Source organism: Lactuca sativa, chromosome 4 (genome assembly GCF_002870075.4).
Source record: "Lactuca sativa cultivar Salinas chromosome 4, Lsat_Salinas_v11, whole genome shotgun sequence".
Classification (NCBI taxonomy): Eukaryota; Viridiplantae; Streptophyta; class Magnoliopsida; order Asterales; family Asteraceae; genus Lactuca; species Lactuca sativa.
The window spans coordinates 380,060,482-380,348,839 of record NC_056626.2 but is presented as its reverse complement, the minus strand read 5'-3'; the positions used below and the strand labels follow the sequence as shown (position 1 = coordinate 380,348,839).

Below are 288,358 nucleotides of genomic sequence, written 5' to 3'. Positions count from 1 at the left end.
GACGATCAGTATATGATTTCTATTATTATTAAAACAAAAATTTTTGGGTCGTTTTTTTGGATGTTACAGGAAGAGTGGATCTATGAGTTGGAGCCCCTGTATGGCTCGAAAAGCCACTGTATGGATTAACAACTAAAGCGACTCGGTGAGTCCCATTGGTGGACTCGGAGAGTTGGATGAAGATGGGCATGCACTCGACGAGTTGGAAGAACAACTCGGCGAGTCTGTTGAAGATTGTCATGGACTCGGTGAGTCTGTTCTTGGACTCGGCGAGTCAGGTCGCGAAGCACTAACCCCTCTTAGTTAAGGCTCAGATCAGTGAGTTGAATGGTGACCCAGTGAGTTGGACAGGATGGGACTTAGAGATCGTTGAAATCGACGAGTGTTGCGGTGACTCAGCGAGTTGGGTTGCATTATGAGAGTTCTAAGTATATGTACTCGACGAGTCAAAGGACTGACTTGGCGAGTAGAGTCAGCCAGAAAGATTGACTATGACCAGAGTTGACTTAGTTTGGCTTCTAGAGTTCAGTTGGAAGTAAGTGATATATGTATTCATATTGGTAGCTCGGGGAGCTAGTGGAGCAGAGGTTCAGGGAATTGTCGGTCAGTAGCAAGAGGGTTATCAGCAAGTTCTGCAGTGCAGGTGAGTTTCCCTTTGTGTGAATGGGTCTACGGCCACAATGTCGGCCCATGTAGTTATGAGTCGGAAGACCCAGGGGTTAGCCCTAGGCACTGTTTGCTAGTATGATATTCCGGACCAAGGTCCGATATCATGCGGGTGCCGAAGGAATGGTTTGCATGATAGAGCATACTTGTTGTCTGCATGATGCATGTATGTGCCTGGTCGGAAGGTGAGTGTGGGCGAGGTCTCGTATCTCACCAATAGTAGAATATAGACGGTGTTCCATATCTCATTAGTAGCAGAGCATGGGCGAGGCCCGAGATAGGCATGGAGTGAGTGTGGGCGTGGGCCCGTATCTCACTTACCGTAGGAGCTTGGACGGGGTTCCATGACTTACTAGGGACAGGACAGGGGCGAGGCCGAAGATAGGTGAGGCCTAAGGACAAGAATGCAGTAGGGTATGTTCATTTACGTGTTATATGCTATTTTGTACTATATGCGGTTAGCAGGCGGGGCCCAAAGACAGGCAGGGCCTAAAAGAGACAGATTTGTATCTGCGCGGGGCTTGAAGCCAGGCGGGGCCTGGAGCGGCAGGGCCGTTGTAGCGGGCGGGGCCCAAAGTAGTGGGTGAGGCCCAGAATAGCGAGCGTGGCCCAGTATATGTTGTATGTGTTTGTGCAGGGTATGTGGTAGGGTGGGGAACTCACTAAGCTTCGTGCTTTGGTTTCAGGTACTTCCGGTAGTAGAGGGAAGAGCTCGGGGTGATCGCATGGCACACACCATTGATTAGTCAGCCTGGGATGTTTTACTCTGATAATGAAATATGTTTTGGAATTAATAATCTGAATTTATGTTATGACTTATGATATGTTTTTATAAATATGGCTTTGATAATGATTTAAAGAAAAAAATTTGGTACGGATTTTTGGGACGTTACAAGTTGGTATCAGAGCCTTGGTTTGAGGGATTCAGACATACTCTCGGGTGTGTCTAAACTCAAACTAAGGGATTGGTCTAAAAGTTTTCAAAGTGAAAATACAGTTTTGTAAAAAGAGTTTTTAGAAAGGAAATAGTTTTAGGAAAGCGAAAAGAATTTAGAAAGAAAAAGAACTTTGATAAGAGAAAAGGGTGTGGTGCATGCATTCAGCCAAGCTCAAGTAAGTACCGCAAAATACTCATACAAGTTTATGTTATGTTTATCAGTTAGTAGAGCAGCATGCTAGATTAGGACTAAGGATCTAGGGAGGATGCCTTATGTGTCTGTTATATGTGCTTTGAGCTGCATGATAGTGTTGATTAGACAGTAGTAGGATAGCCTGTTTAGGTTATGCCTAAGTTTATGAGTTTATGTCGCATGCTAGTGCAAATTCTTGTTATGAGATTATGATTGTTGAGTATGTTATGGTTAGATTTTTCCCTTTCCGAATGCTGCTTGCTTTGTGCATTGTGGGATTTTTAGTGATGGGAGTTAGCCATTAGGTGAATACGTCGCGTCACATGTGATCAGGGTTGAATAATTTCAGAGTGCTAGATTTGGCCCTATTGCGCAGCTCTTGTCTGAGTCCAACTATTGTAGGGATGAGTCTTCTACTCGAAGGATTATCTGAGCCTCGTAACATCTGATGGTATTCAGGTGATGGCTAATTGGCATCACAAGGAGGCCTTCAGCAGTTGAGGACTGGTTTGAGTTGAGTCAGAGGTTTCCCTAGGGTAAGCCTAGGATGAGATAGTGTTGGGAGCTGTAGTAGTAAAGCAAGGGACCTGGTGGAGTCGAAGCAATTCTTGAGGAAAGTATGGATAGATGTGGAAGGTAGTATGGGCTCGTACTACTGAAAGTAGAGGATCCGTACTCGATTCGAGAAAGGACGAGATAAGACCGAGAAACTTGTAGTGTGTGTGTGTGTATGATCCCTCGGCAGTGATGAGTATTTTGATAGTTATTATGATATGTTTTCAGCATGGTGACATTGCGAGAGAGACCAGTGGGCGGATCAGGTGCCGGAGAGGGATCAGGCTCAGGTTCAGGGGCCGAGCAGCTCGAGGAGCGAATGAGGGAGTTGATATCAACTGAGGTTACGCACAGTATCCTAGATTAGACTTCGATGATCTTTGGCATGGTCAAGGAGGGTATACTGGAGATCATGGATGAGTGGCTGGGAGCCTTTCGTACCAAGATAATGGCTTTGATGGGAGCGCGTACTATCAGATTCCGAGAGTTTAGAGCTTGCAGAGCGCCAGATTATCATGGGGTTAGGGACCCCATCACTATCAGCAGGTGGTTGGCTATGTAATAATGTAGGTCAATTTGTACTTCTTTTAAAATTAATAAATAGAAATTTTGGCATACTCTACATATTTACGTAATTGACCCTCAAAAATAAATTATTAAATAATCTCAATTAGGATGAACCAAGTGATAGACATTGTAACAAGGTTTCCAAAAGTATAAAGAACACTTAAATCCGAGTTATAACGAAGAAGTTATGACCAATCGAAAATCCGCGACAAAACCGGCAAAACACTGTTCAATGTAAAAACTGAATTTTTAATAAAAGGCTTTTTAGCCATAACAATCTAAATGAAAGTTGTAGTTTATGTTAAACCGAGAACTTTCATAAAAAGAACGCCAAAATCTGACTTCGTATGAGGAAGTTATGATTTTTCTAAGTTTCAATATAGTAGTGTACAACTAAGAAATCGAAATAAAGATCGAGTGGTTTTTAGCCGACACAACCTAAACGAGAATTGAAGGTCTCATCATTAGTAGTACAACGGTAAAAAAACAAACCAAAACAGACTTCGGATGAAGAATTTATGAATTTTTTATGGAATTTCCTGTCCCGTTCTGTTTAAAATAATAATATTAAAAATAAATCCAAAAATAGTGGAGGAAGTCTAAACGAAAGTCATAGAGTATAATTTTACCTACGCGTGCGTATAAAGAACGTCAAAAACGGAGTTTGTATGCAAAAGTTATGAATTTTATAAGTTTTTGGCACCAAAATTAAAGAAAAATAGGAAAAATCGGGAATTTTAGCATGAACAGTAACACCACGTCACCCTCGCATGCGAGGCCTCCACGTGTCGGCTGCTAATTGGACCGAAGCCTCACGTGTCGTCTTCTGATTGGACCAACTCCGCGTTCCACTAAGCTTCGGACAGGCTCGCAGGAGACACCCCGCAGATGCTCCTCGTACACCCCCCCTCGCATCGTGGCATCCTACCATTGGACCGAAGGTTGGTCAAATCCGAAGCCTCCATCAGTCCGACCCTCGCACATGTACACTTCGCATGACCTACATGTGGCTACTAACTCCTCGCCCTCGCCAGCTGTCCCCCTTCAGACCGCACCCTCGCACCCCTATATAAAGGGTGCGAGACTTCTCGGATTTGAGGGGTTTTTCACCCCAAATTTCACCATCTTTCACCTTTTCACCCCCTAGACTTTCTCACGACCCCCAAGGCCCTGATATCACCTCTAAAGCCCGAAGCAAGTCCGGAGCCCCGGAATTCTCGAGAATTCATCCTCTCTCCTGTCGAAACTTTGCTCGATTTAAGCCGGTTTTTCGCCAAACAAACTAATTTCCGGGAAAAGAAACGCTGCCCGAATTACCACCTATCAAGTGAGTTCATACCCTAGTATTTTCATAATTTCTACGGTTTTAACGGGGGGAAATACAAGTATACCACAATAAATTTGTGTTATAAATAAATGATTTCAAATCACGATAAAACGATTTTAAAGCATCAAAAATACTCCAAATATTGAACTCTTTTATAAACCTATATTTTTCCCAAACATTCATATTTGCAAATACATATTAATATAAATAAGATTTAAAAGGCTTAGGACTAATAACTCATTATCGGTCCTTTTCCTTGTTTGGATGTGGACCTATAGTAGCTGTTATTTGTCCGAAGGTCATTTTACTTTTTGTTGAATCATGGAAGTGACCCTCTCGAACTTAGCTACCGCAACCACATCAGCACCCGAAGTCGGCTAGCAGTCATTAGCTAGATTACTTTATTTGTCTTTTGTGTAAAACACTCTATTATCCTATATGCCTTGCATGGCTGCTTATAGAGTTGTAATCTAGTGTAGTTCTATGTCTCTATAAATAGAGACGTATTCTTCTGTAATGAAAACCCTCTCCTGTTCACTGATAACTTATGCATTTCATCTGAATACAAATTCTAAAGTTATCATTCTATCACTCTTCACTCTCCACTTCTTACTTAAACATATCAGATTATAATCTCTCTTCAGAGCAAGTCCTTATGACTTATTCACTAAGTTTGATCTCACTTACTAACTTTGGTTTGAATGCATTCCAAGTTATGAATCAACTTACGTGTATTCTTGATATAACAATTGTTGTCATTTAAATTACTTTACTTTCCGCATCTAACTCACTAACTTCTAACTATTAATATTATTGTTGAGCTAACAGATCCTTCGAGATTAACTATTTCGCTATATACTTGTTCTAAACATCTTGTTCAAGTGTGTCTCAAAGTTTTTCTCTCAACAATTGGTATCAGATCCATAATGGTTGCTTTTTGAAAATCAGAACTCTGATTTTTCAAAGAGCCTTCTATACCACTTCAGCTCTTCTCTAAACAAAATTTCAAATGGCACAATCATTATCACTAAATATTTCCAACGGTGTTGGTGGTTCCAATCCAGCCCCAATACTAGTTGCAAATGAGTATCATCACTGGTCTCAAAGGATGGGAAGGTATCTCAGACGACTTGGTAGAGGTGTCTGGAGATCTATAGAAGAAGGACCCCACGTTCCAGTCCTTACCCCTGTTCAAACTGATGGAGCCACAACAAGGCTTGGAGGAGGTCAACCAGCTTTGAATCGTCCCACAAAAGATGATCTAGAGAAGATGGAAAGTGAAGATATTTCCTTTTATGAAATCTCTTGTGGAGTTGCTCCTGACAACTTCGACATCATCATAATTTGCAAATCAGCAAAGGAGATTTGGGATGTTCTCATAAAATTGTATGAAGGTTCAGAGCAGGCTCAAGACAAAAAGCTCACTACAACACTCAACGAATTCAATAACTTCAAAGCCCACTCCGGTGAAAGTTTGGAAGATTCATTTCAAAGGTTCAACTTGATTGTCACAAAACTGTCCAATGTGGGTACCATCCGCAGCAATAATGAAACAAATCTGCAGTTTCTTAATGGCTTATGAAGACACTGGACAACAGCCAAAATGATTATACAAGGTGACAGGAAGATTCACTCCTTATCTCTCTATAAGCTTTATGGAGAATTGCAAGCTCAAGAGTCCACTGTACTCAAGGACTGTTCATACTTTGGAGGACCACTAGCATTAGTAGCCCAATCACCTCACACTCAAACCTATCCCACCTCGTATGACTCTCCACTACAGTCATATGAAGCTGACTCAGAATATGATGATGAAAAAGAGTTTCAGAATGTCATTGCTCTTCTCAGTCAGAAATTCAATTGCTTACCACCTTCATTTCGCAAAAAACAACAATTCAATCGACCACCTTTCAACCGTAACTTTCAAAACAGTCACTTCCGTTCCACCAAAAACCCTCTCCCTCCACCGCAATCTTAGCAGACTAAGTCCAAAGAAGTACCACCGCAGTCCCAATCAACTTACTCCGGCACCTCTATAGATGACAAGGGTGACGTCATTATATGTCACAAATGCAATAAGGAAAACCATTTTTCCAAAGATTGCAAGGAAAACGTAGTAAAAGATATAGCCTTCTATCTTCGAATGGCTCAAGAACTGGAAGATAAAGAAAAGGGAAATGCCTACGTTGCTCAAGTGAAGAGGAATCATCAAGTGTGGTCATCAGGAGATGAAGATGAAGATGTCCTTAGCAAGGGGAAAGGCAAGATCTGTATGGTGGCAACTGCTGATGAAGATGACTCAACCAATCTAAAGAAGAACCACTCCTATATGGCTAAAGATGGAACTCTCAACATTGTTGAACAGGTAAAACTAATGATTCAAACTCTAAAATACTACATGCATGATTGTCAACCTTTCATAGACACACTCAATGACACTTGTGCTACCATCCTTACAGACTACAATAAAGCCCTAGATGAGAAGGACATCACTTCGCAGGAGATGTTCCATGTTAGAGGACGTTTGGACAATAAGAGACTCAAAATGGCAATGTTAGAGAAGGATTTAATGCTAGAAAAAGATGCTAGAATGCTTAGTGATACCCAATTAGAGATAGCCTTAAATCAGAGAGATCTAGCACAGAATGAAATTATACGTTTAAATCTATTAATTGAAAAGTTGTTTAATGAAACTGAGTCCATTGAGAATCTTGTTAAAAATGGGAATGTTGATAACACTTTTAACTGGGGTTGGTCCAATGGTTACCCAACTGCAACGGACTCATCACCTCGGTTCACACCAGAACGTCCCTATGTCCCACCAGACCGCAACTTCTTGTTTCCAGTCAATGACAAAACATTTCCTGAGGATATGCAAGCCTACTTTGAAAAACTTCATGATCTGAGTAATAATTATGTTATAGAAGAAATTCTCCCTGAATCTTCTACTCATGTCAACAACACAGATTCTCAGACATCATCCGTAGTTGATGAGTAAATTGTTATTGATAGTCCTGAAGTCTCTTTAGACTTCCCATCCTTACAGTTTGACCGCAGTGTCTCTGACTGCAGTCACATACTGCAATATGTCCCATCGCCTAATATCAATTGTCCCAAAGAAGTATTCACCAAGACTTACTCTGCGGTAGTCCAAAGCACTACTCCACTGATCGAAGTCAAGATTTCTTTGACCATTGAGCCAATTAATCATGAATTACCAATTGAAAATTTGGAATTTGGTCAATCCTCTCAAAGTCCTAACTTCTCAAGTTCGAATGAATCGAGTCACTATTTTTCAAAATCCTCAAAAGATTCTAGGAAACCGCAATTAAATATCACTACCTGCAGTTCTCCTAAGACTGAAGCAAAAAGAGTTTTTAAAGAAAAATTTCGCTCTCGTGGCAAGCAACGAGAAATTTGCTCAAAAGTTAAGAAATCTGTGAAATGTCCTAAGTCAAAAAGTCCTGAGAAGTTTACTTTTTCAAATTTTCATTTCGAGAAAACTGTTTCCAAGAAAACAAAAAGAAAGGAGTTCACTATTTCTGACAATACTCAAAAAATATCCAAACATGAGGATAAGTCTTTTCGTTCAACTGGATTTCAAATCTATTCTATCAATGATCCAAAATGGAAATGTATCTTACCTACTCCAACCTTTTCAGTGTCAAAATCTCAAAAATGGAAAGGAATTTTGCCAACTCCGGCACCCAAAAGGTCATCTCAAATGTTTAAGAAATCACATCACAAAAGCTCTGCACGTGCCTTCACACCTGCCAAACCTGCACAAAACACCTTTCAAAACACACAAACAAAAGGGTCAAATCTGATAATCCTCGAAATGGACAAAAACATATTTTTTCTTCAAAAACTCAAACCAGGTCAAATGTCAGGAAAAATGACAAAAAACTCACTTGTCAATGTCAATGTAAAAGAATTCAAAGAACTTCCAACACCTAGGATTTTAGGGTCAATTCTAATCTCTTCAAAAGTACTCATAATTACTCACAATGTCACAAAACTCCAAAGAACTTCAAACACCAAGGACTAGGTTTGAAAGTTGACTTAAAACATGTCCCTGCGACCTAGCATCATGCATCGATTAACACATCATATGTGACGTCGGGCTCCAAACTCACTTGGGTGCCCAAATTAACCACTTAGTTTTTGTAGGCTTTGTGCAAGGAGGATCAAGAAGAAGAATGGTTGATCTACAGTTCCTACTCCTTGCACATGACCAGAAGGTTAGAGTACCTTCGGGATTTCTGGCCTATATGCAATGGTGGAAATGTCAAATTTGGAAACAATGCAAATGGCATCATACGAGGCTACGGTGTTCTCACCACGGGGAACTTTTCCATTCAGAAGGTTGCTTATGTAAAAAGCCTTAAACACAATCTCATCAGTGTTGGCCAACTATGTAAAGCAGGCCATCGAGTGGAGTTTGATGATCAATTTTGTTACATAATGACAAGTGACAGAAGCACTTGCTTAATCAAGTCACGCTCCGATGGCACGATGTATCCTCTGGATATCTCTCTCATCATTGGTAAACTGTAGTTGTGTTTTCTCTCTAAAGTTGTATCCGAAATAAGCTGGCTATGGTACCGCAAGCTAGCTCATCTTAACTTCAGATACATCAACAATCTGGTCACTAGAGAACTTGTCCGCGGTCTCTCTAATCTCAAATTCAACAACGATACTCTCTGTCTAGCTTGTGAATGTGGAAAACAAGTCAAAGCAAGTCACCCTATGATAATGGATTCGTCTATTTCAGAACCTCTGGAATTATTACACATTGATCTCTGTGGTCCTTTAACTGTAGCCAGTCTCCACCACGAGGAATACATATTGGTTGTTGATGACTTCACTCGCTTCACATGGGTCTTCTTTCTCAGACTCAAATCCAAAACACCGTAGATTCTCATAAACTTCATCAAAGAAATAGAACTTCAGATAAAGCTTCCAGTCAGACGCATCCGCAGTGATAATGGAACCGAGTTCACTAATCATCTTCTCAACAGTTTCTTGGTGTCCAAGGGTATTTCTCACAACTTCTCAGCACCCTACACTCCGCAACAAAATGGTGTCATCGAAAGAAGAAACCGCACATTAGTAGAAGCAACCAGATCCATGCTTAACTTTGCGCACCTTCCTCTCTGCTTCTGGGATGAAGTTGTAGCAACTACATGCTTTTTCCAAAACCGAAGCATTGTGTGCATACGTCTCAACAAAACACCATACGAAGGTCTTAGCAACCGCAAGCCGAATGTTCGTTTCTTTCATATTTTTGGGTTTAGATGCTTCGTGATCAACAACCGAGATCAGCTTAATAAATTTGCACCTAAATCTGATGAAGGCATCTTCCTTGGTTATTCCACTAACAAGGTTGCTTATCGAGTGCCTATCAGGCGTACAAGGCTGATCATTGAAAGCTTCGATGTGATATTCGATGATTCTCACATCCGCGATGCACCTTCATCTACTCAAACCACCGCAATCATGGAATGTGACATTCCTGCCTCTTCTGGTCCTTTAAATTTAGTAGAAGTCAATTATGATGATCTCTTCAAATCTGTTGAAACGACAAAACTATCCGAAGCTCTTGTGTCTCCAGCATCTCAACAACAACATGCTGACATTTCTGGACCATCTCCATCCGAAGCAATATCTCTCAATACTTCCACCTCTCCGGTTAAGGAGGAAAGCTCTACTCTAGATCTAGCCGCAACCATCGAGGTTCCAGTACTTGATTTTGTTCAAATTCCTGCTCATAGAGAAACATTATCATCAAACGTATCTTCAGATTCAGATGATGAACTCATAGAAAATATTGACACTAGAACCGATCCAAGAATTGTCACTCTCCCATCCGTAGTCCAGGGGGAACCTATCAAAGAAAATGTCTCTCTCACTCCAACAAGTCAAGATGACTCAGCAGGCTGTTCTCAAATCCAGGGGGAACTTCCTCCCCACTTCGAAGGAACCTCTGACATTGAAAACATTCCTTCAACCGCAGCTGCTGATCTTCTGATGCCTCGTCTACATGTATGGACGAAGGATCACCCACCAGGCCAAATTATTGGCAATCCGTCGGCAGGTATCCAAAATCGATCCGCCAAAGATTTACCTGATCATTGTCACTATGCAGCAATTATGTCCGCAGTCGAGCCTCGATCTATCAAAGAAGCCTTATTGGAACCAAATTGGCTTCCAGCAATGCAAGAAGAACTAGAAGAATTTGAAAGAAATAAAGTGTGGCAACTTGTTCCCGTTCCACAAGGTCATACTATTGTTGGTACAAGATGGGTTTTCAAGAACAAGCTAGATGAATCTAGTGCGGTTATCAGAAATAAGGCAAGGCTAGTTGCTAAAGGTTATAGTCAACTAGAAGGTGTTGACTACGACGAGACATACGCTCCAATAGCTAGAATGGAAGAAATCAGAATCTTCTTAGCATATGCCTCTCACAAAAACATCAAAGTACACCAAATGGACGTCAAAAGTGCTTTTCTCAATGGGGAATTAAAAGAAGAGGTTTATCTTCAACAACCTCCCGGATTTGAAAGTATCGAGTTCCCTGATCACGGTTACAAGCTTTAGAAAGCCGTCTACGGTCTGAAACAAGCCCCTAGAGCTTGGTATGAAACTCTTTCTGAATTCTTAGTCTCTTCAGGATACAAAAGAGGAGTGATTGATCCCACACTATTTAGAAAAGCAAACAGGACTCACCTTATGCTTGTACAAATATATGTGGATGATATCATCTTCGGGTCGTCTAATCAAGGAATGGTGGATGAATTTGCTAAGCTGATGACAAACAAATTTCAAATGAGCATGAATAGAGAGATTAACTTCATTCTAGGTATTCAAGTCAAACAAATTCAACAAGGAATATTCATTCATCAAGAGAAATACACTACTGAACTTCTGAAGAAATATTCTATGGACAACTGCTCTTCTACTAAGGTCCCTATGGCCTTCGGATATAAGATCTCTGCTAATCTCTCTGGTGAATCTATGGATCACAAGACTTATAGAGGTATCATTGGTTCGCTAATGTATCTCACCGCAAGCAGCCCTGACATTGTCTTCGCAACCGGTGTGTGTCCAAGGTACCAGGCTGACCCAAAAGTGTCACACATGACCGCAGCCAAACAAATTATTCGGTACCAAAAAGGAAGCAAATCTTTGGGTCTATGGTACCCTACAGGCAATAACTTCAGTCTTCAAGCATTTACTGATGCGGATCATGCCGGATGCAAACTTGATCGAAAAAGCACATCTGCTGGATGCCAATTTTTAGGAGGAAGACTTGTCAGCTGGTCCTAGAGAAAACAAAGTCGTGTTTCGTTATCTACCGCGGAAGTAGAATACGTGGCCGCAGCCAGCTGCTGTTCCCAAGTCCTTTGGATTAAGACACAATTGTTAAACTACGGGTACAGGATGTTGTGGATACCAATTTACTGTGACTCTGAAAGTGCCATAGCGATCTCTCATAATCCTATTCAGCACTCCTAGACAAAACATATTGATCTACGATATCATTTCATCAAAGACCATATTCTGAAAGGTAATATTGAACTCATCTTTGTTCCTACTCATGAAGAGATTGCTGATGTTTTTACAAAAGCACTTGACTCTACAAAACTCAATATATTCCTACAAATGTTGGGAATGATGAATCCGGATCCAAAATTCTTCTTGAATTAAATCGTACCGCAGACCCTCCTGGTCTCCATTACGGTCCTTACAGAAATTTATTTATAATAGATGGTTTTGGAACATTTCCTGTTCTACAGTCTATGTACCTCAACCATATCTTATATCTATCTCTCATGGATCCTTCTTGTTTGTGTTTACTAATTTTTGTATAAGTGTTTCTCTGAGCTTCTCACTGCTGTCTTTACCTTGGTCATCCGCGATAACATTTCCAACCGCAATGAAGTTTTCAATGGCAATCTTCGTGATAATTTCTCAACTGCTTTATCAAAATAAAAACTTTTGTGTGCTATTTAATGATCCTTCATTAACTAAAATAAAACATTCTCCTTAGAAACTATCATCTTCTCTTTCTGAATAATCCTTTTATCATACCTATTTTCGGGATGATGACAAAAAGAACGTATTTCCAATAAACTCATCCTTAATTTGTCCTTTCCTCTCCCAAACACGTCCTATCTGTTACCCCTTCCTCTCCCATCACCCCCATGATTACCTGATGTATAAACATGCGTCCGACTTTACATTAAATGCAAACCCTTTTTGGAAATATCCCAAAATCTTTTACAACCCGTTTTAATATATGTGGCTGAGATTCAATCCAAAATTCATCGATTCCCCCAAAAAAACAATCGATATTTTACCCTCTTCTACCATTTTTCTAGGGTTAAACCTTTTTTTTATCCCTATATGAACTCATCTTCTTCATTAAATTCACTTTTCGCTTTCTGAATATCGATCATTCCCTCTCAAACACCTTCCAACTTCAACAATGGTGAAATCAGGAGTTTCAAAGAAGCAATCCAAGGCTTCTGGTTCAGTGAATCCCACAGGGTCAGACTCTCCTTCAATCACATCGAGCAATTTCAGGGCAGTGTTTGAAGATCATCCTTCTTACAATGCACCCATCAAGCTCATGATCAAGTTTCTCAAGAACCACCCTATGTTTGGTCTATTTGATGCATTTATAGATGTTGTTCCAGTTTTACACTCTTCAAGAGCGCCTTTTCTGCTGATCACCCACTAGAAAACCCTCAAGAAGTTCATCTCAATCTCATTAACGGCTCTTTGGTCATCTTGTCCAAAGAAAAGTTCCTCACAGCCATTAACCTTCTAGTTCATCCATCCATCAAGTTCTTCTCACCATCAATGGCTGACATCACATCCGTACTCTACCAGATGGGGAATCAAAAACCAATTCGAGGAATTGGTGAATTCAAAAAGAACTAGCTGCCTGCGGTTTGGCATTTTGTGTGCGACTTTGTCATTCGCTGCCTATCCGGCAGAACCGGAGGCATTGACAAAATGGGACTCAAGCTCTTGGAATTCGTATGGAGCTTCATTCAGTATATTCCCAAGGATCACCGGAAGAAAAACCCAACAGAGATCACATTTGCAAGGTTTTGGTCTCTCTGCATATCAAACCTACATGCTGACACTGGGATAGATATGGGTAGTGACATTAACTTCTTTGTCACTAAGGATCTCAAAAGGTACCTCCCTTCTTCTGATCAAACTCTTTTTGGACCGATCCGCAGGCTTCCCACTCATATCATTTCTTCTCTTGGTCCTGAGACTGCTAATGTCTCAGATCAGATTGAGGCTACGGAGGGTATTGCCCCATACCCTTCTACCCCGCCTCTTCCATCCGCAGTTGTTAACCTTGAGGGTACCGCAGTCCCCTCTGCCACTACTTTATCCAACCTTTCTCAAAGAAGAAAGTAGTTAACTTCCAAGAAGAAGAAAAGAACACCTAAAAAGGATGCTCCCAAACCAACCGCACCCACTAAGAAACGCAAAACCAAACCAACCACTGTGTCTAGAAGTGATTCAGAAGCGGACAGGCAACCGATATTTGTCCACAAGAAAAGAAAAACCACCACTACATCTAGCCATATGCGTGACCAGACTGATGCTGAAGCCTCTCAAAAGGCTCAAGTAGTCCTTGGGGTGGCCGCAGACCCATTCATCACCCCCATCATCTTTCAGTCAGACTCAGAAAGTGAGTCTGATTTCGATTCTATCATCATGGAGACACCCCTCCGGTATCACCCCAAAGGTATGATACTGGTTCTCGCCCTAAGGTCTCCATGGCTTTCCGACTGCATTTGTTTTCTCCAGTGGAGTTGCACTCCATCCTTAATTATGTCACCCAAACACTACAAATACATTCCCATCCACAGGGCAATTCTTCAACCCATGCCAAAACTGAGTTGAGGCCAGACTTGACCACGGGTCAAGGAGACCGAGGACACTCAGGAAATCCTACTCTGCTTTCATCTTTTACAGGTGGTTTAGGCACAGTGAGCACTAATGTGCTAGGATCCGTGAACCCAAGGGACACCTTGGTGCGAAATCAAGGAATTGACGGAAGTAACTCTAGCGATTCTAGGAGTCGTTATCATCCAACAACCGCAACTGAAATAAAAAAGTATGAAGCCTTCCGAAGGGCTTTCCAAGCCCGCAAGGAGCAACAAATCAAGCAGCAGCAGCAAAAAGAACATGAGATCCAGTCAGTTGCTAAGTATTGGGCAAATGCAATCAGTAATGCCCATACTGTAACAACCATTCAAAAGGTTCAACATTAGATGGATGAAATGGCAGAAACTCTTCTCAAAGCACAAGCTTCAGGTGCACCCACAGGTCCCTCCAAAATTCCTACTACTCCAACTACCATCCCCATCAATCCATCACGAAATGATGAACCCACAATCTCAATCAGCCCTGCTCCTACTTTTGGTCTGGATGATGATGACATTCAGGAGGTGAACAGGCCCGCTCCTTCTGATGATGACTTCATGATGTTCGATGAAGCCGAAGAATCAAGTGGTTCACATCACTTCACCTCCAAACCCAAAAAGAAGAAGAAGAAGAATGCGGAGACCAGAAAAGAATTCCTATCCCTTCAAGCCAAAGTAAATCAGATCTTCGCTGCGGTTAAACCAACTCAACCGTAACCTGAAGACACTCCAAGACCTCAGTCTTTGATTGAAAGAATCGAGCGTCTGGAAACCAGGGAACGCATGGATGCTGAACGCATCTCTCTTAAAGTTGAGATGGGGATCTGGTCCCTTGACAAAAACCACAAGGCTGACCACAAAGAATTCTTGGCTGCAGCAGAACGCCTCATCTCGGAGGTGACCGAAATCAAGACGGATCTACAGGCTGCCATCGCAGATTAAGCCTCTCAATCTCAGAAATTTATAGATGAGACTCATAATGCTTATGAGTCCACTATATCTGTTCTTCAAACGACGATCAACAGAGTGCAGAAATCTCTTTCCTCCAACTTCCATGGCCTTGAGATCCTCCAACTTACCAAAGAAATCCACAAGTTGCTTTTTAGCTCCTCCACTCCAACAAATTCCTAATTGGCAGAACTCCTAAAAGCTGAATTCCAAGAAGTGTTCGCCAAAGTGGATGGACTTCGGCAATGGCTTGAGGAAGCACCTGCGCTGCATTCCTCAAGATGGGGAAGTGAAGAAGAAAAAGAAGTCCATCACTCTGACAATGATCTTCATCAGAGTCCCCCCATCATCACTAATAAAATTCACTCACCGCAATCATCTCCCAAAAAGCCTGAAACTCCTCCTCACTTCAAAAATCTTGAGGAGAACATGTCCTCACCAAGCCCAACTGATTCCCCTACCACAGGCCAAAAGAAGAGAGACTGGAGGTCAGCGAAACTTGTTGAAGAAATCTAGAGGCTAAGTGGTTTTGACACATTCATAGATGAAACCCTTATCAACTCTTGGGTCAATCCTCACCGAAGGCTGCTGGATGAAGATTATATTCCTCATCTCACTTATGAAGAACCTCCTTCGGATGGCTACTGGGATGTTCCCATTTCACACAATGCCAAACCAGACGGCGGAAACGTCCGGGGGCTGTCGTGACTCAATTGAATACCATAACATTGAATATATATGAAACATAACAACATTCGTCACCATGCACTAATATTGTACAACCAGTAAATTTACATGAAGTACATTGTTTAAACATTACATTTCCAAAATAAACTGTTCGATTCGTACATAAATAAACTGCAAGCCATCACTGAAATACGATTTCCTTTGATTCACTGGTTCCCTGAGAATACAAGTATTTTGAAAAACGTCAACATATGAAATGTTGGAGAGTTCATAAGTTGTATTTAAAAAAAACGATGTTTCGTGTCGTTTGAAAACCGCCAGAAAATCCGATATTTTCTGAAAATAGTATAGTCAAAAAGGTGTGAAGATCCATAAGTATGCTTGTTTGTTTTCTATACTTGTAAAATATTGTTTGTTGAAATCGTATATATTCTGAAATTGTATGTATTGAAAACCCTAGGAAAACCCGATGTTTTCCTAATTCTTTGAATTCCATGAAATTACTTGAAACCATTGCAACGCATGAAGTTATCATTCCAGACGACATTGGATTATTTTTGAGCATGATTATCCGCTACAAACACGCGTTACACAAACGACTAGTCTATAGCAATACTAACGATCCCGAAGGCGTCGTCCGTACTAATCACGTTATCCAACCGTCCTGTAGTCCCACATCCGAAGAGAAGGAGGACACGAAGGCCTCGACGACTCCATTAGCCGGTTGGGGATAAAAAGGTACGAGGGGTCCCAGACCCGCCTCGCAAAAAGGCAGACTCTACTAGCGACACTAAAGGACCCTTGGGGACCAGTAGTCTACAAGCCATTGAAAGTCCGGTTACGTCGTGTCGGATTGGTAAAACCCAACACATCGTAAGATGAAGTCTTTGGGCCTTAAGATCAGGTCGTCGGGCTAGCTAGGCTCAACGAACAAGATTTTACACTTGTGGGGCCCAAAGATAGTGCGTAGACGTCTGTGCACATGTATAATGAATTCCGAATCGTTATTTGTATGAATCATAGTATTGTAGTATCATAGTATCGTTGTGTTAGTGGTTTCGGATTTTTATTGGTTCGAGACCGAACCAATTCATTTAACAACGACTTTTGGTGTTGTAGTGTATTGTATTTTGTCGATAGTAGTAGTGCCATTATTTGATCATATTGCATGTATTGAATTAGTCTTGGAAATTTTCTGTTTTCAGCCCCTCCTTGTTTGTAAAATTTACTTTTTCAACCCTTTATTTAAAATAATTTCCGGTTTGGTCCTTAAATCAATTTTCTTGACATTTTAACACCAAAAATTATTGAAATAAATATTTTCCAGCATATTTTTCATAGAAAACAGCTTAAGTCCCTGAAATTTCAGTTTTTCTCGGTTAATACCCTTCTTTTCGCAATTTTGACAATTTTGGCCCAAATTGTAAAATTTTTGCAACTTTGGTCCTTTTTAAATTTAAAAATCATTTTAAACCTTTGAAAAGGACTTGGATCACTTATGGTCCACTGTTTTACAGAAAATCACAGTTTTGGCCCTCCAAAACAGAAAAATTCGCATAATGGGCCTCATTGGGCTGAAATTTTCATTTTTAGCCCATTAAGCTTGAAATTTATGTTTTTAATCCTCTAATTGAGTATAATTCCAGAAATAGTTTTATGGAAACTGTTTTGGCACACTTCATCCATCAGAATCTGTGAATTGTCAATTTGGGCCCTTAATTTTGTATTTTTCACATTTTTGGCCCAAAATTTGTGTTTTTAGCTACAAGAAAATTGTTACTAGACTACTTAGCTATTTTTCTTGAAACACTTTGTATGTAGAAATACATTTGATGTCAAAATCAATTAACATAAGATATATCTCGGTTTTGAGGGGTTTTATGGCTAAATCCAACATTAAAGCACATAAAAGCATATATGTAAGCATGGAAATCATACAAGGCATATAAACACATATAGATCTACACTTTCACTTGTATTCCCCCCCCCCCCCCCCCCCCCCACAAAACTCATAAAAACAGAAAATAGGGGGTATGAAGCTCACCTTGGGTGTGGGGGCTCGGTTTTGCAAGGAAAATGGAAGGAAAATGAAGTGTTTTTGGCCTTAGCTCCCTTTGATGAAGATCTCGAGTTTTGAGATGGTTCTAGGATGCAAGATCACGATTTTTGCATAGTTTAGGAAAGGATTTTGATAACAAAAAGAATTTAAATCATAGATCTATGCATAATCTTACCTTAGATGAAGAATTTTGTGGAGATTTCCTCTTGAATGCTTCCTAGAACTCGAGATTTTTGAGTGGAGAGGGAGAGTTGTTCTTGAGTGATCTAGAGAGAATTTGAGAGATTTGTGAGTGTGTGTGTGTGTTTCGGCCGAGAGGGAGAGAGGAGAGAAGAAAGAAGTGATTTTGAAGTGATGTTGCATGGAAACATGAAATATATTGCATGGATATCCTATGGGTAAAGATGAGGTGACAACCAAAGTCAACTTCATCTCTTATCTCCTTGGATTTGGGCCTTGGGCCGAGAATGTGAAGAGAGAAAGGAAAAATTTGGGCCTTTGCCCCTAAGCCCACTATTAGAGTTAATCTTGGGTATGTTTTAAGCTTAAAAGAATGTAGTAGGATTTTTATATTTTTATTGGACTAGTTTAGGTTATTCATGTATCAAGGCTTTTAATTCATTTCATTATAGGCCCAACATGGCCCAAAATGTTGAAATAAATAAATGTGGGTCCAATTAGAGCCCAATTAGGGTTCTAAGCCCATGATAGTCTAATTGGAAGCTTATTGGTCCATTTGGATCCAATAAGGGAGTTCTAGCCCAAAATGGACTTAAACAAGAACTTCTAAAGTTTCCAATTGTTTGATGACTACTTGTAGTACTTGTATAATGTATTTGATTGAAGTTTTTGATTCACATTAACTTGAATGTTTAGATTACATGACACAAAATTCCCAGTTGTGACATCATCCCCCCGTTAGAGGGAATTTCGTCCCGAAATTCTGTTTGAAAGCTAGATTTGAGAATGCTAGAATAGGTGAGGGTACTTCTGCCTCATTTGATCTTCGCGTTCCCATGTGAATTCTGGCCCACGCTTCGCGTACCACCGTACCTTCACGATCGGGATGCGGCTCTGCTTAGTACGCTTCACCTCCCTGTCCATGATTTCGATTGGTTCTTCGACGAACAGGAGATTCTCATTGATTTCGATTTCGTCAAGAGGAATGACAAGGGTTTCATCTGATAGGCACTTTTTCAGATTAGAGACATGAAACACGGGGTGTACACCGTTTAGTTCCGCGGGTAGTTGTAGTTTGTAGGCTACCGGGCCTATTCGGGCAACGATTTCGAAAGGTCTAATGTATCGCGGGTTCAGCTTTCCCCGTTTTCCGAAACGTATAACCCCCTTCCAGGGTGAGACTTTCAACAGTACTCGATCACCGACCTGGAATTCTAAGGGTTTTCGCCGTTTATCGGCGTAGCTCTTTTGTCGGTCACGCGATGCTTGTAATCGAGCTTTGATCTGGACAATCTTTTCTGTGGTCTCGCGAATGATTTCCGGTCCCGTTAATGCCCTGTTGGACGTATGCGTTTTTGCTAGCTGGGTGTCACCTACTTCCGCCCAACACAACGGTGATCTACACTTACGCCCGTACAGTGCTTCGAAAGGGGCCACTTTGATGCTCGAATGATAACTATTGTTATATGAGAATTTGATCAACGGCAGGTGGGTATCCCAAGACTTTCCGAAGTCTATTACACATGCACGAAGCATGTCTTCAAGCGTCTGAATGGTTCGTTCGCTTTGACCGTCCGTTTGTGGGTGATACGCGGTGCTCATATCGAGATGAGTTCCCATTGCCTTGTGGAGTGATTGCCAAAATCGCGACGTGAATCTACTTTCCCTATCCGAGATGATAGATTTTGGCACTCCATGAAGTCTTACAATCTCTCGTAGGTACAAACGCGTCAGTCTCTCCATCTTGTAGGACTCTTTGATTGGTAGGAAATGGGCAGATTTCGTCAGTCGGTCGATTATCACCCATATGGTGTCCAGTCCGTCCGACGTCTTGGGCAGCTTGGTCACGAAGTCCATAGATATCCCCTCCCATTTCCACTCAGGGATTGCGTCTTTAGTTGGTGGGACGCATATGCTATCACTCTTCCACGTTGCGTGAGAACGCAGCCTAGGCCCTGATTCGACGCGTCATAGTAGACTACAAAATCTTCTGTTCCTTCAGGTAGTGATAGTACAGGAGCGCTACAAAGAGCTTGCTTCAAGGTTTGAAATGCAATCTCTTGCCGGTCTGTCCATTTGAATGGAACGCTCTTTTGCGTACGCAAGGTAAGTGGCTTGGCGATTTTAGAGAAGTTTTGGATGAATCTCCTATAGTAGCCTGCTAGGCCTAAGAACTGACGAATTTCTGTGGGTGTAGTCGGAGTTGCCCATCCTTCTACAGCTTTGACCTTAGAGGGGTCCACGTGAATTCCGTCTTGGCTAACCACGTGGCCTAGGAAAATTACACTCCGAAGCCAGAACTCACACTTGGAGAGTTTGGCGTAAAGCTTTTCTGATCGCAGAGTGTCTAGAATTTGTCGTAGATGCTGGCCGTGCTCCTCCTTGCTTCGTGAATAGACGAGAATGTCATCGATAAACACAATGACGAAGTTGTCAAGGAACGGTCGACAGATTCGATTCATTAGGTCCATAAATGCGGCAGGTGCATTTGTTAGACCGAAGGGCATTACGACGAATTCATAATGTCCATAGCGGGTTCGGAAAGCGGTTTTGGGAATATCCTCTTCTCGGACCTTGAGCTGGTGGTATCCGGACCGTAGATCTATTTTGGAGAAATAACTAGCTCCTTGGAGCTGGTCGAATAGATCATCGATTCGGGGAAGTGGGTAGCGGTTTTTAACAGTGAGTTTATTCAACTCTCTGTAATCGATGCACATTCTGAAAGATCCGTCCTTCTTTTTGACAAAGAGCACTGGGGCTCCCCACGGCGAGTAGCTAGGTTGGATAAATCCCTTGTCCAGAAGCTCACTGAGTTGGCTGGACAGTTCCTGCATTTCAACAGGAGCCAACCGATATGGTGATTTAGCGAGAGGAGTCACTCCTGGAACGAGGTCGATTCGGAACTCAACCTGTCTCTCTGGGGGTACTCCCGGAAGATCTTCAGGAAACACATCCGGGAATTCACACGCCACCGGAATGTCTTGGATGTTAGTTTCTTCCTTGGTCCTGTCCACTATGTGAGCCAGGAACGCCAAATTGTTCTTTCGCAAGTGTTTTTGTGCTTTGATGCACGAGATGAGGCGGACATTCGTACTGGGTTTGTCTCCGTAAATCACTAGGGTTTCGTGATTCGGAAGACGAAGGCGAACGACCTTCTCGCGGCACAAAATCTCAGCATGGTGAGGGCTTAACCAATCCATGCCGATAATTACATCGAAACTCCTAATTGATACTGGCATTAGGTCTATTCGAAAGACGTGCTGGTTAAGGGTTAGGGTACATCCAGTGTAAATCTCCTCAGTGGATTCGGTTTTCCCATTGGCCATTTCTACCGTATATGTTTCATTTAGCCTCTGGGGTTGTTGTTTTAATAAATGTTTAAACTTCTCGCTTACGAAACTTCGTTCCGCTCCGGTATCAAATAAGATGCATGCATAGGTGTGGTTTAGGAGGAACGTACCGGTCACAACTGCGGGATCCTGGACTGCATCACTCTGACCCATAGTCAGCATTCTTCCTGCTCCTCTGTTTCCTGAGTTATTGTTAGGGCAATCTCGGCGAAAATGTCCCGTCCTTCCACACCCATAGCAGGTGTGGCTAGGCCCTGCATTATTGCCGCCGGCATTGGTGTTGTTGTTATTGCGGTAGTTGTTGTTCTGGTTGTTCCCCTGACTCTGGTTCCTAGGAGGGTACGTTCTGCAGAACCTTGCAGTGTGTCCCCTTCGGTTACAACTGGTGCAATGGAGTTCCCTGCATTCGCCGTGATGATGGAGGCCGCACTTATTGCAACTAGGAAGATTACCGGAGTAGGGTCTTGAAGCATTTGAAGCAGCTGAGGCTGGAGCATGTGGTGTGACTGGAACCGGTGTGGTGACAGCGTTAACTGCCACTGTTTGTTGCCTTTTAGAGGTCTCTGGGCCCTGACGCCCCTTCCTCTTGGGGTTCTTCCCTCTCCTGCCATCACCCTCCTTTTTCTTCTCAGACTCTATTGGTTTCTCGCCTCTTTTGTTGTTATGATCGTACAGCCTCTTTGCCAATCTCTTCGCACTGTCAAAAGTTTCAGGGTTCGCAGCTATCACATTCCCTTGAATGGGGGATGTCAGTCCCCAAATGAATCATTCAACCTTCTTCCCTTCTGACGTGATCATACCCGGGCACAATATGGATAATTCGCTGAATCTCGAGATGTAGGCGTCGATGTTAGCATTCTGCACCGTGAGGTTCCATAGTTCCTGCTCCATCCTTTGAATTTCGCCTCGGGGGCAGTACTCAGCCATTAACATTTCTTTCATTTCTGCCCATGGGATAGAGTTGGAGACAGGAAGTGTCATAGCTTCCACATGTCCATTCCACCAAGTGAGGGCTTGGTCCACGAAAGTGCAGGCCGCGAACTTCACCTTCATCTGCTCGGGGCATTCACATATCTCAAACACCGACTCTACCTTCTCGATCCATCTCTTCAGGGAAATCACCCCTCCCGTTCCGTTGAAAGTTCGGGGTTTAGCGTTCGCAAAGTCCTTGTAGGTGCACGTTTTAGTGAGTCCTTGGTTCGTCCCGTTGTTCGAACTTCCAGAGCCTTGACCATTGCCTCCTCCGTTGTTCCCTGTAACAGCCCGGAATCCCAGGTATTATTAAAATTATGTTTTTGGGGTGATTTAAGAGGGGACTCGGCGAGTTGGAGCCTAGACTCGCCGAGTAGGATCGCGGACTTGGTCGCGGGTCCGCGACTGGACTCGACGAGTCCAGATATGGACTCGGCGAGTCGACGCTGTTCAGCAGAAACCCTAACCGTTCAGTTTGGATCGTATTTAACGCCTCTTAGGCCGTCATTTTCAGTCTTTTGATCAATTGAGAGGAACCCTAATCGCTGTGGACGCCTAGAGCACGGGAGAAAGCTTTGGAACTTGGAAGAATTGGTTAGGCAAGAAGAAGAGGGATTTGGCTAAAGGAATATCAAGGAGGATTGAGTCCTGAGATTTGGGGGACACAGAGAGTGCGTTTCCAGGTAATACTCGGATCAAATCTGTTATTTTGATGTATTTATGAAATTAGGGTTTATAGAACCCATTTAGTGATTTGATGAAGTAATGCCTTGTTATCCCACGATTATAGTCTTGTATTAGGACCCTTAGAGGTCCAGAAGGTCCCATGCATGTGTACCTTGGGACGAGACCTATCTCAGAAAGCAGTTACTCGTCTGCATGGCATGGACTCGCCGAGTTGTTCTTCAGACTCGGCGAGTAGCTTGAAGATTTGCTGGGACTCGCCGAGTTGTTCATCAGACTCGGCGAGTGGAGTCGGGGTGGCCCCGCGATTATTCCACGAGGACCTCGTCGAGTCATGAGGGATACTCGACGAGTAGAAAGGGAATATTCAGAATTTTGTGAGGACGACTAGACTCGTCGAGTCGCCATGGTACTCGCCGAGTCCAGTCGAGTTGACCGTTGACCAGAGTTGACCTAAGTCTGACTTCTTAGGGATAGTCACACTTAGATGATAGGAGTGTTAATGAGTTATATAATGTTATAGGAGGGTTGTAGCTCGTTGGTTTGTGCGCGAGTGATTTCAGGAGTTGCTAGCTTTCAGCACTTGCGAGGTGAGTCTTCTCACTATACTGCACCCGGAAGGGTTTGACTGTGTGACCGGAAGGTCAGTTATGATATGTGATATGTATGCTATATGTGGTATGTTATATGTTATATGTGCTATGTATGTTATGGGCCGGAAGGCGATTATATTATGGGCCGGAAGGCGATATGGTGTGTGATGGACCGGAAGGTCGGCGTGGGTAAGGCCGGAAGGTTTACCCAGCAGGGACGGAAGTCCCCTGAGACACATGGACCGGAAGGTCGGGCCTGGAAAGGCGTATGTGCGTAAGTTGTATATTGGGGAACTCACTAAGCATTTATGCTTACAGTTGTTATGTATGTATGTGTTCCAGGTACTAGCGAGGACCGTGGGAAGGCGCCGGCATGATCGATACACACTGAAGAATGGTTCATGATCTTGGGAGTTTGAATAATTGTATTGACCGTATGATTAAACTGTTTATGTCTTGTTTTAATGGAAAATAATTATGCTTTTAAAATGAAAAATTTGGTTGAAAATTTGAGTTGTTACAATTGGTATCAGAGCCTTGGTTTGAGGGATTCGGGTGCACCTTCGGGGGTAACTGAACTCAAACCGAGGATTTGAGGAAACTTTTCAAATAAAGGCATAAACTTTTGTAAATGGTTTGGTGGTAAGCAAGAAAGAAGCAGTGTGTACGATCAGTCAGCACCCGAACGGTAAAGATCCCCAAAATACCTTACAATATTATATGATATGAATTGTTATGCATGCTAGAAGACTAGGTATTCATGATAGGACTAGAGTGGCCTGATTTGTGATGCCTTAGTCTAGGGAAGTTGCCTATATGAGATGCTTTGCTAGTATGCGGGCAGATAGAGCGTATCAGAAGTAGAGTACTCACTATCTGGAATTTGGGGAGGAGGACTCGGGATGAACATTGATGCGGTGTGGTCGGTAGTATTGGGCCCGTACTACCGAGGACACTGGGTCAGTGGGAGGCCCAAGTAAGAATCCCTGGATATCTGGGACTGAGTAGGGTTGCGTGTCGAGTACGATTATACTCGGTAGAATCTCTGATAGTTTTTGTTGTATTTCAGAGATATCATGGTTAGACCGCGGCACGGGGCAAGTTCGAGCGGTATGAGTGACGAAGATATTCGTCAGATGATCCACGAGGAGGTGGCGGCGGCGATCCGGGCTGAGATCCCGGAGATGTTTGGGTCTATCAAGACCACCCTGATGGAGACATTCGACGAGCGGTACGCCGCATTGACTGAGGCTGCAACCGCTGCAGCTACCGCAGCTGTGGCCGCTGCTAGGCCACAGGGGGGTGATTCATTGCTGTTCCGAGAGTTCAGCAACACGAAGCCACCAGAGTTTGATGGGACGCAGGATCCGATTGCTGCGATGAGGTGGATCGCAGATATAGAGGGGTGCTTCTATACTTGTTCATGCCCGGAGCACCTGAGGGTACGGTTCGCTTTGAACCAGCTCCGTCTGGGAGCGAAAGACTGGTGGAAGTTCGTGACAGCGAATTTCACTTTGGCAGAGACTACAGCGGTGACATGGGAGGGATTTACTGCCTTGTTCAGGGATGAGTACGTTCCCCCGGTGGAGAGGGAACGATTGGTGCAGGAGTTCTTAACCCTCAAGCAGGGTACCGATTCTGTTGCGGTGATTACACGGAAGTTTCATGAGAGGGCGATGTTTTGCCCTGAGCTGGTGTCCTCAGAGCAGGCTCGGATGAGCCGATACTTGGGTGTCTTGAGGAGGGATATTCGGGAGTTTGTGTCAAACTCCACTTACCACACTTTTGCTGAGCTTCAGGCGAATGCCAGGAAGCGCGAGATCGAGTTGGAGACTCAGGCTAGGGAGGAGGCCGAGTCTCAGCGGGTGGATCGGCGACCGGCTCAGTTCCAGCCGGCAGCCAAGCGGACCAGGTCCGCTGATTCGAGGACAGGAGGTTCGAAGGGTCGCACTTGCGGGAAGTGCGGCAAGAGTCATGATGGAGCATGTCGAGCTGGTGCTTGCTACAAGTGTGGCAAGGAGGGGCACATTGCCAGGGAGTGCCCCAAGGGATTTTCGGTTTGCTTTCATTGCAACCAGACTGGCCATAGGAAGGCCGAGTGCCCTCAGCTTCTTCAGGGATCTGCACCTGCTGCCGGAGTTACTGCGACTCGACCGGTGAAGGCCGAGGCCCCGAGGGCTCGGGGAAGAGCCTTTCAGCTGACAGCGGAAGAGGTCCGTGCTGCGCCCGATGTTGTGGCAGGTATGTCGTAATTCATGTAATTATTTTAATGTCGATATGTTATGCTTATGTTGTTATGCGCGTAGGTACTTTCCTTGTGAACTCTGTGCCTGCCTTAGTGTTATTTGACTCGGGTGCGAGTAGGTCCTTTGTGTCCTTGGCCTTTAGTCAGCATATCGGCGTTAGTCGTGAGTCGTTGAGTCGACCTTTGAGAGTCTCTATAGCTTACGAGAAGGTGATTTGTGCTACGGAGGTTCTTCGGGGATGTGTATTAGAGATTTTCGGGGTTGGATTCCAGATTGACCTGATTCCTATCGCGATGGGGGATGTCTGTGTCATCGTGGGCATGGACTGGTTGAGCCGGTTCGGCGCTGTCATCGACTGTGAGCGTCAGTTGGTGACCATACGAGACCCAAGTGGGGGAGTTCTTTCGGTATACGGCGAGGGTACCCGTTCGGGATCAGCTTTTTGTTCGGCCGCTAGGGCGAGGCAGTGTCTACGTCAGGGCTGTAAGGGTTTCGTGGCGTATGTGATGGATACGCGGGAGGTTTCTGAGAAACCGAAGTCAGTTGAGGAAGTTCCGGTGGTGCGCGAGTTTTCAGATGTCTTTCCCGAGGAGTTGCCGGGAGTACCGCCTGTGAGGCAAGTAGAGTTTAGTATCGATCTGGTTCCGGGGGCAGCGCCTATTGCCAAGGTGCCCTATCGTCTTGCACCTCCGGAGATGCAAGAGTTGTCCTCGCAACTCCAGGAGTTGCTGGGAAAGGGATTCATTCGGCCGAGCAGCTCGCCATGGGGAGCACCTATTCTGTTCGTCAAAAAGAAGGATGGTTCACACCGGATGTGCATTGATTACCGGGAGTTGAACAAGCTAACGGTCAAGAACCGTTACCCGTTGCCGAGGATCGATGATTTATTCGATCAGTTGCAGGGAGCATCTTGGTTTTCCAAGATCGATCTGAGGTCAGGATACCATCAGGTGAGAGTACGGGATGAAGACGTCCAGAAGACAGCGTTTAGGACGCGATATGGACATTATGAGTTTGTGGTGATGCCTTTTGGACTCACCAATGCCCCGGCTGTGTTCATGGATCTCATGAACAGGGTATGCAGGCCGATGTTGGATCGGTCGGTGATCGTATTTATCGACGACATTCTGGTGTATTCGAGATCGAGAGAGCAGCATGAGGAGCATTTGAGGGAGGTCCTTGAGGTATTGAGGTCGGAGAAACTTTATGCAAAGTTCTCCAAATGTGACTTCTGGTTGCGGGAGGTCCAGTTTCTAGGACATGTGGTTAATCAGAAAGGGATATTGGTTGATCCGGCCAAGGTTGAGGCGGTGATGAGTTGGGAGGTGCCGAAGTCACCCTCCGAGATCAGAAGTTTCCTTGGGTTGGCAGGGTATTATCGGAGATTTATCAAGGATTTCTCCAAGATCGCAGTGCCACTCACCAGATTGACCCGGAAGGGTGTTACGTTCTCATGGGGGCCCGAACAGCAGACCTCCTTTGAGACACTTCGCCAAAGATTGTGCGAAGCCCCGGTATTAGCTCTTCCAGAAGGGATGGAAGATTTCGTGGTATATTGCGACGCATCGATTTCGGGATTGGGTGCAGTGTTAATGCAGAGGGGTCATGTGATAGCTTATGCGTCGAGGCAGCTGAAGCCTCATGAGGCGAGATATCCCACGCATGATTTAGAGTTGGGGGCAGTGGTGTTCGCTCTCAAGATTTGGCGTCACTACTTGTATGGGGTTCGATGTACGATATACACGGACCATAAGAGTTTGAAGTACTTGATGGATCAACCCAACCTAAATATGCGTCAGAGGAGGTGGTTGGATGTGGTCAAGGATTATGATTGTGAGATCCTGTACCACCCAGGCAAGGCTAATGTGGTAGCCGATGCATTGAGTCGCAGGACGGAGAGCACTCCATTGCGAGACGTATGCTTGAGACTGACTGTGATGACTCCAGTATTGGATGCCATTCGTGGGGCCCAGGCGGAGGCCGTGCGACCAGAAATGCAGAAGAAAGAGCAGGTTGTGGGGTTAATCTCAGAGTTTGTCAAGGATAGTCGAGGCCTTATGACGTTTCAGGGTCGGATTTGGGTACCGTTCGTAGGCGGTACGCGTACTACCTTGATGGAAGAGGCTCATAGATCGAAATTCTCGATCCATCCTGGTGCTACAAAGATGTATTTGGATTTAAAGAAGGAATATTGGTGGCCCTGTATGAAGAGGGACGTGGCATGGTTCGTTGAGAGGTGCTTAACCTGCCGTAGGGTTAAGGCTGAGCACCAGAGACCGCATGGCAAGTTACAGCCATTGGAGATCCCCGAGTGGAAGTGGGAACAGATTACTATGGATTTTATCACCAAATTGCCGAGGACTGCTAGGGGAGTTGACGCAATTTGGGTGATCGTGGATAGGTTGACAAAGAGTGCACACTTCCTTGCCATCAGTGAGAGTTCTTCGGCGGAGAAATTGGCGGAGATATACGTGAGAGAGGTGGTATCTCGGCACGGGGTGCCGATCTCGATTGTGTCAGACCGTGATGTGCGCTTTACTTCCAGATTCTGGAAGAAATTTCATGAGGAGCTGGGTACTAAATTGCATTTTAGTACCGCATACCATCCCCAGACGGACGGTCAGAGCGAGCGGACAATTCAGACACTGGAGGACATGCTCCGAGCGTGTGTGTTAGACTTCGGGGGTAGTTGGGATGCGTATTTACCATTGGCAGAGTTTTCCTACAACAACAGCCACCATTCGAGCATTGGTGTGCCGCCTTTCGAGCTGTTGTATGGTAGGAGGTGTCGGACTCCCATCTGCTGGGGAGAGGTGGGACAGAGAGTGATGGGCAGCACGGAGATCATACTCCAGACGACAGAGCAGATTCAACAAGTGAGACAAAGATTATTGACTGCCCAGAGCCGACAGAAGAGCTATGCAGACAGGCGCCGATCCGAGCTTGAATTTCAAGTCGGCGACTTCGTTCTCCTGAAGGTCTCTCCTTGGAAAGGAGTGATTCGGTTCAGGAAGAGAGGCAAGTTGGGGCCCCGGTATATTGGGCCATTTCGTGTGATTGCAAGGATAGGTCGGGTAGCCTATCGGTTGGAGTTGCCAGCGGAGTTGGGTCAGATCCATGACACTTTTCATGTGTCGCAGTTGAGAAAGTGCATAGCCGATGAGTCGGCAGTGGTTCCATTAGAGGATATTCAGGTGGATGCGAGCCTGAATTACGCAGAGAGACCAGTGGCTATCAGGGATCGGAAGATCAAGGTTCTGAGGAACAAGGAGGTACCTCTGGTGTTGGTTCAATGGCAACACCGTAAGGGATCAGAAATGACTTGGGAACCGGAGCGCGAAATGCGGGAGCAGCATCCGGAACTATTTGCAGAATGAGACTTCGAGGGCGAAGTCTAATCCAAGTGGGGGAGAATTGTAACAGCCCGGAATCCCAGGTATTATTAAAATTATGTTTTTGGGGTGATTTAAGAGGGGACTCGGCGAGTTGGAGCCTAGACTCGCCGAGTAGGATCGCGGACTTGGTCGCGGGTCCGCGACTGGACTCGACGAGTCCAGATATGGACTCGGCGAGTCGACGCTGTTCAGCAGAAACCCTAACCGTTCAGTTTGGATCGTATTTAACGCCTCTTAGGCCGTCATTTTCAGTCTTTTGATCAATTGAGAGGAACCCTAATCGCTGTGGACGCCTAGAGCACGGGAGAAAGCTTTGGAACTTGGAAGAATTGGTTAGGCAAGAAGAAGAGGGATTTGGCTAAAGGAATATCAAGGAGGATTGAGTCCTGAGATTTGGGGGACACAGAGAGTGCGTTTCCAGGTAATACTCGGATCAAATCTGTTATTTTGATGTATTTATGAAATTAGGGTTTATAGAACCCATTTAGTGATTTGATGAAGTAATGCCTTGTTATCCCACGATTATAGTCTTGTATTAGGACCCTTAGAGGTCCAGAAGGTCCCATGCATGTGTACCTTGGGACGAGACCTATCTCAGAAAGCAGTTACTCGTCTGCATGGCATGGACTCGCCGAGTTGTTCTTCAGACTCGGCGAGTAGCTTGAAGATTTGCTGGGACTCGCCGAGTTGTTCATCAGACTCGGCGAGTGGAGTCGGGGTGGCCCCGCGATTCTTCCACGAGGACCTCGTCGAGTCATGAGGGATACTCGACGAGTAGAAAGGGAATATTCAAAATTTTGTGAGGACGACTAGACTCGTCGAGTCGCCATGGTACTCGCCGAGTCCAGTCGAGTTGACCGTTGACTAGAGTTGACCTAAGTCTGACTTCTTAGGGATAGTCACACTTAGATGATAGGAGTGTTAATGAGTTATATAATGTTATAGGAGGGTTGTAGCTCGTTGGTTTGTGCGCGAGTGATTTCAGGAGTTGCTAGCTTTCAGCACTTGCGAGGTGAGTCTTCTCACTATACTGCACCCGGAAGGGTTTGACTGTGTGACCGGAAGGTCAGTTATGATATGTGATATGTATGCTATATGTGGTATGTTATATGTTATATGTGCTATGTATGTTATGGGCCGGAAGGCGATTATATTATGGGCCGGAAGGCGATATGGTGTGTGATGGACCGGAAGGTCGGCGTGGGTAAGGCCGGAAGGTTTACCCAGCAGGGACGGAAGTCCCCTGAGACACATGGACCGGAAGGTCGGGCCTGGAAAGGCGTATGTGCGTAAGTTGTATATTGGGGAACTCACTAAGCATTTATGCTTACAGTTGTTATGTATGTATGTGTTCCAGGTACTAGCGAGGACCGTGGGAAGGCGCCGGCATGATCGATACACACTGAAGAATGGTTCATGATCTTGGGAGTTTGAATAATTGTATTGACCGTATGATTAAACTGTTTATGTCTTGTTTTAATGGAAAATAATTATGCTTTTAAAATGAAAAATTTGGTTGAAAATTTGAGTTGTTACATTCCCTCGGTGAAGTTGTGCCATAGCTGCGGTGACTGCAGCGGACACGGCTTCCTGGAAAGCAGTGGAGTCAACTTCGGGCGGGGTTGGTTCGGGATTTCCGCGAGTAGCTGGGCGAGGCATCTTTCTGTCATGAAACGGAAAGATGTTGAGTGTATGTGGTCTCTGTGAGGTCGTGATCCTACTAACTAGATGTATGGTACGAACCTAAACATTACTATCATCAAGCATACAATCAATACTTCTCAACGCATAACATCTTGTAATATCATAGCAAAACATATAAAAGTTTATTAGTATTATCCGAGTTTAGTACAAGAAGATTTGCTCGTAAGAGCATACATAAGTAACACTAATCTGACAGCATAACGGCTCCATGAGTAGTGTAGTCACTTAAACATAGAATCGGAGTACATAACATAGTTCCTAATAACCTACTATGATAAGTCTGTCCCTAATCGCGATGAGCTGCGTCAGGAGGTGGTGCCAAGGTCATATGCCGAAATGTTGCGCCAGTAGCTGCGCCATCTCTGCCATGTCTCCTATAACTTCGTCCCTCTCGTGCTCTGCTCTCACTGCCCGAGCTTCCATAGCGTACAGCTGTTGTCGCAGCGCGGCGATCTCCGCTTCGAGAGAACGGTTCTCTCTTGGGGAATTCACTGGCGGAGCGGGGTGATCTAGCTGTGTCTCGATCTCGCATGGTGGGACGGGGTCCTGACCCCCGACCTGACCTTCCTCGTCGTCGTCGTCGATCTCTCCAAACTCGTAGTCAGTGTCTACATATTCGTCGGGTTCGACACCGTGTGCTTCCCCCGGATTCTCCTCCGGTTCCTCCCCAATTATCTCTTGAGCTACTAGAGCCGGATGAAGCTGGATACCCTGTTGCTCTTCCTCAGGCTCCTCCTCCTCCTCTAGCCACCCGTTGTTTCCCTGATTAGGGAAGTAGGGGTCTCCAGGGTGATGAAAACCAGCCATGCTGTCTGCGCGAGCACGTAAATATGCTAACATTATTCCTAGGTTCTATGACTATCGTACAGACCAAGCAAACGTTCTCTTGTTGATGATAAAGGGTATAGTTTTAGGTTCCCTAGCTATCCCGATCTCATCAAGACGTCTGTTAGTTTTACTTTGGAGAGAATGTAGTTGATCAGGCTACATTCACTCCTTGGTATCACTAAGAACAGTCCCGAATTAACCGAGATACCAGTGTTATTGTGTTTGATTCGGCGTTAGGTTCTTATCCTTAATGCAAGCAAGTGTGTTTTATTTACTTGTTTTGTTCAGAGTTATGTTAGTCCCTCTTTTTGGTTTATAGTTGCATATCAATGTATGGCTCGACATGCTAGTTCACTACAAACAAAGCTCTGATACCAACCTGTCACACCCCCGAACCAGACGGCGGAAACGTCCGGGGGCTGTCGTGACTCAATTGAATACCATAACATTGAATATATATGAAACATAACAACATTCGTCACCATGCACTAATATTGTACAACCAGTAAATTTACATGAAGTACATTGTTTAAACATTACATTTCCAAAATAAACTGTTCGATTCGTACATAAATAAACTGCAAGCCATCACTGAAATACGATTTCCTTTGATTCACTGGTTCCCTGAGAATACAAGTATTTTGAAAAACGTCAACATATGAAATGTTGGTGAGTTCATAAGTTGTATTTAAAAAAAACGATGTTTCGTGTCGTTTGAAAACCGCCAGAAAATCCAATATTTTCTGAAAATAGTATAGTCAAAAAGGTGTGAAGATCCATAAGTATGCTTGTTTGTTTTCTATACTTGTAAAATATTGTTTGTTGAAATCGTATATATTCTGAAATTGTATGTATTGAAAACCCTAGGAAAACCCGATGTTTTCCTAATTCTTTGAATTCCATGAAATTACTTGAAACCATTGCAACGCATGAAGTTATCATTCCAGACGACATTGGATTATTTTTTAGCATGATTATCCGCTACAAACACGCGTTACACAAACGACTAGTCTATAGCAATACTAACGATCCCGAAGACGTCGTCCGTACTAATCACGTTATCCAACCGTCCTGTAGACCCACATCCGAAGAGAAGGAGGACACGAAGGCCTCGACGACTCCATTAGCCGGTTGGGGATAAAAAGGTACGAGGGGTCCCAGACCCGCCTCGCAAAAAGGCAGACTCTACTAGCGACACTAAAGGACCCTTGGGGACCAGTAGTCTACAAGCCATTGAAAGTCCGGTTACGTCGTGTCGGATTGGTAAAACCCAACACATCGTAAGATGAAGTCTTTGGGCCTTAAGATCAGGTCGTCGGGCTAGCTAGGCTCAACGAACAAGATTTTACACTTGTGGGGCCCAAAGATAGTGCGTAGACGTCTGTGCACATGTATAATGAATTCCGAATCGTTATTTGTATGAATCATAGTATTGTAGTATCATAGTATCGTTGTGTTAGTGGTTTCGGATTTTTATTGGTTCGAGACCGAACCAATTCATTTAACAACGACTTTTGGTGTTGTAGTGTATTGTATTTTGTCGATAGTAGTAGTGCCATTATTTGATCATATTGCATGTATTGAATTAGTCTTGGAAATTTTCTGTTTTCAGCCCCTCCTTGTTTGTAAAATTTACTTTTTCAACCCTTTATTTAAAATAATTTCCGGTTTGGTCCTTAAATCAATTTTCTTGACATTTTAACACCAAAAATTATTGAAATAAATATTTTCCAGCATATTTTTCATAGAAAACAGCTTAAGTCCCTGAAATTTCAGTTTTTCTCGGTTAATACCCTTCTTTTCGCAATTTTGACAATTTTGGCCCAAATTGTAAAATTTTTGCAACTTTGGTCCTTTTTAAATTTAAAAATCATTTTAAACCTTTGAAAAGGACTTGGATCACTTATGGTCCACTGTTTTACAGAAAATCACAGTTTTGGCCCTCCAAAACAGAAAAATTCGCATAATGGGCCTCATTGGGCCGAAATTTTCATTTTTAGCCCATTAAGCTTGAAATTTATGTTTTTAATCCTCTAATTGAGTATAATTCCAGAAATAGTTTTATGGAAACTGTTTTGGCACACTTCATCCATCAGAATCTGTGAATTGTCAATTTGGGCCCTTAATTTTGTATTTTTCACATTTTTGGCCCAAAATTTGTGTTTTTAGCTACAAGAAAATTGTTACTAGACTACTTAGCTATTTTTCTTGAAACACTTTGTATGTAGAAATACATTTGATGTCAAAATCAATTAACATAAGATATATCTCGGTTTTGAGGGGTTTTATGGCTAAATCCAACATTAAAGCACATAAAAGCATATATGTAAGCATGGAAATCATACAAGGCATATAAACACATATAGATCTACACTTTCACTTGTATTCCCCCCCCCCCCCCCCCCCCACAAAACTCATAAAAACAGAAAATAGGGGGTATGAAGCTCACCTTGGGTGTGGGGGCTCGGTTTTGCAAGGAAAATGGAAGGAAAATGAAGTGTTTTTGGCCTTAGCTCCCTTTAATGAAGATCTCGAGTTTTGAGATGGTTCTAGGATGCAAGATCACGATTTTTGCATAGTTTAGGAAAGGATTTTGATAACAAAAAGAATTTAAATCATAGATCTATGCATAATCTTACCTTAGATGAAGAATTTTGTGGAGATTTCCTCTTGAATGCTTCCTAGAACTCGAGATTTTTGAGTGGAGAGGGAGAGTTGTTCTTGAGTGATCTAGAGAGAATTTGAGAGATTTGTGAGTGTGTGTGTGTGTTTCGGCCGAGAGGGAGAGAGGAGAGAAGAAAGAAGTGATTTTGAAGTGATGTTGCATGGAAACATGATCTATATTGCATGGATATCCTATGGGTAAAGATGAGGTGGCAACCAAAGTCAACTTCATCTCTTATCTCCTTGGATTTGGGCCTTGGGCCGAGAATGTGAAGAGAGAAAGGAAAAATTTGGGCCTTTGCCCCTAAGCCCACTATTAGAGTTAATCTTGGGTATGTTTTAAGCTTAAAAGAATGTAGTAGGATTTTTATATTTTTATTGGACTAGTTTAGGTTATTCATGTATCAAGGCTTTTAATTCATTTCATTATAGGCCCAACATGGCCCAAAATGTTGAAATAAATAAATGTGGGTCCAATTAGAGCCCAATTAGGGTTCTAAGCCCATGATAGTCTAATTGGAAGCTTATTGGTCCATTTGGATCCAATAAGGGAGTTCTAGCCCAAAATGGACTTAAACAAGAACTTCTAAAGTTTCCAATTGTTTGATGACTACTTGTAGTACTTGTATAATGTATTTGATTGAAGTTTTTGATTCACATTAACTTGAATGTTTAGATTACATGACACAAAATTCCCAGTTGTGACACCTCTCCTGTTCACTGATAACTTATGCATTTCATCTGAATACAAATTCTACAATTATCATTCTATCACTCTTCACACTCCACTTCTTACTTAAACATATCAGATTATAATCTATCTTCAGAGCAAGTCCTTGTGACTTATTCACTAAGTTTGATCTCACTTACTAACTTTGGTTTGAATGCATTCTAAGTTATGAATCAACTTACGTGTATTCTTGATATAACAATTGCTGTCATTTACATTACTTTACTTTTCGCATCTAACTCACTAACTTCTAACTATTAATATTATTGTTGAGCTAACAGATCCTTTGAGATTAACTATTCTGCTATATACTTGTTCTAACCATCTTGTTCAAGTGTGTCTCAAAGTTTTTCTCTCAACACTTTTACTTATATATAAAATTGTATATGTATATAAATATAAAAGTTATTTCATTAAGTTTAATTACCCTTTGTAACATGTTGACCAAAGGATTACATGCAAAAATAGTTATTTTGCAATTCATAAAGTACATATAAATTATAATAGGTATAATTTATGATACATAGAACAATAATTCATGATTTAAGTATACAAGAATACATTGTTTTTACATAAAACAAGGGTTTTAATTCAAAACAAATCAAAGGTTTACACTTGTCAACTACATGTTCGGAATACTAATTCAAGAACATACTGTCAATCATTTATTTCATAATGATTGGGTTTTCATAACTAATATACATGTAACTTTTATATGCTTTTTATGAGACATTCAATTCAGGTTGTTTAATTCATTTTAGAAAACCAAGGTAAAGCCCTAACATTATAACTAGAATCTCCAGTCCGGGGATCGAAATAAGTTGTGTGTAGATCTATATCAGGATTGACAACCCCGCACTCAGGCTGCTAGCTACAGTCAGACATACACGCCAATGAGTGGCAATTGTTATCAACAGTTTAAACACTCACAAGACGTTTGTTTCAGGCGTTCATGTCTTAGTATGGTTATAATAACTCATTAAAAAGATATTAACAACACGTTAGTGTATAAACAACTAAACGTAAGTACATCTTCAAAGTACCAGTTTACAAAATACAAAGTACAATGGTATACTACAGTTTTTAGTAACAGCTGGTGAAGCCAGGCACACTCTCAGTTACAAGTTTTACAAATACATTGGTTTACAAATAGGACGGTTTTATGGGAATAAAACTACTTTTCACATACCACATAAAATATGGGATTTTCTAGAACAGTTTTCATATTCAAAATACAAAGACACCCATTCAAACATAAAGACTTATGTACTCACTCAACTTATTGTTCATACTCTCTTTTCAAATTACTTGTATTGTCAGGGAAATAATAACAGGTACTCCCTGAGCTTTTTGAGAAGATGGAGCCATTATGAGTCATGTCTTCTTCTTTTGTATAGCTATTTTTGTTTCAATATACAATGATTGAACACATGTAAATATTATACTTTTAAATACAATGGTTGTTTGTACTTTCATTACTATGATGCATGTGTTGTGATACTACAAATGAAGTCCTCCACCCCTGGACGTTTTCGCCGTCTGCTTTGGGGGTGTGAGAGATTGGTATCAAAGATTTGTTTATAGTGAACTCAGTATATCAATCCATAAAAGATATACAAACTATAAATACATTGGGGCTAAGAGCTCTGACTACAAATATACTTTTTAAGAATTCTAAGTATATTTACAAGAAGTATACTAACCCTCATACCTACAAGTACATAGTCATAAGAACTTAAAAGTATTTAGATGTCGAACATTACAGTTAAACCCGGGCAGTTATGTAATCATATCTAGAATTACTATAGCCTGATCAACTATATTGATTTCAGACATGACCAACATGTGTTTGGGAGTGATAGTAGTGTTGTGACATGTCTAAAACTTACCAACTATAGAAGAAACTCTAGAACATAACATAAAATACTAAAAGAATATTTTAAACATCGATATGCTTTAGTTTTTCAGACATTTCTCATTACCTTATTCTCGTATAGACACAATGGTAGGACATCATCTATCAGGGGACCCTTATTTTCCAAAACATGGCAATGAAGGATGGATAGTGGAGGATCCGGAGGAGGATCCAGAAGAAGACTCAGATGAAGAACCACTTGAGGATAGCGAATCAAGTGTATGGATACAGAGCCACAAGTCTGCAACCTGGGGTTACGTCCCCCAAGGCAAGAGGAAGCAGTACCCATACACGAGTGGGGCAAATACATGAACCATTAGAGTCGACAAGATGGCCAACGCCCTCCCTACGGAATGGCACGAGGTTTCTATAATGTCTCAGAAAGAGGAACAGCAGACAGAGCTCTTCCAGTTATAGTGAACCGAATAGCCCGATAATTCGATTAATAAAGGATGTTAATCAATCATATCCTAGAAGTGAATGCGACTGCGCAGGCTAACACTACAGATATCCTTCGTCTTGACGAGATGCAAGATGATACCCAACACCATACTGAAGCCCTTCAAAGGGAACTTAATGCTGCTGAATCAGAGATCAAAGAACTGAGGGAGCATCAAGCTGCCCAAGAAAGGCGCTGGAAATCGCAAGATGCAGCAGAACCCAATAACCGTCGTAGCAACCGCCGCAAGTAGTGTTTACACTACTTTCTAGTATAATATACTGAATGTATAGACTACTTTCAAGATATGTACAAATAAAGTATCAACAAAATAATAAGCACTTTACTTCAACAAGAGTTATTACAATTTTCATAAACATTCCATTCCAAAGTTTTGGGATTATGTATATGTTCCAGTGTTATTTTTCATACTTTTCAAATACGACCGCGAAAATTTTTATTTTTGGTAGGCCGGTGTAACACCGTAAAAATTTGAAACAATTTTTCACTTTTGAAAACCATAAAACATCATTCACATTCATTAAAACATTGTATAATCATTGTATCAGTACAAAACCCCAAGATCAGATTTTATATAAACTCCCATGTGCGTGTGTGTGCGAGTCATGCCGGCGCCTTCCCGCGCTCATTGCTAGTACCTGAAACACATAACACAACAACTGTAAGCATAAATACTTAGTGAGTTCCCCAAAATACCACTTACACACATACGCCTTTCTAGCCCATACTCCATACGACCTTCTTGTCACACCCCCAAACCTGAACGGCGGAAACGTTCGGAGGCGGATGACTTCATGTTGTAACATAACAAATGAATACATAGTAAAGAAAGCAATACAACCATCATATATATAATTGAAAGTTTACATTTGTCAAAAGTTACATGTTCAAAACCCAATTACAATATGATGTCAAAATACGAGATTAAACTGGCGCCGCAGCATCCCTTCATCAAAAACGAAATGAATACCTGAAATTACTGATTTCCTGGGACATACAAGTAATTTTGAAAGAGTAGATCAACATTTAAGCTGGTGAATTTCATAAGTATTTAAGTGACAATGTTTGAATGAAATGAAATGTTTTATCTTTGTTTATTTGTGTTTAGAAAATCCTATATTTTCTACTAGTATAAAAGTAGCCTTCACTCAAGACCAATGTTTGTTTCCAAAATGTATGTAAAATAACCAATGAGTTTGAAAACCTTGTAAATCAATGCATTTTTAATACCCCTTGTGGGTTTTATAACCATACTATTGACTCTGAATGCCTATACACAACGTTCTTCAGGCGTTGGAATGTTATGACGTTTGTCACCCCAAACGGTGGACTGCAGCTAACAGTCAGGGCGCGGGTTGTCAAGCCCGTATAGATCTATACACAAACACCATGCTCCCCCTCCAAGGGATTCTGGTATATAATACAGGACTTGAAATGTGTACTCGAACGTACATGAAGTTAGTGTCTCACAAAACCGTTGTATACAAACAGATCTACTTGTTAAAATGTTACGTTTGTTCTTTTATACGAAAGTAAACTTCTTGAAATATATGTTTCTTAGTACATAAGAGTTAGAAATCTGTTCGTAAACTATACCTATTATAGTTTTCAAAAAGTGTGTCTTGTTTGTTTAGAAATACCTAGAAAAAGAATCACTTGTTTATGAAAGCATAGATTTTTGGTGTAGAGTCTAAGATAGAAAAGAATAATCTAAGAACAGTTTAGTTTTATACAGGCATTACAACAACTTTATATTTTAAAAGTTCGAATGCTATTGTAACATATGTTATATATATATATATATATATATATATATATATATATATATATATATATATATATATATATATATATATATAAAAGTTCCTTAAAGGTTTATAAATCGCATGTGATTTGAATATATAACAATATATAAAAGAGTTTCTTTATGTAACACACAATAATACTCGTGTGTTTTACTTGTAATCCCTCCCTTGAAAGCATATAAAAGTATTTAGAATAATTAAAACGGTTGATTAACGGGTATGAAACTCACCTGAAAGTTTTGGAGATAGCAAGATGGAAAACCGGGCAGAGTTTCGTCTCGGGAAATGGATTGTCCTCGGGATTCTCGGGAATCTCAGGAGTAAAATCGACCTTCGGGACTTGAGCCAAAAAGACCAGAGCTTCGGGTTTGAACGGACACGGAAAACGAGGCAAAGTTGAGAGAGAGAGAAGAGAAATGAGCCCTTTCTTTAGAAACCCTCGCATCCTATTTATAGTAAGGCTGGTCTGCCTCGGTACGCGGGGCGTACGCTCGTACGCAGCATGTACGCATACGTCATGCATGACCGAAGCCTCGACTGCCTCGGTTCGGATGGGACGGATTGCTGGGTACGCGGGTCGGATGGGACGGCGGGTCGGACGGGTCGAGGCTTCGGACGGGTCGGACGGGTCGGTTTCTTCGGATAGCGCGACGTGGACGATCAGAGGCCAATCCTCTCGGTTACGCGGGGCGTACAGGGGTACGCAGCGCGTACATCGGCTGAGAACGCTGACTCCCCTTCGGATAATATCCGAATTTTGAATAAAATAAATAATTAATTTATTTAATAAACTTCAAAAATTCATATCTTCTTCATACGAACTCCGTTTTCGATGGTCTTTATATCCTCGCGTAGGTGAGACTACATTCTACAACTTTCGTTTAGACTCCGTCGGCAAATTCCGAAATTATTTTTTTTTATTATTTATTAAAAACCCATCGTGTTTAAGGAATTTCTTTGAAAATTCATAACTTCTTTATCTGATGTCGGTTTTTGCCAGACTCTTTACCGCTGGAATACCATTGTCGAGACCTTCGATTCTCGTTTAGGTCATTCCGGCCAAAAGTCGCTCGATCTTCGATTCGAGTTTTTAGCTGTCTGTTGCTAAGCCGAACTTGGAAAAAATCATAACTTCGCTATATGAAGTCGGATTTGGGCGTTCTTTTCACGTACGATCATGGTTCAAAGACATTTAATCATAGAAGGAAATTAAATAGAACTTATTTGTACATTTTATTATGAAAGTAAATTTTTATTATTCAGAAGTGGTTACAATACTTGACCCATTTTGGTCGTTACAAGGAGTTGAAATATCGGGTTGTCACATCATCCCCCCGTTAGAGAGAATTTCGTCCCGAAATTTAAAGTAGTAAAGATACTAGTGAACAAGAAAGAGATGAGGGTACTTTTGTTTCATCTGATCCTCGCGTTCCCATGTGAATTCGGGTCCCCGCTTGGCGTTCCAGCGAACCTTCACGATCGGTATGTGACTTTGTTTTGTTTGTTTGACCTCTCGGTCCATGATTTCTACTGGTTCTTCCACAAAGTTGAGGCTCTCGTTGATCTCGATCTCGTCGAGTGGAATAACAAGAGTCTCGTCGGACAGGAACTTTTTCAAGTTTGAGACGTGGAAGGTTGGATGGATGTTACTAAGTTTGCGCGGTAGGTTAAGCTTGTAAGCCAAAGGGCCGATTCTGGCAAGAATCTCGAAAGGCCCTATGTATCTTGGATTTAGATTCCCACGCTTTCCAAATCGTATTAAACCCTTCCACGGTGAGACCTTTAATAAGACGTGGTCTCCTACCTGGAATTCCAAAGGTTTCCTCCTTTGGTCAGCGTAGCTTTTCTGTCGGTCTCTTAAGGCTTTCAATCGTTTACGAATCTGAACGATCTTCTCTGTTGTTTCACGTATGATCTCCGGACCTGTGAGAGTGCTTTCAGGAACTCTTCCTCTAGCTAACTGGGTATCGCCAACTTCAGTCCAGCACAGAGGGGATCTGCACTTTCGACCATAGAGGGCTTCAAACGGAGCAGCATTTATGCTTGTATGATAACTATTGTTGTATGAAAATTCGACAAGGGGTAAATGAATATCCCATGCCTTTCCAAAGTCAATCACGCAGGCTCTCAACATGTCTTCTAAAGTTTGTATTGTTCTCTCACTTTGTCCGTCTGTCTGTGGGTGGTAGGCTGTACTCATGTCTAGCCTAGTTCCCAGGGAACTTTGTAGTGACTGCCAGAATCTTGAAGTGAATCTACTATCTCGATCAGAGATAATGGATATCGGAACACCATGCAGTCGCACTACTTCCCTTAAGTAAGTTCTTGTAAGCTTCTCCATTTTGTCAGTCTCCTTGATGGGTAGGAAATGTGCGGATTTGGTCAATCTGTCGACAATGACCCATATGGTATCGAGTCCACTTGTCGTCTTGGGTAACTTGGTTATGAAGTCCATAGTAATCCGCTCCCATTTCCATTCTGGTATCTCTGGTTGTTGTAGTAGTCCTGACGGTTTCTGATACTCGACCTTAACCTTAGCGCAAGTAAGACATTTACTCACGAAGGTAGCAGTTTCTGCTTTCATGTTAGGCTACCAGTACAGTTTCTTAAGATCCAGATACATTTTATTTGAACCCGGGTGAACGGAATATCTTGAGTTGTGAGCCTCGGTCATGACTACATTTCAGAAACCACCATGATTTGGGGTCCAGATTCGGTCCATGAGATAGTAGGCTCTGCCACCCTTGACTTCTAAATTCTTTTTCATTCCTCGCAGGGATTCACCCGCCACATTTTTAGGTTGCAAAGCTTCCAATTGTGCTTCCTTAATTTGTGTGGATAAGTGGGAATGGATAGTCATGGTCAGAGATTTGACCCTCCGACCAGTGTATTCCTTTCGACTGAGGGCGTCGGCTACTACGTTGGCCTTGCCATGATGATAACGAATTTCGCATTCGTAGTCATTCAATAACTCAACCCATCGTCGTTGTCGCATGTTGAGTTCCTTCTGATCGAAAATGTGTTGAAGGCTCTTGTGATCGGTGAATATAGTACTCTTTGTTCCGTATAAGTAGTGCCTCCAGATCTTCAGAGCAAATACCACTGCTCCTAACTCGAGGTCGTGTGTCGTATAGTTCACTTCGTGTGTCTTAAGCTGTCGGGAGGCATAAGCGTTAACCTTCCCTCTCTGCATAAGAACACAACCAAGTCCTTGCTTTGAAGCATCGCAATACACTACGAAGTCTTCTATCCCTTCGGGGAGGGATAGTATCGGTGCGGTGCACAAGGCCTGCTTTAGTGTCTGGAATGCCTTCTCTTGTTTCGCTTCCCAGTCAAAGGCCACACCTTTCTGGGTTAATGAAGTAAGAGGTTTCGCAATGCTCGAAAAGTTCTTTATGAATATGCGATAGTAGCCAGCTAGACCTAGAAATTGACGAATTTCTGTAGGTGTCTTTGGTGCCGACCAGTTCTCAATAGCCTTAATTTTGGAGGGGTCCACGTGTATACCTTTCTCGCTAACAACGTGACCTAAAAATTCGACTCTTCGAATCCAAAATTTGCATTTAGAGAACTTCGCATAGAGTTTCTCCGTTCGCAGTGTTTCTAGGACTTTTCGTAGGTGCTGACTATGCTCTTCCTCACTTCGAGAGTAGATAAGTATATCATCGATAAAGACGATGACGAACTGATCCAAGTAAGGGCGGCATACCCTATTCATTAGGTCCATAAATAATGTTGGTGCATTGGTTAATCCGAACGGCATCACCACGAATTCGTAGTGTCCATAACGAGTTCGGAAAGCTGTCTTTGGAATGTCCCCCTCTAGAACTCGTAATTGGTGATATCCAGATTGCAGGTCTATTTTGGAGAAGTAGTTCGCCCCTTGAAGTTGATCGAATAGGTCGTCAATACGGGGTAGAGGATAGCGGTTCTTGACAGTAAGTTTGTTCAGCTCTCTGTAGTCGATGCACATGCGGAACAATCCGTCTTTCTTCTTTACAAAAAAGACCGGTGCTCCCCAAGGTGAGAAACTTGGTCTTATGAATCCTTTGTGAAGGAGTTCATTAAGCTGACTGGAAAGTTCCTGCATCTCTGCTGGTGCAAGACGATAAGGCGACTTCGCTACTGGGGTAGCTCCTGGAATTAAGTCGATTCTGAACTCGACTTGGCGTTGCGGTGGTAATCCTGGTAGTTCTTCTGGAAAGATATTGGGAAAGTCGCGTACTACCGAGATGCTCTTGATGTCCTTCAGTTCTTGACTTGTATCGACGATGTGCACTAGGAATGCTCGACAATCCTTCCGCAAGCACTTTCGAGCTTGGATGCACGAAATGATGCGAAGGTTTGCACTAGATTTGTCGCCATAGATAACTAATGTTTCGTTGTTAGGGAGGTTAAGACGGACTGCTTTCTCAAAGCACATGATGTCGGCACGAAGAAGACTCAACCAATCCATGCCGACTATGACGTCGAAACTTTTAATTTGAACCGGCATGAGATTGATTGGGAAAGAATGGCCGTCTAATGTTAACGTACAGCCCATGTATATGCAATTTGTGTTTTCGGTTTTTCCATTGGCCATCTCTACAGTGAATGAATTTTCTAACCTGCTAGGTTTAGGTTTAAGTAAATGAATAAAGTTTTGACTCATGAAGCTTCTCTCCGCTCCACTATCGAATAATATGCATGCGTATGAATTATCGAGAAGGAACGTACCAGCAACTATAGTTGGGTCAGCTACAGCTTCGTCGTGGCCTATTGCCAAAACTCGTCCCACACCTCCGGTGCCTACTGCCTTAGGACAGTTCCTCTTGTAGTGGCCCACCTCGCCACAACCGTAGCAAGCCTGCCCTACACCCGCACCGGGAACTCGAGTGATCGGCTTTGCGGGTTCCTTGCAGAAACGGGCTGTGTGTCCTTTCCTGTTGCAGTTGGCGCACTGCATATCTCGACAAGGTCCATGGTGGTGGTAATTGCATTTGGTGCATTTTGGAAGGTTGCCTATATAGGGCTTTGTTGGGTAGGTATTTGTAGGGGCTGTAGCAGGTAGAATGGCAGCATTTACTGACACCAGTTGTTTCTTTGCGGATTCTTGGGAAGACCCACCCTTCCCTTTAATCCACGCTCTCTTCCTGCCATTGTTGTTGTTGTTGTTGTTGTTGTTATTGTAGTTGTTGTTGTTGTTGTTGTTGTTGTAGTTGTTGTTGTTATTGTTTGCTTTCTGTGGTGCTGGTGCAGAAGTGGTTGAGTTCTGATGACCTCCGTAGTCGATCAGAGATTGTGCCAGTTCCTTAGCACTTTCAAAGGTGTCAGGTTTAGAAGCTAACACGCTTGATCGCATTTGGGGCGTCAGTCCCCAGATGTACCTTTCTATCTTCTTGCTCTCGGGAGCAATCATATCTGGACAAAGGATTGCCAGTTCGCAGAATCTGTTGGTATAAGTAGCGATGTCGGTACCCACCATTCCGAGAGTCCATAGCTCGTGTTCAATCTTTTGAATTTCTCCCCGTGGGCAGTATTTTCTCATCATCATGGCCTTCAAGCTCTCCCAGCTTACGGAGTTCGCCATGATTAGGGTAAGTACTTTAACGTGGCCATTCCACCAAGTTAAAGCTTTATCTAGAAGGGTGAAAGTTGCAAATTTGACCTTGCTGTGCTCGGGGCAGGAGCAGGTTTCAAAGACTGCCTCCGTCCTTTCAATCCACTGCCTTAGGGCCATCACACCACCAGTACCATAAAACATCCGGGGCTTGGCATTAGTGAAGTCCTTATAGGTGCATTCTCGAGGTGGTCCATGACTCTCGCCATGGTTGGATGGGTGTGTGCCAGATCCCGAGCCATTAGCACTTGAGTTATTGATCTGTGACATGGCAGCTGCCACCGCTGCGGTGACTGCTGCTTGAAACATTACAGCATCAAATTGGGGTGGTGGAGGTGGTGGTGGTATAGGTGCTTCCTCACCGTTGTTTCGCCTTGGATTCCTACGCGGAGGCATCCTTCAACTATAGATTGAAAAGACAAGGATAAGAATTTCATAGAATGGAAAATGTATGTGTCTCATGAACTAAATCGCTATAGTTCAACAACAGATGATAGTATGAGTCTTAAAATAGAAGAATGAAAGTTATTTGTAAGACTGAAGGTATGAAACAAGTATTTGGGTTCACAAAGACCATTCAAGGTTCGAACGAAATACTCAACATAGTAGTAATAGTGCCACTTATATTAATATAAAAGTTGTTACAACGATCATGAAAATTTGACCCCTATAAGGGTCTCCGATTACAAAGTTCAAGAAATTTAAAGACTTTTAGCCGAGGTCCTAAGCTATAACAAAATTTGAGTCCTTGACAAGCATTACTTGCGTCGGAGGTTGCGCTTGGAGCTTGACTCTGTATCTGATTGCTTTGACTCCATTAGACGCCTATCGAAAGCGGCTTGTTGTTCCCTTAGTTCGGCGAGGGCTGCAATCATTTGCGCTTGAAACGCTTCGGTTTGGAATTGAGCGTTGTCTTGCATCTTGTCCAGCCTACAGATGTCAGAAGTGTGAACCTGCACTTCCACGTTGATATCCCGGAGTCGACTAGCTTGTACTCCAGACTGATAGGACTGATTGGCTAACTTTCCCACCATTACCGGGAGTGCTCGATCAGCCGAACCTCCGCCGCAGACATCATAGAAGTCCCGACACATGCCGTAGGGAGGGCGTAGGTTTTGCTATTGGCTCCAATGGTGGAGGTGACTTCCCCAGACGGGAGTCGGTCCTTGAAAGTTCCTTACGAAGACGGGAGGTTGAATGGGTGGTGGATCGATAACTTCTGGCTCTGAGTCAGTACCGGAGTCATCACCCACTTCTATGGGTTCCTCGTCCTCTTCGGGATCATCTTCGATCCATCCTCCGTTGCCTTGGTTGGGAAGGTAGGGGTCGCCAGGGTGGTGAAATCCAGCCATTTGACTGTACGAGAAATAGGGTTATAAGAATTGAATAAAGTCGGAACATGTAAAACATCTAAGTTAAACTAGTTTAGATAGCAAATACTCCTATAGTATTTAAATTCTTGTGTTTGATTCTTGTAATGGTTTGGTAAGTTTTGACTTGTTGCTTACTACGATCATTCCTCGATATACGTTGGTCCAATCTTGGGCAAATATAGTTGATCATGCTATATTTGTCCAAAATCTGATTACATATATCGAGTCTCAATCGTAGTGTCAACTTGTCTAAATACTTGTATAGTTGTATAACATGAAAATAGTTTGTGGTATGCATGTAATTATACTTAAATGAACTATCAATTTAAGTTGAACGAAATGCTGTTTAAGTGTAAAAAGAAAATTTGTTTTGTCAGAGAGTATTAGTCCCTTAAGCATTTATAGTTTGTATATCTTATGTGGTTCGATATACTTAGTTCACTATAAACATTGCTCTGATACCAATCTATCACACCCCCAAACCTGAACGGCGGAAACGTTCGGGGGCGGATGACTTCATGTGGTAACGTAACAAATGAATACATAGTAAAGAAAGCAATACAACCATCATATATATAATTGAAAGTTTACATTTGTCAAAAGTTACATGTTCAAAACCCAATTACAATATGATGTCAAAATACGAGATTAAACTGGCGCCGCAGCATCCCTTCATCAAAAACGAAATGAATACCTGAAATTACTGATTTCCTGGGACATACAGGTAATTTTGAAAGAGTAGATCAGCATTTAAGCTGGTGAATTTCATAAGTATTTAAGTGACAATGTTTGAATGAAATGAAATGTTTTATCTTTGTTTGTTTGTGTTTAGAAAATCCTATATTTTCTACTAGTATAAAAGTAGCCTTCACTCAAGACCAATGTTTGTTTCCAAAATGTATGTAAATGTAAAATAACCAATGAGTTTGAAAACCTTGTAAATCAATGCATTTTTAATACCCCTTGTGGGTTTTATAACCATACTATTGACTCTGAATGCCTATACACAACGTTCTTCAGGCGTTGGAATGTTATGACGTTTGTCACCCCAAACGGTGGACTGCAGCTAACAGTCAGGGCGCGGGTTGTCAAGCCCGTATAGATCTATACACAAACACCATGCTCCCCCTCCAAGGGATTCTGGTATATAATACAGGACTTGAAATGTGTACTCGAACGTACATGAAGTTAGTGTCTCACAAAACCGTGGTATAAAAACAGATCTACTTGTTAAAATGTTACGTTTGTTCTTGTATACGAAAGTAAACTTCTTGAAATATATGTTTCTTAGTACATAAGAGTTAGAAATCTGTTCGTAAACTATACCTATTATAGTTTTCAAAAAGTGTGTCTTGTTTGTTTAGAAATACCTAGAAAAAGAATCACTTGTTTATGAAAGCATAGATTTTTGGTGTAGAGTCTAAGATAGAAAAGAATAATCTAAGAACAGTTTAGTTTTATACAGGCATTACAACAACTTTATATTTTAAAAGTTCGAATGCTATTGTAACATATGTTATATATATATATATATATATATATATATATATATATATATATATATATATATATATATATATATATATATATAAAAGTTCCTTAAAGGTTTATAAATCGCATGTGATTTGAATATATAACAATATATAAAAGAGTTTCTTTATGTAACACACGATAATACTCGTGTGTTTTACTTGTAATCCCCCCCTTGAAAGCATATAAAAGTATTTAGAATAATTAAAACGGTTGATTAAGGGGTATGAAACTCACCTGAAAGTTTTGGAGATAGCGAGATGGAAAACCGGGCAGAGTTTCGTCTCGGGAAACGGATTTTCCTCGGGATTCATGGGAATCTCCGGAGTAAAATCGACCTTCGGGACTTGAGCCAAAAAGACCAGAGCTTCGGGTTTGAACGGACATGGAAAACGAGGCAAAGTTGAGAGAGAGAGAAGAGAAATGAGCCCTTTCTTTGGAAACCCTCGCATCCTATTTATAGTAAGGCTGGTCTGCCTCGGTACGCGGGGCGTACGCTCGTATGCAGCGCGTACGCGTACGTCATGCATGACCGAAGCCTCGACTGCCTCGGTTCGGATGGGACGGGTTGCTGGGTACGCGGGTCGGATGGGACGGCGGGTCGGACGGGTCGGGGCTTCGGACGGGTCGGTTTCTTCGGATAGCACGACGTGGACGATCAGAGGCCAATCCTCTCGGTTACGCGGGGCGTACAGGGGTACACAGCGCGTACATCGGCTGAGAACGCTGACTCCCCTTCGGATAATATCCGAATTTTGAATAAAATAAATAATTAATTTATTTAATAAACTTCAAAAATTCATATCTTCTTCATACGAACTCCGTTTTCGATGGTCTTTATATCCTCGCGTAGGTGAAACTACGTTCTACAACTTTTGTTTAGACTCCGTCGGCAAATTCCGAAATTATTTTTTTTATTATTTATTAAAAACCCATCGTGTTTAAGGAATTTCTTTGAAAATTCATAACTTCTTTATCTGATGTCGGTTTTTGCCAGACTCATTACCGCTGGAATACCATTGTTGAGACCTTCGATTCTCGTTTAGTTCATTCCAGCCAAAAGTCGCTCGATCTCCGATTCGAGTTTTTAGCTGTCTGTTGCTAAGCCGAACTTGGAAAAAATCATAACTTCGCTATATGAAGTCGGATTTGGGCATTCTTTTCATGTACGATCATGGTTCAAAGACATTTAATCATAGAAGGAAATTAAATAGAACTTATTTGTACATTTTATTATGAAAGTAAATTTTTATTATTCAGAAGTGGTTACAATACTTGACCCATTTTGGTCGTTACAAGGAGTTGAAATATCGGGTTGTCACATTCTGGTCCGTGTGTCTCAGGGGACTTCCGTCCCAACTTGGTAAACCTTCCCGCCTTACCCGTGTCGACCTTCCGGTCCATAACTCCCTGATCTTCTGGTCCATATCATAATGCCTTCCGGCATATATCATAATGCCTTCCGGCCCATATTATAATGCCTTCCAGCCCGTATCATAATGCCTTCCGGCCCGTATCATAATGCCTTTCGGCCCATATCATACATAGCTTACATATCACATACATAACGCATACCGAACATGCAACGCATATCGTACAAAACATGCATCTCATAACATACAAGACCTTCCGGTCACACATAGGTACCTTTCCAGGTACAGTATAGTGAGAAGACTCACCTCGTATGATGTCTAGAATCTCACGTGCTCGATATCTCTGAATCTCAAAACAACGACCTAGCCTCGCCTATTCACAACAAATAATTATTCTAATTATTATCGGCTTCCAAGGCTATGCTACGTCCTTTTCCACTATCCCACAGTGTCACAACTGGAAATTTTGTGTCATGTAATCTAAACATTCAAGTTAATGTGAATCAAAAACTTCAATCAAATACATTATACAAGTACTACAAGTAGTCATCAAACAATTGGAAAACCCTAGAAGTTCTTGTTAAGTCTATTTTGGACTAGAACTTCCTTATTGGATCCAAGTGGACCAATAAGCTTCCAATTGGACTATCATGGGCTTAGAACCCTAATTGGGCTCTAATTGGACTCACATCTATTTATTCAATATTGTGAGCCATGATGGACCTAGAATGAAATAAATTAATGACTATGAACCATAATTAACCTAATTTGACCCTAACAAGTCATAAAAATCACATTTTAAATTTAATTGGACCAAAAATCACTCAACTTAACCATGAGAATTGGGCTTAAGTATTTAAGGCCCAAACACCCTCATTTCCTCCATTATTCTCGGCCCAAAAGCTCAAGCCCAAGAAGAGGGTTGACCTTAGTGTGCCACCTCCTTATTGTCTTGTGGATCTCCATGCAAATCCATTCCATGTATCCATGCACATCACTTCATGTCTACATCTCCCTCTCTCTCTTCTTGAACTCGGCCGAGAGCAACACCACACACACACAAAACACTCACAAACTCTCTCTAAAATTCACTCAAGACTTCTTCCTCTTCTCCATCCAAAATCTCGAAAATTAGGAAGCATTCAAGGAAGTTCTTCCACAAAATCATCATCTAAGGTAAGGTTTTGCTTGGATCTATGACTTGTATTCCTTATTTATCAAAAATCTCTTCCTAATCCATGCAAAAATCATGATCTTGCACTCTAGAAACCCCATAAACTCGAAAATTTCATCAAGGAGTGCAAAGGCCAAAAATCACTTCATTTCTTCCAATCTTTCTTCAAAAACTGAATCAACACCCAAGGTGAGCTTCATACCCCCTATTTTCTGTTTTTATGAGTTTGTGGGGGGGGGGGAATACAAGTGAAAGTGTAGATCTATATGTGTTTATATGCCTTGTATGATTTCCATGCTTACATATATGCTTTTATGTGCTTTAATGTTGGATTTAGCCATAAAACCCCTCAAAACCGAGATATATCTTATGTTAATTGATTTTGACATCAAATGTATTTCTACATACAAAGTGTTTCAAGAAAAATAGCTAAGTAGTCTAGTAACAATTTTCTTGTAGCTAAAAACACAAATTTTGGGCCAAAAATGTGAAAAATACAAAATTAAGGGCCCAAATTGACAATTCACAGATTCTGATGGATGAAGTGTGCCAAAACAGTTTCCATAAAACTATTTCTGGAATTATACTCAATTAGAGGATTAAAAACATAAATTTCAAGCTTAATGGGCTAAAAATGAAAATTTCGGCCCAATGAGGCCCATTATGCGAATTTTTCTGTTTTGGAGGGCCAAAACTGTGATTTTCTGTAAAACAGTGGACCATAAGTGATCCAAGTCCTTTTCAAAGGTTTAAAATGATTTTTAAATTTAAAAAGGACCAAAGTTGCAAAAATTTTACAATTTGGGCCAAAATTGTCAAAATTGCGAAAAGAAGGGTATTAACCGAGAAAAACTGAAATTTCAGGGACTTAAGCTGTTTTCTATGAAAAATATGCTAGAAAATATTTATTTCAATAATTTTTGGTGTTAAAATGTCAAGAAAATTGATTTAAGGACCAAACCGGAAATTATTTTAAATAAAGGGTTGAAAAAGTAAATTTTACAAACAAGGAGGGGCTGAAAACAGAAAATTTCCAAGACTAATTCAATACATGCAATATGATCAAATAATGGCACTACTACTATCGATAAAATACAATACACTACAACACCAAAAGTCGTTGTTAAACGAATTGGTTCGGTCTCGAACCAATAAAAATCCGAAACCACTAACACAACGATACTATGATACTACAATACTATGATTCATACAAATAACGATTCGGAATTCATTATACATGTGCACAGACGTCTACGCACTATCTTTGGGCCCCACAAGTGTAAAATCTTATTCGTTGAGCCTAGCTAGCCCGACGACCTGATCTTAAGGCCCAAAGACTTCATCTTACGATGTGTTGGGTTTTACCAATCCGACACGACGTAACCGGACTTTCAATGGCTTGTAGACTACTGGTCCCCAAGGGTCCTTTAGTGTCGCTAGTAGAGTCTGCCTTTTTGCGAGGCGGGTCTGGGACCCCTCGTACCTTTTTATCCCCAACCGGCTAATGGAGTCGTCGAGGCCTTCGTGTCCTCCTTCTCTTCGGATGTGGGACTACAGGACGGTTGGATAACGTGATTAGTACGGACGACACCTTCGGGATCGTTAGTATTGCTATAGACTAGTCGTTTGTGTAACGCGTGTTTGTAGCGGATAATCATGCTCAAAAATAATCCAATGTCGTCTGGAATGATAACTTCATGCGTTGCAATGGTTTCAAGTAATTTCATGGAATTCAAAGAATTAGGAAAACATCGGGTTTTCTTAGGGTTTTCAATACATACAATTTCAGAATATATACGATTTCAACAAACAATATTTTACAAGTATAGAAAACAAACAAGCATACTTATGGATCTTCACACCTTTTTGACTATACTATTTTCAGAAAATATCGGATTTTCTGGCGGTTTTCAAACGACACGAAACATCGTTTTTTTTTTTAAATATAACTTATGAACTCACCAACATTTCATATGTTGACGCTTTTCAAAATACTTGTATTCTCAGGGAACCAGTGAATCAAAGGAAATCGTATTTCAGTGATGGCTTGCAGTTTATTTATGTACGAATCGAACAGTTTATTTTGGAAATGTAATGTTTAAACAAGGTACTTCATGTAAATTTACTGGTTGTACAATATTAGTGCATGGTGACGAATGTTGTTATGTTTCATATATATTCAATGTTATGGTATTCAATTGAGTCACGACAGCCCCCGAACGTTTCCGCCGTCTGGTTCGGGGGTGTGACACACAGAAGGGTAAAAGACCATTTCACCCCTCCTTGACTCGAAAGTCCACATGTTGACCAAAACCCTAAAAGTCAACAAAACTCAACAGCAAGCAGTACGCGGGGCGTACTCTTGCTTTCCAGAAACGGGGGACGTGAGCCGGTACGCAGGGTGTACTGGGATTACACCCAGCGTACATCCCAGTTTCTTACTTTCTCATTCTAAGGTCTTAAACGGTTAAGACATAACCCCATATTCCAGATCTGGCAATTTTAATACTTCTTAATCCATAAAGTCGAAACCTTTAAGCCTTTGTATGGCTATAAAGGTTCCCCACACCTTCTATCCCTTTCCTTTCTCCTCCAAAAGTCTAGATCTCATGCATGGCTCAACATTCACATCCAAGATTGCATTTTTATGAACATACAACTCATATAGTTCTGGAATATGATAGATCTAGGCTAATGGAGACTACTTGCTCATAAAGTCTCCATCTTAGGACCACAAACCCTAGAAATTGGTCCAAGGAGTACACCATATAAACTACAACGCAAGATTTGAACTTTTCACCTCAGGAAGAAGCTCCAACGTCTGTAGTCCTTAGATTCACACTTGTCCACCAGCTTCTAGCCTCTACAATGGTCTCCTCTTCTCTTTCACCACCTTGAAATGGCACTTTGGAGCTTAGAACACTCACACTCAAGCTAAAAACGAAGGAAATGCTCTCTTAGGGTTTCTTTCTGAAAGATGGTTGCTGAGGGACAAGACCATCTCATTCCTTTTATAGCCCTCAAGTCATATTAGGGTTTTGAATTTGGGCCAGTTATGCCCGGCGTAACCTTAGGTATGCCCAGCGTACCCGGATGAAATCCGCGTACAAGATAATCACGCGAGTACACACAGCGTACTCCTTGTACGCCCAGCGTACTCACCAACTTAACACTCAACACAAAGGACTCAATATGAAAACTTTGAAAAGATGAAGGGTTAAATGGTAGAACCTCAATTACGGGCTGTTACAATTCTCCCCCACTAGAACCAGACTTCGTCCCCGAAGTCTTACTCTGAATATAACTCCAGATGCTACTCCCGCATCTCCGATTCGGACTCCCACGTCAGTTCGGACCCCTTCCGATGTTGTCACTGAACCTGCACCAATGGCACCTCCTTATTCCTCAGAATCTTGATCTTCCGATCCTGAATCGCGATTGGTTTCTCAGCATAATTCGGGCCTGTATCCACCTAAATATCTTCTAATGGCACCACTGCCGACTCGTCAGCTATGCACTTTCGCAACTACGATACGTGAAAAGTGTCATGAATCTGACCTAGCTCTGCTGGCAACTCCAAACGATAGGCTACCCTGCCTACCCTCGCGATCACCCTGAAAGGACCAATATATCGGGGGCCCAACTTGCCCCTCTTCCTGAATCGGATCACTCCTTTCCAAGGAGAGAGCTTCGGGAGCACGAAGTCGCCGACCTGAAACTCGAGCTCGGACCGACATCTATCCGCATAACTCTTCTGACGACTCTGAGCGGTCAATAACCTCTGCCTGACCTGTTGGATCTGCTTCGTCGTCTGAAGCACAATCTCAGTGCTGCCCATCACACGCTGCCCTACCTCTTCCCAGCAAATGGGGGTTCGACACCTTCTCCCATACAACAGCTCAAAGGGCGGCATGCTAATGCTCGAATGATGGCTGTTGTTATAAGAAAACTCCGCTAAGGGAAAATACGTGTCCCAACTCCCTCCAAAATCCAATACACATTCCCGAAGCATATCCTGAAGCGTCTGAATCGTCTGCTTACTCTGCCCGTCCGTCTGTGGATGGTATGCGGTACTGAAATGCAACCTCGTACCCAAGTCCTCGTGAAACTTGTTCCAAAATCTGGAAGTAAAGTGCACATCTCGATCTGAAACAATCGAGATTGGAACTCCATGGCACGATACCACCTCCCTCACATATAACTCTGCCAGCCTCTCAGTAGAGGAGCTCTCATGGATGGCAAGGAAGTGAGTGCTCTTCGTCAACCTGTTCACAATCACCCAAATTGCATTGACACCCCTCGCGGTCCTTGGCAATTTGGCGATAAAATCCATGGTAGTCTATTCCCATTTACACTCGGGAACCTCTAATGGCTGCAGCTTACCATGTGGACACTGGTGTTCGGCCTTAACCCTACGACAGGTCAAGCATCTCTCTACAAACCATGTGACATCCCTCTTCATACAGGGCCACCAATAATCCTTTTTCAGGTCCAAATACATCTTAGTGGCCCCGGGATGGATTGAGAATTTCGATCGATGAGCCTCTTCCATCAAGATGGTACGCGTTCCGCCCACGGACAGTACCCATATCCGACCTTGAAAAGTCATAAGCCCCCGACTATCGGTAATGAATTTCGATACCAGCCCAACAAACCGCTCTCTCTTCTGACTTTCTGAACTCACAACCTCAGCCTGGGCCCCACAGATAGCATCCAACACCGGGGTCATCACTGTTATTCTTAAACAAATATCCCGCAATGGGGCGCCCTCCGCCCTTCGGCTCAGAGCATCAGCTACAACATTAGCCTTGCCCGGGTGGTACAGGATCTCACAATCATAATCCTTGACCACGTCCAACCACCTCCTCTGGCGCATATTCAGGTTGGGCTGATCCACCAAATACTTCAAGCTCTTGTGGTCCGTGTATATCGTACACCGAACCCCATACAACTAATGTCGCCACATCTTGAGGGCGAACACTACCGCTCCCAGTTCCAAATCATGAGTGGGATATCTCGACTCATGAGGCTTAAGCTGTCTCGATGCATACGCTATCACATGCCCCCTCTGCATAAGCACCGCTCCCAATCCGGATATCGATGCATCACAATATACCACAAAATCCTCCATCCCTTCCGGAAGGGCTAAAACTGGGGCCTTGCATAGCTTCTGGCGAAGTGTCTCAAATGAGGTCTGCTGCTTTGGACCCCATGAAAACGCAACACCCTTCCGGGTCATCTTAGTGAGTGGTACAACGATCTTGGAGAAATCCTTAATAAATCTTCGATAATAGCCGGCCAATCCCAGAAAGCTCCTAATCTCGGTGGGTGACCTCGGCACCTCCCATCTCATGACTGCCTCAATCTTGGCCGGATCGACCAATATCCCATTCTGGTTGACGAGTTGTCCCAAGAACTGAACCTCTCGTAACTAGAACTCACACTTGGAGAATTTGGCATACAGCCTCTCCGATCTCAGAACTCCAAGGATCTCCCTCAAATGCTCCTCATGTTGTTCTCTGGACCTCGAATATACCAAAATATCATCAATGAATACCATCACCGACCGATCCAACGTCGGCCTGCACACCCTGTTCATGAGATCCATGAATGCAGCTGGTGCATTGGTGAGCCCAAAAGGCATCACCACAAACTCGTAATGCCCATAACGAGTTCTGAATGTTGTCTTCTGGATATCTTCATCCCGAATCCTCATCTGATGATAACCCGACCTCAAGTCTATCTTGGAGAACCAAGATGCCCCCTGTAACTGATCGAACAGATCATCGATCTATTGGGTTTTGAGCATTCTAACACTCCTAAGTGCACATGCAACCCTAAATACCTTGGATCTATGTTTTCTCTATTATACATGCAAATAAGAACTTTCAAGGTATTATCCTAATCTAGCATACAAAACAATGACTATAGCAAGTTAGAATACATACCTCTTTGATGTAGAAAGTCTTCATGAAGCTTGAGTGCCTAGCCCCAATAGTGTGGAAGCCTCAAATGGAATCACACAACACCAAATACAAATGGAATGACTTGAGAGAATTATACACTTCATGAAAATCGGCTAGCCCTTTCTTACTTCACCCTAGTGGCTGATTTTTCCCAAGAATGTGATCTTTATATAGTGTTACAATTAGGGTAAACTCTTAATTTTCATGGCTTTCCATTTCCTTGGATCCATGGGTTCAAATACACCATGGAGCATCCATGAACCATCCTATGGGTTTTAGCCCAACTTGATTATCCATGGAGCATTAGCCCACTATACAAGTATGGATGATCTACACAATCAACCCATATATTTAATTAGTCTTCTTTTGATCACTTAATTAATCCTAGATTAATTCTTGATCAATACTAATTAAATAATCTCATTATTCTTATTATTAATATATTAGAACTTATAATATATTAATAACCATAAGTGTCTTATTTCTCTCATTTAGTCTATCCAAGTGCATGATGCCATGCAACCCAAATGGACCATGCCGGGTCGGGTCAAGTCTTACCAACTATAGTTATGGACTTAGACATTAATCCAACAGTATCCTCGGCAACGGATACCGGTTCTTGACCGTCAACTTGTTCAACTCCCGGTAATCAATACACATCCGGTGTGAACCATCCTTCTTCTTGACAAAAAGGATCGGCGCTCCCCAAGGTGAGCTACTCGGTCGAATAAACCCCTTCCTCAACAGCTCCTGAAGCTGCGAAGATAACTCCTGCATCTCTGGCGGCGCGAGGCGATAAGGTGCCTTGGCGATAGGTGCTGCTCCCGGAACTAAATCGATACGGAACTCCACTTGCCTCTCCGTAGGCACGCCCGGTAGTTACTCGGGAATAACATCCGGAAACTCGCACACTATCGGAACTTCCTCAATCGAACTTGGCCTTCCCGCAGCCATGCAGGTGTTCAACACATAGGCTACAAACCCACTGCAGACTCTGCCTCGCCCTGGCAGCTGAAAAAAACGTTGACCGACATCGGGTCCCCTCGCCATACACCGTAAGCACTCCCCCACTAGGGTCTCGGAGCGTCACCAACTGACGCTTGCAGTCTATAATAGCTCCAAATCGGCTCAGCCAATCCATGCCCACTATCACACACACGTCCCCCATCGCAATCGGGACCAGCTCTATCGGGAACTCCACCCCGAAGATCTCAAGGATACATCCTCAAATCACTTCCGTAGCATACACTGCTCACTCATCAGCTATGGAAACTCGCAGAGGTCGACTCAACGCCTCTCGATGGATACTAATGTGCTGACTAAATCCCAAGGAAACAAAGCACCGACTCGCACCCGAGTCAAATAATACCAAAGCAGGTACATAACTCACAAGAAACGTACCTACGCATATCATCATATAAGCACAATATCATAAACAAAAGATCAAATACGGAATACATACCAGCCACAACATCGGGCCGCACAGACCTCCTCTGCAGTCAACTGAAAAGCTCTCCCACGAGCCTTCGGAGCCTTGGCCTTCGCCGTTCGAGCCTCAGTAACCCAAGCAGTCGGCGCAGATCCCTGCGCTGATCCCTGGTGTAGTTGAGCGCACTCGGCCTTCCGATGGCCGGTCTGGTTGCAATAGAAGCAAGCCATAAATCCCTTCGGGAAATCCTTAGCGATATGCCCCTCCTTGCCACATTTGTAGCAAACACCCGATCGACAGGCCCCCTCATGACCCTTGTCGCACTTCCCGTAAGTGCAGCCCTTCCGGCCTCCCGTCGTCGAATCAACAGACTTGGTCCGCTTGGCTGCCGGCTGAGACTGAGCCGGCCACTGATCCATCCTCTGAGACTTGGCCTCCTCCCTGGCCTGAGTCTCCAACTCTATCTCCCTCTTCCTGGAATTTTCCTTGAGCTCAGCAAATGTCTAGTACGTCAAGTTCGACACGAACTCCCAAATGTCCCTCCTCAGAATACCCAGATACCGGCTCATCCAAGCCTACTCAGTTGACACCTGCTCAGGGCAGAACAGCGCCCTCTCATGAAACTTCCGGGTGACCACAGTAACCAAATCGTTACCCTGCTTGAGGGTCAAGAATTCCTGAACCAGCCGTTCCCTCTCCACCCGGGGAACATACTCGTCTCTGAACATGGTGGTGAACCTCTCCCAGGTCACCGTTGAAATCATTGCTAGAGTGAAGTTCACTGTCACGAAGTTCCACCAATCCTTCGCTCCTAAGCGAAGCTGGTTCAAAGCGAGCCGTACCTTCAGATGCTCCGGACATGAACACGTAAAGAAGCATCCGTCAATGTCAACAATCCATCTCATCGAAGTGATCGGATCCTGCGTCCCATCAAAATCGGGTGGTTTTGTGTTGCTGAACTCCCGGAAGAGCAACGAGTCACCTCCCTGAGGCCTGGCAGCAGCCACAACTGATGTAGCTGCAGCAGCTGCGGCCTCAGTCACCGCGGCGTACCGCTCATCAAAAGTCTCCAACAGGATGGTCTTGATAGACCCAAACATCTCCAGAATCTCTTCCCTGATCGCTGCAGCCACCTCATCATGGATCATCTGATGAAGCTCCTCGTCACTCTCACCGCCCGCCTCAGGCCTGTGGCGTGTCCCAACCATGATGCCTCTGAAATTCAACAAAATTACCAGAGACTCGATCGAGCATACTCATACTCGATGACGCAACCTACTCGTCCTCCGTTGTCCAAAAGATTCTTACTTGGGGTGTCCACTGATCCGGTGTCTTCAGTAGTATGGGCCCAATACTACTGACCACACCGCATCAACATTCACTCCAAGTCCTCCTCCTTGGATCCCAGATTACGAGTACTCTACTCTCATGAGCTCCTGACTACTATCTACTCACTCTCAAAGCATCTCAGCAGCAGAAATCTCCTAGGCTAAGGCATCACAAATCAGGCCACTCTAGTCCTAATATGTATACCTAGCCTACTCTAGCATGCATAATGTAACATAACACATCTCATAACATATAACGTAAGGGTACTTTTGGGGATTCACTGTTCGGGCGCTGGCTGATCGTACACACGGCTCTGCTCTGTTTGTCTCAAAACTCTTTTTACTCTTTTCAAAAATTTTACTCCTTATCAAAAATTTTCCTCAAATCCTCATTTTGAGTTCAGATACGCCCGAAGACGCATTCGAATCCCTCAAACCAAGGCTCTGATACCAACTTGTAACACCGTAAAAATTTGAAGCAATTTTTCACTTTTGAAAACCATAAAACATCATTCACATTCATTAAAACATTGTATCATCATTGTATCAGTACAAAACCCCTAGATCAGATTATATATAAACTCCCATGTGCTTGTGTGTACGAGTCATGCCGGCGCCTTCCCGCGCTCATCGCTAGTACCTGAAACACATAACACAATAGTTGTAAGCATAAATGCTTAGTGAGTTCCCCAAAATACCACTTACACACCTACGCTTTTCCAGGCCATACTCCATACGACCTTCCGGTCCATGTGTCTCAGGGGACTTCCATCCCAACTCGGTAAACCTTCCGGCCTTACCCGTGTCGACCTTCCAGTCCATAACTCCCTGACCTTCCGGTCCATATCATAATGCCTTCCGGCCCATATCATAATGCTTTCCGGCCCATATCATAATGCCTTCCGGCCCATATCATAATGCCTTCCGGCCCGTATCATAATGTCTTCCGGCCCATATCATAATGCCTTCCGGCCCATATCATAATGCCTTCCGACCCATATCATACATAGCATACATATCACATACATAACGCATACCGAACATGCAACGCATATCGTACAAAACATGCATCTCATAACATACAAGACCTTCTGGTCACACATAGGTACCTTTCCAGGTACAGTATAGTGAGAAGACTCACCTCGTATGATGTCTAAAATCTCACGTGCTCGATATCTTGGAATCTCGAAACAATGACCTAGCCTCGCATATTCACAAGAAATAATTATTCTAATTATTATCAGCTTCCAAGGCTATGCTACGTCCTTTTCCACTATCCCACAGAATGGCAAAACACCATTTCACCCCTCCCTGACTCGAAAGTCCACATGTTGACCAAAACCCTAAAAGTCAACAAAAGTCACCAGCTCCTGTACGCGGGGCATACTCTTGCTTTCCAGAAACGGGGGATGCGACCCAGTACGCAGCGCGTACTGGGATTACGCCTAGCGTACATCCCAGTTTCTTACTTTATCATTCTAAGGTCTTAAACGGTTAAGACATAACCCCATCTTCCAGATCTGGCCATTTTAATACTTCTTTATCCATCAAGTCGAAACCTTTAAGCCTTTGTATGGCTATAAAGGTTCCCCACACCTTCTAACCCTTTCCTTTCTCCTCCAAAAGTCTAGATCTCATGCGTGGCTAAACATTCACATCCAAGATTGCGTTTTTATGAACATACAACTCATATAGTTCTGGAGTATGATAGATCTAGGCTATTGGAGACTACTTGCTCATAAAGTCTCCATCTTGGGACCAAAACCCCTAGAAATTGGTCCAAGGAGTATGTGACAAACTGATATTTAGAGACAATGTAATGTAAAACCAGTCAAATTTAGGTCAAAATATAACTTTCCTAAAATCCTATTTGGGTTAAATCAAGTAGTAGGAATCGTAACAAGGTTTTCATACATATAAAGAACACAAAAATCCGAGTTATAACGAAGAAGTTATGACCATTGTAAGATTTCCGACAAAACCAGCAACACCGATTAAACGAAAAAAGCGAAGTTTCGATACAATAGTTTTTAGCCTTAAGTATCCAAATGAAAGTTGTATATAACATTAAACCATGAACGTACATAAAAAGAACGTCCAAATCTGACTTCGTGTGAGGAAGTTATGATTTTTCCAAGATTCGAATATAGCAGTAGGCAGCTAAAAACTCGAAATAGAGATCGAGAGACTTTTGGCCAAGACAACCTAAATGAGAACCGAAGGTCTCAATAATAGTAGCGCAACGGCGAAAAGTCTGACGAAAACGGACATCAGATGAAGAAGTTATGGAATTTTAACGGACTTTTCGTGTCTCGGCCCGTTATAAATAAATAATTAAAAATAAATTCAAAATTTGCCGATGAAGTCTAAACGAGAGTTGTAGATCATATTTTCAGCTACGCGTGCATATAAAGAACGTCGAAAATGGAGCTCGTACACGAAAGTTACAGAGGAAGGTCATGTTTTCACCTTCATGTCCCGAAGGAAGGTTTTGTGTTCCCGAGATTCCCGAGAGTCCCGAGATTTTCCCGCGTTTTCAACTCTTCCTGTCGAAGTTCTGCTCGATTCTTCTCTCGACTACTTCAAATCAACCACTTCAATCAAGTGAGTTCATACCCCTAAAATCTACACTTTCAAATGCGTTATAAATGTTTTTTTATACACTTTTAAGGGGGGGGGGGGAATACAAGTAAACACATGGTTATCCCCATGTGAAAGACATAAATCTTTGTTATACTTTTTGGTTATGAAATCAATCACATGTGATTTATAACTAACATACAATTGGACTTACTACACTTTTAGCCGTTTAACCAATCAGAGTACATCAAATAGGTTTCTCAAACATTTTTACATGTTAAAACACTTTTAGAAACTATCTTACAAATTGTATGTTTCCTTTTTGAATCTGTTATAGTTGTGCATCACACAAAGGTTTTCTTACACTTAAACTGTCTTGTCAACTATTTTCGAATCGTTTTATAAACTGACATCAAGTCAAAAATTCTTATTTATAAAACTTTTCAAAGGTTTTAAAAAACTTCTTTTATGCTTTTATATTATAAATTGCATGCCTCTATATGTATAGTTATATAAATAATGTTTAAAAGACTTTGGAAGGCTATCCACCCTGTTTCCTTTTCCTCGATTTGGATGTGGTCTGCTGGGATATCGGGTACCCGTCCGAAGGTCGTTTAAATATTTGCTATATATCATGTGTACCTATATAGACATAAATGTTCCATCAGTCAGTTCAATTCCGAAACTCTTGGGTAGCAAGGGTGTATAAACCTACTTGGACACTCATGAATTACATTCTAGTAAACTATTATAGGAATAGTTTAGGGGATACAAAACATTATTCTTATTAAAAGAAATTACACCAGAGTCAGTTCATTCGTGAGTCTTTACTACATGTTATATGAAGGGACACTCTTGTAGAGATTCCTCTTACATGAATATGTTTACATAGATATGCTTAGATGAGTACGGTTACGTATACGATATATGATGAGTTACTATTACATATTATTGTTGGATTAATGTCTAAGTCCATAACTATAATTGGTAAGACTTGACCCGACCCGGCATGGTCCGTTTGGGTTGCATGGCATCATGCACTTGGATAGACCAAATGAGAGAAATAAGACACTTATGGTTATTAATATATTATAAGTTCTAGTATATTAATAATAAGAATAATGAGATTATTTAATTAGTATTGATCAAGAATTAATCTAGGATTAATTAAGTGATTAAAAGAAGACTAATTAAATATATGGGTTGATTGTGTAAATCATCCATACTTGTATAGTGGGCTAATGCTCCATGGATTATCTAGTTGGGCCAAAACCCATATGATGCTCCATGGATGCTCCATGGTGTATTTGAACCCATGGATCCAAGGAAATGGAAAGTCATGACAATTAGGGTTTTCCCTAATTGTAACACTATATAAAGATATTATTCTTGGCAAAATCGGCACTAGTATTATTCTAGAGAGGGCTAGCCGATTTTCATGAGTGTAGTTTTCTCTTAATTCATTCCATGTGTATTTGGTGTTGTGTGAACCATTTGAGGTGCCACACTTGGGGCACTTGGCACTCAAGCTTCATTAAGACTTTCTACATCAAAGAGGTATGTATTCTATCTTGTTACATTCATTGTTTTGTATGCTAGATTAGGATAATACCTTGGAAGGTCTTATTTGCATGTATAATAGAGAAAACATAGATCCAAGGTATTTAGGGTTGCATGTACACTTAGGAGTGTTAGAATGCTCAAAACCCAACAGTGGTATCAGAGCCTAGGCTTGTTTTCTTGTTATACTTGCAAAACTGCTTAAAAAATCGAATTTCTTGCTGTCTGATCATCAGACTCGGCGAGTCCATCAGGAGACTCGGCGAGTCCATGCCTAAAAAGTGATGAAATCGATCCAACTCGCCGATTTGGTTCATGCACTCGATGAGTTGGACCCCCAGACAGCATATTTTCGAGTTTTTTTGGCTAGAAATGGACTAGGAACATTACCCTAAGTTGTTTTGAACTTATAAACTTGTTTTTGATGTGGTAATGTTCATGCTAATCCATTTTCAAAGATAATTGTCAATAGATTCATGTTTTGTATTAGTTTAAGGTTTAGACTAATTACATGAAAAAAGTTTGATTTGAATTATCTTGTTGTTATGAGTTGCTTAGATTAATAGAAAAGTTAAGTGAAATTATTGTTTTCAATCCAAATTAATCTAAGAGTTGATTCTAAAATGTGTTTGTGTAACTTGTCCTCAAGTTATATGAAAAGTCACATTTAAGTTTCATAAAGCTCATAAAAGTTGGCAATGATTACAAAATGAAGAGTCTTGTGTCATTGAATAATTTTTATGATTCCATAACTTGTCCTCAAGTTATGGAAGTTCAAGAGTCACTTCATTAAAAGAAAAATATGTAACCATAATTAAATCCATAAGTTATAAAATAAAGAAAAAGTTAGTTCTTTTATTAGTTTAAAGTCTTCCATAACTTGTCCTCAAGTTATGGAACTTGAAGAGTTTTTGGATTAAAACTACTTTAAACACATAAGTTATGGAATTAATTAGTTTTGAATAGTTTCAAAACTTGCCCTCAAGTTTTGGAATTTGAAAAGTTTTCACTTATGAATACTTTAATTCCAAGTTAGCCCTTAGAATTTTAGAAGTTAAAATTCAACACTTATACTTTATAATATTATAAGTTAATAATATATATATGTATAAGAGTAAAGTCAGTCTTACCGCTAGTACGCCTCATTCACGAAGCCGGTCTATAAGGTGGGTATAAGGTTGTTGCCTATAAAATTGCAACTTAATGGGTGTCCACTCTCACCCACCGCTTGCTTGACCGGTGGAGGGTGGTTAGCCGAACGGGTAAGACAAGGACTTATAAATTCTCCCTTCATTAAAAGTATTAATGATAAATACTAAGTAACTAAACTCTTAATAATACCCAATCTTAGTTACTTAGGAAAAATGTGAATAAGGTGCTAATCCATGAAATTACACTTTGCACTTTGTTTAAGTCGGTTAGTGGAGCGTGTGTGGTTAACCGGAACACTAACGCGTATTTAACAAAGTAGGCAAAGGGTAACTTAATGTTTATCATATTATCGATGGAGCGTGGGTGGTTAACCGGCACATCGATTAAGGGGTAAACACTTAAAGGTACCAAGTAATTTGCATGGTTACTTCACACCTTGTTTTGTGATCCTCGGCATCCCAGTCACAAAACCTGAAGGGAACACTCGAGATTTAAACATGCCATTGAAAAGTTCAATGAATCTCAAAGATCTAGGAGTTTTCAAAACCAATTAAAACCTAATAATACATTTCGTTTATCTTGGTGGAAATTGGTGAATCGTCATTCACCTACCTTCAAATATTTTGTAGCTTGGATTACGGCATACCTCTTCTAAGTTATCAAATAGGTTGTTGGGTCCTAGCCTTAATATTTCATATTGGGTGTCATATTAAGGACTTTAAATCAACTATCTTGAATATCTCCCAAATGATGTCTGGTTTAGACACCTATGATCTTCCCAAATCTCTTGAAACAAGGTTTCCTAATGAAGATGATGTCCCATGGATATCATACTTCTTTCTCCTCCTCCAATTATTCTCCCTAACCCACACGTTATTGGAAAAGTTTAAGGTCACTCAAGCCCTATTGGCAAGGCAAGGTCTAGGTGTGAGCACATCTTGGAGATGTAGTCACATATTGACAAGCCATGATTGTTGGGTGTCAAAGTCTTGAGAAAGTTGGTGGTTCAATCACTTTCTAAGTCACATAGTGAGTTCCTTTGGGACACCTATGAAACAGACTATGACAAGACCCTCAATGATCTTATCTATTTGCTAAGATCAACTTCCTAAAACTTGATGGACATTGACAATAGTGACACAGGAAATCCAGAAAAGCATTCTCTTCCCAATGGAAAGGGATCGGCCATAGTCAACTCGGTTGACCAAATGGTAAAGAGAAAAGCTAAGTCTGTGATAGTCTCGTGTACCATTATCAAAGGGTCCATATGTTTATATTGCCAAAGGAAGGGGCATTGGTTGCGAAGCTGCCAGATTTACCTAAGGATGTTAAAGTCAATAAGTTTGACTCTACTTCAGGTAAAGTCCACTATCTAACTCTGTTAAGTTTCTATTCTGAGATTCTTGATACATGATGTGACTGTGTCACATGGTGATGTTTTAAGAATCAAAGAAAAGTGAAGAAACTTAAAGAAAGAATATGCTGAATCTGATGGCGTAGATGGATTTCTATCGCATAGTTTGAAGATCGGATTTTTGAGCTACCTCTTAGGAGTTATGAGATATTGCTTAGGAATAGGTAACAACAAGTTTTCATATGGATTGTAAGGATAAGTTTTCCGCAAAGTTTAAAATAAAAGAAAATTTTTATTTTATTTATTTTAAAATATCCTTACAATGGCATTTGAGGAAAAATTGTTGCTTATGTGATTCCATTAAGAGCAAGAGTGGAAATATGAAGTTGATTCTTTCATTTGTGGTAATGTCTATATTTACCAAATAAGGAAAGATTCTCACCACCCAAGTTTCATTTGGACCGGAACTTGGAATCATGCAAGTTGTATAGCATGATGAATGAGAACTTTCAAGTATTGGAAAATTAAGACTAATTAATCGATCACATGGATGTGTGAGTCAAGTAATGGACTAAGGGATCGAGTACATAGTCTTGTGCACTGGTCAAGTCCATAACAAAAGATTGATAAGACTATTCGTCATAGTTTACTAAAGCTCAGTAAATATGATTATACTTACAAGCTTAAGTGTAACTCTGAGACATTGGAAAAGCTCCCAATGTATGGCAGAGCGAATAAGAAGAATCAACTTAGGCAGAAGGATAAAAGTTTCTCAAATATGAAAAGATGGGAGAGTACTTTAGTATCAGTTTGGTGATCATCTTAATGATTAAGAAACCATAGCACAATTAGTTCTCTAAGGAAATGTTAGTGCATTCTTATGACTAAGAAGAGGGATCTTGAATTGTTGAAATGGTTAAATCAAGAAGATGAGTCATACTTCGTTCTAATACAAGTCTTAGAGTCATACTCCAAGATTGTAACTTGAGTGACATGTCTTAAAGAAGGTTTAAAACACTTGTCAAATGTAAGAGTAAAAGTTTTCTACTCTTGTACATTTGAAATTGGTAAGTTGTGATGTTTTGGATAAAACAAAGACCAACTTAGGCCAATTGGGTAAAGTGTTTTTCTTGATTAGAATCCACACTATCTCTTGGATATTTGACAAGGGAGTCTTATAGGTCAAGAGGACAGTGGGAGTCTTAAAGGTCTTGAAAGTCTCAAGAACTAATCAAGAATAGAACCTGAAGTTCTTCACTAGCACACGACTTGTGGTTTACAACCTATCATGTTGACATATTCTATGCCCATTCCAGTTAAAGTTGGCTTTGCATATGAGTTCTTAGAGTTCTCAATTAGTTGCACAACAACTTGGAAGCAATGGTAGGCCCTTGAGCTGCCAGGTGGCGAGAAATTAAGATTGGGTTCAATCCATATGAGTTTGGATTTGTCATTACCCTTGTCTTGTGACTATGGTTTTGACAATTCACATGGATAAGAACACATACACCATTAAATCTAAGTGTCATAAGGTTTCTCTCCGATTCATGAAAATGATGGTGAGGAAACACTTTCACTAAGTAGATTTTAGCTAGATAGCAATTGTGATATTTGTATTCTCAAAGTCGTTAGTGGAGCGTGTGTGGTTTACCGGCACACTAACATGGACTTGTGAGAAGTGGCAAAAAGGTCTAAACATTATGATTACGGCATCTCTCTTCGTAATTGCTTAGACACACAAGTGTGCTATCTAAGGGAAGGTGTATGATTTTGATAAAGTCTTATCAAAACAATCTAGTATCAGAAATCTGAACTTTTGTAAGAAAGTCAATGAAGTATTGATTTCTAGAAGTCCAGCTGATTTCTGGGTACATGTCAAAGCTAGTGGGAGCATAAGTGTTATGCTAATAATCATCATGTTAGTGGGAGCATGATAATTATGATAAGTATTGCAAGTTAGCAATGTTAATTATAGAAAACAAAAGTTTCAATTGGGAAAGAGTTGTTTTGCTATAATTAAGGGAGAGGAAATTATACTTCATCTCAAGTCTATAAGCTTAATTCGTGAGGTTTTAATCATTTAGTCAAGGATATATATATGAATTTCATGTTGGAATGGCTCAACATAAGGAAATTATGTATATGGGTCCATTATTTGCGTTCTAAAGTTCGATTATGATTACGGCATCCCTTTTCATAATCTGAATTATGAGAACTTGGCAAATTGAAATGGAAATGTTATAGCAAAAGACTGGTTTAGTCTTTATGTGAGACATCATGAATCGATTCCCATATGCTTCGTATATAGGATCGATTACATGTGCTATATTCATCCTTCTAAAATTTTCCAAATGCCTAGGGCATTGAGAAGGGAAAAGGTTTAGAACTGGATATGACTAAAAGGATTAAACAATTGTCGAGGACAATCTAAGGTTTACCAAAGATTGGTTACTTAAGGACAATTGGAAGTATAGTGCTAATTCTGGAAGGACCATATTGACATAATCTGTAAGGAGGCAACTCTTGTTCAGAAGTGATAGTCAAAATGGAATCTGGAAATGTTTCAAAGTTAGAAATTTCAATCTGTGTAAGATTAAGGAAACTGAATGCAAGAAGGATGTTTCCAAGGAGTTGATCTCCTTTGGAATACTCTGTAATGATTGTTGCCAAGTCTTTGTGATTTTGTGCATAATCGTTACAAGAGGATCAATGCATATAAGTTTAGAATCTAACAGATTTCAGTAAATGGCATGAATTTGGAATTCTTGCATTTGCAGTAAGGATTTGGGAGTGTGAAAAGAGAATCATTGAAGTTATGTTCAATTGATCTAGTTCACAAAGTAAAGGTCATAGACAAACATAGTATGCATACTTGGTGTATGGCATGACTAGTGTTTAGAAAACATAGTGTACATGCTTGGAGCATGGGACAACTATTGTTTTAAATTCAAGAATAAAGTTGATAGCTGAAACAGTATACAATGAATAATGTGTAATCATATGGTGATAAATAAAAGGTGTTTTATTTATGTTCAAAGGGTTGATACCATATTGGATTCAATTATTATTGTGTTTCATTTTGCATGTTTTGACTTCCCGAATAAACTGGGTTATTCTTCCGAAATGACTAAGTTATTCAAACCATCCACAGTCGGTCATATGATGGAAGTAGATATGAATTAAGACTGTCATGGGTTGGCTTGTAGAGGTCTAAGGTGTTGGAGAAAGGGCTACAACACTCATGAGTGCTCATAAGTTCTGAGTATTGGATTCAACCCGCGCTCATTGGAATCACTTCATGGATCTTATCACGAGTGATCATGAGACGATAATATCTTATATTCTTTAAACCTAGAGATATGAGTTGTTACTATGAGTTGATAGTACATTGATTGCACGAAAATGCATTTGGTAACTCGGTGCTATAAAACGTGCCTTTGTGTATAATTCAACAAGTAGTAGAACAAGCCATATGAGTCGAAGTTTATCCGTTCCTTTTACCTTCGGGATAAAAGCGATATCTGTGGGCCCCTCGATGATTTGATGATGACAAATGTAAGTGCTCGGCCGGGCCAGGACTGATTTGATTTGTTCAATTATTCAGTCGTCATAAATCGCAAATCGGGAAACAACAAATGGACAGAGAGAATGATTATAATCCATGTCTCAGTCCATATGATATCTAGAATGGAGGAATATATGATCCCTTATCTAATGGACAAATCATTGACAAAGGTCAGAGTTCATCTACAAGGTCAGAGTTCGACAGAAGCTTTTGAGAGCTACGATTGCCAGTTGGTTCCTGAAGTCATACGCAATAATAGTTTTAGACTTATCCAAGTGGGAGACTGTTGGATTAATGTCTAACTCCATAACTATAATTGGTAAGACTTGACCCGACCCGGCATGGTCCATTTGGGTTGCATGGCATCATGCACTTGGATAGACTAAAAGAGAGAAATAAGACACTTATGATTATTAATATATTATAAGTTCTAGTATATTAATAATAAGAATAATAAGTTTATTTAATTAGTATTGATCGAGAATTAATCTAGGATTAATTAAGTGATCAAAAGAAGACTAATTAAATATATGGGTTGATTGTGTAAATCATCCATACTTGTATAGTGGGCTAATGCTCCATGGATTATCTAGTTGGGCCAAAACCCATATGATGCTCCATGGATGCTCCATGGTGTATTTGAACCCATGGATCCAAGGAAATGGAAAGTCATGACAATTAGGGTTTGCCCTAATTGTAACACTATATAAAGATATTATTCTTGGCAAAATCGGCACTAGTATTATTTTAGAGAGGGCTAGCCGATTTTCATGAGTGTAGTTTTCTCTTAAGTCATTCCATGTGTATTTGGTGTTGTGTGAACCATTTGAGGTGCCACACTTGGGGCACTTGGCACTCAAGCTTCATGAAGACTTTCTACATCAAAGAGGTATGTATTTTATCTTGTTACATTCATTGTTTTGTATGCTAGATTAGGATAATACCTTGGAAGGTCTTATTTGCATGTATAATAGAGAAAACATAGATCCATGGTATTTAGGGTTGCATGTACACTTAGGAGTGTTAGAATGCTCAAAACCCAACAATTATATGTGTAGATATTGTTATATAGTTCTCCTTCTTATCTTTACCTTGTGATACAATCACATAATCGACGAGATAGATTGGACTTTATATCCTAGTACCAAAAGATACTTTGTGGGACTAACCATTCCTATAGCCACTATTAGCTACAGAGGATAATGACACATCTACGGATGTCTACGGTTGATATTATTACAGGTATACTTAAGGGACTAACTATTCCTAAACCTGGCTGTTAGCAACAGAGGTAAATGCACATCTACGGATGTCTACGGTTGATCCGTTTACGTTGAGTTTCCACCCCGTGTGTCTCTTAGTACCAAAGGATACAACATAAGTTATTATATTATTATTTTTATAGTTTTATAATAATAGTTAAACAGGGAAAAACCGTCATATTTTCAAGTGATGCGTACTTTCAAAACAGCCTGGTCTAGGTAAAAGACTACTTTCAAAACATTCGGGTCTTAGTAGAAGACTACTTTTATACTAGTAGGAAATATAGGATTTCCTAGGGTTTTCAAACGTTTACAATTACTTACAAACATTTTACAACTTTTTCCAAAGGTTTACAAGTCTTTACTTCATAGTTTTTACAAATGAAAGACACATTAATACTTATGAATTCACCAGCTTTATTGCTGATACTCGCTTTCAAAATAACTTGTATTCTCAGGTCACAAATAGACAGGTACGACGGCCAGGTTTTGTGAAGACAGAGAAATCAAGACTCCTCTTTTATTTTTATTAGTTATCATGTTGTTTTATACTATGAAAGAACACACTTGTAATCAAAATTATACTATTAATGCAATGGATGATGTTGTTGCTTGTTTACTACTTTACATCTGTTGTCATACATTACATGATGTCCTGCACCCCAGAACGTTTCCGCCTTTGTCGGTTTTGGGGTGTGACAGATTGGTATCAGAGCATTTTATAGTGAATTGAGTATATCAACCCATAAAAGATATACTAACTATAAATACAATGGGATTAAAAATACTCTGATTTAGAGTTTATACTTTTAAATAATAAAATATTTAAGTAAGTATACGTGCCTGCATTCATACTAAAATCGGTGTCACAATGACAAGAACAAAAGTATTACGATTGTTGAATATCACAAGTAAGCTTGGGGATGTATGGTCAGTCCTGGGAATGGCATAACTTGATCAACTATGCTGGTCCGAGGAGTGATTAGCATATGCCCAAGAATGGTTGTGATGTAGCAACAATTCTATAAACTTACCAACATTACCATAATGAGAACATTATAACAGAACCTAAGTCTAAATACCATAGGGGTGTTTTGTGTTACCATAATTACTTACTTGGGAACTAAAAAGCATCTTCATTACTAAGTTGATAGTTGCTAAGTGGATACACTAAGACTATATGTAACTAGGATGTTATAGACTTAGAATCGGTGAAGTTTTTGTTTTACCCATATTCCTTGTAAATTTGGAGTTAAGGTCACTTATTCGAAAGCCTATCCTGTGTTGATTACATATGACTGGTATGCACTTTACAAATAGCGATGTAACTAATGAAGATTTTCTAATAATTATCTAGATAGTTCGTCTAATAATTATTTCCTTACCCCAATTCTCGCGTAGATAACATAACTGGACTCCATCCCCATGGAAACCCGTACCTTCCGAACGAAGGCAATGTTGGATGGTTTGAAGAAGAACCCGAGAATGATCATCCAATCCCTTTGAATGATCACCATGCTGAAAACCTTTCGGATGTTGATAACTTCGAACCCGAGGTTGAGAACCTACCCTCGGTAGCTCCGTTTCTAAATCCTAACCCTCATCCCGCTTTTCATGGCCCGACGCCTCCTTGGGTAGAATGCTTGGAAACATGGAGCCAAGAGCAAGATCAACCTATGCCGTTTAATGGAGAACGAAGCTTCTACAACGTAAATGAAGGGAGCTCAGCAGACAGAGTTCTACTAATCCTAATCCGTAGAGTTTCCTGAAACGAAATTCAGGGCAGGACGGCTCTCCAACGTATCTAAGATGTTAATACCAATGCACGAATGCATACCATTCGCACCAATCGCCTTGATCACAAGTGAGAGATCTGAGAGAAACCATGAGACCTTGCTACAAGCACTAGCTGAAACCCAAGCCGAAGACATAGACCTCCAAGTACGCCAGAGGGTGTACGAGAGATACCTGCTTGATATGGAACGTCAACTAACTGAACTAAGGGTTCACCATAGGGGTGACCGTCGCTAGTAGGAGATACCTTACTTCATTCTTTGTTTTAAAGAACCGTGTTCCTGTCTATGTTCTGTGTAGTACTTTCTATGTGACTACCTTGTACTGTAAGTACTTTTATTTAAGTCTTTATGTTGTCGAAGACTTTTCTACTCCGATTATGATGTAAGTCCTACAACAAAGTCAATTTCCCCGAACCTATTAAAACTTAAACATCAATGATATCGACAGTCTGCTAACTTTCGTGTCAATCTTTGTTTAAATGCTTCCATCATGCTTTCATTAGAGTCTATCTGAAACTCCATCTAGTCAAGTTATTGGACTATGGTAATTTAACTCCGGAATCATTTCCAAGTCTCTTTTAGTGGTTGGATCATGTTATTCACCAACCAACGATACCTTGGCTTGAACAGCAAACGTCTTAAGACCAGTCTACAAACATACTTCTACTATGTACTAGGACTGCATCATAGGGATGTAGGTCAAACCATCATGAACATACTTCCAATCCGTACTAGGACTGCATCGTAGGGATGTAGGTCAAATCGTCGAGAACATACTTCTATTCTTTACATGAACGATCGAACTACGTCTAGGTTCAACCATACTTGCTCACAAATTCATTTTTCTTTCCGTCTAACAGAATCATGTCGCCGAAGAAAGACAATCAACCCATCAACCAAACACCAACTCTTCAGATTGATGCAGCTACCTTTCAAGCTGCAGTCTCGGCTGCCGTGTCAGCTTTTCTGACCCACCTTAACGCTAACAACGCGAATGTTAGCGGGATTGTTAACAATAATTCCAATCCAACTAACAGTCAAGTACCTCAACGAGAAACAAACTACCACGATACCCCGAATCCCAAGCCCAAGAATAACAAATGAAAGTTCTGGATTAAGGCTAAAGGCAAATCACCCCAAGGGGCGAGCAAAATATAACAACCGGTGGCAACCTTCGCAGCCACGACTTATGTACCTCCTACTACCATCCCTTCTAGTATCCCAGTTATCCCTAACCTAGCTAGACAATATACTGGCAATCTCCCAAAGTGCAACAAATGCAACTATCACCATCATGGACCTTGTCGAAAAATGTCACTACAAGAAAATAGCCCTTTAATGACGCGCAAACAATGACACTTGCTGATAGACGACGTGCATTTGTAAGTGCCCTAAAAGATAATGTCAGTTTTGCAAAACTTGAAGGATAGAGGGCACGCATTTTTGCGCGCCCTAAAATTAGTGTCAGAAAAGAAAAAAAAAAGAAATGGGGAGGGCACCTTTCATAAAATGTACATCATGTGAATGTGTCGCTTTATAATTTTAAGTGAAACACGCGTTTTTGGCGGGAAATGAAATCGACGAAAATTACCCCCGCCTATTGAATCCCAAAATTGATCCCCCCGCCTCTTCTACTTAGCAAGAAAAAGCCCTAGGTCCTTCATCGTCATCTTCAATATCATCAAACATCTCGTTCATCGGATCTCTACTTGATCTCCTTCTTATCAGTATCACCAAACATCTCATTCACCACCTCCGCCCTATCTATAACTAATCTCTCTCTCTCTCTCTCTCTCTCCCATCAACAACAACCTAGGCACCCACCACCCCTCATCTTCTCTCTGGTTCACCACCGCCACCAATGAAGCCCCATTATTTTATCAAAAATTGGCCCAAAATCATAAACATAATCAAGCCCTCTTGGAATGAAAATCTTCCCACCCAAATAGTTATATTGCCGACGTATCGAAGCCATTTATAAGTCGATTTCCTTACCCTAGTATCCCCCAATCACAAACGAATCAAACCCTAACCCTAGATTTTTTGCTAACTAGGTATGTTTTCTTCCTCTTTTTCCTCGATGTCGACTCTAATTTTTTTCATTTACAACCATTTTCGCTTCGATTTTTGACCCAGTTTGTTGTTTCGGTTGTTTCATTCAAGATCAAACGATGAAAGGAGGCAAATCAAGCGGTGCTACGAGGAAAGCCGATACCAAGTATGATTTAATCTAACTATGTTTCAAACATACCATCTGCTAGGGTTTAATGTTGTATTTTTTTTCATCTTCAATGAAATTAGGTTTTTGTTCTTCCTCAGGATCATGATTTCGGTACTTTTTAACAATTGTTTGTTGTAATTTTAGGTTGTCTGTAAAGAAGACTGCAGCCAAGGGGAAAGTAGCTAAGGATCCCAATAAACCCAAGAGACCCGCTAGCGCCTTCTTTGTGTTCATGTTAGTAGTTGTTCTTCGTTTATCACTACCTTCATGTTTTACTTCCATTTCCAAAGTTTAAATATTTTTCCTCTTGTTAATGTTATAAAGGGAGGACTTTAGAAAGCAGTTCAAGGAAGATCACCCTGACAACAAATCTGTTGCTACTGTAAGTGATCTTCCTTTTTGCCTTTTGTGATCGAAACTTCTTAAGCTTTGTTTCAAGTATTCTGTATCTAGATTGAGTTGAGCTTGTGTTTTTAGATTTTGATTTGGATTTCACTTGTGTATAATTATCAGGTTGGTAAAGTTGGTGGGGCAAAATGGAAGTCAATGTCCGACTCTGTAAGTAGCACTTACATTACATTACTATGTTTAGTTTTTGAGGCAAAATCATAATGCTCATCAACTTCTTAAAAATTTTTAAAAAAATGATGTAGTATTTAGTTATTTACCTCTGTTTTTTGGATGATGTGAATGTAGGAAAAGGCACATTTTCAAGCCAAAGCTGACAAAAGAAAGAAGGAATATGAGAACAACTTGGACACCTACAACAAAAAACTTGTAAAATCTTTGTTTAAACTTAGAATTCATATGCTTATCATTTTAATATTGTTGTTTTGATTCATTGACTTTGAGTTTGCTGCCATGTAAATAGGCTGGAGGTGGTAATGATGATGATGATGAGGATTCTGACAAATCTAAGTCTGAAGTCAATGATGAAGCAGATGAGGATGAAAGTGATGATGTATGTTTTTTTATAAAACATAATGATATTGATACTTATTTTTTTTAGTATATGATTAATCTTTTTTAACAAATGAAACTAAATGTGGTTTTAATTTGTGTTTTGTAGGAGGAAGATGATGACTGAATCAAGAAAGTGGAAGTTGATTCGGTGTTGATGGTTTGATAAGTTACCTGCTTTGTAGTTTCATGTTACTGATTAGAATAGATTTGGCTTTTATGGTGCACAGGAAAAAGGAAATGTAACTTTGGTTTGATAAGATGTTCTAGTTTTTCCAAATTAAATTTTGTAATATCGTTTTTTTAGTTTTATTTTATTTATTTTTATTTATTTATTTATTATTTAGGAGTTGTTTGATCATCAGAGTCAAAATTATTTTCAATTTTGTAGAATTTTCACCTGTGACTTTTGTTCTTTTCTGTGTTCATGTTTATGTTTACGGAACTGTTAGCTAGGCTAGACACATATCAAGATCCTACCATTTATGCATAAGAGTCTTTTATTTTAATTCTATTTTTCCTTTTTAGTTTTTTTTGCTCGACTTGTGTTGTCTATTTTATGATGATTCCAGACCTCTGATCCGAATTATAGGCGATCGATTCCCATGGCAAGTGAAGAGTTCTATTTTGTCAACTTTGACCATCATAATAGCAAAAGGTGGGATGGCACTTAAACCTTTTCTCCTACAGCCACAAACCACCTTTGTCAAATTCTTGCAGGACAACCCAAGGTAAGACTTGTTTTATACTACTGTCTTTTGTTGATTATTCGACTTACAAGGGCATTCTCATCAATTTGCATGAGTGTTCGTTCAAGTCGATCCCCTAGTTAGGGGTCTTCTATCTAACCTACTTGCATCAGATGGTGGGGTTCGTGAGGCAATATTGGTCGCCCTAAAAGGTGTTGTCAAGCATGCTGGAAAGAGTGTTAGTGGTCCCGTTAAGACACGTGTTTTTGATCTCTCAAACGAGTTGATCTAGAACGATGATGACCAAGTTGCCTGATGTGAAAGCTTCTATGGACATATTCATCAGTAGAATATTGATAGATTATCAATCACTTTCCGATCCAAAAGCATACAAGAATGATCACCCACAACTTATTTAAATATGCACAAGTACCTTCAGGTAAGAATATTTATGTGTGTTTGGCCTTATATGTTGGATTTGGGGAACAGAGAGTCTTCCAAATATGAAGAAAGCTCCTACTTAAGGATACTTTTGGACAGCAGAGATGCTTGGTTAGGTCCTTGGATTCCTAGAAGGTATACACTTGTTACATATCAACTTTAGGGGGCCTTTGGTTTGTAGGATTTATCAAGAATTGGAATTCAATTCCGAATAATTTCTGTGTTTGGTTGTATATAAGTAAGGATTTGAATTCAATTGTGAACTACAATTTGAAGGTTGAGCTTTTAAAGGAAGAAACAGATTTGGATGATTATTTGTTAGTTTTATAGGAATGTATAATCCATGTTAGCAATGTACATTAAATTTTATGCAATGGATTGTATTTTCTGTATATGATATTTTATTTCTGTTATGAGACATTAAATGCAAATGTAATTTAAAAATTAATAAATATAAAAATATTTTTTAGAACATTTAAAATTATGATACGCAAAAATGTGTGTCATCTTCATTTATGACATGGCCTTTCTTGACTGGGGCTTCCTTGATACGCGTTGCATGTCATAAACACGCGCGTCGTAAGGTTACGACAGGTGAATGCGTGTCATCTTCTTTTATGACAGGGCCTTCCTTGATACGCATTGCGAGTCATAACCGCGCGTCGTAAATGCGCGTCATAAATGCACGTCGTAAATGCGCGTCGTCTATAGACAACACGCAAAAGCGCGTCGTCTCTCGTTATGACAGGGCCTTCCTTGACGCGCATTTGTGCGTCGTCTGAGCGTTTTACGATGCGCAATGAGCGTCGTAAAAGGCCTTTTTTCTAGTAGTGTGTAGTGCTTAAACTGCACTAAAAAGGGACACACCGTCCGTTACTGCAAGACTCGGATCCAACACATTACTTCAACCACCAATGTCGAAATCTCTCGAATATGCCATCTATGTGGCGTAATGGGACACCTCAAGAGGGACTGTCCAACAGCGGAGAACGATGGGGAATCCGAAGGAGTTTGACCTCATAATGGAAAGAGGCAACGAAGGACCCTACTATAGTATAGGTTCACTTCCAGTCGTCAGTATAATGTATGTAGTTTTAAAACATGTTTAAAACTAGTGCAACTTGAGTCTTATCTTTTGCGAGATCCCGTCAGGTAAGGGACCCTCATGCTGCGTATACTTGCCCTTTTGTAGTATACTTTGTTTGCAGCAGTTTTCCTGCAGTTACTCTAAAGTACTGTAACTCTGTTAAAAAGTTGCACTGTTGTGTTTTGTCTATAACGCCTTTATGATCGAATCTAGTGCCTTTATTTCCAAGTGATTCCGATTTTATCATACGATCAGAGTCTATTTGATCCTCACAATACCAGTTTCATGTGTAAATCTCTTTCTCCGAACTCAGCTTTCTAACGAATCTATCACTTCAAAACTCTGAAGTACTCATGCGTGGAGTACCTCATGTTTCTTACCCTTTCCAAAGAAACCTCAGCAAACCTCCCCGAAGTACCACTCGTGCAATATGTCAAGTTCAATCCAAAGACCCACAGTTTCAATCTTAATTATACACGACTCGTATAACCGAGACTGTGATTGAGGAACCTGGTATGGGTTCTACTATGAACTTCAGGACGGAGACTGCCCAAGACTGCGAGTGATCGTGCTTCTGTGAAAATAAACTTAGAAATACCTATCCTTTTCCCTAATTCATGAGTAGTCATACTTTCTTTTAGATCTTCACGACATCTAATCCACCCCTAAGGTTTTGACATCATAATTAGTAGGAGTTGGTTATGTCTGATGGGTTTTGAGCATTCTAACACTTCCTAAGTGTACATGCAACCCTAATAACCTTGGATCTATGTTTGTCTAATTATCATGCAAAGTTGAATTTCCAAGGTTATATTCCTATCTAGCATACATGGGGAACAATTTAACTTGAATGAAAGATAGAATAACTTACCTTGTTGTAGCTTATGTTCCTTGAAACCTTGTGAGCCTAGCACCCCAAGTGTGATGCCTCAAATGCTTCACACAACACCAAATGCTCTTGGAAAGACCTTTGAGATAATACACACTTCTTAAAATCGGCCAAGCCCTCTAGTTTCTTATGTCTAACCGATTTTGGTGGAGAATGGGATCCTTATATAGTGTTGACACATCTAGGGTTACACCATGTAAACCCTAATGTGTCATGACTCTTCATTTCCATGACCCATGGGTTTGTAACTCCCATGGAGCATCCTATGGGTAGAACCCAACTTGATAATCCATGGAGCCTCTTAGCCCACTATACAAGATATGTATGATTTACATAATCAACCCATATATTTAAATAGTTATCCTTTGATCACTTAATTAATTCCAAATTAATTCTTTGATCAAACTAATTAAATAATAATATTATTAATATATTAGAACTTATAATATATTAATAATCTCCAAGTGTTATTTCTCTCATTTAGTCTATCCAATTGCATGGTGCCATGCAACCCAAATGGACCATGCCGGGTCGGGTCAAGTACACACCCGAAATAGTTATGGAGTTAGACACCTTATCCAACAAAGTCTACATCGAGCCGAAATCAGGTGCTTTGATAAAGCAGTTGATCTTAACCTCCCTTTCAAAGAATCTCTTGTTATTTATGGAGACAAATCAAGTATGAACCTTCGCATCATTTCGTGTATTTAAGCTCAAAAGTGCTTACGAAGGGAATATTACACACTCCTTACACACATTGTCGATACGAGTCAAGAAGTGAAGGACATTCAGAACATCCCAAAGTACGCGACTTTCTCAACACCTTTCCAGAAGAACTACCGGGATTACCACCACAACGTCAATTTGAGTTCAGAATCAACTTAGTTACAAGGGCTACCCCAGTAGCCAAATCACCTTATCGTCTAACTCCAACTATGATACTGGAACTTCCCAAACAGCTTAACGAACTCCACAGAAGAGGATTCTTTAGGCCAAGTTTCCCACCTTGAGGAGCACCATACTTGTCTGTAAACAAGAAAGAGTGCTCCAAACGCTAAAGTAAGCCTGGTGCACCGCACCGGAATTATCCCTCCCAAAAGGGGATAGAAGATTTTGTGGTGTAATGCGATGCATCCAACCAAGGACTTGGTTGTGTTCTTATGCAAGAGGAAAGGCCACTGCCTATACCTCAAGACAACTTAAGACGCAAGAAGTTAACTATACAACACATGATCTTGAGTCAGGAGCAATGGTAATTGCTCTGAAGATCTGGAGACACTACTTGTAGGGTACAAGGTGTAATACTCTCACAGAACAGAAAAACACTCAGCACACATTCGATAAAGAAGAGTTATCATACCATTGAAGTCAAACGAAAGAAGCAAAGTCGTATCCCGATAGTGAAAGGTTCGCTAGAATGCCAAGCGAGGACCTGAGTTCACTCAAGAACACAAGAGACAAATAAAACTTCTATCCGTAGCATATTTATCAATTCTGCTTAAACTCTAATTTCAGGACGAAATTCTCTCTAACGGGGGGATGATGTGACAACCCGATATTTAGAGACAATGTAATGTAAAACCAGTCAAATTTAGGTCAAAATACAACTTTCATAAAATCTTATTTGGGTTAAATCAAGTAGTAGGAATCGTAACAAGGTTTTCATACATATAAAGAACACAAAAATCTGAGTTATAACAAAGAAGTTATGACCATTGTAAGATTTCCGACAAAACCGGCAACACCAATTAAACGAAAAACGCAAAGTTTGGATACAATAGTTTTTAGCCTTAAGTATGCAAATGAAAGTTGTATATAACATTAAACCATGAACGTACATAAAAAGAACGTCCAAATCTGACTTCGTATGAGGAAGTTATGATTTTTCCAAGATTCAGATATAGCAGTAGGCAGCTAAAAACTCGAAATAGAGATCGAGAGACTTTTGGCCAAGACAACCTAAATGAGAACCGAAGGTCTCAATAATAGTAGCGCAACGGCAAAAAGTCTGATGAAAACGCACATCGGATGAAGAAGTTATGGAATTTTAACGGACTTTTCGTGTCCTGGCCCGTTATAAATAAATAATTAAAAATAAATTCAAAATTTGCCGATGAAGTCTAAACGAGAGTTGTAGATCATATTTTCAGCTATGTGTGCATATAAAGAACGTTAAAAACGGAGCTCGTACGCGAAAGTTACGGATTTTACAAGTTCGAGGCCCGAAATTCGAGGCTGTCAGGCTTGCCACAACGTGGCACAAGCTTGTCGCGACCCGGCAAGTGATTGAGGGTGTCAAATCAATGGAAGAGGATAATTTTGACTCCCCACGATGTGGCCAGCCCTTGCCACGATGTGGCACACCCTAGAAACGCCCCTATAAATAGATTTCAAGGGCTCCGAGTTCCATTGCTCAGTTCCCTTCTTTCTCATGCCGAAACTCTGCGTTTAAGCCCTCGAGACCCTCCCAAAGCCCCAGTTTCACCTTCAAGTCGTGAAGGAAGGTTTTGTGTTCCCAAGATTCCCGAGATTCCCGAGAGTCCCGAGATTTTCCCGCGTTTTCAACTCTTCCTGTCGAAGTTCTGCTCGATTCTTCTCTCGACTACTTCAAATCAACCACTTCAATCAAGTGAGTTCATACCCCTAAAATCTACACTTTCAAATGCGTTATAAATGTTTTTTTATACACTTTTAAGGGGGGGGGGGAATGCAAGTAAACACACGGTTATCCCCGTGTGAAAGACATAAATCTTTGTTATACTTTTTGGTTATGAAATCAATCACATGTAATTTATAAGTAACATACAATTGGACTTACTACACTTTTAGCCGTTTAAGCAATCAGAGTACTTCAAATAGGTTTCTCAAACGTTTTTACATGTTAAAACACTTTTAGAAACTGTCTTCCAAACTGTATGTTTCCCTTTTGAATTTGTTATAGTTGTGCATCAAACAAAGGTTTTCTTACACTTAAACTGTCTTGTCAACTGTTTTCGAATCGTTTTATAAACTGACATCAAGTCAAAAATTCTTATTTATTAAACTTTTCAAAGGTTTTACAAAACTTCTTTTATGCTTTTATATTATAAATTGCATGCCTCTATATGTATAGTTATATAAATAATGTTTAAAAGACTTAGGAAGGCTATACACCCTGTTTCCTTTTCCTCGATTTGGATGTGGTCTGGTGGGATATTGGGTACCTGTCCGAAGGTCGTTTAAATATTTGTTATATATCATGTGTACATATATAGACATAAATGTTCCATCAGTCAGTTCAATTCCGACACTCTTGGGTAGCAAGGGTGTATAAACCTACTTGGACACTCATCAATTACATTCTACTAAACTATTATAGGAATAGTTTAGGGATACAAAACATTATTCTTATTACAAGAAATTACACCAGATTCAGTTCATTCATGAGTCTTTACTACATGTTATATGAAGGGATACTCTTACAGAGATTCCTCTTACATGAATACGTTTACATAGATACGCTTAGATGAGTACGGTTACGTAGATGATATATGATGAGTTACTATTACATATTATATGTGTAGATACTGTTATATAGTTCTCCTTCTTATCATTACCTTGTGATACAATCACATAATCGACGAGATAGATTGGACTTTATATCCTAGTACCAAAGGATACTTTGTGGGACTAACCATTCCTATAGCCATTGTTAGCTATAGAGGATAATGACACATCTATGGATGTCTACGGTTGATACCATTACAGGTATACTTAAGGGACTAACTATTCCTAAACCCGGCTGTTAGCAACAGAGGTAAATGCACATCTCCGGATGTCTACGGTTGATCCGTTTACGGCGAGTTTCCACGCCGTGTATCTCTTAGTACCAAAGGATACAACATAAGTTAGTATATTATTACATTTATAGTTTTATAATAATAGTTAAACAGGGAAAAACCGTCATATTTTCAAGTGATGCGTACTTTCAAAACAGCCTGGTCTTGGTAAAAGACTACTTTCAAAACATTCGGGTCTTAGTAGAAGACTACTTTTATACTAGTAGGAAATATAGGATTTCCTAGGGTTTTCCAACGTTTACAATTACTTACAAACATTTTACAACTTTTTCAAAAGATTTACAAGTCTTTACTTCACAGTTTTTACAAATCAAAGACACATTAATACTTATTAATTCACCAGCTTTATTGATGATACTCGCTTTCAAAATAACTTGTAATCTCAGGTCACAAATAGACAGGTACGACGACCAGGTTTTGTAAAGACGGAGAAATCAAGACTCCTCTTTTATTTTGATTAGTTATCATGTTGTCTTATACTATGAAAGACCACACTTGTAATCAAAATTATACTATTAATGCAATGGATGATGCAGTTGGTTGTTTACTACTTTACATCTATTGTGATACATTACATGACGTCCTCCGCCCCAGAACGATTTCGCTGTTCTCGGTTTTGTGGTGTAACAGAGTACACCATATAAACTACAAGGCAAGATCTAAACTTTTTACTGCAGGAAGAAGCTCCAACCTATGTATTCCTTAGATCCACACTTGTCCACCAACTTCTAGCCTCCACAATGGTCTCCTCTTCTCTTTCACCACCTTGAAATGGCACTTTGGAGCTTAGAACACTCACACTCAAGCTAAAAACGAAGGAAATGCTCTCTTAGGGTTTCTTTATGAAAGATGGTGGCTGAGGGACAAGACCATCTCATGCCTTTTATAGCCCTCAGGTCATATTACGGTTTTGAATCTGGGCCGGTTACGCCCGGCGTAACCTTAGGTACGCCCAGCGTACCCGGATGAAATCCGCGTACAAGATAAGCTCGCAAGTACACGCAGCGTACTCCTTGTACGCCCAGCGTACTCACCAACTTAACACTCAACACAAATGACTCAATATTACAACTTGGAACCTGAATTTCAGGTTGTTACAGCCGGTTTGATGTCGATACTTTTGCAATATTGTGGTTTATTAAAGACCTGCTTTAGGGTCAAGTATTCAAATTACATATACTTAATATACCAATACAATCGACATGTATTTTCATACTCTTTGAAAAATAACCACTTCATTTTATACTATCCTGTTGCAACTTGTACTTGAAGTGGACATCCATTTTCAATTCTTTACAAGATTCTTGTTGAATTAAGTGTTTAAGTTCAGAGATGTCAAATTCATATTCATTCTTGATATCTCACTATCTTTTTATCTATTGACTTTTATAGAAAAAGATACCTCCTCGTAGAAATCGAAGACGTAACAATGAAAGTGAAGCGCCGACGCCACCTCCACCACCACCCCCTCAATTCGATGTTGCTATGTTCCAAGCAGTAGTCACAGCTGCCTTATCTCATATCAATGTTCCTGGTGCTAGTGGGTCGGGAGCTGGTGCATATCCATCTAACCATCGCGAGAGTGCACTTATAAAGACTTCTCGAATGCCAAACTCAGGACCTTTAATGGAACTGGAGGAGTGATGGTTTTAAGGTAGTGGATCGAGAAGACAGAAGCAATCTTTAAAATTTGCTCATGTCCAGAGGGTAGCAAAGTTAAATTTGTTGCCTGTACTTTCTCAGATAGGGCCCTAACATGGTGGAATGGCCATGTTAAATCACTGACTTTGATAGTGGCTAATACTATAAGCTGGGAGAACCTAAAAACCATGTTGATGCGGGAATACTGCCCGTGAGGGAAAATTCAGAAACTAGAACAAGAACTCTCGGGTCTTACCTTGGCCGGTGTAGACATAACAACTTACACAAATCGGTTCTGTGACTTTGCGATTCTGTGTCCGGAAATGGTTGCTTTAGAGAGCAAAAAGATTGAAAGGTATATTTGGGGACTGTCGCCTCAGATATAGGAAAGTGTCATTGCATCTAGGCATGTTACCTTTGGCAGTGCCAAGGAACTGCACAGTCACTTATTGACCACGGAAATCATCAAAACTCTGTGGTTACTGCCCCAGAACAACCTAGGGAGAACAACAACAACAGCAAGAAGAAGGGTTGGAACAAAAGGAAGGGAAAATCTCCTCTGGAACCTTCAAAGAAGCAACAAATAGTGGCAGTCCATGCTACTACTATACCTGCTACCATACCTACTATTGTGCCTTTTGTTGCCCTTAATAACCCAGCACCAATTAAACCGTATGCTGGTAGCCTCTCTAAATGCAACAAGTGCAATTTTCACTACACTGGAAATTGCCCAGAGATGCAGTGCCATAACTGTAACAGGAAAGGGCATACTGCCCGATTCTGTAGAACACCACCTCAACCCCTTAACCAAGTACTTGCCGTCGGAGTAGGTCAAGCATGCTACCAATGCAATGATGTGAGGCATTTCAAGAGAGATTGTCCAAAAGCTGGAAATGCCGGTGGGGTTGGGAGAATTCTAGCATTGGTTCACGAAGAAGTGGTGGCAGACCCTACAGTGGTCACGGGTACGTTCCTTCTCAACAATACTTATGCATGCATTCTTTTTGATTGTGGTGCTGAGAGAAGCTTCGTGAGCCATAACTTTAAACATCTACTAAATCAAAACTCCCAACCACTAAATGAAACTTTCACAGTAGAAATGGCTAACGGGAAATCTGAGTCCACCAATGATATATACATAGGATGTACCCTTACCTTAAATGACTTGTCTTTCTCAATAGACCTTATGCCGGTCTTTATCAAAAGTTTTGACATCATAATAGGCTTGGATTGGTTGTGCCCCAACCATGCTGACATCCTATGCTATGAAAGAGCTATTTGTTTGAACTTTCCAACAAACGAAACTCTTGTTATTTACGGCGACAAACCCGAAACGAACCTTCAGATCATTTCTTGCATTAAGGCACAAAAATACCTTCGCAAGGAACACTATGCATTCTTAGCTCACGTGGTAGACAAAAAGCAAGAAGTGAAAGACATCGTGAGCATTCCCAAGGTCCGTTGTAACAGCCCAGATTTCCAGTTATTATTTATTCTTGTAATTTTTTTGGTGATTTGTGAGGGGACTCGGCGAGTTGGAGCTCAAACTCGCCGAGTAGGATCGCGGTTTGGACGCGGGTTCGCGTCTGGACTCGGCGAGTCCAAAAGGTGGACTCGGCGAGTCCATGCTGTTTAATGAAACCCTAATTTACGGGATATGAGACCTATTTAAGAGGGCTTATGGCCGTCATTTGCAGCCACCAACCCCAGAGAGAACCCTAAAGAGTCCTTAAGCGATTTGTGAGAGAGCGGAGAAAGATTTTTGGCTAATTGTGAGTGTTTTGACTCCTAGAAGAGGATCAAGGAAAGAGGAGACCAAAGGAGGTGCTAATCTAGTGATTTCTGAGCTCAGAGACTTCATTTGAGGTAACCATTCGTTCCTATCTCAGTCCTTGGTGTAAATCTTAGAGTTAGGGTTTCTTTGTGGAAAGATCCATGGAGTAATTGGCCTCTTTTTGGTGTTGGAACTTTAGATCAGGACCCAAAGAGGTCCAGAGACCATTTTCCCTCGAGCTTTATAGGTGTTAATGGAGGCCATGAGCCTATAATGGCATTCTAGGGACCACATCATCAAATAAGGCCTTTGGACCTTTGCATGAGCACCAAGATTGAAACTTTTCGTGGTATATGTGCTTGGAAGAACTGAATCTATGGGTTTTTGGAGCGGATCTGACCTCAGGAGTGAGTTTGAGTTCATGCATGGTGTAGACTCGCCGAGTCCGAAGAACAGACTCGGCGAGTAGCATGAAGATTGTCCTTAATCACTCTGCGAGTGGTCTTGCCAAGTTAAGGGTTGACTCAGTGAGTCAGGGAGAGTCGGAGAGGGTTGACTAGTGGACTGAGTCAAGCTGGAACTCGCCGAGTTGTTCTTGAGACTCGGCGAGTTGAGTCGTGGTGGCCCCGTGATTCATGCCAGGTGGAACTTGTCGAGTCAGGGAAGTACTCGACGTGCCAGGAGAGGATTTGAGGGAGTCAGTGAACATGTATAGACTCGCCGAGTCGCTTCGGTGCACTCGCCGAGTCCAGTCAAAGTTGACCGTTGACCAGCGTTGACCAATGTTGACTTGATAGGAGAAGTCAACCTTAGTTGTGAAAGTGTTAATCAGAGATATATATTGTGTTATAGGAGGATTATAGCTCGAGGGATCGAGCACGAGTGATTTCCGGGATTTGCAAGTTAGCGAGATACACGAGGTGAGTCTTCTCACTATACTTTACCTTGAGTAGGTAATCAGAGTTATGCGATACAGTGTTTGTATGCTATATATGTGTTATGTGTTGCACTGCATTATTCTATGTGATTTATGTTGTGCGTTTTTACAGAGTTAGAACCTGAGGGTTCATAGAGTTTGGGTGCACGGACCCATAGAGTTATAGCCTCGAGTGGCTAATATGTGTTATATGTGGTATTTTGGGGAACTCACTAAGCTTTGTGCTTACAGTGTTTGGTGTTATTTGTTTCAGGTACTAGTGACGACCGTGGGAAGGGGCCGGCTTGATCAGTACACACGCATGGGATTTTATGATTATGTGATCTTGGGATTTTTGTATAACTTGGATTAAATTTTAAACATGATGGGTGTTTTTATGAGTATTAAGGGAATTATGCTTTATAAAATTTGAAAATTTTGTTTTGAAATTTACGGTGTTACAAGTAGGTATCAGAGCCTTGGTTTGAGGGATTCAGGTACACCTTCGGGGGTATTTGAAATCAAACTGAGGATTTGGAAAATATTTTCAAAAGAGAACCAAATTTTATAAAAGAAGTTAAAGATTTTTAGAGAAACTCAGAGCAGAAACGTGTGTATGATCAGTCAGCGCCCGAACGGTGATTTCCCAAAATACCCTTATATTATATGTTTATGAGATTGATATGATGTATTTTTCTTGCTAGAGCAGGCTAGGTATTCCTATTAGGACTAGAGTGCCTTGATTTTTGATGCCTTAGCCTAGGGGAAGGTGAGCTGCTATGAGATGCCTGAGAGTGAATAGGTAGCAGCGAGGAGCTTATGAGAGATCTGTTAGAGAGTGATAGAGTACTTGGGACTTGGAGTCCGAAGAGGAAGATTTGGGGTGTATACTAAAACGGTGCGGACAATAGTATTGGGCCCGTACTATTGAAAACACCGGAGCGGTCTACAGTTCAGATAAGAACCTTCGGAATGCCTAGGATCAAGGAGGGAAGAGTTGTCGAGTGTGAGTATGCTCGATTGGATTCTAAGTTATCGTATATTGTATTTCAGAGGTTGATCATGGTGACGACACGTCATATGCCAAAGAGCAGTGGGGCTAGTGATGAGTAGATCCGTCAGATCATCCACGAGGAGGTGGCTGCGGCCATCAGGGTAGAGATACCAGAGATATTCAGGTCTATTAAGATCACGCTGATTGAGACTTTCGACGAGCGTTATGCTGCTCTTTCTGAGGCTGCTATTGCAGTGGCCACCGCAGCTGTTGCTGCTGCGAGGCCGCAGGGTGGTGATGTGTTGCTGTTCCGAGAGTTCAGCAACACAAAACCACCAGAGTTTGATGGGACCCAGGACCCTGTGGCAACTATGAGATGGATTTCGGATATAGAGGGGTGTTTCTTCACTTGCTCATCTCCTAAGCATTTGAGAGTTCGGTTCACGCTGAACTAGCTTCTCTTGGGAGCGAAGGACTAGCGGAAGTTTGTGACGGCGCACTTTACGCCTGCTGAGCTTGCGGAAGTGACTTGGGAGAGGTTCACTGCCATGTTCCGAGACGAGTATGTTTCCCATGTAGAGAGGGAGCGTTTGGCCCAGGAGTTTCTGACCCTCAAGCAGGGTACTGAGTCTGTTACGGTGATTACCAGGATGTTCCATGAGAGGGCGATGTTCTGCCCTGAGCACGTGTCTACGGAGCAGGCACGTATGAGCCGATATCTGAGTATCTTGAGGCGAGACATTAGGGAATTCGTGGCGAACTCCTCATACCGGACATTTGCCGAGCTTCAGGCAAATGCCCGGAAGAGGGAGATTGAGCTAGAGACTCAGGCTAGGGAGGAGGCTGAGTTTCAGGGGAGGGATCGGCGACTGGCATAGTCCTAGCCGGCAGCCAAGTGGGCCAAGCCCGCTGATCCCAAATTTGGGAGCCAGAAGGGCCGCACTTATGTAAAGTGCGGCAAGGGTCATGATGGAGTTTGTAGAGCTGGGTCTTGCTACAAGTGTGGCAAGGAAGGGCATATGGCCAAGGACTGCCCCAAGGGGTTTGCAGTGTGTTTTCACTGCAATCAGACCGGACACCGGAAGGCAGAGTGTACGCAGTTGCGGGGATCAGCTCAGGGAGCACCTCAGGGATCTGCTCCTGCCGCCATCAGAGCTACCGAGGTTCGGCCAGTGAAGGTCGAGGCGCTGAGGGCACGAGGGAGAGCCTTTCAGTTGACTGCGGAGGAGGTCCACGCAGCGCCCGATGTAATGGCTGGTATGTATTCTTTCGTGTATTTATTTTGATGTTGAGATATTATGCTTATATTATGTTATGCGTAGGTACTTTTCTTGTGAATTCTGTACCTGCCTTGGTGTTATTTGACTCAGGTGCGAGTCGGTCTTTTGTATCTTTGGCTTTTAGTCAGCATATCAGTGTTAGTCGCGAGGCGCTGAGTTGGCCTCTGAGGGTTTCCATAGCTGACGAGAAAATGATATATGCCACGGAGGTGATCCGTGGGTGTGTATTCGAGATTTTCGGTGTTGAGTTCCCAATTGATTTGGTTCCTATTGTGACGGGTGATGTCTGTGTCATTGTGGGCATGGACTGGTTGAGCAGATTTGGTGCGGTTATCGACTGCGAGCGATAGCTGGTGACCATACGAGACCCTAGTGGGGGAGTTCTTATGGTGTACGGCGAGGGTACCTGTTCTGGATCAGCGTTTTGTTCGGCCGCTAGGGTGAGGCAGTGTCTACAACAGGGCTGTAAGGGTTTTGTGGCGTACGTGTCAGATACGCAGGTTGATTCCGAGAGGCCGAGTCCAGTGGAGGAGGTTCCGATAGTGCGTGAGTTCCCGGATGTCTTTCCAGAGGAGTTTCCGAGTGTGCCTCCCGTGAGGCAAGTAGAGTTCAGTATCTATTTGGTTCCGGGGGCCGCACCTATCGCCAAGGTGCCTTATCGTCTTGCACCTCCAGAGATGCAAGAATTATCCTCGCAGCTTCAGGAGCTGCTGGGGAAGGGATTTATTCGGCCGAGCAGCTCACCATGGGGAGCGCCTATCCTGTTTGTCAAGAAAAAGGATGGCTCACACCGGATGTGTATGTATTACCGGGAGTTGAACAAGTTGACGGTCAAGAACCGTTACCCGTTGCCGAGGATCGACAATTTGTTCGATCAGTTGTAGGGAGCATCTTAGTTCTCCAAGATCGATTAGAGGTCGGGATATCATCAGGTGAGGGTGCGAGATGAGGACATCCAGAAGATCGCGTTCAGGATGCGTTATGGGCATTATGAGTTTGTGGTGATGCCCTTTAGGCTTACCAATGCCCCGACAGTGTTCATGGATCTCATGAACCGAGTGTGCAGGCCGATGTTGGATCGGTCAGTGATTGTATTCATCGACGACATCTTGGTATATTCGAGATCTAGAGAGCAGCATGAGGAACATTTGAGAGAGATCCTCGTAGTTTTGAGATCGGAGAGGCTTTATGCCAAATTCTCCAAGTGTGATTTCTGGTTGCGAGAGGTCCAGTTCCTGGGACATCTCGTTAACCAGGAAGGGATATTGGTCGACCCGACCAAAGTTGAGGCGGTGATGAGTTGGGAGGTGCCGAGGTCACCCTCCGAGATCAAAAGTTTTCTAGGGTTGGCCGGTTATTATCGGAGATTTATCAAGGATTTCTCTAAGATCGCAGTGCCACTCACCAGGTTGACCTGGAAAGGTGTCGCTTTTTCATGGGGCCCCGAGCAGCAGGCCTCCTTTGAGACGCTTCACCAAAGGTTATGCGAGGCCTCGGTGTTAGCCCTCCCGGAGGGAATGGAGGACTTTGTGGTATACTGTCATGCGTCGATCTGGGGTTGGGAGCGGTGCTGATGTAGAGAGGACATGTGATAGCATATGCATTGAGGCAACTGAAGCCTCATGAGACGAGATATCCCACCCATGATCTAGAGTTGGGGGCTGTGGTGTTCGCTCTCAAGATTTGGCGTCACTACCTGTATGGGGTTCGGTGTATGATATACACGGACCATAAGAGTTTGAAGTATTTGATGGATTAGACCAACCTAAATATGCGTCAGAGAAGGTGGTTAGATGTGGTCAAGGATTATGATTGTGAGATCCTATACCACCCAGGCAAGGCTAATGTGGTAGCCGATGCACTGAGCCGCAGGGCGGAGAGCACCCCGCTGCGGGATGTATGTTTGAGATTGACCGTGATAGCTCCAGTGTTGGACGCCATTCGAGGGGCACAGGCCGAGGCTGTGCAACCCGAGATGCAGAAGAAAGAGCGAGTTCTTGGATTGATTTCAGAGTTCGTTACCGATGGTCGGGGGCTTATGACATTCCAGGGACGTATCTGGGTGCCGTTTGTGGGAGGAACACGTACCATTTTGATTGAGGACGCTCATCGGTCGAAATTTTCGATCCATCCGGGAGCCACTAAAATGTATTTGGACCTGAGGAAAGAGTATTGGTGGCCCTGTATGAAGAGGAATGTTGCGTGGTTTGTTGAGAGGTGCTTGATCTGTCGTAGGGTTAAGACCGAGCACCAGAGACCGCATGGGAAGTTGCAGCCGTTGGAGGTTCCCGAATGGAAGTGGGAACAGATCACCATGGATTTTATCACCAAATTTCCAAGGACTGCTAGGGGAGTTGATGCAATTTGCGTGATTATGGACAAATTGACGAAGAGCGCTCACTTCCTTACTATCAGCGAGAGTTCTTCCGCAGAGAAGTTAGCAGAGATGTACGTGAGGGAAGTGGTATCTCAGCATGGGGTGCCGATCTCGATTGTCTCAGACTGGGATGTACGTTTCACTTCCAGATTCTGGAAGAAGTTTCATGAGGAGTTGGGTACTAGGCTGCATTTTAGTACCGCCTATTACCCCCAGACGGACGGGCAGAGTGAGCGGATGATTCAGACGCTCGAGGACTTGCTTCGGGCATGTGTGTTGGATTTCGGGGGAAGTTGGGATACGCACTTGCCCTTGGCAGAGTTTTCCTACAACAACAGCCATCATTCGAGCATTGGTATGCCGCCCTTTGAGTTGTTGTATGGGAGGAGGTGCAGGACCCCCATTTGTTGGGGAGAGGTTGGTCAACGCGTGATGGGCAGTACAGAGATAGTGCTTCAGACGACAGAGCAAATCCAGCAGGTCAGGCAGAGGTTGTTGACCGCTAAGAGTCGTCAGAAGAGTTACGCGGACAGACGCCGGTCCGAGCTTGAGTTTCAGGTCGGCGACTTTGTGCTCCTGAAGGTCTCTCCTTGGAAAGGAGTGATTCGATTCAGGAAGAGGGGCAAGTTGGGGCCCCGATTTATTGTTCCATTCCGAGTGATCACGAGGGTAGGCCGGGTAGCCTATCGTTTCGAGTTTCCAGCAAAGTTGGGGCAGATTCACGGCACTTTCCATGTGTCGCAGCTGCGGAAGTGTATAGCCGATGAGTCGGCAGTGGTTCCGTTGGAGGATATTCAGGTGGATGCGAGCCTGAATTATGCAGAGAGACCAGTGGCAATCAGAGATCGAAAAGTCAAGGTTCTGAGGAACAAGGGGGTACCCTTGGTTTTGGTTCAGTGGCAGCATCGAAAAGGGTCCGAGATGACCTGGGAGCTGGAGCCTGAGATGCGTGAGCAGCATCCGAAGTTATTTGCAGAGCGAGACTTCGAGGGCGAAGTCTAGTTCTAGTGGGGGAGAATTGTAACAGCCTCGATTTCCAGGTATTATTTATTCTTGTAATTTTTTTGGTGATTTGTGAGGGGACTCGGCGAGTTGGAGCTCAAACTCGCCGAGTAGGATCGCGGTTTGGATGCGGGTTCGCGTCTGGACTCGGCGAGTCCATGGTGTTTAATGAAACCCTAATTTCCGGGGTATGAGACCTATTTAAGAGGGCTTATGGCCGTCATTTGCAGCCACCAACCCTAGAGAGAACCCTAAAGAGTCCTTGAGCGATTTGTGAGAGAGAGGAGAAAGATTTTTGGCTAATTGTGGGTGTTTTTGCTCCTAGAAGAGGATCAAGGCAAGAGGAGACCAAAGGAGGTGCTAATCTAGTGATTTCTGAGCTCAGAGACTTCATTTGAGGAAACCATTCGTTCCTATCTCTGTCCTTGGTGTAAATCTTAGAGTTAGGGTTTCTTTGTGGAAAGATCCATGGAGTAATTAGCTTCTTTTTGGTGTTGGAACTTTAGATCTGGACCCAAAGAGGTCCAGAGACCCTTTTCCCTCGAGCTTTATGGGTGTTAATGGAGGCCATGAGCCTAGAATGGCATTCTAGGGACCACATCATCAAATAAGGCCTTTGGACCTTTGCATGAGCACCAAGATTGAAACTTTACGTGGTATATGTGCTTGGAAGGACTGGATCTATGGGTTTTTGGAGCGGATCTGACCTCGGGAGTGAGTTTGAGTTCATACATGGTGTAGACTCGCCGAGTCCGAAGAACAGACTCGGCGAGTAGCATGAAGATTGTCCTTAACCACTCTGCGAGTGGTCTTGCCGAGTTAAGAGTTGACTTAGTGAGTCAGGGAGAGTCGGAGAGGGTTGACTAGTGGACTGAGTTAAGCTGGAACTCGCCGAGTTGTTCTTGAGACTCGGCGAGTTGAGTCGTGCTGGCCCCGCGAGTCATGCCAGGTGGAACTCGTCGAGTCAGGGAAGTGCTCGACGTGCCAGGAGAGGATCCGAGGGAGTCAGTGAACATGTATAGACTCGCCGAGTCGCTTCGGTGCACTCGCCGAGTCCGGTCAAAGTTGACCGTTGACCAATGTTGACTTGATCGGGGAGATCAACCTTAGTTGTGAAAGTTTTAATCAAGATATATATTGTGTTATAGGAGGATTATAGCTCGAGGGATCGAGCACGAGTGATTTCCGAGATTTGCGAGTTAGTGAGATACACGAGGTGAGTCTTCTCACTATACTTTACCTTGAGTAGGTAATTAGAGTTATGTGATACTGTGTTTGTATGCTATATATGTGTTATGTGTTGCACTGCATTATTCTATGTGATTTATGTTGTGCATGTTTACAGAGTTAGAACCTGAGGGTTCACAAAGTTTGGGTGCACGGACCCACAGAGTTATAGCCTCGAGTGGCTAATATGTGTTATATGTGGTATTTTGGGGAACTCACTAAGCTTTGTGCTTACAATGTTTGGTGTTATTTGTTTCAAGTACTAGTGACGACCGTGGGAAGGCGCCAGCTTGATCAGTACACACGCATGGGATTTTATGATTATGTGATCTTGGGATTTTTGTATAACTTGGATTAAATTTTAAACATGATGGGTATTTTTATGAGTATTAAGGGAATTACGCTTTATAAAATTTGAAAATTTTGTTTTGAAATTTACGGTGTTACATCTGCAACTTTCCCGATGATCTTCCAGGGGTGCCTCCCGAACGACAAGTCGAATTCCGAATCGAATTAATTCTTGGAGCTACCCCTGTAGCCAAATCCCCTATCGTCTTGCACCTTCTGAAATGCAGGAATTATCCAGCCAGCTTAACGAACTGCTAAGCAAAGGATTCAAAAGATGAAGCTTCTCACCTTAGGGAGCACCGGTTTTGTCCGTAAAGAAGAAGGATAGATCATTCCGCATGTGTATAGACTACCGCGAGCTGACTAAACTTACCATCAAGAATCGATACCCTCTTCCTCGCATTGACGATCTGTTCGACCAACTTCAAGGGGCGAACTACTTCTCGAAGACAGACTTAAGATCCGGGTATCACCAGTTACAAATTTTGGAGGAAGACGTTCCCAAAACCGTGTTCAGGACTCGTTATGGTAATTACAAGTTTATAGTGATGCCATTCGGATTGACGATTGCACCTGCAGTGTTCATGGACCTAATGAACAAAGTGTGTCGTCCATTCTTGGACAAATTCTTTATAGTCTTCATTGACGATATCCTTATCTACTCAAAAAGCAAAGACGAACATGGTCAACATCTTCTTCAAATATTACAAACTCTTAGATCTGAGAAGCTCTATGCGAAGTTTTTAAACTGTGAATTTTGGATCTGGAAGGTAGATTTCCTAGGTCACGTGGTCAGTTCAGAAGGAATACACGTTGACCCATCCAAAATAAAGGCAATTGAAAACCGGTCAGCACCCAAAACACCTACAGAAATCCGTCAATTCTTAGGTCTTGCTGGCTATTATCGCAGACTCATTCAAAATTTCTCTCGAATAGCTAAGCCTGTTACTACTCTGACCCAAAAGGGTGTAACCTTTAGCTGGGGAGAAAAGCAAGAAACAGCGTTCCAAAAGCTGAAGCGAGCCTTGTGTAGTGCACCAATCCTGTCTCTCCCTGAAGGGACACAGGATTTTGTAGTATACTGTGATGCTTGTAATCAAGGGCATGGATGTGTTCTTATGCAAAGAGGAAAGGTTATATCCTATGCCTCAAGACAACCAAAGACACATGAAGTCAACTATACAACACATGACCTTGAACTAGGAGCAGTGGTGTTTGATCTGAAGATCTGGAGACATTACTTATATGGCAGAAAATGCACAATGTTCACGGACCATAAAAGTCTCCAACACAACTTCGATCAGTAAGAGCTGAATATGAGACAACGACGATGGGTGGAGCTACTGAACGATTACGAGTGTGAAATTCTTTATCACCCTGGTAAAGCAAACGTAGTAGCTGACGCCCTTAGTAGACAAGAATACTCGGGACACCGGGTAAATTCGTTGACCATGACAATCCATTCGCATCTTTCCACGCAGATCAAGGAAGCTCAACTTGAAGCCTTGAAACCCGAAAACGTGGAAGGTGAAACCCTGAGAGGAATGGATAAGAACTTCGAAGTCATGGATGATGGAGTCTATTATTTCATGAATCGGATCTGGACACCAAAGTTCGGTGGTTACAGAGATCTGGTTATGAATGAAGCACACAAACCCGATACTCCAACCACCCAGGTTTAGACAAGATGTATCTAGACCTTAAGAAATTATATTGGTGGCCAAACATGAAGGCCGAAATCGCTACCTTTGTGGGCAAGTGCCTTACTTACACCAAAATTAAGGTAGAGTACCAAAAACCTTCAGGTTTATTACAACAACCCGAAATCCCTGAATGGAAGTTGGAGCAGGAGCGACCTAACATGGTGGAATGGCCATGTTAAATCACTGAATTTGATAGTGGCTAATACAAAAAGCTGGGAGAACCTGAAAACCATGTTGATGCGGGAATACTGCCCGCGATGGGAAATTCAGAAACTGGAACAAGAACTTTAGGGTCCTACCATGGCCAGTGTAAACATAACAACTTACACAAACCGGTTCTGTGACTTGGCGATTTTGTGTCCGGAAATGGTTGCTCTAGAGAGCAAAAACATTGAAAGGTATATTTGGGGACTGTCGCCCCAGATACATGCAAGTGTCATTGCATCTAGGCATGTTACCTTTGACAGTGCCAAGGAACTGGCACAGTCACTTATTGACCACGGAAATCATCAAAACTCTATGGTTACTGCCCCAGAACAACCTAGGGAGAACAACAACAACAGGAACAAGAAGGGTTGGAACAAAAGGAAGGGCAAATCTCCTATGGAACCTTCAAACAAGCAACAAATAGTGGTAGTCCATACTACTACTGTACCTGCTACCATACCTACTATTGTGCCTGTTGTTGCCCTTAACAACCCAGCACCAATTAAACCCAATGCTGGTAGCCTCCCTAAATGCAACAAGTGCAATTTTCACCACACTTGAAATTGCCCAGATATGCAGTGCGGTAACTATAACAGGAAAGGGCATACTGCCTGATTCTGTAGAACACCACCTTAACCCCTTAACCAAGTACCTGCCGCCGGACTAGGTCGAGCATGCTAACAATGCTGTGATGTGAGGAATTTCAAGAGAGATTGTCCAAAAGCTGGAAATGCTGGTGGGGTTGGGAGAATTCTAGCACTGGGTAACGAAGAAGCAGTGGCAGACTCTGCAGTGGTCACGGGTACGTTCCTTCTCAACAATACTTATGCATGCATTCTTTTTGATTGTGGTGTTGAGAGAAGCATCGTGAGCCATAACTTTAAACATCTACTAAATCAAAACTCCCAACCATTAAATGGAACTTTCACAGTAGAAATGGCTAACAGGAAATCCGAATCCACCAATGATATATACATAGGATGTACCCTTACCTTAAATGACTTGTCTTTCTCAATAGACCTTATTCCGGTCTTTATCAAAAGTTTTGACGTCATAATAGGCATGGATTGGTTGTGGGCCAACCATGCCGACATCCTATGCTATGAAAGAGCTATTCGTTTGAACTTTCCAACTAACAAAACTCTTGTAATTTACGGCGACAAACCCGGAACGAACCTTCAGATCATTTCTTGCATTAAGGCACAAAAACACCTTCGCAAGGAGTACTATGCATTCTTAGCTAACGTGGTACACAAAAAGCAAGAAGTGAAAGCCATCGCGAGCATTTCCGAGGTCTGCAACTTTCCTGATGATCTTCCAGGGGTGCCTGACGAACAACAAGTCGAATTCCGAATCGACTTAATCCCTGGAGCTACCTCTGTAGCCAAATCCCCATATCGTCTTGCACCATCTGAAATGCAGAAATTATCCAGCCAGCTTAACGAACTCTAAGCAAAGGTTTTATTAGATTAAGCTTCTCACCTTGGGGAGCACCGGTTTTGTTCGTAAAGAAGAAGGATGGATCCTTCCGCATGTGTATAGACTACCGCGAGCTGAATAAACTTACCATCAAGAATCGATACCCTCTTCCTCGCATTGACGATCTGTTCGACCAAATTCAAGGGGCGAACTACTTCTCGAAGATAGACTTAAGATCCGGGTATCACCAGTTATGAATTTTGGAGGACGACTTTCCCAAAACTGCGTTCAGGAGTCGTTATCGTCGTTACGAGTTTATAGAGATGCCATCGGATTAACGATTGCACCTGCAATGTTCATGGACCTAATGAACAGACTGTGTCGTCCATTCTTGGACAAATTCGTTATAGTCTTCATTGACGATATCCTTATATACTCAAAAAGCGAAGAGGAACATGGTCAACATCTTCTTCAAATATTACAAACTCTTAGATCTGAGAAGCTCTATGCGAAGTTTTTAAACTATGAATTTTGGATCTGGAAGGTAGATTTCCTAGTTCACGTGGTCAGTTCAGAAGGAATACACGTTGACCCATCCAAAATAAAGGCAATTGAAAACCGGTCAGCACCCAAAACACCTACAGAAATCCGTCAATTCTTAGGTCTTAATGGCTATTATCGCAGATTCATTCAAAATTTCTCTCGAATAGCTAAGCCTTTTACTACTCTGACCCAAAAGGGTGTAACCTTTAGCTGGGGAGAAAAGCAAGAAACAGCGTTCCAAACGCTGAAGGGAGCCTTTTATAGTGCTCCAATCCTGTCTCTCCCTGAAGGGACAGAGGATTTTGTAGTATACTGTGATGCTTATAATCAAGGGCTTAGATGTGGTCTTATGCAAAGAGGAAAGGTTATATCCTATGCCTCAAGACAGCTAAAGACACATGAAGTCAACTATACAACACACGACCTTGAACTAGGAGCAGTGGTGTTTGCTCTGAAGATCTAGAGACATTACTTATATGGCACGAAATGCACAATATTCACACACCATAAAAGTCTCCAACACATCTTCGATCAGAAAGAGTTGAATATAAGACAACGACGATGGGTGGAGCTACTGAATGATTACGAGTGTGAAATTCTTTATCACCCTGGTAAAGCAAACGTAGTAGCTGATGCCCTTAGTAGAAAAGAATACTCGGGACGCCAGGTAAAGTCGTTGACCGTAACAATCCATTCGCATCTGTCCACGCAGATCAAGGAAGCTCAACTTGAAGCCTTGAAACCCGAAAATGTGGCAGGTGAAACCATGAGAGGAATGGATAAGAACTTCGAAGTCAAGGATGATGGAGTCTATTATTTCATGAACCGGATCTGGACACCAAAGTTCGGTGGTTACAGAGATGTGGTTATGAATGAAGCATACAAAACCTGATACTCCAACCACCCAGGTTCAGACAAGATGTATCTGGACCTTAATAAATTATATTGGTGGCTTAACATGAAGGCCGAAATTGCTACCTTTGTGGGCAAGTGCCTTACTTGCGCCAAAATTAAGGTAGAGTACCAGAAACCTTCAGGTTTATTACAACAACCCAAAATCCCTGAATGGAAGTGGGAGCGGATTACAATGGATTTCATAACCAAGTTACCCAAGACATCAAGTGGTTATGATACTATTGTTGGGTTTTGAGCATTCTAACACTCTTAAGTGTACATGCAACCCTAAATACCTTGGATCTATGTTTTCTCTATTATACATGCAAATAAGAACATCCAAGGTATTATCCTAATCTAGCATACAAAAACTATGAATGTAACAAGATAGAATACATACCTCTTGATGTAGCTTGATGTCTTCAAGCTTTAAGAGCTTAGCCCTAATAGTGTGGAAGCCTCAAGTGGAATCACAAATCACCAAGACACCTTGGAATACTTTAGAGAATATGATTACTTGGTTCTCTCTAGTGAAATTGGCTAGCCCTTCTTTAGTGTATCCACACTAGTGCCAATTTCACCAACCAAGGACATCTTTATATAGTATGGAGGATTAGGGTTAAACCCTAATACCCATGACCTATCATTTCCTAGGATCCATGGGTTAAACACTCCATGGACTATCCATGAAAGCTTAGCCCAACCTAAATGAACTTGGCCCATTCCATATATACAAGAGTCCATATTTAATTAGTTCATTTTGATCACTTAATTAATTCTAAATTAATTCTTGATCAATACTAATTAAATAATATGATTCCATATTAATATATTAGAACTTATAATATATTAATATTAATCATAAACATACTATTCTCAAAAGATTATCCATATAAATTGTGTCGGTGAAGTGCAACCCAAATGGACCATGCCGGGTCGGGTCAAGTACATACCAAATATAGTTATGGACTTAGACATTAATCCAACAGTCTCCCACTTGGATAAGTCTAAAACTATTATTGCGTATGACTTCAAACCTAACTGGCAATCGTAGCTCTTAAAGCCGCTGTCGAACTCTGACCTTGTTGGTGAACTCTGACCTTTGTCAATGACTTGTCCATTAGATAAGGGATCATATATTCCTCCATTCTAGATATCATATGGACTGAGACATGGATTATAATCATTCTCTCTGTCCATTAGTTGTTTCCCGATTTGCGATTTATGACGACTGACTAATTGAACAAATCAAATCAGTCCTGGCCCGGCCGAGCACTTCCATTTGTCATCATCAAATCATCGAGGGGCCCACAGATATCGCTTTTATCCCGAAGGTAAAAGGAACGGATAAACTTCAACTCATATGGCTTGTTCTACTACTTGTTGAATCATACACAAAGGCACGTTTTATAACACCGAGTTACCGTATGCGTTTTCGTGCAATCAATGTACTATCAACTCATAGTAACAACTCATATCTCTAGGTTTGAAGAATATAAGATATTATCGTCTCATGATCACTCGTGATAAAATCCATGAAGTGATTCCAATGAGCGCGGGTTGAATCCAATACTCAGAACTTATGAGCACTCATGAGTGTTGTAGCCCTTTGTCCAACACCTTAGACCTCTACAAGCCAACCCATGACAGTCTTAATTCATATCTACTTCCAACATATAACCGACTGTGGATGGTTTGAATAACTTAGTCATTCCGGAAGAATAACCCAGTTTATTCGGGAAGTCAAAACATGCAAAGTGAAACACAATAATAATTGAATCCAATATGGTATCAACCCTTTGAACATAAATAAAACACCTTTTATTTATCACCATATGATTACACATTATTCATTGTATACTGTTTCAGCTATCAACTTTATTCTTGAATTTAAAACAATAGTTGTCCCATGCTCCAAGCATGTACACTATGTTTTCTTAAACACTAGTCATGCCATACACCAAGTATGCATACTATGTTTGTCTATGATCTTTACTTTGTGAACTAGATCAATTCAACATAACTTCAATGATTCTCTTTTCACACTCCCAGATTCTTACTGCAAATGCAAGAATTCCAAATTCATGCCATTTACTGAAATCTGTTAGATTCTAAACTCATATGCATTGATCCTCTTGTAACGATTATGCACAAACTCCAAAAGACTTGGCAACAATCATTACAGAGTATTCCAAAGGAGATCAACTCCTTGGAAATATCCTTCTTGCATTAAGTTTCCTTAATCTTACACAGATTGAAAATTCTAACTTTGAAACATTTCCAGATTCCATTTTGACTATCACTTCTGAAAAAGAGTTGCCTCCTTATAGATTATGTCAATATGGTCCTTCCAGAATTATCACTGTACTTCCAACCGTCCTTGAGCAAGCAATCTTTTGTAAACCTTAGATTGTTCTCGACAATTGTTTAATCCTTTTAGTCATATCAAGTTCTAAACCTTTTCCCTTCTTAATACCCTAGGCATTTGGAAAATTTTTAGAAAGGATGAATATAGCACATGTAATCGATCCTATATCCGAAGCATATGGGACACGATTCATGATGTCTCACATAAAGACTAAACCAGTCTTTTGCTATACTATTACCATTTCAATTTGCCAAGTTCTCATAATTCAGATTATGAAAAGGGATGCCGTAATCATAATCAAATTTAGAACGCAAATAATGGACCCGTATACAAAATTTCCTTATGTTGAGCCATTCCAACAAGAAATTCATATATATCCTTGACTAAATGATTAAAACCTCACAATCTAAGCTTATAGATTTGAGATGGACCCGTATACAAAATTTCCTTATGTTGAGCCATTCCAACATGAAATTCATATATATCCTTGACTAAATGATTAAAACCTCACGATCTAAGCTTATAGATTTGAGATGAAGTATAATTTCCTCTCCCTTAATTATAGCAAAACAACCTTTTCCCAATTGAAACCTTTTGTTTTCTATAATTAACATTGCTAGCTTGCAATACTTATCATAATTATCATGCTCCCACTAACATGATGATTATTAGCATAACACTTATGCTCCCACTAGCTTTGACATGTACCCAGAAATCAGCTGGACTTCTAGAAATCAATACTTCATTGACTTTCTTACCAAAGTTCAGATTTCTGATACTAGATTGTTTTGATAAGACTTTATCAAAATCATACACCTTCCCTTAGATAGCACACTTATGAGTCTAAACAATTATGAAGAGGTATGCCGTAATCATAATGGTTAGACCTTTTTGCCACTTCTCACAAGTCCAGGTTAGTGTGCCGGTAAACCACACACGCTCCACTAACGACTTTGAGAATGCAAATATCACAATTGCTATCTAGCTAAAATCTACTTAGTGAAAGTGTTTCCTTACCATCATTTTCATGAATCGGAGAGAAACCTTATGACACTTAGATTTAATGGTGTATGTGTTCTTATCCATGTGAATTGTCAAAATCATAGTCACAAGACAAGGATAATGACAAATCCGAACTCATATGGACTGAACTCAATCTTAAATTCTTGCCACCTGGCAGTTCAAGGGCCTGCCATTGCTTCCAAGTTGTTTGTGCAACACATTGAGAACTCTGAGAACTCATATGCAAAACCAACTTTAACTGGAATGGGCACAGATATGTCAACACGATAGGTTATAAACCTCAAGTCGTGTGCTAAGGAAGACCTTCAGGTTTTATTCTTGATTAGTTCTTGAGACTTTCAAGACCTTTAAGACTCCCACTGTCCTCTTGACCTATAAGACTCCCTTGTCAAACATCCAAGAGATAGTGCGGATTCTAATCAAGAAAAACACTTTACCCAATTGGCCTAAGTTGGTCTTTATTTTATCCAAAACATCACAACTTACCAATTTCAAATGTACAAGAGTAAAAGTTACTCTTACATTTGACAAGTGTTTTATACCTTCTTTAAGACATGTCACTCAAATTACAATCTTGGAGTATGACTCTAAGACTAGCAGTATGACTCATCTTCTTGATTTAACCATTTCAACAATTCAAGATCCCTCTTCTTAGTCATAAGAATGCACTAAGATTTCCTTAGAGAACTAATTGTGCTATGGTTTCTTAATCATTAAGATGATCACAAAAACTGATACTAAAGTACTCTCCCATCTTTTCAGATTTGAGAAACTTTTATCCTTCTGCCTAATTTGATTCTTCTTATTCGCTCTGCCTTACATTGGAGCCCTTTTCCAATGTCTCAGAATTACACTTAAGCTTGTAAGTATAATCATATTTACTGTGCTTTAGTAAACTATGACGAATAGTGTTATCAAACTTTTGTGGTCGACTTGACCGGTGCACAAGAATGTGTACTCGATCCCTTAGTCCTTTACTTGACTCACACATCCATGTGAGCAAGTAATTAGTCTTAATTTCCCAATACTTGAAGGTTCTCATTCATCATGCTATACAACTTGCATGATTCCAAGTTCCGGTCCAATTGAAACTTGGGTGATGAGAATCTTTCCTTATTTGGTAAATCTAGACATTACCACAAATGAAAGAATCAATTTCATATTTCCACTCTTGCTCTTAATGGAATCATATAAGCAACAATTTTTCCTTAAATGCCATTGTAAGGATATTTTAAAATAAATAAAATCAAAAATTTTTCTTTTATTTTAAAACTTTGCGGAAAAACTTATCCTTACAATCCATATGAAAACTTGTTGTTATTTATTCCTTAAGAAATATCTCATAACTCCTAAGAAGTAGCTCAAGAATCCGATTTTTCAAACTATGCGATAGAAATCCATCTATGCGATCAGATTCAGCATATTCTTTCTTTAAGTTTCTCCATTTTTTCTTTGATTCTTAAAACATCACCATGTGACCCAGTCACATCAAGTATCAAGAATCTCAGAATAGAAACTTAACAGAGTTAGATAGTGGACTTTACCTGAAGTAGAGTCAAACTTATTGACTTTAACATCCTTAGGTAAATTTGGCACCTTCGTGACCAATGCCCCTTCCTTTGGCAATATAAACATATGAACCCTTTGATAATGGTACACGAGACTATCACAGACTTAGCTTTTCTCTTTACCATTTGGTCAACCGAGTTGACTATGGCTGATCCCTTTCCACCGGGATGAGAGAGCTTTACTAGATATCCAATGTCATCATTGTCAATGTCCATAAAGTTTTAGGAATTTGATCTTAACAAATAGATAAGATCATTAAGGGTCTTGTCATAGTCTGTTTCATAGGTGTTCCAAAAGAACTCACTATGTGACTTAGAAAGTGATTGAACCACCAACTTTCTCAAGACTTTGACACCCAACTCTCCCGGCTTGTTAATATGTGACTACATCTCTAAGATGTGACCACACCTTGACCTTGCCTTGCCAATAGGGCTTGAGTGATCTTAAACTTTTTCAAGAACTTGTGGGTTAGGGAGAATGATTGGAGGAGGTGAATGAAGTATGATTTCCATGGGACATCATCTTCATTAGGAAACCTTGTTTCAAGATCATAGGTGTCTATACCAGACATCTTTTGGGAGATATTCAAGATAGTTGATTTTAAAGTCCTTAATATGACACCCAATATGAAATATTAAGGCTAGGACCCAACAAACTATTTTATAACTTAGAAGAGGTATGCCGTAATCCAAGCTATAAAATATTTGAAGGTAGGTGAATGACGATTCACCAATTTCCACCAAGATAAACGAAATGTATTATTAGGTTTTAATTGGTTTTGAAACTCCTAAATCTTTGAGATTCATTGAACTGTTCAAAGGCATATTTCAATCTCGAGTGTGCCCTTCAGGTTTTGTGACTGGGATGCCGAGGATCACAAAACAAGGTGTGAAGTAACCATGCAAATCACTTGGTACCCTTAATAAATTACCCCTCAATCGATGTGCTGGTTAACCACACACGCTCCATCGATACTATGATAAATATTAAGTCACCCTTTACCTACCTTGTTAAGTCCAAGTTAGTGTGCCGGTTAACCACACACGCTCCATTAACGACCTAGACAAAGTGTAAAGTGTAATTTCATGGGTTAGCACCGTATTCACATTTTTCCTAAGTAACTAAGATTGGGTATTATTAAGAGTTTAGTTACTTAGTATTATCATTAATACTTTTAATGAAGGAGAATTATAGTCTTGTCAAACCCGTTCGGCTAACGACCCTCCACCGGTCAAGCAAGCGGTGGGTGAGAGTGGACACCCATTAAGTTGCCATTTTATAGGCAACAACCTTATACCCACCTTATAGACCGGCTTCGTGAATGAGGCGTACTAGCGGTAAGACTGACTTTACTCTTATACATATATATATTATTAACTTATAATATTATAAAGTATAAGGGTTGAATTTTAACTTTTAAAATTCTAAGGGCTAACTTGGAATTAAAGTATTCATAAGGAAAACTTTTCAAATTCCAAAACTTGAGGGCAAGTTTTGAAACTATTCAAAACTAATTAATTCCATAACTTATGTGTTTAAAGTAGTTTTAATCCAAAAACTCTTCAAGTTCCATAACTTGAGGACAAGTTATGGAAGACTTTAAACTAATAAAAGAACTAACTTTTTCTTTATTTTATAACTTATGGATTTAATTATGGTTACATATTTTTCTTTAATGAAGTGACTCTTGAACTTCCATAACTTGAGGACAAGTTATGGAGTCATAAAAAATTATTCAATGACACAAGACTCTTCATTTTGTAACCATTGCCAACTTTTATGAGTTTTATGAGTCTTAAATGTGACTTTTCATGTAACTTGAGGACAAGTTACACAAACACATTTTATACTCAACTCTTAGATTAAAAAGGATTGAAAACAACTATTTCAATTAACTTTTCTATTAATCTAAGCAACTCATAAGAACAAGATAATTCAAATCAAACTTTTTCATGTAATTAGTCTAAACCTTAAACTAATACAAAACATGAATCTATTGACAATTATCTTTGAAAATGGATTAGCATGAACATTACCACATCAAAAAACACGTTTATAAGTTCAAAAACAACTTAGGGTAATGTTCCTAGTCCATTTCTAGCCAAAAAAGTCGAGTTTATGCTGTCTGGGGGTCCAACTCGTCGAGTGCATGAACCAACTCGGCGAGTTGGATCGAATTCATCAATTTTTAGGCATGGACTCGCCGAGTCCTCTGATGGACTCGCCGAGTCTGATGATCAGACAGCACCAAATTCGTTTTTTCAGCTTCTATTGCAGGTATAACAAGAAAACAAGCCTAGGCTCTGATACCACTGTTGGGTTTTGAGCATTCTAACACTCCTAAGTTTACATGCAACCCTAAATACCTTGGATCTATGTTTTCTCTATTATACATGCAAATAAGAACATCCAAGGTATTATCCTAATCTAGCATACAAAAACTATGAATGTAACAAGATAGAATACATACCTCTTGATGTAGCTTGATGTCTTCAAGCTTTAAGAGCTTAGCCCCAATAGTGTGGAAGCCTCAAGTGGAATCACAAATCACCAAGACACCTTGGAATACTTTAGAGAATATGATTACTTGGTTCTCTCTAGTGAAATTGGCTAGCCCTTCTTTAGTGTATCCACACTAGTGCCAATTTCACCAACCAAGGACATCTTTATATAGTATGGAGGATTAGGGTTAAACCCTAATACCCATGACCTATCATTTCCTAGGATCCATGGGTTAAACACTCCATGGACTATCCATGAAAGCTTAGCCCAACCTAAATGAACTTGGCCCATTCCATATATACAAGAGTCCATATTTAATTAGTTCATTTTGATCACTTAATTAATTCTAAATTAATTCTTGATCAATACTAATTAAATAATATGATTCCATATTAATATATTAGAACTTATAATATATTAATATTAATCATAAACATACTATTCTCAAAAGATTATCCATATAAATTGTGTCGGTGAAGTGCAACCCAAATGGACCATGCCGGGTCGGGTCAAGTACATACCAAATATAGTTATGGACTTAGACATTAATCCAACAACTATTTGGGTAATGGTCGATAGATTAACCAAATCCGTACACTTCTTACCAATCAAGGAGATTGACAAGATGGAGAAGCTAACAAGAACATACCTCAAGGAGATTGTTAGACTGCATGGTGTGCCAATATCTATTATTTCAGACCGAGATAGTAGATTCACCTCTCGTTTTAGGCAGTCTTTACAAAACTCTTTCAGAACTAGGCTAGACATGAGTACAGCCTACCATCCGCAAACCGATGGACCAAGTGAGAGGATGATTCAAACATTAGAAGATATGTTACAAGCTTGCGTGATAGACTTTAGAAATGCATGGGATATTCATTTACTCCTTGTTGAGTTCTCTTATGACAACAGTTATCACACTAGCATAAAAGTTGCTCCATTCGAAGCCCTCTATGGCCGCAAGCGCAGATCCCCTCTGTCTTGGGCTGAAGTTGGTGACACGTAGCTAGGTAGAGGTCAAACTCCTGACAGTGCTCTCACTGGTCCAAAAACTATTCGGGAAACTACCAAGAAGATCGTACAAATTCGGGAGCGACTTAAAGCTTCCAGAGATAGATAGAAAAGCTACGCTGACAAAAGGAGAAAACCCGTGGAATTCCAGGTCGGTGACCATGTTTTCTTAAAGGTCTCACCCTGGAAGGGCATGATACGCTTTTGAATGCGTGACAAACTGAATTCAAGGTACATAGGACCATTCGATATTCTTGCCCGAATCGGCCCTGTAGCTTACAAACTTCGATTACCCCAAGAACTAAGTAACATTCATCCTACCTTCCACGTTTCAAACTTGAAAAAGTGTCTATCTGACGAGACTCTTGTTATGCCACTCGAGGAAATCAAGTTAAACGAGAGCCTCAATTTTGTGGAAAAACCCGTAGAGATACTAGACAAGGAAGTTAAGAAAACCAAACAAAGCCGCATCCCGATAGTGAAGGTTCTCTGGAATGCAAAGCGGGGACCTAAATTCACTTGGGAGCGAGAGGATCAAATGCGAAAGAAATACCCACATCTTTTTCCCTAGTCTATCTGTAAAGTAAATTTCGGGACGAAATTCTCTCTAACGTGGGAATAATGTAACAAACTGTTATTTCAAACCTAAGTAATAGTGTGGGTCAATTTGTACTTCTTTTTAAATTAATAAAGAGAAATTTGGCATACTGTGTATATTTACATAACTGACCCTCAAAAATAAATTATTAAATAATCTCAATTGGGATGAACCAAGTGATAGAGATTGTAACAAGGTTTCGAAAAATATAAAGAACACTAAAATCCGAGTTATAACGAAGAAGTTATGACCAATCAAAAATCTGCGACAAAACCGGCAAAACACTGTTCAGTGTAAAAACTGAAATTTTAATAAAATCGTTTTTAGCCTTAACAATCTAAATGAAAGATGTAGTTTATGTTAAACCGAGAACTTTCATAAAAAGAACGCCAAAATCTGACTTCGTATGAGGAAGTTATGATTTTTCTAAGTTTTAGTATAGTAGTGTACAGCTAAAAACTCAAAATAAAGATCGAGTGGTTTTTAGCCGACACAACCTAAATGAGAATTGAATGTCTCGTCATTAGTAGTACAACGGTAAAAAGACAGAAAAAAACGGACGTCGGATGAAGAAGTTATGATTTCTTTACGGAATTTCCCATCCCGGTCTGTTTAAAACAATAATATTAAAAATAAAGTCAAAATTAGCCAACGAAGTCTAAAAGAAAGTCGTAGAGTATAATTTCACCGACGCGTGCATATATATAGAACGTCAAAAATGGAGTTCGTATGGAAAAGTTATGAATTTTACAAGTTTTAGGCACCAAAAATAAAGAAAAATAGGAAAAATCGAGAATTTTCGCATAAACAGTAACGCCACGTCACCCTCGCATGCGAGGCCTCCACGTGTTGGCTGCTGATTGGACCGAAGCCTCGCGTGTCGTCTTCTGATTGGACCAACTCTGCGGTCTACTAAGCTTCGGACAGGCTCGCAGGCTCCTCGGACACCCCCCTCGCATCGTAGCATCCTCCCATTGGACCGAAGGTTGGTCAAATCTGAAGCCTCCATCTGTCCGACCCTCACACGTGTACACTTCGCATGACCGATGCGTGGCTGTTGACTCCTCGCCCTCGCCAGCTGTCCCCCTTCGGACCGCACCCTCGCACCCCTATATAAAAGGGCACGAGACTTCTCGGATTTGAGAGGTTTTTCACCCCAAATTTCACCATCTTTCACCTTTTCACCCCCTAGACTTTCTCACGAGCCCCCAAGGCCCCGATATCACCTCTAAATCCCGAAGCAAGCCTCGAAGCCCCGGAATTCTCAAGAATTCATCCTCTCTCCTATCGAAACTCTGCCCGATTTAAGCAGGTTTTTCACCAAACAAACTAATTTTCGGGAAACGAAACGCTGCCCGAATTACCACCTATCAAGTGAGTTCATACCCCCATATTTTCATAATTTCTACTGTTTTAAGGGGAGAAATACTAGTATAACACAATAACTTTGTGTTATAAATAAATGATTTCAAATCATGATAAAACGATTTTAAAGCATCAAAAATACTCCAAATATTGAACTCTTTTATAAACTTATATTTTTCCCAAACATTCATATTTGCATATATATATATATATATATATATATATATATATATATATATATATATATATATTAATATAAATAAGATTTAAAAGGCTTAGGACTAATAACTCATTCTAGGTCCATTTCCTTGTTTGGATGTGGACTTATAGTAGCGGTTATTTGACCGAAGGTCGTTTTACTTTTACTTATATATAAAATTGTATATGTATATAAATATAAAAGTTATTTCATTAAGTTTAATTACCCTTTGTAGCATGTTGAGCAAAGGATTACATGCAAAAACAGTTATTTAGCAATTCATAAAGTACATATAAATTATAATAGGTATAATTTATGATACATAGATCAATAATTCATGATTTAAGTATACTCGAATACATTGTTTTACATAAAACAAGGGTTTAATTCAAAACAAATCAAAGGTTTACACTTGTCAAATACATGTTTGGAATACTAATTCAAGAACATATTGTCATTTATTTCAGAATGATTGGGTTTTCATAACTGATATACATGTAACGTTTATATGCTTTTTATGAGACATTCAATTCAGGTTGTTTAATTCATTTTAGACAACCAAGGTAAAGCCCTGACATTATAACCAGAATCTCCAGTCCGGGGATCGAAATAAGTTGTGTGTAGATCTATATCGAGATTGACAACTCCGCACTCATGCTGCTAGCTATAGTCAGGCATACACGCCAATGAGTGGCAATTGTTATCAATAGTTTAAACGCTCACAAGGCATTTGTTTCAGGCGTTCATGTCTTAGTATGGTTATAATAACTCATTAAAAAGATATTAACAACACGTTAGTGTATAAACAACTAAACGTAAGTATATCTTCAAAGTACCAGTTCACAAAATACAAAGTACAATGGTATACTACAGTTTTCAATAACAGCTGGTGAAGCCAGGCACACTCTCAGTTACAAATTTTACAAATACATTGGTTTACAAATAGGATGGTTTTATGGGAATAAAACTACTTTTCACATACCACAGAAAATATGGGATTTTCTAGAATAGTTTTCATATTCAAAATACAAAGACACCCATTCAAACATAAAGACTTATGTACTCACTCAGCTTATTTTTGATACTCTCTTTTCAAATTACTTGTATTCTCAGGGAAATAATAACAGGTACTCCCCGAGCTTTTTGAGAAGATGGAGCCATTATGAGTCATATCTTCTTCTTTTGTATTACTATTTTGGTTTCAATATACAATGATTGAACACATGTAAATATTATACTTTGAAATACAATGGTTGTTTGTACTTTGATTACTACGATGCATGTGTTGTGATACTACAAATGAAGTCCTCCACCCCCGGATGTTTCCGTCGTCTGCTTTGCGGGTGTGACAGTCGGTGTCCCAAGGGGGACAAGGTCAAACTCACCTCCTGTCTTCTGAAGGACAGAGCAAGGGATGGATGGGTGGAGGTTGGTCATGCCATTGGTGATGATGCCGCATTGGACGCGATGACATGGAGCGATTTCTCAGCCAGGTTTAGGGCTGAGTTCTCACCGATTATTGAGGTGCACCAGTTGGCACGGGAGTTTCAGGATTTGACACAAACTGCTGAGACTATGGCGGAGATCATCGCTAAGTTCAGGGAGAGGGCCCTCCTTGTTCCACAGTATGTCGCGGACGAGGAGATGAAGAAGGCCCGATATCACGAGATGTTGAGGGCTGACATCAGGGAGTTCGTGAGCAGGTCCGGCTGTAAGATGTTGGAAGGTATGATTTCTCAAGCAAGAGAGAGAGAGAGAGAGAGAGAGAGATTTATTTGAAGCAGATCTGGAAGAGGAAGCCAGATGAGGTTCAGGTAGCCACAGGTTCGGGTAAAAGGCCCAAGGGGTCAGATTCGAGATCGAGGGATTACCAGAGCCGCGACGATGCGGGAGGTGCGACAGGATGCACGAGGGTGCGTGTAGGAGTGGTAGTGGTGGAGATTCGGACTGCTTCAAGTGCGGTCGCACTGGTCATCTTAGCAGGGATTGTACTGCTACCACCACATAGGGATCAGACTTGATATGTTTCCACTGCAGTCAGCGGGGCCACAAGAAGGCCCATTGCCCCAGTTTGTTTTTGGCAGGATGGGTGATAGCACCTGCCCCTGCAACTCTGAGGATCACAGACGGCCGTCAGGTCCGAGCAGAGGCGCCTACGGTAGGAGGCAGGGCTTTTCAGATGACTACCATGGAGACACGAGCAACACCGGGCATAGCAGGTGTGTGTCTTTTGTTTGTCTGTTAACTTCATTCATGATTATATTGTTAAGGTTTTGCATCATTATTGGTATATAAGTATTTTAGAATTGTGCGGCATGCTTGTGATTTAGTTATATCCCATCTACATACCTTGGATAATAAAATGGTAGTTTAGGGGGGTGCCCTATGGAATCAAGTTACTTAGGATGTAGTAACTATAGCATGCTTATGTGGGACTCAGTAGTGTCCCGCTAGATTCAGGAAGGTGTCATCGAGTAATGGGTCGGTTAGCCCCTTGCTATGGCAAGCTTGGTTCTTCAGTAGATTGATTGCGGCATAACAGAGAAGATTGGGAATTCTTCTCAAGCATTGAGCAGTGAGGTATAAGCAGGATCAAAGTGGGGGAGAACCCTCCGAGTGTACAGGGGTAAGAACACATAGATCTAGAATGAGTACACGACCTATGATAAGGAAAAGAAGTAGCTCAGCGATTGATGGGTTGAGGAGTTCAGCGTTGGGAGTTTGGGAGAGTTCCCAACAGTTAGTTCATGTATTCGAGATGGTAAAATATCTAGTTGGGATTTCGGGTTGGAGGGTCGCCTGTAGGGCTCGAGAAAGTTGGAAGGAGGATTTTAAGAATGGTTAGCATGGGATGCTTTCATGTTAGTAGTCAGTGGCAGAGACAGCATGTAGGGCATGGTAGAGCGGTGGGAGAGCCGCAGCATTTTGCGTCAGCGAGCCAAAGGTGGAAAGTGTTGTAAGACTACAGGGTAGCCGTAGCATTCACTAGCAGTCAATGAGTATGGAAGGTGTTGTATGACTACGGGTAAGCTGTAGCATTCCCTAGCAGGTTAGTAAGCGAAGTGTGGGCGGAGGCCCGTATCTCCTAGTTAGCAGAGTTGGGGCGAGGCCCTTACATCCTAGTGATCCAGGTAGGAATCAGGAATGAGTAGTGGATGAGAATAGTATGGAGCTTTCCTTCATAGCCCTAGAGAGGTGACACCTTGGGAGAGACAACTCCAGGATGTAGTTGGGTGAGACCTATGGGCGAGGCCCGTATGATAGTAGCAGTATAGGTGAGACCTGAGAGCAGTGTTGCTCAGTAGTGTAGTCAGGTGAGACCCATGGGCGAGGCTCATGAGTTTTAGTAGCATAGGTGGGACCTGGTAAGGACCTTAAGGTCGAGTTTAGAGGATCGAGGATCCCAGGACATGTAGCACTAGAGTGGCAGAGTAGAGGGGGCAGTATTAGGTAGCCTAAGTTTCCTTGGAAGTTGTTGGGAGCGACTAGAAGTTTGTGTTGGGGCTAGCGACCGGTGGGAGCCAGTAACCCAGATATTGATAGATCAATAGGGACCAGGGTGGTCTCGGTTCATCTGAAAGGCGGATAAGGGATAGCAGAAATTTTCAGTCAGCGGCAGTGATGGTAAGCAGACTATGGTGGAATACAGTTAGTTGATGGAGGGGTGTTATGCACATCATAGCAGGTTGGATAATCTCAGAGGGAAGGGTTTGACCCTGTTACGCAGCTCTCGTCTGAGTCTAACCGTTGCAGGGATGAATCTTTTACTCGAAGGATTATTTGAATTATTCGCTGGGAGGGGTGCTCAGCACTAAGTTCTAGTAGTGAGAAGTGTCAAGTGGATATTAGCGGTAATGACCCGTATTGGAAGTAGCGGGAGTAATGGAGTTGGTGAAGGATAGGACCTTCACAATGCAGAGGAAGTAGTTGGTTATGGAACGTTGCCTTGGGGAGGCCAGAAACACACAAGGAAAACGGGATGAACCCCTAGGGTGTCCAACATAAGTACTCGGGGAGTACCAGAAGGTTTGTCAGTTGAGTAAGTTGTGTTCCCAGGATGGTCAGGGTTAGGGTTAACCCGAGAATATTATCCGCAAGGATTAATGTTAGTCAGAATGACCGGGCGGAAGGCCAGCGAAGGCAGTCGGCGGATGTTAGGTATACCAAGCAGAGTGTTGAAAGTAGATTGCAAGGAGATTGGCCATAGAGAAACTTCGAGGACAAAGTTTAGTTTAAGTGGGGGAGAGTTGTAACACCCATAGTCAGAAAGACCAAGAAAGGAAAGGTAAACCCTAAGTCAAAGAGGTCAACTCGTCGAGTCTAGGGTGGAACTCGACGAGTCCGAGCGGGATCCGGGTCGAAGAGTAAGTGACCGACTCGACGAGTCGGAAAGTGGACTCGGCGAGTCCAGTCTGGATTAGGAAACCCTAAGTTCGGGACTTGGTGCCCTATTTAAACGTCTCATTCTCTTCCCTAGGGTTCATATACAGTCTCTCTCAACCAGAATACCAAACCCTAGCCACCATATCCATTTTGATCAAGATCTAGCCTTGGTGAAGAGATTTGAAGCTTGGAAGAGAAGGAGGTTCATAGTGGTGCAAGAGGAAGCCTTGGATACATAGTTGTGTGACTTTTTAGATCCTTTGAGGTAATAAGCTGACCTTATTTCATTTAGACCAATCTTATGGTTAAGATTTGGGCATTTTGAGTATGGAGGAGGTTTATTTCGAATTTGGAGTAGATCTGAGGTTGCTACCTCAGATCTAGGCTACTAAGGATCCAGAAAGCCATAAAGTTTATGCCAGTAAGTTGTTGGTGAAGCCCCTTGGTCAGAAACCCTTACCTAGAGTGTTTTAAGCCCATATCTCTTTGGTTTCACGTAGAGTTTGCAACTTTACGTGAGCAATAGACTTGGGAAGAGTGGATCTATGAGTTGGAGCCCCTGCATGGCTCGAAAAGCCACTATATGGATTAAGAACTAAAGCGACTCGACGAATCCCATGGGTGGACTCGGCGAGTTGGATGAAGATGGGCATCGACTCGACGATATGGAAGAACAACTCGACGAGTTTGTTGAAGATTGTCATGGACTCGGCGAGTTTGTTCTTGGACTCGGCGAGTCAGGTCGTGATGTGTGTGAAACAAACTAGTTTTAATCCTACTAACTTACACACAAAGACAAACACACGAAAGGCAATGTACCTATCGATTAGCAGTTTATTTCAGGTAAGTAGGGTATCGAACACAGGGAACGGTAATAATTAAATTAAATACTAATATTATCTAATTAAAACAATTAATAAAAGATGGGGGGTTTTTTCTAGTTTTGCAAGACTAGAAACTTAATCAATCAATTAACTTTCAAACAAAGAAGATTAACAACTAAGAAGAACAAGAAAGGACAACTAGATTCAATGATAAAAGAGACTTCTATTTAGATTCGATTCACTTATTCCTATGGTTGATTTCGTGGAAAGTGCAATGAATTAATATGTCAATGATTACCGATTCCTAATGTGATTGGCTTCATGTTCATTATTACCAATCCTTTAGTAGACAAGTTAATTCAAATATTGGCCAGTTGATTAAACTAACATGTTTCCTAGTGTTTAGTTCGTATCAAGCAAGACTTATAACAATAGTTAATCAAATTTGTTCAATTCAATCAACTCATGTATGGATGTTCATCACACATGATCACGCACTGATTTACATATTTTATAGTTAACCCTAGTTTCATATTCACTATTCCTAGGCATACAATCTTATATTCACAAAACTATATGAATCAAGTAATCAAGAAGATATTCATGCAACTCAATCACTTATTTGTTAACTAAAAAGGATTATCATCAATACATAAGGGTCTTTAATAAGCTTAACAAGATGAATAGCCAAATTAATATCAATTCAACCACTCAATCAAACCATGTTCATAAGATTATCTCATCCAAACAGAAGTAAAATGCTTTTAGCTCATATCTACAGCAAATAATAACCTAATTTCAAAATCTAATGATTCAAACATGGTTCAAAACAAAGATTAATAAAAGAAGAATGTTTGTTTGCCTTTGATTCTCTTTGAGATTGTCTCTTATGTTGAAATCTAGAAATCTAAAGCTTCAAGAACCCTTATGGTCTTCAATAACCGCAGCTAGCCTTCAGCAAAAGTTAGGGTTCGAATGAGAAGAGTTTCTATATATAAATTCTGAAAACAGCGTCAACTCAACGAGTTTTTAAGAATAACTCATCGAGTTTTTTCGATAATCTGAGTATACAGCCTGTACCGCAAGGCATCTTCGAATCTGGAACATTCTGACAAAACTCGTCGAGTTTAGGCCTAACTCGTCGAGTTTTTTCGGGATCAACATTTTCTCAAAACACAAAAGTCATCCAAAATTGTCTCTAGTTTTCAAAACATTTTGAATCTCATCAATCGGAGTTACGGTTCATGAGATATGGACAAAACACTGATGATGGGTCAAGCTGTCCAGAACCATCCTTCTTTCTTCAAAATTCAAGATCCAAGCTTTCAATCACCAATTCCGCTTCCTTTTCCTTCTGAGCATGTATTTTATTGCTGAAATTGAAATATTAAGCTAATTAAGTACCTTTTGTCCGTAAAATAATATAAAAACAACATAAAGTATTAAGATAATGCATGCATTTTATTACTAAATATGCCCATATCAAAATACCCCACACTTGACTTTTGCTTGCCCCCAAGCAAAACCGAATTTTAGCACGCTAATATCACATAAGACAATCCCAATTGAACCCAGCCATTATGCCAAGACCGCAACACATGCATTTTTGTCTAAAATTTTCCTAAGGACCCCCCTCAATTCTAAATACTCACAATCCTCATAAACACTCGCCCACTTCTTTTGAACAACGCTCATTTTATGCATCCCTCCGAATCCATCCCCAGAAAACTTTCTTAACCTCAATTCATTTTTGGTTAAATCCCCAAGCATACATATGATAAAATAACCTAGAAAATAAAATTACAACTAAAAGACAAATACAACTTTTGATTGAATCTTTTATACTTTGTAGCTTTTCTTCATGATATTCTTCTTTGTCTTCATAGCTTTGTAGATTCTTTATTCAAACATTTCATCACTCTTTTTTTTCAACTTTGTTTTCCTTTTTTTTCTTTTTTTTTTCAACACACTTTCTCCATTCCAAACTAAAAACCTAGAAACACATATGCTTAAGCAAGGGAATTTAACTTCATCCTTTATTGGTTAAAGGCATTAGTCTAGTGTGCAATGACTACTTAAGCTTTCTTGGATACATTTTGGTACACGATGCTAAACATGTTGCGATCCTCAAACTAAGCGAGGTTGTGTTTTTGTCCCATGATTTCACTAGAATAAAGGGGTCCACAAATGCATTATAACATATATTGGCTCAACTAAACATTTGGGTCTTCATAGAATCATCAAACATAATAATAGCATGGAACCCTAATTGCTTTAACCAAATTTTCTAAATTAACCCTAGTACTTTTTATGTAATTTTTTTTTCAAACCAATCAAGGATTCTAATTTTGACTAAATGTAATCAACCCCCTACCCCACACTTAAGTTATGCAATGTCCCCATTGCATGTTAAAACAATTATAGAACACAAAAGTAAAGAGATAACTGGAATAGACTCCCCTTGGATAGAAGTTGCAAGGTTTATATTCTTCTTTTGGGCTCCTTCTTCAGCTGACTTTGGACATGGGAACAGCTCATCCACGCCTTGGGTGTCAAATCTCGTGTGGTACAGCTCCAATTATTTAGGAAAAAGCTCTTGGAAAATGATATCCTTATACTCTTTAGTGACAGGACTCCTTTTTAACCATTTTAAGCATCAGACTCATACCATCACTCAAATCTTCAAATCTTCTCGTCTAGAATCGACCCCTCACTTTATTTCTCTTACGCTTTTAATTAATTGATCAACTCTCACCCTAACTTCTGTAAGATCAAAAAAAAATCCCAAGTAATAATAATAATAATAATAATAATAATAATAATAATAATAATAATAATAATAACAATAATAATAATAATAATAATAATAATAATAACAACAACAACAACAACAACAATAATAATAATAATAATAATAATAATAATAATAATAATAATAATAACAACAACAACAAAATAAAACATCCTAAATTATCCCTAAATACTAGAAGTTTAGAAAGAAAAAGAAAAGCAAACTCTAATGACGGGTTGCCTCCCGCAAGCGCTTCTTTTTGTGCGAGTCTTTAGCTGGACTCTCAACTTAATAAACTTCCAATAGCCTCAATGCCAATCATCCATTGCATGGAATATTTTCTTGGACCAATTTGTAAAATATGGGTCTTTGCTTCTAAAATTGGCCCAACGAGATTGAATATACAAAACCCAAGAATCTTGATAAGGGTTGGGACCGGTTGGATACTAATCAGAAATGGATCGCGCTTCAGAACTTTCTCCAAAATTGGAATCGTCACCCCATGCTTCGAAACACAAACCGGAAATACAGGGGGCCATGTCGTGGTAATGTTCAAACCATAGCTTGGTTCCTACAATTCAGCTTGTTCTTGTTATTCATCTGACCCCTCTACCAGCAATCTTTCCAACTCCTCCAAGTCTCTTTCTGGAATAAATTCTTCATCTTTTAACACTAGATCTTGTAACTCAGATTTCTCTTGTTTATTAGGCAAGATGTCATCTAACCATCTTCCAAATTTCTTCAAATCATCATCTGAGTCATACTCCTCATCTTCTTGCTCAATTTCTTGTACTACTTCCTCAAGAAAAGCATCAAAATCATCGAGATTTGGAAAATACATAATAAATATTAAAACAAAAAAAAACTTGTAACTTTATATGAGATAAATCTCACACAAAGGATCAATAACACTAGCAAATAAAATTAACTATTAGAACCGTTCCCCGGCAACGGCGCCAAAAACTTGATGTGTGTGAAACAAACTAGTTTTAATCCTACTAACTTAAACACAAAGACAAACACACGAAAGGCAATGTACCTATCAATTAGCAGTTTAGTTCAGGTAAGTAGGGTATCGAACACAGGGAACGGTAATAAATAAATTAAATACTAATATTATCTAATTAAAACAATTAATAAAAGATGGGGGTTTTTTCTAGTTTTGCAAGACTAGAAACTTAATCAATCAATTAACTTTCAAACAAAGAACACTAACAACTAAGAAGAACAAGAAAGGACAACTAGATTCAACGATAAAAGATAATTCTATTTAGATTCGATTCACTTATTCCTATGGTTGATTTCGTGGCAAGTGCAATGAATTAATATGTCAATGATTACCGATTCCTAATGTGATTGGCTTCATGTTCATTATTACCAATCCTTTAGTAGACAAGTTAATTCAAACATTGGCCAGTTGATTAAACTAACAAGTTTCCTAGTGTTTAGTTCGTATCAAGCAAGACTTATAACAATAGTTAATCAAATTTGTTCAATTCAATCAACTCATGTATGGATGTTCATCACACATGATCACACACTGATTTACATATTTTATAGTTAACCCTAGTTTCATATTCACTATTCCTAGGCATACAATCTTATATTCACAAAACTATATGAATCAAGTAATCAAGAAGATATTCATGCAACTCAATCACTTATTTGTTAACTAAAAAGGATTATCATCATTACATAAGGATCTTTAATAAGCTTAACAAGATGAATAACCAAATTAATATCAATTCAACCACTCAATCAAACCATGTTCATAAGATTATCTCATCCAAACAGAAATAAAATGCTTTTAGCTCATATCTACAGCAAATAATAACCTAATTTCAAAATCTAATGATTCAAACGCAGTTCAAAACAAAGATTAATAAAAGAATAATGTTTGTTTGCCTTTGATTCTCTTTGAGATTGTCTCTTATGTTGAAATCTTGAAATCTAAAGCTTCAAGAGCCCTTCTGGTCTTCAATAATCGCAGCTAGCCTTCAGCAAAAGTTAGGGTTCGAATGAGAAGAGTTTCTATATATAAATTCTGAAAACAGCGTCAACTCAACGAGTTTTTCAGAATAACTCATCGAGTTTTTTCGATAATCCGAGTATACAACGTGTACCGCAAGGCATCTTCGAATTTGGAATATTCTGACAAAACTCGTCGAGTATAGGCCCAACTCGTCGTGTTTTTTCGGAATCAACATTTTCTCAAAACACAAAAGTCGTCCAAAATTCTGTCTAGTTTCAGAACATTCTGAATCTCGTCAATCGGAGTTACGGTTCATGAGATATGGCCAAAACACTGACAATGGGTCAAGCTGTCCAGCAACATCCTTCTTTCTTCAAAATTCAAGATCCAAGCTTTCAATTGCCAATTCCGCTTCCTTTTCCTTCCGAGCATGTATTTTATTGCTGAAATTGAAATATTAAGCTGATTAAGTACCTTTTGTCCATAAAATGATATAAAAACATCATAAAGTATTAAGATAATGCATGCATTTTATGACTAAATATGCCCATATCAGGTCGCGAAGCACTAACCCCTCCTGGTTAGGGCTCAAATAAGTGAGTTGAATGGTGACCCAATGAGTTGGACAGGATGGGACTCAGAGATCGTTGAACTCGACGAGTCTTGGGGTGACTCGGCGAGTTGGGTCGCATTATGAGAGTTCTGAGTATATGTACTCGACAAGTTAAAGGACTGACTCGGCGAGTAGAGTCAGCCAGAAAGATTGACTTTGACCAGAGTTGACTTAGTTTGGCTTCTAGAGTTTAGTTGGAACTAAGTGATATATGTATTGATATTGGTAGCTCGAGGAGCTAGTGGAGCAGCGGTTTAGAGAATTGTCGGTCAGCAGCAAGAGGGTTATCAGCAAGTTCAAAAGTGCAGGTGAGTTTCCCTTTATGTGAATGGATCTACGGCCACAATGTCGGCCAATGTAGTTATGAGTAGGAAGACCCGAGGGTTAGCCCTAGGCATTGTTTTCTAGTATGATATTCCGAACCAAGGTCCGATGTCGGGCGGGTGCCCAAGGAATGGTTTGCATGATAGAGTATACTTGTTGTATGTGTGATGCATGTATGTGCCTGGTAGGAAGGTGAGTGTGGGCGAGGTCCCATATCTCACCAATAGCAGAGTATGGATGATGTTCCATATCTCATTAGTAGCAGAGCATGGGTGAGGCCCGTGATAGGCATGGAGTGAGTGTGGGCGTGGGCACGTATCTCACTTACCGTAGGAGCATGGACGGGGTTCCATGATTCACTAGTGACAGGATAGAGGCGAGGCCCAAGACAGGCGAGGCATAAGGACAAGAATGCACTAGGGTATGTTCATTTACGTGTTATATGCTATTTTGTACTATATGTGGTTAGCGGGCGGCGCCCAGAGACAGGCAGGGCCTAAAAGAGACAGAGTTGTATCCGAGCGGGGCCGTTGTAGCGGACAGGGCGCGAAGTAGCGAGCGTAGCCCATTATATGTTGTATATGTTTGTGCAGGGTATGTGGTAGGTTGGGGAACTCACTAAGCTTCGTGCTTACGGTTTTCAGTTTTGGTTTCAAGTACTTCCGGTAACGGAGGGAAGAGCTCGGGGTGATCGCATGGCACACACCATTGATTAGTCAGCCTGGGATGTTTTAATCTGATAATGAAATATGTTTTGGAATTAATACTATGAGTTTATGTTATGACTTATAATATGTTTTTAAGAATATGGCTTTGATAATGATTTAAATAAAAAATTTTGGTATGGATTTTTGGGACGTTAAAGACCATGCTGGGTCGGATCAAGTACATACCGAATATAGTTATGGAGTTAGACACTATATCCAACACTTATGACTTTCCAAGGGCGGATATGGGTGCCCTAATAGGCGGAGCTCGATGTATATTGTTGGGAGCAGCATAGGTCGAGATTATCAATCCATCCTGGGGCCACTAAGATGTGTTTTGACCTGAGGAGGGATTACTGGTGGCCCTTTATAAAGAGGGATGTGGCTTGGGTAATTGAGATGTAATTGACTTGTCGTCGGGTTAAGGCAGAGCACCATCATCCACATGGTCCATTGCATCCTCTGGAGATTCCCCAGTGGAAGTGGGAACATATTTCTATGGACTTTATCACCAAGTTACCGACGACTACGCGTGGAGTTGACTCGATTTGGGTGATTATGGATCGGCTGATGAAGAGCACTCACTTCCTCTCAATCAGTGAGAGTTCTTCTATAGAGAGATTGGTCCAGTTTTATGTGAAGGAAGTGGTAGCTCGGCATGGTGTGCTGACCTAGAAGAAATTTCATTGGCTGAGTTGGGTACCCGGTTACATTTCAGTACTGCATAGCATCCGCAGATAGACAGGCAGAGCGAGCGGACGATTCAGACGATTGAGGACATGCTGCATGCATGTGTTATGGATTTCGGAGGATGTTAGGACACTTATTTTCCCTTGGCTAAGTTTTCTTACAACAACAGCCATCATTCGAGTATTGGTATGCCTCCCTTTGAGCTTCTTTATGGGAGAAACTGCCAGACTCCCATTTCTTGGGGAGAGGTAGTACAGCGAGTGATGGGTGGCACTGAGATAGTGCTGAAGATGACTGAACATATTTAGCATGTCAGAGAGAGCTTACAGACAGCCCAGAGTCGCCAGAAGAGTTATGCAGACAAACGACGATCCGAGCTGGAGTTTGTTGGATTAATGTCTAAGTCCATAACTATAATTGGTAAGACTTGACCCGACCCGGCATGGTCCATTTGGGTTGCATGGCATCATGCACTTGGATAGACTAAAAGAGAGAAATAAGACACTTATGATTATTAATATATTATAAGTTCTAGAATATTAATAATAAGAATAATAAGATTATTTAATTAGTATTGATCGAGAATTAATCTAGGATTAATTAAGTGATCAAAAGAAGACTAATTAAATATATGGGTTGATTGTGTAAATCATCCATACTTGTATAGTGGGCTAATGCTCCATGGATTATCTAGTTGGGCCAAAACCCATATGATGCTCCATGGATGCTCCATGGTGTATTTGAACCCATGGATCCAAGGAAATGGAAAGTCATGACAATTAGGGTTTGCCCTAATTGTAACACTATATAAAGATATTATTCTTGGCAAAATCGGCACTAGTATTATTGTAGAGAGGGCTAGCCGATTTCATGAAGTGTAGAATTCTCTCTAAGTTATTCCAAGTGTATTTGGTGTTGTGTGAACCATTTGAGGTGTCACACTTGGGGCACTTGGCACTCAAGCTTCATGAAGACTTTCTACACCAAAGAGGTATGTATTCTATCTTGCTATAGTTATTGTTTTGTATGCTAGATTAGGATAATACCTTGGAAGTTCTTATTTGCATGTATAATAGAGAAAGCATAGATCCAAGGTATTTAGGGTTGCATATACACTTAGGAGTGTTAGAATGCTCAAAACCCAACAGTGGTATCAGAGCCTAGGCTTGTTTTCTTGTTATACTTGCAAAACTGCTTAAAAAATCGAATTTCTTGCTGTCTGATCATCAGAATCGGCGAGTCCATCAGGAGACTTAGCGAGTCCATGCCTAAAAAGTGATGAAATCGATCCAACTCGCCGAGTTGGTTCATGCACTCGACGAGTTGGACCCCCAGACAGCATATTTTCGAGTTTTTTGGCTAGAAATGGACTAGGAACATTACCCTAAGTTGTTTTGAACTTATAAACTTGTTTTTGATGTGGTAATGTTCATGCTAATCCATTTTCAAAGATAATTGTCAATAGATTCATGTTTTGTATTAGTTTAAGGTTTAGACTAATTACATGAAAAAAGTTTGATTTGAATTATCTTGTTGTTATGAGTTGCTTAGATTAATAGAAAAGTTAAGTGAAATTATTGTTTTCAATCCAAATTAATCTAAGAGTTGATTCTAAAATGTGTTTGTGTAACTTGTCCTCAAGTTATATGAAAAGTCACATTTAAGTTTCATAAAGCTCATAAAAGTTGGCAATGGTTACAAAATGAAGAGTCTTGTGTCATTGAATAATTTTTATGACTCCATAACTTGTCCTCAAGTTATGGAAGTTCAAGAGTCACTTCATTAAAAGAAAAATATGTAACCATAATTAAATCCATAAGTTATAAAATAAAGAAAAAGTTAGTTCTTTTATTAGTTTAAAGTCTTCCATAACTTGTCCTCAAGTTATGGAACTTGAAGAGGTTTTGGATTAAAACTACTTTAAACACATAAGTTATGGAATTAATTAGTTTTGAATAGTTTCAAAACTTGCCCTCAAGTTTTGGAATTTGAAAAGTTTTCACTTATGAATACTTTAATTCCAAGTTAGCCCTTAGAATTTTAAAAGTTAAAATTCAACACTTATACTTTATAATATTATAAGTTAATAATATATGTATATATATATATATATATATATATATATATATATATATATATATATATATGTATAAGAGTAAAGTCAGTCTTACCGCTAGTACGCCTCATTCACGAAGTCGGTCTATAAGGTGGGTATAAGGTTGTTGCCTATAAAATGGCAAGTTAATGGGTGTCCACTCTCACCCACCGCTTGCTTGACCGGTGGATGGTCGTTAGCCGAACGGGTAAGAGAAGGACTTATAAATTCTCCCTTCATTAAAAGTATTAATGATAAATACTAAGTAACTAAACTCTTAATAATACCCAATCTTAGTTACTTAGGAAAAATGTGAATAAGGTGCTAATCCATGAAATTACACTTTGCACTTTGTTTAAGTCGGTTAGTGGAGCGTGTGTGGTTAACCGGCACACTAACGCGTATTTAACAAGGTAGGCAAAGGGTAACTTAATGTTTATCATAGTATCGATGGAGCGTGTGTGGTTAACCGGCACATCGATTAAGGGGTAAACACTTAAGGGTACCTAGTAATTTGCATGGTTACTTCACACCTTGTTTTGTGATCCTCGACATCCCAGTCACAAAACCTGAAGGGCACACTCGAGATTGAAACATGCCATTGAACAGTTCAATGAATCTAAAAGATCTAGGAGTTTTCAAAACCAATTAAAACCTAATAATACATTTCGTTTATCTTGGTGGAAATTGGTGAATTGTCATTCACCTACCTTCAATTATTTTATAGCTTGGATTACGACATACCTCTTCTAAGTTATAAAATAGTTTGTTGGGTCCTAGCCTTAATATTTCATATTGGGTGTCTTATTAAGGACTTTAAATCAACTATCTTGAATATCTCCCAAAAGATGTCTGGTTTAGACACCTATGATCTTCCCAAATCTCTTGAAACAAGGTTTCCTAATGAAGATGATGTCCCATGGATATCATACTTCTTTCTCCTCCTCCAATTATTCTCCCTAACCCACACGTTCTTGGAAAAGTTTAAGGTCACTCAAGCCCTATTGGCAAGGCGAGGTCTAGGTGTGAGCACATCTTGGAGATGTAGTCACATATTGACAAGCCAGGAGAGTTGGGTGTCAAAGTCTTGAGAAAGTTGGTGGTTCAACCACTTTCTAAGTCACGTAGTGAGTTCCTTTGGGACACCTATGAAACAGACTATGACAAGACCCTTAATGATCTTATCTATTTGTTAAGATCAACTTCCTTAAAACTTGATGGACATTGACAATAGTGACACAGGAAATCCAGAAAAACATTCTCTTCCCAAAGGAAAGGGATCGGCCATAGTCAACTCGGTTGACCAAATGGTAAAGAGAAAAGCTAAGTCTGTGATAGTCTCGTGTACCATTATCAAAGGGTCCATATGTTTATATTGCCAAAGGAAGGGGCATTGGTTGCGAAGCTGCCAAATTTACCTAAGGATGTTAAAGTCAATAAGTTTGACTCTACTTCAGGTAAAGTCCACTATCTAACTCTGTTAAGTTTCTATTCTGAGATTCTTGATACATGATGTGACTGGGTCACATGGTGATATTTTAAGAATCAAAGAAAAGTGAAGAAACTTAAAGAAAGAATATGCTGAATCTAATGGCGTAGATGGATTTCTATCGCATAGTTTGAAGATCGGATTCTTGAGCTACCTCTTAGGAGTTATGAGATATTGCTTAGGAATAGGTAACAACAAGTTTTCATATGGATTGTAAGGATAAGTTTTCCACAAAGTTTAAAATAAAAGAAAATTTTTATTTTATTTATTTTAAAATATCCTTAGAATGGCATTTGAGGAAAAATTGTTGCTTATGTGATTCCATTAAGAGCAAGAGTGGAAATATAAAGTTGATTCTTTCATTTGTGGTAATGTCTATATTTACCAAATAAGGAAAGATTCTCATCACCCAAGTTTCATTTGGACCGGAACTTGGAATCATGCAAGTTGTATAGCATGATGAATGAGAACTTTCAAGTATTGGAAAATTAAGACTAATTACTCGATCACATGGATGTGTGAGTCAAGTAATGGACTAAGGGATCGAGTACATAGTCTTGTACACTGGTCAAGTCCACCACAAAAGATTGATAAGACTATTCATCATAGTTTACTAAAGCTCAGTAAATATGATTATACTTACAAGCTTAAGTGTAACTCTGAGACATTGGAAAAGGTCCCAATGTATGGCAGAGCGAATAAGAAGAATCAACTTAGGCAGAAGGATAAAAGTTTCTCAAATCTGAAAAGATGGGAGAGTACTTTAGTATCAGTTTGGTGATCATCTTAATGATTAAGAAACCATAGCACAATTAGTTCTCTAAGGAAATCTTAGTGCATTCTTATGACTAAGAAGAGGGATCTTGAATTGTTGAAATGGTTAAATCAAGAAGATGAGTCATAGTTCGTTCTAATACAAGTCTTAGAGTCATACTCCAAGATTGTAACTTGAGTGACATGTCTTAAAGAAGGTTTAAAACACTTGTCAAATGTAAGAGTAAAAGTTTTCTACTCTTGTACATTTGAAATTGGTAAGTTGTGATGTTTTGGATAAAACAAAGACCAACTTAGGCCAATTGGGTAAAGTGTTTTTCTTGATTAGAATCCGCACTATCTCTTGGATATTTGACAAGGGAGTCTTATAGGTCAAGAGGACAGTGGGAGTCTTAAAGGTCTTGAAAGTCTCAAGAACTAATCAAGAATAGAACCTGAAGTTCTTCACTAGCACACGACTTGCGGTTTACAACCTATCATGTTGACATATTCTGTGCCCATTCCAGTTAAAGTTGGCTTTGCATATGAGTTCTTAGAGTTCTCAATTAGTTGCACAACAACTTGGAAGCAATGGTAGGCCCTTGAGCTGCCAGGTGGCGAGAAATTAAGATTGGGTTCAATCCATATGAGTTTGGATTTGTCATTACCCTTGTCTTGTGGCTATGGTTTTGACAATTCACATGGATAAGAACACATACACCATTAAATCTAAGTGTCATAAGGTTTCTCTCCGATTCATGAAAATGATGGTGAGGAAACACTTTCACTAAGTAGATTTTAGCTAGATAGCAATTGTGATATTTGCATTCTCAAAGTCGTTAGTGGAGCGTGTGTGGTTTACCGGCACACTAACCTGGACTTGTGAGAAGTGGCAAAAAGGTCTAAACATTATGATTACGGCATCTCTCTTCATAATTGTTTAGACACACAAGTGTGCTATCTAAGGGAAGGTGTATGATTTTGATAAAGTCTTATCAAAACAATCTAGTATTAGAAATCTGAACTTTGGTAAGAAAGTCAATGAAGTATTGATTTCTAGAAGTCCAGCTGATTTCTGGGTACATGTCAAAGCTAGTGGGAGCATAAGTGTTATGCTAATAATCATCATGTTAGTGGGAGCATGATAATTATGATAAGTATTGCAAGTTAGCAATGATAATTATAGAAAACAAAAGTTTCAATTGGGAAAGAGTTGTTTTGCTATAATTAAGGGAGAGGAAATTATACTTTATCTCAAGTCTATAAGCTTAATTCGTGAGGTTTTAATCATTTAGTCAAGGATATATATATGAATTTCATGTTGGAATGGCTCAACATAAGGAAATTCTGTATATGGGTCCATTATTTGCGTTCTAAAGTTCGATTATGATTACGGCATCCCTTTTCATAAGCTGAATTATGAGAACTTGGAAAATTGAAATGGAAATGTTATAGCAAAAGACTGGTTTAGTCTTTATGTGAGACATCATGAATCGATTCCCATATGCTTCGTATATAGGATCGATTACATGTGCTATATTCATCCTTTCTAAAATTTTCCAAATGCCTAGGGCATTGAGAAGGGAAAAGGTTTAGAACTGGATATGACTAAAAGGATTAAACAATTATCGAGGACAATCTAAGGTTTACCAAAGATTGGTTACTCAAGGACAATTGGAAGTATAGTGCTAATTCTGGAAGGACCATATTGACATAATCTGTAAGGAGGCAACTCTTGTTCAGAAGTGATAGTCAAAATGGAATCTGGAAATGTTTCAAAGTTAGAAATTTCAATCTGTGTAAGATTAAGGAAACTTAATGCAAGAAGGATGTTTCCAAGGAGTTGATCTCCTTTGGAATACTCTGTAATGATTGTTACCAAGTCTTTGTGATTTTGTGCATAATCGTTACAAGAGGATCAATGCATATAAGTTTAGAATCTAATAGATTTCAGTAAATGGCATGAATTTGGAATTCTTGCATTTGCAGTAAGGATTTGGGAGTGTGAAAAGAGAATCATTGAAGTTATGTTCAATTGATCTAGTTCACAAAGTAAAGGTCATAGACAAACATAGTATGCATACTTGTTGTATGGCATGACTAGTGTTTAGAAAACATAGTGTACATGCTTGGAGCATGGGACAACTATTGTTTTAAATTCAAGAATAAAGTTGATAGCTGAAACAGTATACAATGAATAATGTGTAATCATATGGTGATAAATAAAAGGTGTTTTATTTATGTTCAAAGGTTTGATACCATATTGGATTCAATTATTATTGTGTTTCATTTTGCATGTTTTGACTTCCCGAATAAACTGGGTTATTCTTCCGAAATGACTAAGTTATTCAAACCATCCACAGTCGGTCATATGATGGAAGTAGATATGAATTAAGACTGTCATGGGTTGGCTTGTAGAGGTCTAAGGTGTTGGAGAAAGGGCTACAACACTCATGAGTGCTCATAAGTTCTGAGTATTGGATTCAACCCGCGCTCATTGGAATCACTTCATGGATCTTATCACGAGTGATCATGAGACGATAATATCTTATATTCTTTAAACCTAGAGATATGAGTTGTTACTATGAGTTGATAGTACATTGATTGCACGAAAATGCATTTGGTAACTCGGTGCTATAAAACGTGCCTTTGTGTATAATTCAACAAGTAGTAGAACAAGCCATATGAGTCGAAGTTTATCCGTTCCTTTTACCTTCGGGATAAAAGCGATATCTGTGGGCCCCTCGATGATTTGATGATGACAAATGTAAGTGCTCGGCCAGGCCAGGACTGATTTGATTTGTTCAATTAGTCAGTCATCATAAATCGCAAATCGGGAAACAACAAATGGACAGAGAGAATGATTATAATCCATGTCTCAGTCCATATGATATCTAGAATGGAGGAATATATGATCCCTTATCTAATGGACAAGTCATTGACAAAGGTCAGAGTTCATCTACAAGGTCAGAGTTCGACAGAAGCTTTTGAGAGCTACGATTGCCAGTTGGTTCCTGAAGTCATACGCAATAATAGTTTTAGACTTATCCAAGTGGGAGACTGTTGGATTAATGTCTAACTCCATAACTATAATTGGTAAGACTTGACCCGACCCGGCATGGTCCATTTGGGTTGCATGGCATCATGCACTTGGATAGACTAAAAGAGAGAAATAAGACACTTATGATTATTAATATATTATAAGTTCTAGTATATTAATAATAAGAATAATAAGATTATTTAATTAGTATTGATCGAGAATTAATCTAGGATTAATTAAGTGATTAAAAGAAGACTAATTAAATATATGGGTTGATTGTGTAAATCATCCATACTTGTATAGTGGGCTAATGCTCCATGGATTATCTAGTTGGGCCAAAACCCATATGATGCTCCATGGATGCTCCATGGTGTATTTGAACCCATGGATCCAAGGAAATGGAAAGTCATGACAATTAGGGTTTGCCCTAATTGTAACACTATATAAAGATATTATTCTTGGCAAAATCGGCACTAGTATTATTCTAGAGAGGGCTAGCCGATTTCATGAAGTGTAGAATTCTCTCTAAGTTATTCCAAGTGTATTTGGTGTTGTGTGAACCATTTGAGGTGTCACACTTGGGGCACTTGGCACTTAAGCTTCATGAAGACTTTCTACACCAAAGAGGTATGTATTCTATCTTGCTATAGTTATTGTTTTGTATACTAGATTAGGATAATACCTTGGAAGTTCTTATTTGCATGTATAATAGAGAAAACATAGATCCAAGGTATTTAGGGTTGCATGTACACTTAGGAGTGTTAGAATGCTCAAAACCCAACAGAGTTCTGGGTTGGATATTTTGTACTCCTGAAGGTATCCCCTTGGAAAGGTGTGATACGATTCAAGAAGCAGGGGAAGTTGGGGCCCTGGTACACTGACCCTTTTAGAGTGACTGCCAGAGTTGGTAAGGTAGCATACCAGCTGGAGCTACCTGCATAGCTGAGTCAGATCTATAACACTTTCCACATGTCACAGCTGAGGAAGTGTGTAGCCGGTGAGACGACAGTGGTACCATTAGAGGACGTTTAGGTGGATGCAATCTTGATTTATATTGAGAGGCCGGTTGCAATCTTGGATCGAAAGGTGAAGGTTCTAATGAACAGAGAGGCGCCCCTGGTTCAGGTCTAGTGGCAACATCGGAGATGGTCCAAGTTGACTAGGGAGCCAGAATTCGATATGCAAGAGCAGTACCCAGAGTTATTTCCAGCGCATGACTTCGAGGGTGAAGTCTGATTCTAGTGGGGGAGAGTTGTAACATCCGGACTTCCAGGTATATTGTTTATTTATTTAATTGGAAGACTATTGAGCAACTCGATGAGTTGGTGCTACAACTCGTCGAGTAGAGTCGCATTTTGCCACGTTGATTAATGATCTACTCGACGAGTTCGAGAGCCGACTCACCAAGTAGACGTTGTGAAGAGAAACCCAACATCCCCGAGTTTGGGGCCTATTTAAGGGCACTTATAGCCTCATTTTTGGCTCATCGGTTGCTTGCCTTCAATAAGAGAAACCCTAATCGCCCTTTAAGCTAATAGAGAGAGTGTGTGAGTTAATATTGAGTATCTTGATGCATCTTCGGAAGAGAAGAAAAGGATTTCAAGCAAGGAACGAGAGGAGGCAATTAGATCGGTTGCTATTCATCCAAGAGACTCAGTAAAAGGTATAATGTTTATACCTTTCTACTTAGTTTGGGTAGATCTCATATTATTGGAGTTTAGGGCTTCTCTTCTATCTAATATTGGGACTTTGAGTGTATATATAGACATTTGGACATCAGATATGGACCTTTTGATGTCCCTAAAGTCAAAAGGTCCCTGCTTTATTCAGCCATTATAGAGCCTTGAGTGAAAAACCCTTAATAGAGCATGTTCTTGGCATTTTAAGCCATGAGTGCCATGCATGAACATAAAGCTTGTGGCTTTACATGAGAAGTGAGCCTTGAGAGCTTAGATCTAGAAAGTGAGACAGTTTTCTGCCTTGAAATCATATGTTTTTGACATGAGTCTGAATGGACTCGTCGAGTCGATGAGCCGACTCGACGAGTCAGTTAGGGTTTGTCCCGATGAGTTGGCCATGCTATAGCTCAGCGATTTACGGGTTAACTCGACGAGTTGGACCTTCACGAGACTTCTGAGGAATGAGTGGACTCAATGAGTTACATGAATTTACTCGGCGAGTCAGGTCAAACCTTGATCGTTGATTCAAGTTTGACTTTTGTTGACTTTAGGGTTTGGTCAGCATGTGTAATGGAGACCATGGAGGAGTAAAATGGTCTTTTACCCATTCCAAGAGTTAGAGAGAAATAGAGAACAACCTTTGGTATATTATAGTATGAGTAGATTATTATTTAGAGATAATTATCCTATGTGTTAGGCGGAGGCTAGTTCGAGATTCCCAAGTATGATACTTTTACTTGCTAGCTTACGAAGTGAGTCTTCTCACTATAAATACCATGAGTGGTATCTTTGCGTGACTGAGATTTCTTATGTGCTTATCTATGTATTATTGTACTCTGCATTTTGTCTTTGTGGTTTATGCTTATTCTTATGAACGCATTGAATTAGGGTCGAAGGGTCTCCAATGAAACACATTGACCAAAGGGTCATATTGAGTTAGACTCAACTGGCTAATGAGATGTGTGTGGTATTTTGGGGAACTCACTAAGCTTTGTGCTTACCATGTTATGTGTTATGTGTTTCAGGTACTTCTCAGGATTGCAGGAAGGCACCAGCTTGATTGTACACACACTCGTATTAAAAATTTGTTTTTGGAGGATCCTGGATTTGATATATATATATATATATATATATATATATATATATATATATATATATATATATATATATATATATATACAGCTTTTGGATATGAAATTTGATGATTTGACATTTTGAAATTTTGTGATTTTATTATTAAGACAAAGGAATTTTTAAATTGAAAATTTTTTGTTTAAGATTTACGTTGTTACAATCTCGGGGTGTGAGACCCTGAATGATATGACTTCTAGAGCCCACGAACAAGACATTGACTTAGAGCACAGTGGCAACAGAGAACCAGATCAGTTGCTTATATTGATGGGTTTTGGGAGGACAGCCAAGATTACAGATAAGCTTTCGAGAGACCAGCAGGGCCAGATCCGGTGCAACACTTGCGGGAGAGTGCATAGTGGTGCCTTTCATTCCAAGGGTTTAAGTAAGTGTTGAAGGGTTTTGAGCATTCTAACACATACACAGTCTGTGAATCCATCACATACACCAGGAATCCCATACAACCCTACTGCAAACTCTGCCTTGCCGTGGCGGCAGAGCAGAAAGCTGACCCCAATCTGGTACCCTCACCATATACTGTAAGCACTCCCCCACTAGGGTCTCGAATAGTCATCAAATGGTGCTCGCAGTCGATCACTGCTCCAAAGCAGCTCAACCAATCCATGCCCACGATGACACAAACATCACCCATCGGGATCGGTACTAGGTAATCGGAAACTTGACACCAAAAATATCCATCACAAATCCTCGAAATACTTCGGTAGCAAAAAACCGCATGCTCATCTGCTATAGAAACCCTCAGTGGTCGACTCAACGCCTCAGGTCGGTTGCCAATGTGACGACTAAAGGCTATAAACACGAAGGATCGACTCGCACCCGAGTCAACTAACATTAAAGAAGGTACAAAAGTCACCAGAAAAGTACCTAAATATAGCACAAGATAATCATAAAGAGAAGCTCAGAATAAATAAAGGAATATATAAGAAAATACATACCAGCGACGACATCAGGTGTTGTGCCGACCTCCTCCGCTCTTAGCTGGAAAGCTCTCCAACGAGCCTTCAGAACCTCAGCATTTACCGAGCTAACATCAGTAGCACGCAACGCAATAGGCGAGGAACCCTAGGCTGATCCCTGAAAAAGGTGGGGGCACTCGGCTTTTCGATGGCCGGTCTGATTGCAATGGAAACAGACTACAAAACCCTTTGGGAAATCCTTTGCCATTGCCCCTCCTTGCCACAGTTGTAGCAAATCCCTGCCCAGCAAGATCCTTTGTGACTCTTGCTACAAGTGCGTCCCTTCTGGCCTCCTGATCTCGAATCAGCGGGCTTAGCCCGTTTGGCTGTCGTTTGCGACTGCGCCGACCGCCAGTCTCTCCCCTGAGACTCTGCGTCCTCCCTCGCCTGAGTCTCCAACTCGATCCCCCTCATCCAAGCATTTTCCTGGACCTCAATAAATGTACGGTAAAACGATTTCGCCATGAAATCCCGAATATCCCTCCTCAAAATGCTCAAGTACCGACTCATGCGTGCCTGCTTATTCGCCACATGTTTAGGGAAAAACAACCCCCTCTCGTGAAACATCCGCGTAATCACAGTCACCGACTCTCTCTTTTATTTTAGAGATAGAAAATCTTGGGCCAATCGTTCCCTCTCCACAGGGGAAACATACAAATCTCAGAACATCGCAACGCATTTCTTCCAAGTCACCACAGCATGCTCAGCAAGGGTGAAACTATCCGTCACAAACTTACACAAGTCCTTTGCTCCTAAGTGAAGCTGGTTCAGCGCGAACCGTACCCTCAAATGCTCTGGGGATGAGCAAGTTTAAAAAGATCCCTTAACCTTAGAGATCCATCTCATCATATCAATCGGATTTTAAGTCTCGTCAAACTCTGGTGGTTTCATGTTGCTGAACTCCCGATACAGCAACGAGTCACCCCGCTGCGATATGGTAGCCGCAACAGCTGCGGTGGCTACAGCAGCAGCCACCTCGCATACAGCAGCATATCGCTCATCAAATGTCTCGATGAAAGTGGTATTTATAGACCCAAACATATCCAAAATAGCCTCTCAGAGGTTGTTGACGTCTCGTCGTGAATAATTCTGCGAATCTCATCATCACTAACTCCACTGCTCCCTGGAGTGTGGCGTGTACCTACCATGATGTCTCTGGAACACAACACAAAATAATCAGAGACTCAGTTGATCATAATCACAATTGACTACTCATCCCTACTTGCTCCTTAGCATCCTAACGATTCTTACTTGGGTTGCAAGCAGGTCTGGTGATTCCAATAGTATGGGCCCAATACTACCTTCCACACCCCACCTGTAGTCACCCCAAGTCCTCCTCCTAGGATTCTAATTCACAAATACTCTATATATCATGAATCGCAGACTATCTTCTTAGAGGACCCCCTTTAAACTCGTGTAAGTATCTCTTCCTAGATTATTTCGCGACTCAGAACTCAGCACATACTCAATCAAATAACATATAACACTGATCAAAACATCTCCTAGGCTAAGGCATCATAGATCAGGCAACTCTAGCCCTAGAATATGAAATACCTAGCATACCCTCTAGCATGCAGTTTTAGTAAAATATCTCATAAATATAACGTAACACAAAAATAAAGGTATTTTGGGAAGTCACCGTTTGGGCTCTGGCCGATTTTACACACCGCTTCAACTTGTTTACTCTTAAAACTCGTTCTTGTTTCAGAAAAATTGTTTTATTTTGAAAATTCTTCTCAAATCCTCAGTTTGAGTCCAAACACATCACAAGGTGTATCGGATTCCCTCAAACCAAGGCTTTGATGCCAACTTGTAACAACGTAAATTTTCGACCAAATTTTTAATTTTCAAAACACATTTATGTTTAGTAAATAAACCATAAAATGCCACAATGTCAATTCACCAAAACTCATGCTCAAAAGAAAACAATATATAAAACTCCAGGATCCTCTAAATCATAAAACAATCTCAAGTGTGTGTACAATCAAGCCGACGCCTTCCCGTGATCCAGAGAAGTACCTGAAACACATAACACATAACACGGTAAGCACAAAGCTCAGTGAGTTCCCCAAAATACCATACACAGCTCATTAGCCACTCAATGCCATGACTCAATAAGACCCTTCGGTCAATGTGTCTCAGTAGAACCCTCTGGTTCCAACTCAGTAAACTCATAACAACGATATTCAACATAAATCACAGAGACATAATACAAAGATAAACACATAAAATAGCTTGAGCTCATAAGTATACCACTCTTGGCAAGTATAGTGACAAGACTCATCTCGTAAGTAGCTAAGTGAATAAATACTCCTCGCACACGAATCCCCAAATCTAGCCTCCTCCTAATCACATAAGATATTATATCTAGTTAACTCTTTAAATCCCAAATGTTACTAAGTTATCTCTCTCTCTCTCTCTTGAAGTGGGAAAAAGACCATTTTACCTCTCCATGCTTTCCCAAAGACAAGGTTGACCAAACCCTATGTCAACAAAAGTCAAACTTGAGTCAACAGTCCATATTGACCCTACTCGTCGAGTGCACTTATGGGACTTGACAAGTGTCACACCCCAAAACCAAGAACGGCGGAAACGTTCTGGGGCGGAGGACGTCATGTACAGTATCACAACAATGAAAAGTAGTAAACAAGCAACAACATCATCCATTGCATTAATAATATAATTATTATACAAATGTGTTCTGTCAAATTTTGATAAATACTAAATCATAAATCAAAATGAAAGATAAGTCTTGAACAAGCACCATCTTCCTCTCTCCTTGCATCGGTACCTGTCTATGATGACCTGAGATACAAGTAATTTTGAAAGCGAGTATCAGCTTTGAAGCTGGTGAGATCATAAGTATTTTAATGACTTAATTTGTATGTAAGAATTTGTAAGTATATGTATTGTAAGTATTGAAAGTGTATATGAACTGTAAGTGTTTGAAAAAACCTCGAAATCCCAATGATTCCTACTAGTATATGAAGGTGTCTTCTACCAAGACCTAACTGTTCTGAATGTAGTCTTCTACCAAGACCTAACTGCTCTGAATGTGTGCCTCTTGTAAGAGTATGTGTTTTCCCAAGTATAACTATCATTATCCAAAAATATAGTTTCTACATTACCATGCGTCGGGTGAATGTTCACGATGTGAATGTAATGGGAAAATGAAATAGTACTATGGTGTAGTGCTATAAGAACTACTGCCGTACTAACTACCTTAAACCGGATTTATATTAAGGAATTATGTGATAAATCGCACCATACTATCGACTGATAACAACGACATACGAATGGTCGTAATAACAGAATGACGTTTGGCACCCGCAGACCTGCAGATCCGGCTGTAGCTAGCAGCAAGGTGTAGGATTATCAATCAAGTATAGATCTATACTCAAACTCACGCTCTCCCTCCAAGAGACACTAGCTACAACTCGGGTCATGACATTTAAGTCATGCTCCGATTTAAATCACAATTATTAACGTATTCTTGTATATGTAATGTAATGAACTGTTCTAGCTGTAATGTACGTGCTCTTTACCTAGCTAGTATAGTAATGTAATAATTCTACTATAGATTTATATGTTCTCTTCCTAGTATAGATGTATATGTTCTCTTCCTAGTATAGTTGTATATGTTCTCTTCCTAGTATAGTAGTATATGTTCTGCACTGTAATGTTCTAGAAAGTATTAACTCATGAATGATTAGACTCGTTGAATGATATCACGTTCTAGTAATTGTTCTAGTATCTTCCTAAACTACCATATGGTAGTTTACAAGTAATCTATCTGGTACGTATGGACATGGATGTATACCCTTGCTACCCAAGGGCATGGGATGAACTGGAAGGACCTTTTATGACTATATATGTACACATGATATATAACTAATATTTAAACGACCTTCGGACGAGTACCCGATATCCCACCAGACCACATCTCAAGCGCGAAAAGGAAATAGGGTGAATAGCCTTCCTAAGTCTTTTAAACATTTCTTATATAACTATACATATAAAGGCATGCAATTTATAATATAAAAGCATAAATAAGTTTTGTAAACCATTTGAACATAAATATTATTTTAAGAAATGATCGACTTGATGTCAATCTATAAAACAGTTTGAAGGCATGGGTTTGATAAAACAGTTTAGTATATAGAAACATTTGTTTGAAACATAGTTGCAAATAAGTTTGAAATATGATATACAGAGTAAGATGTACAGTGTAATAAGAAGTTTAAAACATATAAAATGTTTATAAAAATCATTTAAAGGAAACTGTTTGGTAAAACGGCTAATGAGTAGCCAAATCATTTGAATGTTTTATATTAATCACATGTGATTGATGTAATAAGTAGCATAATTCTACTTACTAATCACATGTGATTGACATAACAAGTAGCATGATTCTACTTGTATCCCCCCCCATAAAACATTTAAAAATAATTTAAAACATTAGTTAAGGGGTATGAACTCACCTGCAGTAAGTGACTGGAATTGAACGGACTGTTATCGTAAGGAAGGATCGGACAAGTGCTTGGTGTCAAGTGAAGTCTTTAGACACACACAATGATCCTAATTACATATGAAGACATATGTACATAAATAATTAGTGATTAAAACACTAATTATACAAGTATATCCATTTAAACGCGAGGAAAACACTTTTGGTCAAGTGCTAGGAGGCTAATGGGTTGCAACAAAGGAGTGCAATGCCCCTAATGGGAGTTTATGGTCTAAGGGCCATATGTTTTGGAGTTTACGGCCCAGGGAAGTAAACTCCTGGCCGTAAACTCTCAACCAAGTCTCTAAATGAAGCTTAGAATTATTACAACTCTAGTGGTGAATTGTTTCAAGGCTAAATCAAGTGTTTGGGTGCTATATCAACTCCTTTAAGGAGTTTACGGCCATGGGACCATATTCCCTTGGAGTTTACGGCCGTAAACTCCCTTGGGAGGGTGGTTATAGTGTTTTCAAGTGCTAAATGATTTCTAGAATAAGCCTAGCTTGGTGGTTTAATCCTTTGGGCAATTTAGGGCATAGATAATACTCCTTTGAGGAGTTTACGGCCAGAAGACCATATCCCTTAGAGTTTACGGCCGTAAACTCTCATGGGATGGTTGTTTTAATTCTTTCAAGTCCCAAATACAAGTAGGATAATTTCTAGGCATTTGATTAAGCCTATGGAGGACCCTAGGCACACTTTGGTGCCCTTACTTGGTGTTTACGGCCCAAGAGTAATTCCTTGGTCGTAAACTCCTTTTAAGGGGTGTTCTTGATGCTTTAATGTCTCCAAATTAGCTAGAAGTGATTGAGGGTTAATGTCTTAAAGCCTTAGGAATGATTAGGGCACATTTAAGCCCTTGAATTTGGTGTTTACGGTCCAAGAAACTCTTGGGCCGTAAACTCCTAAAGCTATGTGTTCTTGATTGGTTTCTAGCCTTAAATGTACATACATAATGTCCTAAGTTAGTCACTTATCAAAGAAATGGGACTAGATAGCTCTTAAGCCACTTTTTGGAGTTTACTCCCCAAGAACGTTCTTGGGCGGTAAACTCTCGGATCTCACATATTTGACATGTAATCTATGTTATTAAGCTTATAACAAGCATTATAAAACAACTAGAGAAGTGTACTCATGATTTGGGATGAAAACCCGAAGATCCGTGAGAGAGAATTTTTACTTTTCTCTAAATGGAATTCAACAAATGAACCAATTTGGTTCAAAATTCTATTTATAGTCCTGAGATATTTTTGGCAGAAAATATTTTTATTCCTGGAACGAACTCTAATTTCCTAGAGTATTGGAATAACAGTGTTGCACAAACCCTAGTGCATCCACTCTCCTAATATCTCCTTAAGTGTAAATCCTAAAAACTGCCAAACTTACACTCGGAGTCTGAATTATCACTTTAACTGTTCTACTTATATTGGCTTGATATGGTTTGTTCAGAATGGAAATTTCGGGTTGTCACATCATCCCCCTGTTGAAGGGAATTTCGTCTCGAAACTAGAATTTAGGCAAGGAAGTGTGCACGAATGATCGAGTCGTGAGGAGGAAACTTCCTAATCGACTGGTTCTAGCGCACCTAAGTGAAATTGGGTTCTCGGTTGGCATTCCAACGAACCTTCACTAACTGGCGATGGCGTTGCTTCGTCCGCTTGACCTCTCGGTCGAGGGTCACTACGGTTCTAATACGAAGGCGAGGATCTCGACGAGTGGACTTACTAGAGTCTTAACGGAAAGGTATGGTTTCACGATCGAGACGTGAAGAGTAGGATGCATGTTACTGAGTTCGCGGAGTAGGTCTAATTTGTGCGAGGCGCAGGACCGATTCTGATAAGAATCTCAGAGGTCCTGTCTATCTTAGATTTAGCTTTCCACGCTTTACGAAGCGTATTAAGCCATTCTTAGAGTGAGTTAACCTAAAGAGCTTGGTCACTCACTTGGAATTCTAAAGGTTCCTTTTCTTGCTTAACTTCCCAGTCAAAGGCCACCCCTTGCTGGGTCAAAGTCGTATGGTTTCCTGTGATTTGCGAGGGTTTCTGGATGAACTATGACAGTAGGTCTGTAAGACCTAGAATTTGGCGAATGATTGTCGGCATCTCTGGTTTCGACAAGTGCCCAATGGTTTTGACAAATTGAAAGAGTACTCAAAATTTCCACATTAATAACAGTGTGTCATAGAAATTCGACTCTTCAATTTCAAAAATCGTGCCTAGAGAACTTCACGAGAAGTTTCTCTGAAGGTATTGTTCCCATGGGTTCCTTCTTACTACAAGGGTAGATAAGTAAATCATTACCTGGAGAAATGACAAACTGATCCAAGTAAGAACAACGTACCCTATTCGTTTAGCTCATGAAAACTATGGGCGTATTGGTCCTATCCGAAGGGTATCACTATGGATTCGAAGTGTCCGCATCGAGTTCAGGAGATAGTCTTCCGGACATCTTTCCCTAACACTCGAACTGGTGATATTCGGATCTCAGATCCATTCCTGGAAGTAGTTTCTTTCCTTGCGTTTGCTCAACCATCTCATCTACGCGAGGCAAAGATAACGATTTCTAATGAAAAAAAAACTTGACGGAGTCCTCGATTACCGAGGTACATACAATGCGATCCGTTGATCTCTGGAAGAATATGACCGGGGTTCTCCAGGGTGAGAAGCCTAGTCTTCTAATTCTATTTCTGTGTAGTTCGCTAAGTTGTCTGTACTGTTCTTGTATCTCCGTAGATGTTTAGACTGTAGGGCAATCTGTTTACGGAAATCATACTGGGTTCTAATTTTGTTCACATGATGATGCGATTTCTCGTAGACTTAAGCAGTTCTTCGTCTTTAAGTTCATATTAGAATTCATACATGGTTTCACAATCACAATCTTGGGTATACGAGTCGTATATAATTAAGATTGAAAAGGTAGTCGAATAACTGATTCTTCTTTAAGCTCACATCCCATCGGAGAAAGAGAAGTTAAAGTGGAATCAACAATTCTAAACCTGTAGAAGCTTGATTATATATCACTCTTATGTATACCTTCCTTAGTGATAGATCAATCGTATGAATCCTTGGTTTAAACTTGACGTACTGCACGAGTAGTACTTCGGGGATTTCTTCGAACAGAAAATAACTAAGAGGTACTCCTGGCATGAGTACTTCGGGGATTTCTTCGGAAAGAAAATAACTAAGAGGTACTCCTGGCATGAGTACTTCAGGGATTTCTTCAGAAAGAAAATAACTAAGAGGTACTCCTGGCATGAGTACTTCGGGGATTTCTTCGGAAAGAAAATAACTAATAGGTACTCCTGGCATGAGTACTTCGGGGATTTCTTTGGAAAGAAAATAACTAAGAGGTACTCCTGGCATGAGTACTTCGGGGATTTCTTCAGAAAGAAAATAACTAAGAGGTACTCCTGGCATGAGTACTTCGGTGTTCTGATGTGACGGCTTCGCTGGAAAAGTGATCTAGAAGAAAGAGATGTACGTATGAAGCTGTTTTCGTGAGGATCAAATTGAATCGATTCGTATGATAATGTCGAAATCATACTGAAACTTAAAGACATTAGATTTGAACATAAGACGTTTACAGACAAAACACAACCGTGCAACCATGAACAGAGTTACAGTACTTTAGATTTACCACAAGACTATAGCTGCGAATAAGATATACTACAAAAGACAAGTATACGTAGCACGAGAATCCCTATACATATAGGATCTCGCAAAAGGTAAGACTCTTGTTGCACTAGTTCTAGATAGTTTATAAGTCTGTTACAACGAAACGCCTAAATTACATTTAACGTGGTTCCGGAGTAGGCTCTCCTGCAGCTGTGATCCTGAGAATCTTCCCATCATTACCCGAATTCTTTGCTATCGGGCAATCTTTCTTGAAGTGTCCAATTTCACCGCATTGGTGACATATCTGGACAGCATCAACTTTGGTGGTAGAAGTGAAGTGTCGAGTGGGATTTATGGGGACACGGGTTCTTTCCTTGATTTCCTTCTTCGGGCAATCCCTTTTATAGTGCCCAAACTCACCACAATTAAAGCAAACTAGGCTTGCCCCAGTGGTGGAGGTAGTTCTACAAAAACGAGCAATGTGACCTATCTTGTTGCAATTATCGCATTGCAAGAATCGGCACATTCCCTCGTGGTGGTAGTTGCACCGGTCGCACTTCGGGAGCGTTCCTTTGTATGGCCTGCTCGGTACGGGAACGGCAGGGGTTTCCACTTGTTGTTGTTGTATATCTGGCCTTTGGGATCTCTTGCGTTCTTTCCGGGTTTGACGCTTTCGTTTCTTGTTCTCTGCTTTTTGGTTTTGCGAGCCTGTGACTGTTACTATTTGGCGACTTCCTGGGTGGATACCACGATTGGAAACTTCATTCCCATCAGCAGCATTGACTGTGCTGATAGCCTTACAGTGCGCAATGACCGCGGTTACGGCAGCCACCACAGCAGCTGTAACTGCTGTTTGAAAGGTAGCGGCATTCATAGGAAAGGCGGAGGTTTCGTCATTCAACTGATTGCTTCCGGATGACGACATGATTCTGTAACACGAAAGATAAGGGTTTTGTGAGCGATTCTGGTTGACCCTTGATGTACTTAGATTGTTCATGTAAAGAGCACGACTACGTTCTCGAAATTTCACCTACATCCCTATGATGCAGTCCTAGTATTGAGTAGAGTTGTGTTTATGAAGGTTTGACCTACAACCCTATGATGCAGTCCTAGTAACGGGTGGAAGTAAGTTCGTAGAATGGTCTCAAAACGTTTGTTGTGCAAGCCAAGGTATCGTGGGTTGGTGAATAACAAGATCCAACCACTGAAAGAGACTTGGAAATGTCTCCGAATCTAACTTGCTATAGTCCAATGACTTGACTAAAGCATGTTTCAGATAGACTCCAATGAAAGTATGATAGGAGTACTTGAATGAAGAATGACACAAAAGTTAGCCGGCTGTCAATGTCTTTGATATTCACGATGTAAAGATTCAGGAAAATGACCTTGTAAAGGTCTTACATCATATCCATAGGGAAGATAGTTCTTGACAGCATAAAGACCTAACTAAAGTACTTACGGTACTGTTGGGTTAAAGATTCGTTTGAAGATTGCGTCATTGGGCTCGACTGGTAGTCCATTTATTTTGTACTCCGGTTTGGCCCTGTCCAACTGAGAGCCTGTTAGGTTTATTATATAAGTATATGCTTGCATGCATAATTAGGTTAACGATCTAGATTACAAGATAGAGAATTACGATAGCTTTGATTTTCTTTATCGTTCCTTGTAAACCTTTCAACCCTCTACAATTGATGTTCTTGATCGAGCTCTTCTGAGGGTTATTTTATAATCATTCGACACGTTTGATTCATTCTTGACTTGTTCTTTATTTTCGTGTTCTTGCTGTTTAATATTTATTTACCTGTTTAAGATCTAATCGATCTTCAAGATTAAGTTTTAATCTCATCAATTGGTATCAGAGCAGGAGGCTGTGTAATCGATACACATCTTTTCTGTGAAAAGGTTTCAATTAGGGTTTTTCCGCAATTACTGATATTTACTGAGCCGTCATCTCATTATTGATGTATCTTGATATTTATTGTTTTGCCCTAATCTGATTTATTACAAGTCTGATCTTTGAACAGGTTTTTCGATCATAATGGACGAGTCACAATCGAATCCCATCAATATTTCCAACAGCATCGGTTCAACCACGAAGATTCCAATCCTATATACCCATGATTATGAAGTCTGGGCGCATCACTTCGAAGACTACGTTATAGGATCTGAGGATAATGGATACCTCATATGGGAAGCAATCATTAATGGACCTTTTTCTCACTCTGCAACGTCGAGGATTATTAAAACTCAAAAGGAGTATAATGATCTACTGAAGGATGTCAAAGATATTGCGCAAGATGAAAAGGATAAATTCCAATGTAATATCAAGGCGTTACGATTGATCAGATTCGCCCTTCAGTCCGACACCTTCAGGTTGGTCAGCTCATGCACGACGGCAAAGGAAGTTTGGGATAGACTTCACGAACTGTACTCTACAGACGAGGATCTTGAACATTCTATCCAAACCTTGCTCTTATCTGAGTTTGGAGAATTCAGGCAAGGAGCCGAAGAAACTGTGACCCAGACGTTCGATCGCTTCAATCATCTTCTCAGCAGGATGATCAAACATGACATCGAAAGGAAGCTTATCGAGCAGAAAGTTACGTTCTTAAATGGTCTAAGGTCAGAATGGAGAGCAGTGGTGTCTACAGTCAAAGCCCATGAACAGTTTAAATCTTATTCTTTGGTGAAACTGGTGGGTATTCTCAAGTCTCAGGAGAAAATTGTGTTGCAGGAAAAGAATGTTGTCTCAAGCCTAGGTTCGCTGGCCCTCCTGTTAAAAAGTAAAGCTGTGATGGAGGATGAAGACTTCAACTTGGAGGAGTATGACCTCACGTCTGAGGATTATGCTATGATGGTGTCTAACCCCAAGAGGTTCATTAAGAAGAGATTCCCCAGCAACAAAAACCGAAACTGGCAGGGGAGTTATAGTTCAGAAAAGGTTAATAATGAACCGAAGGTTGAAGATCCCAAGAAGGAACCGAAAGCAGATGGTGATTCTGGAGTAAGTTGTTACTACTGTGGAGGGAAAAATCACTATGCTAAGGATTGTGTCCTCAAAAAGATGGCTGAAAAAGATGAGGAAAAGGATGAGGAAGCTTTGCTACAGAAAAAGCTTGATGAGATGAGGAAGAAGAAATCTACCGCTAACCCTTCCATGAATGCTCTTATTGTGCAGGGTTCGGTTGCTGATGACGAGTTCGGTGGAGTGGAAGTTTGGTCAACCGACTCTGAAGACGATGAAGTGAGGAAGCCTTCTCATGGAAAGGCTTGCGTGGCAAAGGAGGAGAGCAGTGGAGGAAGGTGCTTCATGGTGTCGGATGTATCTCAGATGAGGGGATACAACACTGATGGTGGAAGCAATGAACCGAAGGAGCAGCAGGATATGTGCTTTACGGCCAAACCGCTCAGCGTGCAGTGCAACGAGCTCGATGAACTGATCAAGAAGGTACAATCGGTTTTCGTTTCATTTAAAGTACCACAATCCTCATATGAGAAAGAACTAAAAAATGTTAATACAAGAATTTCTCATCTAGATAGTAGTTTAACTCAAACTCGAGTCACCAATTCTAACCTAACTGATCAATTAAGCAGGGTGTCTTCGAAGAGTGAGGAGCGGTGCATGTGGATCGAGTTGAAGGAGTCTGAATTAGTTAAAATAAAAGACGAAAACATTTATTTACAAAGAGACAATTTAAAGTTGTTAAAACAGCGGAATGTTTTTTGTTTAATTGCAAAACGTCTTTATTCTAATATTACTCAGCTTCACTTGGACTGTGAAATAGGCCAAAAGATCCATCGCATGATTTTGCCCTTCCTTGAGTTTAAGGAGGATGAAATCGATGCTGAAGCTTATAATTATGAGAGTGTGATATCATCTGATGACATTAATCCGACCTACATGTATGGACTGGACAAAATAGAATCTTTCATTAAATCCAAGGACCACAAGGACATGCTTAAAAACCTTTTGGATGAAAATGATAGACTTAAACTGAGAACCGAAACCATACAAAAATTTGACTATTTAAACGCCAACTTGAGCTCAGAAAACAAAATTGATGTTGAAAATGCATCTGAGCTTAATGAGGACGACAACATGAGTGAAATTTTTGTAGAGGACACGGTTGACTACTCAGAATTTGTAAAAAACGAGCCTGAAAACCACAAGAATCTAATTTCTGAAAATTCAGTGGAGTTCGCTCGATTGTCCCAACAAAAGTCCCCGATCTTAGCAGAGAAAGCGGTTGTATATCAAAAGGTCAGGACCACTCCAAATCAAGTGTACAAGGTCACTGGAGTAACCGAACATCAGACCGCTGAACTCACAGCTATTGTAAACGAAGACAATGCTGATAGCTGCGATGAGTACTTCTGGTCAGCTCCAATAGATAATGCAAACGAAACGGTAGGCTTATCAGAAAAAACCTCATGGATGAGTAAAGGTAGATACATACCAGAACCCTTGAATAAGCCAGATAATTTCGATGAGCCAAGTACTAGTGGTACGAAAGACATTCCTCAAGAGAATGGAAGTTCGGCAAAAGAAGACATTCCCTCTAGTTCCTCAGTTCAAAGTGAAACTCCTACAGTTCAAAGTGAACCAGCCAAGGAGAAACCGAAAATGAAAGCCAATATTCATCATCAACCGAAGCAGATGAGGAATAAGAAACGTGAAAGGAACCAGAGATACAGGAAGAATCTCTCTGAAAGGAAACAATTCTGGCAATCCCAAAATGCATATTTCTCACATCAAGACAAGAATCTGAAGTTTGAGAATAATCCTGTCAAAAAGCATGAAAGCCACAACAACCGAAAGCCAAGGTTCGGTTCAGAAGAAAATACCAACCGAAAGCAAAGGCTCGGTTCAGAGAATGACTCCAACCGAAAGCATAGGTTCGGTTCAGAGAACTGCTCCAACCGAAAGCAAAGGTTCGTTTCAGAAGTCAAAAGAGATCAAAACTCCAAGGTCAGTCCCACTAATGATCAAAAGCAAAAGGGTCACCTAGAGTCTCCAGCCAAGAAGTCATCTCAATCTAAGCCCACTCCTTCTCATTCATCTAATTCTTCTAATTCTTCCAATTCATCTCCATCTTGCTCTAAAGCTAATTCTGTTCGTTCTCAAAAATCTCATTCGTCAGCTGAACAAAAAGGCAAACAGAAGGTTAATGCATCCAATCCAGAGTCTAAACCGAACGCACCTAATCCTAATAAAATAAAAGTCTTTACCATCAAAAAGAAAGATGAAACAACACTTATAAAACGAACATATCTTGTTGACATCTCTCTTACTATTCCTGTTCCTATGAAAAGCTCACGTGGACCCAAGAAACTTTGGGTTCCTAAATCTGCTTAATTTTTGCAGGTTATAAGTGACGAGCAGTTCGACGAAGAATGGTACATCGATAGTGGCTGCTCGCGTCACATGAAAGGAAGGAAAGAAGAGCTCAGGGAATACAGGTCTCTTTCAAACGGTGGCAACGTCAAGTTCGGAAACAACTCTTTCGGCACCATAAAGGGATAAGGAATGATAACTAATGGTGATTTTACTATAAGGAAGGTGGCTTATGTCGAAGGATTACAACACAACCTCATCAGTGTATCTCAGCTTGTTGGAGGTACAGGTCTCAAAGTCTCATTCGACGATGAAGGTTCTGAAATTATTGAGAAGAAGACGAAGAAAGTAATTCTCAAATCGGAGCGTAAGGGTGAAATGTTTCCTCTAAACCTTAAACCTATCAAAGGAAACCCAGCTATATGCTTGTTATCAAAAGCTCAATCTGACGAAAGCTGGTTGTGGCACCGAAGACTCTCTCATCTCAACTTTAAAGATGTCAACAAACTTGTCACTGGAGGTCATGTTCGAGGCCTTCCATTGCTCAAGTTCGACAGAGATCATTTGTGTGCTGCATGCGAAATGGGGAAGCAGAGTCGTCAAAGTCATCCATCTATAATTAACACAAAAGTTGTTGAACCACTCGAATTACTTCATATTGATTTGTGTGGTCCATCATCTATCGAAAGCATCGGTGGTAGCAAGTATATTCTTGTTATTGTTGATGACTTTTCACGATTTACATGGGTGTTCTTTCTAAAGCTCAAATCTGAAGCGACTCATAAGCTGAAAGTGTTCATCAAGCAGATTGAAGTACAGCTCAAGAAGGTCGTTCGCAACATCAGAAGCGACAATGGTCTGGAATTCAAGAATAGGGAATTTGAAGAATTTTTAGCAAAAAAGGGAATAAGTCACAACTTCTCAGCTCCCTACACACCTCAACAGAACGGAATTGTCGAAAGACGAAACCGATCTTTGTGTGAAGCTGCCCGAACTATGCTAAGTTTCGCTTCCTTACCTCTTTACTTTTGGGCTGATGCAATTTTTGCTGCTTGTTTTACACAGAACAGGTCTTATCTCAACAAACGATTCACGCTCAAACCATACGAGATTCTCAACAATAGAAAGCCCAATGTGAAATTTTTCCATGTGTTCGGCTCACGGTGTTTCATCTTTAACTCTAAAGAACACCGCAACAAGTTCGATGTCAAAGCCGACGAGGGAATCTTTCTGGGTTACTCTCTCACTTCTAAAGCATACAGAGTCCTAAACAAGCGTTCGAGAAAAATTGAAGAGACCTATTACGTGACTTTTGACGATAGCTATGTCAAAAAGCTACAGGCCAAAGAAGACACAGCTGGGGACATCTTTCCTCAAACTGGCCAAGTCACAGTCTCGATCGCCAATCTATACGAGAAGTTTCTGGAGCTATTTGACGAACCAGAGAAAGCTACTCTCTCAGAAGCAGGCGTAGCAGACAACAAGGTAAACCACATGAAGCAAATTGTCGAAGAAGCTGCCAGGAGAATGAATGAAGGAGGATCGAATTCTGATGAACCTCCATCCAACGTTGCTTCAGTTGAGGGGGAGCCAAGCTCACATGTTGAGGGGGAGCCAAGCTCACATGTTGAGGGGGAGCCAAGCTCAAAAGTTGAATCGAAGACAGTTAATACTGCTCTCGATCACTCCGATTGGGTTCAAGCGATGCAAGACGAACTGAACGAATTTGAAAGGAACAAAGTCTGGCGCCTCATTCCAACTCCTCCAGATGCCTCGGTTGTTGGTCTCAAATGGGTCTTTAGGAATAAAATGGACAAGGAAGGGAATGTAATAAGGAACAAAGCTCGTCTGGTAGTAAAGGGATATTTTCAGGAGGAAGGGATTGATTATCAAGAGACTTTCGCTCCCGTAGCTAGGCTGGAATCTGTTAGAATATTTCTTGCTTACGCTGCCCACAAAAACTTTGAAGTTTTCCAAATGGACGTCAAGTGTGCATTTCTTAATGGAGAACTCGAAGAAACCGTGTATGTGGAGCAACCTCCTGGGTTTGTGAACGAAAAATATCCAAATCGTTGCTACATTCTGGATAAAGCTGTGTATGGCCTCAAACAAGCTCCGAGAGCCTGGTATGAAACGCTAACTAAATTTTTAAAGATGTCTAAATTCAAACAAGGTTCGGTTGACCCAACCTTCTTTCGCAAAAATGATGGTAACCACCTTATGATAGTTCAAATTTATGTCGATGACATCATCTTCGGCTCTACGAATCCCAGCCTAACAGCTGAATTCAGAAAGCTGATGGAGACTAAATTTGAAATGAGCTCAATGGGTCCTATTAACTTTTTCCTTGGTTTAAATATTAGACAGGGATCTGAAGGCATCTTTATCAATCAGGAAGCTTACACGAACACTCTCCTAGGAAAGTTTGGTATGATGGGAGACTCCAAAGTCAAAGTCCCAATGGCATTCGGCACCAAGCTAACTCCATCTCTAGACAAACCGGCTGTGGATATCACGCTCTATCGCCAAATGATAGGCTCACTAATGTATCTGACTGCTAGCAGGCCTGACATCATGTTTTCTGTGTGTTATTGTGCTCAATTTCAGGCAAACCCACGCGAACCTCACATGCTTGCAGTGAAGAACATTTTACACTATCTCAAGCGAACCACCTCCTTAGGACTATGGTATCCTTCCAACTCAGGCTTCTTCGTTCAAGCCTATTCAGATGCTGACCTTGGAGGATGTGGACTCGACAGAAAAAGCACCACTGGTGGCTGTCAATTCCTTGACGGGAAGTTGGTTACCTGGCAATCCAAGAAACAAACGTACGTGTCGTTGTCTACTGCCGAAGCAGAATACATAGCCGCTGCATCCTGCACCTCTCAAGTGATTTGGATCCAGAGTCAACTTCGAGACTATGGACTCAATATGAAGAAGATCCCATTATATTGTGACTCTGAAAGTGCAATTAGGATTTTTCATAACCCAGTGCAACACTCTAAAACCAAACACATAGCACTGAGGTATCACTTCATCAAAGATCACGTGGAAGATGGAAACGTCGAAGTACACTTTGTCAGAACCACTGATCAACTGGCTGACGTCTTTACCAAAGCTCTTCCTGAAGCATCATTCAACAGAATACTGCAAGGGCTAGGTATGATGGAATCAGAGTCAGTACCTCACACTACCTCTCAACCTCAAACGTAAGAAGCGAAATTAACCGAACGTTCAGGTTCGGTTAAATCAACTGACTCCCTCATCACCACAAAGGTAGTTTTCTTGGTTGTATATTTCTTGTACACAGTTGTTTATCTCATTGTTAATAGTATTTTCTGCTTCAATGTCTAAACTCCTTGGTTTTCTAAAAATTTTCAAAACCGAAACCTACCGAAGGTTCGGGTTCGGTTTCTCAAAATTTTCTTGAACCGAAACCAACCGAACGCTCGGGTTCGGTTTTTCAAAATTTTCTTGAACCGAAACCAACCGAACGCTCGGGTTCGGTTTTTCATACTTTTCTTGAACCGAAACCAACCGAACGCTCGGGTTCGGTTTTTCAAAATTTTCTTGAACCGAAACCAACCGAACGCTCGGGTTCGGTTTTTCAAATTTTTCCCAACCGAAACCAACCAAACATTCGGGTTCGGTTTTTCAAAGTTTTCCAAAGTTTTTTTTACTCTTTCCAAGTCTTATTTTCTTTGCTTACTTTTTATCTTTTAATTTTTTTTTCCTTTTATTTTTTTTATTATCTATTTCAAAAACTCCAAAAATATTTTTCTCTTTTAATTTTATTTTTGCTCGTTCATTTATGGGGATATAATTGTTGGATTACTTAAGTGTCCCTAGAAGCATGCTGCTGTATGTGTCCCAAGCCTCATAAGATTTTGAATAATAGCCTTCATGACCTGGTATAAACAAACCTTGTCTTCCCAATAAGGCTACCACATTTATTCTAATCGTGAGCTACCTCACTCTCTTCTCACATGAGTTAAGAGTTTTCTGCTTGGTCCTTCTTTTTGCAGCTGAGGTACTTTATTTTCTTACACCATCTCCATTACATTCGTTTCATCAACGTAACCCTTGAGACTCTCAGAAATTACCACTGAGGTTTATGGTTACACAACAACTGTGTTTATGATCTTAGTTTCGTGCTACTACGAGCTGAGTGAAACCCAAAATTCAACACCAAATCTGAATTGATGGTGAACAATTAATTTGCTCAAGTTTTCACCAAAGAATTGACGGATGTACCCTCATGAAATCTCAAATTTTATTTTGTGTGATTCCTATGAAATTGTTAAACACCATAACTTTTCTTCCCTTGGGATCCAGTTTTTAATTTTTTTTTTGAGATTTTCTATCTTCCAAGCTAATTTCAAATTAATTCCTACCTACTTGTTCAACAGACTACACCGGTCTCACAAGTACTTTGATCACTTTCTTTCTTATTTCAATATTAGAATTGTTGCATCAAAGCGAAAGCCACCCTGAAGTAGCCTAATTAAAAGAAGCCTTTCAACATTTATTAATAAGTGTTTGATCGTAATTCAACGGGAATCCACATTAACACTTTAAGGTCTCTCTTGACCTTGAAGGAAGAGATTCGTGCCCGGGGTCATTTGTTTCGTGTCATTATTGACATCACATTTATTCCTATAAAGAGTTGCTTTATTTCTTTTGTTTTTACACTCTTAGCACGAAAATCCTTGATTTTCCAAAAATCTGGTTCTAATAATTTCAGACTGATTTATTGCATTGGTGGTTAATTCTTAAGACGTGATCAACAATCATCCACGTGGGCAATTTATTCAAAAGATGCGATTCAAAAGATAAGACGAAGGGTTGCTGACTCAGGTGGGAAACAAAAGGATTGAATTTCAACCGGTGGTACAAAAAAAAGGGGGGGGGGGGGGGGGGCGCGTGTGAATTTGAAACACCCACTCTTTTACTGACATAATGGACGCGTGTGCGAATTTCAAGCGATTCCTCTCTGGCACTTAAAGGCGCGTGAGGATTTGAAACGGTTTGTTCTAAAACGGCGCTTGTTGGGCGGCGTGTTCCTAGGAATCTGACACTCTCTCTCCTACGTGATCATCGCATGCCCTAACTGTCACGCATCTGTCATTCCGGGAAACCTTTTCGTATTTCCATAGAAGATTTGAACAGATTTTTCTCTCTCCTTACAATCACTATAAAAGGCAGTCTCCACTCCCATTTACCTCTTTACTGCATCCGGATTTCCAGGAGAGCAAAAATCTCCCTAAAGCTTTCCTGTTCATCTTCTTCTTCCTACCTTCAACAATGGCAGAATCATCATCCGTCCATGCCACCTCACACATCCTTCCCATTCGTCCTCAACAGTGCTTGGTGATTGACCTAACACCTCAGGCGTATGATTCTTACATGTTTCCGATCATTGAGTGCCTGAAGTACTCACAAATCGCTCCTGCACTATCTCGGGTTGAGTCTGTGCCCATGGTGCTCCTATCGCAGGTGTATGCGACTGCTCATTACGATAAAGCAGTCGACAGGGTATTCTTCGAGGTGTCTGATCACAAGACCTCGATTTCAAGGAAACAATTTGGTACACTGCTAGGGTTTGCTGCTGACCCTTCAAGAATCAATCCGGAGATGATTTCGGTGGGCCATCTTTACAACATGTTTTACAATATGGGGTATACGGAGGCGCTCACCTCCGTCGCAAAGTTCAAGAAATCCTGCTTGCCGCCGCAGTGGAACGGCATGTTCACAGTCCTCTTAAAGGGCTTATCTGAACGGAGCTCAGGATCCGATGGTTCTAGTCGACTGTTCCTGTCGATTATGTATGGCGTCTACAAGGAGTCAATCTTGACTATGGGTTTGTTCTCTGGCAACAACTCATCCAGAGCCTCTCTTCTTCTTCACGACATTCTGAGGTGTCGTATGCCCGGTTCTGGACTCTCATCACACAGTGGGCAATGGATAAGTTCGACGTCCCCACTGCTGATGGTGCATCGATGTCTTCGGTTGGTACTTTTCATACCACGAAGATCATCGTCTCCGATGCATCCAAGTTTTCTTTCATTGGCTCTATTCCGGAGACAATGTACGGCGATGTTCCTTCTGACAGCAGGATCATCAGGACGATTAAGGAGTTCAAACAGTCAGGACCGAGGGAACTCACACAGGAAATGCTCAGGTCCATCCATGATGCTGACAAACCTGTTCATAGGGGCAAAAAGGCGGAAAAAGGGAAGCAGGTGACCAAAGCTCCTAAAGGTCCTTCTCCTAAGAAGAGGAAACAAACAAAACCTGCTCAGTCCTCGCAACCGAAGCGAAGGAAGACTCAACCGAAGCGAAAGCTTGTCATCCCTTCCTCTTCGAGTGACTCAGAAAGGCGAGAGTTCGGATTCGGACGGCTCTCAACGAGGTGAACCCCTCTAAGAGGCAACACCCCACCCCGATCTCCTACCCCAGACATGGAAATCCATAATTCACCCATTCCATCACCCACTCAAACAATCCCTACTTCCATTCCCACCATAAAACCCACTACCACTATCCCTCCAACATCTTTCCCTATACCACCACCCATTTTCACAATTGTAACCGAAACACCACCTGTAACCGAAACACCACCCGTAACCAAACCACCACAAACCGAAACCCAGCATACAACCGAACCTACCCACACTCAACAACCACCCGAAACTACCCCAACCAACACTCAACCTGAACCTACAAAAACCACCACACCCCCAGCTTCACCACCCCCACCATCTCCAGATCATGCCTCTGATGGAGATAACCCATTTCTTGGCGGTGAAAACATGACCTTCGATTCGGTCTACTTTAGTCCGTTTCAGGTTCAAATTGATGATGAGGACGATGCTCCGGTGACAAAGAAGCATCTTAAGGAGCTAAACGAGAAGGTTGACTTACTTCTTGCTTCTTCTTCCAACAACCAGTCCTCTCTCTCTGAAGCCGCTCTTCAGAAGATCGTTGATGCCTTCTCCAGGGCTCAGCATGATTCTGTAGCTTCAGCCACAGCCGCCATAGACGCCTCCACAAAAGCCTGTGAGGCAGCGACCGCAAAAGTCGATAAACTATTCTCAGACGCCTCTTCCCTGTTGAAGTCCTTACAGGAGAGCGCTGATGCCACCAAGACAACTTTGGAACCAATCGTTCAGCAATTGGCAAAGTTCGTCTCAACGGAGTTACAGTCATTCGCTAACCTTCGCCAATCCATTAGCGATGACAACTCGGCCCTTCGTGCCTCCATTGATGAGCGCCTCGCTAAGCTTCAAGAGGATCTCGCAGCTGAAAACTCATTAATGGACGTTCTGGCAAGCAAAACCACCGCCCTCAAGGTCAAGAGCACTCAGCTTTCAAACTCACAGCAACAGCTTGAAGCTCTTCGATCCGAACGGGAGGTCATAAAAACATGTGTTTCGGATGTACACGCTGCCCTATCTAACATCCTAGAAGCACACAATCCGATTCTCAATCATTCGGTGAGGCGAACCCTTGCTGAAAAACTTTCTCCTGCCATGGACCTTCTCAGCAAAATCGAAGGCTTACCTAGTTTCGTGTCTAATCCGAAACAAGGGGGAGAAGGGAAGAACTCCGGATCGAAACCACCTCCTTCCTCCAAAGCTACTCACACAACCGAACCACCTCTAACTGGTCAAACTTCGGGTTCAGGTGTGAAGGATAAAGGGAAGAACATAGCTGAGGAAGAAGATGAAGATGAAGATAAAGAAACCATTGCGGACATGTTGAAACGTAAAAACAGTCACAATGTTGATGATGATATCTATCGTGTGGCGCGAGAGGCTGAAGAAGCCGAACGCAAGAAGAAAGAAGCCCACGATCTCCTTGAGAGCAGGAAGACTCTCTTCCCTGCCTGGACTCGGGAGCGAATGATTAAGGAGGCCATACATACTCCTAGCATCCTATGGCTCGAGTCGGTGATCTCCTTCGACTGCTATAACTCTGTCGATTCGCAGTTCGACATGCCGTTGACTCGAAAGGCGTTTATCTTCCACGCCTTCTCCAATATGTTTGAAGTCCCTCATCCGAACCCCAGAGGTTGATAGGGAGCTGATCGAATTCTATCTGAAGGCTGCTCGTCCTCAGTATCTAACATGGAGCGCCCAGAAGATAGTGAATGTTCGGGTATTGAAGACTTATACCGAAGGAAGATTCATCAATGTTCGGTTCAAGGTGATTCGAGGGTCTGCAAGAACTGAACATCTTATATCCCTGGCAGATCTACCGAACCTAAATCCTCATGATTGGATCGTTTTGCATAACATCCTCTTGACGAATGAAGCTGAATATGGTCCGATTATAGACCATCTCAAAAGGATGTTAGTCTGTTACATCATGGAGGTAGCCCTAATGGATCAGGAGGTAGCCACTGTCTTCAAGAAGAAACCGAAGATAGCTCCTGTGGGATCGGCCGGTGATCTCAATCAAATGAAAATGGGCAAGATCGACCCGAGACGCAATTCGGTCATGTTCACTAGAGCAGAAGGACAGAAATGTCTCTTTGCTTTAGCTGACAAACACCTTTACACCACTGCTTGTCTAGAGCACGTGTTGTCGATCATACGAAGGTGTAAAGAGAATACAGCGGATGATGTTAAATACTTCAACGATATGATCCAATGGTACATCAGGTTTAGACAGACGATACTGGCTCTTATCTCGCGTCTGTTTAATACCGTGAAGAAGAAAGTACCTGCCACCGCTGCTGGCCCAAGTAACAAGTGAAGATCTCGCTCCAATTGACGCAAAGGGGGAGATTGTTGGGTTAAAGATTCGTTTGAAGATTGCATCATTGGGCTCGACTGGTAGTCCATTTATTTTGTACTCCAGTTTGGGCCTGTCCAACCGAGAGCCTGTTAGGTTTATTATATAAGTATATGCTTGCATGCATAATTAGGTTAACAATCTAGATTACAAGATAGAGAATTACGATAGCTTTGATTTTCTTTATCGTTCCTTGTAAACCTTTCAACCCTCTACAGTTGATGTTCTTGATCGAGCTCTTCTAAGGGTTATTTTATAATCATTCGACACGTTTGATTCATTCTTGACTTGTTCTTTATTTTCGTGTTCTTGCTGTTTAATATTTATTTACCTGTTTAAGATCTAATCGATCTTCAAGATTAAGTTTTAATCTCATCAGGTACAAGATAATTTCATAGAAAATGCCACATCGGGCATAGACAGAAAAACATGATTCCTTTTTACAAGGAAAATAAAGTAAAGTGTCTACTACCGGCGACGGTCATCCTTCTGGTGAACTCCTAGTTCAGCCAGTTGACGTTCCACGTCAAGTAGGTGTCTTTCATACACCCTCTGGCGTACTCGGAGCTCTATAACTTTGGCTCGTGATTCAATCAGTGCTTGCATCAGGGTTTCATGGTTTCTCTCTGATCTCTCGTGAGCATCTTCTAGACGAATGGTGCGGAGGGTATGCATTCTCGCATCGGCAACAACTTCGGTAATCTGATATAGGGCTGTCTTGCCTTGAATCTCATTTCGGGCCACTCTGCGGACCAAGATTGGCAAGACTCTATCTGCTGAGCCCCCATTGCTCAAGTTGTAAAAGCTTCAGTCACCATTAATGGCATGGGCTGATCTTGTCCTTGGCTCCATGTTTCCAAGCATTCCACTCACTCAGGGTCAGGCCATGAAAAGCCGGACGAGGGTTAGGAATTGGAAAGGGAGCTGCTCTGGGTAGGTTCTCAGCCTCTGGTTCGGAGTTAGCATCATACGAAAGGTCTTCATCATGGTGATCATTCAAGGGGAAAAGGATGATCATTCTCTGGTTCTTCTCCAAACCAACCAGCTATGACTTCATTCGGAAGATACTGGTTGCTGAGGGGATGGAGTCCAGCTATGTTTTCTATGCGAGAATTTAGGGTAGGAGAATAATTATTAGACGAACTATCTAGATAATTATTTAGAAAACCTTCATTAGTTACATCGCTATTTGTGAAGTGCATACCAGCTATGTGTAATCTAAATAGGATAGACCTTCGAATAAGTGACCTTAATTCCAAATTCACACAGAATATGGGTAAGGCAAAATTTTCACAGATTCTAAGTCTATAACATCCTAATTACATATAGCCTTAGTGTATCCACTTAGCAACTATCAACTTAGTAATGAAGATCCCGTTTTTAATTCTCAAGTATAAAGTACTTATAGTAACACCAAATACTCCTATAGTATTTTAAATTTTAATGTTATGTTCTATTGTTCTCATTGTGGTAGGGTTGGTAAGATTTTAGCATTGTTGCAACCACACAATTAAACATAGGCACATGCTAGTCAACTCTCGGATAATATAGGTGATCAGGCTATATCTTCCCAGTTTTGACCATATGTCTAGAAGCCCACTTGTGTTACCCAACAATGGTAATTCTTTTGTACTGTCCTAGTGACACTGATTTTAGTATGAATGCAGCACGTATACTTACTTAAATATTTTATTATTTAAAGTATAAACTCTTGGTCAGAGTATTTTTAATCCCTTATGTATTTATAGTTAGTATATCTTTTATTGGTTGATATACTTAATTCACTATAAACAATGCTCTGATACCAATCTATCACACCCCAAAACCAAGAACGGCGGAAACGTTATGGGGCAGAGGACGTCATGTACAGTATCACAACAATGAAAAGTAGTAAACAAGCAACAACATCATCCATTGCATTAATAATATAATTATTATACAAATGTGTTCTGTCAAATTTTGATAAATACTAAAGCATAAATCAAAATGAAAGATAAGCCTTGAACAAGCTCCATCTTCCTTTCTCCTTGCATCGGTACCTGTCTATGATGACCTGAGGATACAAGTAATTTTTAAAGCGAGTATCAGCTTTGAAGCTAGTGAGATCATAAGTATTTTAGTGACTTAATTTGTATGTAAGAATTTGTAAGTATATGTATTGTAAGTATTGAAAGTGTATATGAACTGTAAGTGTTTGGAAAACCCTAAAAATCCCTATGATTCCTACTAGTATATGAAGGTTTCTTCTACCAAGACCTAACTGTTCTGAATGTAGTCTTCTACCAAGACCTAACTGCTCTGAATGTGTGCCTCTTGTAAGAGTATGTGTTTTCCCAAGTATAACTATCATTATCCAAAAATATAGTTTCTACATTACCGTGCGTCGGGTGAATGTTCACGAAGTGAATGTAATGGGAAAAAGAAATAGTACTATGGTGTAGTGCTATAAGAACTACTGCCGTACTAACTACCTTAAACCGGATTTATATTAAGCCATTATGTGATAAATCGCACCATACTATCGACCGATAACAATGACATACGAATGGTCGTAATAACGGAATGACGTTTGGCACCCGCAGACCTGCAGGTCCGGCTGTAGCTAGCAGCAAGGTGTAGGATTGTCAATCCAGTATAGATCTATACGCAAACTCACGCTCTCCCTCCAAGAGACTCTGGCTACAACTCGAGTCATGACATTTAATTCATGCTCCGATTTAAATCATAATAATTAACGTATTCTTGTATATGTAATGTAATGAACTGTTCTAGCTGTAATGTACGTGCTCTTTACCTAGCAAGTATAGTAATGTAATCATTCTAGTATAGATGTATATGTTCTCTTCCTTGTATAGATGTATATGTTCTCTTCCTAGTATAGTTGTACATGTTCTCTTCCTAGTATAGTTGTATATGTTCTGCACTGTAATGTTCTAGTAAGTATTGACTCATGAATGAACTGACTCATTGTATGATATCGCGTTCTAGTAATTGTTCTAGTATCTTCCTAAACTACCCATATGGTAGTTTACTAGTAATCTATCTGGTATGTATGGACATGGATGTATACCCTTGCTACCCAAGGGCATAGGATGAACTGGAAGGACCTTTTATGACTATATATGTACACATGATATATAACTAATATTTAAACGACCTTCGGACGAGTACCCGATATCCCACCAGACCACATCTCAAGCACGAAAAGGAAATAGGGTGGATAGCCTTCCTATGTCTTTTAAACATTTCTTATATAACTATACATATAAAGGCATGCAATTTATAATATAAAAGCATAAATAAGTTTTGTAAACCATTTGAACATAAATATTATTTTAAGAAATGATCGACTTGATGTCAATCTATAAAACAGTTTGAAGGCATGGGTTTGATAAAACAGTTTAGTATATAGAAACATTTGTTTGAAACACGGTTGTAAATAAGTTTGAAATATGATATACAGAGTAAGAGGTACAGTGTAATAAGGAGTTTAAAACATATAAAATGTTTATAAAAATCATTTGAAGGAAACTGTTTGGTAAAACGGCTAATGCGTAGCCAAATCATTTGAATGCTGTATATTAATCACGTGTGATTGATGTAATAAGTAGCATAATTCTACTTACTAATCATATGTGATTGAAATAATAAGTAGCATGATTCTACTTGTATCCCCCCCCCCCCCATAAAACATTTAAAAATAGTTTAAAACATTAGTTAAGGGGTATGAACTCACCTGCAGTAAGTGATTGGAATTGAACGGACTGTTATCGTAAGGAAGGATCGGACAAGTGCTTGGTGTCAAGTGAAGTCTTTAGACACACACAATGATCCTAATTACATATGAAGACATATGTATATAAATAATTAGTGATTAAAACACTAATTATACAAGTATAGCCATTTAAACGCGAGGAAAACACTTTTGGTCAAGTGCTAGGAGGCTAATGGGTTGCAACAAAGGAGTGCAATGCCCCTAATGGGAGTTTATGGTCTAAGGGCCATATATTTTGGAGTTTACAGCCCAGGGGAGTAAACTCCTGGCCGTAAACTCTCAACCAAGTCTCTAAATGAAGCTTAGAATTATTACAACTCTAGTGGTGAATTGTTTCAAGGCTAAATCAAATGTTTGGGTGCCATATCAACTCCTTTAAGGAGTTTACGGCCGTGGGACCATATTTCCTTGGAGTTTACGGCCGTAAACACCCTTGGGAGGGTGGTTATGGTGTTTTCAAGTGCTAAACTATTTCTAGAATAAGCCTAGCTTGGTGGTTTAATCCTTTGGGCAGTTTAGGACATAGATAATACTCCTTTGAGGAGTTTACGGCCAGAAGACCATATCCCTTAGAGTTTACGGCCGTAAACTCTCATGGGATGGGTGTTTTAATTCTTTCAAGTCCTAAACACAAGTAGGATAATTTCTAGGCATTTGATTAAGCCTATGGAGGACCCTAGGCACACTTTAGTTCCCTTACTTGGTGTTTACGGCCCAAGAGTAATTCCTTGGCCGTAAACTCCTTTTAAGGGGTGTTCTTGATGCTTTAATGTCTCCAAAGTAGCTAGAAGTGATTGAGGGTTAATGTCTTAAAGCCTTAGGAGTGATTAGGGCACATTTAAGCCCTTGAATTTGGTGTTTACGGTCCAAGAAACTCTTGGGCCGTAAACTCCTAAAGCTATGTGTTCTTGATTGGTTTCTAGCCTTAAATGTACATACATAATGTCCTAAGTTAGTCACTTATCAAAGAAATGGGACTAGATAGCTCTTAAGCCACTTTTTGGAGTTTACTCCCTAAGAACGTTCTTGGGCGGTAAACTCCCGGATCTCACATATTTGACATGTAATCTATGTTATTAAGCTTATAACAAGCATTATAAAACAACTAGAGAAGTGTACTCACGATTTGGGATGAAAAACCGAAGATCCGTGAGAGAGAATTTTGACTTTTCTCTAAATGGAATTCAACAAATGAATCAATTTGGTTCAGAATTCTATTTATAGTCCTGAGATATTTTTGGCAGAAAATATTTTTATTCTTGGAACGAACTCTAATGTCCTAGAGTATTGGAATAACAGTGTTGCACAAACCCTAGTGCATCCACTCTCCTAATATCCCCTTAAGTGTAAATCCTGAAAACTGCCAAACTTACACTCGGAGTCTGAATTTTCACTGTAACTGTTCTACTTCTATTGGCTTGATATGGTTTGTTCAAAATGGAAATTTCGGGTTGTCTCTACAAGTCTGCTTACCATCCATAGAAACTCTCATAATTTTTGCTCAACTCACCAAGTTGTTGCACGATCAAAACCACCCGGACAACACCATTCGACTCGTCGAGTCGGCTCCTTAACTCGACGAGTCCATTCAGACTCATATCTCATTCAGTCGATTTCAAGGTAGAGAACCTTCCCAAACTCTAGATCTACACTCCTAAGGGTCATCTATCACATAAAGTTGCAGGTTTTACGTTCATGCATGGCATTTTGAGCTTAAGAATGCCAAAACACACCTCGAAAAGGGTTTTTATCTCAAGATTACTATTATGGTTGATAAAGCAGGGACTTTTGGATTCTAGGGACCTCACATGGTTAAGATCTGAAGTTCAAACCTCTCAATGTGTAACGCCCCGATTCTCATGTATGGATGTAAATGAAAGTTTATTTGGTTTCAAGATCTACTCGACGAGTTTGTTGACCTACTCGTCGAGTAGCAGCGAGGTGGGATCGTGCATTTAGTAGCCTACTCGCCAAGTCCATAAAGGGACTCGACGAGTAGGAGGAAACAGATGAAACCCTAAATCCTGAAGTTTTGCGCCCTATTTAAAGAAGCATAACCCCCTTTAGCCTCTTGGCAGTCCATTGTGAAACCCTAATTCGTGTGGTAATCATCCTTGTGTGTCTTAAGCTTTAGAAAGGAGTTTTTGGAAGGGGAGAGCTTGGAGAACAAGAGATTAGCAGCAAGGAAGGTGTGGGAATCAGAAAATCTACCCCAGTTGGCATCATTTGAATGTATCAAATCGCCACCTTTACTTCATTTTCCTCCTAACCTCATTTGGTTGAGATTTAGGGCTTTTATGGCATGTTAGAGATAATAATGTGGGATATGAGCAAGATCTGAAGTTGTAACTTCAGATCTGGACCCTTCTTGGCTTCTGGAGTCAAAAAGCTACGAACTTGGTCATGTATGAAACCTTCCTTGAGTATGAAACCCCATTGTAAGCTTGGATTTGACATTTAGAGCCTTTGTAGCCATGCATGCACGTAAAGTTTGCAAATTTACGTGAAATGCATGCCTTAGGAACATAGATCTGTAATTTGGAGCCACTGTATGGCTTAAAAAGAGTCTGTATGGCTTTTAGACTGAAGGAACTCGAAGAGTCACAAGGTCGACTCGGCGAGTCATATGAAGATAGGCCTGGACTCAACGAGTTTGATGAACAACTCGGCGAGTCCGATGTAGATTCCCAAGGAACTCGACGAGTAGTATGAACGACTTAACGAGTCGGATGAGTTCTCCCTAATTTATGTATGCTTGTGTAACCGTCGAGTTGCAAGAAGGAAACTCGACGAGTGGCCTTAGAGTTCAATAGTAAACCAAAGGAACTCGACGAGTCACTCCGTGACTTGGCGAGTGGGCAAGTACTTCAAGGAACTCAGCGAGTAGCCGAGGGAACTCGGTGAGTTAGGGTCAACATGGGTTATTGACCTTGATCGGTGCCCTTGATTTTTACCAGGGTTTGATTAGTGTCTTTTGGAGTACCTTGAAAGGTTGAGAACTTATGGGTATAATTATATTATGGTAATAGGTGGTGGAGTTTTTGTCAGCAATCCGAGAGTTTGAGTTCATCTACCGAGTCGACATCTGCAATGTTAGTTACTCTCACTGTATCAATAGGGTCTACGACACCAAGGTCAGCCCTTAAGTTCTTATTGTTATGATGTGATACATGTTGTTATGATCTATTAGATCGGAATCATGATAGACAGTATATTATGCTCTTATGATCCGTAGGGATTGGTATGTTAGTGACCTGATAGGTTGGTACTCTAGTTACGAGAGATTTCTATGATTGATGATCAGCAAGTCAGATATGTTTGATGTTTGTATATGCTAGTATATGATAGTTATGTGCACATGGTTATTTGCTTGTTGGTTGGGTTGAGACGGTCCTACTTTGTGCTGAAGGCCAACATACCCTATGAACGGTCTGGGGAGACTGTAGGCCCACGTGGTGGTCCAGTCATGCCGAAGGCTCGGGATAGGATCAGATAGAATGACAGCCATGCAGGGCGGTCCAGTCTAATCGATGGCCCATTATGCATGTTGTTGATTCTCAGCTACTGATATGGTATTATCAGCATGGTATTGGTATTTTGGGGTAGCTCACTAAGCCTTCGGGCTTACAATTTTCAGCTAATGTTTCAGGTACTTCAGGAGATCATGGCAAGGCGTAGGCGTGACCTACTACTCCTCATCCTTTCGATCTAGTTATTGGGACACTCTGATGAATAACGATTTAGAAAGCGTGGTTTAAACAAATATTATTTGGTTTTATTTATGATTGAAAAAGTTTAAATTTGGGGTAAAATTTTTGGATGCGACAAGTTGGTATCAGAGCCTTGATTTGAGTGAATTGGAGGAACACTCATGTGAATCCAGTCTCAAATCAAGGAATTTTCGGAATAAATACTAAAATGGTTTTCAAAATAAGGATGGAGGATGCAGAGGGTACGATCATCTGAAGCTTGTAAGTAAACCCCAAAATATCATACAGTTATTTGATATTATGATATTATAGAACAGCATGTTAGTGCCAGGCTAGGAGTCTTTAGGAATCGCATGATAAGATTTGCCTGATTATATGACGCCTGGTAGTCTAGGGTTTCTTGTATATCGAATTGACATCATAACTGTAGATGTTTAGTGTATGCATCACAGCCGTTATAATCAAGATGTTAAAACCTAAGAATGTATGATTTGACCTTAGTGTAGGATTGGGTATTCGAAAGTTTATTGGGTCCAGCGTTAGGTGTGGCTAGCATACACTTGTGCTTCAGGGTTGGTGAAAGGTTCATGGATGTGTGAGCTGTGAGAAGCTGTGAGACTAGTTGAGAAATTGCCGATATCCCCCCAGGAGTAAGGGTTGAGCGCATAGTATGTTGATGATAGTGTTAGGGCGTTGTGATGATACTTAAGACAAATATGGGTACGTGTGGAAGGTAGTATGGGCCTGTACTACTGAAAGCACTGGACCTATATGTTGGATTAATGTCTAAGTCCATAACTATAATTGGTAAGACTTGACCCGACCCGGCATGGTCCATTTAGGTTGCATGGCATCATGCACTTGGATAGACTATAATGAGAGAAATAAGACACTTATGGTTATTAATATATTATAAGTTCTAGTATATTAATAATAAGAATAATGAGATTATTTAATTAGTATTGATCAATAATTAATCTAGGATTAATTAAGTGATCAAAAGAAGACTAATTAAATATATGGGTTGATTGTGTAAATCATCCATACTTGTATAGTGGGCTAATGCTCCATGGATAATCAAGTTGGGCTAAAACCCATAGGATGGTTCATGGATGCTCCATGGTATATTTGAACCCATGGATCCAAGGAAATGGAAAGCCATGACAATTAAGAGTTTACCCTAATTGTAACACTATATAAAGATCACATTCTTGGGAAAAATCGGTCACTAGTGAGAGTAAGAAAGGGCTAGCCGATTTTCATGAGTGTAGTTTTCTCTCAAGTTATTCCAAGAGTATTTGGTGTTGTGTGAACCATTTGAGGTGTCACACTTGGGGCACTTGGCACTCAAGTTTCATGAAGACTTTCTACAACAAAGAGGTATGTATTCTATCTTGTTACATTCATTGTTTTGTATGCTAGATTAGGATAATACCTTGGATGTTCTTATTTGCATGTATAATAGAGAAAACATAGATCCAAGGTATTTAGGGTTGCATGTACACTTAGGAGTGTTAGAATGCTCATAACCCAATAGTGGTATCAGAGCCTAGGCTTGTTTTCTATTATACTTGATGCAAATTGCTGAAAAATGCTGAAAAACTCGATTTTCTGGCTTTCTGGGCACTGGACTCGCCGAGTCCATGGGTAAAATCATCCTACTCGCCGAGTAGGTTCATGCACTCGCCGAGTAGGAGCCCCAGACAGCATATTTTCAAGGTTTTTGGCTAGAAATGGACTAGGAACATTACCCTAAGTTGTTTTTGAACTTATAAACTTGTTTTTTGATGTGGTAATGTTCATGCTAATCCATTTTCAAAGATAATTGTCAATAGATTCATGTTTTGTATTAGTTTAAGGTTTAGACTAATTACATGAAAAAGTTTGATTTGAATTATCTTGTTCTTATGAGTTGCTTAGATTAATAGATAAGTTGAGTGAAATAGTTGTTTTCAATCCAAATTAATCTAAGAGTTAATTCTAAAATGTGTTTTTGTAACTTGTCCTCAAGTTATTTGAAAAGTCACATTTAAGTTTCATAAAACTCATAAAAGTTGGCAATGGTTACAAAAGTTGAAGGGTCTTGTCCTTAAGTTATGGAGGTTCAAGAGTCACTTCATTAAGTAATAAAATATGTAACCATAATTAAATCCATAAGTTATAAAATAAAGAAAAGTTAATTCTTTTATTAGTTTAAAGTCTTCCATAACTTGTCCTCAAGTTATGGAACTTGAAGAGTTTTTGGATTAAAACTACTTTAAACACATAAGTTATGGAATTAATTAGTTTTGAATAGTTTCAAAACTTGCCCTCAAGTTTTGGAATTTGAAAAGTTTTCCTTATGAATACTTTAATTCCAAGTTAGCCCTTAGAATTTTAAAGAGTTAAAATTCAACCCTTATACTTTATAATATTATAAGTTAATAATATATATATATATATATATATATATATATATATATATATATATATATATATATGTATAAGAGTAAAGTCAGTCTTACCGCTAGTACGCCTCATTCACGAAGCCGGTCTATAAGGTGGGTATAAGGTTGTTGCCTATAAAATGGCAACTTAATTGGTGTCCACTCTCACCCACCGCTTGCTTGACCGGTGGAGGGTCGTTAGCCGAACGGGTAAGACAAGGACTTATAAATTCTCCCTTCATTAAAAGTATTAATGATAAATACTAAGTAACTAAACTCTTAATAATACCCAATCTTAGTTACTTAGGAAAAATGTAAATAAGGTGCTAATCCATGAAATTACACTTTGCACTTTGTTTAAGTCGGTTAGTGGAGCGTGTGTGGTTAACCGGCACACTAACGCGTATTTAACAAGGTAGGCAAAGGGTAACTTAATGTTTATCATAGTATCGATGGAGCGTGTGTGGTTAACCGGCACATCGATTAAGGGGTAAACACTTAAGGGTACCTAGTAATTTGCATGGTTACTTCACACCTTGTTTTGTGATCCTCGGCATCCCAGTCACAAAACCTGAAGGGCACACTCGAGATTGAAACATGCCATTGAACAGTTCAATGAATCTAAAAGATCTAGGAGTTTTCAAAACCAATTAAAACCTAATAATACATTTCGTTTATCTTGGTGGAAATTGGTGAATTGTCATTCACCTACCTTCAATTATTTTATAGCTTGGATTACGACATACCTCTTCTAAGTTATAAAATAGTTTGTTGGGTCCTAGCCTTAATATTTCATATTGGGTGTCATATTAAGGACTTTATATCAACTATCTTGAATGTCTCCCAAAACATGTCTGGTTTAGACATTTATGATCTTCCCAAATCTCTTGAAACAAGCTTTCCTAATGAAGATGATGTCCCATGGATATCATACTTCTTTCTCCTCCTCCAATTATTCTCCTTAACCCACAAGTTCTTGAAAAAGTTTAAGGTCACTCAAGCCCTATTGGCAAGGTAAGGTCTAGGTGTGGTCACATCTTGGAGATGTAGTCACATATTGACAAGCCGGGAGAGTTGGGTGTCAAAGTCTTGAGAAAGTTGGTGGTTCAATCACTTTCTAAGTCACATAGTGAGTTCCTTTGGGACACCTATGAAACAGACTATGACAAGACCCTTAATGATCTTATCTAGTTGCTAAGATCAACTTCCTAAAACTTTATGGATAGTGACAATGATGACATTGGATATCTAGTAAAGCTCTCTCTTCCCAATGGAAAGGGATCGACCATAGTCAACTCGTTTGACCAAATGGTAAAGAGAAAAGCTAAGTCTGGATAGTCTCGTGTACCATTATCAAAGGGTCCATATGTTTATATTGCCAAAGGAAGGGGCATTGGTTGCGAAGCTGCCAAATTTACCTAAGGATGTTAAAGTCAATAAGTTTGACTCTACTTCAGGTAAATTCCACTATCTAACTCTGCTAAGTTTCTATTCTGAGATTCCTGATACATGATGTGACTGGGTCACATGGTGATGTTTTAAGAATCAAAGAAAAGTAAAGAAACTTAAAGAAAGAATATGTTGAATCTGATGGCGTAGATGGATTTCTATCGCATAGTTTGAAGATCGAATTCTTGAGCTACTTCTTAGGAGTTATGAGATATTGCTTAGGAATAGATAACAACAAGTTTTCTTATGGATTGTAAGGATAAGTTTTTCCGCATAGTTCTAAAATAAAGGAAAATTTTGATTTTATTTGTTTTAAAATATCCTTACAATGGCATTTGAGGAAAAATTGTTGCTTATATGATTCCATTAATAGCAAGAGTGGAAAGATTCTCATCACCCAAGTATCAATTGGACCGGAACTTGGAATCATGCAAGTTGTATAGCATGATGAATGAGAACTTTCAAGTATTGGAAAAATTAAGACTAATTACTTGGTCACATGGATGTGTGAGTCAAGTAAAGGACTAAGGGATCGATTACACATTCTTGTGCACTGATTAAGTCCACCACAAAATATTGATAAGACTATTTGTCATAGTTTACTAAAGCTCAGTAAATATGATTATACTTAAAAGCTTAAGTGTAACTCTGAGACATTGGAAAATGTTCCAATGTATGGCAGAGCGAATAAGAAGAATCAAATTAGGCAAAAGGATAAAAGTTTCTCAAATCTGAAAAGATGGGAGAGTACTTTAGTATCAGTTTTGTGATCATCTTAATGATTAAGAAACCATAGCACAATTAGTTCTCTAATGAAAATCTTAGTTGTAACAGCCCGGAATTTCAGGTATTTCTTTAAATTATTTTTGGGGCACATTTAGGAGGGGACTCGGCGAGTTGGTGCACGACTCGCCGAGTAGGGCCATGGTCTTGGTCGCAGATGCGCGACTGGACTCGACGAGTCCAATAAGGGACTCGGCGAGTCGACGCTGTTCAGCTGAACCCTAGCCGTTTCGACTCTGAACCGTATATAACGATCTTATGGCCGTCATGTCGCGTCTTTTGGCTGGTTGAAGATCCCCTGGGAGTGTGTGAGCATCTGAAGCAAGAAGGAGGATTTGAGAAGGCTTGAAGAGATTGTTAGACAAGGAGGAGCAAGGTGGTGATCAAAGGAATCGAGGACTGGAGGTTTGGAGACACAAGGAACACGTTTCCAGGTAATCTTCGGATCGAAATCCGTAGCTTTTACGTTGTATACGAGTTTAGGGTTTAGGAAACCCATTTAAGGATTTGTTGGATTATATTGTTGTTATAAGTGTTAAAATCCCTGTATTAGTATATGTGAAAGTCCAGGAAGCCCCACATCTATGTACTTCGAAATCATGCGAAGTACAGGAGGCAGCGGATTGACTGCATGGTGAGGACTCGCCGAGTCCAATGATCAGACTCGGCGAGTAGCTTGAAGGTTCACTAGGACTCGCCGAGTTGTTCTTCAGACTCGGCGAGTAGCTTGAAGATCTACAGGAACTCGTCGAGTCGTTCTTCAGACTCGGCGAGTAGTGTCAGGGTGTCTATACTCGTCGAGTTACCCTTTGGACTCGACGAGTCCGGTCAAGATTGACCGTTGATCTGTATATAACTTAGTAGGGTCAGTTGTCTTGTTTGATAAGATCATTAACAAAGGATGTGGTATTATAGGGAACCTGCGGATTAGCGGATCGTGTGCGAGTAGCTCGAAGAGTCTATAGCTTGCATACTACGAGGTGAGTCTTCTCACTATACTTCACCCGGAAGGGTTTGACTGTGAGACCGGAAGGTCGTATGTGTTATATTCGTGCTATGTCTAGAGAGGTAGATACTTTATATGTGATGTGTGCCTATATGTGACGTATGCTTAAACGGGCCGGAAGGCGAGACTTTATGTGATAGAAAGGACGGTACGATGTATGATTTATGTGTTCTGTGTACTATGTTACATGTGTTATGTTTTATACTATCATGGGCCGGAAGGCAAAATACTATGGGCCGGAAGGCAATCTAATACGGGCCGGAAGGCGATATATATTATGGGCCGGAAGGCGATTATATTACGGGCCGGAAGGCAATGTTATGTGGACCGAAAGGTTCGGGCCGGAAGGCGTATGTGGGTAAGTCGTATACTGGGGAACTCACTAAGCATTTATGCTTACTAGTTGTGTTTATGTGTTTCAGGTACTAGCGATGACCGTGGAAAGGCGCCGGCGTGACACGTACACACTGCCACTGTTGAAGATCCTGGAGAATTATTATTTATATTTTTGAAATAAACTTGGAATAAAACCCTTTTATCGAATAATGATGTTTGTTTTTAATGAAAAATTTATTTGAAAATTTGAGCTGTTACAATTGGTATCAGAGCCTAGGTTTGAGGGATTCGGGTGTACTTTTGGGTGCAACTGAACTCAGACCGGGGATTTGAGGAAAAACTTTTTCTTAAAAAAAAAAAAATAAAAAAAAAAAAATAAAAAAAAAAAAATAATAATAATAATAATAATAATAATAAGGACATAACATTTTATAAAGGGTAAGGCGGTAAAAACAAGGGTGGAACAGTGTGTACGAGCAGCCAGCGTCCGAACGGTAAAGATCCCCAGAATACCTTACGATGTTATGTTATGCACTGAATTATAAATTGTTATGCATGCTAGAAGACTGGGTATTCATGATAGGACTAGAATTGCCTGTTTTGTGATGCCTTAGTCTAGGGAGACTGCTTATATGAGATATTTGGTAGCGTGCAAGTAGATAGTGCATACTAGAGGTAGAGTACTCATTATTCGGGATTTGGGGAGGAAGATTTGGGGCGAATACTGATACGGTGTGGTCAGTAGTATTGGGCCCGTACTATCGAAGGCACCGGATCAGTGGAAGACTCAAATAAGAATCCCTGGAAATCGGAGACTGGGTAGGGCGCGTATCGAGTACAATTGTACTTGGTGGAGTCTTTGATGATTTTATGTTGTATTTCAGAGACATCATGGTTATCACACGCAATGGGGCGGGTTCGAGCGGTGCGAGTGACGATGAGATTCGTCAGATTATTCAGGAAGAGGTAGCTGCGGCGGTCCGGGCTGAGATCCCGGAAATGTTTGGGTCTATTAAGACCACACTGATGGAGGAGTTTGAGGAGCGGTACGCCGCCCTTACTAAAGCTGCAGTTACTGCCGCTTCCGCAGCGGTGGCTGCTGCCAGGCCGCAAGGGGGTGATTCATTACTATTCATGGAATTCAGCAACACGAAACCCCCTGAATTTGATGGGACACAGGATCCGATTGCAGCCATGAGGTGGATCGCCGACATCGAGGGGTGCTTCTATACTTGCTCATGCCCGGAGCACTTGAGGGTACGGTTCGCCTTGAACCAGCTCCGTCTGGGAGCGAAGGATTGGTGGAAGTTCGTGACGGCGAACTTCACTCAGGCAGAGATTGCGGCGGTGACATGGGAGAGGTTTACGGAGATGTTCAGGGATGAGTACGTTCCCCCGGTAGAGAGGGAGCGATTGATTCAGGAGTTCTTGACCCTTAAGCAGGGTACTGATTCCGTGGCAGCGATCACACGGAAGTTTCATGAGAGGGCGATGTTCTGCCCCGAGCTGGTATCTACGGAGCAGTCGCGAATGAGCCGCTATTTGGGTGTTTTGAAGAGGGAGATTCGGGAGTTTGTGTCAAACTCCACCTATCGTACTTTCACTGAGCTTCAGGCGAACGCCAGGAAGCGCGAGATTGAGTTGGAGACTCAAGCGAGGGAGGAGGCTGAGTCTCGGCAGGTGGATCGACGGCCGGCCCAGTCTCAGCCGGCAGCCAAGCGGACTAAGTTCGCTGATTCGAGGATGGGAGGTTCGAAGGGTCGCACTTGCGCGAAGTGCGGCAAGAGTCACGAGGGGGCGTGTCGAGCTGGTGGTTGCTACAAGTGTGGCAAGGAGGGACATATTGCCAGGGATTGCCCTAAGGGGTTTATGGTTTGCTTTCACTGCAACCAGACAGGCCATCGGAAGGCCGAGTGCCCGCAACTTCGTCAGGGAGCTACACCTACTACTCGGACTACTGAGACCCGACCGGCGAAGGTCGAGGCCCCGAGGGCTCGCGGGAGAGCCTTTCAGCTGACTGCGGAGGAGGTCCGCGCTGCGCCCGATGTAGTGGCAGGTATGTTATCATTCACGTATTTAATTAAAGGTCGAAATGTTATGCTTATGTTAATGTATGTGTAGGTACTTTCCTTGTGAACTCTATGCCTGCTCTATTATTATTTGATTCGGGTGCGAGTAGATCGTTTGTATCGTTAACTTTTAGTCAGCACATCGGCATTAGTTGTGAGCCGTTAAGTCGGCCCTTGAGCGTTTCTATTGCGGCTGAGAGGGTGGTTTGTGCTACGGAGGTTCTTAGGGGATGCGTGCTAGAGATCTTCGGGGTCGCATTTCCGATCGACTTAATTCCTATTGCGATGGGTGATGTCTGTGTCATCGTAGGCATGGACTGGTTGAGCCAATTCAGCGCTGTCATCGACTGCGAGCGTCAGCTGGTGACTATACGAGACCCTAGTGGGGGCGTTCTTACGGTATACGGCGAGGGTACCCGTTCGGGATCAGCTTTTTGTTCGGCCGCTAGGGCGAGGCAATGTCTACAGCAGGGATGTAACGGTTTTGTGGCGTATGTGATGGATACGCGGGAGAGTTCCGAGAGACCGAAGACATTGAAGGAGGTTCCAGTGGTACGCGAGTTTCCAGATGTTTTTCCCGAGGATTTGCCGGGAATACCTCCTGCGAGGCAAGTGGAGTTTGGTATCGATCTAGTTCCAGGGGCTGCGCCTATTGCGAAGGTGCCATATCGTCTTGCACCTCCAGAGATGCAAGAATTGTCCTCGCAACTTCAAGAGTTGTTGGGGAAGGGATTTATTCGGCCGAGTAGCTCGCCGTGGGGAGCACCGATTCTGTTCGTCAAGAAGAAGGATGGTTCACACCGGATGTGTATCGATTACCGGGAACTGAACAAGGTGACAGTTAAGAACCGCTATCCGTTACCAAGGATCGATGATCTATTCGATCAGTTGCAAGGGGCATCTTGGTTTTCCAAGATTGATTTGAGATCAGGGTACCATCAGGTAAGAGTGCGGGATGAGGACGTCCAAAAGACAGCCTTTAGGACGCGGTATGGGCACTACGAGTTCGTGGTGATGCCTTTTGGGCTCACCAATGCCCCAGCGGTGTTCATGGATCTCATGAACAGGGTATGCAGGCCGATGCTGGATCGGTCTGTGATTGTATTCATCGACGACATACTGGTGTACTCGCGGTCTAGGGAGCAGCATGAGGGACATTTGAGGGAGGTCCTTGAGGTACTGAGGTCGGAGAAGCTATATGCAAAATTCTCCAAATGTGACTTCTGGTTACGGGAGGTTCAATTTCTGGGGCACGTTGTAAATCAGGCAGGGATATTGGTCGATCCGGCCAAGGTGGAAGCGGTGATGAGATGGGAGGCACCGAAGTCACCTTCGGAGATCAGGAGTTTCCTTGGGTTGGCGGGGTACTATCGAAGGTTCATTAGGGACTTCTCCTAGATCGCGGTGCCACTTACCAAATTGACCCGAAAGGGTGTTACATTCTCATGGGGACCCGAGCAGCAGACTTCCTTCGAGACACTTCGTCAGAGACTGTGCGAAGCACCAGTATTAGCCCTTCCGGAAGGGATGGAGGACTTTGTCGTATATTGCGACGCGTCGATTTCAGGACTGGGTGCAGTGTTGATGCAGAGGGGTCATGTGATAGCCTATGCATCGAGGCAGCTGAAGCCTCACGAAGCGAGATATCCCACGCATGACTTAGAGTTGGGGGCAGTAGTGTTCGCCCTCAAAATTTGGCGTCACTACCTGTACGGGGTTCGTTGTACCATATACACGGACCATAAGAGTTTGAAGTATTTGATGGATCAACCCAACCTAAACATGCGTCAGAGGAGATGGTTAGACGTGGTTAAGGATTATGACTGTGAGATCCTATACCACCCAGGCAAGGCTAATGTGGTAGCCGATGCATTGAGTCGTAGGGCGAAGGGTACTCCATTGCGGGACGTATGTTTGAGATTGACGGTGATGACTCCGGTATTAGATACTATTCGTGGGGCACAGGCCGAGGTTGTGAGGTTTGGGATGCAGAAACAGGAGCGGGTCGTCGGGTTGATTTCAGAGTTTGTTACGGATGGGCGGGGACTTCTGACATTTCAGGGTCGGATCTGGGTGCCATTCGTGGGCGGTACGCGTGTTATTTTGATGGAGGAGGCACATAGATCGAAATTCTCGATCCATCCCGGTGCTACGAAAATGTATCTGGATTTGAAAAAGGAGTACTGGTGGCCTTGCATGAAGAGAGACGTTGCCTGGTTCGTTGAGAGGTGTTTGACCTGCCGTAAAGTTAAGGCCGAGCACCAGAGACCGCACGGTAAGTTGCAACCTTTGGAGATCCCTGAGTGGAAGTGGGATCAGATCACGATGGATTTCATCACCAAATTGCCGAAAACTGCCAGAGGAGTCGATGCGATATGGGTGATTGTGGATAGGCTAACAAAGAGTGCACACTTCCTTGCCATTAGTGAAAGTTCATCAGCAGAGAAGTTGGCAGAGTTGTACGTGAGAGAGATAGTATCTCGGCATGGAGTGCCGACCTCGATTGTTTCGGATCGCGATGTACGTTTCACTTCCAGGTTCTGGAAGAAATTTCATGAGGAGTTGGGTACCAAGCTGCATTTTAGTACCGCATACCATCCCCAGACCGACGGTCAGAGCGAACGGACGATTCAGACATTGGAAGACATGCTTAGAGCGTGTGTGTTAGACTTCGGGGGTAGCTGGGATGCGCATCTACCGTTAGCTGAGTTTTCCTACAACAACAGCCATCATTCGATCATAGGTATGCCACCTTTTGAGTTGTTGTATGGTAGGAGGTGTCGGACTCCCATTTGCTGGGGAGAAGTGGGACAGAGAGTGATGGGCAGTACAGAGATTGTACTTCAGACGACCGAGCAGATTCAGCGAGTGAGGCAGAGGTTATTGACCGCCCAGAGCCGACAGAAGAGTTATGCGGACAGACGCCGATCCGAGCTCGAATTCCAGGTCGGCGACTTCGTTCTTCTAAAGGTTTCTCCTTGGAAAGGGGTAATTCGGTTCAGGAAGAGGGGCAAATTGGGACCCCGGTTCATAGGTCCATTTCGGGTAATTACAAGGGTAGGTCGGGTAGCTTATCGGTTGGAGTTGCCAGCGGAGCTGAATCAGATTCACAATACCTTCCACGTGTCGCAGCTGAGGAAGTGTATAGCCGATGAGGCAGCTGTGGTTCCGTTAGAAGATATTCAAGTAGATGCGAGCCTGAATTACGCCGAGAGACCAGTAGCTATCAGGGATCGGAAGATCAAGGTTCTACGGAACAAGGAGATACCTCTGGTGTTGGTTCAGTGGCAACATCGGAAAGGATCGGAGATGACTTGGGAGCCGGAAAGAGAAATGCGGGAGCAACATCCGGAGTTATTCGCAGAATGAGAGACTTCGAGGGCGAAGTCTAGTTCTAGTGGGGGAGAGTTGTAACAGCCCGGAATTTCAGGTATTTCTTTAAATTATTTTTGGGGCACATTTAGGAGGGGACTCGGCGAGTTGGTGCACGACTCGCCGAGTAGGGCCATGGTCTTGGTCGCAGATGCGCGACTGGACTCGACGAGTCCAATAAGGGACTCGGCGAGTCGACGCTGTTCAGCTGAACCCTAGCCGTTTCGACTCTGAACCGTATATAACGATCTTATGGCCGTCATGTCGCGTCTTTTGGCTGGTTGAAGATCCCCTGGGAGTGTGTGAGCATCTGAAGCAAGAAGGAGGATTTGAGAAGGCTTGAAGAGATTGTTAGACAAGGAGGAGCAAGGTGGTGATCAAAGGAATCGAGGACTAGAGGTTTGGAGACACAAGGAACACGTTTCCAGGTAATCTTCGGATCGAAATCCGTAGCTTTTACGTTGTATACGAGTTTAGGGTTTAGGAAACCCATTTAAGGATTTGTTGGATTATATTGTTGTTATAAGTGTTAAAATCCCTGTATTAGTATATGTGAAAGTCCAGGAAGCCCCACATCTATGTACTTCGAAATCATGCGAAGTACAGGAGGCAGCGGATTGACTGCATGGTGAGGACTCGCCGAGTCCAATGATCAGACTCGGCGAGTAGCTTGAAGGTTCACTAGGACTCGCCGAGTTGTTCTTCAGACTCGGCGAGTAGCTTGAAGATCTACAGGAACTCGTCGAGTCGTTCTTCAGACTCGGCGAGTAGTGTCAGGGTGTCTATACTCGTCGAGTTACCCTTTGGACTCGACGAGTCCGGTCAAGATTGACCGTTGATCTGTATATAACTTAGTAGGGTCAGTTGTCTTGTTTGATAAGATCATTAACAAAGGATGTGGTATTATAGGGAACCTGCGGATTAGCGGATCGTGTGCGAGTAGCTCGAAGAGTCTATAGCTTGCATACTACGAGGTGTGTCTTCTCACTATACTTCACCCGGAAGGGTTTGACTGTGAGACCGGAAGGTCGTATGTGTTATATTCGTGCTATGTCTAGAGAGGTAGATACTTTATATGTGATGTGTGCCTATATGTGACGTATGCTTAAACGGGCCGGAAGGCGAGACTTTATGTGATAGAAAGGACGGTACGATGTATGATTTATGTGTTCTGTGTACTATGTTACATGTGTTATGTTTTATACTATCATCGGCCGGAAGGCAAAATACTATGGGCCGGAAGGCAATCTAATACGGGCCGGAAGGCGATATATATTATGGGCCGGAAGGCGATTATATTACGGGCCGGAAGGCAATGTTATGTGGACCGAAAGGTTCGGGCCGGAAGGCGTATGTGGGTAAGTCGTATACTGGGGAACTCACTAAGCATTTATGCTTACTAGTTGTGTTTATGTGTTTCAGGTACTAGCGATGACCGTGGAAAGGCGCCGGCGTGACACGTACACACTGCCACTGTTGAAGATCCTGGAGAATTATTATTTATATTTTTGAAATAAACTTGGAATAAAACCCTTTTATCGAATAATGATGTTTGTTTTTAATGAAAAATTTATTTGAAAATTTGAGCTGTTACATTAGTGCATTTTAATGACTAAGAAAAGGAACTTGAATTGTTGAAATGGTTAAATCAAGAAGATGAGTCATACTTCGTTCCAATACAAGCCTTAGAGTCATACTCCAAGATTGTAACTTGAGTGACATGTCTTAAAGAAGGTTTAAAACACTTGTCAAATGTAAGAGTAAAAGTTTTCTACTCTTGTACATTTGAAATTGGTAAGTTGTGATGTTTTGGATAAAACAAAGACCAACTTAGGCCAATTGTGTGAAGTGTTTGTCTTGATTAGAATCTGCACTATCTCTTGGATGTTTGACAAGGGAGTCTTATAGGTCAAGAAGATAGTGGGAGTCTTAAAGGTCTTGAAAGTCTCAAGAACTAATCAAGAATAAACCTGAAGTTCTTCACTAGCACACGACTTGAGGTTTATAACCTATCGTGTTGACATATTATGTGCCCATTCCAGTTAAAGTTGGCTTTGCATATGAGTTCTTAGAGTTCTCAATTTGTTGCACAACTACTTGGAAGCAATGGCAGGCCCTTGAGCTGCCAGGTGGGAAGAAATTAAGATTGAGTTCAATCCATATGGTTTTGGATTTGTCATTATCTTTGTCTTGTGATTATGGTTTTGACAATTCACATGGATAAGAACACATACACCATTAAATCTAAGTGTCATAAGGTTTCTCTCCGATTCATGAAAATGATGGTGAGGAAACACTTTCACTAAGTAGATTTTAGCTAGATAGCAATTGTGATATTTGCATTCTCAAAGTCGTTAGTGGAGCGTGTGTGGTTTACCGGCACACTAACCTGGACTTGTGAGAAGTGGCAAAAAGGTCTAACCATTATGATTACGGCATCCCTCTTCATAATTGTTTAGATACACAATTGTGCTATCTAAGGGAAGGTGTATGATTTTGATAAAGTCTTATCAAAACAATCTAGTATCAGAAATCTGAACTTTGGTAAGAAAGTCAACGAAGTATTGATTTCTAGAAGTCCAGGTGATTTCTGAGAACATGTCAAAGCTAGTGGGAGCATAAGTGTTATGCTAATAATCATCATGTTAGTGGGAGCATGATAATTATGATAAGTATTGCAAGCTAGCAATGTTAATTATAGAAAACAAAAGTTTCAATTGGGAAAAAGTTGTTTTGCTATAATTAAGGGAGAGGAAATCATACTCCATCTCAAATCTATAAGCTTAGATCGTGAGGTTCCAATGTATGGCCCATAACATAAAGCCTTACGGCCCATATTAAGCATATCATACATGGCACATATAAACGATTAACATATCACATACCATGCATATAACTCATAACATATCCGACCTTCCGGTCACACGATAAAACCCTTTCGGGTACAGTATAGTGAGAAAACTCACCTCGTGGAAAGTCTAAGATCTCGCGTCCTCGCTAACACCGAACCTGAACGACGACTCAACCTCGCCTGAAAATGAAGCTTTAGCCCTTGCAAAGCTCAGATCTACACTTGAGCACCACTTCAAGCCTCTTCAACAAGCTCTTCTTCTCCTTTGCAACCTTGAAATGGCACCACTAAGCTTAGAATACACACACAATGGCCAAAGAACGAGAGTACACTCTTTTTAGGGTTTCACTCTAAGGATTGGTGGCTAAAAAGACCGGCCACATATTCCTTTTATAGCCCCAACAAAGGAAATTAGGGTTTGGGTCTGAATGAATTACGCCGGGCGTAACCTTCGGTACGCCCCGCATACCTGAGGGAGAACGCGTCCAAATGAGGCGTGCGAGTACGCGCAGTGTACACCTTGTATGCCCAGCGTGCTCGCCTACCATGAAAACCCTAAATCACAAACTTAACCAAGATGCAAGGCTAAACGAAGAATACCTGGATTTCGGGCTGTTACAACTCTCCCCCACTAGAACCAGACTTCGCCCCCGAAGTCTCATACTGAAAACAACTCTGGATACTGATCCCGCATCTCAGACTCGGTCTCCCATGTCAGCTCGGACCCCTTCCGATGTTGCCACTGCACTTGAACCAGGGGTACTTCCTTGTTCCTCAAAACCTTAACTTTCCGATCCCTGATCGCCACTGGTCTCTCCACATAGTTCAGGCCGGCATCCACCTGAATATCATCTAATGGCACCACTGCCGATTCGTCGGCAATACACTTCCTCAACTGCGAGACATGAAAGGTATCATGGATCTGCCCCAACTCAGCAGGCAGATCCAACCGGTAGGCTACCCGGCCCACCCTAGCAATTACCCTGAAGGGTCCGATATACCGGGGTCCCAACTTGCACCTCTTCCTAAATCGTATCACTCCTTTCCAAGGAGAGACCATTAGGAGCACGAGGTCACCAACCTGAAACTCGAGCTCGGACCGCTGCCTGTCCGCATAACTCTTCTGGCGACTCTGCGTGGTCAACAACCTCTGCCTAACCTGCTGAATCCGCTTGGTCGTCTGGAGTACAATCTCCGTACTACCCATCACCTTCTGCCCCACCTCTCCCCAGCAGATGGGGGTGCGACACCTCCGACCATAAAACAGCTCAAAGGGTGGCATACCAATGCTTGAATGATGGCTGTTATTGTACAAAAACTCTGCTAAAGGCAGATAGGTGTCCCAGCTCCCTCCAAAATCCAAAACACATGCTCGGAGCATATCCTCAAGTGTCTGAATCGTCCGCTCGCTCTGTCCGTCTGTCTGCGGGTGGTATGCAGTACTGAAATGTAGTCTCGTACCCAACTCCTCATGAAACTTCTTCTGAAACCTGGAAGTAAAACGCACATCGCGATCCGAAACAATCGACATCGGAACCCCATGCCGCAATACTACCTCCTTCACGTACAATTCCGTCAACTTCTCTGTAGAAGAGCTCTCGCTGATGGATATAAAATGAGTGCCCTTCGTCAATATATCCACGATCACCCAAATCGCATCGACTCCCCTCGCAGTCCGCGGCAGTTTGGTGATAAAATCCATGGTAATCTGTTCCCACTTCCACTTGGGAATCTCTAGCGGCTGTAACTTACCGTGCGGACGCTGGTGCTCGGCCTTAACCTGCTGACAAGTCAGGCATCTCTCAACAAACCATGCAACGTCCCTTTTCATACAGGGCCACCAATACTCCTTCCTTAGGTCCAAATACATTTTCGTAGCCCCGGGATGAATCGAGAATTTCGATCGATGCGCTTCCTCCATCAAAATAGTACCCGTACCGCCCACAAACGGTACCCAATTCCAACCCTGAAAAGTCATAAGCCCTCGACCATCCGTAACGAATCCTGATACCTGACCCACAACCCGCTCCCTCTTCTGGTTTTCTGGTCTCGCAGCCTCAGCCTGAGCTCCTCGAATGGTATCTAAAATCGGGGTCATCACCGTCATCCTCATACAAATATCTCGAATCGGGGCGCTTTCCGCCCTACGGCTCAATGCGTCGGCTACCACATTAGCCTTGCCCGGGTGGTACAGGATCTCACAATCGTAATCCTTCACCACGTCCAACCATCTCCTCTGTCGCATATTCAGGTTTGGCTGATCCATCAAGTACTTCAGACTCTTGTGGTCCGTGTAAATGGTACACCGAACCCCATAAAGATAATGCCGCCAGATCTTGAGGGCAAACACCACGGCCCCCAATTCCAGGTCGTGAGTGGGATATCTCGACTCATGAGGCTTCAACTGCCTCGAAGCAAACGCTATCACATGCCCCCTCTGCATAAGCACCGCCCCTAATCCCGATATAGATGCATCACAGTACACCACGAAATCCCCCATCCCTTCCAGAAGTGCAAGCACCGGGGCCTCACACAATTTCTGACGAAGGGTCTCAAATGAGGACTGCTGCTCCAGTCCCCAAGAAAAAGCAACACCCTTCCGGGTCATTCTAGTAAGTGGCACGGCGATTTTGGAGAAATCCTTGATAAACCTTCGATAATAGCCGGGCAATCCCAGAAAACTCCTGATCTCAGTGGGCGATTTTGGCACCTCCCACCTCAACACCGCCTCAATCTTGGCCGGGTCGACCAATATCCCTTTCTGGTTAACAAGATGCCCGAGGAACTGGACCTCTCGTAACCAGAAATCACACTTGGAGAAATTGGCATACAGCCTCTCCGTCAATACCCCAAGAATCTCCCTCAAATGTTCCTCATGCTGCTCCCTAGACCTCGAATATACCAAAATATCATCAATGAATACGATCACCGACCGGTCCAACATCGGCCTGCACACCCGGTTAATAAGATCCATGAACGCAGCCGGGGCATTGGTGAGCCCAAAAGGCATCACCACAAACTCATAATGTCCATAACGAGTTCTGAAAGCAGTCTTCTGAATATCTTCATCCCGAACCCTCATCTGATGATAACCCGACCTCAAGTCTATCTTGGAGAAAAAAGATGCCCCCTGCAACTGATCGAACAGATCGTCGATCCTAGGTAACAGATACCGGTTCTTGACCGTCAACTTGTTCAACTCCCGGTAATCGATACACATCCGGTGCAAACCATCCTTTTTCTTGACGAACAAAATCGGTGCTCCCCAAGGTGAGCTACTCGGTCGAATAAACCCCTTCCCCAGAAGCTCTTGAAGCTGCGAGGATAACTCCTGCATCTCCGGTGGAGCGAGACGATAAGGCGCCTTGGCAATGGGCGCCGCTCCCGGAACCAAATCGATGCGGAACTCCACTTGCCTTTCCGGAGGCACACCTGGTAACTCTTCGGGGAACACATCCGAAAACTCGCATACCACAAGAACATCATCAACCGAACTGGGCCTCCCCGCGGCCACTCGAGTATCCATCACGTAGGCTATGAATCCATTGCAGCCCTGCTGCAAACTCTGCCTCGCCCTGGCAGCCGAACAAAACGCCGACCCACACCGGGTCCCCTCGCCATACACCGTAAGCACTCCCCCACTAGGGTCTCGAATCGTCACCAGCTGTCTCTCGCAGTCAATGACTGCCCCAAACTTACTCAACCAGTCCATGCCTAAGATGACGCAGACATCCCCCATCGCTATAGGAACCAAGTCTATAGGGAACTCGACCCCAAAAATTTCGAGCACACATCCTCGAATCACATCAGTGGCGTATACCGCCTTCTCATCCGCTATAGAAACTCGCAGGGGTCGACTCATCACTTCCCAATCAATACCGATGTGTTGGCTAAAAGCCAACGATACAAAAGACCGACTCACACCCGAGTCAAATAATACCAAAGCAGGTACAGAATTCACAAGAAAAGTACCTACGCATATCATAAAATAAGCACAACATCTCATAATAGAAAAATAAATACACGAAAGAATACATACCAACAACAACATCAGGCGCCGCGCGGACCTCCTCCACAGTCAACTGGAAAGCTCTCCCATGAGCTCTCGGGGCCTCGGTCTTCACTGGTCGAGTCTCAGCAGCCCTAGCAGCAGGCGTAGATCCCTGGCGAAGCTGGGGGCACTCGGCCTTCCGATGGCCAGTCTGGTTGCAATGAAAGCAAACCATAAATCCCTTTGGGCAATCCCTAGCGATGTGCCCCTCCTTGCCACACTTGTAGCAAGCACCCGATCGACATGCCCCCTCGTGACCCTTGCCGCACTTTTCACAAGTGCGGCCCTTCTGACCACCCGACCTCGAATCGACGGACTTGGTCCGCTTGGCTGCCGGCTGCGACTGAGCTGGCCGCCGATCCACCCGTTGAGACTCGGCCTCCTCCCTGGCATGGGTCTCCAACTCGATCTCATGCTTCCTGGCATTCGCCTGAAGCTCATCAAAAGTCCGGTATAACGAGTTCAATACGAACTCCTGGATATCCCTCCTCAGCACACCCAAATACCGGATCATCCGAGCCTGCTCTGTGGACACCTGCTTGGGGTAGAACATCGCCCTCTCATGAAACTTTCGCGTGATCACCGTGACAGAATCATTACCCTGCTTGAGGGTCAAGAACCCCTGAACCAACCGTTCCCTCTCCACCGGGGGAACGTACTCGTCTCTGAACATAGTGGTAAACCTCTCCCATGTCACAGCTGAAACCTCTGCCAGAGTGAAGTTCGCCGTCACGAACTTCCACCAATCCTTTGGTCCCAGGCAGAGCTGGTTCAAGGCGAACCGTACCCTCAGATGCTCCGGACATGAACAAGTGTAGAAGCATCCCTCAATATCAGCAATCCATCTCATCGCAACGATCAGATCCTGCGTCCCGTCAAACTCAGGTGGCTTCGTATTGTTGAACTCCTGGAACAGCAACGAGTCAACTCCATGTGGTCTGGCAGCGGCCACAGCTGCGGTAGCTACAGCGGCTGCGGCCTCAGTCAATGCGGCGTACCGCTCATCAAAAGTCTCCAACAGTGTGGTCTTCATAGACCCAAACATCTCCGGAATCTCGGCCCGGATTGTCGCAGCCACCTCGTCATGGATCATCTGACGAATCTCCTCGTCATTCACACCGTTCGTCTCGGGTCTGTGGCGTGTCCCAACCATGATGCCTCTGAAATACAATATAGAAATATCAGAGACTCTATCGAGCATAATCACACTCGATAGTGCAACCCTACTCAATCTCCGGTACCCATGGATTCTTACTTGGGTTGCCCACTGACCCGGTGTCTTCAGTAGTACGGGCCCAATACTACCAACTACACCGCATCAGCATTCACCCCAAGTCCTCCTCCCCAAACCCCGGATCCTGAGTACTCTACTCCTGCCATGCACTAGCTACCTACTCGCTCTTAAAGCACCTCATAGCAGCAGATTTCCCTAGACTAAGGCATCACAAATCAGGCCACTCTAGTCCTAATATGAATACCTAGTCTTCTAGCATGCATATCATATCATAACACATATTGTAAGAGTATTTTGGGGATTTTACCGTTCGGGTGCTGGCTGACCGTACACACTTCTTCTTCCTTGATCGTTTCAAAATCCTTTATTAAATTCTTTTTATCGATCTTTTTAAAAAAAAATTCTCAAATCCCCGGTTTGAGTTCAGTTACGCCCGAAGGTGCATCCGAATCCCTCAAACCAAGGCTCTGATACCAACTTGTAACAACCCCCTCTGGCACGTACCCCTATGGCACGTATCACAATATTGTCCGCTTTGAGCCACTCGGCACGAGGACTTCCCAGGGGGTCACCCATCCTGGTACTACTCCCGCCCAAGCACGCTTAACTGCAGTGTTCTTATGGGATCTGCTGCCCTCACGGCCTTAAAACGCGTTGTGATAGGGAAGGTATCCACACCCCTTATAAGGAATGCTTAGTTCTCCTTCCCAGCCGATGTGGGGATCAGATCTAACCCACTTGTATTCTTCGTTTGGCCTTGCATCTTGGTTAAGTTTGTGATTTAGGGTTTTCATGGTAGGCGAGTACGCTGGGCGTACAAGGTGTACGCTGCGCGTACTCGCGTGCCTCATTTGGACGCGTTCTCCCTCAGGTACGCGGGGCGTACCCAAGGTTACACCTGACGTAATTCATTCAGACCCAAACCCTAATTTTCTTTGTTGGGGCTATAAAAGGAATATGTGGCTGGTCTTTTCAGCCACCATTCCTCAGAGTGAAACCCTAAAAAGAGTGTACTCTCGTTCTTTGGCCATTGTGTGTGTATTCTAAGCTTGGTGGTGCCATTTCAAGGTTGCAAAGGAGAAGAAGAGCTTGTTGAAGAGGCTTGAAGTGGTGCTCAAGTGTAGATCTGAGCTTTGCAAGGGCTAAAGCTTCATTTTCAGGTGAGGTTGAGCCGTCGTTCGGGTTCGGTGTTAGCGAGGACGCGAGATCTTAGACTTTCCACGAGGTGAGTTTTCTCAGTATACTGTACCCGGAAGGGTTTTATCGTGTGACCGGAAGGTCGGATATGTTATGAGTTATATGCATTGTATGTGATATGTTAGTCGTTTATATGTGCCATGTATGATATGCTTAATATGGGCCGAAAGGCTTTATGTTATGGGCCGGAAGGCGTTGTGATGTGGACCGTAAGGTTGACGTGGGTAGGACCGGAAGGTTTACCTAGTCGGGACGGAAGTCCCCTGAGACACATGGACCGGAAGGTCAGGGCCTGGAAAGGCGTATATGCGTAAGTTGTATTTTGGGGAACTCACTAAGCAATTATGCTTACAGTTGTTGTGTTATGTGTTTCAGGTACTAGCGAGGACCGTGGGAAGGCGCCGGCGTGATCGTACACATTGTCGGGGGAAAACTATTTTATGATCTTGGGAATGTATTTCGTTGTGACAATATTGTTTACATTTGAATTTGAAATGTTAACCGACGTGTTGATGTTTACAAAAACGAAAAATTTTGTTTTAAAATTTACGTTGTTACAAGTTGGTATCAGAGCCAGAGCACGAGTCGATGTGTTCGACGGGGACGTCGAACCCTATAATGGGGGGTGAAAGTGGGTTAGATCTGATCCCCACATCGGATGGGAAGGAGAACTAAGCATTCCTTATAAGGGGTGTGGATACCTTCCTTATCACAACGCGTTTTAAAGCCGTGAGGGCAGCAGATCCCATAAGAACTCTGCAGTTAAGCGTGCTCGGGTAGGAGTAGTACTAGGATGGGTGACCCCCTGGGAAGTCCTTGTGCTGAGTGGCCCAAAGTGGACAATATTGTGATACGTGTCATAGGGGTACGTGCCAGAGGGGGATGTTACATATGGTGAGGGAACCAGAGTGGGAGCAGGATTTTGTTCAGCCGCCAAAGCTCGGCAGTTTATTCAGCACGGGTGTGCCGGTTATTTAGCGTATGTGATGGATACGCGGATTAGAGATCATTATTTAGTTTCAGACGTTCCAGTGGTTAGAGAATTTGCTGATGTGTTTCCATAGGAGTTACCTGGAGTGCCTCCTGAGAGGCAGGTAGAGTTCAGGATTGATTTTTAGTTTCAGACGTTCCAGTGGTTAGAGAATTTGCTGATGTGTTTCCATAGGAGTTACCTGGAGTGCCTCCTGAGAGGCAGGTAGAGTTCAGGATTGATTTGGTGCCGGGTGCGGCCCCTATTGCTAAGGTGTTGTACCATCTGGCATCGCCAGAGATGCAGGAGTTGGCATCTCAGTTGCAGGAGCTACTGGGTAAGCAGTTTATTCGCCCGAGTATTTCTCCTTGGGGAGCACCGATCCTCTTCGACAGGAAGAAGGACAGTTCGCATATGATGTGTATTGACTATAGGGAGTTGAACAAGTTAACGGTGAAGAACCGTTATCCACTCCCGAGGATACATGATCTTTTCGATCAACTGCAGGTGCATCTTGGTTTTCCAAGATCCAATTGAGATCTGGATATCACCAGGTCATAGTGAGGGAGGAAGACGTGGAGAAGACCACGTTTCGCACTCATTATGGTCATTACGAGTTTGTGGTGATGCTATTTGGGCTCACCAACGCGCTGGCAGTGTTCATGGATTTGATGAACCGAGTCTATAGACCCATGCTCGATCGCTCGGTTATTGTGTTCATAGATGATATCTTGGTGTATTCCAAGACCCGAGAGCAGCACGAGGAGGACCTCAGGGAGCTGTTGAAGGTTCTACGGCGAGAACGGATGTATGCCAAGTTCTCGAAGTATGAGTTTTGGTTACTAGAGGTCCAGTTCCTCGGACATCTCGTTAACCAGGAGGCGATTTTGGTCGACCCGGCCAAAGTCGAGGTGGTTATGCAGTGGGAGATTCTGAAATCTCCCTCAGACATCAAGAGTTTCTTGGGGTTAGCAGGGTACTATTAGAGATTTATTCGAGATTTCTCCAAGATTACTCTACCCCTCACTCGTCTAACGAGGAAGGGGGTGGGTTTCTAGTGGGGCCCTGAGCAGCAGAAGGCGTTTGAGACCCTCTGGCGGTGTTTATGTGAGGCACTAGTGTTGACGCTCCCCGAGGGAGTTGAGGATTTTGTTGTATTTTGTGATGCATCCATCACAGGCTTGTGGGTAGTCCTCATGCAGAGGGGACGAGTGATAGCCTATGCATCGCGGCAGTTGAAGCCGCATGACACGATATATCCTACGCATGATCTTGAGTTGGGAGCAGTGGTTTTCGCTATCAAGATTTGGAGACATTATCTGTATGGGGTCCATTACACTATTTACACAGATCACAAGAGTTTAAGACACATCATGGATCAACCGAACCTGAACATGATGCAGTGCAGGTGGCTGGATGTTGTCAAGGGCTATGATAGTGAGATCCTTTACCATCCTCGTAAAGTGAATGTGGTTGCGGATGCTTTGAGCCGCAAGTCGGCTGGGCCTTCTACCCCGACAAGGTGTATGAGGATAGCGGTGGTGATATTGTCATATTTATACATATTTTTAGGCAATATTTAAGTACATTTTTAAATATTTGTTGGTCATTTGCACAAATAATGGTACTTATAAGCTTAAATTATATTTTGCAGCCAAAAAGAAGACATTTTGAAGAAAAGGGACTAAAAGCGTTAAATAATGGAACTTTGGAGGTTGAAGGCTTGAAAGAAGATCAAACACCCAAAAAAGACGTACTCACGACGTGAACAGGTGATGGTTCACGATGTGTATTTCATAGAAGATACTTCATATCTATGCGGTAGAAGAAAGTAACTACACACTCACATGATTAGACGATGATCAGACAGCACTACGGCTTGTAAGGTAGTATTTTTTTATGAAATTGGGATATCTTCTCACACCGGGATTCTCGCGAGTAGAGTTTCGGCTAGAACACTCTTTTCTTCACGGTTTTTTGGAGCGTCTGGACTTGCTTCGGGCGTTGGGGTGATACCAGGGCTTCGGGGGTGCTTCCAGATGTCTTAGGGAGGGTATAGAGAGTGAGAGAGTAAGAAAGTAGCAACCAAAACCGGCTGCCCTCAGATTCTATTTATAGGGCTGATTTTTTTATTTTCACATCGTGAACCATCATTTCATGTCATGGCCTAGGACGTCATCAGGTGCGTAGTCGCGATGTTCAGTCTGTCAGGCTCCAGAAGACATCGGCACTGATTTCACGTCGTGAACCCCTTTTTCACGTCGTGAACTCTGACACGGTGTTGGGGTTCATGCCCCGAAGTTCAGAAATCCATAACTTTCACATACGAGCTCCATTTTCGACGTTCTTTATATCCACGCGTAGGTGAATTTATGCTTTACAACTCTCGTTTAGACTCCGTCGGCTAAATTTGAGATTAATTTTTATTATATAATTTTTAGTAGGTCAGGACAGGAAAACTCTGTCATAAACTCATAACTTCTTCATCCGACATCCGTTTTCGTCTGTTTTTTTACCGTTAAACTACTATCAACGAGATCTTCGATTCTCGTTTACATTGTTTTGGCTAGAAATCCCTCGATCTCATATTCGAACTTCAGGCTGCATAACGCTAAGCTGAAAATTAGAAAAATCATAACTTCCTCATACGAAGTCAGATTTGGACGTTCTTTTTATGCACGCTCTCAGTTTAACGTATTCTACGACTTTCATTTAGATTGATAAGGCCAAATATTTCTCTAATGTAAATTCACTATTTACGTCGCGCTGTGTCATGTCGGTTCTGTCGTGAAACTTCGACAGGTCATAACTTGTTTGTTATAACTCGGATTCCGGCGTTCTTTATATGTACGGAATCCTTGTAACATATACTACAACTTAGTTAAGATTAATCCTTCTAAATAATCTTCCATTAAAAAGTCTTTTTTTGACGCTCATTGTCTCTAAATTGACTAGCCCTGATCTACGAATATTACAATTATCTTCCCCTTAGGATAATTACATCCCGGAATCATCAACGAAATAGGTCTGGTATAATGATTCCAATCTTCTGACTTCAGTCAAATGCTACAGCAAACTCAGTTCTCAGAACCACGTAACAAACTCATCGTAGTCGGACTCAATTTGATATGACCACTAGGGTCGGAATAACAACCATCTTACTAGTCATTACCGAAACAATGGTAATGACATAAGAAAACGAGGCCAATCATTAGCTTCTTGGTAACCTTGTGACTTTCCCTTATCTAAGTGTGAGTCATGTGCTTCCAGTAGTATAGATCTTTACTACTTTTCACACCTACTAATACTTGTCCCAAGTATTGTCTCGCAGTCCCGCAATTCCTAAAATCACAAAACAATTTAACACATACGAATGTGTCCAATTTAATCATAAAATTTTTCCTAGACTCTACTAGGACTTCTTCCATCTGCATCTTCACTCATCAATTCTACTTCAACTCGGTTGGTGATGGAAATTCCAGATGATGGGACAACTTCAAGAATTACACCAACCGTTCCATCATCCTGCCAATCGAAGGTGTACTTCAAACATACTTTACTCCTTTAAACGTACTGTTATTTTATCAGACATAAACTAAAGGCAAGATACCACCTTTGATATCTTCTGATAGGTGCCATTCACTGCATCATATAACAAAAATATGGTTTATATTATTTCTTGAAACTATTACACAAAGTTTCAAGTTCACCCTATACTATGCCTCTAATAGGCTACACTTCCTGATACAGACTATATCTTGATATGAAGTCTTCATTCTTGAATCCTCGCGTTGTTTTCTGCTTCATCGAGGATCATATGGAATGCTTTGGATTTGCTGGTTCATTCTTTTTTGGGCAATCTCTAGAAAAATGCCCTTCTTTGTTACATCCGTAGCACACCTTCTTGTCGGGTGTGCACTTGTTGGCATAATGATCTTTCATTCAACATTTGTAGCAAGTCACTTCTTCGTCGCATATCTCATAATACTTTAGTGGTACAGTTGGCTTTGTAGCTTCTTCCCTCTTTGGGCAGTCCTGCTTGAAGTGCCCTTCTTCATTAGATTTGTAACATACCCTTTCATTGAATGTACATTCATCAGCGTAATGCCCATGCTTTCCACACTTAAAACATGTCACCTCCTCGCCACTTTTCTAGAGTTTTTCTTTTTGAATTTCCCGCACCATTTTTCTTTACTTCCTATTTTTCTAGATTTCAAGAACATGTTGTTCTTGTTGGACCTCGAGAACTCCTCAAATTTCCTCTTTTTTCCAATCTCAACCTTGTTAATGGTCCTATCGTTGATCACTTCTTCAACTGAATTAGCAACCCCAATAGTTATCTTAAGAGTAGGTGCCTGGTGTACTGGCACAGTAAGTTTGTCCTTACTTTGTTGAAGTAAACGTTTTGTCTCTTCCATCTATTCCAACATCGTCTATACCATTACTTGTACTCCTACCATCGTGATTGGCTTAGGTGCAGCTGTTATTTCTTACGCACTCTCAATCACATGTGGCTCAGGCTGCGGGTTATCGTTTCCCAGTCCATTTTGTGTGCTTGCCATTTCAATCTATACACTAAATTAGGTAAATTAGATTTCTATTTTGATAGACGTTCAAATCATCCTTATCACTCTGAAACGTTTACATGTTAGTTCTAATATCGTAGTCGTACGCTTAGAATCCTATGTTGGGTTTTAAGCATTCTAATACTCCTATGGTGTACATGTAACCCTAAATACCTTGGATCTATTTTTTCTCTATTATACATGCAAATATCAATTTCCAAGTATTGTTCTAACTAGCATAATATAAATTACAAGTAATATAAAACTAGTAGAATTACATACCACTTTGTTGTTGTTTGATTCCATGGAGCTCAAGAGCCTAGTGCCCCAAGTGTGACACCTCAAATTGTTCACACAACACCATGAATATTTGGAATAACTTGAGAGAAAATGCACACTTCATTAAATCGGCTTGCCCTCTACATACACACATAGTCCCCGATTTTTGCACAAGATATGATGCTTATATAGTTGTTACAATTAGGGTAAACCCTAATTGTCATGGATTTCCATTTCCTTGGATCCATGGGTTCAAATACACCATGGAGCATCCATTGAGTATCCTACGGGTTTTAGCCCAACTTCATAATCCATGGAGTATTAGCCCACTTTACAAGTATGGATGATTTACACAATCAACCCATATATTTAATTAGTCTTCTTTTGATCACTTAATTAATTCTAGATTAATTCTTGATCAATACTAATTAAATAATCTTATTAATATATTATAACTTACAATGTATTAATAAACCTTAAGTGTTATTTCTCTCATTTTAGTCTACCCAAATGTATGATGCCATGCAACCCAAATGGACCATGTCGGGTCGGGTCAAGTATATACCAATTATAGTTATGGACTTAGACACTAATCCAATAGTCTCCCACTTGGATAAGTCTAATAACTATTATTGCAAGTACACCTTCACAACCCGACCAACAGTCGTAGCTCTTAAAAGCTACTGCCGAACTCTGAACAAATCAGTGACGCGTCCATTAGATAAGTGATCATATATTCCTCCATTCTAGATATCATATGGACTGAGACATGGATTATAATCATTCTCTCTATCCATTTTTTATTTCCCGATGTCTGATTTATGACGACCGACTAATTGAACAAATCAAATCAGTCCAGGCCTGGCCAAGCACTTATGGGTGTCATCACTAAATCATCGAGGGCCCACATATATCGCTTTTATCCCTTTAAGGGTAAAAGGAATGGATAAAATTCGACTCATATGCTTGTACTGACTACTTGTTGAATCATACACAAAGGCACGTTTTATAACATCGAGTTACCAATGCGTTTTCATGCAATCAATGTATAACCAACTCATAGTTAACAACTCATATCTCTAGGTTTGAAGAATATAAGATATTATCATCTCATGACTCACTCATGATAAAATCCATGAAGTAATTCAAATGAGCGTGGGATTAATCCAATACTCAGAACTTATGAGTACTCATGAATGTTGCAGCAACCATTGCTATGTCTAATCCACATTAGACAAATCATACAAGCCAAATTCATGACAGTCTTAAATCAATACCTACTTCCAAAGTATGACTGACTGTGGAGAGTTTGAATAACTTAGTCTTTCAGGAAAGAACGACCTAGTTATTTTGGAAGTCAAAACATACAAAGTGAAACACAAGAATAATACTAATCCTATATGGTCCCAAACTCTTGAGTGTAAATAAAAACCCTTTTATCTAAGCACCATATTGATTACTCATTATTCATTGTTTCAATTTATCAACTTTATACTTGAATTCAAACACTAGTTGTCCCATGCTCCAAGCATGTACACTATGTTTTCCAAGCAATAGTTATGCCATACTCCAAGTATACACACTAGTTTTGTCTTTACTTTGTGAAATAGACCAATTTGAACATAATGTCAATGATTCTCATTTCATAATCTCAAATCCTTTTTGTAAATGTAAGAATACCAAACTCTTGTCATTTACTGTAATATGTTAGATTTTAAACTTATATGCAATGATCCCCTTATAACGACTATGCACAGAAGTCACAAATACTTGGCAACATACATTACAAAGTATTCTAATGGAAAGCAATTCCATGGAAATGAAGTCTCAAATTCAAAGTACATTCCTTTGAATATCCTTCTTTGCATTATGTTTTTGTAATCTTATACAGATTCAAATAATAACTTCCACCAATGGAAACAATTCCATATTACCATTTTAACTATCACTTCTGAACAAGAGTTGCCTCTTTTCAGAACATGTCAATATGGTCCTAACTATATACTTCTAATTGTCCATGACAATTGCTTAATCAATTTAGTCATATCCAGTTCTATTCTCTTTTCCCTCTTAATGCCTTACGCATTTGGAAAAATTTAGAATGCATAAATATTATAGCACATGTAATCGATCCTATACCCAAAGCATATGGGACACGATTCATGCTATAAAATTTTTGTTTTCCATGTTCTCATAATTCGAAATATGAAGAGGGATGTCGTAATCATAATTGAATTTTGAGAACGCAACATATATAGAATCTCCTTATCTTGAACCATTCTAACATAACATTCAAATATATTCTTGAGTAAAGTTGATTAAAATCTCAATCTAAGCCTGTAGCATAGAAATGAAGTATACAATCCTCTCCCTTAATTATAACAAAACAACTTTTCAAAGCGAATTGAAACTTTTGTTTCCTATAATTAACATTGCTAACTTGCAACATGTAACATAATAATCATGCTCCCATTAGCATAATGATTATTAACTTACTAGCATAACACTTATGCTCCCACTAGCTTTGACATGTATCCAAAAAATCAACTGGACTTCTAGAAATCAATATTTTATTGACATTCCTACCAAAGTTCATATTTTTGATACGAGAGTGCTTTGATGAGACTTTATCAAAATCATACACCTTTCCTTAGATAGCTCACATGTGTGTCTAAACAATTATGAAGAGGGATGTCGTAATCATAATGTTTACACCTTTTTTCATTCTCACAAGTCCAAGTTAGTGTGCCGGTTAACCACACGCGCTCCACTAATGACTTTGAGAATGCAAATATCATATTTGCTATCTACTTAAAACCTACGTAGTGAAAGAGTTTCCTCACCATCATTTTCATGAATCGGAGAGAAACCTTATGAAACTTAGATTTTATGGTGTATGTGTTCCTATTTATGTGAATTTTTCAAAACCATAATCACAACACAAAGTTAGTGACAAATCCAGACTCATATGGACTTAAACTTATGCAATCTTATCTTCTTGCCATTTAGTAGCTCAAGGGCCTACCATTGCTTCCACATTCTTATGCAAACAACTGGGAACTCTTAGATCTCACATTCATGGTCAACATAAACTGGAATGGACCAAAAACAAGAAAATGTCAACACGATAGGTTACAAACCTCAAGTCGTGGGCTAGTGATTACTAATGCTCTTGATTAGTTCTTGAAACTATCTCAAGACTCCCACTGTCCTCTTGACATATAAGATTCTCTTTGTCAAGAACTAATCCTTGACAAAACAAATATCCAAGAGTTAGCGTAGATTCTTATCAGGTTAAACACTTCACACAATTGGTCTTAGTTGGTCTTTTTTTATCCAAAACATCACAACTTACCAATTTCAAATGTACAAGAGTAAGAAAACATTTTACTCTACATTTGACAAGTGTTTTAAACCTTTCTTAAGATTATGTCACTCAAGGCTCAATCTTGGAGTATGACTCTAAGATTTATCTTTGGAACGAAGTATGATTTATCTTTTGATTTAACCATTTCAACAATTCATGATTCCCCTCCTTAGGCAAACAAATGTACTAAGGTGTCCTTATAGGATCAATTGTGATATGGTTTTCCATAATCAATAAGATGATCATAAAACAAGATACTCAAGTACTTTCCCACCTCTTCAGATTGGAGAAACTTCAATCTTTTTGCCTTATTTGATTCTTCTCATCCGTTCTTCCATACATTGAAATTTTTCCAATGTTTCAGAATTACACTTAAACTTGTAAGTATAGCCATATTTACTAAACTTTAGCAAATCATAACGAATAATCTTATCAACCTTTATGGTGGACCTGTCCAGTACACAACCAAGTGTACGCAATCCTTTAGTCCTTAATTTGAATCACACATACATGTGAACAAGGACTTAGCATTAATTCCCCAAAGATGAAAAACCTCATTCATCACACAATACAATTTGCATGATTCCAAGTTTCTATCCAACTGAAACTTGGGTGATGAGAATCTTTCCTTATTGTGTAAATTATGACACTACCACAAATGACATAATCAAATCCATTTTCCAATATTGCTTATAAATGGAAACATATAAACAACAATTTTTCACAAATGCCATTGTAAGGATAATTAAAAATAAATAAAACAAAGTTTTTTCTTTTATTTTAAAAACTTGCGGAAAAACATATCCTTACAATGCAAATACATATGAAAAAAATTTTGTTGTCTATTCCTAGCAATATATATCATAACTCTTATGCATCAGCTCAAAATTCTGATCATCGAACCATGCGATCGAAATCCATCTTCGCAATCAGAATCAACATACTCCTTTTTGTAACATCCGGATTCCCAGGAAGTATATTTTGTTCTTTTATTTTTGGGTGATGTGAGGAGACTCGGCGAGTTGGAATCTAAACTCGTCTCAGCCGGCAGCCAAGCGGGCTAGACCTGCTGATCCGAGATCTGGGGGTACGAAGGGCCGCACTTGTGGGAAGTGCGGTAAGAGTCACGAGGGGTCATGCAGGGCTGGGGTGTGATACAAGTGTGGGAAGGAGGGGCATATCGCGAGGGATTGCCCCAAGGGATTTTCGGTTTGCTTTCATTACAACCAGACCGGCCATCGGAAGGCCGAGTGCCCGCAGCTTCTTCAGGGATCTGCGCCTGCTATTAGGGCTACCGAGGTTCGTCCGGTAAAGGCTGAGGCCCTGAAGGCTCGTGGGAGAGCATTTCAGTTGACTGCAGAGGAGGTCCGTGCAGCGCCTGATGTTGTGGCTGGTATGTATTCTCTTTTCATCTTTTATTTGAGTTGAGTTTTGTGCTTATATGATGATATGCGTAGGTACTTTTCTTACGAGTTTTGTGCCTGCATTAGTACTATTTGACTCGGGTGCGAGTCGGTCGTTTGTTTCCATAGCATTTAGTCAGCATATTAGTGTCCGTCGAGAGGCATTGGATCGGCCTCTACGAGTTTCCATAGCTGATGAGCGAGTAGTGTATGCTTCGGATGTGATTCGAGGATGTGTCCTGGAGATTTTCGGTGTGGATTTCCCGATAGATCTAGTTCCAATCGCGATGGGGGACGTGTGTGTTATAGTGGGTATGGATTGGTTGAGCCGATATGGAGCTGTGGTAGACTGTGAGCGTCAATTGGTGACTATTCGAGACCCTAGTGGGGGAGTTCTTACGGTGTACGGTGAGGGTACACGTACGGGGTCAGCATTTTGTTCGGCCTCCAGAGCGAGACAGAGTCTACAGCAGGGCTGTAGGGGATTTGTGGCATATGTGATGGTTGCGAGAGTTGATTCAGAGAGACCGAAGTCGGTTGATGAGGTTCCGATAGTGCGTGAGTTCCCAGATGTGTTTCCAGATGAGTTGTCGGGTGTGCCTCCGGAGAGGCAGGTAGAGTTCGGTATTGAATTGGTTCCGGGAGTTGTGCCTATCGCCAAGGTGCCTAATCGCCTTGCGCCCCCGAAGATGCAGGAGTTATCCTCGCAGCTCCAGGAGCTGCTAGGGAAGGGATTTATCAGGCCGAGCAGTTCGCCATGGGGGGCGCCTATTCTTTTTGTCAAGAATAAGGATGGTTCGCACCGGATGTGCATTGATTATCGTGAGTTGAATAAGCAAACGGTCAAGAACCGTTACCCATTGACGAGGATCGATGATTTGTTCAATCAGTTTCAGGGAGCATCTTGGTTCTCCAAGATCGATTTGAGGTCTGGTTATCATCAGGTGAGGGTGCGGGAAGAGGACGTCCAGAAGACAGCATTCCAGACTCGTTATGGGCATTACGAGTTCATGGTGATGCCTTTCGGACTCACCAACGCACCGGCGGTGTTCATGCATCTCATGAACAGGGTGTGCAGACCGATTTTGGATCGCTCAGTGATCATGTTCATCGACGACATATTTGTGTATTCGAGAACCAGAGAGCAGCATGAGGAGCATTTGAGGGAGATCCTCGGAGTTTTGAGATCGGAGAGGCTTTATGCCAAGTTCTCCAAGTGTGAGTTCTGGCTGCGAGAGGTTCAATTTCTGGGGCACCTCGTTAACCAGAATAGGATATTGGTCGATCCGGCTAAGATTGAGGCGGTCATGAGGTGGGAGGTGCCGAGATCACCCACCGAGATCAGGAGTTTTCTGGGTTTGGCCGGCTATTATCGGATATTTATTAAGGATTTGTCCAAGATCGTCGTGCCACTCACCAAGTTGACCCGGAAGGGTTTTGCGTTTTCTTGGGGTCCGAAGCAGCTGACCTCGTTCGAGACACTTCGCCAGAAATTATGTGAAGCCCCAATGTTAGCCCTTCCGGAAGGGATGGAAGATTTTGTGGTATATTGTGATGCATAGATATCCGGATTGGGAGCGGTGCTTATGCAGAGGGGGCATGTGATAGCATATGCATCGAGGCAGCTTAAGCCTCATGATTCGAGATATCCCACTCATGATTTGGAGTTGGGAGCGGTAGTGTTCGCCCTCAAGATCTGGTGACATTGTCTTTATGGGGTTCGGTGTATGGTATACACGGACCACAAGAGCTTGAAGTATTTGATGGATTAGCCCAACCTGAATATGCGCTAGAGGAAGTGGTTGGACGTGGTCAAGGATTATGATTGTGAGATCCTGTACCACCTGGGCCAGGCTAATGTTGTAGCCGATGCATTGAGTCGTAGGGCGGAGGACACCCCAATATGAGATGTCTGTTTGAGATTGACAGTGATGACCCCGGTGTTGGATGCTATTTGTGGGGCCTAGGCTGAGGCTGTGAAGCCAGAAAGCCAGAAGAGAGAGCGAGTTGTCGGGCTAGTATCGGAATTAGTACTGATAGCCGGGGGCTTATGACATTTCAGGGTCGGATATGGGTACTGTCGTGGGCGGAACACGTACCATCTTGATGGAAGAGGCTCATCGATCGAAATTCTCGATCCATCCCAGGGCCACTAAGATGTATCTGGACCTGAAAAAGGATTATTGGTGGCCCTGTATGAAGAAGGATGTCGCATGGTTTGTAGAGAGGTGCTTGACCTGTCGCAGGGTGAAGGTCGAGCACCAGCGTCCACATGGTAAGCTGCAGCCATTAGAGATTCCCGAGTGGAAATGGGAACAGATTACCATGGATTTCATCACCAAATTGCCAAGGACCGCGAGGGGTGTCGATGCAATTTGGGTGATTGTGGACAGGTTGACAAAGAGTGCTCACTTCCTGGCCATCAGTGAGAGCTCTTCCGCGGAGAAGTTGGCAGAGATGTACGGGAGAGAGGTGGTATCACGGCATGGAGTGCCGATCTCAATTGTCTCAGATCGAGATGTATGTTTCACTTCCAGATTCTGGAAGAAGTTTCATGAGAAATTGGGTACGAAACTGCATTTTAGTACCGCATACCACCCACAAACTGATGGGCAGAGTGAGCGGACGATTCAGACGCTCGAGGACATGCTCCGAGCATGTGTGTTGGATTTCGGCGGAAGTTAGGACACGTATTTGCCCTTGGCGGAGTTTTCTTATAACAACAGCCATCATTCGAGCATTGGCATGCCGCCCTTTGAGCTGTTGTATGGGAGGAGGTGTCGAACCCCTATTTGCTGGGGAGAAGTAGGGCAGCGTGTGATGGGCAGTACCGAGATTGTGCTTCAGACGACAGAGCAGATCCAGCAGGTCAGACAGAGGTTGTTGACCACTCAGAGTCGTCAAAAGAGTTATGCGGACAGACGCCGGTCCGAGCTCGAGTTTCAGGTCGGTGACTTCGTGCTCCTGAAGGTCTCTCCTTGGAAAGGAGAGATCCGATGTGAGGAGACTCGGCGAGTTGGCGTCAAAACTCGCCGAGTATGGTCGCGAAGTCGTATGCGAGTTCACAACTGGACTCAGCGAGTTCACGAGTGGACTTGGCGAGTCCACGCTATTTAATGAAACCCTAATTTCCAGGGTTTGGGACCTATTTAAAGGCCCTTAGGGTCGTCATTTGCGGCCACCAACCCCCAGAGAGAAACCCTAAGAGATCTAGAGCGTTTGTGAGGAAGGAGAGCCATTCTTCATCCTTTTGTGGGTATTTTTTCAAGAAGAAAGTGACCAAGGCAAGAGGAGGCTGAAGGAGGAGCGATTGTGGTGATTTATGAGTTCTTAGAGGCCATATTGAGGTATTTTGCTGGGAGCTTCTTCAGTTTTGAGGTTGATTCTTAGTGTTAGGGTTTTCTAACCCTTTTAGAGGTTGAATAAGTGGAGCTTTTGGTCCCTTCTCGAGTTTATGTCCTGGATCTGGACCCAAAGAGGTCCAGAGACTTTAGCCCTTGGAGCTTTATGAGTCATTTTGGGAGCCATGAGCTTGGGATGTCATTTTTGGGGCTAAATCACCATTTTGGACCACTTATATGTTATATCAGTGCCAAGGTCCGAACTTTACGTGATTATCATGCTTGGGAAGGCCAGATCTATGATTGTATGGGACAAATCTGACATCAGGAGTTGTATAGAGTTTGTGCATGGCATGAACTCGCCAAATCCGAAGAACAGACTCGGCGTGTAGTATGAAGGTTGCCCGCTAATCACTCAGTGAGTAGACTTGTTGAGTTGGGGGAATGACTCGGTGAGTCAGGGAGAGTCAGGGGTCTGATTTCAAGTTGGAATTCGCCGAGTTGTTCTTGAGACTCGGCGAGTTGAGTCGGGGTGGCCCCACGATTCATGCCAAGTGGAACTCGTCGAGTCAAGGGAAGTACTCGACGTGCCAAGAGAGGGTCTAAGAGAGTCAGTGGACACATGTAGACTCACTGAGTCGCCCTAGTGCACTCGATGAGTCAGGTCAAAGTATGACCGTTGACCTTGTTGACTTTTAGGGTTAAGTACAGTTGTATTTATGAGAGTATTACTTTATGTGATTAGGCGGAGGCTAGATCACACTTCTTCTGAGTCAGATATTTACCGAGACACCGAGGTGAGTCTTCTCACTATACGTTACCTAAAGTGGTATTATACGATGACCAGAGGGTCTTATGTGTTATGTATGAGATTATGTGTTATGTGATATTTGTATGTTGTATGATGATATAGACCGAATCGGAGGGTCCAACGAGCTATGACCGGACCAGAGGGTCCAACGAGCTACGGGACTAGAGGGTCCCGCTGAGACACATCGACCGGAGGGTCGTATTATAGCCTCGAGTGGCGTATGTGTTGCATGTGGTATTTTGGGGAACTCACTAAGCATTTATGCTTACAGTTGTTGTGTTATGTGTTTCAGGTACTAGTGATGAGCGCGGGAAGGCGCCGGCATGATTCGTACACACACACGCATTGGAGTTTATGTTGAGATTCTGGGGAGATGTTTTGTGATGATAACATTTGATACAATGTGTTTTGACATTAATTTATGAATGAATGAATGTTTTAAAATTGAAAATTTGTTTTTGAAAATTTACATTGTTACACTTTTCTTAAGCTTCCTTTGATTCTACAAAACATCAAAATGTAATTAGATTACATTATGTCTTAAGAATCTCCAAAAGAGGCTTAATAGAGTTAGATAATGGACTTTACCTGAAGTAGAGTCAAACTTTTGACTTTACCATATCTTTCAGGTAAATCTGGTAGCTTCGCAACCAATGCCCTTCTTTTGGCAAAAGAAACATATGGACTCTTTGGAAATGTTACATGAGACTATCTCAGACTTATCCTTTCTCTTTACCATTAGGTCAAAAGACTTGACCATGGTCGATCCCTTTCCATTAGGAAGAGAAAGTTTTACTGGACTTCTAATGTTATCATTGTCAATGTCCATGGAAGTTTGGGAACTAGATCTTCCAATAAAATTTTCTTTACTAGTGCCCTAAATCATTGCTGATTTAGCAGCATCAAGCAAATAGGTAAGATCACTAAGGTTCATGTCTTGATCTATCATCAGGGAGTGACTGATGAACCAAGTCACCAGCCAGCTACCTCGAGACTTTAACACCTGACTCTCCCGGCTTGCTAATAGGGATTGAGTAACCTTAAACTTTTCAAGAACTTGTGAGATAGGGAGAATAATTAGAGGAGTTGGGGGAAGTAAAGTATGATTTCCAGTCCCATTAATGCACAACAAAGGGATTGATCTTTCACCTTGATCGCCATTTGGGATATCATCTTCATTAGGAAACTTGTTCCTAAAGATTTGGGAAGATCATAGTTGTCTGAAGGAGACATCTATAAGGGGAGAAATTCAAGTTTAGTTGATTTAAAGTCCTTAATATAACACTCAATATGAAATATTAAGGCTAGGACCCAACAACTTACTTATAACTGGAAGAGGGATGCCCTAATCCAAGTTATAAAATAGTTGAAGGTAGGTAGATTATGATTTACCAATTTCCACCATGAAAAACGAAATATAATTAAGTTTTGATTGGATTTGAAACTCCTAGATCTTTTGAGATACATTGAACTTTCAATGGCATGTTTGAATCTCGATTGTGCCCTCTCAAGTTTGTGACTGGGATGCCGAGGATCACAAACAAGGTGTGAATAACCATGTAAATTGACTTGGTACCCTTAACTATATTACCTAATCGATGTATCGGTTAACCACACATGCTCCACCGATCTATAATAAAGTCAGGTTACCCTTTTCCACTCTTACTAGTCCTTATTAGTGTGCCGGTTAACCACACACGCTCCACTAACGACTTGGTAAGGTACAAGTGTAATTTTATGGGTTAGCACCTTTTCACATTTTCCTAAGTAACTAAGATTGGGAATTTTATAAGTGTTTAGTTACTTAGTATTTATCATTGTAGTTTTAATGAAGGGAGAAGTATAGTCCTTTCTTACCCGTTCGGCTAACGACCCTCCACCAGTCAAGGAAGTGGTGGGTGAGAGTGGACACCCATTAAACCGCCATTTTATAGGCAGTAACCTTATACCCCCTTATAGACCGGCTTCGTGAATGAGGCCTACTAATGGTAAGATTGACTTTGTCTTATACATATATATAATAATTAAAATCTTAATATTATAAAAGTATAAGGGTTGAATTTTAAACTCTTAAAATTCTAAGGTTTTAATTTGGAATTAAAGTATTAGAGTGTAAGACTTTACAAATTCCAAAACTTGAGGGCAAGTTTTGAAACTATTCAAAACCTTTCATATTAATAACTTATGAGTTTAATGTACATTAAAATGAAGATTCTTCATTTTATATAACTCCTTATTCATTAATAACACTTTTAAAGAAGTGACTCTTAAACTTCCATAACTTGAGGACAAGTTATGGAGTCATAAAACAATTTAATGAATAAGACTCTTCATTTTGTTTAACCTTTGGCAACAATTATGAGTTTTAAGATCAATAAATATGACTTTTCATATAACTTGAAGACAAGTTACAAAAACATATTTTATGAACTTCTTTTAGATCAATATGGATTGAAAACAACTAACACATAATTTTTTTCTTAATCTAAATCCATTCATACACAAGGTAACAAAAAAACTTTTGGTAATCCATAACTTGAGGACAAGTTATGGAGTTCATACAATTTAATTAAGATCAAGAATTATACTAACAAAACAATTTGCACAAAATTCCTATGATCTAACTAAAACTCACAAGCATGAACATTCATAATCAACAATTTTTTTTCAAGAATTACATAAACATATATAAACTTGAACCTTTGATTATAGAATTGAAATTGATTTAACATAATCATTACCACATTAAAAACAGGTTTTATAAGTCCAAAACAGTTAAAGGTAATGACTCTAGACCAATTTCATCACCAAAACTCGAAGATATGCTGTCAGGGGGTCCAACTCGTCGAGTTGGTTAAATTTTACCTTGGACTCGTCGAGTCCATCAGTGAACTCGGCGAGTCCACTGTCCCAGCAGCAAAAAAAAAAAACTTTGATTTTAAGCAGTTTGCATCAAGTATAAGTGAAAACAAGCCTAGGCTTTGATACCACTATTGGGTTTTAAGCATTCTAACACTCCTATGGTGTACATGCAACCCTAAATACCTTGGATATATGTTTTCTCTATTATACATGCAAATATCAATTTCCAAGTATTGTTCTAACTAGCATAATATAAAGTACAAGTAATATTAACTAGTAGAATTACATACCTCTTTGTTGGTGTTTGATTCCATGGAGCTCAAGAGCCTAGTGCCCCAAGTGTGACAGCTCAAATGGTTCACACAACACCATGCACATTTGGAATAACTTGAGAGAAAATGCACACTTCATGAAATCGGCTTGCCCTCTACATACGCACATAGTCCCCGATTTTTGCACAAGATATGATGCTTATATAGTTGTTACAATTAGGGTACACCCTAATTGTCATGGATTTCCATTTCCTTGGATCCATGGGTTCAAATACACCATGGAGCATCCATTGAGTATCCTATGGGTTTTAGCCCAACTTGATAATCCATGGAGTATTAGCCCAGTATACAAGTATAGATGATTTACACAATCAACTCATATATTTAATTAGTCTTCTTTTGTTCACTTAGTTAATTCTAGATTAAATCTTGATCAATACTAATTAAATAATATTATTAATATATTAGAACTTATAATATATTAATAAACCTTAAGTGTTATTTCTCTCATTTTAGTCTACCCAAATGTATGATGCCATGCAACCCAAATGGACCATGCCGGGTCGGGTCAAGTATATACCAATTATAGTTATGGACTTAGACACTAATCCAACATCCTAAACACATAAGGTTTCCAGATCCGGTCGGCAACAGACCATAGATCAGAACAAACAATTTCATATATGGATAACATATAACATTTAGTACATAGAAGCATTTTAGGCATCTTTCCTAAAATATATCAGTGCTCGTGTCTAAAATATGGTAGACACTCATCTCACAATCATTGCTTAGCATTCTAAGTTTAAGTCTAGAAATCCAACAATTTCCTAGTTCGCTTAAACTAATGCTCGGATACCAACTGTTGCATCCCCAAATTCACGGCCAGAAAAGACCGAATTGTTTATGCTTTGTTTTATAAAATCAAAGTAATCATTTGATTAAAAGTGTTGCGGAATTTGTTCCCAAAACAAAATATGTTAAGAATTTATCAAAGCATTTCTTAAAGAAATGTATTTTCATTATTTAACAAAATCACGGGATGTCATGTTCCGATACAAACACATAAGCATAAACAGAACTTACATTTATCTATACTAACGATTTATATCTCCTTTAATCTCTTAGTGAAATATGTCTTCGCATTGATACCTGTGATACAAATAAAACTGAGTGGGTCAGGCTTGGGAGCCTGGTGAGCATATAGAGTTTTTGTAACAGCCCGGAATTCCAGGTATTGTTATATTTATGATTTTGGGTGTTTTAAGAGGGGACTCGGCGAGTTGGAGCCTAGACTCGCCGAGTAGGATCGCAGACCTGGTCGCGGGTTCGCGACTAGACTCGACGAGTCCAGATATGGACTCGGCGAGTCTGCGCTGTTCAGCGAAAACCCTAACCGTTTAGGTTTGGGACGTATATAAGGGACTTATTGGCCGTCATTGTTCACTTTAGCCTTCTGAGAGAAACCCTAATTCGATTGTGTGCATCTGGAGCAAGGTTGAAGACCATTGTTGATTTTGGAAGAGTTGTTGTGCAAGGAAGAGAAGGCTTGGTGAAGGGAACAAGAAGAGAAGTCACGTTCTGAGGATTGGGGACACAGAGGACACATTATTCAGGTAATAATTCGAATTACATTCTTCTATGTTGATGTGTATATGGATTTAGGGTTTATGGAACCCCTTTTTGTGGCTAGATTGAATGTTACCTTAGTCCCCAAACGATTGGAACCCTGTATTGGGACCTTTAGAGGTCCAGAATGTCCCATGCCTGAGCATTTCGGGAATCAATGGAGGTTTTGGATTGGAATCCTTATGCCTTAGGTCAAAATGTAAATTATGAGTCATGGGGTGTATTATGAGCACCGAAATGGGGACATTACGTGATGAATCAGTCTAGGAAGGCCAGACCTATGAATGGTCGGAGCAGTTCTGACCTTAGAAAGCAGTTTGAGCGGTTGCATGGCATGGACTCGCCGAGTCCGATGAACAGACTCGGCGAGTAGCTCGAAGATTAACTGGAACTCGTCGAGTTGTTCTTCAGACTCGGCGAGTTGAGTCGGGGTGGCCCCGCGATTATTCCAGGAGAAACTCGTCGAGTCAAGGAGGATACTCGACGAGTAGAAAGGGGATCTTAGAGAATTGGTGAGGACGTCTAGACTCGCCGAGTCGCCCTAGCACTCGCCGAGTCCGGTCAAGTTGACCGTTGACCATTGACCAGAGTTGACCTATGTTTGACTTCTTAGGGATAGTCAAGCTTAGAAGATAAAAGTGTTAATAAAAAATGTATGATGTTATAGGGAGATTGTAGCTCGGCGGATCGAGCACGAGTGACTTCGGGGTTTGCTAGCTTTCGATATTCGCGAGGTGAGTCTTCTCACTATACCGTACCCGGAAGGGTTTGACTGTGTGACCGTGTAACAGCCCGGATCACCAGGTATTTTATTGTTTTAATATTTTGAGTTTTGAGAAGGGACTCGGCGAGTTGGAGCCCAGACTCGCCGAGTAGGGTCGCGATTCTGGACGCGGGATTCGTTCGGACTCGGCGAGTCCAGGATATGGACTCGGCGAGTCCACGCTGTTTAATGAAACCCTAATTTCTCGGGTTTGGGACCTATTTAAATGGCCTTATGGCCGTCAATTGCATCCATCAGTCCATAGAGAAAAACTCTAAAAGTGCTTTAGCGATTTGAGAGTGAAAGGAGGCATTTCTTGGCATTTGTGTGTTGTTTAGCAAAGAAGAAGGAGGCTCTAGCCAAGAGGAGGCAAAGGGGACTGCTATTTGGTGGATTGGAAGCTTGACCCTTCAATCTAAAGGTATAATTTCGACTCATCTCCTGTTTTGTGAAGTATAACCGATTTTAGGGTTTCTTGTGGCCTTGTTGAGTAGATTTGATGGCCAAATAGTCCCATGCTAGTGATGAGACTCCGGATCTGGATCCATAGAGGTCCAGAGAGTCTCATTCTTCAAGCTTTATAGAGAACAATGGAGGTCATGACCTTGTGTAGTGAGATTTGTTGAAGATTCTTCATAATTAGTCATATAGAGGTTGTTAATGCATCAAGGCTAGGACTTTACGTGATGAATCAGTCTAGGAGGGCCAGATCTATGAATTGTTGGAGTAGATCTGACCTTAGAAGCAAGTTTGAGTGATTGCATGAAATGGACTCGCCGAGTCCGATGAGCAGACTCGGCGAGTAGCTTGAAGATTGCCTTGGACCGGCCAGGGAGTGGTCCAGACGAGTCAGGAGTTGACCCAGTGAGTCAAGGCGAGTTAGAGAGGATTGTCATGTGGTCTGAGTCGAGCCGGGACTCGCCGAGTCGTTCTGGAGACTCGGCGAGTTGAGTCGGGGTGGTCCCGCGACTCTTCCAGGTGGAACTCGTCGAGTCAGGGGGAGTACTCGACGTGTAGAAAAGGGAATCCTAGAGAGTTGGTGAGAACGTCTAGACTCGCCGAGTTGCCGCGGGCACTCGCCGAGTCCGGTCGAAGTTGACCGTTGACCGTTGACCGTTGACATGTGTTGACTTCTTAGGGATAGTCAACCTTAGAGATAAAAGTGTTAATTAGAGTCTTGTGATGTTATAGGAGGATTAGAGCTCGGAGGATCGAGTACGAGGGATTTCCAGGGATCGTGAGATACTGAGACACGCGAGGTGAGTCTTCTCACTATACTTTACCTCGAGTAGGTAACCAGAGTCATGTGATAGAGTATGTGTATGTTATGTGTATGCTATGTGTTGTACTGCATGATGTCTATGTGATTTATGTTGTGCATGCTTATAGAGTTGGAACCGGAAGGTTCCTAGAGTTAGAACCTGAGGGTTCACAGAGTTTGGGTGCACGGACCCATAGAGTTATAGCCTCGAGTGGCTAATATGTGTTTATGTGTGGTATTTTGGGGAGCTCACTAAGCTTTGTGCTTACAGTGTTAGTGTTGTTGTTTCAGGTACTAGCGATGACCGTGGGAAGGCGCCGGCTTGATCTGTACACACGTAGAGGAATTCGATATAATTATGTGATCTTGGGATTCGTATGATACATATTGGAATTTGAAATTTGATGTTTTATGAAATTAAGAGAGAAACGCTTTTATAAATTGTGAAAAATAAATTTTAAAAAATTTTCAGTGTTACAAGTTGGTATCAGAGCCTTGGTTTGAGGGATTCGAGTACACCTTCGAGCGTATTTGAACTCAAACTGAGGATTTGAGATGTAATTTCAAAAGAGTAAAAGATTTTCGAAAAACGCAGAGCAAGAGATGTGTGTACGATCAGTCAGCGCCCGAACGGTGATTTCCCAAAATACCTTTATATATATTATGTGATATTGATATTGATATGATGTATCCGCATGCTAGAGTAGGCTAGGTATTGCTATTAGGACTAGAGTGGCCTGATGCGTGATGCCTTAGCCTAGAGAGAGGTGAGCTGCTATGAGATGCTTGAGAGTGAGTAGGTAGCAGCAAGGGACTTATGAGAAATCTATTAGAGAGTAGTCTATGCATGATAAAGTACTTGAGCCCTGGGATCCAAAGAGAAGGACTTGGAGTGTATTCTGGTGCGGTGCGGACAGTAGTATTGGGCCCGTACTACTGGAAGCACCGGAGCAGTGTGCAGCCTAAGTTAGAATCTTTGGAATGCCAAGAATCAAGGAGAAAAGAGTTGTCGAGTATGAGCATACTCGTGTGGATTCTAATTTATCGTATGTCGTATTTCAGAGGTAGATCATGGTGAGGACACGTTTGATGCCCGAGAGCAGTGGTACCAGTGAGGAGGAGATCCGCCGGATCATTCAGGAGGAGGTGGCTGCGGCCATCAGGGCAGAGATACCGGAGATGTTTGGGTCTATAAAGACCACCTTGATTGAGACGTTTGATGAGCGTTATGCCGCTCTTTCTGAGGCTGCTGCTGCAGCGGCTACCGCAGCGATTGCTGCTGCGAGGCCGCAGGGTGGGGATGCGTTGCTGTTCCGTGAGTTCAGCAACACAAAGCCACCAGAGTTTGATGGTACTCAGGATCCGGTGGCAGCTATGAGGTGGATATCTGATATTGAGGGGTGTTTCTTCACTTGCTCGTCTCCTGAGCATTTGAAGGTACGGTTCGCGCTGAACCAGCTTCGCTTGGGAGCGAAGGACTGGTGGAAGTTTGTGACAGCGCATTATTCGCCTGCTGAGCTTTCTGCGGTGACCTGGGAGAGGTTCACCACTATGTTTCGGGATGAGTACGTTCCCCAGGTGGAGAGGGAGCGTTTAGCACAGGAGTTTCTGACCCTCAAGTAGGGTACTGAGTCTGTTACAGCAATCACGAGGATGTTCCACGAGAGGGCGATGTTCTGCCCTGAGCACGTGTCCACTGAGCAGGCACGTATGAGCCGCTACTTGAGCATCTTGAGGAGGGATATTCGGGAGTTCGCTACGAACTCCTCGTACCGAACATTTGCCGAGCTTCAGGCAAATGCCCGGAAGAGGGAGATTGAGCTTGAGACCCAGGCCAGGGAGGAGGCAGAGTCTCAGGGGAGGGATCGGCGACCGGCGTTGTCGCAGCCGGCCGCCAAGCGGGCCAAGCCTGCTGATCCCAGACCGGGGAGCCAGAAGGGCCGCACTTGCGGAAAGTGCGGCAAGGGTCATGACGGAGTCTGCCGAGCAGGGTCTTGCTACAAATGTGGTAAGGAGGGGCACATGGCCAAGGACTGCCCCAAGGGGTTTGCAGTTTGCTTTCACTGCAACCAGACCGGACACCGGAAGGCCGAGTGTCCGCAGTTGCGCGGAGCATCTCAGGGGTCTGCTCCTGCCGCCACCAGAGTTACAGAGAGTCGGCCTGTGAAGGCTGAGACGCCGAGAGCTCGAGGGAGAGCCTTCCAGCTGACTGCGGAGGAGGTCCGCGCTGCGCCCGATGTTGTGGCTGGTATGTTTCCTTTCGTGTATTTATTTTGACATATGATGTTATGCTTATATTGTTGGATTAATGTCTAAGTCCATAACTATATTTGGTAAGACTTGACCCGACCCGGCATGGTCCATTTGGGTTGCATACCATCATGCACTTGGATGAGAGAAATAAGACACTTATGGTTATTAATATATTATAAGTTCTAGTATATTAATAATAAGAATAATAAGATTATTTAATTAGTATTGATCAAGAATTAATCTAGGATTAATTAAGTGATCAAAAGAAGACTAATTAAATATATGGGTTGATTGTGTAAATCATCCATACTTGTATAGTGGGCTAATGCTCCATGGATAATCAAGTTGGGCTAAAACCCATAGGATGGTTCATGGATGCTCCATGGTGTATTTGTACCCATGGATCCAAGGAAATGGAAAGCCATGACAATTAAGAGTTTACCCTAATTGTGTAACTATATAAGCATCTTATTATTGAGGAAAAATCGGCCACTAGAGATAGTGAAGAAAGGGCTAGCCGATTTTGAAGAGTGTAGAATTCTCTCAAGTCATTCCAAGTGTTTTGATGATTGTGATTCCATTTGAGGTGTCACACTTGGGGCACTAAGCACTCAAGCTTCATGAAGACTTACTACACCAAAAAGGTATGTATTCTATCCTACTATATCCATTGTTTTATATGCTAGATTAGGATAATACCTTGGAAGTTCTTATTTGCATGTATAATAGAGAAAACATAGATCCAAGGTATTTAGGGTTGCATGTACACTTAGGAAGTGTTAGAATGCTCAAAAATCAACAGTGGTATCAAAGCCTAGGCTTGTTTTCTTGTTATACTTGCAAAAGAAGCTGGAAAATCGAGTTTTGATGCTGTCTGCCCAGCAGACTCGCCGAGTCCATGAATGGACTCGCCGAGTCCAAGGCAAAATGCATCCAACTCGCCGAGTTGGTTCGTGCACTCGACGAGTTGGAACCCCAGACAGCATAAACTCGACTGTTTTGGCTAGAAATGGACTAGGAACATTACCCTAAGTTGTTTTTGATCTTATAAACTTGTTTTTGATGAGGTAATGTTCATGCTAATCCATTTTCAAAGATAATTGTCAATAGATTCATGTTTTGTATTAGTTTAAGGTTTAGACTAATTACATGAAAAAGTTTGATTTGAATTATCTTGTTCTTATGAGTTGCTTAGATTAATAGAAATGTTGAGTGAAATAGTTGTTTTCAATCCATTTTAATCTAAGAGTTGAGTATAAAATGTGTTTGTGTAACTTGTCCTCAAGTTACATGAAGAGTCACATTAAAGACTCATAAAATTCATAAGAGTTGGCAATGGTTACAAAATGAAGAGTCTTGTGTCATTGAATAATTTTTATGACTCCATAACTTGTCCTCAAGTTATGGAAGTTCAAGAGTCACTTCATTAAAAGGAAAAATATGTAACCATAATTAAATCCATAAGTTATAAAATAAAGAAAAAGTTAGTTCTTTTATTAGTTTAAAGTCTTCCATAACTTGTCCTCAAGTTATGGAACTTGAAGAGTTTTTGGATTAAAACTACTTTAAACACATAAGTTATGGAATTAATTAGTTTTGAATAGTTTCAAAACTTGCCCTCAAGTTTTGGAATTTGAAAAGTTTTCAAGTATGAATACTTTAATTCCAAGTTAGCCCTTAGAATTTTAAAAGTTAAAATTCAACCCTTATACTTTATAATATTATAAGTTAATAATATATATATGTATAAGAGTAAAGTCAGTCTTACCGCTAGTACGCCTCATTCACGAAGCCGGTCTATAAGGTGGGTATAAGGTTGTTGCCTGTAAAATGGCAACTTAATGGGTGTCCACTCTCACCCACCGCTTGCTTGACTGGTGGAGGGTCGTTAGCCGAACGGGTTTGACAGGACTAGAATTCTCCCTTCATTAAAAGTATTAATGATAATACTAAGTAACTAAACTCTTAATAATACCCAATCTTAGTTACTTAGGAAAAATGTGAATAAGGTGCTAATCCATGAAATTACACTTTACACTTTGTCTAAGTCGTTAGTGGAGCGTGTGTGGTTAACCGGCACACTAACTTGGACTTAACAAGGTAGGTAAAGGGTGACTTAATATTTATCATAGTATCGATGGAGCGTGTGTGGTTAACCGGCACATCGATTGAGGGGTAATTTATTAAGGGTACCAAGTGATTTGCATGGTTACTTCACACCTTGTTTTGTGATCCTCGGCATCCCAGTCACAAAACCTGAAGGGCACACTCGAGATTGAAACATGCCATTGAACAGTTCAATGAATCTCAAAGATCTAGGAGTTTCAAAACCAATTAAAACCTAATAATACATTTCGTTTATCTTGGTGGAAATTGGTGAATCGTCATTCACCTACCTTCAATTATTTTATCGCTTGGATTACGGCATACCTCTTCTAAGTTATAAAATAGTTTGTTGGGTCCTAGCCTTAATATTTCATATTGGGTGTCATATTAAGGACTTAAGATCAACTATCTTGAATATCTCCCAAAAGATGTCTGGTTTAGACACTTATGATCTTCCCAAATCTCTTGAAACAAGGTTTCCTAATGAAGATGATGTCCCATGGATATCATACTTCTTTCTCCTCCTCCAATTATTCTCCCCAACCCACAAGTTCTTGAAAAGTTTAAGGTCACTCAGGCCCTATTGGCAAGGCAAGGTCTAGGTGTGGTCACATCTTGGAGATGTAGTCACATATTGACAAGCCGGGAGAGTTGGGTGTCAAAGTCTTGAGAAAGTTGGTGGTTCAACTACTTTCTAAGTCACATAGTGAGTTCTTTTGGAACACCTATGAAACAGACTATGACAAGACCCTTAATGATCTTTGCTAAGATCAACTTCCTAAAACCTTATGGACATTGACAATGATGACATTGGATATCTAGTAAAGCATTCTCTTCCCGATGGAAAGGGATCGGCCATAGTCAACTCGGTTGACCAAATGGTAAAGAGAAAAGCTAATTCTGTGATAGTCCTGTGTACCATTATCAAAGGGCCCATATGTTTGTATTGCCAAAGAAAGGGGCATTGGTTGCGAAGCTGCCATAAAATTTACCTAAGGATGTTAAAGTCAATAAGTTTGACTCTACTTCAGGTAAATTCCACTATCTAACTCTGTTAAGTTTCTATTCTGAGATTCTTGATACATGATGTGACTGGGTCACATGGTGATGTTTTAAGAATGAAAGAAAAGTGAAGAAACTTAAAGAAAGAATATGCTGAATCTGATGGCGTAGATGGATTTCTATCGCATAGTTTGAAGATCGGATTCTTGAGCTACTTCTTAGGAGTTATGAGATATTGCTTAAGGAATAGATAACAACAAGTTTTTCATATGGATTGTAAGGATAAGTTTTTCCGCAAAGTTTTAAAATAAAAGAGAATTTTTTATTTTATTTATTTTAAAATATCCTTACGATGGCATCTGAGGAAAAGTTGTTGCTTATATGATTCCGTTAAGAGCAAGAGTGGAAATATGAAATTGATTCTTTCATTTGTGGTAATGTCTAATTTTACCAAATAAGGAAAGATTCTCATCACCCAAGTTTCAAGTGGACCGGAACTTGGAATCATGCAAGTTGTATAGCATGATGAATGAGAACTTTCAAGCATTGGAAAATTAAGACTAATTACTTGTTCACATGGATGTGTGAGTCAAGTAATGGACTAAGGGATCGAGTACATAGTCTTGTGCACTGATTTAGTCCATCACAAAAGATCAATAAGATTATTCATCATAATTTACTAAAGCTCGGTAAATATGATTACACTTACAAGCTTAAGTGAAAGTGTAACTCTGAGACATTGGAAAAGGTTCCAATGTATGGCAGAGCGAATAAGAAGAATCAATTTAGGCAGAAGGATAAAAGTTTCTCAAATCTGAAAAGATGGGAGAGTACTTTAGTATCAGCTTTTGTGATCATCTTAATGATTAAGAAACCATATCAAAATTAGTTCTCTAAGGAAATCTTAGTGCATTCTTATGACTAAGAAGAGGGACTTGAATTGTTGAAATGGTTAAATCAAGAAGATGAGTCATACTTCGTTCTAATACAAGTCTTAGAGTCATACTCCAAGATTGTAACTTGAGTGACATGTCCTAAAGAAGGTTTAAAAACACTTGTCAAATGTAAGAGTAAAAGTTTTCTACTCTTGTACATTTGAAATTGGTAAGGTGTGATGTTTTGGATAAAACAAAGACCAACTTAGGCCAATTGTGCGAAGTGTTTGTCTTGATTAGAATCCGCACTATCTCTTGGATGTTTGACAAGGGAGTCTTATAGGTCAAGAGGACAGTGGGAGTCTTAAAGGTCTTGAAAGTCTCAAGAACTAATCAAGAATAAAACCTGAAGTTCTTCACTAGCACACAACTTGAGGTTTATAACCTATCGTGTTGACATATCTGTGCCCATTCCAGTTAAAGTTGGCTTTGCATATGAGTTCTTAGAGTTCTCAGTTTGTTGCATAACAACTTGGAAGCAATGGCAGGCCCTTGAGCTGCCAGGTGGCAAGAAGTTAAGATTGAGTTCAATCCATATGAGTTTGGATTTGTCATTATCCTTGTCTTGTGACTATGATTTTGACAATTCACATGGATAAGAACACATACACCAGTAAATCTAAGTGTCATAAGGTTTCTCTCCGATTCATGAAAATGATGGTGAGGAAACACTTTCACTAAGTAGATTTTAGCTAGATAGCAATTGTGATATTTGCATTCTCAAAGTCGTTAGTGGAGCGCGTGTGGTTAACCGGCACACTAATCTGGACTTGTGAGAAGTGGCAAAAAGGTCTAACCATTATGATTACGGCATACCTCTTCATAATTGTTTAGACTCACAAGTGTGCTATCTAAGGGAAGGTGTATGATTTTGATAAAGTCTTATCAAAACAATCTAGCATCAGAAATCTGAACTTTGGTAAGAAAGTCAATGAAGTATTGATTTCTAGAAGTCCAGCTGATTTCTGGGTACATGTCAAAGCTAGTGGGAGCATAAGTGTTATGCTAATAATCATCATGTTAGTGGGAGCATGATAATTATGATAAGTATTGCAAGTTAGCAATGTTAATTATAGAAAACGAAAGTTCCAACTGGGAAAAAGTTGTTTTGCTATAATTAAGGGAGAGGAAATTATACTTCATCTCAAATCTATAAGCTTAGATTGTGAGGTTTTAATCATTTAGTCAAGGATATATATATGAATTTCATGTTGGAATGGCTCAACATAAGGAAATTCTGTATATGGGTCCATTATTTGCGTTCTAAAATTCGATTATGATTACGGCATCCCTTTTCATAATCTGAATTATGAGAACTTGGCAAATTGAAATGGACATATTATAGCAAAGGACTGGTTTAGTCTTTATGTGAGACATCATGAATCGTGTCCCATATGCTTCGGATATAGGATCGATTACATGTGCTATAATCATCCGTTCTAAAATTTTCAAAATGCCTGGGGCATTAAGAGGGGAAAAGGTTTAGAACTGGATATGACTAAAAGGATTAAACAATTGTCGAGGACAATCTAAGGTTTACCAAAGATTGGTTGCTCAAGGACAGTTGGAAGTATAGTGATAATTCTGGAAGGACCATATTGACATAATCTGTAAGGAGGCAACTCTTGTTCAGAAGTGATAGTCAAAATGGAATCTGGAAATGTTTCAAAGTTAGAATTTTCAATCTGTGTAAGATTAAGGAAACTTAATGCAAGAAGAATATTTCCAAGGAGTTGATCTCCTTTGGAATACTCTGTAATGATTGTTGCCAAGTCTTTATGACTTTGTGCATAATCATTACAAGAGGATCAATGCATATAAGTTTAGAATCTAACAGATTTCAGTAAATGGCATGAATTTGGAATTCTTGCATTTGCGGTAAGGATTTGGGAGTGTGAAAAGAGAATCATTGAAGTTATGTTCAATTGATCTAGTTCACAAAGTAAAGATCATAGACAAACATAGTATGCATACTTGGTGTATGGCATGACTAGTGTTTAAAAAAAACATAGTGTACATGCTTGGAGCATGGGACAACTATTGTTTTAAATTCAAGATTAAAGTTGATAGCTGAAACAGTATACAATGAATAATGTGCAATCATATGGTGATAAATAAAAGGTGTTTTATTTATATTCATAAGTTCTGAGACCATATTGGATTCAATTATTATTGTGTTTCACTTTGCATGTTTTGACTTCCCGAATAAACTAGGTTATTCTTCCGAAATGACTAAGTTATTCAAACCATCCACAGTCGGTCATATTTTGGAAGTAGATATGAATTAAGACTGTCATGATGGGTTGTAGAGGTCTAAGGTGTTGGACAAGGCTACAACAATCATGAGTGCTCATAAGTTCTGAGTATTGGATTCAACCCGCGCTCATTGGAATCACTTCATGGATTTTATCACGAGTGATCATGAGACGATAATATCTTATATTCTTCAAACCTAGAGATATGAGTTGTTACTATGAGTTGATAGTACATTGATTGCACGAAACCGCATTTGGTAACTCTGTGCTATAAAACGTGCTTTTGTGTATGATTCAACAAGTAGTAGAACAAGCCATATGAGTCGAAGTTTATCCATTCCTTTTACCTTCGGGATAAAAGTGATATCTGTGGGCCCCTCGATGATTTGATGATGACAAATGGAAGTGCTCGGCCGGGCCAGGACTGATTTGATTTGTTCAATTAGTCAGTTGTCATAAATCGGAAATCGGGAAACAACAAATGGACAGAGAGAATGATTATAATCCATGTCTCAGTCCATATGATATCTAGAATGGAGGAATATATGATCCCTTATCTAATGGACAAGTCACTGACAAAGGTCAGAGTTCATCGACAAGGTCAGAGTTCGACAGAAGCTTTTGAGAGCTACGATTGCCGGTCGGTTCTTGAAGTCATTCGCAATAATAGTTTTAGACTTATCCAAGTGGGAGACTGTTGGATTAATGTCTAAGTCCATAACTATATTTGGTAAGACTTGACCCGACCCGGCATGGTCCATTTGGGTTGCATACCATCATGCACTTGGATGAGAGAAATAAGACACTTATGGTTATTAATATATTATAAATTCTAGTATATTAATAATAAGAATAATAAGATTATTTAATTAGTATTGATCAAGAATTAATCTAGGATTAATTAAGTGATCAAAAGAAGACTAATTAAATATATGGGTTGATTGTGTAAATCATCCATACTTGTATAGTGGGCTAATGCTCCATGGATAATCAAGTTGGGCTAAAACCCATAGGATGGTTCATGGATGCTCCATGGTGTATTTGTACCCATGGATCCAAGGAAATGGAAAGCCATGACAATTAAGAGTTTACCCTAATTGTGTAACTATATAAGCATCTTATTATTGAGGAAAAATCAGCCACTAGAGATAGTGAAGAAAGGGCTAGCCGATTTTGAAGAGTGTAGAATTCTCTCAAGTCATTCCAAGTGTTTTGATGATTGTGATTCCATTTGAGGTGTCACACTTGGGGCACTAAGCACTCAAGCTTCATGAAGACTTACTACACCAAAAAGGTATGTATTCTATCCTACTATATCCATTGTTTTATATGCTAGATTAGGATAATACCTTGGAAGTTCTTATTTGCATGTATAATAGAGAAAATATAGATCCAAGGTATTTAGGGTTGCATGTACACTTAGGAAGTGTTAGAATGCTCAAAACTCAACATATATTATGTTATGTGTAGGTACTTTTCTTGTGAATTCCGTACCTGCTTTAGTGTTATTTGACTCGGGTGCGAGTCGGTCTTTTGTATCTTTGGCCTTTAGCCAGCATATCAGTGCTAGTCGTGAGGCACTGAGTCGGCCTCTGAGAGTCTCCATAGCTGATGATAGAGTGATTTGTGCCACAGAGGTTTTCCGGGGATGTGTGTTAGAGATCTTCGGGATTGAGTTTCCGATTGATCTGATTCCTATTGCGATGGGTGATGTTTGTGTCATTGTGGGCATGGACTGGTTGAGCCGATTCGGCGCGATTATCGACTGTGAGCGTCAGCTGGTGACCATACGAGACCCTAGTGGGGGAGTTCTTTCGGTGTACGGTGAGGGTACACGTTCGGGATCAGCCTTTTGTTCGGCCGCCAGGGCGAGGCAGTGTCTACAGCAGGGCTGTAAGGGTTTTGTGGCGTATGTGATGGATATGCGAGTGACTTCCGAGAGACTGAGTTCAGTTGGGGAGGTACCGGTGGTATGTGAGTTTCCAGATGTCTTTCCCGAGGAGCTGCCGGGAGTACCTCCTGTGAGGCAAGTAGAGTTTGGTATTGATTTGGTTCCGGGGGCTGCGCCCATAGCTAAGGTGCCTTATCGTCTTGCACCTCCAGAGATGCAAGAGTTATCCTCGCAGCTTCAGGAGTTGCTGGGGAAGGGATTTATTCGGCCGAGCAGCTCGCCGTGGGGAGCACCTATTCTGTTTGTCAAGAAGAAGGATGGTTCACACCGGATGTGTATTGATTACCGGGAGTTGAACAAGCTGACGGTCAAGAATCGTTACCCGTTGCCAAGGATCGACGATTTATTTGATCAGTTGCAGGGAGCATCTTGGTTTTCCAAGATCGATTTGAGGTCGGGATATCATCAGGTGAGGGTGCGAGACGGGGACGTCCAGAAGACAGCTTTCAGGACGCGTTATGGGCATTATGAGTTTGTGGTGATGCCTTTTGGGCTCACCAATGCCCCGGCGGTGTTCATGGATCTCATGAACAGGGTATGTAGGCCGATGTTGGATCGGTCGGTGATTGTATTTATCGATGATATTCTGGTGTATTCGAGATCTAGGGAGCAGCATGAGGAACATTTGAGGGAGGTCCTTGGGGTACTGAGATCGGAGAAGCTTTATGCAAAGTTCTCCAAGTGTGATTTCTGGTTACGGGAGGTCCAGTTCCTAGGACATCTCGTTAACCAGGAAGGGATTCTGGTCGATCCGGCCAAGGTTGAGGCGGTGATGGGCTGGGAGGTGCCAAAGTCACCCTCTGAGATCAGGAGCTTCCTTGGATTAGCAGGGTATTATCGGAGATTTATCAAGGATTTCTCCAGGATCGCAGTGCCGCTCACCAGATTGACCCGGAAGGGTGTTGCATTCTCATGGGGTCCCGAGCAGCAGACCTCCTTTGAGACACTTCGCCAGAGATTGTGCAAAGCCCCGGTATTAGCTCTTCCGGAAGGGATGGAGGATTTTGTAGTATATTGTGATGCATCGATTTTGGGGTTGGGTGCGGTGTTGATGCAGAGGGGTCATGTGATAGCTTATGCATCGAGGCAGCTGAAGCCTCATGAGACAAGATATCCCACGCATGATCTAGAGTTGGGGGCAGTAGTGTTCGCCCTCATGATTTGGCGCCACTACTTATATGGGGTTCGATGTACGATATATACGGATCATAAGAGCTTGAAGTACTTGATGGATCAGCCCAATCTAAACATGCGTCAGAGGAGGTGGTTAGATGTGGTCAAGGATTATGATTGTGAGATCCTGTACCACCCGGGCAAGGCCAACGTGGTGGCCGATGCGTTGAGCCGCAGGGCGGAGAGCACTCCATTGCGAGATGTATGTTTGAGATTGACCATGATAGCTCCGGTATTGGATGCCATTCGTGGGGCACAGGCCGAGGCTGTGCAGCCGGAGATGCAGAAGAGGGAACGGGTCGTTGGTTTGGTTTCAGAATTCGTTACGGATGGGCGAGGGCTTATGACTTTTCAGGGTCGGATTTGGGTACCGTTCGTGGGTGGTACGCGCATTTCCTTGATGGAGGAGGCCCATCGGTCGAAATTTTCGATCCATCCGGGGGCTACGAAGATGTATTTGGATTTGAGGAGAGAGTATTGGTGGCCCTGTATGAAGAGGGACGTCGCGTGGTTCGTTGAGAGGTGCTTGACCTGCCGCAGGGTTAAGGCCGAGCACCAGAGACCGCATGGCAAGTTGCAGCCATTGGAGGTTCCCGAATGGAAATGGGAACAGATCACTATGGATTTCATCACCAAATTGCCAAGAACTGCCAGGGGAGTTGATGCAATTTGGGTGATTGTGGATAGGTTGACGAAGAGCGCTCACTTCCTTGCCATCAGTGAGAGTTCTTCAGCAGAGAAGTTGGCAGAGTTATATGTGAGAGAAGTGGTATCTCGGCATGGGGTGCCGATCTCGATTGTTTCAGACCGTGATGTGCGCTTTACTTCCAGATTCTGGAAGAAATTTCATGAGGAGTGGGGTACTAGATTGCATTTTAGTACCGCATATCATCCCCAGACAGACGGTCAGAGTGAGCGGACAATTCAGACGCTTGAGGACATGCTTCGAGCGTGTGTGTTGGATTTTGGGGGTAGCTAGGATGCGTATCTACCCTTGGCAGAGTTTTCCTACAACAACAGCCATCATTCGAGCATTGGTATGCCACCCTTTGAGCTGTTGTATGGTAGGAGGTGTCGGACCCCCATTTGCTGGGGAGAGGTCGGGCAGAGAGTGATGGGCAGTACCGAGATCGTGCTTCAGACGACAGAGCAGATTCAGCAAGTCAGACAGAGGTTGTTGACCGCCCAGAGTCGACAGAAGAGTTATGCAGACAGACGCCGGTCCGAGCTTGAGTTTCAGGTCGGTGACTTCGTTCTCCTGAAGGTCTCTCCTTGGAAAGGGGTGATTCGATTCAGGAAGAGGGGCAAGTTGGGGCCCCGGTATATTGGGCCATTTCGCGTGATTGCGAGGGTAGGCCGGGTAGCCTATCGTTTGGAATTGCCAGCAGAGTTGGGGCAAATCCACGACACTTTTCATGTGTCGCAATTAAGGAAATGTATTGCCGATGAGTCGACAGTAGTTCCATTAGAGGATATTCAGGTAGATGCGAGCCTGAATTACGCCGAGAGACCAGTAGCCATCAGGGATCGGAAGATCAAGGTTCTGAGAAACAAGGAGGTACCTTTGGTGTTGGTTCAGTGGCAACACCGGAAGGGATCAGAGATGACCTGGGAGCCGGAGCGCGAGATGCGGGCTCAGCATCCGGAGCTATTTTAGAGCGAGACTTCGAGGGCGAAGTCTAATCCTAGTGGGGGAGAATTGTAACAGCCCGGATCACCAGGTATTTTAATGTTTTAATATTTTGAGTTTTGAGAAGGGACTCGGCGAGTTGGAGCCCAGACTCGCCGAGTAGGGTCGCGATTCTGGACGCGGGATTCGTTCGGACTCGGCGAGTCCAGGATATGGACTCGGCGAGTCCACGCTGTTTAATGAAACCCTAATTTCTCGGGTTTGGGACCTATTTAAATGGCCTTATGGCCGTCAATTGCATTCATCAGTCCATAGAGAAAAACTCTAAAAGTGCTTTAGCGATTTGAGAGTGAAAGGAGGCATTTCTTGGCATTTGTGTGTTGTTTAGCAAAGAAGAAGGAGGCTCTAGCCAAGAGGAGGCAAAGGGGACTGCTATTTGGTGGATTGGAAGCTTGACCCTTCAATCTAAAGGTATAATTTCGACTCATCTCCTGTTTTGTGAAGTATAACCGATTTTAGGGTTTCTTGTGGCCTTGTTGAGTAGATTTGATGGCCAAATAGTCCCATGCTAGTGATGAGACTCCGGATCTGGATCCATAGAGGTCCAGAGAGTCTCATTCTTCAAGCTTTATAGAGAACAATGGAGGTCATGACCTTGTGTAGTGAGATTTGTTGAAGATTCTTCATAATTAGTCATATAGAGGTTGTTAATGCATCAAGGCTAGGACTTTACGTGATGAATCAGTCTAGGAGGGCCAGATCTATGAATTGTTGGAGTAGATCTGACCTTAGAAGCAAGTTTGAGTGATTGCATGAAATGGACTCGCCGAGTCCGATGAGCAGACTCGGCGAGTAGCTTGAAGATTGCCTTGGACCGGCCAGGGAGTGGTCCAGACGAGTCAGGAGTTGACCCAGTGAGTCAGGGCGAGTTAGAGAGGATTGTCATGTGGTCTGAGTCGAGCCGGGACTCGCCGAGTCGTTCTGGAGACTCGGCGAGTTGAGTCGGGGTGGTCCCGCGACTCTTCCAGGTGGAACTCGTCGAGTCAGGGGGAGTACTCGACGTGTAGAAAAGGGAATCCTAGAGAGTTGGTGAGAACGTCTAGACTCGCCGAGTTGCCGCGGGCACTCGCCGAGTCCGGTCGAAGTTGACCGTTGACCGTTGACCGTTGACCTGTGTTGACTTCTTAGGGATAGTCAACCTTAGAGATAAAAGTGTTAATTAGAGTCTTGTGATGTTATAGGAGGATTAGAGCTCGGAGGATCGAGTACGAGGGATTTCCAGGGATCGTGAGATACTGAGACACGCGAGGTGAGTCTTCTCACTATACTTTACCTCGAGTAGGTAACCAGAGTCATGTGATAGAGTATGTGTATGTTATGTGTATGCTATGTGTTGTACTGCATGATGTCTATGTGATTTATGTTGTGCATGCTTATAGAGTTGGAACTGGAAGGTTCCTAGAGTTAGAACCTGAGGGTTCACAGAGTTTGGGTGCACGGACCCATAGAGTTATAGCCTCGAGTGGCTAATATGTGTTTATGTGTGGTATTTTGGGGAGCTCACTAAGCTTTGTGCTTACAGTGTTAGTGTTGTTGTTTCAGGTACTAGCGATGACCGTGGGAAGGCGCCGGCTTGATCTGTACACACGTAGAGGAATTCGATATAATTATGTGATCTTGGGATTCGTATGATACATATTGGAATTTGAAATTTGATGTTTTATGAAATTAAGAGAGAAACGCTTTTATAAATTGTGAAAAATAAATTTTAAAAAATTTTCAGTGTTACAGACCGGAAGGTCGGATATGATATGTGATATATGTGTTATATGTGATAAGTTAATTGTTATGCGTGCTATGTATGTTATGTGGGCCGGAAGGCATTATGATATGGGCCGGAAGGCGTGTAATGTGGACCGTAAGGTTGGCGTGGGTAGGACCGGAAGGTTTACCCAGCAGGGACGGAAGTCCCCTGATACACATGGACCGGAAGGTCAGGGCCTGGAAAGGCGTATGTGCGTAAGTTGTATTTTGGGGAACTCACTAAGCATTTATGCTTACAGTCGTTGTGTATGTGTTTCAGGTACTAGCGAGGACCGTGGGAAGGCGTCGGCGTGATCTGTACACACTGATAGATGTTTTTCTGATCTTGGGATTTATATGATTTGTATTCTGACATGACACTTGGAATGTTTATGCCTTGTTTTGAATGAAAATACTTTATTTTGAAATGAAAAATTAGTTTGAAAATTTACGTTGTTACAATTGGTATCAGAGCCTTGGTTTGAGGGATTTGGGTGCACCTTTGGGCGTAACTGAACTCAAACCGAGGATTTGAGGAAAACTTTTAAAATAAAGGCATAAACTTTTGTAAATGATTTTGTGGTAAACAAGAAAGAAGCAGTGTGTACGATCAGTCAGCGCCGAACGGTAAAGATCCCCAAAATACCTTACAATGTTATGTTATGAGATGAGTTATGATATGAATTGTATGTGATGAGATTAATCAAACAATAACTTTTAATCTATAAAGATCGATTAGATCGTGAACAGGTATATGAATATGAAACTGCAAGAACACAATATAAATAACAAGGTAGAACGCAATAAAAAGAACAAACAGCTTGAATCAAACAGGTTGAATGATTAAACAAAATCCTTAGAAGAGCTCGATTAAGAACATCAACTGTAAAGGATTGGAAGATTACAAGAGAGCAATATCGTAAACTCTGAAACGTTCAAAACGGAAATCTTGAATCTTAAATCTTGAATCATAACCTAATATGCATGCAAGCGATAACTTATATACAATACATAAAAGGCTCTCGGTTGGACAGGCCCAAACCGGAGAATACTAGGCTAATCAACGAGCCCAAAAGACGCAATACAAAACAGAACTTCAGCCCAACAATCTCCCCCTTTGCGTCAATTTGGAGCGAGACCATTACTTCGTACTTGGGCCGGCAGCTGAAGCTGGTACCTTCTTCTTCACGGTACTAAACAGACACTTGGTTATGGAAAGGATGGTCTGTCTAAACCGGATGTACCAGTTGATCATATCTTCAAAATATTTGATGTCATCAGCCGAATTGTCCTTACACCGCTTGACGATAGATAGAACGTGTTCCAAGCAGGGAGTGGTGTAGAGGTGCTTGTCAGCTAACGCGAACAGACATTTCTGTCCTTCGGCTCTGGTGAACATCACAGAGTTTCGCCTCGAATCAATCTTGCCCATTTTCATCGTGTTTAGATCACTGGCCGATCCCACAGGCTTGACTTTCGGTTTCTTCTTAAACACTGTGGCAACCTCCTGATCCATTAGGGCCACCTCCATGATATAGCATGCCAGCATCCTTTTGACATGGTCTAAGAGCGGACCATATTCGGCTTCGTTTGTCAGCAGGATATTGTACAAGACTATCCAATCATGAGGGTTCAGATTGGGCAGATCCGCCAGGGTGATCATGTGAGCAGTTCTTGCAGATCCTCGGATGAGCTTGAACTTTACGTTAGTGAATCTCCCCACGGCATAAGGCTTCATCACCCGAACATTGACAATCTTCTGGGCGCTCCATGTAAGGTATTGAGGGCGAGCGGCCTCCAGGTAGAAGTCAATGAGCTCCCTGTCAAGCTCATCGTTCGGATGCGGGACTTCAAAGATGTTGGAGAAGGCGTGGAAGATGAACGCCTTTCGAGTCAGTGGCATATCGAACTGCGAATCGATGGTGTTGTTGCAGTCGAACGATATCACCGGCTCGAGCCATAGTATGCTTGGAGTCTCTATGGCCTCTTTTATCAAACGATCCCTGGTCCAGGCAGGGAAGAGCAACTTTCGGCTCTCAAGGAGATCGTTGGCTTCTTTTTGTTTACGTTCGGCTTCTTCAGCTTCACGTGCCACACGACTGACATCGTCATCAGTATTGCGACTGTTCTTTCTCTTTAACATGTCCGCAATAGTCTCCTTGTCTTCATCTTCATCTTCATCTCCATCCTCTGCTATGTGTTTGCCTTTGTTCTTCACACCCGAACCCGAGGCATGACCAGTTGGGGGTGGTTCGGTTGTGTGAGTAGCTTTGGAGGACGGAGGTGGTTTCGATCCTTTCTTCGCATCTCCCCCTTGTTTCGGAATGGACACGAAACTCGGAAGGCCTTCAATTTTGCTTAAGAGGTCCATGGCCGGGGAGAGCTTTTCAGCGAGGGTGCGCCTCACCGAATGATTAAGGATGGGGTCGTGTGCCTCCAGGATGTTGGATAGAGCGGCGTGGACATCCGAAACACACGTCTTTATGACTTCCCTCTCGGATCGAAGAGCTTCCAATTGTTCTTGAGAGTTGGAAAGCTGTGTGCTCTTGACCCTTAGGGCAGTTGTTTTACTCGCCAGAACGTCCATCAGAGAGTTCTCTGCCGCAAGATCCTCTTGTAGTTTTGCCAGACGGGCATCGATGGAGGCACGGAGTGCCGAGTTGTCGTCGCTGAGATTTTGTCGGAGGGTAGCGAACGAAGTCAACTCCGTCGAGACGAACTTGGCCAATTGTTGAACAATCGGTTCCAGAGTTGTCTTTGTGGCATTGGCGCTTTCCTGCAGAGACTTTAGCAGGTCAGAAGCGTCGGAGAATAGTTTTTCGACTTTTTCGGTCGCCGCCTCACAGGCTCGGGTGGAGGCGTCTATCGCAGCAGTTGCTGAGGCCACTGAGTCATGTTGAGCCCTGGAGAAGGCATCAACTATCCTCTGAAGGGCAGCTTCAGATAAGGATGACTGCTGGTTGGAAGAGGAGGCGAGAAGTTGATCAACCTTCTCGTTCAGCTCGCGGAGATGCTTCTTTGTTACTGGAGCATCATCCTCCTCATCACTCTGAACTTGAAACGGACTATAGTAGACCGAATCAAAGTTCAGGTGATCACCACCAAGATATTGATCATCGCCATCGGAGGCGTCTTCTGGAGATTGAGGTGGTGGTGAAGATGGGGGTATTATAGGTTTGGTTGGTTCAGGTTGAGTAGGTGGGGGGTTAGTTTCGGGTGGTGGTTGTGTATGGGTTTCGGTTTGTGGAGGTTCGGTTACTGGAGGGGTTTCGGTTACAGGTGGTGTTTCGGTTGAGGTGGTGAATATGGGTGGAGGTATAGGGAATGAGGTTGGTGGGATGGTAGGGGTTATGGTGGGAATGGAAATAGGAATTGTGGGTGGAGGGGAAGGAACTGGGGATTGGTGAAGTTCCATCTCCGGGGTTGGGGACCGAGGGGGTGCGTTGCCTCTTTGTGGAGATTCGTCTCCTTGTGAGCCCTCAGAGTCCGAACTCCTACCTTCGGATTCACTGGAGGATGACGAAAGGACGAGCGTCCGTTTCGGTTGGGTCTTCCTCCTTTTCGGTTTTGGAGAGGAAGCAGCCTTCGGTTGTTTGCGTTTCTTGGGAGTGGGTTTTGGGGCTTTTGATGGTTTCTTCCCCTTGTCTGCCTTCTTACCCCTTGCCACCGGTTTGTCAGCATCATGAATTGATCGCAGCATGTCCGGTGTCAGTTCCCTCGGACCAGATGGCCCTAACTCCTTGATTGTCTTGATGAAACTGCTCTCTGATGGCACACTACCATACATCGACTCCGGGATAGAGCCAATGAAGGAGAATTTCGATGCAGCAGATACGATGATCTTGGTGGTGTGGAACGTACCAACCGAAGACATCGGTGCACCGTCAGCAGTTTGGACGTCAAACCTGTCCATGGCCCATCTTGTGATCAAGATCCAGAACCGGGCCAGCGACACTTCAGAGTGTCGAGAAGTGGAAGAAAGGCTCTGAATCAGCTGCTGCCAGAGGACAAACCCGTAGTCCAGATTGAGGCCGTTGTAGACCCCATACATGATTGACAGGAAAAGACGACTGGCCCCGTCTGATCCTGAGCTTCGTTCTGACAGTCCCTTGAAGAGAACTGTGAATAACCCATTCCATTGGGGCGGTAGGCATGACTTCTTGAATCTGGCAACGGAGGTGAGAACTTCCGTGTAGCCCATGTTGTAGAACATGCTGTAGAGCATACCAACCGGAATTGTCTCCGGGTGAACACGTGATGGGTCAGCAGCAAACCCAAGCATAGAGCAGAAGCGGGAACGAGAAATCGACGTCTTGTGTTCCGCCACTTCGAAAAAGATCCTGTCGACGCCCTTGTCGTAGTAGGCCGTCGCATAGACCTGAGAAAGAGCCACCATTGGCACCGTTTCATTCTTGGACAATGCCGGAGCAAGTTGGGAGTACTTGAGGCATTCAATAATCGGCGACATGTAAGGATCATAGGCTAGTGGGTTCAGATCAATGACAAGGCATTGTTGAGGTCTGATGGGGAGAATCTGAGAAGTAGCATGGACGGAAGAGGATTCAGCCATTGTTGCAGGTGTGGAGAAGAAGATGACCGGGAGAGAGTTTGGAAGATTTTTGCTTTGGAAATTATGGGGCAGTAAAGAGGTAAAAGGTGGTCTGGATGGGTTTTTATAGTAGGTGATAGGAGAGAGAAAGATCGATTCAAATCTTTTATGGGAATATGGAAGGGTATTTGAGTGACTGATTGGTGACAGTTGGGACGTGCGATGATCACGTAGGAGAGAGAGTGTCAGATTCCTAGGATTACGCCGCCCAATAAGCGCCGGTTTTGAGAGATGAACCGTTTCCATTTCCACACGCGCCATTAATGCCTGATGTATGACGCTTCAGTATTGTACACGCGTCCAATAGTGTTAGAAAAAGCGCGGCCTCTTCAAATTCACGCGCCCGCCTTTTTTACCGTCGTTTGAATTTCTATCCTTTGAACTTCCGTCGCGTCAGCATCTTTTGTCTCTTCCCCTTTTTAACCTGCTGTCTTTTGAATAAAACGCCCACGTGGATTATTGGTAACCACAACTTCATTATGAACCATCCATTAATTATCCAGCCTGTAAAATAATTAGTAACAGAATTTTGGAAAATCTAGGATTTTCGTGCTAAGAGTGTAAAAGATAAGGAAATAAAGCAACTCTTTTTGGATTAATCTGTGATGTCAATTATGACACGAAACTGATGATCCCGGGCACGAATCTCTTCCTTCAAGATCAAGAGAGACCTTAAAGTGTTAGTGTGGAATCCCGTTGAATTACGATCAAACATTTATTAATAAATGTTGAAAGGCTTGTTTTAATAAGATAAAAATAAGGGTGTTTTCGCTTTGATTCGTCAATTCAATTCTTGATATAAGAACGAATGTGAGCAAAATACTTGTGAGACCAGTGTAGTCTGTTGAACAAGTAGGTTGGAGTTGATTTTTAAGTGACTTGGATAAGTATAAAATCTCAGATAAAAAAATTAAAATTGGATCCCTTGGGAAGAAATGTTATGGTGTGTAACAATTTCATTGGAACCACGCAAAAAGAAAAGAAACTGAGATTTCATGAAGGTACATTCGTCAATTCATTGGTAAAAACTTGATCAAATAAATTTGTCACCGTCAATTCTTTGGTGTTGAATTTTGGGTTTCACTCAGCTCGTAGTGGCACGAAACTAAGATCATAAACACAGATGTTGCGTAACCATAAACCTCAGTGGTAGTGTCTGAGAGTCTCTTGGGTTACAGTGATGAACTGAATGTTATGGAGAAGTGTAATGGGGATGGTGAAAGAAGACATAGTACCTCTGCTGTGAAAGAAAGAACCAAGCAGGAGACTCTTAACTCATGTGAGAAGAGTGTGAGGTAGCTCACGATTAGAATAAATAAGTTAGCCTTATTGGGAAGACAAGGTTTGTGTATACCAAGTCATGAAGGCAATTATTCAAAATCTTATGAGGCTTGGGACACATACAGCAGCATGCTTCTAGGGACACTTAAGAAATTCAGCAAATATATCCCCATAAGTATACGAACATACAAAAAAAAATAAAAACATATTTTTGGAGTGTTTGAAATTTATATGAAAAAATGAAAATAAAATTAAAAAAATAAATAAAATAAAAAAAATAAAAAAATAGAAAAGATAAAAAAATAAGACAAAAAAAAACTTTTGATAAAAAAAATGGAAAACCGAACCCGAACGTTCGGTTGATTTCGGTTGGAAAAAGATGAAAAACCGAACCCGAACCTTCGGTTGGTTTCGGTTCAGGAAATTTTTGAAAAACCGAACACGAACCTTCGGTTGGTTTCGGTTCAGGAAAATTTTGAAAAACCGAACCCGAACCTTCGGTTGGTTTCGGTTCTTGAAAATTTTGAAAAACCGAACCCGAACCTTCGGTTGGTTTCGGTTCTTGAAAATTTTAAGAAACCAAGGAGTTTAGATATGCAATAAAAAAAAACTTTTTACATAAAGAAAAACAGATTTTGCACAAGAAATATACAACCTAGAAAAACTACCTTTGAAGTAATGAGCGAGTGAAATGGTTGAACCGAACCCGAACGTTCGGTTGGTTTCGCTTCTTACGTTTGAGATTGAGAGGTAGTGTGAGGTACTGACTCTGATTCCATCATACCTAGGCCTTGCAAAATTTTATTGAATGAGGCTTCTGGAAGAGCTTTGGTGAAGACGTCAGCCAGTTGATCTGTGGTTCTCACGAAGTGAACTTCGACATTTCCATCTTCCACATGATCTTTGATGAAGTGATACCTCAGTGCTATGTGTTTGGTTTTAGAGTGTTGCACCGGATTATGACAGATCCTAATTGCACTTTCAGAGTCGCAATATAGAGGGATCTTCTTCATATTGAGTCCATAGTCTCGAAGTTGACTCTGGATCCAAATCACTTGTGATGTGCAGGATGCAGCGGCAATGTATTCCGCTTCAGCAGTAGACAGCGACACACATGTTTGTTTCTTGGATTGCCAGCTGACCAACTTCCCATCAAGAAATTGACAGCCACCAGTTGTGCTTTTGCGGTCGAGTCCACATCCTCCAAGGTCTGCATCAGAATAGGCTTGAACGAAGAAGCCAGAGTTGGATGGATACCATAGACCCAAGGAGGCGGTTCGCTTGAGATAGCGTAGGATGTTCTTCACTGCCAGCATGTGAGGTTCGCGTGGATTAGCCTGAAATCGAGCACAATAACATACTGAAAACATGATATCAGGCCTGCTAGCAGTTAGATACATCAGTGAGCCTATCATTTGACGATAGAGCGTGATGTCGACAGCCGGTTTATCCAGTGAAGGGGTAAGTTTGGTGCCGAATGCCATAGGGACTTTGACTTTTGAGTCTCCCATCATGCCAAACTTTGCTAGGAGAGTCTTCGTGTAAGCTTCCTGATTGATAAAGATGCCTTCGGGTCCCTGTCTTATATTTAAACCAAGGAAAAAATTAATAGGACCCATTGAGCTCATTTCAAACTTAGTCTCCATCAACTTTCTGAATTCAGCTGTTAAGCTGGGATTCGTAGAGCCAAAGATGATGTCATCGACATAAATTTGAACTATCATAAGGTGGTTACCTTCCTTTTTGCGAAAGAAGGTTGGGTCAACCGAACCTTGTTTGAATTTGGACATCTTTAAAAATTTTGTAAGCGTTTCATACCAGGCTCTCGGAGCTTGTTTGAGGCCGTACACAGCTTTATCCAGAATGTAGCAATGATTTGGATATTTTTCATTCACGAACCCAGGAGGTTGCTCCACATACACCGTTTCTTCAAGTTCTCCATTGAGAAATGCGCACTTGACGTCCATTTGGAAGACCTCAAAGTTTTTGTGAGCAGCATAGGCCAGAAATATTCTAACCGATTCTAGCCTAGCTACTGGAGCGAACGTCTCTTCGTAATCTATCCCTTCCTCCTGACAGTATCCCTTGACAACCAGACGAGCCTTGTTCCTTATGATCTTTGGATTTAATGAAGGACTCAATTTTGTCCAGTCCGATTTGATAAGTTGGGTTGACATCATCAGACGAAATCACACTCTCACAATTGTAAGCTTCGGCATCGATTTCATCCTCCTTAAATTCTAGGAATGGTAAAATCATACGGTGAATCTTTTTGCCTATCTCACAGTCCAAATGCAGTTGAGTAATATTGGAATATAAACGTTTAGCTATTAAACAAAAAACATTTCATTGTTTTAACAATTTCAAATTGTCTCTCTACAAATAAATGTTTTCGTCTTTGACTTTAATTAATTCCGACTCTTTTAACTCAATCCACATACGCCGCTCCTCACTCTTCGACGCCACCCTGCTTAATTGATCAGTCAGGTTAGAATTGGTGACTCTAGTTTGAGTTAAGCTACTATCTAAATGAGAAATTCTTATGTTAACGTTTTTTAGTTCTTTCTCATATGAGGATGAAGGTACTTTAGATAAAATAAAAACAGATTGTACCTTCTTTATCAGTTCATCAAGCTCATTGAACTGTTGGCTGAGTGGTTTGGCTATGAAGCACATATCTTCTTGCGCTTTCGGTCCATTGCTTCCTCCATCGGTATTGTATCCCCTCATTTGAGATGCGCTTGACACCATGAAGCATTTTCCACCACTGCTTTCCTCCTTAGCCACATAAGCCTTTCCATGAGTAGGCTTCCTCACTTCTTCGTCTTCTGAGTCAGTAGACCAAACTTCGGTGCTACCGAACTCATCGTTATTAACCGAACCCTGCACAATAAGAGCATTAATAGAAGGGTTAGCGGTAGACTTTTTCTTCCTCAACTCATCCAATCTCTTCTGCAGCACAGCTTCCTCATCCTTTCCATCGTCCTTTTCAGCCATCTTCTTAAGAACACAGTCCTTAGCATAGTGGTTCTTGCCACCACAGTAGAAGCAGCTTACTTCGGAATCGCCATCTGCCTTCGGTTCCTTCTTGGACTCATCAGCCTTCGGTTCACTGTTTACCTTTTCAGAGCTATAACTCCCCTGCCAGTTTCGGTTTTTGTTGCTGGGGAATCTCTTCTTTATGAACCTCTTAGGATTGGACACCATCATGGCATAATCCTCAGTTGTGAGGTCATATTCTTCCAAGTTGAGCTCTTCATCCTCCATCACGGCTTTACTTTTAGATAGGAGGGCCAACAAACCAAGACTGGACACCACGTTCTTCTCTTGAACAACAATCTTCTCTTGGGACTTTAGAATACCCACCAGTTTCGCCAAAGAGTATGATTTAAACTGTTCATGGGCTTTGACTGTAGACACTACTGCTCTCCATTCCGATCTCAGTCCGTTCAAGAAAGTAACCTTTTGTTCGATGAGCTTCCTTTCAATGTCGTGTTTGATCATCTTGCTGAGAAGATGATTGAAGCGATCAAACGTCTGGGTCACTGTTTCTTCGGCCCCTTGCCTGAATTCTCCAAACTCAGATAGAAGCAAGGTTTGGATGGAGTGTTCAAGATCTTCGTCTGTTGAATACAGTTCGCGAAGTCTATCCCACACTTCCTTCGCCGTAGTGCATGAGCTGACTAGTCTGAATGTGTCGGACTGAAGGGCGAATCTGATCAACCTTAGTGCCTTAATATTGCACTGGAATTTATCTTTCTCATCCTGCGCAATATTCGTCACATCCTTGAGCAAATCGTTGTATTCTTTTTGCGTCTTAATAACTCTGGATGTCGCTGAATGAGAAAATGGTCCATTGATAATGGCTTCCCATATGAGAAAACCATTGTCCTCCGATCCAATCACGTAATCTTCAAAATGATGTGCCCATACTTCATAGTCATGGGTGTATAAGATTGGAATCTTTGTCGTCGAACCAATGCTGTTGGAAATATTAATAGGGTTTGATTGCGTTGCGTCCATAATGATCGTAATAACCTGTTCAAAGATCAGACTTGTAATAAAGCAGATTAGGGCAAAACAATAAATACTAAGATACGTCAATTAAGATGACGGCTCAATAAATATCGATGATTGCGGAAAACCCTAATGAAAATCTTTTTCACAGAAAAGAAGTGTATCGATTACACAGCCTCCTGCTCTGATACCAATTGATGAGATTAATCAAACAATAACTTTTAATCTATAAAGATCGATTAGATCGTGAACAGGTATATGAATATGAAACTGCAAGAACACAATATAAATAACAAGGTAGAACGCAATAAAAAGAACAAACAGCTTGAATCAAACAGGTTGAATGATTAAACAAAATCCTTAGAAGAGCTCGATTAAGAACATCAACTGTAAAGGATTGGAAGATTACAAGAGAGCAATATCGTAAACTCTGAAACGTTCAAAACGGAAATCTTGAATCTTAAATCTTGAATCATAACCTAATATGCATGCAAGCGATAACTTATATACAATACATAAAAGGCTCTCGGTTGGACAGGCCCAAACCGGAGAATACTAGGCTAATCAACGAGCCCAAAAGACGCAATACAAAACAGAACTTCAGCCCAACAGTATGCATGCTAGAAGACTAGGTATTCATGATAGGACTAGAGTGGCCTGAATTGTGATACCTTAGTCTAGGGAAGTTTGCCGATATGAGATGCTTTGCTAGTGTACGAGTAGATAGTGCATAGCAGAAGTAGAGTACTCACTATCCGGGGTTTGGGGAGGAAGATTTGGGATGAATGCTGATGCGGTGTGGTCGGTAGTATTGGGCCCATACTACCGAAGACACCGGATCAGTGGGAGACCCAAGTAAGAATCCCTGAATATCGGAGACTGAGTAGGGTTGCGTTATCGAGTGCGATTATACTCGATGCAGTCTCTGATAGTTTTATGTTGTATTTCAGAGACATCATGGTTAGACCACGCCACGGAGCGAGTTCGAGCGGTGTGAGTGACGAGGAGATTCGTCAAATGATTCACGAGGAGGTAGCTGCGGCGATCCGGGCTGAGATCCCGGAGATATTTGGGTCTATTAAGACCACCCTGATGGAGACGTTTGAGGAGCGGTACGCCGCATTGACTGAAGCTGCAGCCGCTGCAACTACCGCAGCTGTGGCCGCCGCCAGGCCACAGGGGGGTGACTCGTTGCTGTTCCGGGAGTTCAGCAACACGAAGCCACCTGAGTTCGATGGGACGCAGGATCCGATTGCTGCGATGAGGTGGATCGCGGATATAGAGGGGTGCTTCTACACTTGTTCATGCCCGAAGCACCTGAGGGTACGGTTCGCTTTGAACCAGCTCCGTCTGGGAGCGAAGGATTGGTGGAAGTTCGTGACGGCGAACTTCACTTTGGCAGAGATTACAGCAGTGACATGGGAGGGGTTTACTGCTATGTTCAGGGACGAGTACGTTCCCCCGGTGGAGAGGGAACGATTGGTTCAGGAGTTCTTGACCCTCAAGCAGGGAACTGATTCGGTTGCGGTGATCACACGGAAGTTTCATGAGAGGGCGATGTTCTGCCCCGAGCTGGTGTCCACAGAGCAGGCTCGGATGAGCCGGTACTTGGGTGTTTTGAGGAGGGATATCCGAGAGTTTGTGTCAAACTCCACCTATCATACCTTTGCTGAGCTTCAGGCGAATGCCAGGAAGCGCGAGATCGAGTTGGAGACCCAGGCCAGGGAGGAGGCTGAGTCTCAGCGGGTGGACCGGCGGCCGGCTCAGTCTCAGCCGGCAGCCAAGCGGACTAAGTCCGCCGATTCGAGGACGGGAAGTCCGAAGGGCCGCACTTGCAGAAAGTGCGGCAAGGGTCATGAGGGGACATGTCGGTCTGGTGCTTGCTACAAGTGTGGCAAGGAGGGGCACATCGCTAGGGATTGCCCCAAGGGGTTTATGGTTTGCTTTCATTGCAACCAGACAGGCCATCGGAAGGCCGAGTGCCCTCAGCTTCTTCAGGGATCTGCACCTACTGCTAGGGCTACTGAGACTCGACCGGTGAAGGTCGAGGCCCCGAGGGCTCGTGGGAGAGCCTTTCAGCTGACTGCGGAGGAGGTCCGCGCTGCGCCCGATGTTGTGGCAGGTATGCTGTAATTCATGTAATTATTTTAATGTCGAGATGTTATGCTTATGTTATTATATGCGTAGGTACTTTCCTTGTGAACTCTGTGCCTGCCTTAGTGTTATTTGACTCGGGTGCGAGTAGGTCCTTTGTATCTTTAGCCTTTAGTCAGCATATCAGCGTTAGTCGTGAGTCGTTGAGTCGACCTTTGAGAGTTTCTATAGCTGACGAGAGAGTGATTTGTGCCACGGAGGTTCTTCGGGGATGCGTGCTAGAGATTTTCGGGGTCGAGTTTCCGATTGATCTGATTCCTATTGCGATGGGTGATGTATGTGTCATCGTGGGCATGGACTGGTTGAGTCGATTCGGCGCCGTCATCGACTGTGAGCGTTAGCTGGTGACTATACGAGACCCTAGTGGGGGAGTTCTTTCGGTGTACGGCGAGGGTACTCGTTCGGGATCAGCTTTTTGTTCGGCCGCCAGGGAGAGGCATTGTCTGCAGCAGGGCTGCAAGGGTTTTGTGGCGTATGTGATGGATACGCGGGAGGCTTCCAAGAGACCGAGATCAGTTGAGGAGGTCCCAGTGGTGCGTGAGTTTCCAGATGTTTTTCCCGAGGAGCTGTCGGGAGTACCTCCTGTGAGGCAAGTAGAGTTTGGTATCGACCTGGTTCCGGGGGCCGCGCCTATTGCTAAGGTGCCTTATCGTCTTGCACCTCCAGAGATTCAAGAGTCGTCCTCGCAGCTCCAGGAGTTGCTGGGGAAGGGATTCATTCGGCCGAGCAGCTCGCCGTGGGGAGCACCTATTCTGTTCGTCAAGAAGAAGGATGGTTCACACCGGATGTGCATTGATTACCGGGAGTTGAACAAGTTGACGGTCAAGATACGTTACCCGTTACCGAGGATCGATGATTTATTCGATCAGTTGCAGGGAGCATCTTGGTTTTCCAAGATCGATCTGAGGTCAGGGTACCATCAGGTGAGAGTGCGGGATGAGGACGTCCACAAGACAGCGTTTAGGACGCGATATGGGCATTATGAGTTTGTGGTGATGCCTTTCGGGCTCACCAATGCCCCGGCTGTGTTCATGGATCTCATGAACAGGGTTTGCAGGCCGATGTTGGATCGGTCAGTGATTGTATTTATCGACGACATTCTAGTGTATTCGAGATCTAGAGAGCAGCATGAGGAGCATTTGAGGGAGGTCCTTGAGGTATTGAGGTCGGAGAAGCTTTATGCAAAGTTCTCCAAATGTGACTTCTGGTTGCGGGAGGTCCAATTTCTAGGACATGTTGTTAATCAGGAGGGGATATTGGTCGATCCGGCCAAGGTTGAGGCGGTGATGAGTTGGGAGGTGCCGAAGTCACCCTCTAAGATCAGGAGCTTCCTTGGGTTGGCAGGGTATTATCGGAGATTCATTAAGGATTTCTCCAAGATCGTAGTGCCGCTCACCAGATTGACCCGGAAGGGTGTTGCATTCTCATGGGGACCCGAGCAGCACACCTCCTTTGAGACACTTCGCCAGAGGTTGTGCGAAGCCCCGGTATTAGCTCTCCCGGAAGGGATGGAAGATTTTGTAGTATATTGCGACGCATCGATTTCGGGACTGGGTGCAGTGTTGATGCAGAAGGGTCATGTGATAGCTTATGCGTTGAGGCAGCTGAAGCCTCATGAGGCGAGATATCCCACGCATGATTTAGAGTTGGGGGCAGTAGTGTTCGCTCTCAAGATTTGGCGTCACTACCTGTATGGGTTTCGATGTACGATATACACGGACCATAAGAGCTTGAAGTACTTGATGGATCAGCCCAACCTAAATATGCGTCAGAGGAGGTGGTTGGATGTGGTCAAGGATTATGATTGTGAGATCCTATACCACCCAGGCAAGGCTAATGTGGTAGCCGATGCATTGAGCCGCAGGGCGGAGAGCACTCCATTGCGAGATGTATGTTTGAGATTGACTGTGATGACTCCAGTATTGGATGTTATTCGTGGGGCACAGGCCGAGGCTGTGCGACCAGAGATGCAGAAGAAAGAGCGGGTCGTTGGGTTAATTTCAGAGTTCGTTAAGGATGGACGAGGGCTTCTGACGTTTCAGGGTCGGATTTAGGTACCGTTCGTGGGCGGTACGCGTATTACTTTGATGGAAGAGGCTCATAGATCGAAATTCTCGATCCATCCCGGTGCTACGAAGATGTATTTGGATTTGAGGAAAGAGTATTGGTGGCCCTGTATGAAGAGGGACGTCGCATGGTTCGTTGAGAGGTGCTTGACCTGCCGTAGGGTTAAGGCCGAGCACCAGAGACCGCATGGCAAGTTACAGCCATTGGAGATTCCCGAGTGGAAGTGGGAACAGATCACTATGGATTTCATCACCAAATTGCCAAGGACTGCCAGAGGAGTCGATGCCATTTGGGTGATTGTGGATAGGTTGACGAAGAGTGCACACTTCCTTGCCATCAGTGAGAGTTCTTCAGCGGAGAAGTTGGCGGAGATATATGTGAGAGAAGTGGTATCTCGGCATGGGGTGCCGATCTCGATTGTTTCGGACCGTGATGTGCGCTTCACTTCCAGATTCTGGAAGAAATTCCATGAGGAGCTGGGTACTAAATTGCATTTTAGTACCGCATATCATCCCCAGACGGACGGCCAAAGCGAGCGAACGATTCAGACACTGGAGGACATGCTTCGAGCGTGTGTGTTAGATTTCGGGGGTAGCTGGGATGCGTATTTACCCTTGGCAGAGTTTTCCTACAACAACAGCCATCATTCGAGCATTGGTATGCCACCCTTTGAGCTGTTGTATGGTAGGAGGTGTCGGACCCCCATTTGCTGGGGAGAGGTGGGACAGAGAGTGATGGGCAGTACAGAGATCGTGCTTCAGACGGCAGAGCAGATTCAGCAGGTTAGACAGAGGTTATTGACCGCCCAGAGCCGACAGAAAAGTTATGCAGACAGACGCCGGTCCGAGCTTGAGTTTCAGGTCGGCGACTTCGTACTCCTGAAGGTCTCTCCTTGGAAAGGAGTGATCCGATTCAGGAAGAGGGGCAAGTTGGGGCCCCGGTATATTGGGCCTTTTCGTGTGATTGCGAGGGTAGGCCGGGTGGCCTACCGTTTGGAGTTGCCAGCGGAATTGAGTCAGATCCACGACACTTTTCATGTGTCGCAATTGAGAAAGTGTATAGCCGATGAGTCGGCAGTAGTTCCATTAGAGGACATTCAGGTGGATGCGAGCCTGAATTATGCCGAGAGACCAGTGGCCATCAGAGATCGGAAGATCAAGGTTCTGAGGAATAAGGAGATACCTCTAGTGTTAGTTCAGTGGCAGCACCGGAAGGGATCAGAAATGACCTGGGAACCGGAGCGTGAGATGCGGGAGCAGCATCCGGAGCTATTTTCAGAGTGAGACTTCGAGGGCGAAGTCTAGTCCTAGTGGGGGAGAGTTGTAACAGCCCGGAATTCCAGGTATTGTTATATTTATGATTTTGGGTGTTTTAAGAGGGGACTCGGCGAGTTGGAGCCTAGACTCGCCGAGTAGGATCGCAGACCTGGTCGCGGGTTCGCGACTAGACTCGACGAGTCCAGATATGGACTCGGCGAGTCTGCGCTGTTCAGCGAAAACCCTAACCGTTTAGGTTTGGGACGTATATAAGGGACTTATTGGCCGTCATTGTTCACTTTAGCCTTCTGAGAGAAACCCTAATTCGATTGTGTGCATCTGGAGCAAGGTTGAAGACCATTGTTGATTTTGGAAGAGTTGTTGTGCAAGGAAGAGAAGGCTTGGTGAAGGGAACAAGAAGAGAAGTCACGTTCTGAGGATTGGGGACACAGAGGACACATTATTCAGGTAATAATTCGAATTACATTCTTCTATGTTGATGTGTATATGGATTTAGGGTTTATGGAACCCCTTTTTGTGGCTAGATTGAATGTTACCTTAGTCCCCAAACGATTGGAACCCTGTATTGGGACCTTTAGAGGTCCAGAATGTCCCATGCCTGAGCATTTCGGGAATCAATGGAGGTTTTGGATTGGAATCCTTATGCCTTAGGTCAAAATGTAAATTATGAGTCATGGGGTGTATTATGAGCACTGAAATGGGGACATTACGTGATGAATCAGTCTAGGAAGGCCAGACCTATGAATGGTCGGAGCAGTTCTGACCTTAGAAAGCAGTTTGAGCGGTTGCATGGCATGGACTCGCCGAGTCCGATGAACAGACTCGGCGAGTAGCTCGAAGATTAACTGGAACTCGTCGAGTTGTTCTTCAGACTCAGCGAGTTGAGTCGGGGTGGCCCCGCGATTCTTCCAGGAGAAACTCGTCGAGTCAAGGAGGATACTCGACGAGTAGAAAGGGGATCTTAGAGAATTGGTGAGGACGTCTAGACTCGCCGAGTCGCCCTAGCACTCGCTGAGTCCGGTCAAGTTGACCGTTGACCATTGACCAGAGTTGACCTATGTTTGACTTCTTAGGGATAGTCAAGCTTAGAAGATAAAAGTGTTAATAAGAGATGTATGATGTTATAGGGAGATTGTAGCTCGGCGGATCGAGCACGAGTGACTTCGGGGTTTGCTAGCTTTCGATATTCGCGAGGTGAGTCTTCTCACTATACCGTACCCGGAAGGGTTTGACTGTGTGACCGGAAGGTCGGATATGATATGTGATATATGTGTTATATGTGATAAGTTAATTGTTATGCGTGCTATGTATGTTATGTGGGCCGGAAGGCATTATGATATGGGCCGGAAGGCGTGTAATGTGGACCGTAAGGTTGGCGTGGGTAGGACCGGAAGGTTTACCCAGCAGGGACGGAAGTCCCCTGATACACATGGACCGGAAGGTCAGGGCCTGGAAAGGCGTATGTGCGTAAGTTGTATTTTGGGGAACTCACTAAGCATTTATGCTTACAGTCGTTGTGTATGTGTTTCAGGTACTAGCGAGGACCGTGGGAAGGCGTCGGCGTGATCTGTACACACTGATAGATGTTTTTCTGATCTTGGGATTTATATGATTTGTATTCTGACATGACACTTGGAATGTTTATGCCTTGTTTTGAATGAAAATACTTTATTTTGAAATGAAAAATTAGTTTGAAAATTTACGTTGTTACAGTTTTCAACCCACAATAAAATATTATATTATATTTAATCATCACACAGTCAATCCAATTACCCACCCCACTATCTCCTTTTTATTTCTTAAAGATTACACTAAGAATCAAATATTCCTCGTTCATTTATTCCTAAGGATTATCCTAAGGAATCGGTACGAAATCCATCGTTGCCAGGGTTTTATCAACAGACACTATATACGTAGTTACCAAGCGCTAACTCCATAGTCACCGAGGTTTATCTCGTTTATTGACAATATTGGTTTCGAGAATCCTCTAGCAATACATATCAATGGGTTTTTAGAGTACACCAGTGAACATAAAGTCCACAACACCTACAAGTTGCGACCCTGCTAGTGTTCCACAGGACTGTCTAGAATAGTCCATGATTGTCATGCCTACTCTGCTGAATGATGGGGGCCACCGTTTGGGTAAAGGTTTCACTCCTTTTTCACCTGTCACCCTCACCTCAAGATCTATATCATCTTTCGTCTCATCCTCAAACTCATCTTTCATCACACACCAGCTATTTCATCTACCCATGTTCTACCCAACATTTTTGTAGATATAAGTTACATATATAGTTTAAATCATTTAAAAACCTGTATAAAATATTCATTCAACAACCATCTCAAGTAAACAAACAACATATAAACACATATCACGTATTTCATAGCAGATACTGCATATCTATGTGGTAGAAGAAAGTAACTACACACTCACATGAGTAGAAGAAGATCGGACAACACTACGGCTTGTAAGGTAGTATTCTTTGATGAAACTGGGATATCTTCTCACACTGGGCTTCTCGCGTGCGGAGCTTCGGCTAGAACACTCTTTTCTTCACGGTTCTTTGGAGCGTCGAGACTTTCTTCGGGCGTCGGGGTGATATCGGGGCTTCAAGGGTGCTTTCAGATGGCTTAGGGAGGGTATAGAGAGTGAGAGAGTAAGAAAGTAGCAACCAAAACCGGCTGCCCTTCGATTCTATTTATAGGGTTGATTTTTCGATTTTCACGTCGTGAACCATCATTTCACGTCGTGAACCGTCATTTCACGTCGTGGCCTTGGACGTCATCAGGTGCGTAGTCGCGATGTTCAGTCTGTTAGGCTCCAGAAGACGTCAGCACTGAGTTCACTTCGTGAACCCCTTTTTCATGTCATGAACTCTGACACACTGTTGGGGTTCGCGCCCCGAACTTCAGAAATTCATAACTTTCGCATACGAACTCCATTCTAGACGTTCTTTATATCCATGCGTAGGTGAGTTTATGCTCTACAACTCTCGTTTAGACTCCGTCGGCTAATTCCGAGTTTAATTTTTATTATATAATTTTAGTAGGTCGGGACAGAAAAATTCCGTTATAAACTCATAACTTCTTCATCCGACGTCCGTTTTCGTCTGACTTTTTACTGTTGAACCACTATCGACAAGATCTTCGATTCTCGTTTAGATTGTTTCGGCTAGAAATCCCTCAATCTCATATTCGAACTTCGGGCTGCATACTGCTAAGTTGAAACTTAGAAAAATCATAAGTTCCTTATATGAAATAAGATTTGGACGTTCTTTTTATGCACGCTATCGGTTTAACGTATTCTACAACTTTCATTTAGATCGCTAAGGCCAAATATTTCTCTAACGTAAATTCGTTATTTACGTCGCGTTGTGTCGTGTCGGTTCTGTCGCGAAGCTTCGACAGGTCATAACTTGTTCGTTATAACTCAGATTTCGGCATTCTTTATAGGTACGGAATCCTTGTAACATATACTACAACTTAGTTAAGATTACTCCTTCTAAATAATCTTCCATCAAAAAGTCATTTTTTGACGGGCATTGTCTCTAAATTGACTAGCCCTGATCTACGGGCGTTATAGAAGAACATGCAATAACTCAACCAAGGTTTTTACAAATCATTGGATATAGTTTTTTAATTGAAAGACAAAACATTTGAGTTATATCTGTTAAAAATATATTTGTTTTTTAATTTCCCTATAAACTTTGATGGGTTTTTTTTTTTTGCTATAAAAATATATATAATTGATGGTTTTCATTCCATAATTTAACTCAATTCATTAGTAGTATACTAAAATAAAATTAAGTGAAAATAAAATTGAATTTGTTTTGTTTAAAACTATGTCACTTAAGAGTTTCTATACCTAAGTTTAATTACATAACAGACACATATTCAATTTTTCCCATATATATATATATATATATATATATATATATATATATATATATATATATATATATATATATATATATATATATATATATATATATATATATATATATATATATATATATATATATATATATATATATATATATATATATATATATATATATATATATAATTGAGTTTAAGTACAATATTGACTCTAAAATGCTAACAACAACTATCAAGAATGATTCCTTTTTAATCGCTCCATTTCAAGACATGTTGAAAGTTTAGCGAACAGATGAAAACCAATATGCATCAACCTGCCCTCTTACATCTAAATATCTATGTTTTTTTTCCATCGTAGTCGGTATTTGCATAGTCTTTTGAGCATTTTTTTTTTAGAACCGGTAAATATATATTAATAAAATAAACCCAGCTAGCAAGGTGCTAGAGGAGAAAATGAGACATTACGTATATAATTTACATGTCAACAAAGAATAGAAAAGATAAATGTATCAGAAAGAGTATAGGAAAAACAGATATTAAAACAATTATCTAGCCTCCAGTTTCTATTTTTCGCCAGTTTTCTTCCCTTCACCAAAAGGGATATATGCTCCAGTCCGTCCATTTAATAGGATAGTTCAAAATCCTGTGCTTAAGCTACACAAATACCATGGACTGTATATTATCCACCACCATAGTAGGCAGGATCCTTATTTTTTTAAAGAGTCTTTCACATCTCGCTTTCCACAACCACGTGATCATACCATAACATATACAAGTCATTATCCTCCATTTTCTTGCACATTGACCCCATGATCTTGCAAATTTAGTGATATCTCCAACAGAGTTCCCACGAGGGAAATTAACATGGCACCATTTTAATATACATTCCCAAAGTACCCTTGCGTAAGAGCAAATGATAAAAACGTGTTGTGCAGTTTCTTCCATATCAAGGCAAAGCCCACAGTGGATCTCGTCTATTTGAACCCCTCTTTTTGCTAAACCTGTTGCAAGTTGGAATTTTTTCTATATTTTCCATCCAAACAAAGCATGATACCTTGATGGGAATTTCGGGGATCCACTCAATACTTTCTACATTGCTTAGATTCGACTGCTTGTCTATATTTTGACGCATGTTGTCAACATGGAAATCACCGTCATGGGAAATTAAACATACCTACTTATACGGATTATTGTTTAATCTGATATCCCCAACCCATGAAGTGATCAATGCTAGTTCTCTAATTTGATCTTCATTGTTGGGAAATTGATTTCCAATTCACAAAATTATCTAACACTAATATCATTATCAATCAATGTTTTATAAAAGATAAACATCATTTTTGTTTGCTTTTGTTGTAGCACGTGGTTATTACTTGAAAAACATAGCTACAAAGCCTCAAAACCTCACTTAAATGTTCTCGGAGACATTGGTTAGTCTATTCTAAATACTATTATTTATTTATTTACTAGTTTTGAAACCATATATTACATAAGTTAATTTAAAAATAAATAAATATAAAGGTCTAAATATTTAAAAACTTTGAATTTATAAAAGAAATAAGGAAAATAATGAATTATTATAATAGAAATGTTTTTTATCTTTTAAATTTAAAAAAAATAAACAAAAAACTAATTAGTTTAATTTTGAGAATTTTGAAATTAATAGGTAAGTTTATTAATTACATTGATATTCATTTATTACTACATTTATGGTAATTATTACATTAAAATATTATATAGAATTTAAAAAAAATAGAAAATCTTATAAAATGACATTTGAAAAAAAAAATTAATTCAAAAATAACCATAAAATGACATTTGGTAAATTAAATGAGTGTGTGAAAAATAAAAAAAAAAAATAAATAAATAAAAAAAAAAAAAAAAAACATTCATTTATTACAGTAGATTTATTTATATATCATGTTTAATTTTGGAATTTATACTATTGGAAGACAAAAATAAATACATTAGAAAACAGTCTACCCAAGAGGGAAACGGTTTACAGCCTGTCAAACCAAGACGATGTCTTAGATCACGTAATCTTTTACTATCTATTTACCTTCACACTTTCGCATAAAGGTTATTTTAATCATTCACTAATGTTTTGTTTATTATTAAAGGCACTGCACATACTTAGCATGCAAAGTTCGAAAGCATGTTCATCATGCTTTATCATACCATATATCTATTGTAACTACATATGAAAAGGAGGACATTATGTAAGTTAAGTACAAGTAATATCTTGTATAAAGTAGGATAACACATTCAAATGTGTTGTATTTGTATGAATTGTATTGGTTTGTATTTAAGTTACTTTTAGGAAATAATAAATTGAGTAAATGCAAAGTACAATATTATAACCGATAACGTGTATTGTAATATTTATTAGTTTTGTGGTTGAATAAGATTTCTTTTGTATATTTAATGTATTTGGTTTTTTTTCTTGCATTTTAGGTAGAAAAATGGATTTCTTTTTAAATTTCTTTTACTAGTTTAGTTACGGAAAAGCAACGGAAATCCGTCGCTAAATAGGTTCGTAGGTATTTCGTTGGTAAAAAATAAATTTTAGTCAAACTCGACTCCCGTGGCTATTTCGTAGGAATTTCATAGGTAAATTATGTCGTAGATATTCCGGAAGTAAAAAGTCAGTTTTAGTCAAACTTGACTCCCGTCGCTATTTTATAGGAAATCCGTACGTAAAATCTTCCGTAAGTATTTTACCTAAGATTTTACATACGGAAAATACTATAGGTATTCCGTAGCTAATCCGTAGCAAATCTATAGGTAAAATTTACCCACGGGCTTTTACGCTACAATCATTTTTTCTGTAGCTAATCCGTAGGTATTGCCTTATACCTAGGGATTGTGTTGTAGGTAATGCCCTTGCTTTCTAGTAGTGGATGGTTAGTGGTCTGACGGTAGCTGGATATGCCTCTTGTTCTGTCTATTTATCGATCTTTAAGGCGGTAGCGTTGCTAACAATGCTTAGCGGCAGCAAATTATCGCAGGTGTTGGTTAGTGGCGGCTGAAGGCCGCCGACCTTAGTGTATTTTTTAAGTACAGAATGTAATAAGTTAAAAACTTATTTTTGTATATTGTTAAGAGATTATTATTTTGATGGTTTATGTTTGAATTAAGTGAAGTATACCATGTATTGGACATAATCTGATTATGTGCATAATATTTTCAATGTCTTAAAAATAATAATTTATTTTTATCGGTGAAAAACATGAAAAGTTGCAAATAATAAATAATTTAAAAATCTCTCACAAGAAAAGTAATACGGAAAGGGATAGGTTTAAAAAAATCATGTAGGAATAACAATGCCCTTAATTTTGCATTAACCTACTAACTATATAAAATATGTTTTAACAAAGAATTTGTCCTAGTTAAAAACATAATGGATAAGCAAATTACTTTTTACTACATATATACTATAGAATCTCAACTATGCATAAAACATGATAAAATATCTCAACAATCCTAAATAATTGAAGGGTTTTGACTTTTGAATGATTAAAGACATGTTCACCTGCTTTCCGACGAACAATAAAACTTTATTTCATTGGACATTGAAGTGGTACGTAAAACAAAGCATCACTCATATACCAATCCTTATACACAACGTTTAAAACAATAAACAACAACTAAAACCCCTCCAGAATCGAGATCATGACCTACAACGATCGTAAGTTTTGCATGGCCGACCATTAACATTATATTTTTTGTCTCCGGAGCAGTTGTTTTTACAAGCCGGATTATGAGGCTTTTGAGCAGCACCAACGAGATGCCTATCTATTTTCCCATACAGAATCCGCCTATGTTCTTCTGTATCCATCAGAAACTCTTGCTCTTCATCCTCAATAACCTGCTGGCCACACTCCGCCACAGTGCTGCCATTGCATGCTGCTATGAATGATCCGTCACAGCCTCCGATCATTGTCACCATCAGGATGATTGTTAGTGACAAGATGATTGTAATGAAGCGGATTTGGTTTCGTCCATTCAACATCTTTTCCTGTGATAAGTTAGCTTAGGGTTGTTCGATCGATGGTGTTTGTGTGGTTATCAAGAAGGCAGAAGCTGCTAATGGAATTTTGGATTACAGCCAATAGGGAGCAGCCCTTTAAATACGTCTGTCGAGGGGTCAATAGTATCCTTTAGGGAAGGAGTCTTTTGGATATTTAGACAGTGGAGTTGAGTCGCCGACGGAATCTGTTTAATTACAGTGGGACACAAGTGGTTGGCTGGTGGCAAGTCGGTTAATATTACACGAATTCAGTGCATGGTTCTTATCAACGGAAAATAAAATAAAAGTTAAATACTAAATATTTTTTTATACTCATAAAATAATAACATGTTAAAATGTATTATAATTTCTTGATCTTTTTTCTTAATTTTAAGATATGCTTCCATTTAATAAGCAAGAAGATGAATAGAAAAAAAAAACATATATATATATATATATATATATATATATATATATATATATATATATATATATATATATATATATATATATATATATAAAAGTTCAAATAAATACAGTAAATAGTGTGAGAACGTAAAAACACTATGTTTATGTTATTATTCTGTAATGAATTTTATATATGTGTATTGTTGAAGTAATTCTAATATAAATATTAACTTTCGATTAGTCATATATTCATTACAATATTATTATTTTATTATAAACTTATGTTTGTGCATATTTGTAGTAAATTGTAATTTTAATTTTAATTTTTGACTATTCATTTATTCTTTGCTGAATAATGACATAAAGTTGTCAATACAAAATTCATTGCAGAATAATAACATAAAAAAGTGTTTTTGCATTCTCACACTATTTACTGTTTTTATTTGAACTGTTCCTTATATATATATATATATATATATATATATATATATATATATATATATATATATATATATATATATATATATATATAGACAAAACTGCGCAAATGGTCCCTGTGGTTAGCCGAAAATTGTCACTTTGGTCCAAAAAGTTTTGGACTAGCACCAGAGGTCCAAAGTTTTCATTTTGTTGCGAATTTGGTCCAATTTGTTTTGAACTTTTTTATATTGACAATTTTGCCCTTGATATTCTATTTTTTCATTTTTTCTAATTATTTTAATGTTTTCTGAATAAAATAAAAATAAAAAATAAATACACAAATCCATCTCTCTCTCTCTCTCTCTCTCTCTCTCTCTCTCTCTCTCTCTCTCCACAAATCCATCTTCCTCATTCAAACTTTCTGAAAAGGAAAATACAATCATCGGTGACTTAGGCTTCCGGTGATTGAGTGTTCCGGCGACTGAGGGTTTCGGAGGCCACCACCGTGTATTACCTACCGTCTGGAGCACCACCATCTCTTCTTTCACCTCAACCCGCTCTGAAGCTCCAGTCCTGTGACATCTCTTCGGCACCGCCAACGACTCTGACTCCGACGGCACCATCGACTTTGATTTCGGCGGAGCACCACCATTCTATTGTCATTATCGTCTGGTGTAACACATTCTCATCGAATCTGGAAAGACGATGGATGCCTATTCAAACTCACCCCCATTGAACACATATTGATGTCACCCCATTTCTCTGCCTTCTTTTCTCTTCATCTCTATCCTTCTTCGACGACTATTCAAGCTACGAGATTGATAAACGCTAGCGACACTACTCCAATCGTCCGTTTAGGGTCTCTACTTCGCTATATCGTTCGTCTCGGTTCAGATTTGACGGCGCTAGGGTTAGGGTTCCCAAACAGTGGTAGAGGCTATCAGATATGAGGGTTTTCCTGTCGAAGGTTGGTGGAGGCTTTCAGATTTGAGGAACGACGAAGCGCTGGAGATGTAGAGAAACGAAGGCGGCGAAGACCTAATATTTGATGAGGAAAATGGTGTCGGGCCTCCCTTCTTCAAGTTGCAGATAATATTTGTCGTGGTTTTAAGTTACCAGGTGGTGGAAAAATGGGTGCCATCGATTGTGGTGGTCCGGCTAAATGGGTGGTGGAAAAATGGGTTAGAACCCTTTTGTCGAAGTCGCCACAGAAATGGTAGCGGTGGCGGTGGTTTCCGATTATACTTTTCAGATATGAGGTTTTCAAGGAGATGGTGGTGATGTTGACTTACAGTGATCATATTGGCTAGATGTTTTGACCTGTCGTGGTGGTGGTGACGTTCATCATTTTCGGTGGTGGCGTTTATCTTTTCCGGCGATAGTGTTCAGACTTCCGGTGTTCTTGTTAGCTGGAGAGAGAGAGAGAGAGAGAGAGAGAGAGAGAGCATATTTTATTTATTTAGTTTTATTTCTTTATAAAAAATTATAAAAATCAAGTAGAAAAGACAAATTTTATTTTCAGAAAAATATTTAAATAAATTAAAAACTAAAAAATATAAAAGTAAGGGCAAAATTGTCATTATAAAAAAGTTTAAAGGAAATTGGACCAAACCCGCAACAAAATGAAAACTTTGGACCTCTGGTGCTAATCCAAAACTTTTTGGACCAAAGTGGCAATTTTCGGTTAACCACAGGGACCATTTGTGCGGTTTTGTCTATATATATACTAGTAAACTTATTCGAGCCGTGATAATCACGGCCCTAAAGAAATAATCAAGACGTTATTTATAATGAAAATATAACTTATGAATGAATTTTTTTTATTTTCCTAAAGCATTGAATAGAACTGGAAGTAGGATGCTATAATAAACAAGTCAAATAAAATATTTTTTGGTATTTCTTATATTTGGCCCAATCACATAATGAAAAAAAACAAGAGATTGGAGTACATGTTTCTAAAGGTGTCAAAATTTCTAAGTTGCTTCTATCCTCATGATCATTGTTTTTGGATTTTGTGCATTAATGTCGACATGTCACATCCAATTTAAATAATTCATGTAAACTTTTTTTTTTTTTTTGCATAAACCGGAAAAACAAAAAGTGAAATGTTGTTGCATAACTAAAGAAAAAAGTACCATGACTCATTTTCATTACACCACTAAAGACTTCAATGTTGTAGCATAAAGATAATGTTCCAATGACACCATCATCTGATGAAAAAAGGGTAAAATTAAGAAATAAAAGTAGGATGCTATATATAATAAGATAACTAATTAAAGTAGGTTGCTATTCTTGCAGTTAACTAAAGGAAAAAGTACCTGTGGAATGACACGGAACCTGAAAGTAGCGGGATCAGTCAATCCAAACATGTATTTTAAACAGCCTTCAATGTGGATTAAAGCGTTTGCGATATTACCCTAAACAACCTTCTCAAGATTATCTTTATACTTCAGCTCCTGGTGCATATCATCCAAGGAAGAGAATTCAATAATAAAATTTGGAAATTTTTTAAACTTTTATCTATATTTAAAGACTTTTTATTGTAAATATGTTGGTTTTTTGTAATTTGTGACCAAGAATGATAGTTCCAAATACGGTTGAATGCAAGAAATGTCAAAGTAGTACAATGCATTAAAATGTTGAGTGTGGAAAAATTACCAGGAGAAATAAATCCGAAATAAATCCACTGAATTGGAGATGAAATCTGGAAACAACTTAGGAATGGGCGCCCATTAGGAATCCCTAAAAAGTAATGAAATTCAATAAGTATTAATATTAATGGAATTTAAGAAGGTAAGTGACAAAAATGACAGATTAGAAGTTAAATTAAATTAATTTACAATACATGGGGATATAAGGGGAGTTTCGGCATACAAATGTTCACTTGACTTGATCTTCCAAATATTGTTTTATTAAAATAAAAAAACCCAAATAAGTCATATAGTGAACTTCAAGAACTTATTCATGAAATGGATGCCAATTTTTTATTTATTATTATTATTATTATTATTATTATTATTATTATTATTATTTATTTTTTATTTTTTGCTTCAAATCATAAATAATGGTATTAAATTACTAACTTATGCTTCAAATCTTGAAAAGGGTATAAAAGAACTTGATAGTCGCTTCAAAGAAGTTAATTTTTTCCTCAAATCTGGTGAAGGATGTCAAAAAGATTTTTTTTAAGCTTGAAAATGGTATAAAAGAACTTATTTTTTTGTTTAAATCTTGAAAGATCAAAGGACTTTATTTTTTCTTTAAATAGTGAATAGATGTTTGGTTGTTCTTCTTGTTATCTCCCTGTATTCCTACCTATAATCATGTAATATACTAAAAAACATTTATGCAGTTTGTACTTTGTACAAACCCATTCTTGCACAAATCATTTATCAGTGTGTTGTAATAAGTGGAGAAATACAAAGAAACTTAGAAAGAAGAAAATGATTACCAGAACAGAGGAACAGGAAAAGTGCCGACATATTCTTAAGCCAAAAGGATCAAGATCCAAAAGCATGTTGGGCCTACACGATGAAACAGTCTCATGTTAGCTTGTTTAATGGAATTTCAATCAGAAAAATTAACTAATTTTTTCATGAAATAAAAATAAGAAATACCAGATTTTGAAAAATAATCTAAAAAGATAACTTACAACTTCAATTTGTTGATGCAAGATGATCAGTAAATTATGAATCTAAATAATAACTGTAACGATCCGTTTTCGGTATGATGATTCCATGGTATTTATTTAGAAGTTTGCAAGAGGGACTCGGCGAGTTCATAGCCTGACTCGCCGAGTAGGGTCGGGATTTCAAGCACGTGTTAGTTGGCGACTCGGCGAGTCCATATTCGGGACTCGGCGAGTCTGTCTGCCTGGTAGAAACCCTAAATCCCCGGGTTGCTCACTATTTAATCCACCTTATAGCCCCCATTCTCGCCTCCTTCACCCTTAGAACGCTGTGAGAAAACCCTAATCCATCCTTGAGTGAACTAAGTGTTCTTGTGTTAATTTGTGAAGGCTTGAAGAAGGAGAAGAAGAAAGGAGCAAGGAGAAGAGGAGTAGAGCAAAGATCCAAGGGCAAATCAGAGTTCTTTGAGGTACCTCCGCAAGCAAAGGGAAGGGCTCGGGATGATGGCACCGCACACACCACAGCTTCAGTTCTCTTTTTATCCTGGGAGTTGATTCAGTTTTCTTAGATATTTTTGATACAATTGTGACACAGTTCTCTTTTTACAATATTTTAGTATAGTTTTGAGATACGCAGCGCATGGTCTTATTATGATATACTCAGTTTTATGATTTTTGGTTATATTAAAAATGAAATTTTTGGGTCGTATTTTGGGTCGTTTCAAGTTGGTATCAGAGCCTTGGTTTGAGGGATTCGGATACACCTCCGGGTGTATCTGAACTCAAACTAAGGGAAAGATAAAAAGATTTTCAAAAAGGAAAAATGTTTTCGAATGAAATTTTGAAAAGCACTTAGAAAGAAAAGAATTTTTAAACAAGACAAGGGTGTGGTGCATGCGATCAGCCGAGCTCAAGTAAGTACTCCCAAATTACCCATACAAGTTTTATTATTATGATTAATTGTTCCAGTTTCAGTAGAACAACATGCTAGTATAGGACTAAGGATCTAGGAGGATGCCTTATGTGCCTGCTATATGTGTTTAGCTTTATGAGAATTGCATGCTAGTATCGAGTAGACAGCAGTAGGATAGCCTGTTTAGGTTATGCCTGGTAGCGCGAGCTTAGCATTGTATGCTAGATCAGTTTCTCGTTATGAGAGTAGGATTGCTTGGGTAATTTCCGGTGTCCGAATGCTGCTTGCTTCGTGCTTTGTAGAACTCTTGGTGATGAGAGTTAGCCGTTAGGTGAATACGTCACGTCACATGTGATCAGGGTTGAATAATCTCAGAGTGTTGGATTTGGCCCTATTGCGCAGCTCTCGTTTGAGTCTAACCATTGTAGGGACGAGCCTTTTACTCGAAGGATTATCCGAGCCTCATCACATGTGATGGTATTCAGGTGATGGCTAATTAGCATTACAAGGAGGTCTTCAGTAGCTGAGGACGGTTTTGAGTAGGGTCAAGATTTCCCTAGGGCAAGCCTAGGATGAGAGTAGCAGAGATTAGTAGTAGTAGAAGTGACTTGGTGGAGTCAAGACAGTTGTTGAGGAAAGTACGGATAGATGTGGAAGGTAGTATGGGCCCGTACTACTGAAAGCAGAGGACCCGTACTCGAATCAAGGAAGGCCAAGAAAAGACCAGGAAGCTAGTAGTAGTATCATGATCCCTTGAGATATTTCAGTTTTCTGATGTTGTTATGATGTGTTTCAGAATGGTGGTTTTGCGTTCGAGGCCAGCAGCCGGCAGTGGAGGTGCCGGGGAGGGATCAAGATCAGGCTCGGGAAATGAGCGCATGGATGAGCAGACCAGAGAGTTTCTTTCTTCAGAGATTACTCATATCATTTTAGAGCAGACTCCTGTGATCTTCGGTTCGATCAAGGAGGGTATCCTGGAGCTGATGGATGAGAGGTTGGGCACCTTCCGTGCCAAGGTGGTGGCCATGATGGGGTCGCGCACACTTACATTCAGGGAGTTCAGGGCATGTGGAGCTCCGGACTATCATGGGGCGCGGGACCTCATAGCGAGTACTAGATGGTTGGCGGATGTAGCCAACGCATTCCGCACTAGCAGGTGTCCCGAGGGGGACAAGGTTAGATTGGCATCCTATCTTCTGAAGGACAGGGCACGGGATTGGTGGGAGGAGGTCGGTCATACCATTGGAGATGATGCAGCGTTAGATGCCATGACCTGGGCTGATTTCTCTACCAGGTTCAGGGCGGAGTTTGCACCAGTTATTGAGGTGCAGCAGTTAGCCCGAGTGTTTCAGGACCTCACCCAGACTATAGAGACCGTGGCGGAGATCACCGCCAAGTTCAGGGAGAGGGCTCTTCTTGTTCCTCAGTATGCAGCCGATGAGGAGATGAAGAAGGCCCGTTATCATGAGATGTTGCGGAGTGATATCCGCCAGTTTGTGAGCCGGTCCAGCTGTAAAACGCTGGATGACATGATTGCTAGAGCTCGGGAGAGGGAGATTGATCTAGAGATGGAGAAGAAGAGGAAACCGGAGGCGGTTTCGGGTTCAGGAGGTTCGGGCAAAAAGCCCAAGGTATCTGATCACAGGTCCAGGAGTCAGCAGAGCCACGGTCGATGTGGCAAGTGTGGGAGATTGCACGAGGGGGCGTGCAAGGCAGGGAGTTCCGGCTGCTACAAGTGCGGTCGGACTGGACACTTGAGCAGGGATTGTATGGCCCCTGCTACTGCCGTTGCAGCATCAGATCTGATTTGCTTTCAGTGCAATCAGAGGGGACATAAAAAGTCCCAGTGTCCGAGTTTAGCTGCAGTAGGGAAGGTGGCTGCACCTGCCCCTGCTACCTTGAGGATTATAGATGGCCGACAGGGCCGAGCCGAGGCGCCTGTGGCCAGGAGCAGGGCGTTTCAGATGACAGCAGAGGAGGCGCGAGCGACTCCTGATGTGGTGACGGGTATGTATCTTCCCTTCATCTTTGTATTATTATTGCTTTTGATTATTGCTTATGATTATATGTTTTATATAGGGTCATTCTCTGTGAACGACATATCTGCTATGGTATTATTCAATTCGAGGGCTACCCGATCATTTGTATCGCTTGCGCTTAGCAAGAGATTTAGTGGAGCTCCAGGGGAGCTGGATTGTCCTATAGAGGTTGAGATAGCGGATGACAAGACCGTGAGGGTCGCCAGGGTGCATAGAGGGTGTTCTCTTCAGTTGTTCGACGAGCAGTTTTCAGTGGATCTGGTTCCTATTCCCCTGCGAGGGAATAAGGTTATAGTGGGCATGGATTGGCTGAGCCCCAACGGAGCGGTGATTGATTGTGAGCAGCAGTTAGTGAGGGTTCGCTCTCCCAGCGGGGGAGAGTTAGTGATTCAGGGCGAGGGGCCATAGTGCGGACCAACCTTTTGTTCCGCCGTGAGAGCGAGACATTATTTCCAGCAGGTTTGCGTGGGATATGTAGCCTACGTTTTGGATGCCCGGGAGAAGGGCAAGACAGCAGTTGATGATGTTTCGATAGTGCGAGACTTCCCGGATGTATTTCCCGAGGATTTGCCGGGAATACCTCCTGAGAGGCAGGTTGAGTTCAGGATCGACGTGGTTCCTGGTGCGGCTCCGATAGCCAAGGCACTGTATCGCCTAGCTCTCCCTGAGATGCAGGAGTTGTCTACGCAGCTGCAAGAGCTGCTAGACAAGGGTTTCATTCGGCCGAGTAGTTCGCCTTGGGGAGCGCCGATCCTGTTTGTGAGGAAGAAGGATGGGTCGCATCGTATGTGTGTAGATTACCGGGAGTTGAATAAGGTAATGGTGAAGAACCGTTACCCACTCCCGATGATAGATGATTTGTTTGATCAGCTTCAGGGAGCGTCTTGGTTCTCCAAGATCGATCTACGCTCCGGGTACCATCAGATGCGGGTTAGAGATGAGGATGTACAGAAGACTGCTTTCAGGACCAGGTATGGTCATTATGAGTTTGTGGTGATGCCATTTGGGCTCACCAATGCTCCAGCCGTGTTCATGGACCTCATGAATCGCGTGTGCAGGCCGATGCTGGATCGGTCAGTGATAGTATTCATAGATGATATCTTGGTGTATTCCAAGATGCAGAAGCAGCACGAGGAGCACCTAAGGGAGGTGCTGGAAGTTTTGAGGAGGGAGAGACTTTTCGCAAAGTTCTCCAAGTGTGAGTTCTGGTTGCACGAGGTGCAGTTCCTTGGTCACCTCGTCAACCAGAAGGGTATTTTTGTGGATCCGGCCAAGATAGAGGTCGTGATGCAGTGGGAGGTCCCGAATTCTCCATCTGAGATTCGGAGCTTCCTAGGGATGGCAGGGTATTATCGGAGGTTCATTCAGGATTTCTCCAAGATAGCAGTGCCGCTCACCCGACTGACCAAGAAGTCGGTGGTATTGCGTTGGGGGCCTGAGCAGCAGGCAGCGTTCGAGACCCTCAGACAGAGATTGTGCGAGGCTCCAATCCTTACCTTGCCAGAGGGAGTAGAGGACTTCGTACTCTATTGTGATGCCTCAATCACAGGTATGGGAGCGGTGTTGATGCAGCGAGGCCATGTGATAGCTTACGCCTCGAGGCAGTTGAAGCCTCACGAGGCTAATTATCCTACCCATGATTTAGAGTTGGGGGCGGTTGTGTTTGCCCTCAAGATCTGGAGACATTATCTTTATGGAGTCCGTTGTACTATCTACACGGATCACAAGAGTTTGAGGTACCTTATGGATCAACCGAGTCTGAACATGAGGCAGAGGAGATGGATGGATGTGCTGAAGGATTATGATTGTGAGATTCTTTACCACCTAGGGAAGGCCAACGTGGTGGCCGACGCCCTAAGCCGCAGAGTGTCGGCAGCCCCTATCAGGGATTTGTGTTTGAGGATGACAGTGGTTACTCCATTGTTGGAGCGGATCAAGGAGGCTCAGGTTGAGGGCCTCAAGGAGGAGAGGCAAAGGTGTGAGAGGATAGTGGGCCGAGTATCTTCGTTTGATTATGACAGTCAGGGGTTGCTGACGCTTCATGGGAGAGTGTGGGTACCGTACTGGGGTGGGGTACGGCAGGTGTTGTTGGACGAGGCTCATAAGTCTCGATTTTCTATCCACCCCGGGGCGACGAAGATGTATAGAGATCTTCAACCCGATTATTGGTGGCCCTGCATGAAGCGGGATGTTGCTTGGTATGTTGAGAGATGCCTGACCTACAGGAAGGTCAAGGCGGAGCACCAGAGGCCTCACGGTAAGATGCAGCCGTTAGACATTCCCGTGTGGAAATGGGAGGACATCACTATGGATTTTATCACCAAGCTTCCCAGGACCGCACGAGGAGTAGATTCGATATGGGTAGTAGTGGATCAGTTGACGAAGAGTGCCCATTTTATCCCGATCCAGGAGAGTATATCGGCAGAAAAGTTAGCCGATATCTATGTGCGTGAGATTGTGGCACGCCATGGAGTGCCGGTATCGGTGGTGTCAGACCGAGATGTCCGTTTTACCTCCAGATTCTGGAAGCGGTTCCATGATGAGATGGGTACTCGTCTCCATTTCAGCACCGCTTTCCACCCTCAGACGGACGGGCAGAGCGAGAGGACGATTCAGACTCTCGAGGACATGCTTAGGGCATGCGTTCTGGATTTTGGTGGCAGTTGGGATACGTATCTTCCATTAGCGGAATTTTCTTATAACAACAGTTATCATGCAAGCATTGATCGACCTCCCTTTGAGATGCTTTATGGGAGGAAGTGCAGGACCCCGATTTGTTGGGGCGAGGTGGGTCAGCGAGTCATTGGGAGCACAGAGGTGGTGCTCAAGACGACCGAGTTGATCCAGCAGGTCCGTAGTAGACTGCAGACTGCGCAGAGTCGGCAAAAGAGTTACGCCGATAGGAGGCGTTCAGACTTGGAGTTCCGGGTGGGTGATATGGTTCTTCTGAAGGTCTCACCTTGGAAGGGTGTTATCAGGTTCCGGAAGAGGGGCAAGTTGGGTCTCAGGTTTATTGGTCCTTTCAGGGTTTTGGCCCGGGTGGGTCGGGTTGCTTATCGGTTGGATCTTCCTGAGGAGCTTAGTCAGATCCACAACACTTTCCATGTGTCTCAGTTGAGGAAGTGTTTGGTGGATGAGTCAGCAGTCGTTCCCCTAGAGGATATTCAGGTTGATAGCAGCCTGAATTATATTGAGAGACCGGTCGCGATTCTGGACCGGAAGACGAAGACCTTGAGGAACAAGGAAATTCAGTTAGTGAAGGTGCAGTGGCAGCACCGGAAGGGGTCTGAGTGGACGTGGGAGGCTGAGGAGGAGATGAGAGAGCACTATCCGGAGATATTTGCAGATTCAGCCATAGCAGACTTCGAGGACGAAGTCTGAGCCAAATGGGGGAGAATTGTAACGACCCATTTTCGGTATGATGATTCCATGGTATTTATTTAGAAGTTTGCAAGAGGGACTCGGCGAGTTCATGGCCTAACTCGCCGAGTAGAGTCAGGATTTCGAGCACGTGTTAGTTGGCGACTCGGCGAGTCCATATTCGGGACTCGGCGAGTCTGCCTGCCTGGTAGAAACCCTAAATCCCCGGGTTGCTCACTATTTAATCCACCTTACAGCCCCCATTCTCGCCTCCTTCACCCTCAGAACGCTGTGAGAAAACCCTAATCCATCCTTGAGTGAACTAAGTGTTCTTGTGTTAATTTGTGAAGGCTTGAAGAAGGAGAAGAAGAAAGGAGCAAGGAGAAGAGGAGTAGAGCAAAGATCCAAGGGCAAATTAGAGTTCTTTGAGGTACCTCCGCAAGCAAAGGGAAGGGCTCGGGATGATGGCACCGCACACACCACAGCTTCAGTTCTCTTTTTATCCTGGGAGTTGATTCAATTTTCTTAGATATGTTTGATACAGTTGTGACACAGTTCTCTTTTTACAGTATTTTAGTATAGTTTTGAGATACACAGCGCATGGTCTTATTATGATATACTCAGTTTTATGATTTTTGGTTATATTAAAAATGAAATTTTTGGGTCGTATTTTGGGTCGTTTCAATAACGTAAATTAGAAACATGAGAATAGCATACCATGGAGGAAATTGACGATCAAAGGGCAACGGTAGGGTTCAAGCTGATTTTGAAGAATTCCCAGATGTAGTAGAGAAAAAATCTTTGCAATGAACCATGAACAAGACCTAAACATGGTAAACGATCAATTTAGTATTCCTGATTGTTTGTGCAACTGCAAGTCCACAAAGAATCTGGGATCGAAAACTCTGAAAGACATTGATGATCAATCTGAAGGTTAAGTGAGCATGCATATGGTTGCCGGAACCCTATTTCAGAAGTCAAAGTCACGAATTCTCTTCTAACCAGCAAAAGATTAATTGTTTATTAGAAAATAGCATATCAAGAAGTGTATTTAATATATGATTTAGATATACAAATGTAAACCTATAGAAGCTTCAAACCTGTAAAATAATTACAGTTCACACACGGAGGGGTGTAGAAGATATAAAATCAATAGACATTCTTACCTTATTTAATCTTTTAACCCGAGAGAAATTGCGATTGGGAAAAAGAAATAGCAAATACGATGTCAGCTGCCCCAGACATCGGTCTCAAACGCACATGGTGGTTGTGTAGAAAAACGATTTTATTCCATTACCATCTGAATCCATAGAGAATAAAACGCAATCAAGAAATCATCTAACAATCATCAATAAATTCAAAGCACGATTTTATAAATCCAAAAGGATAAAGATTACTGACCAAAAAATAAGAAATTGAGTTTCAAAATTGATATAATTTCAAAAGACAGGAGATAAGGGAGCGGTTGAGGGCATCCAAGAAGCACCGATAATCGAACTAAATACCAACAATACCTTGAAGAATATAAATGACTAACTCATGTGTAAGTTGCGTACCTTCAAGCTAAAGTCGGAGGGGTGACTCAGCCAGAAGGAAGGGGTGGTGGCAGTAAAAGGGGATGGAAGAGTGGCAAGTAGCTTTGGGGGAACCGCCACCGTCCAAATGGAAAACCCACCGTGAAGTCTCCTAACACAGCGTGAGATCAGGATGACGGGAAGCAAGTGCACCTTTGTGATAAAGGCAAACAGGTTGGTGAAGCAGGCATCCATGCTTCACCACCATATACGTCAAAAGAGGCCGCCCCACAACGTTCCGACTGGGCAGAGGAAAGCAGCTCATCGATGTGGACCAAAACGGAATTCTCTAACATATAGGTAATGATATATATATATATATATATATATATATATATATATATATATATATATATAATCGTATAAATTTTTATAATGCTATTTACGGCAAGGCCAGGCGGTCAAAATGACCTTAAGGTCAATATAAATTTTTATAATGCAACCTCTCTCTCTCTCTCTCTCATATTGACTGGCATTATTTAGTTTTTCATTGCTTTTTCTTTTTTATTTTTCAATTTTGATTAAAATATATACATACTAAAAATTATAAAAAAAATATATCAAAATTCATGGTTTTTAATTCTCTATAAAATAAGTATAATATATTTATAAATTATATTTAAAAGAAAAAATTAAAAAATAAAAGGTAATGAAAGATAATAATTTTGTGGCTTTTAATAAATAAAAGATCAGTAAGGTCGGACGAAGTGGACTGCAGGGAAACCGCGGGATCGGTTCCCATATTTATGCACACCGCACTGGGTGTGGGAAAGGAGTAGCGGGAAGAGGGTGAGGGGAGAGAGTCCCGCTCTCTCTCTCTCTCTCTCTCTCTCTCTCTCTCTCTCTCTTCTAACCATTGGTTGTCGCAATTTTTTTTCTTTTTTATTCCAAACGGCTATATCGCCGTTATATATATATATATATATATATATATATATATATATATATATATATATATATATATATATATATATATATATATATATATATATATATATATATATATATTCCTTTCCTTCTTCTTAACCTATAAATACTCAAACATTTTATCTTTTTTTTTTAACCCATAGCCTATATTTCTCTCTAAAAAATATTATTCAAAATGTCATCATCTTCATCATCCGATTCGACGGTGGTAGAGGAGGCTAAGTTTATCGGTTCCGTCATGGCGAAAACGGTTGCATATTATCAAAACCGACTAGGTGAAACATTACGTGCACGACCTAACCTAAGAAAGTCGCCGTTACGTAGAAATCACGAAGCCGGACACGATCGTCTTATAGAAGATTATTTTGTAGATGACGCCGTCTACGCTGTAAAGTTTCGACGTCGGTTCCGGATGAGGAAGGAACTATTCTTACGTATTGTTGGCGATTTGGAAGGCCGCTTTCCATATTTCCAATGGAAAATGGATGCAAGGGGAAAAAAGTTTCTCTCCCATTAAAAAATGCACAGCTTCAATTCGTCAGCTAGCATACGGCATGGGCACAGACAAATGGGACGAGTATTTTAGGATGTCAGAGTGTACCGTGTGTGATTCTGTGTACAAGTTCTGCAAAGCGATCTGTTTGGTTTATGGGCAACGATATTTGCGCAAACCAACTATCAACGATATCCACTAATTGTATACGGTGCATGAAGGCAAACATGGATTCCCTGGAATGCTAGGTAGTATCGATTGCATGCATTGGAGTTGGTCATTATGCCCCAACGCATGGCGTGGTCGGTAGATGAGAGGCGACCACAAAGAGCCAACGATGACATTCATTATTTGGTCCAGCTGGTGCAAACAATGGCATCAATATGCTATACCAGTCGCTTGTATTCAACGATATCTACCTTGGAAAGTCACACGATGTACCTTTTTAAGCAAATGGGGTAGCATATAAACGTGGATACTATCTTACTAACGGTATATATCATCCTTTGTCTGTTTTTGTGAAATCATTTACATATCCTAACGACCCGAAAAGAAAAAAGTTTAAAGAGGCGCAAGAGTCAGCTAGGAAGGATGTGCAGCGAGCATTTTGTGTACTTAAGAGACGTTGACAAGTACTAATGGTCGGGACAAGGTCATATGAGGTGAATGATGCAGACGATCAAGGCGATGATGAAGACGATGATTCCGAATGACGTATCTAGGTTTAAATAAAATTAGGATATTAATTAATAATTTTTACTATGTTGTAGGTTGTTTGATATATTTTTTTTTTTTTTGCGGTTTTTTTTCTATTTATTTAAATATTCGGGTTAATGTAATTTTTATTTTACTTAATGAAATGTTTTTTATTTTTAATTAAATTTTATGTTTGATATTAATTTAAAATTTATAAATCAAAAAAAAATATATTTTATTTAATATATAAATAAATAAATAAATAAAAAGTGATGGAAGGATTTTACACCTGTTTCTTGACTTTTAGGTGAAGGAAAGAAGAGTGAAGAAAAAAAAAAGATATGACCCACCAAAAATGAAGGAAGCTTTCCTTCCACTCCTTCAGTCTTATGGAAAAATTAAATTGATAATAGATTAAAAAGGTGAAAAATGAAAGATGGTTTAAATTTTACTTGCACAACTAGGTGTAGAGTTGTAGATGATATTTATAAGCCTTTAAATTTGACACATAAAGTGTAAAGTCTTTTTGGTAAAATAACAAAATTATGTTGTATCCTTTTTTATTTTGTCTTTTCCAATTATTGACTTAAATTCCATAAAGAAGTGGTGCACATTACATCTCTGATTATATGAAGAAAGAAAAAAACAAAAAATATCAATAAATAATAAATATAAATATAATAAAATCTGACGGTCAACTGAAATTATTTGTGGAAGAATTGTAGAGATCACATTCACATCCTTGAAATATATATCATTGCAACCTGTACGGGGTTCATGATAGGGGTTCATATTCTTAAACTTCACTTCCTTTCTATTTAAACGATAACGAACATGATTTCTGCCAAAATCAATTCCCCTCGTGTATATATACCAAAACAACACTACACTTGAACACCTAATAATATATCATAATTACAAAAAACAGAGTATAATAAATCATTAGTGTAATATACCCCCTCAGTCTAAGGTGGAGGTTTACGGATGCTTAGACCGGACCGGAAATCATTAAACGAAACTCGTAGGAGGCTCTTCGTGAAGATGTCAACGAACTAGTATCGGGAGGGCACATGTAACACCTGAATCTAGCACATTGCACTTTTTCATGAACGAAATGAATGACATTTTCAATATGTTTTGCACGTTGATGTTGAATCGGGTTTTGAGAGAGATAAATGGTGCTGACATTGTCATAATAAACCAGTGGTGTGTGTTTTGGTGGCATACCAAGCTCTAGACCTCCTAGCAAAACATGACACAATACGAAAACCCGATACGAACCCAACACGAAATTAGCGGGTCAGGGTCAGAGATTTCGACACGTTTATGTAAATAGGTTGACACGAAACGATACAATAATTAAACGGGTAAGGCTAGGATCAAGGTTTTCAACTCGAAGATGACTTGAGTATGATCCGTTTAATTATATATTATTTATTATAAATTTCATATTTTTATAAATATGTTATATGTTATAGACTTGTAGTTGGCCAAACTCAATAATTACAAGTAATATTCAAATTTTCAAAGTTGCTTAATTTTTGTCATCATTACCACTAATATGTATATAAATGTAGGGGTTTTAGTCCTACTTTTAAGACGAAATTTAAACACACAAATGCAGTGAACCTATCTATTAGTGATATAGTTGAATAAGTAGAGTTCGGAATTTTGATCTTTTAATCTTTACTTTGATTGCTCCAAAATTCTTACAACTTTTTCTTGTAATTCTCTCTTTTTTCCTTCACATGTAACTCACTCTCTTTTTTTCACTCAAACCCTACATGCTTAAGCAGGGGCGCTCAACTTCAACCTTTATTGATTAAAGATAACAGTTTTCCTGGATACATTTTCAAGTACACGATGCTAAACATATTACATCCCTCAAACTAAACGAGGTTGTGTTTTTATCCCATGATTTCACTAGAATAAGGGAGGCCACAAATGCACTAGAACGTATATAGGCTCGACTAAACATTTGGGTCTTTAAAGAATCATTGAACATAATACTAGCATGATTCCTAATTGCTTTTACCAAAATTTTCTAATTTAGCCCTAGTAATTTTAGTGGAAATTTTTTTTCAAAATTTAACTAAAATTTCAACCAATGTAACCAAACCTCTACCCCACACTTAATTCATGCAATGTCCCCATTTCATGTTATGCATAGAAATGACAAAATAAATAGAGAATTTGAACAAACTCCCCTGGGATAGTAGTAGCGAGGTCGATATTTCTTCATGAAAATCTTCATCTTTAATTGACTTTAGGCATGGGAACAGCTCATCCATGCCTTGGGTGTCAAATCTTGTGTGGTACGGCTCCAAATATGCCGGAAAATAGTCTCGAAAGTCTTCAGGAATTAATCTTCAAAGAATATGAGTAAGGCCCATATCAAATGTATAGTTAAAATGTAATCATTGAGAATGAAATATTAAGTGACTCATTGAGTAAATATGACAACTTGGCGAGTAGAAGTGTTTCTAGCAGAAAAGTCACAGAATTGCAAAGGGACTCATCGAGTCCAAGATATGCACTCGGCGAGTACAACATTGATTAGAAAATATATCTTCTGTATGAATTCGTTTCTGATGTGTTTGGTAATGACAATTTAGTATCCCTCCATTTTTCTTCAATAAATAACACTATTTTACCCTCTTTACTAACAGACTCGACCTTAAACTCAAAACTTCCTCATCCTCATCTAGACCCGAACCTTACTTTAACTTTGACATCGAGACTCTTGCATGCATCCTAGCCTTCAATCTGAAAAGATTAAAAAAAAAAAAAAAAAAAAAAAAAAAAAAAAACCGACAAGTGATATTAAAGAAACTCCTACTTTAACCTGGTACTAAAAGTTCAAAACACACAAAACAAATAAAAATAGTCTTTAAACAACCAAGTAAATAAAACCATAAAAATATCAATCTTCATCTTCCTCGTCATTTCCTCCAGCTCCACTTCCACCAGCTTAGTTACTTCTTTGATTTGCTCTCTCTTCCCAACTTGGAACACAGGGACATTCGGGCTCAGGCCTTGGTGCAATATTCATTTGTTCAAACAAGTAAAAAATGATTCGTTGTTGTAATTCATGCTTCGTCCAAGATCATCCTCGTACCTTCTTTGCTCCATGTTGTACCAGTCCATGGGTAACTCCTCTTCCACCGGAATGACCGGTGAGTCTTCTCGGATGTGATCCCTTCTTTGCCTTACCCTTCTTCCTAGCTCCTCGGGCTCCAACACCTCATCCGCATTTGGGATTCCAAAATGTCCCCCACCATAATCCTCAATGATCCTTTCCCTCCTAAATAATGTGGTGCTAAAAGGAGGAGAAGGAATAATTTTCAATACCCTTGCCGCCCCTTGGTCCAATATCTCATACGTCCTAGCTAGCTTTGTAACAATCATTCCACCATTTATTTTGGATGTAATCCTCTCCTTAACATCCCCATCTGCTAAGTATTTTGCCAAACAATATGGCAAATTGCAAAAAACATCGTGGGTAATGATGCTCCTTAGATAGAAGATATCGAGAGTGGGGACCTTATCATCTTCCTTTCGCATGTTAATGGTGCTTCCAATTAGACGATGGATCAAGCGATGGATGGGGGAACAAATGCTTCCCTCCTGAGCAGACGAAGGAATGTAGACCTGGTTAGCAATGGTGTTCCACCAAGTAGATGTAACCACCTCTTCGGGCAAGTCCTTGTCGCAGTGTTCCAGGAATGACTCAAAGTTTTCAGACATGATCATATTTTAATCATAGATCCCTAGCCTCCAAGCAAGCTCCGCTATGCTGCATTGGCGCAGCTCCCCTCCAAGACAAAAGGTGATAATGCTTGGATTATAATAATCATTACCACCTCGAAATGAGATGGTAGCAAAGAATTCTCAGCATAGTTCTTGATAAACAGGTTCTTGAATTTTAAACAATCGACTCCAGCCGTCACAAATTATGGTCACCCCATCCTTTTCAAAAGACTTGACCAAATAAGGATTCAATTCCTCCTCCAATCCGGTTTGACCTATCCAATGCCAGTGTATTTCGTCGGGAGCATATATTTCTTTGCTTCTTAGTGCTTCCAGCTTGTTTTTTGCACGAGCGAGTGATGATTGCAAGTTATTTGTGGAAAATTTAGCCATGGGATGTCCCCAGAGCCACTCCTCTCGAGCTTTATCCATGCCTAGACATGCTTTCTGCAAAATGTAACTCTCTAAAAATTTAAACCAATTTAAACTTTTCAAAAACAACCCAATTTCATTAATTCATTACAAAAGGGTTTTCAATACATTTATTATCAGAGTATTCCCAGAACCATATCATAAAACATGAACATGAGGAGCGGTACGATCACGCCTTCGCCTTGCCACGGTCTCTTGAAGTACCTGAAACATTAAACCACAGCTGTAAGCCCAAAAGCTTAGTGAGATACCCCCAAAATACCAACCGCGTATACCATACAACTAACATATCATATCATAAACAGAACAGCCATGCATTTCAAGTCTACTATGTGACTGGTCCGCTGCACCGGGCCTTCAGTCCACCTGGTCCACCCTCCGAGTCTAGCCATATACATCGAGTCTGCAGTGTGGTTGGTCCGCCCGCATCGGGCCTTCAACCCACCTGGTCCACTCTCTGAGTCTATAGTATGACTGGTCCGCCCGCACCAAGCCTTCAGTCAGTCTGGTCCACTCTCCGAGCCTCGGCACGTCTGATCCGCCTTCGTGGGGCTTACAGCCTATCTGGACCGCTTACTGGGCCTTTGGGATATCCGGTCCGCCCTGGGTATGTTGGCCTACAGCACAAAGCAGGACCCGCCTCAACCCAACCCCAGTCAATCAACCATGTGCACATAAACATATAATCATATAACAATTCACAACCAATCAACCAATCTAGCAGATCACATACATGGCACATCCCTACCAGGATATCGACCTAACCGGTCACTAGCATAGCATCATCCTATAAACCAGGATACAAATATAACAAGGCAATAAAATAATACTCGGATTTCCATCCGATAAGGGTCGGCCTTGGTGCCTTAGACCTTGTTGATATAGTGAGGATAACTCACCTCGCAACTGCCGAAACTCTGAACTGAAGAAGCAGATTCCCGAACCACCGTCTCACCAAAAATCCTGAACTATCCGAAGCAGCAAAACAAACATTAGTCCAAGCACAATATCCCTCCAAGGGTAAATTAACCAATTCATCCTTAACTCAACCTGCTCCAAGACTAAGGCCCATAATCAAAATATGAAAGGCCCAACACTAGGTAAGCTCTCAAGCCTACTAATGGTCCATTAATGGCCCAATTTGCTATATTAGGCCCATTCTCCTTATCCGGCCTTACCCTAAGCCCAACACCCATGCTTGGCCCATCTTCCCTGACTCCTGATGGCCCATTAAGGCCCAAAGACCCAAAGCACAGCCCACACCGAGGCCCAAATACTCAAGGCCCAAACTGGCAGTGTTACGCGGGGCATAACTCAATGTATGCTTAGCATACCAGCTCCCAAACGTGTACGCCGGGCGTACCCTCATTTACGCAGGGCGTACCTTCGCTGGACTACAACTCCTCATAAGATCTTAATGGCTTAAGCTCTTAAGCCCAAACTTCAGATCCATAGACCAAATATGCCTAGGATCCATAAAGTCTCAAACTTTGTTACTTGGGACGTCCATAAAGCTCTTAATCCAAGGTCTTAATCCATTAAGACCTATCGATATCACATATGAGACAACCAAAGCCCTTGGGACCTCATGTTTCTTACTCAAGACCTCTCCTAAGGTCTAAAAGGACAGCTAATCTCAACCAACTCGAATCATGCATCAAGATGAGGTTTTTGGGAAAAAAAATGATGTCAAAACTTCACAACACATAGATCTACACAATATGATTGTCAAGCCAGTGACTTTTTACCTCAAAAGGGTCTCAGAAGATGATGTCTTTCCAGATCTACGAGCTCCAGCCACTCAACTCCTTCTTTGACAACTTCTTATTTCTCCTTCTAGACTCTCCTTTGCCAAAACAAGCTTTCCAAGGTCAAACACACCCAACAATGGAGGTGGGATGGCTATCTAGGGTTTCTGAGGATAAAAGAGTGTTTATGGAGGCTAGGGTGAGAACCATTATGTTCCTTTTATAGTGGTTGGCCCTTAAAATATGGTTTCTGGATGAGAGACGTACGCTAGGCGTAATTCCATTACGTTGGGTGTACGTCGAGGGACTTCGCGTTCATCTGATCACCCCACGCTGGGCGTAACCCAGCCTATGCTGGGCGTACCCACGCGTGTCCCATGCATGCATGGCCTTTCCTTGCCAACTTTTTCTAATAAGTGCCATAAGTGTCAATATCTTTAAAGTATCATAACTCCTTCATTCTAGATCCGTTTCCGACGAACTTGATATCCGCGGAAAGGTGGCGAGAAGGTCTACGCTTGTAGCAACACATCCCGATCCGAAACCTTCCCGAATAAAAACCCGTTGTTCATGAAAGATTGAAACGCCCTTACTCTTGATCTCAGGAACCCATAAATAGATATTTTAAGAACGGGGCATTACAACTCTCCCCCACTTAAATTAGGCTTCACCCTCGAAGTCTACTGCAGTATACATTTCAGAACAACCCATGCACTATAGACTCCGATTTCTCAATCAACTCAGGTTCTTGAAACCTTACTACTGCATCTTCTCTATCATGGTCTCAAGGTCCTTGGTCTCCGACCAAAATCTTTTATACCGTCCTCCGCACCGGTCCAACTACTCCCGAGTTTGTTAACCTGTTGTCTTACCTTCCTCTGTTCCAAATCTCCAATCTGGAGCCACTAACCTCCTCCTTTTTCCAAGGAGACTGAAAATATGCTTGAGCACCACTTAAAATTGCCACTACTTCAACAAACAGCCAACCCGCAGGTGCTTCCGTATATCTGGTACAATCCCAGAGCTTACTACCAATAACCGAAGCATCTTCGATCATCCTTTTTACTCTGTTGCCTTCCTCTCAGAGGGCCCACACTCCTTCCGGAGCTACATACCCTTCCTTTCCAGGAAGTCTACTCAACAGCCCTTACCGCACCTATACGTGCCACAGAGCTAAACTCCACTCTACACTATCCATGTAGAGCAGCCGTTATTCTCTATCTCCCATATACTCTGAATCCGATCACATAACTAACAAGGCCCAGGCACGGCCTCCAACCATCTCCATCATCATGATCAATACTTGGGGACAGAACATATCAATTATCATCCCCTAGTGACGCTCTTTCCTCATTCTCCTCGTACCGATCCACTTACACATACAGAGTCTTCAGCATGACTGGACCACCTTACCCGTCCTTCAGTCTATCTGGACTACTCTCGGAACCTTCAGCATGTCTGGACCGCCTCTCCGGGCCTTCAGCCTGTCTGGACCATTCCTTCAGCCTTCGACCTGACTGGTATGCCTTCCAGCCTTCAGTCTATCCGGTCCACTCCAAAAAATGTCGTCTGTCACCCTGAACCATCCTTCCCAAGACTCTCTCTCGTACATACTGTTCTAGCCCTCTTGGGGTTCCGAACTCTAATTCCATGCTATACACTCAAATCTCAGCTTACGCTATTGGCTAACTGAAACATTGTTGAAACTCAAACAACTAACTGACCTCTCATGCTGTTGATCCTCTTGAGAATTTTCCAATCTCCCCACTTAGAGCACTGACTACCGACCACCGGTGACCCAACCGGTCATCACTTAAACAATCCTAAAAAAAATTCCTTATAATATAACTGATTCTAAAACGAGCAACCTCCACAAAATCACGTTCTGACATCGCACATCTCGAACTCTAAGGGAGTTCGACCCTCAGCTGAGTATTCCTCAAATTGAAAATGTTATACACGACACTCAGACCAAAAAGCCTAATTCCCCACCAACAATACCCATGGATGATAACCAACTAAGACTCCCAATACCAAAACCCTTGATCATACGATAACCCAACGAAAGGACGAACGAATACAATGCCATGAATCATGCAAACGAGACTAGCAGATATATAATATTCCATAACAACCACAAGATAACAAGATAACAAGATATCAAGAAGGAAACATACCCGCAGCCGTATCCAGCTCTGCCCTGACCTCCTCTGCTATCAGCTGAAAAGCACGTTCCTGAGCCCTCGGGGGCTCTGCTCCACCCTGACCTCCACCCGTAATCCTCAAAGTGGCTGGTGCTGGAGCCTGCATCGGTCCTGCAGTAAGCTGTGGATAGTTGGCCCTCATGTGACTAACCTGATGAGACTGATAACAAATCCTCATATCTTGAATCGGGGCTGACTGAAGGCAATCCCTCGCATAATGCCCCTCTCTCCCACACTTGCGGCACGCACCACCGGACCTACAAACTCTGGTGTGACCCTTCCAGCACTTCCCACAAGTGCAGCCGCCCTGATCTCCCAACCTAGAACCAACGGTCTTGGACCGGTTTGGCGCAGGCTGCGACTGCGTTGGGGTTGCCTCTGCTCTCTCAACTGCAACTCAATCTCCAATTCACGCCGCCGAGCGGCCTCCTGCAACTCTAACAAGGTATCACATCTCTGCGTGGACACAAACTGCCTGATGTCCTTCTTAAGCATATTCAGGTATCGGGACATCTCAGCCTGCTCCGAAGCAAACTCAAGGCAAAACATCGCCCTCTCAATAAACATCCTGGTGATCTCTGTTACCGACTCTGTATCCTACTTTAGCTCCAGGAACTTCTGAGCCAACCTCTCTCTCTCAACCCGTGGAACATAACGAGTGTTGAACATCTCCTGAAACTGATCCCAAGAAACCGCAGCCCGCTGCGCATCCGAATATAATCCTGTGGTCAATCTCTACCAATCCTTCGCCCCGAGCCTCAACAGGTTCAAAGCACACCTCACCCTCTGATCAACAGGGCATGAACATGTGAAGAAACATCCCTCCACATCTGAAAACCATCGCATAGCAACAATCGGATCCTGAACCCCATCAAAAGTAGGTGGCTTCGTATTATCGAAGTCCCGATACTGAAAACCTCTACCAGCTCCTCCTCATGCCACTGCTACAGCCGTTGTAGCCGCCGCGGCAGCCGTCTCTGTAAGAGCTGCATAGCGTTTATCAAAGTGCTCAACCATGGCGGTCTTGATCAACCTAAATAGTTCCGGCAACTCAGCCCGAAACATGGCAGCAACCTCATCATGCAGTATCTCACGAATCCTGGCATCCAAATCGTCCGTACTCATCTAGCTAATGACGTCGGGTGGTGCTGACCCCTCCTGACCACCCTCTCCCACTACTGATCCCGAACTGGATCCTGCCTTGAAACGTCTCGTAATCGCCATTCTGCAATACACCAAGAGATCCTCGGTAACCTCGCATAACCACCCAGAATGACTCTCTAATCCACCACCCAGGGATTGTGACTTCCTTGATACGCGTATGGGTCCTGTGCTTTCAATAGTACGGGCCCATACTACCTTCCACGCCTACCCATATTTGTCTCAAGTATCATCACAACGCCCCAAGCACTAACGAACATAGCAAGCACTCTATCCTCACTCCTAGAGGAACATTGACACTCTCATAAAAGGAGACCCTAGGCTAGCAGGCATCACAATTAGGCAACTCTATCATGCACTTCCTGAAGATTCCTAGCCTAACACTAGCATGCTGTTCTAACATACCACATAAACAAATAACTCATATGGTAATTTTGGGGTAACTTACTGGCTCCGGCTGACCGTACCCTCTGCGTCCTCGTTTACTTATTTTTGAAAACCATTTTAAATTTCGCTTTGAAAACTCTCCTTTATTTGAGACTAGATTCACACGAATGTTCCTCCAATTCACTCAAACCAAGGCTCTGATACCAACTTGTAACATTCTAAAAATTTCAACCAATTTAAACATTTCAAAAACAACCCAATTTCATTAATTCATTACAAAAAGGTTTTCAATACATTTATTATCAAAGTATTCCCAAAACCATATCATAAAACATGAACATGAGGAGCGGTATGATCACGCCTTCGCCTTGCCACGGTCTCCTGAAGCACCTGAAACATTAAACCACAACTGTAAGCCCGAAAGCTTAGTGAGATACCCCCAAAATACCAACCGCATATACCATACAACTAACATATCATATCATAAACAGAACAGCCATGCACTTTGGGTCTACTGTGTGACTGGTCCGCCGCACCGGGCCTTCAGTCCACCTGGTCCATCCTCCGAGTCTAGCCATATACATCGAGTCTGTAGTGTGGTTGGTCCGCTGCACCGGGCCTTCAACCCACCTGGTCCACTCTCTGAGTCTATAGTATGACTGGTCTGCCCGCACCGGGCCATCAGTCGACCTGGTCCACTCTCCAAGCCTCCGCACGTCTGGTCCGCCCTCGTGGGGCCTACACCCTATCTGGACCGCTCGCTGGGCCTTTGGGATATCCGAGTTCTCTATAGCCAATTTAGCTCTGATACCATTCTGTCACACCCCCAACCAAGGCGGAACACGTCGGGAGTGGGACTAAGTTCATGGATCACAGATAAACTGAATATATAGCACAAGTACAACGATAAACAAAACTGCATTTGTATTTCATCATTAAGTTTGAATACAAGGTTCTTACAGATAATAATAGTACAATAGTTGCCTTAAACAGGTAGGCAAATATAAAAAACAAGCTAGCTAGGTCGCCTGCAATCCACAGCTAATCTTCTGTCTGAACGTCTGGCTAATGATCCCCTAAGAATACATGTAATTTTGAAAGTCAACACAAAGGTTGGTGACTGTCACAGGTTTTCTGCTAATGCAGTAATACTTTTAGTAGGTCTAAAAAGTATTATCTTTGTATGTATAACAACAGTTAAAACAGTTTTTGCAATGAGTTTTTAAAAGCCAAAATGTATAGTTTGTATAAGTAAACCCATACGTAAAACTGTGATTGTAATGAATCTTTGAAAGTCGAAATGTTATGTTTCATAAGTAATTCCATACTTAAAGTTGTGTTTGTAATAAATCTTTGAAGCCAAAACGTTATGTTCCATTAGTAATTCCATATTTTAAATTGTGTTTGAAAGAAACCAAATCCATGGTTGTACGGGTAACGAATAAAGTTTTCTGCCAAGGTTGTACTTCACAACCGCAGATACGGATAAACAAACATACGGATATACGGATACAGTTATCTGCCAAGGTTGAACTTAACAACCGCAGATACGGATAAACAACAAGTATATTTGATAAGCACACACGTAAAGTGTGCGATACTTGTTTAAACAGTTGACAAAACTTAGTATAGTGTATACAAGCACAAGTATGAGCCTAAGATACAAGTTCTATAACTTGTATAAATGTATAAACCTATATATTTATGTCATAAACAGATATACGTATATACGGATAAAGTTATCTGCCAAGGTTGAACTTAACAACCGCAGATACGGATAAACAGGTGATTCACAAGTATATTTGATAAGCGTACACATTGAAAAGTACAATACTTGTATAAACAATTGATAAAACTTTGAGTACAAGCACATAATTGAGCCTAAGATACGAGCTCTATAGCTCGTAAAAATATATAAACCTATATATATTTTTATCTATGTATGAGGTATAATGAAACTATCAAGTTGATAACCGGCTATACAGCCATAGCATAATTTTAGTCAAAACATATATGTTATTTTTATTAATCGTATTATCTTAACAAAATAACATATAAAACTATTGAGGTTTAAAACGATTTTGTTTACTTAACATGTAAGCGTTTAAACAATTATTTCTAAAACCGATAAAGTATTTACACAAAACAATGATATTTTTTTTTGTATTTTGTATGATAAATATTCCTTAGTACACGTACCGTAAGTAGTAGCGTAATAAATAATATTTTTGTGTGAATCATACTGCATAAAAACGGAAGTGTTGTTTGTTTAAACAAAGTATTTAGAAAATAGATATATACTAGATATACAAGTACTACATGTATTCCCCCCCCCCCCCCCCCCCCGAAAATATTTAAAAGTGGGGCCGTAACACTCACCTTAATGTGCGTATGGCGAGTAAGTGAAGTAAGAAAAGCCGAAACGTATTGTCGTGAACACGATACTCCAAGATAATTTAGTTTCCTAAGAAAATGTTAACATAAATTAATATGTGGATGGTAGTTTGGTAACTTAACCAAAGTATAAGGTCCATATATAAATTCAATGGACTGAATTTGTTAAATTATTTCCAAATAAGGACTAAAAATGTTTTGTTGAATTTATAAAATTGAATCATGGATTTATTTTGCAAATAAATCACAAGGAGGGGTGTAATTTTAATAAATAAAATGAAGGTTTGGTGTCTTTAGATCTGTTTTGAAAGATATATTCGAGTGGGGGTAAGTTTTGAACATTTGATTAAACTTTCATTGTTTAAAAACTAGATTTAAAATAACTTTTGAGAACGAGGGGCTAATTCTAGGCAATTTCTAAGTTAAGGGACTGAAACTATTTAAATCTATTGGGAGTTTGAAAGGTTTAGATTAGTTTTCAAAACAAATTGAGATGCAAGGGCTAAAACCGTACAAATCCGAATTTGAGGGACTGGTTATATTTATTTTGTAATGCAGTTTGCTTTCATTGCTTTCGTAACAGGAGGCAATGGCCTCCTGTTCGTCACACGTCGCAGGTATAAACGAAGAACAAAAAATATATAAGAATACTACATTGATGCTTATGATTAATCGTTTGGAATACAAAAAAAATGGTGCAAATGGAACTCACGGTAGATGAAGAGTGATGGCAGTGAACGACAATAGCAGTGGTGGTGGCTCGGGAAATTCCGGCAGCTCCTTTGCTGCCCGTTTTCTGGTTCCTTCGGCAGTGGGTCGATGAGACGGAGAGAGGGGAGGTGGCAGCTGGTCGGAGAGGGTGTTTGCTAGCTAAAATAGTGGAGTAAGAGGGGTGGCTGATGGTAGATTTATGGTGTAGGGAATAGTGGTGTTATGGTGGTGTTGGAGAGAACCGAGAGAGATTTTAGAGGAAGGAATGGAGCTGAGGTTTTTGGTGTGATGAAGGAGGAACCCAAGTGTTCCTTTTATAGTGTTTGAAAGCCCTCACAAGCCTACTAAGCCCATGCTTAAACCCCATATCTTGTACCACTTTGGGGATGTTTGCACACAAAGAACAAGAGAGGACGAGGGGAAGCACGTGGGGTGAAGTGAAAAGGAGAAGAAATCAGATTTTCTTTGGCTTGTGGGTCCCATCTTTGGATTACATTTCTCTTTTCATGCTCAAACACACTCAAATTCAGGTGCATCGGAATCCAAAAATTGAGATTTTTATTTTAAAGTACATTAGATTGAGTTTAATTCAAGGATTCTGGAACATCAAACGGATTAATTTTTGAAGTTAGGGATCTCCGGGAAATTGCGTTTGAAGTCTTACGTCTAAACGGCTCGCGGTGTCCGTTTCGCGATTTTTGTGAATATTTTTATTAAAAATATTTTGAATGTGAAATTAAATATTAGACTATAGCCAGAGTCCAAAAAAACTCTCGGAAAACTCGTCGACAAAGCGTAAGTACCTCAACGGATCGATCGGTTTTACGCGATTAAAGAAAACCAGTGTTTTACTGTATGTTTTCTTAAAATGGTCGTATCTTTTGCATACGAACTCCGTTTTAGACATTCTTTATATTTTCGGAAATAGGGGAACATTTACTATAATATTTTAATGTTTTTTTTTTTTTTTCAAAACTGGTTAATGCAAAATTTCAGTTTTTCAGACGCATTGATTAACGTTGTCATTTAAGCGGTTTGATTATGTTGACGATTTACACACTCAGAAGCAATGTATCATATGACATCATATAATAAATGGAATAAAATTATTTGTTTTACTTTAGGTGCATTAAATATCAGTAATTCGGATAAACAAGAGATTCACGGATAGATTGACGGTTATAATAGTAGCCCTAAATTTCGGGTTGTCACATTACCTCCCCGTTAAAGGAAATTTCGTCCCGAAATTAAGTTGGTACTGGTAGTACTAGGGATTCGATAAATAGTAATGTAATCTCGTGGTACATGATCCCTGCCTGGTCCTTCTATAATTGTTTGGTGTATACAAGTCGTATATAATCAAGATCGAACAGACTGTCGAATAAGTGATTCTACCCTAAACCCACAACCAAACAAGGAACAGGAAGTAAGGTGGAATCACAAATCCTAAGTCTTTAGAATCTTAATTATATATAACCCCAACTTATACACTTAGCAATTATAGATTACCAGCAAGGGTCCTTAGTTTCTATATGAATGATGTGATTAATTCAGGTGAGAAAGCAACTAGGGAGTACTTTTGCCATATCGATAAATAGTAATGTACTTACGTGCCGCATGATCCTTGGCTGGTCCTTCTACATTCCCTTGGTGTATATAAGTCGCATATAATCAAGATTCAATAGACAGTCGAATAAGTGATTCTACTCTAAGCCCACAACCAAACAAAGAACAGGAAGTAAAGCGGAATCACAAATCCTAAGTCTATAGAATCTTAATTATATACAACCCTAACGTATAAATTTAGCAAGCATAGATTACCAGCAAGGGTCCTTAGTTTCTATGTGAATGGCATGATTAACTTGGGTGATAAGGCAACTAGCAAGTACTTTTTGTTATAGCTACTGCATAGATTTCATGTTTAATCGCGTTTTGAAACCTATGGTCGATAGAACTTTAATTGGCAATAGTATTAATAAATACCGAGGCCTAAACATTGTTGTTATGAAACGTACCAATAACCATAGGTGGTTCCGGAAGAGCCTCTCCTGATGTGATCATAAGTACCCTTCCATTGCCACCTTGGTTCTTTAGTTGTGGGCAGTCCTTCCTAAAATGCCCTGGCTGATTGCACTCGTAACAGTTACGAATTCCTTCTGCCGTAGTGGTTGGGGTTCTTCTACAGTACCTCGAGATGTGACCTCTCATGTTACACTTGTTGCAGATCACCTCCCTGCAATTTCTAACATGATGGAAATTACACTTTATACAATGAGGTAAAGTCCCATAGTAGGACTTAGTTGGTGTGGGAGTGTTGGTAACTGCGGCGTAGACAGCTAATGGTTCTGGTTCAACCTTGTGATGGTTGGAGTCCTCCTTTGTTTCCCCATGAAACTTCCTATTGGTGCCTCCAGTGTTCTTCTTCTCTGCCGGTGGGTTCATGGTACCCTGCCGGACACACTGTCCAGTCAACTGATAGGCTAATTGCTTAGCACTATCGAAAGTGGAGGGTTTGGATGTCGTCACCAGACCTTGAACAGGTGAAGCTAGGCCCCAGATGTACCTTTCAATCTTCCTGTCTTCCGGGGTCACCATTCCTGGGCAAAGGTTTGCAAGGTCATTGAATCGAAAGGTGTAGGCAGCTACTTCTGATCCTTTCATGACAAGGTTCCAAAGCTCTTGCTCTAGAGCCTGTATCTCTTGTCGGGGACAATACTCCTTGGTCATTAGTTGCTTCAGTGATTCCCAGCCCATGGCATAAGCTTCAGCGATTCCCATGGACTTCGCATGGTTATTCCACCAAGTTAAGGCGGAGTCCATCAACGTGCAGGTAGCGTACTTAACCCTATAGTCATCGGGGCAAGCACTAATGTGGAAGACAGCCTCAGTCTTTTCTATCCAACAAGATAGCCCAACAGCTCCTTCAGTGCCGTAGAAGGGTCGAGGTTTGCAGCTCATGAAATCCTTATAGGAGCAGTGTCTGGTGTTGCTTTGGTGAATTGCGGTAGTGCCACTTCCACTATTTCCAGTGTTTCCATTTCGGGCTGCCTCGTATGCTGCCAAAGCCGTAGCAATTCCTTGTGCGAGCATGTTCTGCATCATGGCGGAATTCATTTGGAATGTTTGGTTTACATTTGTTACTTCTGGGTCTCCTCCCTGGTTTGGCATTTCCACTGATGTTTGAGTTACTGGTGGGGTTCTCCTCGGGTTGCCTCGGGGAGTTGGCGGTGGACGAACTCCCGGTTGCTTTCGTGGGGCCATCTCCTAATATGTTTAAAACGGACACGTTAAGTTGTGTTAATACTATAAAGTCCTAACAAGTATGCATGGGATGCATTTTATGATATAGTTTGCTTGTGAAATCCTATAAATTATAAGAGAAAGAGGATTGATTTAGAAATCCTCTAGATTTCCAAATGATAAGGAAAAGGTGCTTGGTTTAGAAATCCTCTAGATTTCTAACGGATAGAAAGGGAACCTTAATTGCTAATGAATTGTAAGTGTTTTAAAATGTATGTATGGATTCTACGGTACTAGGTTGCTGTAGCGAATTTGGAGAACATCCTTCAATCTCTTAAAACATTCAACCGTTGTAGTATGTCAGACTCCTTGCTCAGGGTTGGTTGTGCACCGGCCTGACCATAAATAACATAGGTGCGCATTCCAGGTTTATTTATGGTATGACTTATGTATGATACTAACCCTAATTGAGGCGTCTGACCTAAAGGGTTGAGTTGGTAGTTTTAGTTGAAGGGATGTTAAAATTTTATTAAGTGTTCTCATCGCGAAACAGAGTATATACAAACTCTTATATATTATGGTTGGTGGGGTTTGTAGTATTATTAATTTTTGTTTGTTCTTCCCGACTACTGAGCACAGACGATGGCCGGACATCAAACGACGTAAGTAGTCGAGAAATAGTGTTATTATTAATAATACTTTTATTAGAAGCTAGTCTGCTATAGTTGTATTCCTCTTTCGAGGATACGAGTTCTCTATAGCCAATTTAGCTCTGATACCATTCTATCACACCCCCGACCAAGGCGGAACACGCCGGGAGTGGGACTAAGTTCATGGATCACAGATAAACTGAATATATAGCACAAGTACAACGATAAACAAAACTGCATTTGTATTTCATCATTAAGTTTGAATACAAGGTTCTTACAGATAATAATAGTACAATAGTTGCCTTAAACAGGTAGGCAAATATCAAAAACAAGCTAGCTAGGTCGCCTGCAATCCACAGCTAATCTTCTGTCTGAACGTCTGGCTAATGATCCCCTAAGAATACATGTAATTTTGAAAGTCAACACAATGGTTGGTGAGTGTCACAGGTTTTCTGCTAACGCAGTAATACTTTTAGTAGGTCTAAAAAGTATTATCTTTGTATGTATAACAACAGTTAAAACAGTGTTTGCAATGAGTTTTTAAAAGCCAAAATGTATAGTTTGTATAAGTAACATACGTAAAACTGTGATTGTAATGAATCTTTGAAAGTCGAAACGTTATGTTTCATAAGTAATTCCATACTTAAAGTTGTGTTTGTAATAAATCTTTGAAGCCAAAACGTTATGTTCCATTAGTAATTCCATATTTTAAATTGTGTTTGAAAGCAACCAAATCCATGGTTGTACGGGTAACGAATAAAGTTTTCTGCCAAGGTTGTACTTCACAACCGCAGATACGGATAAACAAACATACGGATATACGGATACAGTTATCTGCCAAGGTTGAACTTAACAACCGCAGATACGGATAAACAACAAGTATATTTGATAAGCACACACGTAAAGTGTGCGATACTTGTTTAAACAGTTGACAAAACTTAGTATAGTGTATACAAGCACAAGTATGAGCCTAAGATACAAGTTCTATAATTTGTATAAATGTATAAACCTATATATTTATGTCATAAACAGATATACGGATATACGGATAAAGTTATCTGCCAAGGTTGAACTTAACAACCACAGATACGGATAAACAGGTGATTCACAAGTATATTTGATAAGCGTACACATTGAAAAGTACAATACTTGTAAAAACAATTGATAAAACTTTGAGTACAAGCACATAATTGAGCCTAAGATACGAGCTCTATAGCTCGTAAAAATATATAAACCTATATATATTTTTTTATCTATGTATGAGGTATAATGAAACTATCAAGTTGATAACCGGCTATACAGCCATAGCATAATTTTAGTCAAAACGTATATGTTATTTTTATTAATCGTATTATCTTAACAAAATAACATATAAAACTATTGAGGTTTAAAACGATTTTGTTTACTTAACATGTAAGCGTTTAAACAATTATTTCTAAAACCGATAAAGTATTTACACAAAACAATGATATTTTTTTTTGTATTTTGTATGATAAATATTCCTTAGTACACGTACCGTAAGTAGTAGCGTAATAAATAATATTTTTGTGTGAATCATACTGCATAAAAACGGCAGTGTTGTTTGTTTAAACAAAGTATTTAGAAAATAGATATATAGTAGATATACAAGTACTACATGTATTCCCCCCCCCCCCCCCCCCCCGAAAATATTTAAAAGTGGGGCCGTAACACTCACCTTAATGTGTGTATGGCGAGTAAGTGAAGTAAGAAAAGCCGAAACGTATTGTCGTGAACACGATACTCCAAGATAATTTAGTTTCCTAAGAAAATGTTAACATAAATTAATATGTGGATGGTAGTTTGGTAACTTAACCAAAGTATAAGGTCCATATATAAATTAAATGGACTGAATTTGTTAAATTATTTCCAAATAAGGACTAAAAATGTTTTGTTGAATTTATAAAATTGAATCATGGATTTATTTTGCAAATAAATCACAAGGAGGGGTGTAATTTTAATAAATAAAATGAAGGTTTGGTGTCTTTAGATCTGTTTTGAAAGATATTTTCGAGTGGGGGTAAGTTTTGAACATTTGATTAAACTTTCATTGTTTAAAAACTAGATTTAAAATAATTTTTGAGAACGAGGGGCTAATTCTAGGCAATTTCTAAGTTAAGGGACTGAAACTATTTAAATCTATTGGGAGTTTGAAAGGTTTAGATTAGTTTTCAAAACAAATTGAGATGCAAGGGCTAAAACCGTACAAATCCGAATTTGAGGGACTGGTTATATTTATTTTGTAATGCAGTTTGCTTTCATTGCTTTCGTAACAGGAGGCAATGGCCTCCTGTTCGTCACACGTCGCAGGTATAAACGAAGAACAAAAAATATATAAGAATACTACATTGATGCTTATGATTAATCGTTTGGAATACAAAAAAAATGGTGCAAATGGAACTCACGGTAGATGAAGAGTGATGGCAGTGAACGACAATAGCAGTGGTGGTGGCTCGGGAAATTCCGGCAGCTCCTTTGCTGCCCGTTTTCTGGTTCCTTCGGCAGTGGGTCGATGAGACGGAGAGAGGGGAGGTGGCAGCTGGTCGGAGAGGGTGTTTGCTAGCTAAAACAGTGGAGTAAGAGGGGTGGCTGATGGTAGATTTATGGTGTAGGGAATAGTGGTGTTATGGTGGTGTTGGAGAGAACCGAGAGAGATTTTAGAGGAAGGAATGGAGCTGAGGTTTTTGGTGTGATGAAGGAGGAACCCAAGTGTTCCTTTTATAGTGTTTGAAAGCCCTCACAAGCCTACTAAGCCCATGCTTAAACCCCATATCTTGTACCACTTTGGGGATGTTTGCACACAAAGAACAAGAGAGGAGGAGGGGAAGCACGTGGGGTGAAGTGAAAAGGAGAAGAAATCAGATTTTCTTTGGCTTGTGGGTCCCATCTTTGGATTACATTTCTCTTTTCATGCTCAAACACACTCAAATTCAGGTGCATCGGAATCCAGAAATTGAGATTTTTTTTTTTGAAAGTACATTAGATTGAGTTTAATTCAAGGATTCTGGAACATCAAACGGATTAATTTTTGAAGTTAGGGATCTCCGGGAAATTGCGTTTGAAGTCTTACGTCTAAACGGCTCGCGGTGTCCGTTTCGCGATTTTTGTGAATATTTTTATTAAAAATATTTTGAATGTGAAATTAAATATTAGACTATAGCCAGAGTCCAAAAACACTCTTGGAAAACTCGTCGACAAAGCGTAAGTACCTCAACGGATCGATCGGTTTTACGCGATTAAAGAAAACCAGTGTTTTACTGTATGTTTTCTTAAAATGGTCGTATCTTTTGCATACGAACTCCGTTTTAGACATTCTTTATATTTTCGGAAATAGGGGAACATTTACTATAATATTTTAATGTTTTTTTTTTTTCAAAACTGGTTAATGCAAAATTTCAGTTTTTCAGACGCATTGATTAACGTTGTCATTTAAGCGGTTTGATTATGTTGACGATTTACACACTCGGAAGCAATGTATCATATGACATCATATAATAAATGGAATAAAATTATTTGTTTTACTTTAGGTGAATTAAATATCAGTAATTCGGATAAACAAGAGATTCACGGATAGATTGACGGTTATAATAGTAGCCCTAAATTTCGGGTTGTCACATTACCTCCCCGTTAAAGGAAATTTCGTCCCGAAATTAAGTTGGTACTGGTAGTACTAGGGATTCGATAAATAGTAATGTAATCTCGTGGTACATGATCCCTGCCTGGTCCTTCTATAATTGTTTGGTGTATACAAGTCGTATATAATCAAGATCGAACAGACTGTCGAATAAGTGATTCTACCCTAAACCCACAACCAAACAAGGAACAGGAAGTAAGGTGGAATCACAAATCCTAAGTCTTTAGAATCTTAATTATATATAACCCCAACTTATACACTTAGCAATTATAGATTACCAGCAAGGGTCCTTAATTTCTATATGAATGATGTGATTAATTCAGGTGAGAAAGCAACTAGGGAGTACTTTTTCCATATCGATAAATAGTAATGTACTTACGTGCCGCATGATCCTTGGCTGGTCCTTCTACATTCCCTTGGTGTATATAAGTCGCATATAATCAAGATTCAATAGACAGTCGAATAAGTGATTCTACTCTAAGCCCACAACCAAACAAAGAACAGGAAGTAAAGCGGAATCACAAATCCTAAGTCTATAGAATCTTAATTATATACAACCCTAACATATAAATTTAGCAAGCATAGATTACCAGCAAGGGTCCTTAGTTTCTATGTGAATGGCATGATTAACTTGGGTGATAAGGCAACTAGCAAGTACTTTTTGTTATAGCTACTGCATAGATTTCATGTTTAATCGCGTTTTGAAACCTATGGTCGATAGAACTTTAATTGGCAATAGTATTAATAAATACCGAGGCCTAAACATTGTTGTTATGAAACGTACCAATAACCACAGGTGGTTCCGGAAGAGCCTCTCCTGATGTGATCATAAGTACCCTTCCATTGCCACCTTGGTTCTTTAGTTGTGGGCAGTCCTTCCTAAAATGCCCTGGCTGATTGCACTCGTAACAGTTACGAATTCCTTCTGCCGTAGTGGTTGGGGTTCTTCTACAGTACCTCGAGATGTGACCTCTCATGTTACACTTGTTGCAGATCACCTCCCTGCAATTTCTGACATGATGGAAATTACACTTTATACAATGAGGTAAAGTCCCATAGTAGGACTTAGTTGGTGTGGGAGTGTTGGTAACTGCGGCGTAGACAGCTAATGGTTCTGGTTCAACCTTGTGATGGTTGGAGTCCTCCTTTGTTTCCCCATGAAACTTCCTTTTGGTGCCTCCAGTGTTCTTCTTCTCTGCCGGTGGGTTCATGGTACCCTGCCGGACACACTGTCCAGTCAACTGATAGGCTAATTGCTTAGCACTATCGAAAGTGGAGGGTTTGGATGTCGTCACCAGACCTTGAACAGGTGAAGCTAGGCCCCAGATGTACCTTTCAATCTTCCTGTCTTCCGGGGTCACCATTCCTGGGCAAAGGTTTGCAAGGTCATTGAATCGAAAGGTGTAGGCAGCTACTTCTGATCCTTTCATGACAAGGTTCCAAAGCTCTTGCTCTAGAGCCTGTATCTCCTGTCGGGGACAATACTCCTTGGTCATTAGTTGCTTCAGTGATTCCCAGCCCATGGCATAAGCTTCAGCGATTCCCATGGACTTCGCATGGTTATTCCACCAAGTTAAGGCGGAGTCCATCAACGTGCAGGTAGCGTACTTAACCCTATAGTCATCGGGGCAAGCACTGATGTGGAAGACAGCCTCAGTCTTTTCTATCCAACAAGATAGCCCAACAGCTCCTTCAGTGCCGTAGAAGGGTCGAGGTTTGCATCTCATGAAATCCTTATAGGAGCAGTGTCTGGTGTATCTTTGGTGAATTGCGGTAGTGCCACTTCCACTATTTCCAGTGTTTCCATTTCGGGCTGCCTCGTATGCTGCCAAAGCCGTAGCAATTCCTTGTGCGAGCATGTTCTGTATCATGGCGGAATTCATTTGGAATGTTTGGTTTACATTTGTTACTTCTGGGTCTCCTCCCTGGTTTGGCATTTCCACTGATGTTTGAGTTACTGGTGGGGTTCTCCTCGGGTTGCCTCGGGGAGTTGGCGGTGGACGAACTCCCGGTTGCTTTCGTGGGGCCATCTCCTAATATGTTTAAAACGGACACGTTAAGTTGTGTTAATACTATAAAGTCCTAACAAGTATGCATGGGATGCATTTTATGATATAGTTCGCTTGTGAAATCCTATAAATTATAAGAGAAAGAGGATTGATTTAGAAATCCTCTAGATTTCCAAATGATAAGGAAAAGGTGCTTGGTTTAGAAATCCTCTAGATTTCTAAGGGATAGAAAGGGAACCTTAATTGCTAATGAATTGTAAGTGTTTTAAAATGTATGTATGGATTCTACGGTACTAGGTTGCTGTAGCGAATCTGGAGAACATCCTTCAATCTCTTAAAACATTCAACCGTTGTAGTCTGTCAGACTCCTTGCTCAGGGTTGGTTGTGCACCGGCCTGACCATAAATAACATAGGTGCGCATTCCAGGTTTATTTATGGTATGACTTATGTACGATACTAACCCTAATTGAGGCGTCTGACCTAAAGGGTTGAGTTGGTAGTTTTAGTTGAAGGGATGTTAAAATTTTATTAAGTGTTCTCATCGCGAACCAGAGTATATACAAACTCTTATATATTATGGTTGGTGGGGTTTGTAGTATTATTAATTTTTGTTTGTTCTTCCCGACTACCGAGCACAGACGATGGCCGGACATCAAACGGTGTAAGTAGTCGAGAAATAGTGTTATTATTAATAATACTTTTATTAGAAGCTAGTCTGCTATAGTTGTATTCCTCTTTCGAGGATACGAGTTCTCTATAGCCAATTTAGCTCTGATACCATTCTGTCACACCCCCGACCAAGACGGAACACGCCGGGAGTGGGACTAAGTTCATGGATCACAGATAAACTGAATATATAGCACAAGTACAACGATAAACAAAACTGCATTTGTATTTCATCATTAAGTTTGAATACAAGGTTCTTACAGATAATAATAGTACAATAGTTGCCTTAAACAGGTAGGCAAATATCAAAAACAAGCTAGCTAGGTCGCCTGCAATCCACAGCTAATCTTCTGTCTGAACGTCTGGCTAATGATCCCCTAAGAATACATGTAATTTTGAAAGTCAACACAATGGTTGGTGAGTGTCACAGGTTTTCTGCTAACGCAGTAATACTTTTAGTAGGTCTAAAAAGTATTATCTTTGTATGTATAACAATAGTTAAAACAGTGTTTGCAATGAGTTTTTAAAAGCCAAAATGTATAGTTTGTATAAGTAAACCCATACGTAAAACTATGATTGTAATGAATCTTTGAAAGTCGAAATGTTATGTTTCATAAGTAATTCCATACTTAAAGTTGTGTTTGTAATAAATCTTTGAAGCCAAAACGTTATGTTCCATTAGTAATTCCATATTTTAAATTGTGTTTGAAAGCAACCAAATCCATGGTTGTACGGGTAACGAATAAAGTTTTCTGCCAAGGTTGTACTTCACAACCGCAGATACGGAAAAACAAACATACGGATATACGGATACAGTTATCTGCCAAGGTTGAACTTAACAACCGCAGATACGGATAAACAACAAGTATATTTGATAAGCACAGACGTAAAGTGTGCGATACTTGTTTAAACAGTTGACAAAACTTAGTATAGTGTATACAAGCACAAGTATGAGCCTAAGATACAAGTTCTATAACTTGTATAAATGTATAAACCTATATATTTATGTCATAAACAGATATACGGATATACGGATAAAGTTATCTGCCAAGGTTGAACTTAACAACCGCAGATACGGATAAACAGGTGATTCACAAGTATATTTGATAAGCGTACACATTGAAAAGTACAATACTTGTATAAACAATTAATAAAACTTTGAGTACAAGCACATAATTGAGCCTAAGATACGAGCTCTATAGCTCGTAAAAATATATAAACCTATATATATTTTTTTATCTATGTATGAGGTATAATGAAACTATCAAGTTGATAACCGGCTATACAGCCATAGCATAATTTTAGTCAAAACGTATATGTTATTTTTATTAATCGTATTATCTTAACAAAATAACATATAAAACTATTGAGGTTTAAAACGATTTTGTTTACTTAACATGTAAGCGTTTAAACAATTATTTCTAAAACCGATAAAGTATTTACACAAAACAATGATATTTTTTTTTGTATTTTGTATGATAAATATTCCTTAGTACACGTACCGTAAGTAGTAGCGTAATAAATAATATTTTTGTGTGAATCATACTGCATAAAAACGGCAGTGTTGTTTGTTTAAACAAAGTATTTAGAAAATAGATATATACTAGATATACAAGTACTACATGTATTCCCCCCCCCCCCCCCCCCCCCCCCCCGAAAATATTTAAAAGTGGGGCCGTAACACTCACCTTAATGTGTGTATGGCGAGTAAGTGAAGTAAGAAAAGCCGAAACGTATTGTCGTGAACACGATACTCCAAGATAATTTAGTTTCCTAAGAAAATGTTAACATAAATTAATATGTGGATGGTAGTTTGGTAACTTAACCAAAGTATAAGGTCCATATATAAATTAAATGGACTGAATTTGTTAAATTATTTCCAAATAAGGACTAAAAATGTTTTGTTGAATTTATAAAATTGAATCATGGATTTATTTTGCAAATAAATCACAAGGAGGGGTGTAATTTTAATAAATAAAATGAAGGTTTGGTGTCTTTAGATCTGTTTTGAAAGATATTTTCGAGTGGGGGTAAGTTTTGAACATTTGATTAAACTTTCATTGTTTAAAAACTAGATTTAAAATAATTTTTGAGAACGAGGGGCTAATTCTAGGCAATTTCTAAGTTAAGGGACTGAAACTATTTAAATCTATTGGGAGTTTGAAAGGTTTAGATTAGTTTTCAAAACAAATTGAGATGCAAGGGCTAAAACCGTACAAATCCGAATTTGAGGGACTGGTTATATTTATTTTGTAATGCAGTTTGCTTTCATTGCTTTCGTAACAGGAGGCAATGGCCTCCTGTTCGTCACACGTCGCAGGTATAAACGAAGAACAAAAAATATATAAGAATACTACATTGATGCTTATGATTAATCGTTTGGAATACAAAAAAAATGGTGCAAATGGAACTCACGGTAGATGAAGAGTGATGGCAGTGAACGACAATAGCAGTGGTGGTGGCTCGGGAAATTCCGGCAGCTCCTTTGCTGCCCGTTTTCTGGTTCCTTCGGCAGTGGGTCGATGAGACGGAGAGAGGGGAGGTGGCAGCTGGTCGGAGAGGGTGTTTGCTAGCTAAAACAGTGGAGTAAGAGGGGTGGCTGATGGTAGATTTATGGTGTAGGGAATAGTGGTGTTATGGTGGTGTTGGAGAGAACCGAGAGAGATTTTAGAGGAAGGAATGGAGCTGAGGTTTTTGGTGTGATGAAGGAGGAACCCAAGTGTTCCTTTTATAGTGTTTGAAAGCCCTCACAAGCCTACTAAGCCCATGCTTAAACCCCATATCTTGTACCACTTTGGGGATGTTTGCACACAAAGAACAAGAGAGGAGGAGGGGAAGCACGTGGGGTGAAGTGAAAAGGAGAAGAAATCAGATTTTCTTTGGCTTGTGGGTCCCATCTTTGGATTACATTTCTCTTTTCATGCTCAAACACACTCAAATTCAGGTGCATCGGAATCCAGAAATTGAGATTTTTTTTTTAAAGTACCATTAGATTGAGTTTAATTCAAGGATTCTGGAACATCAAACGGATTAATTTTTGAAGTTAGGGATCTCCGGGAAATTGCGTTTGAAGTTTTACGTCTAAACGGCTCGCGGTGTCCGTTTCGCGATTTTTGTGAATATTTTTATTAAAAATATTTTGAATGTGAAATTAAATATTAGACTATAGCCAGAGTCCAAAAACACTCTCGGAAATCTCGTCGGCAAAGCGTAAGTACCTCAACGGATCGATCGGTTTTACGCGATTAAAGAAAACCAGTGTTTTACTGTCTGTTTTCTTAAAATGGTCGTATCTTTTGCATACGAACTCCGTTTTAGACATTATTTATATTTTCGGAAATAGGGGAACATTTACTATAATATTTTAATGTTTTTTTTTTTCAAAACTGGTTAATGCAAAATTTCAGTTTTTCAGACGCATTGATTAACGTTGTCATTTAAGCGGTTTGATTATGTTGACGATTTACACACTCGGAAGCAATGTATCATATGACATCATATAATAAATGGAATAAAATTATTTATTTTACTTTAGGTGCATTAAAAATCAGTAATTCGGATAAACAAGAGATTCACGGATAGATTGACGGTTATAATAGTAGCCCTAAATTTCGGGTTGTCATAAAGCACAATATCCCTCCAAGGGTAAATTGATCAATTTACCCTTAACTCAATCTGGTCCAAGACTAAGGCCCATAATTAAAATATGAAAGGCCCAACACTAGGTAAGCTCTCAAGCCCACTAATGGTCCATTAATGGCCCAATTTGCTACTTTAGGCCCATTCTCCTTATTGGGCCTTACCCTAAGCCCAACACCCATACTTGGCCCATCTTCCCTGACTCCTGATGACCCACTAAGGCCCAAAGACCCAAAGCACAGCCCACACCGAGGCCCAAATACTCAAGGCCCAAACTGGAAGCGTTACGCGGGGCGTAACTCAATGTACGCTTAGCATACCAGCTCCAAGACGTGTACGTCGCGCGTACCCTCATTTACGCAGGGCGTACCTTCGCTGGACTACAACTCCTTATAAGATCTTAATGGCTTAAGCTCTTAAGCCTAAACTTCAGATCCATAGACCAAATATGCCTAGGATCCATAAAGTATCAAACTTTATTACTTGGGACGTCTATAAAGCTCTTAATCCATGGTCTTAATCCATTAAGACCTATCTATATCACATATGAGACTACCATAGCCCTTGGGACCTCATTTTTCTTACTCAAGACCTCTCCTATGGTCTGAAAGGACAATTAATCTCAACCAACTCGAATCATGCATCAAGATGAGGTTTTTGGGACAAGAATGGTGTCAAAACTTCACAAGACATAGATCTACACAATATGATTGTCAAGCCAGAGACTTTTTACCTCAAAAGGGTCTTAGAAGATGATGTCTTTCCAGATCTATGAGCTCCAGCCACTCAACTCCTTCTTTGACAACTTCCTCTTTCTTCTTCTAGACTCTCCTTTGCCAAAACAATCTTTCCAAGGTCAAACACACCCAATAATGGAGGTGGTATGGCTATCTAGGGTTTCTGAGGATGAAAGAGTGTTTATGGAGGCTAGGGTGAGAACCATTATGTTCCTTTTATAGTGGTTGGCCCTTAAAATAGGGTTTTTGGATGACAGACGTATGTTGGGCGTACGTCGAGGGACTCCGCGTTCATCTGATCACCCCACGCTGGGCGTAACCCAGCCTACGCTGGGTGTACCCACGCGTGTCCCATGCATGCATGGCCTTTCCTTGCCAACCTTTTCTAATAAGTGTCATAAGTGTCAATATCATTAAAGTATCATAACTCCTTCATTCTAGATCCGTTTCCGACGAACTTGATATCCACGGAAAGGTGGCGAGAAGGTCCACGCTTCTAGCAACACACCCCAATCTGAAACCTTCTCGAATAAAAACCCATTGCTCATGAAAGACCGAAACGCCCTTACTCTTGATCTTGGGAACCCATAAATAGATATTTTAAGAACGGGGTGCTACACAAAACAGGACGAAGAACACCACAAACAAAACACAGAGAAATTAAAAATGTCAAAATTCTGGGCATCTGCAACCTAGACTCGCCGAGTCCACGAACCGACTCAGCGAGTAGTATGAACTGTGCGAGTCCATTCTGATTCGGGCAAAATCAACCGTCCAAATACACAAATTAGTCCAGGGGTTTGTCTTGGTATGTCTATTAAGCATAAATTTGCAAGAAATTATGTCTAAATCAACCTAAAAATCAAAACCCTAGGATTGGAGTAACCCCTAAACCCGTTTTTTCACGGATTACAAGAACAAATTTACCCAAGACATGATCTTTAACAAGAACAAGTATAAAAACGTTACCTATTTGTTTGAAGAGGCAAGGAATAGCAAGAATTTGAAGATGAAGACTTGAGAGAAGAATATGCTCGTCGAGCGGCTGGTGACTGCGTTTGCAATTGAGTTTTACCAATTAGGGTTAAAACCCCTTATTTACAAAATGTGAAAATTATATATTTTTTTCGGGTAAATACGTGGACTCACCAAGTAGAAGTGTCTACTTGCCGAGTAGATACGCGAATCCGCGATTTTTCGTGATTTCTTAGATGGACTCGCCGAGTAGGTACATACACTCGACGAGTTTTACGTTCTGTTTGATAAAAATTTAAATTCTTAAATTTTATGCCAATAACCCCACACTTTAGCATTGCTTGCCCTCAAGCAATCATTTTAAGCACAAAAGAAGATTGATAAAAGCAGATTCTAACAAAAAACGAAAATAAAATGAAAAAAGAAAGATAAAAGAAAGCAAACTCTAAACTCGGGTTACCTCCCAGGAGAGCTTCTTCTTAAGGAGTCATTAGTTGGACTCATTCCTACTTTACGTTTCTATAGTTTCTTCCAAATGCAGCCTTTCTTGAATTCCTTCATGTTTTGGGATTCCCTCTTCATATTTATTTACTCTATGACCATTAACTTTGAAAGGAGTCCTATCTTTTGATATAAGCTCAATAGCTCCATGTGGAAAAACTTGTTTCACCACAAAAGGACCATCCCACTGTGTCTTCAGCTTACCCGAAAAAAGTTTTAACCTTGAATTGAAGAGTAACACCTTTTGTCCATCATTAAATTACCCTTTAGTCTTTTGTCATGCCAATTCTTGGTTTTTTTTGTATATCAAGGAACTAGTGTAGACCTCATTTCTAAGCTCTTCAAGGGCATTCATTTGCATCAACCGGTTGGTACGAAGTTCAGCCAACTTAAAATTACACATCTTTAAAGCTCACTAAGCTTTATGCTCTATTTCAACCGGTAAATGACAATTCTTTCCATAAACTAGCCTATATGGTGTAGTACTAATAGGTGTTTTGAATGTTGTTCGAAAGGCCCAAAGTGCATCATCAAGTTTATCTGACCATTCCTTTCAATTTCCTCCAACCGATCTCTCCAAAATCCTTTTTAATGCCCTATTTGTCACTTCAGTTTGCCCACTTGTTTGTGGATGATAGGATGTGGAGAATCTATGATGTACCCCATACCTTTTCAACACATTGGCTAATTGATCATTTGCAAAGTGGGTGACTCGGTCACTAATAAGAGCTTTAGAAACTCTAAATCTTGAGAATAGATTTTTCAAAAATCGCACCACCACCCGAGCATCATTAGTGGGTAATGCTTGTGCCTTCGTCCACTTAGATACGTAGTCGACCGCCACCAAGATATATTTATTCCCTTTTGACATTGAAAAAGGTCCCATAAAGTCAACCCCCCATACATCAAATATTTCACAAACTTGAATATTATGTTGGAGCATCTCATTTCGGGATGATATGTTCCCCACTCATTGGCATGAATCACATTCCTTGACATATTGAGCAACATCTTTGAAAATTGTGGGCCAATAAAACCCAATATCAAAAATATTTTTAGTCGTGTAATGTGCTCCATGATGTCCCCCAGCGGGCCCGCTATGGTAGTGTTCCAAGATTTCGCGACTTTCTTTCCGAATACACGTATTCTTATCATGTTGTCCGCGCAGCTTCGGAAAAGGTATGGGTCGTCCCAAAAGTAGTACTTGATTTTCGAAAAGAATTTCTTCTTTTGTTGATAGGTTAAATCTTTTTGAATGTATTCGGTTGCTAAGTAGTTAGCTATATCTAAAAACCATGGCACCTCCCTGGGTATTACTAAAAGATACTCGTCGGGAAAATCATCTCCAATCTTGTCTTCTTCTAACTCCTCCAGATGTGGGTTTTCTAATCTTGACAAATGGTCGGCAGCTACGTTTTCCATTCCCTTTTTATCTTTTATTTTAATATCCAATTCTTGTAAAAGTAAGACCCAGGGTATCAATCTGGGCTTAACAACATGTTTAGCAAAAAGATACTTTAGGGCAAAATGGTCTGTAAAAACTATGGTCTTGGATAATACCAAATAAGGTCGGAACTTATCAAAAG

General features: G+C 41.2%; 5 protein-coding genes across 5 annotated transcripts; 2 read left to right on the top strand and 3 right to left on the bottom strand.

The window, feature by feature from the left end:
- Positions 1 to 74,636: 74,636 nt before the first annotated feature.
- On the top strand, positions 74,637 to 76,142 carry LOC111880963 (high mobility group B protein 3). Its single transcript, XM_023877373.3, has 7 exons — positions 74,637 to 74,683; positions 74,831 to 74,920; positions 75,011 to 75,068; positions 75,200 to 75,244; positions 75,383 to 75,463; positions 75,558 to 75,647; positions 75,756 to 76,142. The coding sequence occupies exons 1-7, from the start codon at positions 74,637 to 74,639 to the stop codon at positions 75,771 to 75,773; spliced, it is 429 nt and encodes a 142-aa protein (XP_023733141.2). The 3' UTR covers positions 75,774 to 76,142.
- On the top strand, positions 75,866 to 235,560 carry LOC128133734 (uncharacterized; the record flags this gene model as incomplete). Its single annotated transcript, XM_052771265.1, has 7 exons — positions 75,866 to 75,888; positions 75,994 to 76,093; positions 76,175 to 76,377; positions 76,480 to 76,573; positions 83,984 to 84,146; positions 84,892 to 85,190; positions 234,460 to 235,560. Coding segments are annotated over exons 1-7 (1,983 nt in total), but the record flags the coding sequence as incomplete, so codon positions are not given.
- Positions 235,561 to 242,984: 7,424 nt separating this feature from the next.
- On the bottom strand, positions 242,985 to 243,601 carry LOC122197832 (uncharacterized). Its single transcript, XM_042901931.2, has one exon. The coding sequence runs from the start codon at positions 243,458 to 243,460 to the stop codon at positions 243,119 to 243,121; it is 342 nt and encodes a 113-aa protein (XP_042757865.1). The 5' UTR covers positions 243,461 to 243,601; the 3' UTR covers positions 242,985 to 243,118.
- A 29,090-nt stretch (positions 243,602 to 272,691) lies between these two features.
- LOC128133733 (uncharacterized) lies at positions 272,692 to 273,963 on the bottom strand. Its single transcript, XM_052771264.1, has one exon. It carries the CDS (start codon positions 273,961 to 273,963, stop codon positions 272,692 to 272,694), a length of 1,272 nt encoding a protein of 423 aa, XP_052627224.1.
- Positions 273,964 to 279,002: 5,039 nt separating this feature from the next.
- On the bottom strand, positions 279,003 to 280,274 carry LOC128133732 (uncharacterized). The gene has a single exon (XM_052771263.1). It carries the CDS (start codon positions 280,272 to 280,274, stop codon positions 279,003 to 279,005), a length of 1,272 nt encoding a protein of 423 aa, XP_052627223.1.
- Positions 280,275 to 288,358: the final 8,084 nt, after the last annotated feature.

Coding starts and splice junctions, on each gene's coding strand:
- LOC111880963 (XM_023877373.3), top strand. CDS start 74,637: ATGAAAGGAGGCAAATCAAGCGGTGCTACGAGGAAAGCCGATACCAA. Junction 74,921..75,010: donor AGCGCCTTCTTTGTGTTCAT/GTTAGTAGTTGT, acceptor AATGTTATAAAG/GGAGGACTTTAGAAAGCAGT. Junction 75,464..75,557: donor ACACCTACAACAAAAAACTT/GTAAAATCTTTG, acceptor CCATGTAAATAG/GCTGGAGGTGGTAATGATGA.
- LOC128133733 (XM_052771264.1), bottom strand. CDS start 273,963: ATGGCCCCACGAAAGCAACCGGGAGTTCGTCCACCGCCAACTCCCCGA.
- LOC128133732 (XM_052771263.1), bottom strand. CDS start 280,274: ATGGCCCCACGAAAGCAACCGGGAGTTCGTCCACCGCCAACTCCCCGA.
- LOC122197832 (XM_042901931.2), bottom strand. CDS start 243,460: ATGTTGAATGGACGAAACCAAATCCGCTTCATTACAATCATCTTGTCA.